The sequence below is a fragment of the Salvelinus alpinus genome, chromosome 16, assembly GCF_045679555.1.
Source record: "Salvelinus alpinus chromosome 16, SLU_Salpinus.1, whole genome shotgun sequence".
Classification (NCBI taxonomy): domain Eukaryota; kingdom Metazoa; phylum Chordata; class Actinopteri; order Salmoniformes; family Salmonidae; genus Salvelinus; species Salvelinus alpinus.
The window spans coordinates 875,547-1,163,904 of record NC_092101.1 but is presented as its reverse complement, the minus strand read 5'-3'; the positions used below and the strand labels follow the sequence as shown (position 1 = coordinate 1,163,904).

At 42.6% G+C, this 288,358-nt stretch overlaps 2 protein-coding genes across 10 annotated transcripts; both read left to right on the top strand.

Moving 5' to 3' along the window:
• Positions 1-21,179: 21,179 nt before the first annotated feature.
• Positions 21,180-24,662, top strand: LOC139540650 (uncharacterized). The gene is made up of 2 exons (XM_071344466.1): positions 21,180-22,133; positions 23,740-24,662. The coding sequence occupies exons 1-2, from the start codon at positions 22,110-22,112 to the stop codon at positions 24,532-24,534; spliced, it is 819 nt and encodes a 272-aa protein (XP_071200567.1). The 5' UTR covers positions 21,180-22,109; the 3' UTR covers positions 24,535-24,662.
• Positions 24,663-89,275: 64,613 nt separating this feature from the next.
• Positions 89,276-193,547, top strand: LOC139540648 (ephrin type-B receptor 3-like). Of its 9 annotated transcripts, none has more exons than XM_071344458.1 (16): positions 89,279-89,993; positions 142,241-142,305; positions 145,878-146,550; positions 151,233-151,388; positions 153,684-154,019; positions 160,310-160,434; positions 162,013-162,175; positions 163,257-163,365; positions 164,872-164,924; positions 166,389-166,595; positions 168,023-168,270; positions 169,187-169,402; positions 172,354-172,539; positions 172,970-173,169; positions 179,245-179,400; positions 189,560-193,547. In XM_071344458.1, the coding sequence occupies exons 1-16, from the start codon at positions 89,930-89,932 to the stop codon at positions 189,666-189,668; spliced, it is 3,066 nt and encodes a 1,021-aa protein (XP_071200559.1). In that variant the 5' UTR covers positions 89,279-89,929; the 3' UTR covers positions 189,669-193,547. The 9 variants fall into 9 exon arrangements, with proteins under 9 accessions (XP_071200563.1, XP_071200559.1, XP_071200558.1 ...); XM_071344457.1 differs by having other exon boundaries at positions 145,878-146,583; XM_071344460.1 differs by having other exon boundaries at positions 89,280-89,993; positions 145,878-146,583; positions 166,389-166,511.
• Positions 193,548-288,358: the final 94,811 nt, after the last annotated feature.

The following is a 288,358-nucleotide window of genomic DNA, read 5'->3' as shown; positions in this document are numbered from 1 at the left end:
ATGCTGCCACCGCCATGGTTGGGATGGTGTTCTTCGGCTTGCAAGCCTCCCCCCTTCTCCTCCAAACATAACAATGGTCATTATGGCTAAACAGTTCTAGTTTTGTTTCATCAGACCAGAGGACATTTCTCCAATCTTTGTCCCCATGTGCAGTTGCAAACCTAAGTCTGGCTTTTTTATGGCAGTTTTGGACCTGTGGCTTTTTCCTTGCTGAGCAGCCTTTCAGGTTATGTCGATATAGGACTCGTTTTACTGTGGAAAAATATAGTTTTGTGCCTGTTTCCTCCAGCACCTTCACAAGGTCCTTTGCTGTTGTTCTGAGATTGATTTGCACTTTTCGCACCAAAGTGCGTTCATCTCTAGGAGACAACGCGTCTCCTTCCTGAGCGGTATGACGGCTGCGTGGTCCCATGGTGTTTATACTTGCGTGCTATTGTTTGTACAAAATAACGTGGTACCTTCAGGCATTTGGAAATTGCTCCCAAGGATGAACCAGACTTGTGGAGGTCTACAATTTATTTCTGAGGTCTTGGCTGATTTCTTTTGATTTTCCCATGATGTCAAGCAAAGAGGCACTGAGTTTGAATGTAGGCCTTGAAATACACCCACAGGTACACCTCCAATTAACTCAAATGATGTCAATTAGCCTATCAGAAGCTTTTAAAGCCATGACATCATGGCTGGTACGCCGAAAGCATACCTTAGGATTATTTGAGAACATAGCCCACTAGACAAATCATTACAAACAGTAACCAGCCAAGTAGAACAGTTACACAAGTCAGAAATAGAGATAAAATGAATCCCTTACCTTTGATGATCTTCATTAGGTTGCACTCAGCAGACATTAATTTACTCAATAAAATGTTCCTTTTGTTCGATAAAGTCTCTTTATATCCAAAAACCTCAGTTTTTCTTCAGTAATCCACAGGCTCAAACGCAGTCAAAACAGGAAGACAAAAAAATCCAAATTGTATCCGTAAAGTTCATAGAAACATGTCAAACGATGTTTATATTCAATCCTCAGGTTGTTTTTAGCCTAAATAATTGATAATATTTCAACCGGACAACAACGTCGTCAATTTAAAAGGTAAACGAGAAAGGCACTCTCTCGGTCGTGCGCATGAAAAAGCTCTGTGACACTTTAGGGTCCACTCATTCAGACTGCTCTTACTTCCTCATTTTTCAGGATACAAGCCTGAAACAATTTCTAAAGACTGTTGACATCTAGTGGAAGGCATAAAAACTGCAATTTGAGTCCTAAGTCAATGGATACTGTAATGGCATTGAATAGAAAACTACATAACCAAAAAAGAAAAACTTCCTGAATGGATTTTTCTCAGGTTTTCGCCTGCCAAATCAGTTCTGTTATACTCACAGACAATATTTTAACAGTTTTGGAAACTTTAGAGTGTTTTCTATGCAATTCTACCAGTTATATGCATATCATATCTTCTGGGCCCGAGAAGCAGACAATTTAATTTGGGCCTGCATTTCATCCAAAATTCAGAATGCTGCCCCCTACCCTAGAGAAGTTAAAGGCACAGTCAACTTAGTGTATGTAAACTTCTGACCTACTGGAATTGTGATACAGTGAATCATAAGTTAAATAATCTGTCTGTAAAACAAATTTGGAAAAATTACTTGTGTCATGCACAAAGTAGATTTCCTAACCGACTTGTCAAAACTTTAGTTTGTTAACAAGAAATTTGTGGAGTTGTTGAAAAACGAGTTTTAATGACTCCAACCTAAGTGTATGTAAACTTCCGACTTCAGCTGTAGGTATTACATACTCGGTCAGGGAGAGTTTGAAAATGTCAGTGAAGACACTTGTCACGTGTTTTGAGTACACGTCCTGGGAATCCATCTGGCCCTGCGGCCTTGTGAATGTTTACCTGTTTAAAGGTCTTACTCACCTCGGCTGCGGAAAGCATGATCACACAGTCTTCCTGAACAGCTGGTGCTCTCATGCATGTTTCAGTGTTATTTGCTTCGAAGCGAGCATAGAAGAAGTTTAGCTTGTCTGGTAGGCTCGTGTCACTGGGCAGCTCTCGGCTGTGCTTCCTTTACTAGTCTGTAATGGTTTGCAAGCCCTGTCACATCCGACGAGCCTCAGAGACGGTATAGTAGGATTCGATCTTAGTCCTGTATTGAAACTTTGCCTGTTTGACGGATCGTAGGAAGCCATAGCGGGATTTCTTATAAGCTTCCGGGTTAGAGTCCCACTCCTTGAAAGCGGCAGCTCTAGCCTTTAGCTCAGCGCGGATGTTGCTTGTAATTCTTGGCTTCTGGTTGGGGTATGTACATACAGTCACTGTGGGGACGACGTCGTCTATGCACTTATTGATGAAGCCAATGACTGATTTGGTGTACTCCTCAATGCAATCGGAGGATTCCCGGAAAGTATTCCAGTCTGTGCTAGCGAAACAGTCCTGTAGCTTAGCATCTGCTTCATCTGACCGCTTTATTATTGATCGAGTCACTGGTGCTTCCTGCTTTAATTTTTGCTTGTAAGCAGGAATCAGGAGGATAGAATTTATGGTCAGATTTGTCAAATGGAGGGCGAGGGAGAGCTTTGTATGCGTCTCTGTGTGTGGAGTAAAGGTGGTCCAGAGTTTTTTCCCTCTGGTTGCACATTTAACATGCTGATAGAAATTTGGTAAGACCAATTTAAGTTTCTCTGCATTACAGTCCCCGGCCACAAGGAGCGCCGCTTTTGGGTGAGCGTTTTCCTGTATGCTTTTAGCGGAATACAGCTCATTGAGTGCAGTCTTAGTGCCAGCCTGTCTGTGGTGGTATGTAGACAGATATGAAAAATACAGAACTCTCTAGGTAGATAGTTGGTCTACAGCTTATCATGAGATACTCTACCTCAGGCGAGCAAAACCTCGAGACTTCCTTTGATATCGTGCACCAGCTGTTATTTGCAAAAAAGCATAGTCCGCCGCTCCTTGTTTTTCCAGACGTCGTTGTTCTATCTTGCCGATACAGCGTTTAAAGATCTGGTAATTATTAGTCAATTATTAATCGTCACCTCATTTAGTCTCATCTGAACGTTGTAAAATTCTTGGTTATCTTCACGAACCCTGGCTAATAAGTTGAATCCGCAATACAACATTTTGTTTAATTATTTTTTTATTAAGTACATAAAATAATAATCACACAGAATTACATATACACAAGATGGATCATACATTCATTACTAATTATGTCATAAAATAAAACGTCCCTGGCGGACGAAATCTATTGTCACGACCTGGCCATAGAGAGCCCTCGGTTCTCTATGGTGTTTAGGTCAGAGCGTGACTAGGGGTGTGTTCTAGTCATTTATTTTCTATGTGGCTGGTTTGTATGGTTCCCAATTAGAGGCAGCTGGTAATCATTGCCTCTAATTGGTGATCATATTTAGGAAGCCCTATCTCCCACCTGCTTTGTGGGATATTTTTTTTGTGTTGTGCATGTAGCACCACTGCCGTTTCATTGTTTATTGTTTTGTTTGGAAGTTTTGCTTTATTAAAAGATGTGGAACTTTAATTACGCTGCGCCTTGGTCCGTCTCTCATCACGAACGTGACATCTATATGACGGCTGGTTACACAAGAAAGGGGGTTGGGTTTGAATGAAAGAGCAGGAAGACTGAGGAACAAAATGATTGGGTCTCTATCGGACCTTGAGAAGCTATGCTATCGTAAATACAGAATCGTATGCATTCTAAATAACCGCCAATTCAGAAAAGGAAAATGCAAGAAATATATTTACTCTGAGCTGCACTTCAATAGATTGGTTGAAGACGGAAGGCTGGGTTGCCCAGCAGAGATCAACCTTGTCCTTTGAAGAATATTTCTGGTCGTAGGGCAGATACATTGTAGTCTGTCGTCGTGTGGTAGAATGGACACGTTGTAGTGCCCTGTCGTTCTGAAGAGATTGTCTGTCTTTTCCTAGGCCACGCACATTTACAGCTGGTGCTAATAACTCAATATCTAGGATGTATCACTTCTTTAGTGGATAAGAGTTCAAAGTTCATATCAAGTTGCCATACTCAGCTCGTGCTGTATTCTGGCTGGTGTAGTCGAAATGTATCCTTCCAGCATGGTGATCGTCACCTCCACGTTTAAATTAGCCATTTTGAACGTATGGACACCAGTCCTCACGTCATCGGGAACTAAAGTTAATTTCTTAGGTTGTAGTTGATATTAGCCCTTTTGAAAGTATGGACACCAGTCCTCACGTTATCGGGAACACAAGGTTGACTTTCGTCAACGGGATTTTGTAGTGGGGGAGAGAAGGGCATGTTTCCTAGTTCTCAACCCAATGTCTATTCACTTGGGTATGGCCACTGACCGAGCATAGTTTACTTATGAAAACAATTCTCTCATTTAGAAGCTAAAATTACATTTAATATTTTCACAAATAGTTTCATATTTAAACATTTAAAATGCAAAACATTTCTATGTGAATCTGATAGAATGTGTAGACTTTCCATGATACAATTTATGTCATCCTATCATCAGATATAATATCCTAGACACCAAGTGATCTGACATCATGTTCTTTAAGTACCAATGGCCACTTTCAACTGATTGGATTACAGAAAGATTGTTCTTTCACCCAACCTTTTGATGTTGCCCTACTCTCTCTATGTTAACAAAGGGCTTTCCAAGAGTCCATTCTGTAAAGAGAGAAAAGAGGTAAGGTATTTATGGGGGTCATAAACCTCACCAACAGGGCAACGTCATGACACTATGGATATGGAGAACACCTTAACATCAACACTCCAGAGGATATACCCATTAAACTTGGGCCTCTTCTGGGAGTTCAAATTCTGCTATGCCAATAAAATCATAATAAATACTCACAACTAAAATATTGTGTTATTGTTATGCGTATTATTATTATTATTAATAATAATAATATTGGAGGGGGGTAGTTCAACAATTAACCTCAAAGTTCTTCAAAAGGTTCTTTAAGGATCCATTAAAATGGGTTCTTCCACAGTTCCACTTTGAAGAAACCCTAAAAGATCCTCCAGGAACATATTTTTGGAGTGTATACTGTATGTGCCATACAGGGTGAACTTGCCCCACGAGGGAATGATGCAAAAAAATTATGTAAGCACCTCACAGCAGTCCACAGCCTGAACATATGGAAAATGACAGTGACTTTTCAAGTGCTCAGATGTCTGCCTTGACAATATGTTGAAGATCTTCCAGCCTGAAATACCTCTCAACCATACTCCAGTAGCTGTCAGTTTCTATTTCAGTTCTGGACCAGAAGACGTATTATTTTCCACTATAATGGCATGATCTCTGCACAGTGAATGCCAGCAGCTTGCACCATGATTTTCTCTCCAACAGGCTCCATTGAATGACCGGCCAAAAAAAACTATGCAGGGAAGCCATCAGCAAACAGCTGTGTTTGCTACTAAAGAAGACGTAGGGATGATGATTGGCCATTCTGCATTATGGCCTTCTTTCGGTGCAATAGTACTGACCTTTCACTCTCCCAGTTTCATTAAAGAAAGGCATGCTGGGAAAGCAGTTATGAGGTTATGCATTGCTCAATGCCTCTATCTCTTCCCCGGAGTGGCAATACACATTCTCCAGCAACCTTGTCGTTTGACCTCCGTCATAACTGGGCAAATTGGATATCTGTTTTCCCCTTCAAAAATAGAGAGATGAAATAGAAAAACAAACTCCTTCAGGCCTACATAATATTAATCTCCTGGATATGATTAGTCATAATCATGGGTGTTTGACAGGTAACTAAAGGAAATTATCACGACTCGCGAGAGTAAAGTTGTGGAATATGGAGTTCTAAGTGCAACGTAGTTATGTTAAAAGTAAAGAAATGTATGTTTGCGTACAAAATCTATCAAAGCATCCTCTTATGTAGAATGTTCTATTGCAAATTATTGTCCATGTTCATACTGTATGATTTTGTGAATGTTTCACAATAAAAAACTCACCCTCCCCTCCAGTTCTTAAGGCAAGAACAAGTAGGATTATGTCGATAGCTTTCACAATTATGCTTACAAGGTCCCTCCAAAAATGGCCATAATTTAAATCCACTAAATTGGCTAAATAACGAACAGGACACCTTCATGTCATGGCCATTGTAATTTCATGACACGTGAAAACAAGATGATTACAGATGTAGGATCTTAATTTGAGCCAGATTGCCAAAGCAGGAAATAATCCTGCAGCAAGAGGAAATGTGAGTTATTATGTGGATTATAATTAATGGACATTTTTGTAGAGGTTGATACATTTTAAATTTTTAACACTCAGTGCAGGAAAATTCTCATCAACAAAAGATGAGAATTAAGAGCATCACTTAAGGTAAACATTTCTGCCCAATTTCATGCACACTATCATTTTTGTACGGCTGTGTGGAAAGTGTTTTGCATACAGATGTGATGCGATAATAAGACAATTGTTCCCTACGTCAAATGAATGACAGCAGGAATTACCTGCACAAAAAAAATCCACAACTATCTGTTCTAACTCTCTCAAGCCTCATCAAGCAATGTTTGCAAGCCTTTATGGAGCCTCTGTGAGCTCTTGTCTGGAAGTATATTTTTTGCAAGGCATGTGTTTATTAGCTAGTGTCTGTGTGTTTGGCAGTGGAACTGAGATTTGGGTGCTTCGTGCTCCCTGTTGAGCAAGTACCCCTTTCATTGAAAGTAGACCGAGCAGAACACCAGAGGCAGAGAGGATTTCTGGTCTGGGGAGCCGCTCCAAGCCCGAGCTACCCTACCCACACACTGTTAATTAAGGACCCGGCGCCCTTACCCTGCCCCAGCATGAGTGCCTGTCCTCTGGGGACGGTTTCAACTGGGCCCCCAGGCTCCGCTGTCTGAGCAGGCCTTAGGAGGTCACCGGCTGGGGCAACAGAGCATATAGACAGACTGTGCTTCATAGTGGGACACTGTTTTTACCCAATTAAGACTTCCCCTTCTTATCGCCACCAACATCAAGGTCTACTGGTCACACAAATTAAGGGTCAATTATGCCTTGGAAGCACCAGAGAGATCAAAGTGGTGTCCACTGAAGTAGAAACCGCTCTGGAGAGCAAAACAGCTTGATATGGTTGGATTGGGTGATTTAAAAGGAAGCTGACCACCAGAATCACACCAAATAATAATTTATGAACAACTGCCTTAAAAATGGGTCAAAGATAAACGCATTGAGACAACTGTTGTTAGCCCAATTGTTGTTATTCTGCAAGATATGAGCTCTGATAATGCATTCATAATTATACAAGGCACAGTCCAATTCAACTGAATCTTTTCCTCTACCAGGCTCTCAAAACCTAAAAGGTTTTGCGGTGAAAAAGATGGAAGGAAACAAACCGACTGAGAATTACGGCTGCTCCAAGACACTGTCTGATTGGCTGTATCTGCAACAACAAAAAATATCAGCCTGCAGAAAAATGAAGAAATAGAGAAAAACAACAAGAACACAAAAGACAGAGGAAAACATAATTCATCTTCCCTCACTTTGTTTCCTTGATTTTCTCCCTGGCAGTAATTCAATGCAAATCTTCCAGCAGTCAAACACATTTCAGAAAATGAATGGAGCTTTATGGTTTCAAATGTAATTTGCTAACAGTTAATGAAAACCCTCTCAATATAAACAGAGGGGTGCTTATTGAACTGGCGACGGGGAACGTTGAAACACCAACGCTCGGTCCGTCTGATATTTACAGATGGGCCCTTCTATTCCCAGGGGAGATGAGATAGGGTGCCAATCTAATTTCAAAACGTGTGTAACGATATCTGCTCGGGCACATGTGGTCGTGTTTACTCACCGTGTGGAAATGCATTTTGGAAATGCCAACTTGTGTGTCTGCATGTTCCATGACCTGCTAGTGTTTCATGTGAGAGTGCTATTCCTAGTGGTAAGCCCACCTGTTCTGCCCCCCAACAGAAACAGAAAACGAATAGGTAAACAGAAAGTGGTCAATAAATGGTGTTCAGCTACTGTTAGGGGACTTGCATGTGTTGAGCCCATCCTTTGTGAAGAAAGTCATTTTCCTGAGTCTGTTGAAAGCAACAGCATATGAGACAGTCATAACTATTTAGTTAGTGTCCTTAACAGACACATTTTTCAGCATTTATTTGACATACTCCATGTCCCTTCGAAAAATTCCCAAACTGTCTGGAGGCCTCAGCAGTGACACCAAGAGAGCATATGTTGATATGTGTGTAACGCTTAGCAGATTCACCCTGGGAGAAAGTTTGTCTCCTGTGTGTGTGTTTATGTATGTGTGTCTATTTGTGTGTGTGGAGGGAGGGAGGTAGCCTGATGACTCATATTAAATTATTCCTCTGCTCTGTTGTTTGTAACATACTTTAGTCTGACTGATTGAACTGATTCCAGAGGCAGATCCAAAACATCGCCAGCAGAGAAGAGATACTCAGAGTGGACTTCTAGTCATACACCACCCACCGCTTCCAAGTATATTACTCGCTAAAATGTTCGGTCTCTGGGTAATAAAGTTGATGAGCTGAGGGCGAGGATTTCCTTCCAGAGAGACATCAGGGATTATAACATACTGTTTAATGGAAGCATGGCTCTCTCGGGATATACTGTCTGTCCGTACAGCCAGTTGGGTTCTCAGTTCATCACACAGACAGGAATAAATATCTCTCTGGGAAGAAGAAGGGCGGGGGGTATTTTTCATGATTAACTCTTTTTCTTTTCTTTTTTTCTCTTTTTTTCTACCATGTTATTGACTTGTTTATTGTTTACTCCATGTGTAACTCTGTGTTGTCTGTTCACACTGCTATGCTTTATCTTGGCCAGGTCGCAGTTGCAAATGAGAACTTGTTCTCAACTAGCCTACCTGGTTAAATAAAGGTGAAATAAAAAAATAAAATAAAAAAACTACTCATGGTTTGATTGTAAAAACATACAGTACAGGAACTCAAGTCCTTTTGTTCACCCGACCTAGAATACCTCATCAAATGCCATCCGCATTACCTCACCAGAGAATTATCTTCGGTTATCGTCACAGCCGTGTATTTTCCCCCTCAAGCTTATACCACGACGGCCCTCAAAGAACTTCACTGGGCTTTATGCAAACTGGAAGCCACATATCCTGAGGTCGCATTTATTGTCTCTTGGGATTTTAACAAAGCAAATTTGAGGAAAATGCTACAAAAGTTATATCAACACATTGACTGTAGTACTCGCGCTGCTAAAACACTCGACCACTGCTACTCCAACTTCCGGGATGCCTACAAGGCCCTCCCCCAACCTCCCTTCGTAAAATCTGAGCACGACTCCATTTTATTCCTCTATTCCTATAGGCAGAATCTCAAACAGGAAGTGGCCGTGCTAAGGACTAATCAACGCTGGTCTGACAAATCGGAATACTGGGATATTTTCCGGGTAGCCTCCGACAATAACATCGACGAATACACTGATACGGTGACTGAGTTTATCAGGAAGTGTATAGGAGATGTTGTACCCACTGTGACTCTTAAATCCTACCCTAACCAGAAACCATGAATAGATGGCATCATTCGCGCAAACCTCCGCATTTAACCATGGCAAGGTGACTGGGAATATGGCTGCATACAGACAGTGTAGTTATTCCCTCCGTAAGGCATTCAAAGAGGCAAAACGTCAGTATAGAGATAAAGTGGAGTCGTAAATTCAACAGCTCAGACACGAGACGTATGTAGCAGGGCCTACAGACAATCACGGACTACAAAAGGAAAACCAGCCACGTCACGGACACCGACGTCTTGCTTCCGGACAAGCTAAACATCTTATTTGACCCGCTTTGAGAACAACACAGTGCCCGCTACCAAGGAATGAGGGCTCTCCTTCTCCGTGGCCGACGTTAGTCAGACATTTAGGTGTGTTAACCCTCGCAAGGCTGCTGGCACAGACGGCATCCCTAGCCGCATCCTCAGAACATGCACAGACCAGCTGGCTGGAGTGTTAACTTCTTGACGCTAAGGGACAGAATCTTTTTTTTTTTCAATAACGTTCCCAAGGTAAACAGACTATTTCTCAGGCCCAGATCGTAGAATATGCATATAATTTACAGATTAGGATAGAAAACACTCAAACTCCAACACTCCATGGATACTGTAATGGCATTGAATAGAGAACTACAAAACCCCCAAAAAAACTACTTCCTGAATGGATTTCTTTCAGGTTTTTGCCTGCCAAATCAGTTTTGTTATACTCACACACACTATTTTAACAGTTTTGGAAACTTTAGAGTTTTCTATCCAAATCTACCAGTTATATGCATATCATATCTTCTGGGCCCGAGAAGCAGGCAGTTTAATTTGGTTTTAAAATTCCGAATGCTGCCCCCTACCCTAGAGAAGTTAATTGCAGTATAAATGGAGTGTGAATAGTAAGTGTTTGTCGACACCGAGTTGCCTGAGTGTAGCCATTTGAACTGAATTCAACCCTCTTTTTTTGGTCATCATACCGCAGCCATGTTTGAGGCTGGACGTGAGACGCTCATGGTGCTCCTGACCACATTCGGGATTTAAAAAAAATGTTAACAAAGACCTCAGAGGGTGAATGATGGCTTGGGTCGTGGTCTCAAGGGTGGGTGTCTGGAGTATGGGGATTAGGGGCTGGAGATGAGGAGTGAGTGAGTGAGTGGCATCCTGACAGGCCGGTGGCATCAAGTGTGACAAATTCCTGGGTGTGCGGGGCCACCAGCGCCGGAGCGTGCCATACAAACACACCCCCTGAGCCCGGAGCACGGCCCCTGCCACACATCTGGAGGGGAACCTGATCCTTTTCCACAGCCTGGGGGGCTGGGGTGGGGGCTGAGAGGTGGTGTGGGGAAGGGGACGTTCCTTTCACTTGTGAGCTGACCCCTCCATGCAACCCTGTTGGCACTTACAGGTGAGGTCAAGATTGTAAAACATCAGAATGTACAGTTGGCGAGTTGCAGGGGGTCCGTGGGCCTGTGTCAAGGGGGAGGGTAAGTCCAGACCTATTTGCATCACTCCATATGTGTTTGTGTGTTTGGGGGTGTTTGTGTGATTGTGTGTGTGAGGCCCAGCTGAATGACAGTGTCATTGAGGGTGGTGCAGGTTTTCTAAACATTGTATATCGTATTGTTGGGGGGAGGGGGGTGAAAATGGGAGGTGGGGGGGTGGGTTACAGGTTCGGGGGGCAGCTGAGACCAACATCTCCATCTCAGCAAACTCCAAATGACCATATTTTCCTCATTCATCCTTCAATTCTTCCATGTTGTGTGCTTATTTGTCATTTTTTTTGTAAGATCTTTTATTTTTATTTTTTACAGCACAAAGCATACATTACACATACAGGAGACAACATACAGATGCACACAAACATCAACGACATCACTCCTGCCCAGACCCACCTGTTCTCACCTCCAGGGCCTGCACTACTCTCCGCCACAATGTCCTCAAATTGCACCCTTTTGTTCCTCTCCATCGCCCATGCTCTTTCAATATTTAGATAATTGAGTGTATGATTTTTCCATTGTCTTAATGATTGAGGATTGATTGATTTCCAGTATTTTTGTATACATTTTTTCAAGATAATTGATGAGAAGAGTACCGTCCAACTCATCGGGTATCTCACTGCACCCGCATATGACGTCTTGATATATGCAGACACTGATTAAAAGTACATTGCTAACAACCAACTTTCTAACTCTGCCCATAACTTTTGTACTTTACAGCATTCCCAGAAAGCATGGAATATTGAGTCATTGTTAGTTTTACACTTAAGACAACTCTGTTGTACTGAAGAATTTGTGAATTTTGTCTCTTGTATAATACATTCTATACATTAGTTTATACTGTATTAAGTGTACGTTTACGTTAACTGTAATTTCGTTCGTTATATTCCAACATTCCCTCAATTTTTTTGCCAGTTATTTGGCTTTTCTCCGCAATGGAAATTCCACGTGCCACATCAAGACAGGCATTTTACTATTCTGGCTCCGCTCGTCCTGGTCCTAAGGGGTGAGCTGCAGACAGAGCAGCATGCACAAGCCTACAGAGAAGTAGTGACAAATGTTTCTCCCCTCACCTTTCTCTCGGGAGATTTAGTGACTCGCTTGACTATTTAATCCAGGACTTTTCATATTTTTGAGACAATGGCGACACTTCACAGGGCTCTTCTTTTTTCTTTCTTCACAATCCAGCACCTTATTACTTTAACTAGTCTGCTCATGTTCAAGATATGTCCCTTGGGTTTGACAAAATATCAGATTTTCATTGAACAAAGTCCCCATTTTCAACGGGGTCGTTTTCATGAGGCGTTATAATAAAGCATTCCATGCAATTCACCGTTATAATAAAGCATTCTATGCATCATTGCATTTCCAAACTTACAGCGCATTCTGAAAATATTCAGACCATTCACTTTTTCCACATTTTGTTACGTTAGAGCCTTATTCTAAAATGGATTAAATAAAACATGTTCCTCATCAATCTACACACAATACCCCATAATGAAGAAGCAAAAACAGGTTATAAGACATTTTTGCAAATGTTTTAAAAAACTGGAAAGTATTCAGACCCTTTGCTATGAGACTCGAAATTTGAAAGGCGCACACAGGTATATATAAGGTGTGTCAGTTGACAGTGCACGTCAGAGCACAAACCAAGCCATGAAGTCGAAGGAACTGTCCGTAGAGCTCCGAGACAGGATTGTGTCGAGGCACAGATCTGGGGAAGGGTACCAAAAAAAGTCAGCAGCTTTGAGGGTCCCTAAGCACACAGTGGCCTCAATCATTTTTAAATGGAAGAAGTTTTGAACCATCAACACTCTCCCTAGAGCTGGCCGCCCGGCCAAACTGAGCAATCGACCGATGGTCACTCTGACAGAGCTCCAGAGTTAATCTGTGGAGATGAGAGAACATTCCAGAAGGACAACCATCTCTGCAGCACTCCACCAATGCCAAGCGTCACGTCTGGAAAAAACCTGGCACCATCCATATGGAGCAAAGTACAGAGAGATCCTTGATGAAAACCTGCTCCAGAACGCGCAGGACCTCAGACTGGAGCGAAGGTTCATCTTCCAAAAGGACAACGACCTTAAAACCTCTACTGCTTCTCTCTCCCGGATCCGGGATCCTCCTCATCAAAAAAGCTGACTAGCATAGCCTAGCCTAACGCGACAGGGATATCATATAATATAATTTTCATGAAATCACAAGTCCAATACAGCAAATGAAAGATAAACATCTTGTGAATCCAGCCATCATTTCCGATTTTTAAAATGTTTTACAGCGAAAACACAATATGTATTTATATTAGCTAACCACAATAGCAAAAGACTCAACCGCATATTTTCACCATTGTTCTACCGCATAGGTAGCTATCACAAAACCGACCAAATAGAGATATAATTAGTCACTAACCAAGAAAGAACTTCATCAGATGACAGTCTTATAACATGTTATACAATAAATGTATGTTTTGTTCGAAAATTTGCATATTTGAGGTATAAATCATAGTTTTACATTGCAGCTACCATCAAAAATATCACCAAAGCAGCCAGAATAATTACAGAGAGCAACGTGAAATACCTAAATTCTCATCATAAAACATTTATGAAAAATACATGGTGTACAGCAAATGAAAGATAAACATCTTGTGAATTCAGCCAATATTTCCGATTTTTTTAAGTGTTTTACAGCGAAAACACAATATAGCTTTATATTAGCTTACCACAATAGCCAAACACACAACCGCATTTATTCACCGCATAGATAGCATTCGCAAAAACCAGCAAAAGATATAAAATTAATCACTAACCTTGACCAACTTCATCAGATGACAGTCTTATAACATCAGGTTATACAATACACTTATGTTTTGTTCGAAAATGTGCATATTTAGAGCTGCAAACCGTGGTTATACATTGTGAATATGTAGCATCGATTCACCAAATTGTCCGGAGATATTTTGGACACTCACCTAATCTGACCAAAGAACTCATCATAAACTTTACTAAAAAATACATGTTGGACAGCAAATGGAAGATACACTAGTTCTTAATGCAACCGCCGTGTTAGATTTAAAAAAATAACTTTACCATAACAAACAGCTTACGTTATAGCGAGACAGCGCCGAAAAAGGGCGAATAATAGGACTTAACATTTTCCACAGAAATACAAAATAACATCATCAATTGTTCTTACTTTTGCTGAGCTTCCATCAGAATCTTGTACAAGGAGTCCTAGGCCAGAATAAATCGTTGTTTGGTTTTAGAATGTCCTTCTCTCCTGTCGAATTCGCTCCACAAGGCTAGCCAATGTTGATGACGTTCCCAATTTCTCTCGACGCAGAGAACGGAAAACTCAAAGTCCCATTAAACGTTGAATAAACTGATGAATCTCGGTTGAAAAAACCTACTTTATGATGTTTTTCTAATATCTATCAAATAAAAACAGAGCCGGAGATATTAGCCGTGTATACCGAACGCTTATCATAAGACAACATGGAGGCACTTCCCGCGCCTAGGTAGAGAAAGGATATTCTGGTCACGTCATTCCAAGAGCTCTTGTTCGACCTCAGATCAAGCTAGACACCCCATTCCACCTTCCACTGCCTGTTGACATCTAGTGGAAGGCGTATGCAGTGCATGCATATCCATAAATATTAGGCAATTGAATAGGCAGGCCCTGGAACAGAGCATCGTTTTCAGATTTTTCACATCCTGTCTGGAAGTTTGCTGCAAAATGAGTTCTGTTTTACTCACAGATATAATTCAAACAGTTTTAGAAACTTGAGAGTGTTGTCTATCCAATAGTAATAATAATATGCATATTGTACGATCTAGAATAGAGTATGAGGCCATTTAAATTGGGCACGATTTTTTCCCAAAGTGAAAACAGCACCCCCTATTCACAAGAAGTTAAGCACACAGCCAACACAACGCAGGAGTAGCTTCAGGGCAATTCTCTGAATGTCCTTCAGTGGCCCAGCAATAGAACGGACTTCAACCCAATCAATCATCTCTGGGGAGACCTGAATATAGCTGTGCAGCAATGCTGCCCATCCAACCTGACAGAGCTTGAGACGATCTGCAGAGAAGAATGGGAGAAACTGCCCAAATACAGGTGTACCAAGCTTGTAGTGTCATACCCAAGAAGAATCCAGGCTGTATCGCTGCCAAAGGTGCTTCAACAAAGTACTGAGTAAAGGGTCTGAATACTTTTGTAAATGTGATATTTCAGTTTTTTAATTTTTAATACATTTACAAAAAATTCGTAAAACCTGTTTTTGTTTTGTCATTACTGCGTATTGTGTGTAGATTGATGAGGGGAAAAAATATTTTAAAATAAGGCTGTAACGTAACAGAATGTGGAAAAAGTCAAAGGGTCTGAATACTTTCTGAATGTAAGAACGTACTATTCATAATGTGATGACTAAATTGGATAGTCATAATTTAGGCAAAAAAAATCATTCATTCACTGTTTGCAAAAAATACCTCAACGTAGTGGAATAGGCCTAGGCTAGGCTATATCAGATACGTTTCTTTTCCTTTCTTTGCACGGGAAAATTGTGGCCCTTTATAAACACATTTAAATCATTTCTACTACACTTTATATGACTGGAGACATTAGCAGCGTCTTTTTAATACGACTTTCTAGCCTAGTGTTTGATATGCAATGCAATGGTGGAGAAAACGATTGGAACCATGTCCCTGTTTGACCGCAAGGTTTTATGGGTTTTGACACCTCCATTGTGGGGCTCTATTAACAGGCAGTGTTGACGAGTGTCCTAACGAGAACATAAACATTTCTAGCTATCTCACTTAAAATCAGGCATTATCAGCTCATTATTATGGATATATTCAAATTAATGTGAATAGAAAACAGCTACTTTGCTGTTATTCTGGCTGCAGAGTTCATGACTGTGCGGTCATGACTGTGTTAGCCGTAGCTAGCTATCAAGCAAGGGATAAGAACGTTGCCAGCGAGCATGACAACGGAACATAAAGAACGAATGACTGGGTCACGTCGATAAATATCGAAGTAATCAAACGAACGACTGGGTCATGTCTCTAGCAACCAAAAGATGAGAAAGTGTGAATAGGCTTATTAAAATAAAAATATGAACGTTTTTTTTTCTACTGTTAAATGTGTGCTTTTCTATTGTTTTCTTTGGCAACTGTGGTATAAGCGGGATGAATGCCTCCGTTCTGTACATTACCTTGGAAAAATGAACTCCTCAAAGGGACTCAACTCCACCTCGTCCTGCTGCGTCGTCCATTATTTCCAAGGTGATGTACAGAACATTGGCGTTTAACCCTTAGCAAGCTCAGCTTGCCCTAGCCTTATAGACATGCCGCCTATGGTCATTTTCCAACACAAAGGTGACGTAAAACTCTTGCAATTAGCTCTGTCGAAATGAGGGATGTCACTTTAAAAGAATGCCAGGAAGAATATGTTTGTCAATATTCCTCAGTTAATGGAGTCTTAATCAATGCCACTGTAAAGGAATCACTTTTCTCGCAGACACATTCCACCGAGGTCCTCATAGCCAAAGTGAATCGCTCATCACACAATGACAAGCGCGAATATCCACTGACACAATGTTATCTGCTATTCCACAAAGCAGTTTGGCTGGTTCTCTGGAAAATCTGCTCCACCCTCTCTATCTTAAACATTGAGGGCTTCAGGATGGTGGCGGGATGCCTGGAGAGCCCAATGATGGCACGGATCTTTAATAAATGTGTCTCCTTGAGTACAATGAGGGAGGATAGTTGTTAACATTATTATGTATCGACCAGTTCGACTCCCCTTTCCCAAGGCTGTGCACGACGGGCCATTACTCATCTCAGGCACCCCTCTCGGGTCTGTTGGGTGTCCCTGACAGCGCCTTTCTCCACTGTCCCCTCTCTGTCCATGTGATAGGACTGTATACTCTCCTTGACAACCCCAAGCAGAGGCCTCTGTTAGAATACTCTAGGAATGCATCCTCCCTTCTTTGTTTCCTTGAGATAAATACAGATCTATAAATGAATGGATAGGTGTAACCCCAATTGCTTGTAATAATCCACCCAACCTCAAATATTTGATTACAAGTAAGGTAGAAAGAAAGGATGCTTTTTTGAACTATTTGAACAGGGCTAGTGTCTCATAGTAAAGGAAACATAGAGGGATGATGGAAATATGCAGTTCTCTGATGTGAGGCCAGATGTCTTTCAGCTGTAAAGGATGGGTAGCATGGCTCTGACAACCCTGAAAGGCTGAAAGACAATTCAATTCAGCAAGACTGTCCGAATGACTTTCCAGGGCAATGGATCATCTTGGTTAAAGGTTAAAGGGTTGACCAGGTTAAAGGGTTGACCATGTTAAGAAGCGTGTGTGTGTGTGTGTGTGTGTGTGTGTGTGTGTGTGTGTGTCAGCGTGAGCGCTATTGTGCACAAACTTGTGGGTGTATGTATAACTTTGAGACATATTTTTATGAATGAAGGAGTGTGTTTGTGAGTGTTTGTGTGTGACAGTGCATGATGGCATTTCATCTGACTGAGGACAGCCTGCATGCAAGCGCACATACTCACCATACACATACACACACACCTTCAAACACAAAACACACATCGCAGCTCATGAGGAGGACCCCAAAATCACCAACTAGGGGATGTATCCATCAGGATGAGTGTATCCAATCACCATGGCCGCTCCTGTCTAGGTCTATTTGATGTCCTGCTGAAGATGGATTACGAGTCCATCGCTGGGTCACTGAAGATCAAATATCAATTTCCAGGATGAGCATGCAAACCTATGTACCAATATGGTTCTGTTTCCAATCATGTTATTTTTCTGACTTGTTTCACTTAAAGCTGCAATATATAACTTTTTGGGCGACTTGACCAAATTCACGTAGACATATGAGTTATAGATCTGTAATTCCTATTGAAAGCTAGTCTAAGAAGTGGTATATCTGTTCTATGTGTGCTATTTCTATGTTTCCTGTACTTAAGTTACATTTTTGCATCTTTTACTTTCAGTTCAGCTTCAAGCAGCTGAAAATACAATATGTTTGGTTATGGGAAATATATTTCAGAGAGGCTTAGATAGTAGAATGATTCTCTACACTATACTTGCTTGTTTTGTCACATAAACTGAAAGGAGGTGAACTATTCACATTTTTGCAACCAGGAAATGCCGGAGCGATTTCTGCATAGTGCACCTGTTAAGAGATTACACCGTTTTGACTTCAGTGAAGGTTAATTATTTTCTTCTCTATCCAGAGTTCATTTCTATATAATATGTTGTTACTGTAAAGCTTTTTGTCCTCTGTTATGCAATGTTAATATCAATGGGAGCATTGTCCGAGAGTTTTGTGAATCAGGAATTCAAGATGTCAACTGCTCAACTTAGACCTCAGCATTGGTCGACTGTCTTGAATCAAAGCCATCAGCAGAATCAGGGCATGTTCAATCAAACAGTGCATTGTCATTGCACCGGGTCAAACTAACCTGATCATCATTCATTAAGAGCTAACTTTCTATGCTCAATCATTGGAACTTCGTTGGAGCCAACCCAAGCCTGTGTCAGTTCAGGAAGGAGCCTTCCATGCTGTGTGTGTGTGTGCGCGTGCCCATACGGACTTTTTAAAATGTTAAATACATTCCAACATATAATACGGAATGTATTTAAATGTATATATAAATGAATGTAAAATGTATATCACAGTTAAATGCATAATTTCTTTATATATATTTATTGGTAAATATATTTTAAAACCTATTTGGAAATGTTTTGTAAAATATATTCCAACATGCATTTAAATGTACTTGTAAGAAATATATTTCGTAATTAAAATGTATGGCAAATGTAAAAAAATTGGCTAAATTGTAACGAAATGGTGGCTGTCTTAACAAGTTTAATTTTTTGTCCTCGCTAGAGACAGGTATATCGGCTGTCCAGTTTTTTCAGGAGGTGCTGCAGCACCCTCAGCACCCCTACTTCACGGAGGTCCTTTCAAGTGGATATTTCACAGATGTGGTAAATTCCCACTTGGTTACAAACGCACCATAATTCCACGAACCATCCACTGTAGAGCTGTTTAAAAAGAATATTTAAATAGATATAATGTCACGTTCTGACCATAGTTCTTGTGTATTGTCTTTGTTTTAGTGTGGTCAGGGCGTGAGTTGGGTGGGTATTCTATGTTTTGTGTTTCTATGTGGGGATTGTCGTTTGGCCTAATATGGTTCTCAATCAGAGGCAGGTGTTTGTCATTGTCTCTGATTGGGAACCATATTTAGGTAGCCTGTTTAGTGTTGGGGTTTTGTGGGTGGTTGTCTTCTGTCTTTGTGTTCTCTGCACCAGATAGGACTGTTACGGTTTTGCCACGTTTGTTATTTTGTATTTGTGTAGTGTTCACGTTATCGTCGTTTATTAAACACGTTGAACACGAACTACGCTGCGTCTTGGTCCGATCCCTGCTACACCTCCTCTTCAGACGAAGAGGAGGAAGCCTGCCGTTACATATAAACTAAAATAAAAGAATAATGAAGCAACATAGTGCCCGATCTCGAGACCACCCACCTACTTGCAGGCTGACCTATTGAGATGGAAAAACATGTTTTTTTATGAACATGTGGTCTTTAATTAAGACAGAATAAAAACATTTGGAGAAATCAAAAAGTCATTTTTTTACTCACCATCAAAATTTTTATTATATCACTGGCAGTTTTGGCTTGCTGGCCCAAAAAGTATCTCCATTGATCAATATGTAAAGAGTAATTTTAGAAAAGATGCAAATGTGCCTACATGTATTTGAAATACATTTTACGTGACGTTAAATATACAGATTTTTATTTTTCCGTATGCGGTGTGTGTGTCTATAGCTCTCTGAGACGTAACGGGCCCCAGTGTGAGGAGCACACACAAGCAATCCCTCACCCCATCCCAATTTGGAGATAATTAAAGGCGATTATAAAACAAAACACTTCCCCGCCACAAACTACCACTCTCCCAGGACAAGGTCCGGTGTGCTTCTTTTGTGGGGCTCCGTACTGCTCCACTTTGCTGCCATAGGGAGCCAGTGAACTGAGGAGGAGTGAATGAGAGTGTAGGCAGGGAGTTGAATGTGTTGGCCTACTGCAGTGTTGGACCACTGTGTGTGTGTAACATGGAGTTTGCCACCAGCTAGCTACCATGGGAGCCAGTTGTGGGTCCTCCCTGTTGAGAAAAGAGGAGTGTGTCAATTAAACTGAAAGTAAAAGTGGAGAAACTGCTCAAATAGACAGAAGATTCCAAGAAGTGTCATATTAATACTGTCCATTTTTACAACGACTGGAAAGAAAAGGCAATAAATCCCACACAACTATGACAATTGATGATTCATAATATCTATCACAATACCTATCACATCTATATTTGATATCTAGTCAGGACTATATCCATTAGACATGTAAAAACATGTATATAGTGTTGCCATTAGAGATGTTAGTTATCTTCCATTGATTGATTATCATTCATGACTGAATGTGGGTTTCATCTCTACCCAAATCTAACCTGTAGCTCAGAACCTGAAGCAAGGATATGCATATTCTTGATACCATTTGAAAGCAAACACTTTGAAGTTTGTGGAAATGAGAAATTAATGTAGGAGAATAAAACACATTAGATCTGGTAAAAGATAATATATCATCTTTGAAATGCAAAAGAAAGGCCATAATGTATAATTGCAGTTTAGGCACAATTTAGTGTGTGTGTAAAGTTTCAGACTGATCCACAAAATCCTACACAAAATTCCGGAGTTCCAAATTAAGCAGCAGCAGCTGAAAAGATGAGCTCCTACAAATATTGAAATTTAAATGTTTTTTTAGAGTAAAGTACATCGAAAAAAAATCAAAAGAAAACTGCAAACTGAATAGGAGACCAAGCAAGCAGCAAACAAAGAAGAAAGGCTTTTGAAAAAGTAACAATTTTTCATAAAATTATACCGTTTTCTTAGCTAGCTAAGTTGTTTACCTGTTGCTAGGCAGTTGCTAGGGACATTCCTGAAAGAAGCTAGCTAGCTAACAAGGAGTGTCTAGTTGGCAGAAGAGAAGAAGGGACAAAGAAGGGACAAAGTGGGACAAAATAAGGACAGAAGAAAAGGGAAAGGGGACATTAAGGTGAAGCAGTCCTCTAAAGACACAAAAGACTATAATACAAGAAACAACACTTCTATTGCCTCTCCCTCTACGATACGCACTTCCGGTTTGGTTTGGAGCGAGTAGTTGCATTCCGCTTTGCTCCACAGGTAGTATTACAGGTAGTATTACATTTCATTTCATTACAGTACAACAGTTTGATTTGTTTGATCTTAGCTGGCTACATAGCCGTCTTTGTATCCAAGATAATTGTGTAGTCTAGAGTAATTGTCGAGGTTACCTAGCCAGTTAGAGGTTACCTAGCCAGCTACACTTTCAAACAAAGTCAACAACGCAGCCACTGCTAGCTAGCCTATTTCACCAGCCAGCAGTACTATATCATTTTAGTCAATAAGATTTTTTGCAACGTAAGCTTAACTTTCTGAACATTCGAGACGTGTAGTCCACTTGTCATTCCAATCTCCTTTGCATTAGCGTAGCCTCTTCTGTAGCCTGTCAACTATGTGTCTGTCTATCCCTGTTCTCTCCTCTCTGCACAGGCCATACAAACGCTTCACACCGCGTGGCCGCTGCTACTCTAACCTGGTGGTCCCAGCGCGCACGACCCACGTGGAGTTCCAGGTCTCAGGCAGCCTCTGGAACTGCCGATCTGCGGCCAACAAGGCAGAGTTCATCTCAGCCTATGCTTCCCTCCAGTCCCTCGACTTCTTGGCACTGACGGAAACATGGATTACCACTGATAACACTGCTACTCCTACTGCTCTCTCCTCGTCTGCCCACGTGTTCTCGCACACCCCGAGAGCTTCTGGTCAGCGGGGTGGTGGCACTGGGATCCTCATCTCTCCCAAGTGGACATTCTCTCTTTCTCCCCTGACCCATCTGTCTATCGCCTCCTTTGAATTCCATGCTGTCACAGTTACCAGCCCTTTCAAGCTTAACATCCTTATCATTTATCGCCCTCCAGGTTCCCTTGGAGAGTTCATCAATGAGCTTGACGCCCTGATAAGTTCCTTTCCTGAGGATGGCTCACCTCTCACAGTTCTGGGTGACTTTAACCTCCCCACGTCTACCTTTGACTCATTCCTCTCTGCCTCCTTCTTTCCACTCCTCTCCTCTTTTGACCTCACCCTCTCACCTTCCCCCCCTACTCACAAGGCAGGCAATACGCTTGACCTCATCTTTACTAGATGCTGTTCTTCCACTAATCTCATTGCAACTCCCCTCCAAGTCTCCGACCACTACCTTGTATCCTTTTCCCTCTCGCTCTCATCCAACACTTCCCACACTGCCCCTACTCGGATGGTATCGCGCCGTCCCAACCTTCGCTCTCTCTCCCCCGCTACTCTCTCCTCTTCCATCCTATCATCTCTTCCCTCTGCTCAAACCTTCTCCAACCTATCTCCTGATTCTGCCTCCTCAACCCTCCTCTCCTCCCTTTCTGCATCCTTTGACTCTCTATGTCCCCTATCCTCCAGGCCGGCTCGGTCCTCCCCTCCTGCTCCGTGGCTCGACGACTCATTGCGAGCTCACAGAACAGGGCTCCGGGCAGCCGAGCGGAAATGGAGGAAAACTCGCCTCCCTGCGGACCTGGCATCCTTTCACTCCCTCCTCTCTACATTCTCCTCTTCTGTCTCTGCTGCTAAAGCCAATTTCTACCACTCTAAATTCCAAGCATCTGCCTCTAACCCTAGGAAGCTCTTTGCCACCTTCTCCTCCCTCCTGAATCCTCCTCCCCCTCCTCCCCCCTCCTCCCTCTCTGCTGATGACTTTGTCAACCATTTTGAAAAGAAGGTCGACGACATCCGATCCTCGTTTGCGGTGTCGTTTCAAACGACACCGCTGGTTCTGCTCACACTGCCCTACCCTGTGCTTTGACCTCTTTCTCCCCTCTCTCTCCAGATGAAATCTCGCGTCTTGTGACGGCCGGCCGCCCAACAACCTGCCCGCTTGACCCTATCCCCTCCTCTCTTCTCCAGACCATTTCCGGAGACCTTCTCCCTTACCTCACCTCGCTCATCAACTCATCCTTGACCGCTGGCTACGTCCCTTCCGTCTTCAAGAGAGCGAGAGTTGCACCCCTTCTGAAAAAACCTACACTCGATCCCTCCGATGTCAACAACTACAGACCAGTATCCCTTCTTTCTTTTCTCTCCAAAACTCTTGAACGTGCCGTCCTTGGCCAGCTCTCCTGCTATCTCTCTCAGAATGACCTTCTTGATCCAAATCAGTCAGGTTTCAAGACTAGTCATTCAACTGAGACTGCTCTTCTCTGTGTCACGGAGGCGCTCCGCACTGCTAAAGCTAACTCTCTCTCCTCTGCTCTCATCCTTCTAGACCTATCGGCTGCCTTTGATACTGTGAACCATCAGATCCTCCTCTCCACCCTCTCCGAGCTGGGCATCTCCGGCGCGGCCCACGCTTGGATTGCGTCCTACCTGACAGGTCGCTCCTACCAGGTGGCGTGGCGAGAATCTGTCTCCGCACCACGTGCTCTCACCACTGGTGTCCCCCAGGGCTCTGTTCTAGGCCCTCTCCTATTCTCGCTATACACCAAGTCACTTGGCTCTGTCATATCCTCACATGGTCTCTCCTATCATTGCTATGCAGACGACACACAATTAATCTTCTCCTTTCCCCCCTCTGATAACCAGGTGGTGAATCGCATCTCTGCATGTCTGGCAGACATATCAGTGTGGATGACGGATCACCACCTCAAGCTGAACCTCGGCAAGACGGAGCTGCTCTTCCTCCCGGGGAAGGACTGCCCGTTCCATGATCTCGCCATCACGGTTGACAACTCCATTGTGTCCTCCTCCCAGAGTGCTAAGAACCTTGGCGTGATCCTGGACAACACCCTGTCGTTCTCAACTAACATCAAGGCGGTGACCCGTTCCTGTAGGTTCATGCTCTACAACATTCGCAGAGTACGACCCTGCCTCACGCAGGAAGCGGCGCAGGTCCTAATCCAGGCACTTGTCATCTCCCGTCTGGATTACTGCAACTCGCTGTTGGCTGGGCTCCCTGCCTGTGCCATTAAACCCCTACAACTCATCCAGAACGCCGCAGCCCGTCTGGTGTTCAACTTTCCCAAGTTCTCTCACGTCACCCCGCTCCTCCGCTCTCTCCACTGGCTTCCAGTTGAAGCTCGCATCCGCTACAAGACCATGGTGCTTGCCTACGGGGCTGTGAGGGGAACGGCACCTCCGTACCTTCAGGCTCTGATCAGGCCCTACACCCAAACAAGGGCACTGCGTTCATCCACCTCTGGCCTGCTCGCCTCCCTACCTCTGAGGAAGTACAGTTCCCACTCAGCCCAGTCAAAACTGTTCGCTGCTCTGGCACCCCAATGGTGGAACAAACTCCCTCACGACGCCAGGTCAGCAGAGTCAATCACCACCTTCCGGAGACACCTGAAACCCCACCTCTTTAAGGAATACCTAGGATAGGATAAAGTAATCCTTCTAACCCCCCCCCCCCTTAAAAGAGTTAGATGCACTATTGTAAAGTGGTTGTTCCACTGGATATCATAAGGTGAATGCACCAATTTGTAAGTCGCTCTGGATAAGAGCGTCTGCTAAATGACTTAAATGTAATGTAAATGATCCAGTGAAGCATTTCAATACTGAACAATATTTTGAATCAAGTCTGCCCAAATGTGCTGAATTGGTCAATTACAACATTTTCAAGTACATAACTATAGAGAACATACATAAATTATATGGTAATACAACATTTAAGTTTACACACTCCCAGGAATGTCATACATGATTAATCATTAGCTTATACACTAACTTTCACAGATCTATATGGCCATCTAGATGGTTGGTGTTGAGCCAGACACAGCAGGGTTTCAAACTGTAGAACCCAGTTCCTACATTTGAATATAAAAATTGATTTTATCAAACAAAACTATGCTACATTTTATCTATGAGAGCCTCAGGATGACAAATCAGAGCAAGATTACTGAATGTAAGTACATTATTTACCTTCAGAGGTGAATGTATCAAACCAGTTGCCGTGATAAAAGTGTTTTTGTTGTTGTGCACTCTCCTCAAACAACAGCATGGTATTTTATCACTGTAATAGCTACTCCAAATTGGACAGGGCAGTTAGATTAAGAAGAATTTAAGCTTTCTGCCCATATAAGACATGTCTATGTCCTGGGAAATGTTATTTTTTACTTACAATGTAATGCAAATCACATTAGCGCACGTTAGCTCAACTGGAGGGACACCGATTCCGTAGAGGTTAATTATGACAACTATCGCAGCTCATCACAGCGTTTAGACCATCTGCTTTGATGATGAGAGCTAGAGCCACCGATTAACAAAGCAATTGCTGTGGTCCTCGAATTATGGTGTCCTAACACATTAATGTGGACCAAACACTCTCAGAAAGTCAGGAGAATTTTCTGTCTTTCAATCTGCCTGTCTATCTGGCTGCCTCTCCCTCTCGTTGAAATGTTGATTAACTTTTACTTGGTACTCATCCCGGATCCGGGAGCACCCTCATCAGTAAAAAAGCTGACTAGCATAGCCTAGCATAGCGCCAGAAGTAAATACTAGCATCTAAATATCATGAAATCACAAGTCCAAGACACCAGATGAAAGATACACATCTTGTGAATCCAGCCATCATTTCTGATTTTTAAAATGTTTTACAGGGAAGACAAAATATGTATTTCTATTAGCTAACCACGATAGCAAAAGACTCAACTTTTTTCTCTCCACCATTTTCTTACTGCATAGGTAGCGTTCACAAATTCGACCAAATAAAGATATAAATAGTCACTAACCAAGAAACAACTTCATCAGATGACAGTCTGATAACATATTTATTGTATAGCATATGTTTTGTTCGAAAAATGTGCATATTTCAGGTATAAATCACAGATCTACATTGCAGCTGCTATCTGAAATAGCGTCGATGCAGCCAGAATAATTACAGAGACCAACGTCAAATACATAAATACGCATCATAAAACATTTCTGAAAAATATACAGCGTACAGCAAATGAAAGACCAACATCTTGTGAATCCAGCCAATATTTCAGATTTCTTAAGTGTTTCTTAAGTGTTTTACAGTGTTTTATTAGCTTACCACAATAGCCAGAAACACAAGCAATTTACCAGCAGCAAAGGTTAGCGATCGTAACAATCCAGCAAAAGATATATAATTTTTGACTAACCTTGATAAACTTCATCAGATGACAGTCCTGTAACATCATATTACACAATGCATATAGGTTTTGTTCGAAAATGTGCATATTTAGCAGCACAAATCGTGGTTATACAATGTGATCAGTAGCAACATTTCAGGCATTCTGGCCGGCGCCATCTTGGAGAGGCACCTAATCTAATCGATAAATAATCGTAAACTTGACTAAAAAATACAGGTTGGACAGCAAATGAAAGATGCATTAGTTATTAATGCAACCGCTGTGTTAGATTTTTAAAATTAACGTTACTAGACATACAGTGTGCGTTACAGCCAGTCCAGTGCCGAAATTAATGGCGGACAAATCATTTTACATTTTTCCACAGAAATACGAATTAACATCATAAATAGCTCTTACTTTTGGATGAGCTTCCATCAGAATCTTGGGCAAGTTGTCCTTTGTCCAAAATAATCGTTGCTCGGTTGTAGAACGTCCTCTTCAACTTTGGAAATAGCAGCAAACATTAGCTATGTGGCGCAGACATGCCCAAATCTTCAAAACGCAATACAAAGGAAATTCCGAAAATCGCAATATACTCACATAAACTGATATAACTCGGTTTAAAATAACTTCGTTATGATGTTTCTAACACCTATATCGAATTAAATCAGAGCAGGATATATCTAAGGCCGATAACTTGAGCTTTTCAGAACGCCATGCTGAGGTCCTGCTTTGCGCCATGACGAAGGTTGAAAAGAGTGCACCCCCCATTCCATGGGCTTTTATATGGTCTCAGATCTGCCTAGAAACTCCATTCCAATTCTCATTGGTTACTGACATCCAGGGGAAGGCGCGTGCAGTTCATGTCGACCCATAGGATACATACAGAGTTTTAAACTGATCCTAGAACAGAGTCTACATTTTCAGATTTTGCAGTACCTGTCAGGAATTTCGCTGCCAAACGAGTTCTGTTTCACTCAGAGAAATAATTCAAACGGTTTTAGAAACTAGAGAGTGTTTTCTATCCAATAGTAATAATAATATGCATATTGTACGAGCAAGAATTGAGTACGAGGCAGTTTAATTTGGGAACGACAAATGACAAAGTTGAAACAGCACCCCCTATATTGAGAAAAGTAATGTGCACTGTCCCTGTAAAAATAAAATAACCTCAAACTCTCTCTCCTCCTCTCGCAGTGTCTCTCTCCATCTCTCTTTTACTCCCATGTTCTCCATCTCTCTCTCTATGAGTCTTGATGCTGTAAAAGCCTGACAATCGCAGCTGCTTGCCTGTCTTCCAGGGAAGTCACTGTCTGTCCTTGAACCGGTGGGGTTGAGAAACTAATTTGTCGGCTGATTTCGGTGCGGTCGTCCTGGTCAGCGGTCTCAACCATCCCTGGTGGCTGTGTTGAATTTTAATACCTGCCGGGGACTCTGTGAAAGACAGCCAGTGATGGCTAACACCGTCTCTCTGGAAGCCCCTGTCAGAGCAGGGCCACAAACTCCACAGACAAGACAATGAGCATGGGTGGGAGGTTGGAGAGGACTGAGGGGGAGGGGCGGAGGGGTTGTGTGTGTGTGAGAGAGAGAGAAAGAGAGAGGGAACAGAGGAGATGTGGGCTTGTCAGTTTGCGTGTAAGTGTATGATTGTGACTGTGTGCGTGAGCAGTTTGATGTGTTTGAGCGAGTTCTATTTTCCATTTTCGAATGTGCTAATCATCTTTTAACGGTCCTTGAAAATCTGTCACTGATTTGCTTTCATTCACAGCAATAACGATGCCGCCTTGACAGCTAAGTAGCACAGAACTTGAATCCTTGAAAATATTACATACTGAAAACATCACTGAACTGTAAAATGCACTATGTAACATCGCATTTCTGGTCAGGGTTGAACTCATAGCTCTCTCATCCTTTCTCTCCCTGTCTCTCTTCCTCTTTTATCATCTCTCCCATCCTTTTTTCCCCAGCCTCTCTCCCACTCTCTCTTTCTATCATTCTCACCTCCCTCTACCCATCCTCTCTTTCTCCCTATCCTATTTTATGTGTGTGTGTGGGGGGGGGTAGATCAGATTTAAAATTACAGATAGATTGTGGCATCCATCAATGTAATTGTTTGCATCATTTCCAATCGCCCATAAAACAAATGTAAATATATACAGTATATATGTATATAAAATATGTAAACTCAGCAAAGAAAAAAACGTCCTCTCACTGTCATCTGCGTTTATTTTCAGCAAACTTAACATGTGTAAATATTTGTATGAACATAACAAAATTCAACAACTGAGACATAAACTGAAAAAGTTCCCCAGACATGTTACTAACAGAAATTGAATAATGTGTCCCTGAACAAATGGGGGTTCAAAATCTAAAGTAACAGTCAGTATCTGGTGTGGTCACCAGCTGCATTAAGTACTGCAGTGCATCTCCTCCTCATGGACTGCACCAGATTTGCCAGTTCTTGCTGTGACATGTTACCCCACTCTTCCACCAAGGCAACTGCATGTTCCCGGACATTTCTGAGGGGAATGGCCCTAGCCCTCACCCTCCGATCCAACAGGTCCCAGACGTGCTCAATGGGATTGAGATCCGGGCTTTTCGCTGGCCATGGCAAAACACTGACATACCTGTCTTAACCTGTCTAGGACCGGGGTTCCGTTCTGCTGGCGGAACCCCTTGCCACCAGCCAATGAAATTGCAGGGCGCCAAATTCAATCAACAGGAATCTCATAATTCAAAATTCTCAACCATACAAGTATTGGACACCATTTTAAAGATACAATTCTCGTTAATCCACCACAGTGTCCGATTTCAAAAAAGCTTTTCGGCGATAGCAGAACATATCATTATGTTAGGTCAGCAACTAGTCACAGAAAACAGACAGCGATTTTCCAACCAAGGAGAGGAGTCACAAAAAGCTGAAATATAGATAAAATGAATCACTAACCTTTGATGATCTTCATCAGATGACACTCATAGGACTTCATGTTACACAATACATGTATGTTTTGTTCGGTAAAGTTCATATTTATATCCAAAAACCTCAGTTTACATTTGGCTTTGCCTCAAAAAAATCCTGTGAATTTGCACAGAGACACATCAAATCACAGAAATACTCATAATAAACATGAATAAAATAGACAAGTGTTATTCACAGATTTAAAGATATACTTCTCCTTAATGCAACCGCTGTGTCAGATTAAAAAAAAACTCTAAGGAAAAAGCAAACCATGCAATAATCTGAGTACAGCGCTCAGAGACCAACACAACCCAAGAAGATATCCGCCATGTTGGAATCAACACAAGTCAGAAATAGCATTATAAATATTCACGTACCTTTGATGATCTTCGTCAGAATGCACTCCCAGGAATCCCAGTTCCACAATAAATGTTTGATTTGTTCCATAAAGTCCATCATTTATGTCCAAATTCCTCCTTGTTGTTCGCTCGTTCAGTAAACGATCTAAACTCATGACGCGCGGGCAGGTCCAGGCAAAAGGTCAGACGAAAAGTCATGTTACAGTCCGTAGAAACATGTCAAACAAAGTATAAAATCAACCTTTAGGATGTTTTTAACATAAATCTTCAATAATGTTCCAACCGGAGAATTCCTTTGTCTGTAGAAAAGCTATGGAACAGACCTCGCTCTCACGTGAACGAGCGTCACGAGCTCAAAGCATTCTGCCAGACCTCTGACCTCAGACCTCCCCTCTCATTCGGCCCCACTTCACAGTAGAAGCATCAGACAAGGTTCTTAAGACTGTTGACATCTAGTGGAAGCCTTAGGAAGTGCAACATGACCCATATCCCACTGAATCTTAAATAGGGAATGAGTTGAAAAACGACCAACCTCAGATTTCCCACTTCCTGGTTGGATTTTTTCTCAGGTTTTTGCCTGCCATATGAGTTTTGTTATACTCACAGACATCATTCAAACAGTTTTAGAAACTTCAGAGTGTTTTCTATCCAAATCCACTAATACTATGCATATATTCGCAACTGGGACTGAGTAGCAGGCCGTTTACTCTGGGCATGCTTTTCATCCAAACGTGAAAATGCTGCCCCCTATCCATAATAAGGTAGGAGGCAGTATTTTCATGTCCGGATGAAAAGCGTTCCCAAAGTAAACTGCCTGTTACTCAGGCCCAGAAACTAGGATATGCATATAATTGTTAGATTTTGATAGAAAACACTCTAAAGTTTCGAAAACTGTTAAAATTATGTCTGCGAGTATAACAAAACTGATAGGGCATGCGAAACCCCGAGGACAAACCAACCCCCCCCCCAAAAAAATGTCTGTTACTTTTATTAAAAGGCGAAATCCTCCCAGATTGCAGTTCCTACGGCTTCCACTAGATGTCAACAGTCTTTAGAAAGAGTTTCATGCTGGTTTTTGGAAAAATGAGCCAGAAATTGTAGATTTTCTAGGTGGCTCCCATTTTGGCTGTAGTGTTTCCAAGCGCGTGGAAGAGAACGCGTTCTTTGGTATTTTTCTCCGGTAAAGACAATAACGATTCTCCGTCTTAAATTTGATCGTTTATTTACGTATTAGGGTACCTAAGGTTTGATTTTAAACGTTGTTTGGAAAAGTTTATTAGTAACGTTTGGGATTTATTTTGTATGCATTTTGATGGAGGGAAACTGGGTGGATTATTGACTGAATAGCACCAGGTAAACTGAGTTTTTATGGATATAAAGAAGGACATTATCGAACAAAAGGACCATTTGTGATGTATCTGGGACCTTTTGGAGTGCCAACAGAAGAAGATCATCAAAGGTAAGGCATTTATTATATCGCTATTTCTGACTTTCGTGGCGCACCTGCCTGGTTGAAATATGTTTTTCATGCTTTTGTATGCGGGGCGCCGTCCTCAGATAATCGCATGGTGTGCTTTCGCCGTAAAGCCTTTTTGAAATCTGACAGCGGCTGGATTAACAAGAAGTTAAGCTTTATTTTGATGTATTACACTTGTGATTTTATGTAAATTAATCTGCAATTTCACCGGATGTTGGCCAGGTGGGACGCTACTGTCCCACCTGCCCATTAGAAGTTAAACCCTTACGAATTATCTTTGAAAGACAGGGTCCTGAAAAAGAGACATTTCTTTTTTTGCTGAGTTTATATTTTCAAAGAAGCATGAATCATCAATATTTGGACCGTATAGTTGAATGAGCCAAATCTGTTTATGTCACACCCGATCTGTTTCACCTGTCTTTGTGATTATCTCCACCCCCCTTCAGGTGTTACCCATTTTCACATTATTCCCTGTGTATTTATACCTGTGTCTATACACTCTGTTGGTCTGTTGCCAGTTCATCTTGTTTGTCAAGTCATCCATTGATTTTGCATCTCAGCTCCTGCTTTTCCCAGTCTATCGTTTTCTCACCCTCCTGGTTTTGACCCTTGCCTGTCTTGACTCTGAGCCCGCCTGCCTGCCCCTGAGCCTGCCTGCCTGCCGACCTGTACCTTTGCCCCACCTCTGGATTATTGACCTCTGCCTACCCAGACCCTGAGCCTGCCTGCTGTCCAGTACCGTTTCCCCACCTCTGGATTACTGACCCCTGCCTGCCTTGACCTGTCTATTGCCTGAGTTTGAGTTTGAGTTGCTTTGCCCATGGGAGAAGTATATTTCGCCCCACCCCCCAGTCCTTTTTCCACACAACTGTCAGGACCCGGTGCGAGAAACAGTCACTAATAATCGTCAGAACCCAGAAGATGAGGCAGACACAGCAGTACTAGAGATGGTGGTTTAATTAAAGAACAAAATCTTCAGGCAAAGAAACTAAATCCACAATGTCCAAAAATAAAGCCAAGAGGCACAAAATGGAAATCCTCCAAAATACAAAAGAAACTCCACAAAGTGGTAAAAAACAGCAGGGAAAAACAAACCTCAAAAGACTACTCAAATAATACACAAGAACTAAACCAGAGAACCTCTGGAAAATCCAACAAGAGAAATATCTGTATAAAACAAGGCTTGGGCTGGGGCTGGGTGCTAACTTACAAACACTGAGCAAGGAACTGAGGAACACACAGGGTTTAAATACTAACAAGGGAACGACCCACAGGTGCAAACAATAATTAGAGCAAGAAAAAACAAAAGGTACAAAAAAGGTGCAATGGGGACATCTAGTGACCAAAACCCGAACAGTCTTGGCCAAAACCTGACAACAACTTCATCTAAAAGTTTCCTGTTAACAATAGATATTATTCCTTCTCTTTTAGCCAAGTAAATACTGATAATAAGAAAATATTATCTGCCAAGCCATGACAATTATATCTGGCTATACTTATTTCACCATTTACGCAATGAGAAACAAGTTTCAATTGTATTCATCATAATACAATGCCTTCGGAAAGTATTCAGACCCCTTGACCTTTTCCAATTTTTATTACGTTACAGCCTTTGTCTTAAATGGATTAAATAAAACCAATTCCTCAAATCTACACACGATACCCCATAATGACAAAGTGAAAGCAGGTTTTAAGAAATGTTTGCAAATTGATTAAAATTAAATTAACATACATAACTTATTTACATAACAATTTAGAGCCTTTGCTATGATACTTCAAATTGAGCTCAGGTGCATCCTGTTTCCATTGATCATCCTTGAGATGTTTCTACAACTTGATTGGATATGATATGGAAAGGCACACACTTGTCTAAATAAGGTCCCACAGTTGGCAGTGCATGTCAGAGCAAAAACCAAGCGATGAGGTTGAAGGAATTGTCCGTAGAGCTCCGAGTCAGGATTGTGTCAAGGCACAGATTTGCTGGAAGGCTACCAAAAAAGGCCTGCAACTTTGAAGGTCCCCAAGAACACAGTGGCCTCCATAATTCTTAAATGGAAGATGTTTGGAAGCACCAAGACTCTTCCTAGAGCTGGCCGCGAAGCCAAACTGAGCAATCGGGGGAGAAGGGCCTTGGTCAGGGAGGTGATCAAGAACCTGATGATCACTCTGATAGAGCTCCAGAGTTCCTCTGTGGAGATGAGAGAACATTTTACATTCTAGAATAAGGCTGTAACGTAACAAAATGTGGGAAAATTAAAGGTGTCTGAACACTAAAACCTCCCATCCCTAGTTGGATTGTCGTCCCAGTGACTGGCAGACCACCCCTGTCAACCTGTATCCCAGGGCCTTTGAAAGATTGGGACCCATCCTTTAAAAAGAGCACACTGTGACACCCACAGAACAGAAGCAGATTAACTGCCTCCCTATCCTTTCTCTTTCTCCCCCGTCTCTCTCACTCTTTCTCTCTCTCTCATATACATGCATAGACACAGAAGCGTAGACGTTCAAGTGTGCACATACAGGCCAAGATTGAATGCAAGGTGTGTTACAGTGCAGCCCACTATAACAGACTTAATGTACAATTGAGATGACATGCACATTGTTTACCATGAATGTGATCTCTTGTGAACGTTGGGGAAAATGTCTTTAAAAGTCCTATTGTCGGCGGAACAGTCCACTTTAACGTGACATATAATGAATCCCTATCACAGTCTTCATCTCCATCTCTCTCCCATCCTCTCACGACCTCTTCCCCCATTTAATGCACTTGACAACGTGGTCTCGGCTGCCCTAGACAGAAGTCACCCTGGTTGTGCTGCTGCCAGAGTAAATGACGGAGCCTGCTATGAGGGAAAGATGAGGTGTTCTTTCCACTTTACTGACACCCTTCTCCTGTCTCATTTGCTCTGAGCTCTGATCATCTCCTTCTCCACTTTCCTATGTTCAATGTCCTGCATGTTGAGGCCTATAGTGCTAGCGTCCACTTGTGTGTGTTTGTGTCTGTGCTGAGTGTGTGTATCTGTGTACTAGGCCCTATGCAACCTATGCTTTTGATGGATCTCATATGCATTCTCTGTGCGTAGACAGCTCTCATGTTCAGCTTTCACACGCAGGGAGACAGAGAGCAGAAGAAACAGACACGTTGTCGTATCTGAGAGTTGTCTGTCTGTTCGTGCCTTTCTGCTACACAGCTGCGAGGAAGATGTTGGATCTTTTTTTCTTACTGCTGTTCCTCTGAAATACGTTTTTTCCCCTTCCCTGTGAAAGCTCGCAGGGTCTCGGCAGGGTGTCCGCACAGCTCTGCTCTGTTGTGGAATCATCTGGGCTCCTCGGGGAGATGTTGTTTGAATTTCAGATCTCAGAATCTGTAACAGAGTGGAGCAGGCTGCTGCAGAGTTAGAGAGAAAGAGAAGGGCTGTGTGTCAGACCAGAAGAATTGAACAGGACCAGATCAACCTCGCCCAGGGAAAAGAACAAGGCTAGAGTGAATCATATTGTGTGAATTGTATTGACAGACATGGCTGCATGAAATCCTTTGGTTTAAAAAGTCTCCTTTCTGATGTATGACCTCAAACTAGCTATAATTAAGATAGAGATGGCATATACAACTACCGGTTGAGAGCATTGGGCCAGTAAGCGAAAGGTCGGTGGTTCAAATCCCCAAGCCGACTAGTTGAAACATCTGTCTGTGCTCTTGAGCAAGGTACTTAACCCTAACTGCTTCTGTAAGTCGCTCTGGATAAGAACATCTGCTAAATGACAAAAATGTGAATTTAATAAACAACCACGCCGTTTGTTGCTGCTTGTACACAGCAGGCACACCCACCCATGTGATGACAGAGTCGAAAGAACGGAGCCACCAAGACCTTTGGGGAATCCTCGGTGGCTCCGTTGGTGAGAACTTTGTAAAATTACAACGGATTGAATCCAAACTTGGTTTTTACATGAGTTTATGCCAAGATCTTTTTTTTTTCATACAGTAGTTGCCGTTGGCTTCACAGTCATGGTCCCGCGATACAGATGCCAGAGCTAATTGTAGGGCTTAGAACACTAGTGCTGAGAAATGTTGTGAAAATAGTGCTTGAAGCATGCTGGTGGCACTGACCCCTAATATCACAGTGTATTTATTCTGTTGAATGAAACCAGCGGCGCTCTATAGACTCTTTGTTTGAACGCGGGCTGCAGTTGAGCTCTGCCAACTTCAACTAATAAGAAAAAAACAAAAACATTCTCAGAAGACTGCTCCCTATTGAGGATATACAGTAGCGAGTACTATTGAGATTTGGGTCTATGGTAAATAAGTTGGGATTGTCTTGTGAAATCATTTGGTGCCATATCTTATAACAGCAGCAATATGTAACAATTTACACAAAGTGCAACTGTTTGGTATAGGATTAATTCGGCAGATTATGGGTGTTTGTGCATATGTGACAGTGGCATGTGTTTATGGACGTGAAGGCATCTCTCTGTGTTTCATAATTTTCCTGTATTTAGCAAGAGGCTGAATGTATTTCACCAGAGAAAGCATCCGAGCGAGCAAAACAGCACCCCTCTATCTAAGTATGTGTAGCCCATCTATCTGATGCTGTCTGATCAAAAAAAGTATGACATTGTTGCCGGCCATAACATTGAATGCAAGGCAAGCCAGTGAGCATTTGGCCTCCTTTGATAAAAAAGTATAAAATAACAGCCAATCAGCGTTGAGCTAAACTAAGTGAGCTCAACTGTGAAAGGTCCTGGCGCACCAAAAAAAATGTGTCATGGGAAGCCAGTTTGGATTTGGCTTCACACAAATCGCATCACATCAATAGCAAAACGTAAGCAAAACTTGAATTGTTGCATCTCGTTGTGTTGTTGTCCTCTGGTGGCTAGCTAAAATGGTCAATTTCCTACATTAGCCGTGGATGGAGTTAGGGATTTGGACATGTGGTTTTACTTAATTCTCTGTACTGGCCAAAGATTATAACAACGATTCTGATCCCACCATAAATTCATACATTGTGCCCCTGGCCTGAGAGGATGGAAGTTCAATATGTAGCTAGATGTAGTAGGCTAATGTTAGCATGAAAGAAAGTTAGGCTAGCGAGCAAGCATTTTAGCAAGGTAACCTAGGACAACCTAGGCTAGACCTTTTAGTCAACATGAAAGAGAAGAGGATGGCATTGGCTTTTCTCTACAAGTAGGGTGAGTCAACATGTTTTGTCTACTTGTACACATACAGAGAGAGAGAGACAAATCAGAACCATGGAAATCATCTTTAGCTTACATTGATTGGACTAAATCGTTTTTGGTATTTTTTAGAAATGGTGCTGGAATAGTGGAGGCAGATCCTGTTTTCTTTGTGACTTGCGGTAAGTCTCTGTGGTTCTAAATCAATAGTTGTTTAGTAGTCCGAAAATGTTGGAAACGTTTAACTTGCTTGACCATGCTGTATGTAGGTCATGTAACTGTTTGTCCCAGGCAATATGCTCTCTGGTTTTCTGATTAAACAAAAATGTGGTTGAATTTATACTTCCACTGTCTTCTTATTGTCTTGGCAATGCATATGAACTAACAGGTTATTGAGCAATCAAAGCAATTATCACAACACATAGGTTGTAATATGGCTTTTTTTCTGGCTTGGCTTCCCCAGTGATTTTACACACGCACCGCTACTGGTATGCGAGTGTGTGTGTGTGTCAGCGTGAGCGTCATTGTGCACAAACTTGTGTGTGTATGTATAACTTTGAAACATATTTTTATGAATGAAGGAGTGTGTTTGTGTGTGAGACAGTGCATGATGGCATTTCATCTGACTGAGGACAGCCTGCATGCACGCGCACATACTCACCATACACACGCACATACTCACCATACACACACCTTCAAACACAGACACACATCCCAGCTCAACGAGGAACAGACTAGCTAGTGTTTCACAATTTTCATAAACATTTTATTCATTACATTTTACATGAATTCCTTGAAGAGACTGAGACCCGCACTGTCGAAAATGAACAATAAATCCAAAACGGAGGTTTAAATGCAAAAATAAAGATGTTTATTTGAACATCATGGTGCCCAAATGTTCATAGTGCAGAAAAGTGCATAAATAAAAGGTGAAAACAAAACACAAATGTTTCAGCATCAAGCTATCAGTGTAAATGGTTGGCACACAAACATAGCTATATTTAAAGGAAAATTGCATATCACATGATCAAAAATGAAAATAGATCAGAAAAAAATATTAATGATGTCTGAATCATTCCCTTGGCAGGCTTTTACATTGGCAGCCTTTGCATGTTGTTCCAAGTGTGTGTGTGTGCGCGCACTTGTGTGTGCATGCTAATGTGTGTCTGTGTGTGTGTGTGTCTGTGTAGCCCATGCCTGCATACGTTTGTTGTCTAACTGCAATAACCATCCGGCATTCAACAATAATCATATATCTCCCAAACTAAAGTACATACATTTTATTAACAACTAATTACATTTACATTTAAGTCATTTAGCAGACGCTCTTATCCAGAGCGACTTACAAATTGGTGCATTCACCTTATGATATCCAGTGGAACAACCACTTTACAATAGTGCATCTAACTCTTAAGGGGGGGGGGGGGTTAGAAGGATTACTTTATCCTATCCTAGGTATTCCTTAAAGAGGTGGGGTTTCAGGTGTCTCCGGAAGGTGGTGATTGACTCTGCTGACCTGGCGTCGTGAGGGAGTTTGTTCCACCATTGGGGTGCCAGAGCAGCGAACAGTTTTGACTGGGCTGAGTGGGAACTGTACTTCCTCAGAGGTAGGGAGGCGAGCAGGCCAGAGGTGGATGAACGCAGTGCCCTTGTTTGGGTGTAGGGCCTGATCAGAGCCTGAAGGTACGGAGGTGCCGTTCCCCTCACAGCCCCGTAGGCAAGCACCATGGTCTTGTAGCGGATGCGAGCTTCAACTGGAAGCCAGTGGAGAGAGCGGAGGAGCGGGGTGACGTGAGAGAACTTGGGAAGGTTGAACACCAGACGGGCTGCGTCGTTCTGGATGAGTTGTAGGGGTTTAATGGCACAGGCAGGGAGCCCAGCCAACAGCGAGTTGCAGTAATCCAGACGGGAGATGACAAGTGCCTGGATTAGGACCTGCGCCGCTTCCTGTGTGAGGCAGGGTCGTACTCTGCGAATGTTGTAGAGCATGAACCTACAGGAACGGGTCACCGCCTTGATGTTAGTTGAGAATGACAGGGTGTTGTCCAGGATCACGCCAAGGTTCTTAGCACTCTGGGAGGAGGACACAATGGAGTTGTCAACCGTGATGGCGAGATCATGGAACGAGCAGTCCTTCCCCGGGAGGAAGAGCAGCTCCGTCTTGCCGAGGTTCAGCTTGAGGTGGTGATCCGTCATCCACACTGATATGTCTGCCAGACATGCAGAGATGCGATTCGCCACCTGGTTATCAGAAGGGGGAAAGGAGAAGATTAATTGTGTGTCGTCTGCATAGCAATGATAGGAGAGACCATGTGAGGATATGACAGAGCCAAGTGACTTGGTGTATAGCGAGAATAGGAGAGGGCCTAGAACAGAGCCCTGGGGGACACCAGTGGTGAGAGCACGTGGTACGTAGACAGATTCTCGCCACGCCACCTGGTAGGAGCGACCTGTCAGGTAGGACGCAATCCAAGCGTGGGCCGCGCCGGAGATGCCCAACTCGGAGAGGGTGGAGAGGAGGATCTGATGGTTCACAGTATCAAAGGCAGCCGATAGGTCTAGAAGGATGAGAGCAGAGGAGAGAGAGTTAGCTTTAACAGTGCGGAGCGCCTCCGTGACACAGAGAAGAGCAGTCTCAGTTGAATGACTAGTCTTGAAACCTGACTGATTTGGATCAAGAAGGTCATTCTGAGAGAGATAGCAGGAGAGCTGGCCAAGGACGGCACGTTCAAGAGTTTTGGAGAGAAAAGAAAGAAGGGATACTGGTCTGTAGTTGTTGACATCGGAGGGATCGAGTGTAGGTTTTTTCAGAAGGGGTGCAACTCTCGCTCTCTTGAAGACGGAAGGGACGTAGCCAGCGGTCAAGGATGAGTTGATGAGCGAGGTGAGGTAAGGGATAAGGTCTCCGGAAATGGTCTGGAGAAGAGAGGAGGGGATAGGGTCAAGCGGGCAGGTTGTTGGGCGGCCGGCCGTCACAAGACGCGAGATTTCATCTGGAGAGAGAGGGGAGAAAGAGGTCAAAGCACAGGGTAGGGCAGTGTGAGCAGAACCAGCGGTGTCGTTTGACTTAGCAAACGAGGATCGGATGTCGTCGACCTTCTTTTCAAAATGGTTGACGAAGTCATCCGCAGAGAGGGAGGGGGGGGGGGGGGGAGGAGGATTCAGGAGGGAGGAGAAGGTAGCAAAGAGCTTCCTAGGGTTAGAGGCAGATGCTGGGAATTTAGAGTGGTAGAAAGTGGCTTTAGCAGCAGAGACAGAAGAGGAGAATGTAGAGAGGAGGGAGTGAAAGGATGCCAGGTCCGCAGGGAGGCGAGTTTTCCTCCATTTCTGCTCGGCTGCCCGAGCGGAAATAACCCCCCCCCACCCCAAACTAATGTTCCATTGATGTGCACAGTCATTAGCCTTTGCATTTTGCTGCTGGAAAAGGTTTAATTCAAGCACCAATAGTCTAATAGTACACCAATAGACTTTTGACCAAAGTCCTACTGAATCCAAATCAGTACTGATTAGCCATGCTTTGCTACACCCAACGGGTTGAAGTGTCAAGGGTGTGTCAACTTGCCTGCTACTGACCTCTCTGACAGAACCTCTGCCCCATTGGGATATTGGGTCAATCAGGGTCACGGCTTAGCCCACCATGTGATACGGTCGATGAGAGGTCAAAGAGTTCAAGTCCATTTCATCTTGCAGGTGGATAGGACTAGTCTTGCCTGGTCCTGGGCGTTCTGCCACCCTAGGCGAGACAAAAAAAATGACACCCTCCTCCTATACCCCCGCAAAACGAGAATATTGTAGCCCTACAGAGTCACCGCACAATGGAATTCTATGAACGCACATCCATGTGGTGAGCCTACCGTTTGTAAAATAGGCAGTTGCATTGGATTTATTAGTCCTGATTCCTGTGACTAATCATGTTGCCTATTAAAGCTATATCAGCCTGAGCCTATTTGCAATGACAATACATGTGTTTACACAAAACAAATACAAACTTAAAACCATTGATTATCATGACAATATTTGCCCACCGGGTGAAACTTCTGGACAGCTGTTGTGAATAGCTTGATTTTCCATTCCATATTGTCCATTTTACTTTGACCTATCCTGTTTTTTGGATATGGTGTTTTTTAACATGTCACATTCACATCAAAGCATTTTTTTTGATTGGGCGAAATTTTAAGTTAGGCTATATGAGCTTAGAAACGGGCATGAAGTGTTTGTCTTTGTAGGCTACAGAAAAAGCCACATACTCTTTCTACCACAAGCTATAGGCTACACGATTTATGTCAGATGATTTTTGGACATACCACTGGTGGAACGCCGCAGCGGTGCGTTTCTCCAACATCCCCCTGGCGAGAAAATGGGTCTGAGTTTCATTGCTGTAGCATGGTAATCCAATGTATATACGTTATCTTGCACTATAGTCATATGTAGTGAATATTTGGTCCCGCTTTAAATGACCTGCAGCTTATAACGGTTTCATAAAGCCTTCATAAATCCTTCATAAACACTACATAAATGTGTTACAAATCTGTATCCATATGTCATGCTTTATAAAGGGTTCATAAAATGTGGCATAACTGTGGGACATAACCACTAATGTCAAATGGGAAATATTTCATAGACCTGTGCTTTATAAACGGTTGCATAATAAAGGCCTTATAAATCGTATTAAATTGAGGCTTCACAAAGCATAAATTGAGGCTTCACAACCCTGTTCCCAGAACCATCCATACTTAATTATGTATTCACGCATGACTGTAAGTCACTTTGAATAAAAATATTTGCTAAATTTGATATATTATATTACATTAAAACATTTCTCAGATGGCCTAACCTCTTTTCCTCTTAGTCAATATTGGACCTGACCTCAACTTCACCCAATATGGTGTGTTGCAGGAAGACACACACTCTAAAGCGCAGAAATGCAAAGCAAAAAACTGTGTTGGGGGGTTTTAAAATCCGTTAACATTTTTTGCTGACTTCTGTTTTTTCCCAAATTTTGGTATTCTTGGTTTTGTTTTTCAGTTTTTTCACACTGTTTTTAATATATAACATTTATTTTCTTCCTGTGTTCACAACAATGCTTTAACCACATCAGGGGATGACTTATGAGTTCCTGGAAAAATTAAGGAAACTTTTTTTTTTTGTGTAGTTGCCCTTTAATTCAGTGAGCAAGCCCTGCACTGTTGTTTGGTCAGTGGGTTTTCTGTTGTTCAGTAAGTGCACATGTGATGTGATTCGGCCACCGATGGAAGGGTGGACTAAAAGCAAGCAACACTCCGTATTGTTCAGAGCCCCATGAAATGACACAATATATATACTACAGACCCTACTGATACTGCTGCACCCAGAATAGTTATTGCTCTAAGCCAATATGTATTCCATGTACAGTGATTCGCATTGGGGGCAGTTATTTGACCTTGGAACATGTGTAACGATCTTCGTTGGGAGAAAGAGAGGAGGACCAAAGCGCAGCGTCGTAAGTGTTCATGATGAATCTTTAATAGAACAAACTGAACACTGAGATACAAAACAATAAAGTGAACTACTGAAAACTGAAACAGTTGCGTGTGGAACACACAGACACGGAAGACAACCGCCCACAAAACACAACAGAAAACAGGCTACCTAAATATGGTTCCCAATCAGAGACAGTGACTAAAACCCAACATAGAAACACAAAACATAGATAACCCACCCAACTCACGCCCTGACCATACTAAAACAAGGAAAATACAAAAGAACTAAGTTCAGAACGTGACAATACCCCCCCCCCCCCTCAAGGTGCGGACTCCGGCCGCAAAACCTGAACCTATAGGGGAGGGTCTGGGTGGGCATCTGTCCGCGGTGGCGGCTCTGGCGCTAGTCTTACTACGCTTTAGTAGCGTCCTTTGAGCGGCGACCCTCGCCGCCAACCTAGGACTGGTAACCCTACTAAAGGGCCCCACTGGACTGAGGAGCGCCTCTGGACTGAGGGGCAGCTCCGGACCGAGGGGCGGCTCCGGACCGAGGGGCGGCGCCGGACCGAAGGGCGGCTCCGGACCGAAGGGCGGCTCCGGACCGAAGGGCGGCTCCGGACCGAAGGGCGGCTCCGGACCGAAGGGCGGCTCCTGACTGGCGGGCGGCTCTGGCGGCTCCTGACTGGCGGGCGGCTCCTGACTGGCGGGCGGCTCTGGCGGCTCCTGACTGGCGGATGGTTCTGGCGGCTCAGGACAGACGGGCGGCTCAGGACAGACGGGCGGCTCTGACGGCTCAGGACAGACGGGCGGCTCTGGCGGCTCAGGACAGACGGGCGGCTCTGGCGGCGCTGGACAGGAGGGAGACTCAGGCGGCGCTGGACAGACGGGAGACTCAGGCCTGCTGAGGCGCACAGTAGGCCTGGTGCGTGGTGCCGGAACTGGTGGTACCAGGCTGGGAACACGCACCTCAGGGCGAGTGCGGGGAGCAGGAACAGGGCATACTGGACCCGGGAGGCGCACAGTAGGCCTGGTGCGTGGTGCCGGAACTGGTGGTACCGGGCTGGGAACATGCACCTCAGGGCAAGTGCGGGGTGCTGGAACTGGAGGCTTGGTACGTGGTGCCGGCACCGGAGGGCTGGTGCGAGGGGCTGCCACAGGAGAGCTGGTACGTGGGGCTGCCACAGGATGGCTGGTGCTTGGAGAAGGCACCGGATAGACCGGACCGTGGAGGCGCACTACAGGTCTCGAGCACCGAACCTGCCCAACCCTACCTGGCTGAATGCTCACCGTAGCCATGCCAGTGCGGCGAGGTGGAATAGGCCGCACTGGGCTATGCACACATACAGAAGACACCATGCGTAGGGCTGGTGCCATGTACCCCGGCCCGAGGAGACGCACTGGAGACCACATGCACCTGGCTCGATGCCCACTCTAGCCCGGCCGATACGAGGCGCTGCTATGTACCGCACCGGGCTATGCACACGTACTGGAGACACTGTGCGCTCTTCTGCATAACACGGTGTCTGCCCGTACGCTCGCTCTCCACGGTAAGCACAGGGAGTTGGCTCTGGTCTCCTACCTGGTTTAGCCACACTAGCCGTGTGCCCCCCCCAAAACATTTTTTGGGGCTGCCTCTCTGGCTTCCAGCCGCGCTTACGTGCAGCCTCCTCACACCGCCGCCTCTCCGCTTTCGCTGCCTCCAGTTCAGCTTTTGAGCGGCGATATTCACCAGCCTGTGCCCAGGGTCCCTTGCCGTCCAGAATCTCCTCCCAAGTCCATTTCCCCAGATATCGCTGCCGCTGCCCGTTACCACGCTGCTTGGTCCGGTTGTGGTGGGTGGTTCTGTAACGATCTTCGTTGGGAGAAAGAGAGGAGGACCAAAGCGCAGGGTAGTAAGTGTTCATGATGAATCTTTAATAGAACAAACTGAACACTGAGATACAAAACAATAAAAGTGAACTACTGAAAACCGATACAGTTCCGTGTGGAACACACAGACACGGAAGACAACCACCCACAAAATACAACAGAAAACAGGCTACCTAAATATGGTTCCCAATCAGAGACAATGACTAACACCTGCCTCTGATTGAGAACCATATCAGGCCAAACAAAAAACACAACATAGAAACACAAAACATAGATACCCCACCCAACTCACGCCCTGACCATACTAAAACAAAGAAAATACAAAAGAACTAAGGTCAGAACGTGACAACATGTTTTAAAACCTTATTTGAATTTAATGCAAATGTAACTTAAATATGAACAAATAGGAATCATTGTTAATGGTTAGACCTTTATTTTTCATATATCATGAATGGTTATTGACACTTTTTCTACTAATACGTGGGGGATTTTTTATTTATTTTTTATCACCAAATTCCGTGACCCGGAAGTACTTTATTAGTGTTGCTGATGAGACACTGATCATGTGATGAGTTCGCAAATCAAATGCCTCATTTGTGCTGCAACTGGAGAGCGAAAAACAAGTAAGTTAACCTTTATTTATTGTAATTTAAATTATTTTTTAGTAGTTAAGTGTTGAGTTAGATTACATACTGTAGCTACCGCAATCGTTATTTCAAATAATTTCAGTGAATTCACAGCAATTGCTAGCTAGCCGAAAGTTAGCTAGCCTACAGGCTCAGCTAAATACAAATCCCCCTAGATACAGCCATGCCTCAAAGTCACATCATGAGATTTGAAAATTATAGAGGAATATAATGATACGAATTGATTGGAGTTCCCCATCTTCCCATATAGAGTTTCTGGCGAAGCACAGAAATGCCCTTATTCAGATGATGTGACAAGGTTATCTTTGGAGGTACTGTTACTGCAGTACCTCCAGGAGGAAGAGAGGCAAGAACCATTCGTCCACCAGCTCAGCAACAAGCTACTCTATTCACAGCCTTTTGTAATGTTCAAAGTAATTGCATTGCTGGACTTTTTGAAAATGTATGTATTTCTGTTGTTTTTAAAACAAACAATTAAAAGGAAATGTATAGTTTAAATGTCTTAACTATGTTTTTGTTTTAGCTGATAGTAATATTACCCTAAGTGTTAATACATTTGCGTTTACATCATTAAGCCTTTATGTATGTGTTATGAATCACCAAAGGTGTCTGGCTTTATAGTAAGTACAGCGTCGTATGAATTAAGGCACTTTTTTTAACCTTTATTCAACTAGACAAGTCAGTTAAGAACAAATTCTTATTTACAATGACGGCCTAGAAACAGTGTGTTAACTGCCTTGTTCAGGGGCAGAACGACAGATATTTCCCTTGTCAGCTTGGGGATTCGATCTAGCAACCTTTCGGTTACAGGCCCAACGCTCTAACCACCGCTCTAACCACCATAGATAGCCCTATTTGGTAAAAGACCAAGTCCATATTATGGCAAGAACAGCTATATTAAGCAAAGAGAAAGGACAGTCCATCATTACTTTAAGACATGAAGGTCAGTCGCAAAAACCATCAAGTGCTATTATGAAACTGGCTCTCATGAGGACCGCCACAGGAAAGGAAGACCCAGATTTACCTCTGCTGCAGTGGTTCAGTTCATTAGAGTTACAGGCCTCAAAAATTGCAGCACAAATAAATGGTTCAGAGTTCAAGTCACAGACACATCTCAACATCAACTGTTCAGAGGAGACTGCGTGAATCAGGCCTTCAATTTCAAATTCCGCAAAGAACCAACTACTAAAGGACACCAATAATAAGAAGAGATTTGCTTGGGCCAAGAAACATGAGCAATGGACATTAAACCGTTGGAAAACTGTCCGTTGGTCTGATGAGTATAAATTTGTGATTTTTGGTTCCAACCGCCATGTCTTTGTGAGACGCAGAGTAGGTGAACGGATGATCTCCGCATGTGTGGTTCCAGATAGCCATTTGATTACCTGGTCAGGAGTCTTATTGCTTGGAGGTAAAAACTGTTCAGAAGCCTTTCTGTCCTAGACTTGGCACTCCGGTACCGCTTGCCATGCGGTAGTAGAGAGAACAGTCTATGACTGGGGTGGCTGGGGTCTTGGACAATTTTTAGGGCCTTCCTCTGACACCGCCTGGTGTAGAGGTCCTGGATGGCAGGCAGCTTAGCCCCAGTGATGTACTGGGCCGTACGCACTAGCCTCTGTAGTGCCTTGCGGTCAGAGGCTGAGCAATTGTCGTACCAGGCAGTGATGCAACCAGTCAGGATGCTCTCGATGTTGCAGCTGTTGAACCTTTTGAGGATCTGAGAACCCATGCCAAATCTTTTTAGTTTCCTGGGGGGATTAGGCTTTGTCGTGCCCTCTTCACGGCTGTCTTGGTGTGTTTGGACCATTGTAGTTTGTTTTTTATGTGGACACCAAGGAACTTGAAGCTCTCAACCTGCTCCACTACAGCCCCGTCGATGAGAATGGGGGCGTGCTCGGTCCTCCTTTTCCTGTAGTCCACAATCATCTCCTCTGTGAAGGGAGTAGCACACAGAGTTTTATGAAATCTTCAGTTTCTTGGCAATTTCTCGCCTTGAATTTCTCAGATCAAGAATAGACTGACTAGTTTCAGAAGAAAGTTCTTTGTTTCTGGCCATTTTGAGCCTGTAATTGAACCCACAAATGGTGATGCTCCAGATACTCAACTAGTCTAAAGAAGGACAGTTTTATTGATACTTTAATCAGCACAGTTTTCAGCTGTGCTAACATAATTGCAAAATGTTTTCTAATGATCTATTCGCTTTAAAATGATAAACTTGGATTAGCTAACACAACGTGCCATTGGAACACAGGAGGGATGGTTGCTGATAATGGGCCTCTGTACACCTCTGTAGATATTCCTTTAAAAAATCATCCGTTTCCAGCTACAATAGTCATTTACAACATTAGCAATGTCTACACTGTATTTCTGATCAATTTCATGTTATTTTAATGGACCAAAAAATTTGCTTTTCTTTCAAAAAACAAGGACATTTCTAAGTGACCCCAAACTGCAAAGACATTTGGCTGTTAGCTATCTAGCTAGCTAATGAGGTAACATGACTGAACAAGGTGTAAACCAATGCCCATGAGTGGTTTTGTAACGACCCCCGACATGGTTAATGAACAGGGCCAGCCACTGTGGCAGGTAGATGAAAAAATCTACCAGCCACTTAGAATTCTTACGAGCCAATACATGTATTAGTCATAATAACGCCAAAAACCAGGTTTCGGATTCCCCCCAAAACAAAATTACGTTAAAAAGTTTTCACTGTCAAAATCAAACTTTTTAAAACACAATTGGATGTTCTCAGTTCAAAACAATGCTTAAACTACACCAGGCAACAATGTGAGAGGTATGGGTGAAGAGGGTAGAGTTGCCCTTTAATTTCGATTGCAGACCTCAAGAGACTGATGTTTGGCTGGCTGTGTTTCTGTACTGCATGCACAAAGGCATAGTTTGCAAAACAAAAGACCACCCGATTGATACAAATCATCATATCATTCTGCCAGGTAAGCCTACTTTGCAGTTTTACATTTAATTGGGAAAGTTTTATGGGAAACCGTTTAGGAATGATTGTTACGTAATAGCTAACTAATAGCTAACTACACAAAGTGGTAGACACAGGCATTCCCATTCTGTTATCTGCAGAAAGTTGCAAGAAATACATATCACTGATGCATTCTTTAATATTCTTTACATGTAGGCTTTGGATTGAAAAAAATCAGTGCTCGTTTTTTTTCTCTAGGGTACTCGGAAACAACTGCACAGTGAAGCCTATCATTACAACAATTATTATCTTTGTGATTTTTTCCCCGGTCGCACTGGTGCTCCCAAAATAAAATGGCAGGTCGCACAGAAAAATACCTAGGAGCATATGCGACCAAAATAATCGCACTTTAGAGCCCTGGCATCAAACAATGACAGAAGGCTTAGTAAGCCAGCAGCATACCACCCTGCATACCACTGCTGGCTTGCTTCTGAAGCTAAGCAGGGTTGGTCCTGGTCAGGCCCTGGATGGGAGACCAGATGCTGCTGGAAGTGGTGTTGGAGGGCCAGTAGGAGGCACTCTTTCCTCTGCTCTAAACAAAGATCCCAATGCCCCAGGGCAGTGATTGGGGACACTGCTCTGTGTAGGGTGCTGTCTTTCGGATGGGACGTTAAACGGGTGTCCTGACTCTCTGAGGTCATTAAAGATCCCATGGCACTTATCGTAAGAGTAGGGGTGTTAACCCCGGTGTCCTGGCTAAATTCCCAATCTGGCCCTCAACCATCACGGTCACCTAATAATCCCCAGTTTACAATTGGCTCATTCATCCCCCTCCTCTCCCCTGTAACTATTCCCCAGGTCGTTGCTGCAAATGAGAACGTGTTCTCAGTCAACTTACCTGGTAAAATAACGGATAAATAAAAAAAAATAAAAAAAAGTATAAGCATCAGGTCTAACCATGCCTGTATAACATCATATTGGCTCTTATACATTAAATGGAGACAAACATTCAATGCACTGAACAATTATAAAATTACCATGATTGAGGATGTACAGAATCAAATTACCTCGGTGCATTCACATTCATCATCCTAACGAGATATACTCATCCAGAAAAATAGAATGAATTGAACACAAAAGGGTAGACGATACAATAATCCCTTTTGAATTGTAGAGACCAATTTGTCATTTTAATTAACATTACACATAAAAAAAACACTTCTGAAGATGTCAGGGAGACATGGGGGAGATATCTTTGATTCTATTGGTTGATTGGCTGGAATTTGGATGTCTGTTCCGAGGTTATTAACTGTGTTGACAAATAGCTACACATGGTTTCGCAGGTTACAATGTCAGTATCCATCGTCCAGCAGACCTAGGTGCCAGAGTGGCCCATAAAACAGGTTGGCACACAGACAGGAAGTACTGTCCACTTGGTCACCGCTACATCCTGTGTTACTAATTTCAAAGGGACGGGTACAGAACTCCCTTTTGGATGACTGGTCACTCCTCCTGACTGACTACAATTTGGGACCACTCATGCCTCTACGCACAAACACATGCGGTGTCCATTAGCTATCAAAAATGGCAATATTTCACAAGGGGTAATCTCACACCCATCAAACTCACTCCCACAAATCCAACCTGACTTTTATAGACATAATTAGGAGATCTATGAATATTGTATCAAATGAATATATGCATTTTTTACTGAAAAGCCATTTCTCTGTTGGAAAATCAACCGTAGACAGAATGGCTGCACTGCTGGCAATTCTGTTTGCATTTTAATGACAAATCCCTGCGACGAGCTCCACTCAGACATTTAAATCCAAAGTTGACGTTTTAGAGTCCCGAATTGGGAGTACGTTTTGCATTCTCTCTCCCTCCCTCTCGCTCCCTCTCGCTCTCTTTCTGATTTTCACTTACTCTTATTGTCTGTGGTCTATTTAGCGCGGCAGAGATACATTTTATTGGCAACCACTTAATGCCAGTGAGTGGCTGTTTATTTTCACCATGGTAAGCCACCAAAAAGACCCCTCCACCAGTGAAAAGACAGTCCCTGTGCCTGCTGGAAATCCAGCTGCTGGAAGTCCAACTCTTGTAAAATTCAGTTTGGCAAAATATTCTTCTCCTTCACTACTTTTAGCACTGCTTGGAAGATTGTAATGCAGTCTGACTTTTGCAAACAAGTTAGTTTTAACATTTTTATCATCACATTTACATTGAAAATTGTAATTGAATAATGACATGCATTATTGATTTGCCTTTTTCCAGGGCAACAAAGAGTATGAGTAGGGGGGATGGATTCATTTGAGCAAGGCTTGGAGGGAATGGAATGGAATCTGGGAAATAGCTGATGTCTGCCATAGGGTTTTGGCATGGTCTCTGCCCTCTTGTTTGTGGGGTAGCCATTGGCAGCCCTACATAGTGTTTTTTGCAAGAGATAAATTATATCATAATCCACTTAGATGGGACCACATTCTCATTTCAGCCCTTTTAGACCTGAGAAAAGTTTCCTCCAGAGTATGAATAGTGTTATTGCTCCAATCCCACACATTTTTTTACTCGCTGGCCGGTTTAGCTATAACATTAACATGACTCAAAAAACAAAGTCTTGAGACTGGAAAGTGGTCATTTAAAATAGGAGACTATTTTGCATGTAACTTGGGATATCAAGAAGAGCATGACTAAACTGAAAAGCGACCTATGTTATGTTAGGAGTTACTCACTTGGAAAGCCCATCTTCATTACAAAATACTGATGGGTCGAAAGACTTATATGGCGCCACAGTGGTTAACATACTGTACCCTTCACGTATAGTAAACTGTCAACATACAAGTTACTACTGTAAATCTTCTCTACCAGTGGTAACGCACTGCTATAATTCAAAGAACCCAATTTGACACAACTGTATGACTATTTTATAATACCTATAATTTTCTAAATCACTGTTGTGTAGTTCTAAAGTATGGTGAGTCAGTTGTCTGCAATTGTAATGATAATTTGATGATCTTTCTGGCAACGACTTTGCTCTATTCAGATTGGTCAGATGTTTTGTTAATTGTTGGTGCATGACAGGAAGTAGTTGAGTTGATGCAAGGCTGTAACTGTGGTCAGTTGTTCATTAAATAAAGAGTTAAATAAAGGTTAAATAATAATATATATATATATATATATATCCCACCCCCCTCTAGGTCTCCCATCTTCCCCATTATCCCCTGGGTACTTAAACCTGTGCTCTCTGTTTGTCTGTTGCCAGTTCGTCTTGTTTGTCAAGTCAACCAGAATTTTATCTCAGCTCCTGCTTTTCCCCAGTCTCTCTTTTTCTCGCTCTCCTGGTTTTGACTATTGCTTGTCCTGACTCTGAGCCCGCCTGCCTGACCACTCTGCCTGACCCTGAGCCTGCCTACCGTCCTGTGCCTTTGCTCCTACTCTGGATTACCAACCTCTGCCTGACCTGACCCTAAGTCTGCCTGCCGTCCTGTGCCTTTGCCACTATTCTGTATTGTTGACCCCTGCCTGCCTTGACCTGTCGTTTACCTGCCCCTGTTGCTGTAATAAACATTGTTACTTCAACACAGTCTGCATTTGGGTCTTACCTGTAACGTGATAAGTTAAGTGATAAGGCCCGAGAAGCCGGTGTTTGGATGATATATTGGCACAGGTATTGTTAGGCCCGAGACAGTCGAGTGCCGGCAAACCGTGCCAATATATCCTCCACACACCAGCTTCGAGGGCAATATCACAACAGTTTACCAACATATTCAAATAATGATTGACATTTTCATTTAAAACATTATTTTGATTAATTTATTCATACTATTTCATTCTACCACAAGATATAGTCCCAAAACAAATCTAGGGTTGCTACCCAAGCCGGTTGGTCGTTTGTTCTATTGGTTCCGTTGCCAGTCATTCAGTCTTTTTGTTCTATATCTATTCATTCATTTTAAATGTTCCATTGGCTGGCAACATTTCTATCCCTTGCTTGCTTGCTAGATAGCCAACTATGGCTAACTTACAGTCACGTCAAACAGTGCAGAAAGAATAAGAACAGTAGCTGAATTTGTTTAAGCTGTTTTCTAGTGACATTTATTTGGATACATCCATAACAATGAGCTAATGATGCACTATTTTGCCTGGCATAGAACATGTGCTCTCTCGTTAGGACACTGTTGTTCAGAGGAGCTAGCAAACAACACAGCTAACACAATATCTTAAAGCTATAGCTGGAAAGACTGCAATCTAGCTGCACTTTGTTTCGTTTAACCTTTTTCAATTGACATTTATTTGTATATTTTTATAAAAATGATGCCAGCTGATTTATGATTTAGACTGGCTGAGAAGCGCTGCCTGTCTCTATCTCTCATCCCAAATCCCGACCACTACACGTTTATTACTATGGGACAGATGGAGATCGAATTTGAATATTGAAACAATGTGTCACGACTATCTCCGAAGGTGGCTCCCCTTCCCGTTCGGGTGGCGCTCGGCGGTCGTCGTCACCGGTCTACTAGCTGCCACCGATCCCTTTTCCCCTTTTCGTTTAGTTTGGTCTAATTGGTTTCACCTGTTCCTTGTTTGGGGTTTTTGGTTGGGTATTTAAGTTCAGTTGGCCCGCCTGTGTTTGTGCGCGCTTGTTTGCTGTTTTTGGTACAGGTACAGTGTCCTTTCATTTATTTTCCGATGTTCAGCGTGTGTACCGGTACTATTTGGAGTGTTTTACGCCTGTGTTCGGCGTCACCCTCTTTCGCTGTGATTGTTTCCGGAAAAAAATTTTTTTCCGAATCCTCTGCTCTCTGCGCCTGACTCCACACCTATCACTCTTCGAAGTGTTACAGAAGCCCGCACCACAACTATGGAGTCAGCAGGAGCAGCGACCACCCCTCTCCCAACGATGGAGGAGCATGTCCTTCATCATAAGTCCATCCTCCATCGCATCGGATCGGCGAAGGATCAGATGGAGAGGATGGACCGATGGGAGAGGAGTGGTCTCCCTACTTCCCCTCCAACCCTCCCACCTACAACGCTACAACCTCCTCCAGCGGTATCTGGAACCAGCACACTGCGTATTGCGCCTCTGAGGGAGTACGATGGAGCGGCGGCGGGGTGCCAGGGATTTTTGCTACCTGGCCACCGTTCGGCCGACTCCCTCGGACGAGGAGAGCGTGAGTGTCCTCGTCTCTTGCTTGACGGGTAGAGCCCTGGAGTGGGCCAATGCCGTTTGGAACGGGCCCGACTCGGCGAGGGGCCACTACCCGGAGTTCAGAGAGATTGTTCCATCTCAGGCTTGAGACGAGGAGCGCGCAGGACTTTGCGCTGGAGTTCCGGACCTTGGCCGCTGGGGCGGGGTGGAACGACAGGGCCCTAATAGACCATTACAGGTGTAGCCTGAGAGAGGACGTCCGCAGGGAGCTGGCTTGTCGGGACACCACGCTCACCCTGGATGAGCTCATGGACTTGTCTATCAGACTGGACAATCTGCTGGCTGCTCGCAGACGTTCTGAAAGGGTCCTGTCTGTTCCACCTCCTGGCCCTTCCGCTCCCATACCGATGGAGTAAGGTGGGGGCCGCATCGAGGGAGACCGGAGGAGGAGGCTCCTCCTGCACCAGTTGTGGCCGAAGAGGGCACACTTCCGGTCGGTGCTGGAGGAGTCCCTCTGGGAGTCGAGATGGCAGGCAGAACACTTCTCGGTTACCCCAGGTGAGTCAGCACCACACTCACCCAGAGCTTCCTGTTGGTCACATGTTTTTATTAATTTATTTCCCTAAATGTTCTCCTTCTCTCAAGCATAAGGCGCTAGTCGATTCAGGCGCAGCTGGGAACTTTATAGATCGCGGACTCACCCAGAGGTTGAGGATTCCGTTAGTACAGATAGATCCCCACTTCCCCGTGCACTCCTTAGATAGCCGACCATTAGGGTCAGGGCTGGTCAGGGAGGCCACGGTTCCACTTGAAATGATTACGCAGGGGGATCATAAGGAGCTGATTAGTCTGTATTTATCGATTCACCTGCGTTTCCGGTGGTGCTGGGGGTTCCCTGGCTGGCTAGTCACAATCCTAGGATTTCGTGGAGACAGGGAGCTCTCCAGGGGTGGTCTGAGGAGTGTTCAGGCAGGTGTGTAGGAGTTTCCATCGGTGCTACGACGGTGGAGAGTCCAGACCAGGTTTCCACCGTGCGTATTCCCGCTGATTATGCCGATTTGGCTAACGCCTTCTGTAAGAAGAATGCGACCCAATTACCACCCCATCGACAGGGGGATTGCGCGATAAACCTCCATTAAACGCTGCACTGCCCAAGAGTCACGTGTACCCATTGTCCCAGGAGGAGACGTTGGCTATGGAGACATATGTTACGGAAGCTCTGGGACAGGGGTACATTCAGCCCTCCATGTCACCCGTCTCCTCGAGTTTATTTTTTCGTGAAGAAAAAGGAGGGAGGTCTGCATCCGTGCATTGATTATTGAGGTCTCAATTCCATTACGGTGGGTTTTAGTTATCCACTACCTCTCATTGCTATGGCGGTGGAATCATTTCACGGAGCGCGTTTTTTCACGAACCTGGACCTCAGGAGCGCGTATAATCTGTTGCGTATTCGGGAGGGAGATGAGTGGAAAACCGCGTTTAGTACCACATCTGGCCATTATGAGTACCTCGTCATGCCGTATGGGTTAAAGAATGCTCCAGCCGTCTTTCAATCCTTTGTAGACGAGATTCTCAGGGACCTGCACGGACAGGGTGTGGTGTTGTATATTGAAGATATCTTGATCTACTCCGCCACACGCGCCGAGCATGTGTCTTTGGTGCGCAAGGTACTTGGGCGGCTGCTGGAGCATGACCTGTACGTTAAGGCTGAGAAATGTGAGTTTTCCAAACGAGCCGTTTCCTTTCTGGGTTATTGCATTTCCACCTCGGGGGTGGTGATGGAGTGTGACCGCGTCAAGGCCGTGCGTAATTGGCCGACTCCGACCACGGTAAAGGAGGTGCAGCGGTTCTTAGGGTTTGCCAATTACTATCCGTTTTGGTCAGGTGGCGGCCCCCATTACCTCACTGTTGAACAGGGGGCCGGTGCGTTTACAGTGGTCGGCAGAGGCGGACAGAGCTTGAAGGGGCTGTGCACCGACACTCCGGTGTTGGCGCATCCGGACCCCTCTTTGGCGTTCATAGTGGAGGTGGACGCGTCCGAGGCTGGGGTTGGAGCCATGCTCTCACAGCGCTCGGGTACGCCACCGAAGCTCCGCCTTTTTTTTTGAAGAAGCTTGGGCCGGCGGAGAGAAACTATGATGTGGGGGACAGGGAGCTGTTAGCTGTGGTTAAAGCCCTGAAGGTGTGGAGACACTGGCTCGAGGGGGCTAAGCACCCTTTCCTCATCTGGACTGACCACCGCAACCTGGAGTATATCCGAGCAGCTAGGAGACTGAATCCTCGTCAGGCAAGGTGGGCCATGCTTTTCACCAGATTCAGATTTACGATCTCGTATAGACCAGGTTCTCTTAACGCTAGGGCCGACGCGCTGTCCCGTCTCTACGACACTGAGGATCGGTCCATCGATCCTACTCCCACCATTCCGGCTGCTAGGCTGGTGGCACCGGTAGTATGGGAGGTGGACGCAGACATCGAGCGGGCGCTCAGGGGAGAACCTGCGCCTCCACAGTGCCCGGAGGGTCGCAGGTACGTGCCGCTTGCTGTCCATGATCAATTGATTTGGTGGGCTCATAGTCTACCCTCATCGGGTCACCCGGGGATTTCAAGGACAGTGCGGGGTCTTAGGGGGAAGTACTGGTGGCCCACCTTAGCTAAGGACGTGCGATTCTATGTCTCCTCCTGTTCGGTGTGCGCCCAGAGCAAGGCTCCTAGGCACTTGCCTAGAGGGATGTTACTGCCCCTCCCAGTTCCACAACGGCCGTGGTCTCATCTATCGGTGGACTTCCTCACCGATCTTCCCCCGTCTCAGGGAAACACGACGATCCTGGTCGTTGTGGATCGGTTCTCTAAGTCCTGCCGTCTTATCCCGTTGACCGGTCTCCCTACGGCCCTACAGACTGCGGAAGCTCTGTTTACCCACGTCTTCCGGCACTACGGGGTCAAGTCAACCAGCGTGTTTTTCCCCAAACTCCTTTATCTCTTCTCTTTGCTAGTCCTCCCGGTTTTGACCCTTGTCTGTATTCTGGACTCCATTCCCACCTGCCTGACCATTATGCCTGCCCTGACCTCGAGACTGCCTGCCCTTTGGTACCTACTGGACTCTGAACTGGTTTTGACATTTTGCCTGTACACAACCATTCTCTTGCCTACCCCTTTTTGGATTAATAAACATCTACGACTCCAACCATCTGCCTCCTGTGTCTGCCTCTGGGTCTCGCCTTGTGCCCTTATAATCTTAATAAAATGCCAAATACCAAATGTATTGTTCACAGCTGGATGAAGGATCAGAAGGGCAAGTTGAATGAGCTGAGTCAGCTTGAGATGGTTGTTATTGAAGGAGACATACGGGCAGACAGTCCTAGTCATTCAGCTAAATTTGGCAGCTACTCCGTGATTCATCTCATCATCAACACCATTATGAACATCCAGCCAGTGCAGGTGAGAATTAGCATTATGTATGCACCTTGCTCTTAGTAAATAAACTCTTCACATTCCTACATTTCACAAGGCCATTTGTGTTTTTGATTTCCACCTGTATCTCTCTGTTATGCAGTTGTCTCACTTGAAAAAGTGCTTTTTCAGATAGCCTGCAATATGCATTTTGTTTCTTTCCCAACAGAGCAATGAGGTGGGTGGCAGTGTGCACATGGAGAAGGAGGGCCTGGAAAAAAAGTCTGCCACTACTGGAGGTGAATGCTATGGAGGTGGACTGTGTCATAACTGACCGTCATCTCCAGATACAGAAGTACCTCAGGGATATCAACATCAAGCAGTACAATAATGTCTGGCATCTGCCAAAAAGTATGACTATGTCCTATGGTTGATATTCATTACATCTTGTCTAAAACCAACAACCCTGAATCTGGAAACAGTTTCTGGCCGTAACACATGACCATCCTGTACATCTGTGATAATTGGATGAGCTGAAGTGGTAGAAATGTAGGCTGTGTTTAGGTTTAGACAATAAATACAGATGTCCAATCCTTTGTAATCTGCATAAAGAGAAGGGTGAAATGAGAATAAAATGATCCTGTACGTGATTTAATTTACCTGATTGATGTTCTATGCTAACAAGGGTCTCCAAGAAAGTAAAGCAGTGTGAGAGGGTAAAGAAATTGCACCAGAGATTTAACAACCAAATATGCTGGTCTGCAACAATTTCCACTACAGGACCAGAGAAGTCGGCAAAGTGGCGTTCTATCATCAACCACATCCAGAACATCCACACCCATGAAGAAACCCCTCTTCCCAAAGTGCCTGCATTCTTCGCACATCTCCAGAAACAAAAGCAAGTGGTTACAGCCCGGTATGTACTACATGATATTAGTTAAACTATACCTTCTATCAAGTTAAGTGAATCATCTCTGAAATAAATAACACATTCTACAATTGTATTTTAGGCTACAAGGCTGCCTACAAACTGGAAAAGACACTCCTAAATAAGCGACTGTCACACCCTGATCTGTTTCACCTGTCTTTGTGATTGTCTCCACCCCCCCCCCCCCCCCCCAGGTGTCGCCCATCTTCCCCATTATCCCCTGTGTATTTATACCTAAGGAAACCAGCGTTTGTGTCAGCTCCTGCTTTTCCCCAGCTCCTGTTTTTCTTTCTTTTCTCGTCCTCCTGGTTTTTGACCCTTGCCTGTCCTGACCCTGTACCCACCCGCCTGACCACTCTGCCTGCCCCTCAGCCTGCCTGCCGTCCTGTACCTTTGCCCCACCTCTGTATTACCGACCTCTGTCTGACCTGAGCCTGCCTGCCATCCTGTACCTTTGCCCCTGTTGATGGAATAAACATTGTTATTTCGACATGGTCTGCATCTGTGTCTTACCTTGATACCTGATAGCGAGTGTTTGAATGATGTAGGGAAGCTGATGATGTAGGGAAGCATCAGACCTCATCGCTGGAGGCCTTCCACAGCGTCATTCTGCGCTTTGTCCCTAAGAATGTTGTGTTCAAGTTTCTTGGAATGCTTTGCAGGTACATTTCGTAATACTTTTAGTATTTACAAAGAAGCATGCCAATGTTATGATCCGTTTTATAGATGCAAACATTTTGTGTTTTCAGGCTGTACCTGGCTGGGATAAATTACAATGAAAATGCCCAGAGAAGCCAGGCGACTGCCTCCTCGGGAGACCTGGCCTACAAAATGAAGTTCCCCAAGGCCAAGAAGGGGGGACACAGCATCCAGCCAGTGAAGACAGAGGCTAAATTCCATAAGTCAAAACTTTAGAAGTATTTATGAAAAAATTGCAAGTGTTTTTACATGGTAATGCTCTGTGTATCCTGATTGATACTATCACAAAATACCTCTGTTTATCTGGCCATGCATGTAAAAACTAAAAGTGCATATCAATGTAATAGGGGACATTATATAGATTGTAAAGGTTACATAACATATTAAGTGCTACAAATATAAAAAAGTCCATGTGTACTTTAAAATTGTTCAAAAATAAAATATATTCTTTGTAAAACATCTATCAAGTCAAACTAGGCTACGTTGATGGGCTGATAGATCTGTTCTTCAACAAGGTGATCCAGAGGCATACGTCGGGAAGGCAAAACAGATTCCCATCCCAGAAGACCTCTGTGCCCAGTTTGACAGGCCTGAGATGGAGGATGCCATGGCAGGGTATGTAAGATACATGTGGACTGTACACCAATGACAGAACCGTTTCATGTATTACATTCAGAGGATGTTGTTTATGGACATACATCTTACAGGTATGTATCCCGCTTCAGTCGATGTGAAGCCTGAAGCCAGTATTTACGCCCTGGGCATCAGCAAACTCCTGGTGGATGCAAAGTACTATGCAAGATGGCAGCACCACTCTGTTCCTACGGCCCAGATAGCCCCAGCTGACAAAGCTCAGACAGCTTATCGCAGATAGACGAGTAGCCCCGGTTCATTGACAATTCCTATTATTAAGTCTTTCATAGGGCATGGTTTAGACACTACACTGAACCATCCTCCTGGTGATCTACTCTCCTGTACACACTCCAACCATTACATATCACAACAAATTCCATCAAACAAGTTATCGGTGCGAAGCTAAGTATAATTGTGTGGGTACAAAAAGTGTGCAATACAGCTACTCTTTCTGTCAGTGGATGAGATTATAGTTGTTTATAGTAATAATGTCAGTGTTCGAGAGAGCTGGTGATGGCACTAAATAAAACCACTACTTTTTTTACTACTTTATACTATTTCTGACTACTCTATTGCTGGTCTTTAACGCTTTTTTCCGATTATGTTTAACATACACCCTTCTTACTTTCACCATGATCTGTTTTCATCTCATAGGAACACATTCCAGAGCTTGAAAAGATACAATAACTTGAAAAGATACTTGAATGCCATTATTGTGACTTTCATTATAACCATGTTTACGATCTGTTTATTCTATTATGTAAATGGCTGACAAGAATTTATGAAGAATGACAACTACCTTTTTGTTGAAGTCTGCATGGTTTCTTTTTGTACTTTCGACAACAGAAATGTGTAATTCCAGAGTGATTACTCATTAGCGAAATGGAACTAAGTTACAACGTTATTAATTCAGTATCATCACCAAGTCTATTTCATAATTTTGCTTTACACTTACTGTCAGACCTCTGAGATGCAGAGGCCCACAGTCTGCCCTGTAAATATTCATGGCGTTCTGAAATTAATACATGGTTAAGGTTAAGATGCATGACATATGCCAAAAAAGTAGCCTGTACACACCTGTGGATTTTCCCTGCAACACAGGTTCTCAACCTGAGTGGGAATCCATTGGCAATGCCCACAGATATACCTGCAGAGAAAAGTCACTGTCAAAGCCATTGCCTGTCATCGCAGAGAAGCGTAAGTAATGTAGTTGTCAAGTACACCTTCCAAAGACCCTTGTTGTAAATCACAATCCAATTACTGATGTAGCCTATTATCACTTCTACTTCAGTTCAAACAAAGAGCTAATGTTACTGTATCAGTTTAGGTAAGGTAGAGAACAGTTGAGGCCGCTGAGGGGAGGACGGCTCATAATAATGGCTGGAATGGTATCAAACATGTGGTTTCCATGTGGTTAATACCATTCCATTGACTCTATTCCAGGCATTACTCTGAGCCGTCCTCCCCTCATCAGCCTCCACTGGTCGAGAAATTCAGATATGGGCAGATAGCTTGCTGATCAGTAAGTAAAACTGGTCCTTCTTTCAACATCAAGTTGCTTTGATGGCGCCAGAGAGGATGGCTGCCTGTTTTACAGGCCCACGTCCCCGTCATTCGCAGGAGAAAGAAACAGATTTTGCAGAAAGAAATCGGGTGCCTTGTGAGGATCAGGGGATGAATGGCTAATCTGCCTTTGCCATCCGTACTGTTAGCCAACGTTCAATCCCTGAAAAATAAATCGGACGAACTGAAAGCACGTATATCCTACCAACGGGACATTAAAAACAGTAATACCTTATTTTTCACGAGTCGTGGCTGAACGACGACATTAATAACATACAGCTGGCGGGCTATACACTCTATCGGCAGGATAGAACAGCACCCTCTGGTAAGACACGGGGTGGCGGGCCTATGTATATTTGTAAACAACAGCTGGTGCACGATATCTAAGGAAGTCTCAAGGTTTTGCTCGCCTGAGGTAGAGTATCTCATGATAAGCTGTAGACCACACTATCTACCTAGAGAGTTTATCTGTATTTTCCGTAGCTGTCTACATACCATCACAGACCGACACTGGCACTAAGACCGCACTCAATGAGCTGTATACCGCCATAAGCAAACAGGAAAACGCTCATCCAGAGGTGGCGCTCCTAGTGGCCGGGGACTTTAATGCAAGGAAACTTAAATCAGTTTTACCTAATTTCTATCAGCATGTTAAATGTGCAGCCAGACAGAAAAAAATGCAACCAGCGAGGGAAAAACTCTAGACCACCTTTACTCAACACACAGAGACGCGTACAAAGCTCTCCCCTCGCCCTCCATTTGTGTCACGCCCTGACCTTAGAGAACCTTTTATTTCTCTCTTTTGGTTAGGTCAGGGTGTGACTAGGGTGGGTAGTCTAGTTTTCCGGTATGGTTCCCAATCAGAGGCAGCTGTCTATTGTTGTCTCTGATTGGGGATCATATTTCGGCAGCATTTCCCACCTGTTGTTTGTGGGATCTTGTTTTTTTGTAGTGCCTGTGAACACTGCTTTTACTTCACGTTTCGTTTGTTCTATATTGTTTTGGTGAGTCTTTTATTAAAACGTGGAACTCTACGCACGCTGCGCCTTGGTCCGTTAATTTTAACAACGAACGTGATAATTTGGCAAATCTGACCTTAATTCTATCCTCCTGATTCGTACTTACAAGCAAAATTAAAGCCAGAAGCACCAATGATTCGGTCCTTAAAAAAAGTGGCCAGATGAAGCAAATGCTACAGTATTGTTTTGCTAGCACAGACTGGAATATGTTCCGGACTCTTCTGATGGCATTGAGGAGTACACCACATCTGTCACTGACATCATCAATAAGTGCATCGATGACGTTGTCCCCACAGTGACTGTACATACTGTACATACTCCCACCAGAAGCCATGGATTACAGGAAACATTCACACTGAGCTTAAGGGTAGAGCTGCCGCTTTCAAGGAGCGGGACTCTAACCCAGAAGCTTATAAGAAAACCAGCTATGCCCTCCAACGAACCATCAAACAGGCAAAGCATCAATACAGGACTAAGATCGAATGGTACAACACCGGCTCATTCGCTCGTTGGACGTGACAGGGCTTGCAAACTATTACAGACTACAAATGGAAGCACAGCCGTGAGCTGCCCAGTGACACGAGCCTACCAGACGAGCTAAATAACTTCCATGCTCGCTTCGAGGCAAGTAACACTGAAACATGCATGAGAGCATCAGCTGTTCCGGACGACTGTGCGATCACGCTCTCCTCAGCCAATGTGAATAAGACCTTTGAAGAGGTCAACTTTCACAAGGCCGCAGGGCCAGGTGGATTACCAGGACGAGTACTCCGAGCCTACGCTGACCAACTGGCAAGTGTCTTCACTGACATTTTCAACCTCTCCCTGTCTGAGTCTGTAATACCAACATGTTCTAAGCACACCACCATAGTCCCTGTGCCCATAAACACTAATGTAACCTGCCTAAATGACAACTGACCTGTAGCACTCACTTCTGTAGCCATGAAGTGCTTTGAAAGGCTGGTCATGGCTCACATCAACACCATTACCTCCGAAACCCTAGATCCACTCCAATTTTCATACCTCCCCAACAGTTCCACAGATGATGCAATCTCTATTCAAATCAAATCAAATGTATTGATAAACCCCTTCTTACATCAGCTGTCAAAAAGTGCTGTACAGAAACCCAGCCTAAAACCCCAAACAGCAAGCAATGCGGGTGAAGAAGCACAGTGGCTAGGAAAAACTCCATAGAAAAGCCAGAACCTAGGAAGAAACATAGAGAGGAACCAGGCTATGAGGGGTGGCCAGTCCTCTTCTGGCTGTGCCGGGTGGAGATCATAACAGAACAGGGCCAAGATGTTCAAATGTTCATAGATGACCAGCAGGGTCAAATAATAATAATCACGGTGGTTGTCGAGGGTGCAACAGGTCAGCACCTCAGGAGTAAATGTAAGTTGGCTTTTCATAGCTGATCATTCAGAGTATCTCTACCGCTCCTGCTGTCTCTAGAGAGTTGAAAACAGCAGGTCTGGGACAGGTAGCACGTCCGGTGAACAGGTCAGTGTTCCATAGCCGCAGGCAGAACAGTTGAATCTGGAGCAGCAGCAGGGCCAGGTGGACTGGGGACAGCAAGGAGTCACCAGGCCAGGTAGTCCTGAGGCATGGTCCTAGGGCTCAGGTCCTCTGAGAGAGAGAGAGAAAGAAAGGAAGAAAGAGAGAAAGAGAGAAAGAGAGAGAATTAGAGAGAGCATACTTAAATTCACACAGGACACTGGAAAAGACAGGAGAAATACTCCAGATACAACAGACTGACCCTAGCCACACAACACAAACTACTGCAGCATAAATACTGGAGGCTGAGACAGGAGGGGTCAGGAGACACTGTGGCCCCGTCTGACGATACCCCCGGACAGGGCCAAACAGGCAGGATATAACCCCACCCACTATGCCAAAGCACAGCCCCCACACCACAAGAGGGATATCTTCAACCACCAACTTACCATCCTGAGACAAGGCCGAGTATAGCCCACAAAGATCTCCGCCACGGCACAACCCAAGGGGTAGGGCGCCAACCCCACGCCACACTGCCCTTTCACACCTGGCCAAAAGGAACACCTATGTGAAAATGCTATTCATTGACTACAACTCAGTGTTCAACACCATAGTGCCCTCAAAGATAATTACTACGCTAAGGACCCTGGGACTAAGCACCTCCCTCTGAAACTGGATCCTGGACTTACTGACGGGCCCGCCCCCAGGTGGTAAGGGTAGGTAACAACACTTTCCGCCATGCTGATCCTCAACACGGGGAGCCCACAGGGGTGTGTGCTCAGTCCCCTCCAGTACTCCCTGTTCACTCATGACTGCATGTCCAGGCACGACTCAAACACCATCATTACGTTTGCTGATGACACACCAGTGGTAGGCCTGATCACCGGCAACGATGAGACAGCCTATAGGGATGAGGTTAGAGATCTGACCATGTTGTGCATGGACAACAACTTCTCCCTCAATGTGATCAAGACAAAGGAGATGATTGTGGACTAATGGAAAAGGAGGACCGAGCACGCCCCCATTCTCATCGATGGGGTTGTAGTGGAGCAGGTTGAGAGCTTCAAGTTCCTTGGTGTCCACATTACCAACAAACTAACACGGTCCAAGCACACCAGTCGTGAAGAGGGCACGACAAAACCTATTCCCCCTCAGGAGACGGACAAAACTTGGCATAGGTCCTCAGATCCTCAAAAGGTTCTACAGCTGCACCATCGAGAGCATCCTGACTGGTTGCATCACTGCCTGGTATGGCAACTGCTCAGCCTCCTACCGCAAGGCACTACAGAGGGTAGTGTGTATGGCCCAGTACATCACTGGGGCCAAGCTTCCTGCCATCCAGGACCCCTACACCAGGCGGTGTCAGAGGAAGGCCCTAAAAATTGCCAAAGACTCCAGCCACCCTAATTATAGACTGTTCTCTCTGCTACTGCACGGCCAGTGGTACCGGAGCGCCAAGTCTAGGTCCAGGAATCTTCTAAACAGCTTCTACCCCCAAGCCATAAGACTCCTAATCAAATGGCTACCCAGACTATTTGCATTGCCCCCCATTGCCCCCCCTATGCTGCTGCTACTCTCTGTTATTATCTATGCATAGTCACTTTAATAACTCTACCTACAGTACATGTACATATTACCTTAATTACCTCGACTCCGGTGCCCCCGCACATGGACTCTGTACCGGTACCCCCGGAGAAAAGGGGGTAAAAAAACATTACAAAAATTATTACTTTTCTGGATGGGTTATTTAGTGGAGATACAGTGGCAAGAAAAAGTATGTGAACCCTTTGGAATTACCTGGATTTCTGCATAAATTGGTCCAAAAATGTGATCTGACCTTCATCTAAGTCACAACAATTGACACACACAGTGTGCTTAAACTAATAACACACAAATTAATGTATTTTTCTTGTCTATATCGAATACATCCTTTAAAAATTCACAGTGTAGGTTGGAAAAAGTATGTGAACCCCCATGCTAATGACTTCTCCAAAAGCGAATTGGAGTTAGGAGTCAGCTAACCTGGAGTAATCAATGAGATGAGATTGGAGATGATGGGTAGAGTTGCCCTGCCCTATACAAAACACTCACAAAATTTGAGTTTGCTATTCACAAGAAGCATTGCCTGATATGAACCATGCCTCGAACAAAAGAGATCTCAGAAGACCTAAGATTAAGAATTGTTGACTTACATAAAGCTGTGAAAGGTTACAAAAACATCTCTAAACGCCTTGATGTTCATCAGCCCATGGTAAAACAAATGGTCTATAAATGGAGAAAGTTCAGCACTGTTGCTTCTCTCCCTAGGTCTGGCCGTCCTGCAAAGATGACTGCAAGAGCACAGCGCAGAATGCTCAATGAGGATAAAAAAAAAAAAAGATTAAGTGAGTGAGTGCGTGCGTGCGTGCGTGCGTGCGTGCTTGAGTGAAAGGGAGGAGGGAAGTGAAGAAGATAGAATGATGAGGAATAGCCTTAATTGTTCATGTGTATTGGAAGAGCAGCTGACAGAAGCTGACATTCCTGCCTGCCTGGACCTATGTCTGGTTTAGTAGTGGAGACAGGTCACGCTGTCTGCCCACATTATGGGCCCCTTGGGTGTTCCCATCATACCATGGGAGCAGAGGTTTATCTGTGGGCATCGGTGCCCAAACGATCTGCCACTACCCGCATGCCACTACTGATGCTCTCGTAGGCCAATGGAGCCCTAAGCTAATGTGGATTGTCACAGCAGTGTGGCCCAGTGGTTAAGGAGATGGCTTAGTGACAATGAAACAGATGGTGAGATCGTCTGAGGGACACAGACAGCTGTTGATAAAGGCATGTCTCCAAAGTATGAAATATACTGCTGTATGAATTGAGGGTGTGTGCAATTGTGATAACTGTGTTGGTTAAGTAATTGTAATACGTAAGTTATCATTTGATGCAGTTGACAAATGCAACCACTTAAAAGTACTTTCATGAAGCAGATGAACGATTTGTGTCTACTTCAATACATAGCTAAACTTAAAAACCAAAAATCTCACTCAAGTAAAAAAAAACAGCACATATTCGTTTATAGCAGGAAATATGCTAAACTTACTCCCAGCCTTGAAAATAGCTGTGGACCGTAGCTCAAGTGAGCCTACTTTTTCAACTTATTTTGGGCTCGGGTCACCTCGCCCTATCTCGAACTCCGTGACACATTTTGCAATAACAGTTCATTAATCATTTTGCATATTACATCGTTCAGAGGTGGGACAGTATCTTGCCTGGAGCTGGCCATTTCGTCTCAGGCGAATAGACACCCGTGCACCAGCGAATGTGTTTGTTTCATCGAGTGTAGAATTCAATTTGCTGATTTATTTTAATCTAGAGCACCTTTGCCCCTAGCGCTGGGGAGGAGTCTGCCAAGGTTCCAATTTGGTTGAGGATTTTTTTTAGAGAGAGAGAGAGAGGAGGTGTGTGACCTTGGTAACTCACCGCAGTGCTCTGCCAGGTTTTGCAGACAGCACCCTTCGGAAACAAGAATACGTTCACACAAAACGCGGCACGCGGCATTTATGTTCAAAACAAATGGCAGAAACAAGAGAAAGTACAGACAAGCAAAAAATATATAACTGTACTGTTGTCATAAAAGAAAACTGACGTTATCAGCATTTCTGTACTTGGCAACTCATGGTTTTGTGGTCTTTTCTGTTCGGGTGCTTCTCACGCTTGTCTTTTGAGTTGTTTTTGTTCTCTATTGGGTTCAAGCTATCCAGCATCTAGGGATTTTTTTTATAGAGCTGTGGTTTCCACAAGGCATCTCACTCCCCTGTGAGAGTAACGTGAGGTGAGACAATCTAATACATTTTTATTTGTCACATGCACCGAATACAACAGGTGTACACTTTACCGTGAAATGCTTACTTACGAGCCCTTCGCAACAATGCAGAGTTAAAAATAAGAAATAATAATAACAGAATAACAGAAGGAATAAAATACACAAGAATTAAGCTATATAGAGGGAGTACCAGTACCATATCGATGCGCAGGTGTAAGAGGTATTTGAGATAGATATATACATACAGCCAGGGGTAAAAACGACTAGGCATCAGGATAGATAATAATAAGAGTAAAGAACAGAGTAGCAGCAGCATATGATGAGTGTGAAAGTTTGTGTTTGGGGGGGGATTGTATTACTATCCTTGTGGGTACTGGAAATCCCCAAAAGTCCCCACAAGGATAGTATAACAATTCTTCCTTGTGGGGTCAGGGTTAAGGTTAGGGCAACGGTTAGGGTTAGGGTTAGGTTTAGGGGTTAGGGAAAATAGTATTTTGAATGGAAATCAATATTATGTGTGTGTGTGGGTTTGTGTAGGGTTTGGGTTTGTGAAATTTAGTGCAAGATAGGGTCAATGCAGATAATCCGGGTAGCCATTTGATTAGCTATTTACCAGCTTTATGGCTTGGGGTAAAAAGGAAGGAAGTAGGCTCCAGCTATTCAGGTCTTATATCACACAATGTCCATTTACAAAACCATCTCTGAAACAGACACACACATACACTCACACAGTAATCTCATCCACCAGCCGGCTTTCTCTCTGTTGAACCATCTGGTTTCACAGCGCCTCAGAATGGGACTCGACTGGAAATCTATGGCAGGAGCAAAACAACCACGAGATTTAATTGCCTGATCTCTCAGTCCATCACCATCTAGCATAACCCTTAGAACCTCCACCCTACATTATTGACTTCAATGCGCGAGCGGCGCAAGTGACAAACAAGGAAGTGAGTCCGGAATATCAAATCAAAATTTATTGGTCACATTCTGTCATGACTTCGGCCGAAGTTGGTGCCTCTCCTTTTTCGGCGGTCGTCGCCACCGATCCATGTTTCTGTTTTCCAATTGTTATGTCTTGAGTGTACACACCTGGTTCCCATTAAGTTATTATTATTTCCCTATTTAACCCTCTGGTTCCTATTATGTTTTGTGCGTGATTATTCCTGGTTTGTGTTAGTCGTGTGTGTTAGGGTTTGTTGGATTATTTTGGCTGATTCATTTTTCCAGAGTCAAGTACGTTTTTTACTCAGTTCTGTGTCCTGCGTTTGACTCCGTCCTCACCTCTACACAACTGACATATGACAGAATCACGCACCATAATATGAAGTCAGCAGGTGCACCCAGTCCTCCGGTACCAGTTGAGGAACGCGTCCAGCAGCATGCGACGATGCTCCAACATCTTGGCACAGCCATGGATCGCGTGCTGCTAAACATGGAGCGATTGGGGAAAAAAATGTTTTTCCCACAACCCCATCAACTTCACTCCAACCAACACCACAACCCACACCGCTGTCCACCCCTCCGTCACCTGGACCCAGTGGGATTCGGCTCTCGCTCCCGAGAGCATATGATGGGACGGCTGCCGGGTGCCAGGGGTTCCTGCTCCAGTTGGAGCTCTACTTGGCGACCGTCTACCCGGCTCCCTCGGGATACGAGAGAGCGTGTCCGCCCTCATCTCCTGTCTGTCGGGGAAAGCGCTTGAGTGGGCCAACGCTGAATGGGGAAGTATAGACGCAGCGTCGGTCCGCTATGAGGATTTCACCCGCCGCTTCCGGGCGGTCTTCGATCATCCACCTGAGGGGAGAGTTGCGGGGGAACGCTTGACAGGGGATCTCAGACAGGGGATAAGGAGCGCACAGGAATTCGCACTGGACTTCAGGACCCTGGCTGCCAGCGCGGGATGGAGTGAGAGGGCCCTGATCGACCATTACCGATGTAGTCTACATGAGGACGTTCGTCGGGAGCTGGCCTGCAGGGACACCACCCTTACTCTCGACTAGCTGGTGGATTTATCTATCCGGCTGGATAACCTGTTGGCCACCCGCGGATATCCGGATCGGGGTCCGTCCATTCCATCCCCCAGCACCTCCGATCCTACACCTATGGAGCTCGGAGGTGCTGCTCTAAGGGTCACCGGAGGGGGGGCTGTGTCCTGCACTACCTGTGGCGACAGAGGACACACTGCTGGTTGGTGCTGGAGAGGTTTCCCAGGATGTCGAGAGGGCAGGCAGGGCACTGGTGGATCATCCCAGGTGAGTATGCACCCAACTCATTCAGAGCTGCCTGTTGCGCACATGTATATATCTATAGAATTTTCAGATTTTTCCCCGCATTCCCAGCATAAGACGCTAGTAGATTCAGGCGCAGCTGGGAACTTTATTGACCGTTCGTTTGCTCGTAGATTAGGGATCCCTATTGTTCCTGGTGATGTGCCCTTCCCTGTACATTCCTTAGATAGTCATCCGTTAGGGTCGGGTCTAATTAGGGAGGTCACATCTTCACTATGTATGATAGCGCAGAGGAGAGAATTAGTCTCTTCCTGATCGATTCTGCTGCGTTTCCTGTGGTGTTGAGGTTTCCCTGGTTGGCCCATCATGACCCCACTATTTCGTGGCAACAGAGGGCTCTCAAGGGATGGTCACATCAGTGTTCAGGGAGGTGTATAGGTGTTTCCATAGGTGCAACTACGGTGGAGTCCAAACCAGGTCTCCACCATGCACATCCACATGAATATGCCGATTTGGCTCTCGCTTTCTGTAAAAAGAAGGCGACTCAACTATCACCCCATCGACGGGGGGATTGTGCGATAAATCTCCTGGTAGACGCAGCACTTCCCAGGAGTCACGTGTATCCTCTGTCACAGGAGGAGACGGCGGCTATGGAAACATATGTCACCAAATCTCTGGGACAGGGATACATTCGGCCTTCCACGTCACCTGCCTCCGAGTTAATTTTTTGTGAAGAAGAAGGATGGAGGTTTACGCCGGTGCATTGACTAGAGAGGTTTAAATCAGATCACGATGAAATATAGTTACCCTCTGCCTCTCATAGCCAGTGTAACCCAGTCATTGCATGGAGCGCGCTTCTTCACCAAATTGGATCTCAGGAGTGCTTACAACCTGGTGCGTATCCGGGAGGGGGATGAGTGGAAGACGGCATTTAGGACCACCTCTGGGCACTCTGAGTACCTCATCATGCAGTACGGGTTGATGAATGCTCCATCGGTCTTCCAATCCTTTGTAGACAAGATTTTCAGGGACCTGCTCGGGCAGGGTATAGTGGTGTATATAGATGACATTCTAATATACTCCGCTACACGCGCCGAGCATGTGTCTCTGGTGCGCAAGGTGCTTGGTCGACTGTTGGAGCATGACCTGTACGTTAAGGCTGAGAAATGTCTGTTCTTCCAACAGTCCGTCTCCTTCCTAGGGTACCGCCTGTCCGAGTCAGGGGTGGAGATGGAGAATGACCGCATTTCAGCCGTGCGTAATTGGCCGACTCCAACCACGGTAAAGGAGGTGCAGCGGTTCTTAGGGTTTGCAAACTACTACCGGAGGTTTATCCGGGGCTTTGGTCAGGTAGCGGCTCCCATTACCTCTTTGTTGAAGGGGGGACCGGTGCGACTGCAGTGGTCAGCTGGGGCGGACATGGCTTTTGGTCATCTGAAGGCTCTGTTTACCTCGGCTCCTGTGTTGCCTCATCCTGATCCCTCCTTAGCGTTCATAGTAGAGGTTTACGCTTCCGAGGCTGGGATAGGAGCTGTGCTGTCTCAGCGCTCGGGTGCGTCACCAAAACTCCGCCCCTGAGCGTTCTTTTCGAAGAAGCTCAGCCTGGCGGAGCGTAACTATGATGTGGGGGACCGGGAGCTGTTGGCTGTTGTCGGGGCTCTGAAAGCGTGGAGGCCTGCTGCTGGAGCCGCGCGTCAGGGTGGGGGTACTGTCACGACTTCTGCCGAAGTTGGTGACTCTCCTTGTTCGGGCAGAGTTCGGCGGTCGTCGTCACCGGCTTTCTAGCTGCCACCGATCCATGTTTCTGTTTTCCATTTGTTATGTCTTGAGTGTACACACCTGGTTCCCATTAAGTTATTATTATTTCCCTATTTAACCCTCTGGTTTCCATTATGTTTTTGTGCGTGATTATTCCTGGTTTGTGTTAGTCGTGTGGATTAATTTGGCAGATTTTTTTTTCAGAGTAAAGTACGTTATTTTACTCAGTTCTGTGTCCTGCGCTTGACTCCGTCCTCACCTCTGCACAACTGACATATGACACATACACATGGTTAGCAGATGTTAATCCGAGTGTAGCTAAATGCTTAAGCTTCTAGTTTTTTTTTGTATTTGTATTTTTTAGTTTTTTCTGAGGGTACCCATCTTAGAAATAGCTTTTCACATACTGTATAAACTCTATATGGCTGAACTCAGAAAAAACTTCCCATAAATAATTGGTCATTGTCAAAGAAAATAGATTTTGATTGACTGATGATTTCCTCAATTTTTCAAAGTCCCATCTAATACAGCTGTAGCAGGCTCGCTCCCTACCTTGCTCCCAGGCTCGATTTTAACCACATCCCTTTCAAGTCCCACTTTGTTGCACAATGTTACCAGGCTCTATGCTCCAGCAATTCGAGCCTGGGGACGGGTTACTTACAAAGAGACATGACATGTACGGTCACACACACACACAAACACACGCTCACCTTTCCGAGCCAGTGATTAAGTGTAATGGAATTTGTTTGGATGTCTAAAAGCAGACACCTTGGTTTCTTTACAAGGCATGCTCTAGGTAAGATGGCTCATTGCTGCAGGTTGGCTCATCCAGGTCTGAGTGGGTGACCGAAGTGTCAGCAAACTGTTGAGAGGCAGACAATCTTAGCCTGGCAGTGTCAACGGTGAAGAATGCACTGTGCTGACTCCCTCTGTATCATATGATGCCATGACAGTTAGTCAGGCACAAAATAAATAAGGTACAAATCATCTGGGACGAAGACAAGACAACAACATATTTAAGAAGCGTCGTTGTGGAGGTTCGCTGAATAGACCGAAAGGATATATTGTCTCTTCTCTATTTTTGGATCTATATCTTGGATCTTTGATTCGATCATTGATTTATTCAACTTAATTAAGATAAATGAAGACATAAAATATAATGTAGAAGTGAATTGGAAGTCACGTAATCACATTGATTTATCATCTGAACATTTTGATATTCATAGTTAAACCTGCACTGCGTAGCTATGTGTCTACAGGTGTTTTTGGAGACCCCTCTGGCAAGAATGCAGTATTTGTTCTAGATTTGAACACGTTATCCGAGAAGCCCAACTCTCATTGTTAGTCACTGCTGGGATGACGTAGCATCAACATCCGCTCTGAAACTTTGTGGCTTTGTTATCGAGTGGAAACCCATTGTAGCCAGTGTCAACTTTGTGACTGTGGTAACTAGTGACAACCCATCAGTTGGGAAATTTGAGACTGTGAATACAAATGCAATAACAGTTACGGACAAGTTTGAAGATAACTCGACTCCATTTGAACAGTAATGTCTTCAGAACAAGTACTAAAATGTTATACATGTTATAATATTCACGTTGTCAGCCAGAAAGGTAGCTAACGTTAGCAATGTCAAGGTAGCTAGCTAGATAACTTAGCTAGCTAACGTAAACTCACTCACTTTTGTACATCGCCTTGGTCCGTACAATTTACCTTATTTTAGCGCCCCAAAAACGTAATACTTCCAGATCAACTGTAATGCTAATACCATTGTAAAGCACAATTTCTCCCATTTCCAACATAATCAATTACATGACCCCCACGCTGCCCGTTTCTGCATGATTCAAGAAGGCAATGAGCCCCGTCGGGTCTTGTTAAAAACGGCGGGTGGGGAAGCGAAACTAATGCGTGATAGTGAGAAGGAGAAAATTGCTTTTTTTTCACTCGATCTGTCCAATTTATCACCTTATCGCCCCTAAAATGTAAATAAAACACTATAAAGAGTTTATATAATGTGTCATTACATACCTATTTGAAGGTTTGTGTCGAATTTGAATCGGGTTTTTAGGGCAGTGCTAAAGTGATCTTCAGAAGTAAACAGCGGCTTTGAGAATGATGATCGCTTGCAGTGATGACGCAAAAAATGACTAGAAATCCCCTCCCTTACCCCCGTCACTGTCCATTTCTTGTTTTTAAACGATGAGAGAAGTGCTACACCTGGTGGAGAGAGATTGTAAGACAGAAATAGTTGCTTTATGCGTGCTGTATGTTACGGCATGACACGTCACGATATAATTTAGGGTCCGTTTTTTCAACTTTTCTCCAATACTATAGAGCCATTACCATGTCGATCAACGCTTGAATAGAAACGTAGTTCACACCACAGATTTTGAAGTCAACACAGTCGCTACAGTCCCATTAGTTTTCTTTGTAGCCTCGTTTGAATGTTGCGGTTGCGCACATTTGTACGGAATGAGTTTACGTTACATGGTTGATAATAGCTTCCGTGAATTTCCCTGCCTGGTAGAAGACAGCAATATCTTGTACATTAGTTATCATTAGTTTAGTACATTAATTATCACAGAAAAAGCAGTGTAAAATAACGCTAGCTCTTCATTCATGGAAAATAAACTTGGCTTAGGCAAGTGCTTTGCCCTTTTCTGACTCCTTTACTTGGACATGAAGACCTTGAAAGGCCGCTCGACTGCAAGAAGAGAGTCTGGGCAAGATTACGTTTAGTAAAAATCTTCCACAAAATCTTTCACAACATTATAAAAAAATATCACACAATATTTGGATGCATTCTGTAATTTCATGTTTGTTTTTGTATTATCATTGCAGGCTAAATTGCAAGACCTGTCCTTTTAAGAAAGTGGAGAGGTGCTTTAGCGGGCCACTTCCTGTCTATCTGGAGTGATTTTTGACATCATGGAGTACCGGAGCGCTATCCCAGGGTCACCGGACAACCTCGGTGGTGCACCTGCATGACTTGCAGGGAGACTCCTGCACCTTACAACACCACTGCTTTGATTTCACCACTGCAATATACCATTTATTTATTACCAAGTATGTCTACATAACAGTTTAACACTTTCCAAGACTACACTGTATATTATTCTTCATTTTAATTAGGAAAAATATTCCATTTGTTGCTAGCGTTGTCATTTTGTGTGTGAATTTTGTCTTGGTCTGGTTGATATCAGTTCAGTACTTTATTAAAATGTTTCCCTTACAATGTGCTTTTGTTATTTTGAGGAAGTTTACAGAGATTACCTTGTATTCTTGTTTATCTCCTTAATTGGCACGGCTCTCGTAAGAAGAGGACCAAGGTGCAGCGTGGTGAGCGTACATACTTTTAATAGTAGATGTCGCCAATAAAACAATAAACAATACCAAAACAAACCGTGAAGCTTAAGGTAATGTGCCATCAAACAAAGTTAACTTCCCACAAAGACAGGTGGAAAAAAGGGCTACCTAAGTATGGTTCTCAATCAGAGACAACGATAGACAGCTGCCTCTGATTGAGAACCACACCCGGCCAAACACAAACAAATAGAAAACATAGAAATAAAGAAACTAGAATGCCCACCCTAGTCACAGGGCCAGGGTGTGACATTAATAAAACAATTTGACCCAATCTTTGTAATCGGACCAACATGTTTTGTACTGTATTTACACCAGGGTAGTCTATCTGTCTTTCTGTATATATACCGACCTCTGTGGCTGCTAATTTAAAGTGTAAACCGTCAAGTGCATAGATATCCAGGAAAAGAGAACAGTTTGGTAAATAATTCTAAAACCATTCCAAAAGTACAATAATGATGACTATATGCTAGATATGAAATGCACAAGTATTGTTTCTCACACAGGTTTATTGTTTCCCACACAAACTTTCTTTATTTATATGATTTATACAGAATGTTTGGTTGTAGGCCCACCTCCTTCAACAACAATTATGAGTGCGCCAGTTCTCATGCAAAGTTGGAATTTATAAAAACTGAACTCTACGTGAGAATGTGCTTATCCTCCCGCAAACTTTAGACCATGCGTACGCACAGTTTATAGTGGTTGAGGTATTGCATTGCAAGAAGGCAAAAGTAGCCTAGTAGTAGCAGGAATATATGATGAGACTCTTATTCATAACAAAAAAAACAGGTAGTGTCACGACTTCCACCGAAGTAGGCTCCTCTCCTTGTTCGGGCCGCGTTCGGCGGTCGACGTCACCGGCTTTCTAGCCATCACCACTCCATTTTTCATGTATCCATTTGTTTTTTTTGTTTTTTGTCTTGTTCCCTGCACACCTGGATTTCATTCCCCAATCAATTCATATGTATTTATTCCTCTGTTCCCCATCATGTCTTTGTGTAGGATTGTTTGTGTTACGTGTATTTTGATATTGTGGATATTGTTACGCGCATTACTTTTTGTCTATGTTCCGTGTTTTGGGCACATTTTATGTTACTTTGTGCTGTAATTTTGACCGGAATGAAAAGTGCGCCTGTTCACTACACTCTGCTCTCCTGCACCTGACTTCACCTCCAATACACAATCCTAACAGAATCCTACACCTACCATGGAGTCAAGCAGGAGCAGGTACCCAGGTCAGAGGAGTCGAGGAACGCGTCCAGGAACACGCGGCTATGCTACATCATCTCGGTGCCATGATGGATCGCGTTGTCCAGACCATGGACCGTTGGGAGAGACAGGAGGTCTCTCCAGCGCCTCGATCAGCTCAACTGGGGTTATCTGTACCCGTCCCGTCCGGATCCACCTCCAGTGGAATACGTCTCTCCCTTCCCAGGGATTGTGATGGGACGGCCGCACAGTGCCAGGGGTTCCTTTTACAACTGGACCTATACCTGGCCACTGTTCACCCAGCTCCCTCAGGAATGGAGAGAGTATCCGCCCTCGTCTCATGCCTCTCGGGGAGAGCTCTGGAGTGGGCAAACACCATGTGGGGAGAGGAAGACGCAGCATTGGACCACTTCGAGGAGTTTACCCGTTTACCTGTCTTTGACCATCCGCGAGAAGGTAGAGCGGCGGGTGTAAGACTCTTCCATTTGAGGCAGGGGACGAGGAGCGCACAGGATTTCGCGCTGGAGTTCCGGACCTTGGCCGCCGGAGCAGGATGGAACGACAGGGCCCTCATCGACCACTATCAATGCAGCTTACGTGAGGACCTCCGACAGGAGTTTACCTGCAGGGATGCCACCACCACCTTTGACCAACTGGTGGATATGTCCATCTGGTTGGATAACATGCTGGTCATCCGTGGACGTCCTGAGGGGGCTCTGTCGGTTCCATCTCCCAGCACTCCCGCTCCGGTGCCCATGGAGTTGGGAGGGGCTGCGCGTAGGCAGGCTGGAGGAGGGGCTTTCACGTACCCCATCTGTGGCCGCAGAGGGCACACTGCCGGTCGGTGCCAGGTTGGTCCCTCTGGGAGTCGAGGCAACAGGCAGGGCACTCTGACGTCACCCCAGGTGAGTATGCACCACTCTCATCCAGAGTCCTCTCATGTCCACCTGTTTGTACCTGTTTGTTTCCCGGAGTTCTCCCCGCATTCCCAGCATAAGGCGCTCGTCGATTCAGGCGCAGCTGGGAATTTTATTAACAGAGCGTTAGCACTTAGTTTAGGGATCCCCATTATTCCTGTAGATAGACCTTTTCCGGTTCACGCTCTGGATAGTCAACCATTAGGGTCCGGGCTAATCAGGGAGGCCACCATCTCCCTGGCAATGGAGACGCATGGGGGTCACGGTGAGAGAATTAGTCTCTTTCTAATTGACTCTCCTGCGTTTCCCGTGGTACTAGGCCTTCCCTGCCTCGTCATAACCCCACCATTTCCTGGCAACAACAATAACACTTTTTTTCCAATCTTCCTCTTTCCAGTGTCTGTGTTCTTTTGCCCATCTTAATATTGCATTTTTATTGGCCAGTCTGAGATATGTCTTTTTCTTTGCAACTCTGCCTAGAAGGCCAGCATCCCGGAGTCGCCTCTTCACTGTTGACTTTGACACGGTTGTTTTGCGGATACTATTTATGAAGCTGCCAGTTGAGGACTTGTGAGGCATCTGTTTCTCAAGCTAGACACTCTAATGTACTTGCTCAGGGCCTCCCACTCCTGTTTCTATTCTGGTTAGAGACAGTTTGCTCTGTTCTGTTAAGGGAGAAGTATACAGCGTTGTAGAAGATCTTCAGATTCTTGGCAATTTCTCGCATTGAATAGCCTTAATTTCTCAGAACAAGAATAGACTAACGAGATTAAGAATAAACGTATTTGTTTCTGGCCATTTTGAGCCTGTAATCGAACCCACAAATGCTGATGCTCCAGATACTCAACTATTCTAAAGAAGTTTTATTGCTTCTTTAATCAGAACAACAGTTTTCAGCAGTGCTAACATACCTGCAAATGGTTTTCTTATGATCAATTAGCCTTTTAAAATTATAAACTTGGATTAGCTAACACAACGTGCCATTGGAAGACATGAGTGATGGTTGCTGATAATTGGTCTCTGTACGCTTATGTAGACATTCCATAAAAAATCATCAGTTTCCAGCTACAATAGTCATTTACAACATTTACAATGTCTACCCTGTATTTCTGATCAATTTGGTGTTATTTTAATTGACAAAAAATGTGCTTTTCTTTCAAAAACAAGGACATTTCTAAGTGATCCCAAACCTTTGAACTTAAGTGTACTTCTTGTGTCTGAACCGTTGAATTGCGAATCCACTTTATCTCTATACTCACGTTTAGCTTGTTTGATTGCCTTGCGGAGTGAAAAACCACACTGTTTATATTCTGCCACATTACCAATCACCTTGCCATGGTTAAATACGGTGGTTCACGCTTTCAGTTTCGCACGAATACCACCATCTATCCACGGGTTTCTGGTTAGGGTAGGTTTTAATAGACACAGTGGGTACTACATCTCCTATACACTTCCTTAACTCAGTCACCGTATCCGTGTATGCGTCTAGATTATTTTCGCATTCTACCCGGAACATATCCCAGTCCACATGATCAAAACAATCCTGAAGCGTGGATTCCGATTGGTTAGACCAGCGTTGAATAGTTCGAAGCACGGGTACGTCCTATTTGAGTTTTTGCCTATAGGACGGGAGGAGCAAGATGGAGTCGTGGTCAGATTTGCCGAAAGGAGGGCGGGGGAGGGCCTTGTAAGCATTCCGGAAGTTTGAATAGCAATGGTCGAGAGTCTTAGCAGTGCGAGTAGTACAGTCGATATGTTGATAGAACTTTGGAACTTGGCAGCCTAGTCCTCAGATTTGCTTTGTTAAAATCCCCAGCTACATTAAATGCCGCCTCAGGATATGTTGTTTCCAGTTTGCACAAAGTCCAGTGAAGTTCTGGGGAGAGTGAACAACGGATCTGCTCCAAGGAAGTCGTATTCCTGGTCGTAATGCTGGTAGTTATGGTGAGTTAATATCTAATATCTCTAATATTCAATAGTTCTTCCCGGCTGTATGTAATGACACAAAACATTTTCTGAGCTAATAATGTAAAAATTGTACATAAAACATTTTTAAATACTGCAAAGTTTCCTAAGAGCTAGTCACGATGCTGCCATCTCCGTCGACGCCATCTTCCACTGTCGGCAGCTCTGTCGTCGTTGTTGGTGGTACTTCAGGGAGTCTTGGATCATCTGATCTCAGGATCGTTCTCCTTGGTAGCCCCAATTGAGACCCCAGTCTTCTCCACACTGCTCTCTGACGTTTTGGGATGTTGGTGTAGTCCAATGATGTTTTTAATACATAGACACTCCACCATCGAGACTTGTTATTGTAGAATCTCCTTTAGCTGAAAGATAATAATGAGAAGAATATTTGGTGCGTATTTTGTCTATAGAATTAACTATCACACCTGATTAAACTAATTGCATTCTAAACTGAAGACCATGATTCATTAATTAATGGAGTCATGTGTTAGCTGGGGCTCTGTCAAAAGTATCACCAATCAAGCCGCCGAGGGCTGGAGTTGACCATCCCTGACCTACAGTAGATTAGAGATAAAAACAAGCTTGTTTTAGAAAGTTGTGTTGTACAATAGCTGACTAAAGACGAGGCATTCATAAACACATTTAGCATCTCCTGGCTTCCACACATAGCCTACAAGCCAGCTCAGAACAGATTGTTTTAGGTTTGGTCAGTTCGGCTCAGTAGTGTGAAAAGCCCTATGGGGTGTCCAGAGAGGGTCTAGGTTTCCCATTATGTGTAATACTGGGTCAGGGTATGGGTAGTTTGATAATATACAGAGGGTAACAGCAGGGAAGCCATGTTGAGAAAGTAGCTCAGCTCAAATTCAAACCATGCACTTTTGTGGTTTGGTGCATCGTTGTGACTACTGTATGGGGTTCTACAGTATTGAGGTAATTCTGAAAAACCTTTTGATGACTCCCATCACCCCCTGACCTAACTAATAACACCCAGACACAGAAAATCACACAACACACCTCAATTCAATGCACTCAATGCCCTTTTACGTCCAAAACACTTATCGACCACAATGACTTCACTTTTCGGTAATGCAGAAATAATGGAGTGATAACCATACCATCACAATTCCTTTGATGCATTTCGAAATGGCATTGAATTCCCTTCGGCCTCTTTAAAAAGCTATTTCCCCAGCGGGATGAGAACGTTGTTGACATTGACCTCCCGTGACCTACAGTAGAAAGAGCATTGCCACCGTGCCGCGGCTACCGTGGTCTCTCGGGGGTAAAAAACTGCTGTGAGATTGTGTCTGCAGCTGGACATATGGAGATCACAGGAGGTCACATGTGGAGGTCAAAGGTCAGCCGAGGAGTCTGGGTAAAGGGAAGTGGAGAGTTCTGCGAGGAAGAGGATGCTCTGTTGACGTTTTGTTTGGACACTTTGAACAATGTTATCTATCATGCTGTTGGTCTGCAGCCAGTAATTATTTATTCAACCTTTGATATCGGTCAAGTGCCGAGTGGAGCTGCTTCCAAACCTGCCCAGCAACCAGTTGGAATTTCACCTCAGAAATCTTCGACAGTGTTACAGTATTTTCCACGAAACAGTGGTTATGGTTATTAAGTTGAGATTAGATGTTTTTCTCAGGTGTTCGACATTGTGTGAAGTAATAGACTCGCGAATGATGGAAACATTGAGGGATATTTATGAATCAAGAAACGATTGTGTTGGCACCGAGCAAATGTAAGATATTTCAAACGCGGTCAAGGATGTTAACCCGGAATATAAATCTGAAAGTAAAGGCAGGCAGGCATTCCTCGGGAGCAGGGAATAGATCATACTTTGAGAGACCATGCATTTACAATGCCAAATTCACACAAACTCCCCATCAGTACAAAGGGGCAGTGCAGTCAAAAACATAATTTCCCTTTTTTTCCAATGATATTTCCACATTGAGGTCAAAATAATAGCTTTTTGGAAAATGCGCCTGGAATTTCAGCCTGTTCAGGTGGGATGGAGTTTTTTGGCCCACAGCATGACATCACAATCAGATCTGACTATTCTGACCAATGACCAGTCATCTTCATTTGTATATGCATCCTCCTACTTTGAAGGGGTAAGTGGAGTATGCTTTAGAGTTTAGACAATCGTATCTGCCAACCAGGGCTGTGTATGTAAATGTATTTTTGAAATGATCAACACGCCCACACGATCAGACTGCACATTTCAATGGAAAAAGGAGGCTCAGGGAAATAAAAAAATATATATATAATGTTTATGAAACACAGTGATTTATTGGACATACGGTAATGATTTAAAAATACATTGAAAAAGACTGCATGGGGCATTAATGGAGAAAGTCTCTGAAGCATACAGTACCATTTCTACTAGCCAAGCTACCTGCCTTACCCTCCCAGCAACTCGAGACAGGCCAGCCCTAATACCGTTAATAATACGCTCTGAAAGAGATGGAGGGAGAGAGAAAGATGGAGAGTGAGTGATTTAAGGAGTAAGAGTTTGAGAGTGTCTGAGAAAGTGAGAGAGGGTACTTGTCTGCCTGAAAAGGAGTGTCAGATTGGGAGACACTAAGAGATTGTGTACCAGAGAGATTGAATGGATCAGCGAAAGTGAATGATAGCATGTGTGGTGTATATGTGTCTTGGAAAGAGAGTTAGAGAGTAATAGAATCAATCATATCGCTATCCTCTCCTCGGGTAAGGCAGTGAGTATTTTGAGGGGTGATTCAGCAGAGGGAGTTGGTGGGGGCAGAAAGGAGGTGCTGATTTACGGTGGGGAATAGTGGGGGTGGGAGGTTGGTCCAGCGAGACAAGGAGTGGGGCCTCTGTGATTCAGCCCTAAGTGCCTGGCTGCTGGTGGAGACCCAGGGATTAGACGCCCCGTGTAACCCTCACTGTCCCTCTCTCCCTTTTTCTCTCCCCTTCCTCAGACTGAAATTCAGGCTCAAAGCCTCTCTGAGATTTTCCAGAACCCCCGCCGCCACCCGCACCCCCAACACACACTAACCCACACACCCACACACATGAGCCCAACCAAGCCACTCCTTATGTTCTGAGAGGAAAGCGATCCACTCACATCCACATCGTATTAGTGCTGCCATTAAACAGTCCAGGCTGACCGAGGGAGGGGAAAGCAGAGTTGGGAGGAATGGGGTTTCTGGAATTGGAAGGGGAAGGTTGAAGGCAAGAGACTGGAAGGAGTGGAGGTGGAGAGGTTGGAGGGGTTTTGAGGGGGAGCGTGTAAGCTTGAGAAATTTCCATATGGCAATAAAATGTCTGCCACTTTACTTATTGAGTTTCTAATGCACACCAGGTGCGGGGGTGGCATTCTTGGCGGAGTCACTCGGCAGACCCCTTTACAAAGAGGTTAATATCGCTGCTTTTCAAAAAACAGACCCTTTAAAAGAAACTATTATATAACCTTGGCTATATACCGTTTCACTGTTGCCATTCATAGCCCCCAAAAAACTGAGTCAAAGTGGACCCAAATAACAACACAAAGCTTTAAAAAAACAGCTAGAAAAATAAACCTGACGATAATAGTTTTCGTAAAACCGACCGAAGCTGTAAAGTTCAGGGCGACCGATTTATTAAGTCGGACTTTCCATTCATACAAACAGCCCTCTGGAGTATGGGTTTATACCCAACCCATATTTATGGTTTAATACACTTATTTATTTACGTCAGCAAGAATTCAAGTGCAGGCCTCCCCAGAAAGAGTTTTAATCCTTGTTGCCATGGGCAGAGTGCACAGAGTCTTTGCTCTGATCTAGAGGATTCCTTTAAGGGCACAACAGATTCACTCTTTGAGACTTTCCAACAACAGGCCATACTTTTAAAGAGCCCACTTACACCCAAAGTCTTTCTCTCTCTGCTCCCTATAGTAGTCTCTACTCCCCTTCCTGTAGTCTTATCCCCTTTCCCATAGGCACGGTTAGTGTTCGAGATGTAAACGTGAACAACACCGGTGGTAGCAGTGAACCAGCTATCCCCTCCTTTGCCCCCTAATGAAGACCAGGAGACTCAAGGCTAGCAATATGGTTTTGGCTACAACCGAGACAATCTCCTTTTAAAGCCTCTACAGATCCTCTTACGCAAGTCCCAAGCAGTTATAAACAGATTTTCTTTCAAAGAGACTTTGTAGTTTATTGGAAGTCATTGTGGAATTCAGACATATGAACAAATTGTTTGTGTGTTATAACATATAAAATATTCATAGCCTACAGATCAGACTGTATTAGCTACAGTTGTCAATACTGTTTATCTTTGATGTTACAGTGTAACATTGTTTTCTTTGTGTCCAAAACTCTCCAAAACAAAAGGCACAATCTGATGATTTTCTGCTCTTCAATTGTCATTTCAATGAATTATGAAATATGTAACTTTTTTGGTGACCTGGCCAAATTCACACAGAAATGTGAGTTATAGATCTGTAATTTTCATTGAAAGAACATCTAAGAACTGGTAGAGCTGTTCTATGTGCGCTATTACTATGCTTCTTGTTCTTAAGTTTCGTTTTTGCAGCTATTAGTTTCGGTTTTGTACACCAGCTTCAAACTGATTATTATTATTATTTTTTTACCACCTTTTTCTCCCCAATTTTGTCATATCCAAATGGTAGTTACTGTCTTGTCCAATCGCTGCAACTCCCGTATGGACTCGAGTTAGGCAAAGGTCGAGAGCTGTGCGTCCTCCAAAACACAAGCCCGCTAAGCCACACTGCTTCTTGACACAATGCACGCTTAACCCGGAAGCCAGCCCACCAATGTGTCGGAAGAAACACCGTACACCTGGCTGCCGTGTCAGCGTGCATGTGCCCGGCCCACCACAGGAGTTGCTAGAGTGTGATGGGACAAAGACATCCCAGCTGGTCAAACCCTCTCCAAACCCGGATGACACTGGGCCAATTGTGCATCACCTCATGGGTCTCCCGGTTGCGGTCGGCTGCAACACAGTCCGGTATCGAATCAGGATCTGTAGTAACGCAGCTAGCACTGCGTTGCCGTGCTTTACACCGCTGCACCACTCGGAAGCCATTGTATTTTACGATTATAACATGTCACATTGTCCGATGCTACCAAATTAAAATATTGATATGAACCTGGCCAGATTATTTGATTTGCTTCAGTTCTGTCATCACATTCTGCGATTGGCTTGCAAGGCTATGTCAACTGCAGCGGTGTATTTGATCTGCGCTTATGCCACCAGCACAAGCCTCAACCTATGCTCATGCATGAGTGAAGTGAGATTGGAAAAACTGAAAGTTTTCATCTTACAAATAGTTTTCACAAACAAACTTTATATGTCCGAACTCAGAATCAAATAGGCTTCCACAAAATAATATGGTTGCTGTGGTAGAATATTTATTTTGATTGGCGATTTTGTGCATTTATCATTATTAGGGAAATCGTTCTTATTGCACAGCATATTGGCTAAATGTTTAAATCAAACTATTATATTAATCTGACTTCTCAATAATCATATTATTATGTGCATACTCATTGCCAGCCGTGTTCCTATTGGTCAGTCACAGAGATCGGCTCGTAACACCAGCCACACACTACACGATAAAGGCAAAACAATTCTGACAATGCTAGAACTTTGTCTGAGCTAACGACCGCACGTAGCGGTTCTTCATCTGCAGACCTTATACCCTGTCACACTGAATGAGCCAAGATGTCCAACAATTGTTTACGACCTAAGAATTTGCACATGACGTAGAAATGTCGTCTGGGACTGCAAAATTGTGGCATAAGATGGCTAAAATCCTATAGTCTGCAAAGGCCTTCATGTAAAAGATATTTCACAGCGGTTTAGATGGTACAGTGATTCTCTACACTATACTTGCTTGTTTAGTCACATAAACCGAACTATCTGAGTTTTTGCAACCAGGAAATGGCGGAGCGATTTCTGCGTAGTGCACCTTTAATTATAGATATCCATTGGTTCTTGAAGAATATAACTTTTTTATTGATATCATTTATGCATGAGCTTAGGACAAGTGTTTTATTCTATCATAAGACAAAATGGTTGTTGCACTATTTCTTAAAAACTATGTCTACAACTATGTCTTAAAAACTATCAGGTTGACCGTATAGACTGTCAGTCTTTGTAACCATAGCTCTGTTTATGAGTTTGAGAATGGTCAAAATTCCAGTCCCGTCCCTCAGCTTTACCAAATCAAGTAGCGGGATACTGTTGGGCTGAAACACACACTTCTGACTGTGACTTTAAAATGATTTCTCTATTATTACTCAAGAAAGCACTAGGACAAGGTTGCCATAATTAGGAAACATAGCCAATAGCTACACAAAGAAATACATTTACTTTGGAGTAAAACATTATTTTACAATATAACAAACAATTTATATTTAACAATCTCTCTCTCAACGTGATCAAGACAAAGGAGATGATTATGGACTACAGGAAAGGAGGGCCGAGCACGCCCCCATTCTCATCGACGGGGCTGTAGTGGAGCAGGTTGAGAGCTTCAAGTTCCTTGGTGTCCACATCACCAACAAACTAACATGGTCCAAACACACGAAGACAGTCGTGAAGAGGGCACGATAATGCCTATTCCCCCTCAGGAGACTGAAAAAATTTGGCATGGGTCCTCAGATCCTCAAAAAATTATACAGCTGCACCATCGAGGGCATCCTGACTGGTTGTATCACTGCCTGGTATGGCAACTGATTGGCCTCTGACCGCAAGGTACTACAGAGGGTGGTGTGTACTGTATATTACATAGCTGGGGCCAAGCTCCCTGCCATCCAGGACCTCTATACCAGGCGGTGTCAGAGAAAGGCCTAAAAAATTGCCAAATACTAGTCATAGACTGTTCTCTCTGTTACCGCATGGCAAGCGGTACCGGAGTGCCAAGTCTAGGTCCAAAAGGCTTCTTAACAGCTTCTACCCCCAGGCCATAAGACTCCTGAACAGCTAATCAAATGGCTACCTGGACTATTTGCATTGCCCTCACCTCCCCACCCCCATTTTTACGCTGCTGCTACTCTCTGTTTATTATCCATGCATAGTCACTTTACCTCTACCTACAGTACATGTACATATTACCTCGACTAACCGGTGCCCCCTAACATTGATCTGTACGCTACCACCTGTATATAGCCTTGCTACTGTTATTTTATTGTTGCTCCTAAATTATTTGTTATTTTTCTATATTGTTATTTGTTATTTTATTTATTTACTTTTTACTTATTTTAGCAAATACTTTCTTAACACTTTTCAAACATTTTCTTAAAACTGCATTGTTGGTTAAGGGCTTGTAAGAAAGCATTTCACTGTAAGGTATTAGGCGCATGTGACAAACATTTCAGAGGACAATGTTCTGCTGTGAGGAGGCTTGAACTGGCTAGATGTTGAACGTAAAGAGTAAAAAGGTTAACCCCACAGAAACCCAGGGGAATACATCGATTATACAGCACCAGTCAATTATACACACCTACTCATTCAAGGATTTTTCTTTATGTTTAAGATTTTCTACATTGTAGAATAATAGTGAAGACATCAAAACTATGAAATACCACATATGGAATCATGTAGTAACCAAAAAAGTGTTAAACAAATCAAAATAGATTTTATATTTGAGATTCTGCAAAGTAGCCACCCTTTGCCTTGATCACAGTTTTGCACATTCTTGGCATTTTCTCAACCAGCTTCACCTGGAATGCTTTTCCAACGGTCTTGAAGGAGTTCCTACATATGCTGAGGATTTGTTGGCTGCTTTTCCTTCACTCTGCGGTCCAACATATCCCAAACCATTTAAATTGGGTTGAGGTCGGGTGAATGTGGAGGCCAGGTCACCTGATGCACCACTCCATCACTCCCCGTCTTGGTCAAATATCCCTTACACTGCCTGGAGGTGTGTTTTGGGTCATTGTCCTGTTGAAATACAAATTATAGTCCCACTAAGCGCAAACCAGATGGGATGGCGTATCACTGCAGAATGCTGTGGTAGCCATGCTGGTTAAGTGTGTCTTGAATTCTAAATAAATCACTGACAGTGTCACCAGCAAAGCACCCCCATACCATCACACCTCCTCCTCCATGCTTCACGGTGGGAATCACACATGCAGAAATAATCCATTCACCCACTCTGTGTATCACAAAGTCACGGGGGTTGGAACCAAAAATCTCAAATTTGGACTCATCAGACAAATGGACAGATTTCCACCAGCCTATTGTCCGTTGCTCGTGTTTCTTGGACCAAGCAAGTCTCTTCTTCTTATTGATGTCCTTTAGTAGTGGTTTCTTTGCAGCAATTTGACCATGAATGCCTGATTCACGCAGTCTCCTCTGAACAGTTGATGTTGAGATGTGTCTGTGACATGAACTCTGTGAAGCATTTAATATGGGCTGATTTCTCTGATGCTGGTAACTCTAATGAACTTATCCTTTGCAGCAGAGGTAACTCTGGGTCTTCCTGTCCTGTGGCGGTCCTCATGAGATCCAGTTTCATCACAGTGCTTGATAGTTTTTGCGACTGCACTTCAAAGTTCTTGAAATGTTCTGCATTGACTGATCTTCATGTCTTATATTAATGATGGGCTGTTCTTTCTCTTTGTTTATTTGAGCTGTTCTTGCCTTATGAGCTGTTCTTGCCACATTTGGTATTTTACCAAATAGGGCTATCTTCTGTATACCAACCCTACCTTGTCACAACACAACTGGTTGACTCAAATGAATTAATTCCACAAATTCACTTTTAACAAGTCACACCTGTTAATTGAAATGCATTCCAGGTGACTACCTCATATACCTGGTTGAGAGTGTGCAAGCTGTCTTCAAGGCAAAGGGTGGCTTCTTTGACAATCTCAAATATAAAATGTATTTTGATTTATTTAACACTTTTGTGGTTACTACGTGATTCCATATGTGTTATGTCATAGTTTTGATGTCTTCACTATTATTCTACATTGTAGAAAATAGTAAAATAAAGAAAAACCCATGAATGAGTAGGTGTGTCAACTTTTGACTGGTACTGTAGCTAAAAAGAAAATATACAAGAGCTAACTTTTTTTTCTTCATGATTTTGATCCCAGATAGTCCAGGATTTACAAAGGTGGTACCTCTAGAGCATACAGAGGAGCGAGAAGGCAAGAGAGAATGGGGAAGTAGGGAGAGAGAAGATATATGACAAGAATACTCATTTGTAGTGCCATGCCATGACTAAAAAAGAAAACACGTGGAAAAACTCACATGGCACTGTGAGGTGAATAACACATCCGACCTAAGAAATGTTATAATTTTATACTTACAGCCTTGGGCATTGTGTTGATATTAAACTACAGCATTATAACTTTATATTTACAGCCTTGGGTATTATGATCATTTTAAACTACAGTATAAATAAATTATTGTTTATCTCTGTGGGTGTGACCAATGGAATATAGCCTATATGACATACTGGAAAACAATATGTGTATCTGTACAACACAATATCAAAAATTGCATATAATCCCTGAACGGATGATACAAAGGAGGTACTCCACTACATAGCCTACAACTATTCAAAATTAAAAAGCAAACAAACTCCAGTTTCAAATTTAAAAAATTAAATAAAAATTAATTAAAATCCAATTAAAAAATTGGTCACATACACATGGTTAGCAGATGTTAATGCGAGTGTAGCGAAATGCTTGTGCTTCTAGTTCCGGACATGCAGTAATATCTAACATGTAATCTAACAATTCCACAACAACTACCTTATACACACAAGTGTAAAGGAATGAATAAGAATATGTACTTATAAATATATGGATGAGCGATGGCCGAACGGCATAGGCAAGATGCAGTAGATGGTATAGAATACAGTATATACTTATGAGATGAGTAATGTAGGGTATGTAAACATTATATAAAGTGGCATTGTTTAAAGTGACCAAAAAGTATGACTAGCCTACTACACTTCATGTTTCACCACAAAACTCAATACAAAAGTTGTATCAATCCACTCAATCTAATAAAGTTGAAAAAGCTCTAGGAGATGCTGTAAAATCAACTGGCGTACAGAACAGTCAGTTGAGCCAGACTTTAGTGTTCTCCAAGCTATTCTTAACTCCTGACTGATGTGTGACTGTGGAAACCGGAGGAACGGAGAGTGACCCCTGATATTTGGAGTGCTTAACCCCGGTGTCAATAAAAACACTGAGACAACAAACACTGCAGCGAGCCCAGCCAGCGACCATAAAGACAACAACACTCTGCCTGACTTTTATCCCCGACCCTTACACCTCTCAGGAACAACAAGCTCTCACAGTCTCACTGCAGAATTAGACGTTTTTACATGTTTCTCCAAACATCAAATTTCAAAGTGTTTTTGACACCCTGGGTTGACTCCTTCTGCTCAGTATCTTTCCATTTCTCCGAACGTCAAATTTTGAAGTTGAACCACGGGTTACGGTTTTGGATGGGGTTATAACATTCAGTTTAGGCACTCTTTTCGATTGGTTAAAAGGTAAGGGTTAAGGTTTGGGATAGGATAGGATTAAAAAACTTTTTTTTTTAAATGAGTGTACAGTAAATGTCAGTTGGCTTTTCATAGCCGATCATGTCTGGGACAGGTAGCACGTATATAAGGCTTTTACTTGAGTATCTACTTGAGTGGTGTAGACCTATCTCAATTCGGTTACAATCATTTCCGATATGGCCTACGTCTCAAAAACAAACTAGGCCTATGGATTAGTTTTTTAATGGATTTGGTCCCATGATAATATCTTACTGCTAAATAATAGTTAAGCATATAGAAATAGAAGGTCTAACATCCAATAAATCAATGTAAAATAGGCAAACTTTAGGCTACTCGAATAAAATATCAGTAGTAGTCGTTCCAGGAACTTTCATATTTTGAGGGGCAGGAGGAGTTACATCCGCAGTTGTGCACCATTTTGGACCGCCAAATTGTAATTTTAATCAAAGCATTTTACAGCACAATACAATGTTATTGCAGAGGCTAGATATAGGTATATGGTTAACTTTAACACCTTAACATCCAAAAAAAGTTATGCATGCATTTAATGTATCAGGCTACCACTCGAAGTATTGTATTTCATAATATGGAACAAACGTATTAATAAAAAAATACAATTTTGATTTTTTTTTCTCAAATTCGAAGACAGAAGGGCTCTTCATTGGCATGATGTTCAATTAATTTGTATAGGTTATTGTTACCTATTAATTTAAATGAATGACACAATGATGCAATAAAATCACCTTAAACGCTGTAAATTTGAGGCAAACGGCACTAAAAGATACTCATCCCAGACGCTATTTTCTTTGGTTTTCAAAAGAAAGAGAAACCTCTATTCCAGGCTAATTGAAGAAGAAGAAACATCACCATGTGCCCATTGTCATAGCCTACTGACTGTTCTTCAAATGCGCCTTCTCAATATGCCAATGAAGATTAGAGGCTAAAGCAACAATAGCGATTCCCTAAACTATACGGTACAGTTTGTAAGCTTTTTAGATGTCTTCATATTCATTTCAACAGAACTGGAGTTTGTATCCATGTCCTTCAAGTATGTAGCCTAATTATTGTTCTCAGTAAACTACAGCGAATCAATATGCAATTTTTGTTTTATATTCAGCATATTATCAGTTGTATTTCTTCAGAAACCGAGATTCTGAAAGTGGTCTGTACACTGGGTGAGATTTGCGCACAATTATACTTACAGAAAATCCCAGTGTTCAATGGGCTTTGCATTTTGATAACACAATGTCCATTGAAAAACCTGAATATTCAACTCTGTTTTAGACACATAATTGCTGCAATAGCTAAAAATTATTTTATAACAAAGAAAATAAGCAGAAACTCCGTAGTTTTGCATTAAATCGACCACTGAAATATGAGTATCCCACAGGGGGCGCTCTGTCCCCGCTGAAACGCCTGATCTGGGATTCCCGAGAAAGGCAGTGGCCCTGGAGCATCAGTTTAACAAGCTAGTTGCGGGGGTGTGACCATATCAGAGACTGACAGCTTCTTTAACCATAACCCCTCCTCCTATGCTCCCGGTCTCTCTCTCTCGTTCACTCTTCCCTTGTTTCTGCACAATCGTGCTCAATTCCAATGCACACACCAAGAGGAGCATAAGCTTTCTGCAGCCACGCCGATAATTCGCTCAGGGACATTACTACAATATATTAACCAAGGAGATTTTTTTCGGGAATAACACTTGATCATGTAAACGGGTTGGCTAAACTACAGACATAGCTGGACTGCATTATGGTATTGATACAAGAAGTGTGGAAATATCGAACGTCTTGACTACAAAAAAGTATTTGGATTATTCCCGACGGACCGCGTGAAACGGACTTACATTTCCCTGCGTAATCATAATAGCAAACATAATCGGGGATATGTATTGAATGGCTGTTGGGAACGAGGCAACTTCTCTTCCGTGATTGCCAAATGCGAAGTCTACGGGTTGGACAACTTTTGCCCGTTCCCGTTCCTTGCATAAACCCATTGAAAATTATTGAAAAGGAGAGGGCTCCTAGATTGCACAAAGCTTCTCATACCTCCTTCATATTGATATTTTTCTTGTTGGTTTTATGGAGGTAACTCTGGGTTTGGGTGCTAGACGCGGTTAGACTGGGTGCGTGGAGCGTTGGAACACCGGATTGTATTCCGCTCTCCCCTGGGTTTATTTCATGTCCGAATTTACCGCTTTATGACAATGGATTACTTTATGGTTTTATGCAGCCTCTTGCTTGCCATGGCGTCAGCTGTTGAAGGTAAGACACATTCATATTTTTTGTGGTTTATTATTGGCTTCTGGTTTTGGGATTTTCGTTAAGACCCTGTTCGCTCTGGGTTTTAACTACGCCGAAGCTCTCATGAGGACCGCCAATGGGCTACAGCAGTGCGCATTGGTAGTAGCCGAAGCCGAGTAACACAAGTGTATCCCTCGTCGAGCTATAGCTCTCTTATTTATATTTTAGCATTTTAAACGACATTATTTTATCAGGCTCTGAGAGAACATTTTGAACAGATATGAACTCGCTCCCACAGATAGCTTTGCGCAACGGCAGACAACCCCAAACAACTCCAAGTGCCTTACCATTGCCGATTTTCAATACACATTTGTAATGCTCACCAGTCGTATCATTTCAAGGACAGTTGTGTAGAATTTCGGTTAAGATCATTCATTCTCCTTGATGCTTGCCTTTTCATTCTTACCCTAAGGAAATTAGCGCAACACTAGCCCATATCTCAACAGGGAGTCGGAGCTCTATGTAGGTTGCAGCTCCGCGGGCATGCAGCGCAATTGGTGCCCCAGACACTAAAATGTATTCTAGTATTTTGGAAGGTTCAGCATTGCATAAAATAGTGGATCGGTTTGACAAGAAGCCTATCAAGTATTTACTTTTTAAGCAGATTTGGCTTTCAAACCATTACATCAAAGTGTAGCTATATTTGCTATTGAATTATGATTAATTGCAGGCAAAGCGTTTGAGTCATTGTAAATTGGGATAATACACTATTTGTCTTCACAATTACTGTGAAATATATTTTAATTTAATTCGTTAATATGTAGAGCAATATTAGCGAAATTAGTACATTTTCCTGTCATGCAGCAAACATATGGAAACAAAAAGCGTTTTATTGCCTAACAGTGGACCATTTATTCATTGGTGTAGAATGGGGAAACAGGTCTGGCACACAGTGGGTTTGAACGGGCCTACAGCTTGTAGTCTATTGCCGTAGCAAGGCGGCTTGTAGGATACCCGGCTGGCTTGTGTTACTGTTGCCACTAGAAAAGTAGGACAGTGTGCCACTGTTTTTGTAAATGGCGCTCTCCCATAGCTTTCTTGTCTACTTTCATGACTTGCCAATACATTTTCAACTCCTTTGAATTTACACTGATAAGATAAGCTGTCTACGGTGTTGAACTTCGATTAAGACTTGAGAGAGAAACCGAATAGCATGCACTGTTTTATGATTCTTGGGATTATTTGATTACGAGCGAGCCTTGACCCAATTTCAGATCGTAATATAAAATGACATTTTAATTGTGCGTGATTATAACATTATCATGTTTAGACAGTGTTTTAAACAATCGGTTGTTCTGTTTTATTCAAAGTCGCCCTTTGAAGTTGTGGTAAAGTGAAGTAGGCTATAGCGCGGGTCAAAATAATGTAGGCCTATACCGCTTTATCTGATAAGCTTTGTTGTTTCATTGGTGCCCGCAATCATTCTGTATACGGTAGACTATAGACCAACTCATGTCAAAAAGAAGCGGTAAATTATGAATTGGTTGGTATGTGCACTGAAATCCACATATTCACCTTTCACCTAGCCTATGTAGACTATATTAGGCCTGTTATTAGTAGCATTCAAGATATGCCTAGTGGGAGGCACTCATTTTGAGTGGTGTGTCAGGGTATATAACGGCACCGAAATTATGGGTGCAGCTTTTCAAATCAAATTTTCAAATCAAATTGTATTAGTCACATGCGCCGAATACATCAGGTTCACCTTACAGTGAAATGCTTACTTACGAGCCCCTAACCAACAATGCGGTTTAAAAAAATACGGATAAGAATGAGATATAAAAGTAACAAGTAATTAAAGAACAACAGTAAAATAACAATAGCGGGACTATATACAGGGGGATACCGGTACAGAGTCAATGTGCGGGGGCACCGGTTAGTTGAGGTAATATGTACATGTAGGTAAAGTTATTAAAGTGACTATGCATAGATGGTAACAACAGAGAGTAGCAGTAGTGTAAAAGAGGGGGGCAATGCAAATAGTCCGTTTTTGGCTGAAGTTGATGTATTTCGTTAGAACAACCTCTTTCCACCATAAGTGCTGCCATACATTTCTCTTCGCTGACCTGGTTCGGGGCTTAGCTAAGCGTTTAACATGGGCAGGTGATTTATGACATGCGCTGGAGACTTTTCTGAGAGGGAGCATAGTTTATGGGAAGCGACCGCCCGGGGAACAATACACGACCACACGGAGCGTCTGGTCTGACCAGGAACATAAACGAGAGAATGCCCCTATTTTACCCAACTTACAGCCGCTACTAACAAGGGACAGGTTAAAAGTAACATTGCACCGTTTTAGAGAATACTTTTTCTATAGCCTATTGAAAAGAAAACACCTTTAGTTTTTTTGTATTATAGGTCATGTTTTTTCGTATGCTCAGCATCCACTTTCACGATTCCGTTGAATATGTTAAATTATTCATTAAACATATTCCTGATTAATTTATATAATTTGATACCCCCATAGGTCTTTTGTGTGACCTAATTCTGGACACATAAACTACGCCTTAACATCACAGTGTGACCATGTGACTTCTGCTTAATCTTTTGCTTAGCAAAAATGAGCCATGGGTATTGTGGCAATAGTCTGTTTTTCAACTCAACCATTAAAGTAATTTATATGACGAAGATTCGCCTTTATTTATTCAGAAACAAAAGCAGACTATTCAGCAGTGTTATAGCTGTCAAAACAATTAATATTCTAAGCCTATTGAGCGTTTTTACGCACTATGGTTGGCTTTAAAATGCCCTTGACTTCAAGTTAATGTTGTTTGTAGTTGTTTGAAATGTTGTACTTGAAATAGTTTGATAACAAAGCCAAAGTATTATCTTGTAAAAGCCTCACGAGGCCTACTGTACTGTACATGGCTACATAGATAAAGTGGCCAACAACCGGGAGTTGTTTGGATGAAGCTCTGTGGCTATCGGTTTTCTCAGCGCTCCATCGGAGACATAAATTGTCCCGATGACATTTTAGTGCACTGGGGGATTCGTTAATCTCTTTCCTCATTGTAAATTATGTTTATGATAGAGGTTTAAGATAGAAGCAGATATGTTAGCGGTGCACACACAACAACATCTATCACGATTTGCAGGCAATCTGGAACCGCGTTTGCCCACTTTGACGCGTATTTCATTTCACTTACAGGTCCCATCCTTCACTTTGCAGCCTATTATTTTTCGAGGGAAAGGATAATCATTTTCAATTCAAGTACGTTGAACTTCGTTTTCCATTAGCCCACCCTCCCTCCTCAGTTCATGAATTCCCAGACAGTGCGTAAGCTAACCTCACAACGCCAGTGTTTTCAAGCCGTGCAATGTACTGGAACTGGTTTGATTTACCATTGTCACTGCTTGCATGTTTGTAGATTGGCCTACAGGTGCAAATCTTATCAAGTTTATTTTGTATGGATTTCCCCTAACTAAAGTGCGGATTATTTGCTTTGATGAGTTTTTCACCATATTTAGCCCATGCCCATGGCATAATCTTTCTGTCTCGTTGCGTTGCTATTTATGTTTGGTTGTGGTGTGCGTAAATAGGCTGCGAGCCTCGTACGCACCAGCTTGCGCTTTTATACTGTGCCCAAGATCACACCTCTGCAGGCCTATTTTCCTGTCCTTAATTTGCAGTTGGCGAATCTCTCACTCTCTCAAATCAATTCAAAGTATCTCTCTCTCTCTCTCTCTCAGCCAGGTTTAATCCTTCCCTCTTCAACGTGCCTGGAAGGCTCTTCGTCACCATTATTATTGCTTGACCCATTTTGTTCGGCACACTTGTTCTGTGTTAAATAAGGAAAGCCTTACCCAGCTTTTTTTCGAACATGCAACAGGCCTATTCTGTTTGAATGAACTAGGATTTTTGTTCACTTTTTACTGACCCTGTAGTGCGTCCAGAGAGATCAAGTACTGAGCGCCCACCTCGGAGAATCCATGTTACATAGGCTAATGCATTCAAAGGCAAAAGCTCAACAAACGTCGTTAGGGATAATAATGGTCATTATTGAATGGACAAAATAAATTATTAGTACTAAGGTTAACAACTGTAACAACCAAACCCTCTTAGGGGCCGAGGGGGAAATTGGACGGCAGAATGTGTAAAACAATACACAATAAGCCGCAACTAGCACTTTCAATATGGAGACCTTGCTGCTGAATATGACAGAATCGACAGAATGTAGATTCCTGTCCACTGGTTATTGTTGTTATGTTTGTTGTTGTTAAAGATATACTTTATTAGACCTAAACGAAAAACTGACCAAACCAAAATGAGAATTACAGGGCTAAAAAAGTACATTGGATTTAATTGAACTCTTTAGATTTTTTAAAGAATTTATGCAGTTTGTAATATATATATATTTTTTTATAATTATAACACTTACGAGTATTTTACGTATTAAAAAACCTTCATTATATGTATAGCCTATGCTAATAATATCATCATTTAATTTCTTATCAATACGTTTTTGACTTTGCGTTAATACTTTGAATTGCATCTCGGGTTGCATACTTTGTTGAAGTATTGAAAGTATGAATTATTTAAACGTCCCTACAGCCAGAGTGTCGCAATCGATGTGGCTTGATTGATTAAGGACAACCGCGCTGCTTAGGCCTTTAACCGGAGAATCGATAGAGTGATGCAAGAGATTGGCTTCCTTCCTATTGTCTGTGAACCAAATTGACCAGTTGAATATCCCTGGCCTTACAATCTATCGGAGGGCAGGTCTTTATTGCAGAGTAGTCCACAGGATGAAACGTTGAAGTGCACCAATTAAGGCGATTTCTTGATAGGCGGTTGGAATCAAATGGTCTGGCGGATAGAGGGGATGAGTGTGCCAATCTAATTGCCACGTAGGCCGCTCTGCTAGAGCGAGACAGACAGCACGATGGCGATGAGCGTATATAGACTTTTACATTTGGCATGATTTTTGACTTATTGAATTACATAGGTGAAAATATATGTTAATAATTTCAGTTTTTAGTATAAAATGATTCATTACGAAAAGCCTAGTCTATTTATGAAGTCTTGGTTTTTCATAAATTGATAGCATATAGGTTTATTACTATACGGTTATGGTCTCTGTTTTCCATTCCGTGAATTATAGTTGTAGCCTATTTTATCATCTAATTTTGTTTATTGAACATGTTCTTTTCATGTAGAGTTTGGCCATTATTAAAAATACAGTACTCCATTGTTAGAGTATTATTAATGCATAACAAATAATTGTGTAGGTCTATTTTCCCATGTGAATTTTTTTTCTACTGTTAAGAATAATATGAACTTTTGTTAAATTCAAAAGCAATATAATTAAGTAAACAATTGAATCCAAATTTGTTGGATTTTAGAGTAATTGAGCGCTTATAATCTAAGGCAATAATATTAGGAATGATAGTGTGATGATGATACTTATAATAGTAGTATAATTAATTAATGTAAAAATGATTCCATCATTATAATTCAATTTATTTTCACAATTGTCACATCATGATTCAGCCTGGAATTGTGAATCAATTGTGACTTTACAACTGTCAAATCCTCTATAAGAGAAGAATGACAACTAGAAAACAGTGGCATCTTCCCCACTCTGGCCCTGTATAGGTTAGATAGGGCCCCATTGAGGTGAAGGTCACATGCTAAGGAGAGGCCATGTTGAACAGATGTTCAGTGTCTTTGGTTCAGATTGGCGCTCAGACGGGGGTTGGTTGGTGGGGGGCTGTGGCTGTGCAGCGAGACAGAGAGCTGACAGGCTTATTGATGCTATGGGACTCAGGAGTGCTTATGTGAATGGTCACATCCCACTGGGAACAGACGTCAATTCAACATCTATTCCACGTTGGTTCAACATTGTTTCAACCAGTGTGTGCCCAGTGGGATGTGAATGCTGATGGTACGGTCACGTAGCACATGAACGTTTGCTCACATATCCATATACAACAGTTGCACACCAGGAACTTCTATGTCATAGAAGAAAACTAGGTGGCCTTTTTGGATGGACAATATGGACAGTGTGTCTATAAGGGTTACTGTAAAGCCTACATTTTGGATGCCATAAGGACAGAATATTCTGGATGGATTTATTGTGCTGTGAAGTGAATGGCTGGCTAATTAACGCATAAGTGCTTGGTTGCAGACCTTCCTGTGTGTGTGTGTGTGTGTGCTTACGGAGATCCCCCTTTCTTCCTCTAAAGGGCTGTCCTGCAGCTGATGAAGGGTCTTGTCGAATAGAAGGTCTTTGACACCCGCTCCTGAGAGCGTGAGGAGCAAATGTGTCTGGGCCTGCCCACTGCCAAATTCCCACTGGTGCTGTCTACAGCCAGCCGAGCGGAACGAGGGAGAGGAGGGAGACAAAAAAGAGAGGGATTGAAAGAAAGAGAAGGAGAGAGAGAGGACTTGCACTCCATCTGGAGAGAGCGAGATGGGTGGCTGTGGCACGGCTTTAGGGCCGTGTCTTATATCACAGTGCCAACTGCTGAGGCCAACAGAGACAGCTCAAGCCACCTAAACAAAGTCACATGATGGCAGCTGGCGTTAGGGTAGTAGCGCCACTCCTTTACCTCTTTAGTCACTGTCAAAGTCAGAAGGTGCTTTCTCTGAGGTTTTTCCCTTTCAAGTCGACTATAAAAGTTTTCCCAACCGAAAATGTGTGACTAAAAGTGAATGTGGGTATGTGCGTGCAGGGTGGGTGTGTTACCACTTGGCCCCTTAGTCTGCTGTCGTTTAAAATAAAACGTTTCCATCCAACTGGAACCATATTAATGAGTTTCAAAATTCTGGTGAAATGCTATACATAATGTTAACTTCCATCAAAGTAGGCATTTTATAGGCCCCTTCCACATTGGACGTCCATAAAGCGCAGCTGAATTGACCATGTGTGACAACTCGGTGTTGGGTTAGAATGGGGGTGCGTTCAGCAGGGGACAACGTTGTAGAACAGTCAGATAGAAAATGTTATGACGAACAAACCTTCCTCGCTGACATCTAGAATAAGGAACCCGTCTCTATATCGTGACATTTCTATCTGCATCGCTCCACAACGTTTGCCTGCTGAACGTGGCTCTGTTAGGCCCCAGTGTGTTTTCTCCTGCTGCAATTGAGAACCTATGCCTTTTGACCTTCTGTCGGTTCAAAACAAGGAAGTCACTGCATCTTAACCAAGCCAGTCTTTTTATTCAGTAACAATGGCTTCCCAAACAGAATCAAACCCTCGGGGCCATGCTTGGTTGAATAAAAATGGAATTAAGGACGAAAAAGGAAACAAGTGGTGATGTGTATTTATGGTACGGGGAAATGTGCATGCACAGCCACTCATGCCTGTCGACACACATAAACACTCATGCAAGGATACAAACAGACAAGCCAATTGCGCTGAAGTGTGCTTGAGCATCACTCGACGCCAGCTAGCAGTCCAGGGCCAATGTGCTATTCACATGTAGGTCGGGGGCGCTCGGGGGAGAAGACGAACACACTTTATGGGCATGCCATGGTCATTACTCTGCCGAGAGTCACTTGGCAAGAGCCGAGCGGACTTCTCCTTCTGCAATGCACAGTGGTTTGATCCGTTTCAGCCCCCCCCCCCCCTCCATTTTTTTACGAGCTACAGGCTCTTGTAACAAATTTTGCTGATAGAGCAGAAAGGGATCTTTGATATTTGTCTTTTAAAAAACCCAGTCACATCTGTCGGCCGTTCCAAAATTGAGTGCCTGGAGGAAAAAGCTATCACCTGGTTTCAGCGTCGCAAGTCTTGTTAAAATGTAAGGGAAAGAAGAAAAGGGGCCAACTCTAAGATATTTTTAACATATTGAAATAGTTGAATGCAAGCTTTAGCTCCAGACACTTGGTTGTATTTTGGATACGTTTTTGAAGACTGGCAACACATTTTGCTACTTTTTAAAATGACTGCCATAAAGAGAAGGTGTGATGATAGGGGATCTTGGAGGCACTGACTGAAGTCGTGGTTAGTGTGCTAGGTGTGAACGTCCACTTTGATTAATGGAACTAGATGTGTGAAGTGAGTGTGTATTGTGTGTGAATGGTGGTGTGTGTGTGTGTGTGCCTGTGTGTCTTCATGGCGTGGGAGTCGAGAGTTACAGTTGGCACTAAAACTCCATCCGTTCACTCCTTCTCCTAAGAGTTAAAACACCCAGCTCCACCTGCTCCCAATCTACACTTCAAACAACACACCCTGCCAAAAGGAAGCTTCTTCTCATGAATGGGTGCAGACTTTACCATACCCCCTATTACCACTTACCAACGTTGACAGTACTCACTCTTAATGACTTAAACAGGGTTTCTCAACGTGACGCAGCTTGCATAGAATGTACGATAGTCGAGAGTGACGATAGTCCTCACAGTTCCCACTATGACCTCTTGAAGGTTTTGTCTGTGGGAAGACTTCCGCTAAGCTTTGCATTGAATGTTAAAGACGGGGCAGTGAACGTTAAAGACGTTCAATGCCCTATGCTCTTTTATGTGCATGAATAAGCATACCACGTTAAGGGACAAAGACAAAAATGCAAATGCCAAACCGGTGAGGCATTTTTATGTCTTTACGTGCATCCTGTGCACTAAAAGACCAAATGTCTTGGTGTTGAGTTGAGGTAGACATTGTTTTACTGCCTAGCCGATCTGACACCTCTCCATTTGGGGAGACGGGACTGAGGGAGCTGTGAAGTGTGTGTGTTTCTCTGACTGTTTGGTCTTTGTCTCTGAGTGTGTGTGTATGTTACCACAGTGTATTTTCCAGTGGTGGAAAAAGTACCCAGTTGTCATACAAGAGTAAAAGTATAGATACCTTAATAGAAAGTTACTCAAGTAAAAGTCATCCAGTAAAATACTACTTGAGTAAAAGTCTAAAAGTATTTTGTTTTAAATATACTTCAGTATCAAAAGTAAATGTAATTCTAAAACATATACTTAAGTATCAAAAGTAAAAGTATAAATCATTTCAAATTCCTTATTTTAAGGAAAGCAGACGGCACCCTTTTCTTGTTTTTAACATTTAAGAATAGCCAGGGGCTCACTCCAACACTCAGATATTAGTTACAAAAGATTCATTTGTGTTTAGTGAGTCCGCCAGAACATACGCAGTAGGGATGACGAAGTGTTCTCTTGATAAGTGCGTAAATTTCACTATTTTTCTTTTCTGCTAAGCATTCAAAATGTAACTAGCACTTTGGGTTGTCAGGGAAAAATTTATGGAATAAAAAGTGCAATATTTTCTTTAGGAATGTAGTGAAGTAAAAGTAGTCAAAAATAGAAATAGTGAACTACCCCAAAAAAGTACTTAAGTAAAAATACTTTAAAGTACTACTTAAGTACTTTACACCGCTGGTATTTTCAGTGGCGGAAGCCCCTGTGGGGGGAACAGAGTGCTCTCCCCCACGGGGCTATTGAGAGAACTTTATCTATTATAGGGGAATGAGATGCTTTATGGAAAGGAAAGGGGGATACCTAGTCCGTTGTCCAACTGAATGTATTCAACTGAAATGTGTCTTCTGCATTCATCCCAACCACTCTGAATCAGAGAGGTGCTGGGGGCTGCCTAAATCGACATCCACGTCTTCGGCGCCCGGTGAACTGCCTTGCTCAGGGGTAGAACCACAGATTTTTACCTTTAGGCAATCCAAGGCAATAGGTTTAATATATACATCTAAGGACCCCCATCTGTAGTAGGGCTTCCGAGTGGCACAGCAGTCTAAGGCACTGCATCTCAGTGCTAGCGGCGTCACTTAAGACCCTGGTTCGATCCCGGGCTGTATCACAACCGGCTGTGATTGGGAGTCCTACAGGGCGGTGCACAATTGGCCCAGCGTCATCCAGGTTTGGCCGGGGTAGGCCGTCATTGTAAAATACAATTTTTTTCTTAACTGACTTGCCTAATTAAATAAAGGTTAAATAAAAAATAACCTCACAGGAGATGTCTTGTCATTGTGATTTGTTTACATATTCATGTTTCCTCTGTAGATTGTTTATCTACAGCAAGCTCTAATCATGCAGCGAATGAGTGTCCTTGTCAAGTGTTTGTGAAGATATCTTTTTGAAGGATTCAATCTTAGCGTACCATTTGAAGGAATTAAATTTCTGAGCGTGGTTTGATCAAAACTGATGTGACTTCTATTATTATCATTGGTAGATGTTCTAATACCTGCAAGGGGTTCGAAACATGCAGACAGTTCAAAGACCCCTCGCTTATTAAAGGATTCACTGGAATATGGTGCTTGATGAGCTCGAGAAAGAGATGGAGATAGACATAGACAGTAGAGAGAGCGAGAAATACACTATATACTTTTATCTAGTTAAGATGAAACCGTATGGCGACTAAACCACCACACCAGCTCACAGATATGGTGTATCAAAGCCTTTTGATCTATAGGCATGGGTCCACCAGATAGCTACATCTGCAAGGTGACATATCTCAGGCAGGCAGTGAGTGTTCACCCAGGGCAGCCCTTTTCTACAGGGATTATCCACAAACCCCCTGCCTTGCGAGAAGCCTCCCATACCGGGTGAGAGATGTATGATTGCAGGGTTGAGCTTTGCGCTCTGGTTCTCCGCTGAGCCGCAGTCGAAGGCTTATCAGTTATTGAACCTGAACCGAGAGAGAGAAAGAGAGCAACAGAGAAATAAAGAGAGTGAGAGAGAGGCAGAGAGAAAGCCACTTGGTTCAGTGTTGGCAAGACAGTTAATTTCAAAAGGTGTTGAAAGTGTTGACAATGCGGGACAGAGGGACCCATGTGAGATTGGGGGGAGCTGTGGTAAAATGAGTGGGGAAGAGGGTGAGGAAGGAGGAGTAAAGGGGGTTGGGGGTGGTGGTGGGCTCTGGGAAGGTGTGAGCATCAGAGAAGGGAGATTTTATTTCCTACCTTGGACCAGTGTTACATATCTACTGTATCCTCTCATCTTCAATTAGACTATCCTAATCCAGCTTTAGCCTGGGAAGAAAGATCCAGCTTTCTTTCTTTCTTTCCCTCCCTCCATTTCTCTTTCTCTCTCTCACTTACCACCCAGGTTACCAGATGAAAAGTCTGGGCTGTGATGCAGGCCGGAAGGAATCCACAGTTGTTTTTAATGAATCTGACAAAGCAACCGAGTGCCGATCACTGGCAACATTGTGCCACAATTTCCAAGACAGCATCTCTGACCATGTCAGAGAGACAGAGACACTGCAAGAGAGATAGACCGGAGAGAAATAGATAGAGAGACTGCAAGATAATCAGCTGTGTAGTGCTAAGGGCAAAAAATTCAAACGGCATTGTTTGCTTTTGCTCAACCGTTTATGAGATTATACTGTCCAATAACTTTTATTGTCGCTTAATTCAAGGAACTATAGGGCTGTATGTCTTCCGTGATGATTTAGCGCGTGAACACGTGCAGCCGTTTAGGCCCTGAGCTTGTAGCTGGGTAGACAGATTGGCGCTGTGGTATGCAAAAGGGGAAGAACGAAATGTTCACCGGTCCTCATTCAAACAGGTAGACTTTTAAACAAACCGTAGACAATGCCTCCCGTTCTCTCCTCTGTTTACTTTCTCTTTCTTCACCTCCGTCACTCTTTCACTCTGTCCTTTCCCACCCTTTACTGTACCCCTGATTCACATCCTTTAATAGTTTGGTTCTAATTGTAGCAATATTTTCCCTTCCCGTTATCTGCCAGCCTTGTGATATAGAAATCCCCAAAGCTAGGAGACAGGGATATTTACTGCCCCATGGTCTTTTGATGTGTCCACTTGTTGATAAGGGCTGACAGTCAAATGACTCACTTCCTCTATTGAAGTGGAAAGAGGAGTCTGCGGTTCTCTGCCTCGTTCTGTGACATTGTTTCCCATGAACACGAAATGATGGCGACCGTATGCAAAAGAAAATGCAGTTTGAGTTCAAGCACCGACACTTACATGACATGTTCGCAATGGCGTTCTCTTTCAACCTGTCCCCATCGCCCTTGGCTTCTCCAAGAACAGGTTCCTCAGTTGTCAGACATCACAAAAAGAGAGATTAGTACAAATGTAGGAAAACACACAAGGTCTTCAATGGGCTGTAATTCAATCTGTTGCTGTAGGGTGTCGGAGGGTGCCTAAGTGCAAGGCACGTGAGGTGTAGCAGGTTTTCGATACCCGGCAGAATGGCGAAGAGTGTGAAAACAATCGCCAGGGACATGAAAGCGTGCAGGAACACACAGCAGAGTCAAATAACCCCCCGACCAGATGGGAATGGTCAGTGAACAAGGGGGTCGATGTTTATACCATTGGTGTCAGAAGACGGATCTGAAAACATTAACCCCAAAGACACTTTTGCCCTCTCTGAATCCCTATGGGACCGGGGGCTAAAAGTGTGGTGATGATTAGAGATTCAATTTAGCTCTCCATCAATCAATGCTGGAGGGAGGAAGGCGAGTGATGTTGATAGCCCAGCCTCTTAAAACCAGACTGGGTTGGTCTCTTGGGAGTAGGCGTTTTTTCTGCTTTCCTAATTAAGCGGCAAAGCTGCCACTGCACTTACTTATTAATGAATCTTCGCTTCGATCGGTGCAGGGGACCACGAGGTAACTCGACTCTAAACCCTAATTAGTCCATCACTAATGGCTGAGCTTCTCGACGATCCATACGTTCTAAACATCTACCGTCAGCAGGAACATGCCATCGTACTTCTGACCTTTACTTCTGGTCTTGTGTTGCTTGTTTGAGAGCAAATTTGAGAATTTGACCCTCATGGAACTTTATTTCCATCTGGACACCCATATTGAATGGAGTCATATGCAGGTACTTTTTGAGGAGGTACTTTAATTTAGTTTAAGCTGCAGTATTTAATCCCCTCTCCCAGATCCTCCTCTTAGTGTGCTTGGTGTCATTTGACTACAAACCTCAAGAGAGATCAAATGGGATGAGGTGTCACACCCTTTGATTTCCTCCACAGCATAAATGCTAACAGAGAAAGTCAGGATGTGGCACAAACATTCTCCCAACTCATTTCCACACTTGATTGTGATGCTCATTCGTGCACCCCTGACAATGCGGGTCAATAAGATGTCACACGCACAACCACGTCAATCATGTAACCGAAACACTACCCCCACGCAGACTAGCTAAGTTTGTCTAGTTTTGGTGGTGGTGGTGGTGACATCACTACTCAGGGACAGTGAGTCCGTCCGTCTATCCATCGCAGCCTTGTATGGTGTGGCTTTTAGAGCTATAAACGCAGGTTCTGAGTCAGATTTACAGGCCCCTGGGCATTTGTACCTCATTAGTTTCTGCCCACTCTTAGTGGTTCTTTGTGGTTCAGGGTCAGGTCTAGGTCTGCGTCCCAAATGCCACCATGTTCCCTATATAGTGCACTACATTTGACCAGAGCCCTACGGAAAGTAGTGCCCTACATGGTGAATAGGGTGCCATTTGGGAAGCTACCCACGACTAATCAGGCAGGGGTTGATCCACGCCCTGTGGTCTGGACTGACTCGGCCAGTCCCAAACGAACCCCACCTAACCCAGACCATCTAGAGCAGGGGTGTCAAACATACGGCCCGCGGGCCGGAACCGGCCCCCAAGGAGGTTCGATCAGGCCCGCAGGATAATTTGAAAGTGGAAAAAATGCATAAAAGACATGGAATTAATGTTTTTAGTTCGCTGCAATTCATGGATTATCCGCTAAGGGGCGCACTATTTCCGTCAGAGTAGAAGACAAGCCGCGTCGCTGAGAACAAGTACTTGAAAACAGCAGACGGTATCAATGCAGCCGTCTGCTGCCTGCTTACGACGCATGTTAGAGGCCTGTAGTTTTTACCTCATCCGCTACACCCTCATTAGCCAAAATGTCGTTAGCCAGACGGAGAAAAGTCGATAAGGAGTGCAGAACATCCAAAGAAAAATGGACCACGTCCTATTGATTTACAGAGATGCACGGATAAACCTTCGTGCATTGGTGTGTTTGCAACGAGTTTCGGTATTGAAGGAATATAATATTCGAAGCCACTACGAGACTCAACACAGCGAAGAATATGCCGGCTCTGCACAGGACAACTGAGAAGAGATAAGATTAACGAATTGCTGGCGGGTCTGAGGAAGCAGCCGTCAACTGTTCATCCAGAGCCGAGAAGTCAGTGAAGCAGCGGTAATAAGCCAGCTACCTAATTGAACTAGCGAAATAGCATTAGCATCGAAGCCGTCTGTCCGACGGTGACTTAGTCAAACGATGCATGATGAAGGCGGCTGAACTTGTATGTCCACGAGAAGCGACAAGCTTTTACCAGTATGAGCCTGACGTAAGGAATACTATAGCAGAGAGGATTTCGGAACTATCGGCAGATCTAGACAGTCAAGGTTGGGACAGAGAGCTACAAGTCATTTATGGCATTTTCCGTGGCAATTGATGAGAGCACTGGCATCACAGACTGTTGGCCCAACTGGCCATATTTAATGGAAGGAGTTGATGAGACATTGACTGTTACTGAAGCAGTCCCTCGAGTCTGGGGCTCAATGCATGGACACTCACCACAGCCGAGGACATTTTCGGCTCTGTCGTTGCATGCATTGGACAGAGTTGGAGTGGATCTAGTCCCAGAACTATCAGCCTGGCTACAGACGGCTGCGTCATCCATGGCCGGAAAGAGAGCTGGTGACGCAACAAAGTCTCAAAGACAAAGTACAAGCCCTTAGTGGAGGAGATCGTTTCTGGACATTTCACTGTATTTTGCGCCAGGCGGCATTGTGATTGCAAGTCGCTGACAGCGGACCACGTCATGGAGGTGGTTGCCCGCACTGCTCAATTTCGTCCGGTCACAGAGGTCCGAACCATCGTCAGTTTGACAAACTTCTCAGCCACAGCAACCATTACCCACGGCCTGCCATACCACACTGGAGTGAGATGGTTGAGCCGAGGCGCTGTGCTGAGGCATTTCTTTGATCTACGAGAGGAAATCGGACAGTTCATGGAGAAAAAAGGAAAGCCGGTGTTGGAATCTACAATCTCAGGCATGGCTACGGGACCATGCATTCTTGGTAGATATTACTGAACACTTGAACGATCTGAACAAAATGTTGCAAGGCCGCCAAAAAGTTGTCACACAGTTTTCCGACAACCGTGACATGCATGGAAGTGGAAGCATGACTCTTGTGGGAGATGCAATTCTGGCAAAGGGCAACCCTGCTCATTTCCCCTGTCTGAGAGATGTGTGTGACCAGACCTGATGCGGACATGAAACGGTACAAAGACAAAATTGCAGGACTACTGCGGGAGTTTGAGAAACGTTTTCAGGTATTTGGTGAACTTGAGACAGAATTTTCAGTTTTTCGCTCACCTTTCACAGTTAAAGCTTCTGATCTGCCGGTCGAAATTCAGCTAGAGATAATTGATTTGCAGTGTGATGCAGATTTGAAGGGCAAATTTGCCTCTGTAGGTCTGGACAGATTTTATCAGTATCTACTACCAGGGTACCCCAAATTAACAGCCCTGGCTGCTAAAATTTTGTGCATGTTTGGGACAACCTACCTTTGTGAACAAATTTTCTCAGTGATGAATATCAATAAAACAAAAATGCGTTCAAGGCTCACAAACAAGCACTTAAATGACATTCTGAAAGTGACAGCTAGTCAGGACATGACACCTGGTGTTGATGCACTTGTACAGGCCAAAAGATGCCAAGTTTCAGGAGCGAACTGACAAGTCCAGTACTAGACCAACAGCTTTGACATGCTGCCTCAGATACTGTTTGCATTGAAAGGATACAGCTCTGTGAAGATGAATCCTGTACTGTGAGTGATTTAAAAAGTGTGCACTTTAATGTTAGTCAGCAGCTGCAAAGCAAAAGTTGTGTGCATGGAATTCTACTGGTCATACAACTCCATAAATTTTCAGTATGTATTGTATGCGTATGTATGTCTCATGTATGAAGTTTGCAGATTTACAGGACAGGCGAACACTTTCTGTCAGCACACATATTAAAGTCACTCTCCTTAGTTCTGTAAGGTGTACGCAGGGATTACATTTAGATGTCATATGCGTATGTGTAAGTGGTTCAAAAATTCCTTTCTTTAAAAGTCATACATTGTAATCTTAAAGTGCATTACTATATTTTTCAGGACCAATTAAAGTTTTGTGCCTTTGTACAATCAGTGGGATCAGTTGCAATGCATATTTGTGAATGATAAAAGTAAATTGCACATTTGTCTAAGGAAATATGAGGTGTTTCATGAAATGTTTTGTAAAAGGATAGTTCATTAAATTTCAATATTTTCCTAATGTTCTTGTGCTTCTTTACACCAAAACAAAGGAAAGACATGATATTTTGGTTATTTATAGCAGAGTATGGTATAATTTTAATGGTCCGGCCCACTTGACATCTCCCTAGGCCGTATGTGGCCCACGATGCGAAATGAGTTTGACACCCCTGATCTAGAGCTCTCATATGTATGTGTGTGTGTGTGTGTGTCTAAGGTAGATGGCAAATACAGTATGTGTGTGTTCATTGAATTAGGTTGCATATTTTGTCTGACAGATAGGTAGGTATAGGACATTTAGAATACTTTATTTGATTTAACCAGGCAAGTCACATTCAGATGAACATCGCTTTTTCAAGAAAGCAGTCTTGTATTTGAATAGCCAATTCATTTGTAGCCAATACATTTGTCATAGTTCTTATAGCCCTCAGCTGTGGTCACAGAAATAGCTGAAAGCCACAACTGAAATGGTGAGGCAAGTCATCAGAATATGATCTTTATTCATTTGCCTGTTGGCTTTGCCACTAGCAGTGTTGCAGGGGTCACAGTGTGGCAGAAGGGTCAAATATTGGAAGTGAACATTATAGCATGAAACTCACTGCCGATAGACTGCCGATAGGTACTTATCACAGTGGGAGGCCGTTCCTTCTCTTGAAAGACTCAGTAGCGACAAACCTACCGATTCTACTTGTAGAATCGCAATGTTCGTCAGTGGCCAACCACTTGACTTTGAGCCAATTAGAGAGCATGAACCCCCACGTGGGGGAGCTATCAAAAAAAGGATAATCGGGCATTTTCTCCATATAGCCATGGATGATCCAGTCTCACTTCATGTGCAATAAAGGCTATGGGATGGTAGCCAAGTGCAAAGATACAATGATGCAATGCACACAATACTAAATACTTCCCCCAACCTTATTGAACACTGTAGCTATTATTGACACTATAATTAAGTCACAATGGATTAGCTATTTCCATGAAACAGCTGCCTGTGTTAGCTGCCGGGTTAGTGCAGTGTCCTTAGCTAGCTAGCTAGCTAGGTTGTTCTAGCTAGCAAATATGCTAACGTTAGCTAGCTAGCTAAACATTTGGCTATGGGCTGGCACTGGCAGTAAATCAAATCGAATTCAATTTGATTGGTCACATACACATGCTTAGCAGATGTTATTGCGAGTGTAGCAAAATGCTTATGCTTCTAGATCTGACAGTGCAGCAGTATCTAACAGGTAATATCTAACAATTCAACAACAAAACCTAATATCTAACAAATTACACAACAAAACCTAATACACACAATCTAGTAAAGGAATGGGATAAGAAGATATAAGTATAAAATATATGGATGAGCAGTGACAGAGCAGCTAAGATGCAATAGATAGTAAAGAATAGATAGTGAAGGATACAGTATACAGTATATACTGTACATATGAGATGAGAAATGTGAGATATGTAAACATTCTTCAAGTGGCTAGTGTTCCGTTTATTAAAGTGGCCAATGATATCAAGTTTGTAGATAGGCAGCCGCCTCTCTGTGCTAGTGGTGGCTGTTTAACAATCTGATGGCCTTGAGATAGAAGCTGTTTTTTAATCTCTCTGTCCCAGCTTTGATGCACCTGTACTGACCTCGCCTTCTGGATGATAGCGAGGTGAACAGGCATTGGCTCGGGTGGTTATTGTCCTTGATGATCTTTTTTGCCTTCCTGGGCAACACCGGGTGTTGTAGGTGTCCTGGAGGGCAGGTAGTTTGCCTCCGGTGATGTGTTGCGCAGACCGCACCACCCTCTGGAGAGCCCTGCAGGTGTGGGCGGTGCAGTTGCCGTACCAGGCGGTGATACAGCCCGATTGTGCACCTGTAAAAGTTAGTGAGGGTTTTTGGTGACAAGCCACATTTTTTCAGCCTCCTGAGGTTGAAGAGGCCATGTTGCGCATTCTTCACCACACTGTCTGTGTGCGTGGATCATTTCAGTTTGTCGATGATATGTACACCGAGGACCTTAACTTTCCACCTTCTCCACTACTGTCCCGTCGATGTGGATAGGGGGGTGCTCCCTTTGTTGTTTCCTGAAGTCCACGATCATCTCTTTTGTTTTGCTGACATTGAGTGAGAGGTTATTTTCCTGAAACCACACTCCGAGGGCCCTCACCTACTCCATGTAGACTGTCTCGTCGTTGTTGGTAACTAAGCATGCCACTGTAGTGTCGTCTGCAAACTTGACGATTGAGTTGGCCACGCAGTCATGGGTGAACAGGGAGTACGGGAGAGGGCTGAGAACGCACCCTTGTGGGGTCCCAGTTTTGAGGATCAGCGAAGTGGAGATGTTGTTTCCTGCCTTTACCACCTGGGGGCGACCCGTGAGGAAGTTCAGGACCCAGTTGTACAGGGCGGGGTCGAGATCCATGGTCTCAAGCTTAATGATGAGTTTGGAGGGTACAATGGTGTTGAATGCTGAGCTGTCAATGAAAAGCGTTCTTCCGTAGGTATTCCTCTTGTCCAGATGGGATAGGACAGTGTGATGGCGATTGCATCGTCTGTGGACCTGTTGGGGTGGTATTGGAGTGGGTCTAGGGTGACAGGTAGGGTGGATGTGATATGATCCTCGATTATTCTCTCAAAGCACTTCATGATGAAGTGAGTTCTACGGGGAGATAGTCATTTAGTTCAGTTATCTTACTATGGGGATTACTACAGTTTTGAATATGGAGAGTGAATTAAATTGTTTCTTCATCATTTTGCTAGGTAGTTATGTAGCTGTGGCCATCAGGCTACTATCAACAAGGGCTTTCTACAAAATAGCATCATTAGCACAGTAGCTTCAAATCTAGACAATTAGCAATATGCACGGATATGCATCGCCAAACAACGCTACTGCCACCTTCTGGTTTGGAGTATTTTGACAAGGCTGAGTGGCTGACGATTTCCAAGGTCTTTGCTGTGTGAACACAAATGAGATTGACTGCCGACACTTCAGAGCTGCTAAGTACTGTCGGCAGGCAAACGTTTGGCAATCTTACCGGTGTGTCTGCGTTTTAATGAGGGGTAAAATATTAGAAATTAATATTAACTTGTAGCGACGAATGCTGGTGCGCGATGTAGAATATTAAAGAGGTATTGCTCGCCTGAGGTAGAGTACCATATGAAAAGCTGTAGACCACACTATCCACCAAGAGAATTCTCATCTATATTATTCGTAGCCGTCTATTTACCACCACAGATCGATGCTGGCACTAAGACTGCACTCAACCAACTCTAAGGCCATAAATTAAATTTCAAATCAAATGTATTTATATAGCCCTTCGTACATCAGCTGATATCGTAAGCAAACAAGGAAATGCTCACCCAGATGCGGCGCTTCTGGTGGCCGGAGACTTTAATGCAGGCAAACTTAAATCAGTTTTACCAAATTTTTACCAGCATGTCACATGTGCAAGCAGAGGGAAAACAACTCAAGACCACCTTTAGTCCACACACAGAGATGCATACAAAGCTCTCCCCCACCCTCCATTTGGCAAATCTGACCGTAAGTATATCCTCCTGATTCCTGCTTACAAGCAAAATCTAAAGCAGGAAGTACCAGTGACTCGCTCAATACGGAAGTGGTTAGATGATACGGATGCTACGCCACAGGGACTGTTTTGCTAGCACACACTGGAATATGTTCCGGGATTCATCTAATGGCATTGAGGAGTATACCCCCTCAGTCATCTGCTTCATCAATAAGTGCATCGACTACGTCGTCCCCACAGTGACCGTACACCTATAAGAAATCCTGCTATGCCCTCAGACGAACCATCAAACAAGCAAAGCGTCAATACAGGATTTAGATTGAATTCTACTACACCGGCTCTGACGCTCATTGGATGTGGCAGGGCTTGAAAACTATTATGGACTACAAAGGCAAACCAAGATGCGAGCTGGCCAGTGACGTGAGCCTACCAGACGAGCTAAATGCCTTTTATGCTCGCTTCGAGGCAAGCAACACTGAAGCACGAGAGCACAAGCTGTTCTGGATGACTGTGTCATAATGCTCTCGGTAGCCGATGTGAGCAAGACCTTTAAACAGGTCAACATTTACAAAGCCGCAGGGCCAGATGGATTACCAGGACGTGTACTCAAAGTATGCACGGACCAACTGACATTTTCAAACTCTCCCTGACTGAGTCTGTAATACTTGCATGTTTCAAGCAGACCACCATAGTCCCTGTGCCCAAGGAAGCGAAGGTAACCTGCCTAAATGATTACCACCCTGTATCACTCATGAAGTGCTTTGAAAGGCTGGTCATGGCTCACATCAACAGCATCCTCCCGGACACCCGAGACCCACTCCAATTTGCATACTGCCCCAACAGATCCACAGTTGATGCAATCTCAATCACACTCCATACTGCCCTTTCCCACCTGGACAAAAGGAAAACCTATGTGAGAATGCTGTTCATTGACTACAGCTCAGCATTCAACACCATAGTGGCCACGAAGCTCATCACTAAGCTAAGGATCCTGGGACTAAACACCCCCCTCTGCAACTGGATCCTGGACTTCCTGACGGGCCGCGCCCAAGTGGTAAGGGTATGCAACAACACGTCTGCCACGCTGATCCTCAACACTGGGGCACCTCAGAGGTGTGTACTTAGTCCCCTCCTGTACTCCCTGTTGACCCATGACTGTGTGGCCAAACACGACTCCAACACCATCATTAAGTTTGCTGACGACACAACAGTGGTAGGCCTGATCACCGACAACGATGAGACAGCCTATAGGGGGGAGGTCAGAAAACTGGCAGTGTGGTGACAGAACAACAACCTCTCCCTCAATGTGAGCAAGACAAAGGAGCTGATCGTGGACTACAGGAAAAGGCGGGCCAAACTTTGGCCCCCATTAACACAGAACCCATCAACGAGGCTGTAGTGGAGCGGGTCGAGAGTTTCAAGTTCCTTGGTGTCCACATTACCAACAATCTATCATGGTCCAAGCATACCAAAACAGTCGTGACGAGCGCACGACAAAACCTTTTCCCCCTCAGGAGACTGAAAAGATTTGGCATGGGTCCCCAGATCCTCAAAAAGTTCTACAGCTGCACCATCGAGAGCATCCTGATCGGTTGCATAACCTCCTGGTATGGCAACTGCTACAGAGGGTAGTGCGTACGGCCTAGTACATCACTGGGGACAAGCTTCCTGCAATCCAGAAGCTATATAGTATGCGGTGTCAGAGGAAAGCCCATAAAATTGTCAGAGACTCCAGTCACCCAAGTCATAGACTGTTTTCTCTGCTACCGCACGGCAAGCGGTACCGGAGCGCCAAGTCTCGTACCAAAAGGCTCCTTAACAGCTTCTACCCAGGCTATAAGACTGCTGAACAACTAATCAAATGGCCACCGGACTATTACATTGACCCCCCCACCCCCATTTGTTTTGTACACTGCTGCTACTCGCTGTTTATTATCTATGCATAGTCACTTCACCCCTACCTACATGTACAAATGACCTCTAACCTGTATCCCCGCGCACTGACTCGTTACCAGTACCCTCTGTATATAGCCTTGTTATTGTTATGTTATTGTGTTACTTTTTAGTATTTTTTACTTTAGTTTATTTGGTAAATATTTTCTTAACTCTTCTTGAACTTCACTGTTGGTTAAGGGCTTGTAAGTAAACATTTCACGGTCTACACTTGTTGTATTCGGCGCATGTGACAAATAAAGTTGGATTTGATGACAGGAACATGGGTGTGGTCAAGAGGTCTGTAATTATGACTGTCACCACCAAACGAGAATCAAAGGTATGCATGTTTTTCTGCCTGTGTGTATGTGTACATGTGTTTAAGAGAGAGAGATTTTTTTTGAAAGATACCTCTGATCAAACCTAAACCGGTTAAATCCTTCTCGCTCACCAAGAGCATTTATTAACCCTCTTTTTTTGTCAGGGTTACGTAACCCTTTGTCCTCCTCCATCCCTGAGTGTATATTATTGAGTGTGTGTGGGTGAGTCAGTCTATCCACTATCACATCCCGTACCATCACCCAGTGTGATTGGCAGCTTACCAGGCAGTATTGACTCAACATCTTGAAGTGAGCTGTCAAAATAGTTAATGTATAGATCAGCGATTGACTCTGGGTGGATATAAAATGACCTTTCCAGTCCTTTGACATCTGTTATTTATCCCTCGAGCCATATAGCCACAGTTGCTCCCTCTGTCCTTTTTATCTCCCTCCCTCACTCCCCCTCACTCCCCCTCTGCCTCCCTGCTGCGCTTTGGCCTCTATTGCCCTCAATCACACTAGCTGCTAGATAGACTGGTACAGGTTTCATAGGATGTTTGCCTCAGGGGCTACACATACCACAGGAGGTTGGTGGCACCTTAATTGGGGAGGACGGATTCATGGTAATGGCTGGAGAGGAATGAGTGGAATGGTATCAAATACATTGTTTCCAGGTGGTTGCCATTCGCTTTGTTCCAGTCATTATTATGAGTCATCCTCCCCTCAGCAGCCTTCACTGACACACAAACACACACACACGCACATGCACACGCACACACAGAAACAGCGGCATCATGCACCCCAAAAAATCTGACCGGGGCAGAAAGTACTTGAGGATGGCTGGGAGGTGTGCCTGGCTCCACGAGGGGGCTCGTAGCTCACACAATTCAAACTTTAATTTATTAATTTTAGGTCCTTATATAAAAGAAGTTATCAAATAAGTTAAAATGATTGAGTCACAGGTTGGCTCCCCCCCAAAATCTGTATCTCTGCTTCACTGTGTTCCTGTGTGTAGGCAGCCTGGTCTCATAGACTAGACGTGACATAGTAAATGTAAATCTGGGACTCTCAAATTAGTATGATATGTTACGTTTGGTATGGTTACATAAGACATAAGGTTACTTAAAGGTGCAATATGCAGAAATCGCCCTGCCATTTCCTGGTTGCTAAAATTGTAATAGTTTGCCTAATTTCAGTTTATGTGACAAAACGATCAGTCGTTGTGTGGAGAATAATTGTACCATCTAAACCATTGTGAAATATATTTTCTATATCCAAAAATATTATATTTTCATCTGTTTGAAGCTGGTGTACAAAACCGAAAGTGAAAGATGCAGAAACTAAATTTAAGAACGGGAAGCATAGAACTCGTGCCTATAGAACAGATCTACCACTTCTTAGACTTGCTTTCAATGAGAATGACAGGTCTATAGCTCAATATTTCTATGTGAATTTGGACAAGTCACCCCCCAAAATTATACATTGCAGTGATAAGTCTAAAACATATTGTGCCTTTTGCGAATTCATAACATATTGTGTATTTAGCAAATTCGGAACATATCAAACAAATTGGAATTCATAACATATCATGCGAAAATTGATGAGGGACATTCTCAGATTAATACATACTATATGATAGCTAGCAGCATACCACCCTGCATCCCACTGCTGGCTTGCTTCTGAAGCAAAATAGGGTTGGTCCTGGTCGGTCCCTAGATGGGAGACCAGATGCTGCTGGAAGTGGTGTTGGAGGGCCAGTAGGAGGCACTCTTTCCTCATGTCTAAAAAAAGAGAAAACATTCCAGTGTAGGGTGCTATCTTTTGGCTGGGACGCTAAACGGGTGTCCTGACTCTCTGTGGTCACTAAAGATCCCATGGTACTTATCGTAAGAGTAGGGGTGTTAACCCTGGTGTCCTGGCTAAATTCCCAAGCTGTCCCTCATACCATCACGGTCACCGAATCATCCCCAGTTTACAATTGGCTCATTCATCCCCCTCCTCTCCCCTGTAACTATTCCCCAGGTCCTTGCTGTAAATGAGAATATCATACTAAATGGAGGGTTTCGGATTTAAATACAAAATGCTCTGAGACCAGGTTGCACCCGGGGGGCTATAGAAAGCCATTGGGTGGTTAGGTATGACTCCTTTGGGTTTCCATAAAAAGCTGTGAAAAACACTTCTTATCTCTGTGGTAGGTTAGGTGAATAATGTGACAATCCTCTGCCTGTAATAGTTGATTTTGATTTAAAAGGGCAGGGTCATGTTTACAGTTGAAACTGCTTCCCTCTTAGCTGTTAAAAGCTTTAGCCTATTTAGCAAGCTCGAACCAGCCAATCGAACGTTTTGTATTGTGTCTAATGCTAACGTACACAAGGCCTTCACCCCAACTGGGTTTTCTAACTGGAAGAATGTTATTGATAGTACTTAACTATTTTCTAGGCATGCATCAAGCAAAGAGCATTTGAAATGCACTGCACTGTGGAAATAAAAACTAGTTTGAAGTGCTATGGGAAGATTGGTGTCAACACTTGTTAAAACTTCTCACGAGTCACCAACCCTGATCCGGTAGCACCCCCCCCCCCCCCCCCACTGAGTAGCATAGCTAGCATAGCGTCACAAGTAACTTGTAGCATCTAAATATCATTAAATCACAAGTCCAAGACACCAGATGAAAGATACAGGTCTTGTGAATAAAGCCACCATTTCAGATTTTTAAAATGTTTTACAGGGAAGACACAATATGTAAATCTATTAGCTAACCACGTTAGCAAAGGACACGATTTTTTTACTCCCAATAGTTTTTTCCTGCGTCAGTAGCTATCACTAATTCGACTAAATAAAAATATATATAGCCACTAACCAAGAAACAACTTCATAAGATGACAGTCTGATAACATATTTATGGTATAGCATAGTTTTTTTTTGGAAAAATGTGCATTTTTCAGGTATAAATCGCAGTTCTACATTGCAGCTGCAATCTGAAATAGTGCTGACCCAGCCAGAACAATTACAGAGACCAACGTCATATAACGAATTACTCATCTTAAAACATTTCAGAAAAATACACAGCGTACAGATATTGAAAGCCCAACATCTGGTGAATCCAAACAATATTTCAGATTTATTAAATGTTTTATAACGAAAACAAAATGTAGCGCTAAATTAGCATAGCTATACCAGGCAGATTCGGCTAGGCGCCCACGGCCAGTTCACATGCACAACAGATATGATATAACATCGTAAATTGGGTCTTACTATGGCTGATCTTTCATCAGAATGTTGATCAAAGTGTCCTTTGTCAAGATGAGTCGTTGGTTGCGTTCAGAATGGTTCCTTTCCCACTCCATTTAGCACAGGTACTGGTCGAGTGGCACGGATTTCTCAAACGATAATAAAATCAGACAACGGAACACCGCAAAACTCCCCAAAAAATTCAAATAATCTGATTAAACTATATTGAAAAAACATACATTACGATGATCTGGTCACATGTATCAAACAAACTTCGAGACGGAGATAATAATGGCCGTACAACAGAAGACAATCGCAGCTCCAAGTCGCACGATATAGAGAACCGGAAGTTGTCGGTCACGCCAAAGAATTAGCTCTCATTTCACGTCAGTCCCAGATAAACAAGATATTTTTCCTCTGACGTCCTCTTGTCACCCAGAGGAAGGCCAATGAGGTGTGTTTCGGGTCATAGGGGGCACGACCATATATAGGCAGAGCGTTGAAGCTGGCATAACACATCTTGCTTTTTTCTTCTTGGTCAGGGAAAGTGCTCAGAGACAAAATTGAAACGGTTTTAGAAACTAGAGATTGTTTTCTTTCCAATGGTATTATTTATATGCATATAGTAAGAGCAATAATTGAATAAGAGGCAGTTTAATCTGTAGAGCAAATTATGCTAATGGGAAAATAGCACCCCCTGTATTCTCAAGAAGTTTAATGATGGGCAGCCGGCAAGAAATCGCATGTATTTGTCGCCGATTGTGGGCATCATTGAGTCCCTTTTGGGACGTCCACAGCCACATGCGATAATTCATTTTCCACTTTGACAAACGTGTTCAGTCAGCACAGAAGAAGCATGCTACACCCGAGGAATGCTCAGCTAAACCAACTTGTATTTGAGGGGGATCTTGCAAGACGATTTTTTAGAGACAATGGAATTGTTGGTTACTCTGGAAATGTCACAAAGCCAAGGAAGCTGCAAATCTTTTGAAAAGGTAAGATTGAAACAATTTAGCTGTTTAAAAAACAATCAAACCTTGCTTTAGTGTGTAGGGCGTTGCCCATGGTGCTGATAGAGCGCAGCGATATTTTGTGCCATTGAACCTGTCTCTTCTTGATCAAAAGCATTTTTTGAACTTTTTTGTTTATCAGGATATAGCGTGATATAAGCAGAATTCAACATAGTTCCAATGCAAGAACCCAAATGATACCTGTTGGTATAGCTACATATCCATATGTTTCATCATAGAAATAGAAAGGCTACATTCGATTATGCTTTTCTTGGTAGCTTATAGGTTTGCATTTGCTGTAAATGGAACTTTACGTATTGGAAATGTGTTTGTGGTAGGCTGGCATTTTTTTTTATTGATTATGCGGGTAGAATTTGTTTCACATAAGTGTGTTTTACCACATCACAACGCGAGCAAGCGGCATGATTTTCCATGTTTGAAGCAGGCCTGCATAGGCCTTTTAATTTGGAAAGACAGCTGTGCATGGCTGCATCTCACTGGAGTAGTGTGTAGGCTATGTTTTGGTTATTTGATCTCCATTCGCCATTTGTTTACTTTTAAATGTAACTAGCCTAAATATAAATTGTTTCATGCCTTTTATCGATCATATGTTTTGTTTACTAGGACTTCTACTCTGTACCTCTGTTTTGTTCTGTTTGCATTCGTTCACATTCACATTTGCCGGTATTCTAATCCAAACTTTAGAATCAAGACCGAGAGTCTGAAAAACAGCTTCTATCTCAAGGCCATCAGACTGTTAAACAGCCATCACTAACATTGAGTGGCTGCTGCCAACATACTGACTCTAATCTCTAGCAACTATAATAATAAAAAGTTGCATGTAATAATTGTATCACAAGTCACTTTAAACAATTCAACTTTATATAATGTTTACATACCCTACATTACTCATTTCATATGTATATATGATATACCATGTACTGCATCTTGCCTATGCCGTTCGGCCAACGCTCATCCATATATTTATATGTACATATTCAAATACATTCCTTTACACTTGTGTGTATTCGGTAGTTGTTGGGGAACTGTTAGATGACTTGTTAGATATTACTGCATGTTTGGAACTAGAAGCACAAGCATTTCGCTACACTCACATTAACATCTGCTAACCATGTGTATGTGACCAATACATTTTGATTTGATTTGCAAAATTATAATTATATTATTTTTAAAATATTTTTTATATATACACTACTGTTCAAAAGTTTGGGTGCACAACTGAGCAAGAGGACAAGTACATTAGAGTGTCTAGTTTGAGAAACAGAAGCCTCACAAGTCCTCAACTGGCAGCTTCATTAAATAGTACCCGCAAAACACCAGTCTCAACGTCAACAGTGAAGAGGCGACTCCGGGATGCTGGCATTCCAGGCAGAGTTCCTCTGTCCAGTGTCTGTGTTATTTTGCCCATCTTAATCTTTTATTTTTATTGGCCAGTCTGAGATATGGCTTTTTCTTTGCAACTCTGCCTGGAATGCCAGCATTCCAGCTACAATAGTCATTTACAACATTAACAATGTCTACACTGTATTTCTGATCAATTTGATGTTATTTTAATGGACTTTTTTTTGTTGCTTTTCTTTCAAAAACAAGGACATTTCTAAGTGACCCCAAACTTTTGAATGGTAGTGTATATTTTTAAAACAGGACACATCTGAGGGAGAACGTGTCCCCATGCCCCCTATGGGCATGCCACCTCTGCACATGATCACCTCTGCTGTTTGACTGCTATAATGCTTCAGCTCGGTTATTCTGGCATGTTGATGGTGTGTTCTCCAGATGACACACGCTTGCAGGCACACCACAGGAGGCTGCTGAGGGGAGGACATCTCTTTATAATGGCTGGAACAGAGTAAATGGAATGGCATCAAACACATGAGGGTTTGTGGTGTGCATTCCATGTGTGTGTCATCTGGAGGCTTCACCATCAACATGCCAGAGGATGAGCGTGCCCAATTCGACGAGCATGAAGCGAGATTCGGAACGGGTGGAGCGTCGGCCCTCCCGCCCGATCCAATTTTGCTCCAGTAGCGCTCCAGTTACGCTCACTTCACCCGTTCAGGGCATGCCCGGCTTATCATTCATTTGTAGTCTACTTGTGTGCTGTTATTGCCCCTTGCTTAAGCTACTGTCATGGAGTTGGCTAAATATTGTCTTAAAGAAACTGATAAAACACAAAGGTGCTAAATCAAGGTGACTTACAAAGATGAGGACCAAGAGCAAGGGAGGGAGTGTGGTGATGTAGTGTCAACAACTTGAGAATCACTGTGGAATCTGAAAAGACTCGTATCCCGAAGGCATGATGGTGTACTTACTATGTGCACACGCTAAACGAAAGGAACAAGGTGGGTAGATAACTAAGTGTGTATTTATAAACTAAAAATGATAAACTTTTAGTTTATTTTTGTTCTATTATTTATACAATAGGCCATCATTGATTTTGTCCCAATAAGCCTGGCATATTCCCATGTTCAAGGAGCTTTCCGTTTTGATTGGGTTATTTAGCTTAAAAGCTTAAGGCCTACCTAATAGAAAAATAAAAAATAATAAATTCTGCATTTCTGCCCAGCCTGGCAAAAAGGGTGTTTAGCATCCCCAGTGACTCTGCACGTTTGGAGAGGATATTCTCCGCTGTGTGGAGAGGATATTCTCTCCAGGCACCATCGCATTTGTATTTAATTCTTAGTAAATTACAGCCTATATGCACAATTTATAGACTATCATTTATAATTTAATTTAATTTATAGACTACTATACTAGTTGTACCCTTCTTCCTAACCAGCAGCTTTAGTTACACATCAGTGAGGGGTGAATAATACATTAACCAGCATGGCCTATACGTTCCTTCTACTCCTGAAACGAAGAGAAGGGAAGAAAAAGTGAGAGAGATAAGGAAAAAGAGTGGGAGAGCGGGGGGAGCGAGAGGGAGGGAGAAGTAGAGGGAGACATCTCCAGCATCTGCCCCCTCTTCTTTTACATCCAACCCAGGAGATCCCTCCCTGCTTTGCAACCTGTTTGCCTACAGTATGTCCCCGCTTAATTCAGATATATGGTATGGGACCATACTGTATGGAAGATTCATGTCCCAGCTAAACAACAACACCAGTCCTTGGATATATGAGAAGGGGAGTGATGCATACATCAACTCTGATTCAGTTGACTCACTTGATCTGAGGGAAGTTGCTGGCAGTGGTCTCTTCTTGTGGGTCAACAGTTACAAGTGACACCCATCCACCTCCGTTTTAATGGCTGAGTGCAAATTGTACAGACAGTGTTCCAGTCAGCTAGATTGTGACTGACCGCCTTGACACAACGGCAAAATAGATTGTGAGAGCTTTGGACTATAATGTTATATCTGCATTTCTGTAAACATTTTGTTCGCCTTGTTCTGTTCAATGTCCTCTACCTATATTGTACTCTAAATACCCCAATTCATGTTGTGATGTTCAAAAGAATACAAGATAAGAATTGCTGACACCATTCAAACCAATGAGGTTCGGAACTTGAAAGCCAATTATCTCAGAATCATCTTTTTGCAGATAGATCCTTATAGTCCCAAGCTCTCGATTAGTTAGTAGCCGAGACATAGACAAACACAGACAGACCGTCCTGTACTCCCTGTTCACCCACGACTGAATGGCCAGGCACGACTCCAAAACCATCATTAAGTTTGCAAACGACACAACAGTGGTAGGCTTGATCACTGACAACGAATAGACAGCCTATAGGGAGGAGGTCAGAGACCTGGCCGAGTGGTGGCAGAATAACAACCTATCCCTCAACGTAACCAAGACTAAGGAGATGATTGTGGATGACAGGAAAAGGAGGACCGAGCACGCCCCCATTCTCATTAGTGGAGCAGGTTGAGAGCTTCAAGTTTTTTGGTGTCCACATCAACAACAAACTAGAATGGTCCAAACACACCAAGACAGTCGTGAAGAGGGCACGACAAAGCCAATTCCCCCTCAGGAAACTAAAAAGATTTGGCATGGGTCCTGAGATCCTCAAAAGGTTCTACAGCTGCAACATCGAGAGCATCCTGACTGGTTGTATCACTGCCTGGTACGGCAATTGCTCGGCCTCTGACCGCAAGGCACTACAGAGGGTAGTGCGTACGGCCCAGTACATCACTGGGGCTAAGCTGCCTGCCGTCCAGGACCTCTACACCAGGCGGTGTCAGAGGAAGGCCCTAAAAATTGTCAAAGAACGCAGCCACCACAGTCATAGACTGTTCTCTCTACTACCGCATGACAAGCGGTACCGGAGTGCCAAGTCTAGGACAAAAAGGCTTCTCAACAGTTTTTAGCCCCAAGCCATAAGACTCCTGAACAGGTAATCAAATGGCTACCCGGACTATTTGCATTGTGTGCCCCCCCCCCCAACCCCTCTTTTACGCTGCTGCTACTCTTAGTTTATCATATACATAGTCACTTTCACTATACATTCATGTACATACTACCTCAATTGAGCCAACCAACCAGTTGTCCCGCACATTGGCTAACCGGGCTATCTGCATTGTGCCCCACCCACCACCCGCCAACCCCTCTTTTACGCTACTGCTACTCTCAGTTCATCATATATGCATAGTCACTTTAACCATATCTACATGTACGTACTACCTCAATCAGCCTGACTAACCGGTGTCTGTATGTAGCCTCGCTACTTTTATAGCGTGTATTTTTACTGTTTTATTTCTTTACCTACCTATTGTTCACCTAATACCTTTTTTGCACTATTGGTTAGAGCCTGTAAGTAAGCATTTCACTAACGTCTTCACCTGTTGTATTCGGCGCACGTGACAAATAAACTTTGATTTGAGACAGACAGACAGACAGACAGACAGACAGACAGACAGACAACATTCCACGCATACACAGCCAAGTTCTCTCAACGGATACAGAGAAAGATTTGAGTCAGTGTGTCTGGTCTGGCTCCCTAAGTGCTGTGTGATTTATTCGTCCTCATTTGCTGTCACGGGCCCCTAGCTATCTCTGTGTCGTGGCGATGCACCAGAGCGATGTAACTCAAACATTACAGTGACCGTTCCAGATGCATCGTTATTTACGAGCAAACTTTTTAAAGTGTTTCTCAAACAAGCGCGTAGAGAGAACGTTCACTAAGTGTGTCTTTAGACAACGTGTCGATACTGATGAGATCAAAAGGCTATTGCACACTGCTCTCGGATCAGCTCTCTCCATTCAAATGTACATGAGAACTACTCCACAATACTAACGACGGATCAGCTCCTAGAGAGATATTACCACCTATGGCTGCAAGTAGGCTATTGAGGTGGCTTATTATGCTTACCCAATAATAATGCCCTAAATCACAGATTGGGCACATTATTGCGCACATGTTGTCACACATCATGAAATACATTGAGGCAGAAAATGACAGACAGTGGCCTAGTCGCAAAATAGAACTCTATTGATTGCAATATGATTGAAATAGCCTATATATGCCCATGTAGCCTATGTATCTTTTAATGCAGTCATCAACATTTTCATTTGAAGCATAATTGTGTCCTTCAATTGTTTGAAACAATTGGAAATACTTTGGCAAATTTGTATTTGTAGTTATCGGAGGTCACAGTCAGACAGACACCTAGCCTAAATATCTTGATTCTATTTTTAATGGCAATTTTTCTCTGAATTAAGTGACGTGGAAGGGCAAAAAAACATCTAACAATGCACGCTGGCTGCTCTACGGGTGGTCTGTATCACTCGTAGATGTGCAAAGGTTTCTTCGGAGCCACGTTACTAATGAAAATACATCGTAAGATGGTTCTAATGATGATCTTAACGCAATGAAGGCTCTGTAAAGGAGGCCCAGACCAGATAGAGAGTAGAGACTGAAAACACAGGTCTGGGATCAGGGATAGGGGACTCCGGTATGGCAAAACTGCACTGCATAGTCATCTGGGAAGGTTGGGCACAACTGTACATGGTATGGTTCGTTGGTAAATTATTCTGTCCGCTCCCTCACTCTCTCTCTCCCTGCCCCCCCCCCCCCTCTCTCTCCCTGTTCCTCTCATTATCTCTCTCTATCTCTCTCCCTCTCTTTGTCTTTCTCTTTCCCTCTTTCTCCCTGTCCCTCTCTCCCTCTCTGGGTTTCTGGCACTTTAGCGATGGGCCTCAGAGCTAAAGAGGCCAAGCCCATTCGGAAGGGTCTAACGAGTCAAGTTATTACAGCAGCCAAGTGTGAGATTAATTAACTGAGTGGCGATTAGGAACAGAGCAGACACGGTCTCCTAAAAGTAACGGTGGGGAGCACTGGAAACAAATCAACGTGATTTATCTCGCAGAGCCATTTGGGAGAAGAAAAACAAAATAACCATAAATAATAATGATGATCTTCCCTCCTCTGAAAGTTAATGACGCCAAATAGCAAATACATTTTTTTTTGCCAACGAAAAGTCCTCAAAAAGCTGGAAATATATATATAAATCCCTCATAATTAACCCGCAGCTGTTTGTCATCATAGGCCATTAAGTATATAAAACAATTACGAACGTAGAGCGAGAGAGGGAAGGGGAGAGAGAGGGATAACATGGGCATAGGCCCAACTGAAAGGGAGGGAAGGGGGTGTTGAATCTTAGGGTGGTTAGCTGGCTATATACCCCAAGGGAGGATCTGGAGAGGGAGGAGAGGGAGGAGTGCCATGCGTGAATGAGAGAGAAGGAGGGAGAGGCAGGGGAGGGAGAGGCAGAAAGGGAGAAGAGGGAAGGAGATGCCAGGAACCCTGCTGTTTAATCAAACCAAGTTGTGTGCGTGTCATGTGTCTGTAACACAAATTCTGTCGAGCATGTGGTGTATGCCTCTAAATGTGTTTGTGTGTGTATGGTTACCTGTGTGTATGTGTCTGCCTGCCTGTGCGTGTCAGCCTCCTTAGCCGACTGTGTGTATGCGTGCACGTAGGTGTGAATGTATGTGTGTGCGTGTGTTTCAGAGCATGTGTCAGCAGCCAGCGACACAGCCCTAAAGCCTTGACCCGGCTGGCTGCGTTCCTGCCTCTAACTGCCCTAACCTTGCTTTTGTTGTTGTGCTCCTGACCTGAATGGGTAATGAGTGAGCAGGTAAACTCTCACATTTAATTCTATGAATGTTGCACCTGAGAAGAGATTTCTGTTCTGTGACTTTGAGTGACTCTCTTGCAATGTGTGAGCCTAAAATCTCTCTCTCTCTCTCTCTCTTCCCCCCCCCCCCCCCCCCAAGGGGCTTTATTGGCATGTGAAATGAACAGTAAACATTACACACAGAAATTCCAAAAGAATAAAGACATTACAAATGTCATATTATGTATATATACAAAAGGGAAGGAAAAAAATCCTTACGTTTGGGTCAGGTATTTTGCTACTGTGTACTCTCTGTTTAGGGCCAAATATCATTCTAGTTTTTTTGTTAATTCTTTACAATGTGTCAAGTAATTATCATTTTGTTTTCTCATGATTTGGTTGGTTCTAATTGGGTGTCTTCTGGTTGGGTCTCACTCGCTCTCTCTCTGTCTTTTCTCTCTCTTTAATGATCTTAACGTGAGAACCGCCAGTCGAGCTCTGGCTAGCTAGCTCACCCCGAGGCTATCGCCTCCCCTGGAACTCCTTAGCAGCCTGTTTGAAAAAGAAAGGGATAGAAATACAGCGAAAAAACATGTATAATTACTCATCTATTACACTGTGGTAAAGCTGGACCTATTAGGATTGCTTTTTTATTCTTCCCTATCCCAGGTACATGAGGACATACCTCGGGAAATTAACATCGCTCACGGGTGATAATTGACTCCAAAATTTGCTGGCACGTTTTAATAAATCAACGTCAGTTGCTCGGGTAGTCTCACAGTTCCTCCTTAAAAGCTTGAGAGCCCATGCATTTCACATTCTGCCTTTTTCTCGTTTTGTTTTATGTTACTCAAGAGGGATGCCAAACCAGAGGAAAAATAAAATAAGAACATGTTAAAACTTCAAGGGATTTGAGCTGTCCATGGTATATTTTTGAGCATTATAAAGTAATTGAAAGCCGCTGGTATGTGGAAAATGTGAAACCACCACATCACGTCTGTACACTGCAGACAACCAGCTGTTCATAGAAATGTTGAAGCAACGATCGCTAATTAGATTGAACACAATCATTACACAGCACTTTACAAGTGGACTGTAAAGACTGTAAGACAATCCGATATGTTGGCATGATGGCTATATCAAGAGCGGATACTCATAACGGCAGTTATAAAGAAAGACTCAATAGCTATTCATACAGAACAGTTAAGCTGGAAGTTAAGCCCTCTTTTTAATTTAGAGCCAGTCCCCATTCAGACTCACTGCTTTTCTTTTATACCCGGACTGGCTCCGGAATTTTCTGTGTTGAGCTACACAGAGGACAAGCAGGATTTTGTCATTGTGTGGACAAGCCTGTATCGGTGTGTGGTTTGTATGTGTGTTTGTGTGTGTGAGTGTGTGCGAGCGTGTATAAATTGGGGCATGTACTGTGTCAGGGATGGCCGTCATCTATGTGTGGGTATGAGTGTGTACGTGCACGGTGGCTCACATTCTCATGTGATAGCAGCACACTGTTTGTTGTGCAAGTTTCTCACTTACAAACCAGTTGGAACCTCGCATTAGCATGGGACGTAACCTTCACGGACAGAGCATGTCAGACTATGTCCCAACTTCTCCCTGCGCAAGCAGAAGGATGGTGTGTGTGTGTGTGTTTATGTGTGTCTGTGTGTGTGTGTGTGTGTAACAGCATAACTTTAGTCCGTCCCCTCGCCCCGACCCGGGCGCGAACCAGGGACCCTCTGCACACATCAACAACAGTCACCCACAAAGCATCGTTACCCATCGCACCACAAAAGCCGCGGCCCTTGCAGAGCAAGGGGAACCACTACTTCAAGGTCTCAAAGCGAGTGACGTAACCGTTTTGAAACGCTATTAGCGCGCACCACCGCTAACTAGCTAGCCATTTCACATCCGTTACATGGGCATGCATGTCCAGTGTCTGCATGAGTGTGTTCTTGAGAGACTGCCATACATATGAGAGAGAAAGCTTCAAGTTTCTCGGCGTAGACATCACTGACGATCTGAAATGATCCACCCATACAGACAGCATGGTGAAGATGGCGCAACAGCGCCTCTTCAACCTCAGGAGGCTGAAGAAAATTGCCTTGGCCCATAAGACCCTCACAAACATTTACAGATGCATAATTGAGAGCATCCTGTCAGGCTGCATCACAGTCTGGTATGGCAACTGCACCGCCCGCAACCGCAGGGCTCTCCAGAGGGTGGTGCGGTCTGCCCAACGCATCACCGGGGGCACACTGCCTGCCTTCCGGGACACCTACAGCGCCCGATGTCACAGGAAGGCCATAAAGATCATCAAATACACCAACCACCCGAGCCATGGCCTGTTCACCCCGCTATCATCCAGAAGGCGAGGTCAGTACAGGTGCATCAAAGCTCTGAAAAACAGCTTCTATCTCAAGGCCATCAGATTGTTAAACAGCCATCAATAGTCAGCTACCACCCGGTAACTCAAGCCTGCACCTTAGAGGCTGTTGTCCTATATACATAGACATGGAATCACTGGTCACTTTAATAATGGAACACTAGTCACTTTAATAATGTTTACATACTGCTTTACTCATGTATATACTGTATTCTATTCTACTGTATTTTACTCTATGCCACTCTGACATTGCTCGTCCTAATATTTATGTATTTCTTTATTCCATTATTTTACTTTTGCATTTGTTGTGAACTGTTAAATATTACTGCACTTTTGGAGCTAGGAACACAAGCATTTTGCTACACCCGCAGTAACATCTGCTAAATATGTATATGTGACCAATAACATTTGATTTGAATTGATTTGAGAGGGAGACAAGCCACGGGCAATACAACCACACAGACAGTCTGTGTTCCCCATTCCCCTAGGATAGCCGTGGTGCAATCTGCAATCATATTTTCATATATTTTGTCTGGGACCCTTCCGGGCTAACTGTTAATACTGCTGCTGTAGTCAATATAATGAATGTTTTGTCGGGTAAGCAGAGCATTTTTATTTTTTATTTAACCTTTAACCTTTATTTATTTATTCAGTCAAGAACAAATGCTAATTTACAATGACGGTCTACCAAAAGGCAAAAGGCCTCCTGTGGGGACAGGGGCTGGAATTAAAAATAAAAATGTAGGACATAACACACATCACGACGAGTGAAACACCACAACACTACATAAAGAGAGACCTAAGACACCAACACAGCATGGCAGCAACACGTGACAACACAGCATGGTAGCAACACAACCTGATAACAACATGGTAGCAACACAACATGGCAGCAGCACAACATGGTAGAAAAACATGCTACAAACATGATTGGGCACAGACAAAAGCACAAAGGGCAAGAAGATAGAGACAAGTATACATCACGCGAAGCAACCACAAGTGTCAGTAAGAGTGTCCATGATTTATAATTTTTTTTACATTTATTTAACCTTAATAAGAACATATTCTTATTTACAATGACGGCCTACCCCGGCCAAACCCTAACCCGGACGACGCTGGCTTCAATTGTGCGCCGCCCTATGGGACTCACAATCACAGCCGGTTATGATACAGCCTGGAATCGAACCAGGGTCTGTAGTGACGCCTCTGGCTCTGAGATGCAGAGCCTTAGATCACTGTGCCACTCGGGAGCCCCACTTTGAATGAAGAGATGGGGATAAAACTGTCCAGTTTGAGTGTTTTTTGCAGCTCGTTCCAGTCGGTAGCTGCAGCGCACCGCATAAGCAGAGAGCAATCTAAAAGAAGATTGAAGAGGAGAGGGAGATGGTTCTCTGGGCGGCTGCAGACTGCAGTAGGAGACCACACTGATCGGAGAGAACGTTAAACACTAACACTCAAGGCCACCTCGCCACCAACCTCCGCTGTCGTAATGAAAGGAACACAGAGATAGGGGAATAGGGGAGTCTCTCTCTGTCTCTCTCTCTCTGAGTATTCTGGTGGCTTGTTTTTTGTATTTTTTCCTCAATCTCCACCTCCCCCTCTTTCTCTTGGCTCCCTTCTTCTTTCCCTTGTTTTCTCTCTCACACTCTCCCATCTAGAGAGACTTGTAAACAGCATTAGTAAACTAAATGCCTTTAATGTGGTTTTTCACAGCCACACCCAACACTGGGAAAGTATATGGCAATACATTGAATGCAGCTTTATATGCAATGTGTGGCTCTATGGGCTCATGTAGTGGTTTAAAATGTGCAATGGCCACATTTCAAGCTCTGTCACATAGGCATATTCAGCTTAGTGATAAATATATATATATATATATATATACACACACACAGTTTAAGTCGGAAGTTTACATACACTTAGGTTGGGGTCATTAAAACTTGTTTTTCAACCACTCCACAAATTTCTTGTCAACAAACTATAGTTTTGTCAAGTCGGTTAAGACATATACTTTGTGCATGACAAGTACATTTTCCAACAATTGATTACAGACACATTATTTCACTGATAATTCACTGTATCACAATTCCAGCGAGTTAGAAGTTTACATACACTAAGTTAACTGTTTCTTTAAACAGCTTGGAAAATTCCAGAAAATGATGTCATGGCTTTAGAAGCTTCTGATTGACATAATTTGCTTGCTAATTGACATAATTTGAGTCAATTGGAGTTTTCTTCTGTGGATGTATTTCTAGGCCTACCTTCAAACTCAGTGCCTGTTTGCTTGACATTATGGGAAAATCAAAATAAATCAGCCAAGACCTCAGAAAAAAAATTGTAGACCTCCACAAGTCTGGTTCATCCTTGGGAGCAATTTCCAAATGCCTGAAGGTACCACGTTCATCTGTACAAACAATAGTACGCAAGTATAAACAACATGGGACTACGCAGCTGTCATAACGCTCAGGAAGGAGACTCGTTCTGTCTCCTAGAGATGAATGTACTTTGCAAATCAATCTCAGAACAACAGCAAAGGACCTTGTGAAGATGCTGGAGGAAACAGGTACAAAAGTATCAAAATCCATAGTAAAACGAGCCCTATATCGACATAACCTGAAAGGCCGCACAGCAAGGAAGAAGCCACTGCTCCAAAAAAACGCAAGAAAAAGCCAGACTACGGTTCGCAACTGCACATGGGGACAAAGATCGTACTTTTTGGAGAAATATCCTCTGGTCTGATGAAACAAAAATATAACTGTTTTTCCATAATGACCATCGTTATGTTTGGAGGAAAAAGGGTGAGGCTTGCAAGCCGAAGAACACCACCCCAACTGTGAAGCATGGGGGTGGCAGCATCATGTTGTGGTGGTGCTTTGCTGCAGGAGGGACTGGTACACTTCACAAAATAGATGGCATCAAGGGGCAGGAAAATTATGTGGATATATTAAAGCAACATATCAAGACATGAGTCAGGAAGTTAAAGCTTGGTCGCAAATGGGTCTTCCAAATGGACAATGACACCAAGCATACCTCCAATTTTGTTGCAAAATGACGTGCTCAATGGGATTGAGATCCGGGCTCTTCGCTGGCCATGGCAGAACACTGACATTCCTATCCTGCAGGAAATCACACACAGAATGAGCACTATGGCTGGTGGCATTGTCATGTTGGAGGTTCATGTCAGGATGAGCCTGCAAGAACGGTACCACATGAGGGAGGAGGATGTCTTCCCTGTAACGCGCAGCGTTGAGATTGCCTGCAATGACAACAAGCTCAGTCCGATGATGCTGTGACACACCGCCCCAGACCATCATGGACCCTCCACCTCCAAATCGATCCCGCTCCAGAGTACAGGCCTCGGTGTACTCTGGAGCGGGATCGATTTGGAGGTGGAGGGTCCATGATGGTCTGGGGCGGTGTGTCACAGCATCATCGGACTGAGCTTGTTGTCATTGCAGGCAATCTCAACGCTGCGCGTTACCAGATTCGCGTTTATCATTCCTTCGACGATAAACGCGAATCTGACCATCACCCCTGGTGAGACAAAACCGCGACTCATCAGTGAAGAGCACTTTTTGCCAGTCTTGTCTGGTCCAGCGACAGTGGGTTTGTGCCCAAAACTATTTGCACAATCGTTACAACACTGTATATAGACATAATATGACATTTGAAATGTCTTTATTCTTTTGGAACTTCTGTGAGTGTAATGTTTACTGTTAATTTTATTGTTTTATCCACTTTTGTTTGTTATCTACTTTACTTGCTTCGGCAATGTTAACATATGTTTTCTGTGCCAATAAAGCCCTTGAATTGAATTGAGAGAGAGAGAGAGAGATGGTTTGAGTATTGGTGAACTAAGGGGATATTCTTGGCTCTTGGATTATATTGGCTGATAAAGCATTTTGCGTGTTTGTTTGTGTTCTAAATATGTCGGGACGGTGTCACTGAGGTTTGGCACAACCGTAACCCACACACTTAAAAGCAAAAATCCCTGTAAGAGAGAGGCGCCAGTTGAATTTATACACACACATGCACACACACATTTAATGCATCCATACACACACACACACACACACACACACACACACACACACACACACACACACACACACACACACACACACACACACACACACACACACACACACACACACACACACACCGTGAGACAGACAGACAGAACTAGCCCCGGTGCTTGAGGCCTCATATATATTCCTGTCCACACTTCCTCATATGGCTCTTATGAGGGCTTGTTAATGGCGAGCAGCTTTGCTCATTAGCTAGATCTACTGAGGATTCATCGGAAGCCGTTTGGGCCAGACAAAGAAACAAATCAAAGCGTATCACTACGCCCTTATCTTATCCAATAAATTACTCCACCACCCTATTCCCCTTTCTGGAAACACATTTAACCCTTTAGACCGCAAACGAATTCTCAAATATTTTTTGTAGATGACTGAGAATTTTCAAGATAAAGCAATTTTTCTCAAACATTTTCATACAAACAGACATAGGTCAAAAACAAAGAACAAATGACAATTCCAAATTCACTTTCTTTTAACCTCTTCTTTAATATGACACCACATTCATGTCAATAGGAATAACAGCCATTGTGTAAAGACACTCACTATTTCTCACTCAAAATGAACAATGCATAATATATTATACTTACAAATATTGAACAAATAATCAAAAATGTGACCAGAGGACAATATTCAGAAATATTCAAAGTAGACTATTTGATTGACAACGACACTTTCTTCTGTAATAATGTAAAACTGCAAACAGCTATTCAGAGACTTGCAAATCTAGATAACCTCTCTCAATAACATGTAGTACAGACCAGGCCTCAAACAAAATGTAGAAATAGTAGCCTACTTTGACAACAATTCAGTTAATTCAGTGAATGTATTAGATAGACAGATAACTACTGTTCAGAGACAATCCGAAAAGAAATACACAGTTTCCCTATAAGATTTGTAGGACAAATTAGTATTTCACACTGTCACTTTAGTGTTTGCATTTAGCCTACAACATGTCATGGGACTTCTGGAAGCATAGCCCCATCCAGCAAAGTGGAAAAGAACATGTAAAGCACACAAAGGGGGTTTCTACACAACTCCCACTCTCTGCCCTGCGTCCACTCCAGATGCACACCACACACCCTCTCTTGCGCCCTTCAAACTACACCAGGTAGTGGTTTGAGTGACAACTCGGTCCAAACCTCCACGTGCCACACTCTTGGCTAACCGCTTCCTGCCACTGTAGCCATCCCAAAGTGAATGCACAAGCTGCATTTTGAATGCCTTCGGGGACCAATGCATGCGGTTTCTGGGAAGGGCCTTTGCAGGGTCCCCCACACTAGTCCACTGACGCCGCCCTCAGGGTACCATACATAGGTAGCAATATGCCGCGCAACCGCTTTGAGAAGCTATGTAGGTACATGCAGTTTTCAGATCCAAATTCAACAAATGAGACAGACAAATTGCACAATGTAAGCTGTGTGGTACAAGGTGAGACTTAAGAATTTGTTATTTTATTAGAATTTTTTTATTTACAATGACGGCCTACACTGGCCAAACCCAGACGATGCTGGAACGATTGTGCACCGCCCTAAGGGACTCACAAACACGGCCGGTTATGATACAACCTGGAATCGAACCAGGGTGTCTTTAGATGCAGTGCCTTAGACCGCTGCGCGACTCGGGAGCCCGAGACTTGGGGCAGACACATTCCATGGAAACGTAGGCTCCCATCACTGGTGTGCTCTCCCTCTTCCTCTTTCGGTTCCTCCTCCTCTACCTCTCAATGTTCCGTTCACTCTCCTCTCGCTCCACTCCTCCCTCCTCACTCCACATCTCTATCCCTCCAATCATCTCTAACTCGTCTTCCTCCCTGCCTTCTGCTGCTGGGCCTTGACTCTCCACATCACTTCCCTCACTTTCACTGACCTAGAGGAACAGAGTAACAGAGGGAGAGAGAGAGAGAGACAGACACACAAACACACACACAGTACAGTTGAAGTCGGAAGTTTACAATAACTTAGGTTGGAGTCATTAAAACTCATTTTTCAACGACTCCACAATTTTCTTGTTAACAAACTATAGTTTTGGCAAGTCGGTTAGGACATCTACTTTGTGCATGACACAAGTATTTTTTCCAACAATTGTTTACAGACAGATTATTTCACTTACAGTTCACTGTATCACAATTCCAGTGGGTCAGAAGTTTACATACTCTAAGTTGACTGTGCCTTTAAACAGCTTGGAAAATTCCAGAAAATGACGCCATCGCTTTAGAAGATCCTGATAGGCTAATTGACATAATTTGCGTCAATTAGAGGTGTACCTGTGGATGTATTTCAAGGCTTACCTTTACACTCAGTGCCTCTTTGCTTGACATCATGTGAAAATCAAAAGAAATAGCCAAGACTTCCGAAAAAAAATTGTAGACCTCCACAAGTCTGGTTGGGAGCAATTTCCAAATGCCTGAAGGTACAACATCATCTGTACAAACAATAGTACGCAAGTATAAACACTAAGGACAACAAAGTGAAGGTATTGGAGTGGCCATCACAAGGCCCTGACCTCAATCACATAGAACATTTGTGGGCAGAACTGAAAAAGTGTGTGTGAGCATGGAGGCCTACAAATCTGACTCAGTTGCACCAGCTCTGTCTGGAGGAATGGGCCAAAATTCACCCAATTTATTGTGGAAGCTTGTGGAAGGCTACCCTAAACGTTTATCCCAAGTTAAACAATTTAAAGGCAATACTACCAAATACTAATTGAGTGTTTTTAAACTTCTGACCCACTGGTAATGTGATGAAAGAAATAAAAGCTGAAATAAATCATTCTCTCAACTATTATTCTGACATTTCACATTCTTAAAATAAAGTGGTGATCCTAACTGACCTAAGACAGGGAATTTTTACTAGGATTAAATGTCAGGAATTGTGAAAAACTGAGTTGAAATGTATTTGGCTAAGGTGTATGTAAACTTCCGACTTCAACTGTATGTGTTATTTCATAGTGTTGATGTTTTCACTATTTTTCAGAAATGAGAAAATAGTAAAAATATAGAAAAACCCTTGAATGAGTAGGTGTTTCCAAACTTTTGACTGGTATTATATGTTTTTTAGACTGATGGGTATTCAGACATCATGGAGCACACAGAAAGACGTTCACAAATATGCTCATAGATGACCAGCAGAGTTAGATTATAACCGTAAAGGCAATATATGGTATACACACCTCAAGACCCATGGTTAGATGACTTAGTTAGCTGGTTGTCTTTGTAGGGAGGGAGTGAGACGATCAAGTGACAGCGTTGCGAGCAAAGCACAATGTTGTCGCCTACACTCAACTCTCCTTTTCTTGCCTAACAGACAACTACAGAGTTAGAAAATTAGTTACAAAGATGGGACAGGTTCCAAATGAATAGCACCGGTAAAAACAGGACAAAACAAGCAACTGGCTATTTAAACAAATTTCACAGCAACTGAATATTATTTGAGCTCCACTGTGGGGGCTTCTACCATAACACGACAGCTAAGCAAGCTGTCAAATAATAGGAAAACGAGGCAAACTAGCAAATATGACAAACCATAACCTAAATCCAACAGATAAATATGAATTACTCTCATCTCTATTTCGTGGCTAGTTAGCTGGTTGTCTGTATGGCTAAAGTAGTGAAAGTGACAGCTTGACATTTCGTAAGCACAGCACACATGTATAGCCACACAACTTTTGTAGCTAGCTATCCTGACTGCCAAACCTGACAGCCAAGCGTTGACGGCAGCTATGTGTATTAAACGGTAAAATAAAGAGAGAAATGTTGTTTGGCGTAGGGGACTGGCTGTGGGGAATGGGTACCAAAGAGTCGAGGTATAAATAGGCAGGATTGAAACCTGGGTAATGGCCAGTTTGATATTATGGAGCGTGCAGGACGTGGCTATTTTCAGTATCATGGAGGGCTTTTTATAGGATTTTGGAACGTGTACCTGAGAATGAGTGTGTGAGCTTGTCTGTCGCAATTATGGAGTAGTATGAATCAATCAAAACACAGGAGTTGTGGTTACTGTATGTTTAAATATGAATCATACTCCTGGTCTCGTAGCCTGAAGGTAGTGTGAGTTTATACTTAGCTCAACTAACAGCTGTACAGACACACACACATACACACTTGCAGATGCACGCACATTAACACACACACTTGTGGCCACACACACAGCGCTCAGATCTCCATTTCCATATGCAGATGCTATGGGCAAGGGTAAACTCCTACCTTGGTTTTTTCAACCCAGGCAGTTGAGTCATCGCTGAGAATATCAGATTATAGAAACAAACAGACATACTGGCAGACGGAGACTACTTGAAAACAACTCCCACACCGATTTGAAGATTGATTGACGACTAGACTAAATACAGCGCTGTGTTCATGTTTGCTGAAATGGCAAATGTGTGCAATTACTAGATTGAAGTAGTAAGACAAACATTATCTCTGAAGAAGTTTTAAAAAGTGGAGAAAAATGAATGGAGGAAAAGTTTAATTGGGTAAAGTGGAATGAAATCCATTTAAAGGATTGGTTCACACCAAATCACCAAATCTCTATTTTTGATGTAAATGGTATGTTAATGAAGGGTCCAGACAATATTTTAGCAATTTTACTTGGTTTTGAGAAACTTCCTCCACCCGCAATTGCTCGTTCTGCAGTATGGTGGCTACGGAAAAACGTGAACAAAGGCTCCAAAACACCCAAAATACGTCCTTAGACACGGCAAAGCACTCAGTATAGTGATGCAGGGTTTTAGATGTTGTACACATGAAATTGTGTAATATTGAGCAGCGTCATATTCCATTATGTGCGACTCGAGCGGTTTTCTCATACCAGCTGTGCTGTGCGGGCTACACGGAGAAGCAGCACGAGCTACATGGAGAAGCAGCACAGCTGGTAGGGGAAACTGCAGATCAAGCAATGAGGAAGTCTACTGCAGGTAGGAATAGTTTCTCAAAATGAAGTGAAATCACAACTGGACCCTTGTATAACATGCCATTTACATCAAAATAGAAATTTGGTGAACAAAAATGGCGAACTCATCTTTTAAGATCTGGTCCAGTGGAAAGAACTCTTGTTTTTTTAAGAAAGAAAGTTTTATCCCAAGTCCCTCAGAAATCCAAGCCAATGTGTGATTTCCTGTAAGTAGAGCACAATACATGGCGGATCTAGATGATTTGAAATCACATGGTCTGAATGTCATAAATCAGTTTGGGGTTGAGGATGACTACATCGCAGAGCAGGGGGGGGGGGGGGGGGTTTCGGTGTGTGTGCTTGCGCAGCCCTACAGCGTAACGTCATACGGTGAAACATGGCCATAAAAGCAGTTAGTCTTCTCTTAGACATGTTAGCCTCTCCTTAGACAAGACCTGAACACTATCATTAAAGTCCCGTCACCATACTGTCAGCATCAGCAGTACTGCCCACACACACACACACACACACACACACACACACACACACACACACACACACACACACACACACACACACACACACACCTGGTTTGCAGACAGCTGCCCTAGGGGCTACCTGTTCGTCAGATCCGCTCTGCTCTGTAATTACAGGCCGTAGTGAAAGAAAAGGGGGAGTGTGGAGAGGCGGGCTGAGAGAGAGAGAAAGAAAGAATGTCAGAAAATACAAAAGAGACCATTCCACTGGCAATACAGGAACTAGTACAGACAGAGCTCTTGATAGCACGCATGCACGCACGCACACATACTCCAAAAATCCACACACCAACAGAGGAATATTGTGCTTGAGTCAGCCTTTCCCTTCTCAGCTGTTTCAGTTTGAGAACAAGCCCATGTCTGAGACTACTGCACCAACGTGATCAAATCACCAGTCTTCATTTTAACTCCCAGTGGCCACTGCTCCTCTCCCTAAATGATGCATACGTGAACTCAGACCCCCAATCCATTCCCTACACTCCCTTTGATGTGACAAACAAAACATGAAGGACTTTGCTTCTATCCCCTGTTATCTACTTTACCGTCGCCATCGCTGTCTATGGCTGCCATAGAAATTAAATGTACTAATCACATTTTATAGTAGTCACCACACTGCCACTATTTATTTAACGCTGCATAAAAATGGATAGCCAACCAAGCAATGAGGCAGACAGTCAGAGGAACCTTTAACACTATTAAGTCTGCAATCCATTTGATAAGCCAAGTAAATGAGGGGGCCAACAAACTGTGTGGCCCCTGAAGACTGTGTTCATTAGTGTAGCCCTGCAGTGAGAGAGCTCATTTGCCCAGCATTGACAGTGGAACCCGGTTAGTACACAGAGGCAAGCGCTCTGTGACAGCCATTGTGGCATGAGTGACAGCAAGTGGCGAGAGTGAGAGTAGGGGAGCTAGGGGAGAGGTGTCATGGGAGGTGGGGTGATTTGGGGGGAAATGTGGGGTGGGTAGAAGGGGGTCTTTTGAAGGAATTCCACAGAGGGCAACAGGGGAACACCACAGCCACCTACATCGAGCACGTCGACCAATTACCGAAGCAGGGGGGCTCAGCACAAAACGGGGTCCCCTCCTAATCATGGCACACTATCGCGGTACAAAGGGAGAGAGGCTGCCTGCCCCATTCAAATTGAAATTGGATTTTTCCTCTCTCTCTCTCTCTATTTTCCTCTCTCTCTGCCGCGCCCCTCTCCTCTTGGCTTGATAAAAGCAGCGGCAACAAAAGCAGCCTACAAAGCAATTAGGCTAATATAGCACTAATACGTTTAACGTTGGGGATCCTCTGGTTATTGTTGACACATTTCACTGTTTTGTGGCTAAACAGAGCTGAAGTGTTTGGCGACGGTGCAGGCTTGGCCTTTGTTGAAGTCGAGTTGCCATGCGCCTGTGTGTTTCTCTGGAATGACACAACAAAGGCGCTCAGAAGAGAGAAAAACGATAATTAACTGGGGAAAGAGAAGGACTCAAGACAGAAACGCTGATGTGTGTGTGCAACGGTGTTTGTTGAAAACAACAACAACAAAAAATCCTCCCGAATTTTGCAGGCAGGCTAAACTGTGGTGTAGTTGCTGAAAATGTGCTAATTAGAGAATTAGCATCAGTGTAACTGAGCTAACACAACATTTATCATTCAGGAAGTCACTGAAACGCCAACAAATATCCATTGACATTCCCTGCCAAATGAGAAAATATCTCCTCCCGTAACTGAACTGTTGAGGGGTCAACTGTAAAAAGAGGCTACTTGCAGAAAATAACAACAAAAGGTTGTAGGTACTAGCAACACACTACTAGATAATCCCTCACCTGTCTGCTCTTCCTGGCCTGGGAGTTAGGTTTGGCCTATGAAACGAGCACACATTCTTCTAGGTCAATAATGGCGCTTTTGCCTCTCCCCCCATTCCCTCTTCCCCTTTCTTCTTTTTTTTGAGATGACTGGTTGTTTGAACAAAGAAATATTTGAAGAGGCTTGTAACCCTGTGTGTGTGTGTGTGTGTGTGTGTGTGTGTGTGTGTGTGTGTGTGTGTGTGTGTGTGTGTGTGTGTGTGTGTGTGTGTGTGTGTGTGTGTGTGTGTGTGTGTGTGTGTGTGTGTGTGTGTGTGTGTGTGTGTGTGTGTGTGTGTGTGTGTGTGTGTGTGTGTTTTCAGACTCAATAGGAATGAGTGTTTCAATGGCTCCCCATGTTATTAGGCCTGCTCTGTCATTAGGGGATTAGAGTATATGGGCCGGCCTTGTCGGGTAGTCTGTATGTGTGTGTGCCTGCCTGCCTGCCAGCCTGTATTTTAATATGTATGTGTGTGTGTGCACGCGCCCATGTGCATGTGTGTGTGTGTGTTTTTGCGTGCCTACCTGCCAGCCGGCCTGTATGTTAATATGTGTGTGTGTGTGTGTTTTTGCGTGCCTACCTGCCAGCCGTCCTGTATGTTAATATGTGTGCCTGCATATGTTTGTGTGTGTGTGATGTCTATGTCATCCATGTTTCACGGTGTTTATATTCTCTATGTATGAACCAGGGTCAGTGAGTCCTGTTTATATCATAGCTTTTGTGTCACTCCTCCTCCCCACCTCTCCCTCACTGTACACAGTGCTAGGTAGGGTAGAGCTAACCTACATTGTAAATAACACTTTTATTCAGCAATCCCCTATGACTCAGGGATCTTCCGCCCATCCCAGTACAGTATAGGTGGTTGGAAAACATCTACCTCTGGCCAGACTTACTGTACCATCCATCATTACACAGTCAACAGAGCTAAAGCTTCACATACTGTATGAAGAGAATAAATAGAGAGAGAAAGAGATGTAGAGAGAGAGAGACAATGACAGAGAGAAAGAGAAATAAAGGGGTAAAGAGAGGTAGAGAAAGAGAGATGGATGGATTAAAAGATTACATTTGCATGTCAGTGTGGCGGCTATCCCATTGCCAACGGCCCCAGTCTATGTAGTACACTGCTTTATGACACCGCCTTTTATAGCTTTACTCTGTCAATGTTTTACCCTCTGTCTGACATCCTCAAGATTTACTCTCTCTGATTGTGGCGTCCCATAGTAAAACTTCAAAAGGACATTTGGAAGGTTAAAATGGGCTAAAAAGGTGATCTGATGGACAATACCTTTTGAGCTGTGTATGTTTGTTTCTTTAAAGAGTTGTCTGTCAGGTTTTTTTTTTGGTCAGGGCTTTAAGAGCTCTCTTGCCTAGCATGTTAGTCGTGTTAGCTCTCTGTGTATCCTTTTCTTTGCCATGGCCCAATAAGAAGGAAAAAAACTAGGTTTTGTCTTAGAAATGTTTTCCATACAAAATATGTCGAGTTCCTAGTGATTGCGTTTGCAGTTCCATATTGAGGATGGACTCGCTGTGTGCTCTCTTGCTGGCCTTGTGGCCCTTACTGATTTTGGGGAGTGATGACGATCCGGGTTATGACGGGGTCATTGTGGCATTGCTCTGCCCAATTGATTCAGGGTTGCCTCTTCATTGCTGGGCACAATGAGGGGGCTTTGCCGTAGATATATACTGTTTACACACCGGCCGAGAGCTCAAACAAAACAGAAAGTTGCAGAACCTACTGGCTAGGCCACTGCATGCGCATGCACTCCTTTCCTGAATGTTCCATAGTTAACACTGAGTCTGGCCTTCCGTGCACTGTCTCTCTGTGTGTGTGTGTGTCACACACTGTCATTATCAGTGAAGTTAGCACTAATGTAGGGTGTACATGGTCTGTTTTAATAGACTAGGTACTATAGTAGTTTAACACTGTATACCTTTGTACCTCATCATCTCCCTGTGTGGTTGCTTGCTTGTAAGTGGTCTGACAAGAACAGTGTGATGTGTGAGTCAGATGGGGAAGTCCTAAGCAAAGAAGATACACACATACTATCATGTACACACTGACACATTCTCTCAGATGCTGTCACTCAAACCTAACAGGGTGACATAAATGGGACGTTTCTGCAAAAGAAAGAGATGCTACAAAGCTAGTCTGACTGACAGAGAGAGGTCTTTGAGTTCGATGCGGTCGAGAATATCTGCGTTTGTCAGCATAAGTATTTCAACGCAGGAATTTGCAGTCGGAAAAGGAGATTACATGTAGCTCCCTTTTTCATGTCATTTCACCTGGAACACTTGAAACAGACTGAAAGAGAGAGAGAAAGAGAGAACGAATTGGCGAGGGCACTAGAACAGTCTACAGCACGCGGCCTCACCCTACTAGAATCTGTAGTCAAATGTCTACTGTTTGCTGATGATCTGGTGCTTCTGTCCCCAACCAAGGAGGGCCTACAGCAGCACCTAGATCTTTAATTTGTGTCCTTCTGGGCCCAGACCTGGGCCCTGACAGTAAATCTCAGTAAGACAAAAATAATGGTGTTCCAAAAAAGGTCCAGTTGCCCGGACCTCAAATACAAATTCCATCTACACACTGTTGCCCAAGAGCACACAGAAAACTATACATACCTCAGCCTAAACATCAGTGCCACACGTAACTTCCACAAAGCTGTGAACGATCTGAAAGAATAGGCAAGAAGGGCCTTCTACACCATCAAATGGAACATAAAATTCAACATAACAATTACAATTTGGCAAAAAATACTTGAATCAGTTATAGAACCCATTGCCCTTTATGGTTGTGATGTTTGGGATCCGCTCACGTACCAAGAATTCACAAAATGGGACAAACACCAAATTGCGACTGCATGCAGAATTCTGCAAAAATATCCTCAACGTAAAACACAAAATAATGCATGCAGAGCAGAATTAGGCCGATACCCGCTAATTATCAAAATACAGAAAAGAGCCGTTAATAAATTCTACAACCACCTAAAAGGAAGCGATTCCCAAACCTTCCATAACAAAACCATCACCTACAGAGAGATGAACCTGGAGAAGCGTCAAGTTGGTCCTGGGGCTCTGTTCACAAACACAAACAGACCCCACAGAGCCCCAGGACAGCAATACTATTAGAACCAACAAAATTAATGAGAAAACAAAAGGATAATTACTTGACACATTGGAAAGAATTAACAAAAAAACTAAGCGAACCAAAATGTTATTTGGCCCTAAACAGAGCGCACACAGTGGCAGAATACCTGACCACTGTGACAGACCCAAAATTAAGGAAAACTTTGACTATGTACAGACTCAGTGAGCATAGCCTTGCTATTGAGAAAGGCCGCCGTAGGCAGAACTAGTTCACAAGAGAAGACAGGCTATGTGCACACTGCCCACAAAATGAGGTGTAAACTGAGCTGCACTTCCTAACCTCCTGCCAAATGTATGACCATATTAGAGACACATATTTACCTCAGATTACACAGACCCACATAGAATTAAAAAACTCTCATATCCATTGGGTGAAATACCACAGTGTGCCATCACAGCAGCAAGATGTGTGACCTGTTGCCACAAGAAAAGGGCAAACAGTGAAGAACACACTTCATTTTAAATACAACCCATATTTATGTTTATCTATTTTCCCTTTTGTACTGTACAGTCATAATATGACATTTGAAATGTCTCTATTCCTTTGGAACTTTTGTGAGTGTAATGTTCATTTTATATTGTTTATTTCACTTTAGATTAAAAAACTATTTCACTTGCTTTGGCAATGTACACATACGTTTCCCATGCCAATAAAGCAATTTGAATTGAAATGGAATTTAATTGAGAGAGAGAGAAAAGCTCTCAAGGAAAAGGAAGGCCTTTGTGGAAAAAAGGTACTGCTAAACTTTCCATTTTATGCCAATGCAAACATTGGCTCACTTTTGGTATCGCACCATTCCATGATCTTTACTGTCTTGTAGAACAGCAGAGTGGTAGGATAATAACACATGCAGTTGCTTAGTACTGCTTCCCAAGTGCCAGGTAGTAAAATAGTTAATTTATAGTCTCTCTCTCTCTCTCTCTCTCTCTCTCTCTCTCTCTCTCTCTCTCTCTCTCTCTCTCTCTCTCTCTCTCTCTCTCTCTCTCTCTCTCTCTCTCTCTCTCTCTCTCTCTCTCTCTCTCTCTCTCTCTCTCTCTCTCTCTCTCTCTCTCTCTCTCTCTCTCTCTCTTTCTCTCTCTCTCTCTCTCTCTCTCTCTCTCTCTCTCTCTCTCTCTCTCTCTCTCTCTGAGACTGTTTGCCTAGGCAATAGAAAGAGGGAACAGTAGGAGGACAGAGAGAGAGGGAGAAATAGAAAAGACTGAAAGGGGATTGGCTGATTTTAAAAAGCGAGGGAAATTTAAGTGTATTGACCTTTCTTCTGGGTGAAGAGATTTTCTTTTGTGCTACTGGGGGTTTATGACACCCTTATCCATGCCTTCTATTCAAGTTATATACAGTATCTGGGGCTCCCGAGTGACACAATTGTCTAAGGCACAGCATCTCAGTGCGAGAGGCGTAGCACAACCGGCCGTGATTGGGAGTCCCATAGGGCGGCGCACAATTGGCCCAGCGTCGTCCGGGTTAAGCTTTGGCCGCGGTAGGCCATCGTAAATAAGAATTTGTTCTTAACTGACTTGCCTAGTTAAATAAAAGTTAAATAAATACATATTTTTGAGTTTTATAACTTGTTACCACTATGTGTGGTGTGTGTGAGTGAGTGTCCTCATTTGCACATGCTTAAGAAGTGGAATAGTCTCTCAATGACACTCATGGTTGTTTCCTGGCCCTGTAAAAACATGTCTAATTAAATTAGTAAAACGAGCAACAAAATAAAACGTCTACAACACCTCCCAGATCACCCACTTAGATGTCTTGTTCCTCCACAGTCTTTTTACGCTAAATATATTTTTTTACGCTAAATGGAGAATATTTTATTCAAGTTTAGCAGCTTACTGAGCGGAAGTAACCATCTTATCTATCAATAAGTAATTTCCTCTCCTTGGACAAGGTAGTTACCTGGATTCCGCATACTTTGGTCAATGTCTCTATTCATTATGGCAGATTACTTAAGAAGTAACTGGTATTTTTATGATGCCGTTATCTTGGTAACTGTTGCAGGTTTACTTGATTTCGTCTGTGTTAGTTCCTCTTTCGCTAAAGTATTTGTCTCCTTTTGTCTGTTTACAGAAACATTAATGGACACCAAGTGGGCCACAACAGAACTAGCCTGGACCGCACATCCTGAAACTGGGGTAAATTGTTGGAGTGTGTGTGCGTGTTTGATCGCACATGTGTGTCTCTCTGTGTTTCAGTGTATGTGTGTGTGTATGTATGCACAATGCATGTGTGTCTATGTAAAGTTGTTATTTTTTTATTTAACTGCCTAACAAAACATTCATTATAGTGACTCCAGCAGCAGTATTAACAGAGAAGAGAGAAGGTATGTGAGAAGGTACACGTCCAGGTCTGAGTCACTGTCTCTCTTTCACATTCTCTGTGTTGGGAGAATTGGGCCTGTTACAGAGCTGTGTGTGTGGACATAGGAAGACAAACACAGATGTAGACTGAGCGGCATCTCCTCTCCACATGACAATAACAGGCCTGGAGGGTCTAGAGGCAAACACACAAGTGTGATGCAGCGTGGTGCTGCTAGGGTCTGATACAAATTGACCTCTGTTTGTGTATGTGTGATAGACAGTATCTCCACATACCATTCTGCCCAAGATATGGAAGCGTGTGTATGTGTGTGCAAAGTGTACGTAAAGTGAGCTGTATGTGTGTGTGTTCTTGTATTGTATGTCTGTTTATGTCTGCGTCTGGATTTTTCTTGTCTGTGTCTGTATGTGTCTGTGCACGCACGCACATTGGGCATGCCATTTCTCCCAAAACAGATGGCCATTGAAGGGGGAATTCCATGCTCTAGCGGAGTAAATGGCTCTCCCTGGGATCAGTATGTAGCCTCCAGGGGGTTTCACAGAAACAGATAACAAGGTGTTACTAGCGACCAGCCAGCCTGTAGCCTGTAGCCTATAGCATGTATCCCTTATTATGCAGCATGTAGTTTGTAGCATGTAGCATGCAGGAGCCCACAGCTCTAATGACTGTTATTAGCATGGTTCTATTAGCAGACCACACATGAGCTTACAGGCTGGTACATATGCTAGGCACATGTTAACTTTGCTACACACTATGGTTTGAGGAAACTAGTGTGACAACTAGCATTTATGGCTAATCCTTGACTATGTGTTATCTAGCTGCCTCGGTTGGTATGCAGGTCTGGAAGAAGGCTTGAGTCCTCACATCCCCCTCACATCCACTGCACCAAGGTCCCAGTGACTCTGAAAGTAAAATGTAGAGCCTTTGACTGTAAAGGACAAAAGGAAAAAGGAGTTGACTTGTAAAGCTTGCATAACTATTCATCTTGTTCCAAATTGATGCCAAAGAATTTGACCCTCTTTCACACAACCTACTTAATTCATTCAGGTTTGGTATGCAGGGCTGGCGTGAAGTGTCCGCATCTGTGCTGTACGTGTGGCATGGGGTTAACCTCCACACACACACACACACACACACACACACACACACACACACACACACACACACACACACACACACACACACACACACACACACACACACACACACACACACACACACACAATCTCCCTCTTGCACACTGGGCAATGTATTACACTGAACTAAATACCCATTCACACTTCATGCATTCTCTCGTCTCATTGACCTGGCTGGTGATTATTGATTCCCCCGACGGCCTCGACTCCAGCAGATAGCTCACAAATGAATGCCTTCTCTGGGCCTGATCCTCAGCTAAGCCCCCCTCTCTCCACAGGTCTAGAGGGTCCTGCTGGATGAATAGCCTGCCTCCGCTACATCCATATTAGGCCCCTAATTAAGAGTCTTCAGCCTCGGAGAGAAAACGTTCATTATTTTCTGTCTTTCTCTGTCTGTATTTCAGCAGCGTCCAAAGTTCTGTGGTAAACTAATTTCCCCCAGAGGTGGCAAATTGAAAGCCTAGTTTAAACGTGGCTCTTGTACATGTTCCAAAGACTGCCGTTACTGCTGTTGTCCACTATTGAGATATTGCCTGAGAATTGTCCCGGAATTGTTTTTTAGCTAATTATATTCTTAGCTAAATATTTTACTATTTAATAGTAGTAGCCATAATACATAAACAACACCTTTGATAGGATTCTTTGATCAGAACACTAACGGCTCTTCTTCACTGAACCAAAATGGTTCCATATAAAAATATTTTTATATTTATTTCACCTTTACTTAATAACCAGGTAGCCTAGTTGAGAACAAGTTCTCATTTACAATATATAGAACCCTGCATGGTGCCATGTATGTATTATGGCTACTACTATTAAATAGTAATGTATTTAGCTAAGAATATAATTTAATAAACAATTAAATAATGCACAAAAGAATACCAGCATAGGTTCAGAATTTCCTGTCATTATATGCAAGCATAGTTTTGAAATATGAACTGGTGGCCAGGGAGGCATCTCTTCGTGTGAATGATGGCCCACGTCAACTCTGGCTGACTTCTTTACAGTGCAGTACAAACAGCAAACCTCACACATACAGTATGTGGCAGCAGGTAGCCTGGTGGTTAGAGCATTGGGCCAGTAACAGCCTAGGAACCCACTGTTCCTAGGCTGTCATTGTAAATAAGAATTTGTTCTAAACTGACTTGCCTAGCTAAATAAAGGTAAAAAATAAATAAAAAATACCGTTGAGATGAGCACAAATTCAAGCTACAGTGTAGGAGGAAGCCCAGGGTATGGGATGACATTCTCTGGTACTAAGCATGTTTCCATTTGGCCCAACTTGAACGGACTGTTTTGTTTCGATTGACGTTTATCGTTCTAAACAGCCTCAGCCAAGTGGAGCCATGTATTGAGAAACACATTAAGTTAAACCTGGATGCCATTAAAAGATTCACCCAACCAGGCCTTTTATGTATTTTCTGTATATAACACTTTATACATTTGCCAATTTGCATACATATTTTCATTTACTGAAACCCGTAATCAGAGCTTTTCCTCAGCAATTTATGTATTTGTCTCCCAACGGTGAGAGATAAAGACGTAGGAAGGAAAGAGAGAAAAGGTTACACGTTTCTTTTCGCAGGCTGTAGAGGACGATGCGATCGTTGCTCCGTAATTGAAGGGTAATTGCTTGTGAAGCGATGCAGCGACTACAACGAACCTGGAGAATGAGGTAAACAACCAGTGCTGTTCAGTTGGGACGCACCCGGGTTGACACTCCTCTGTAATTGTGATGAATTCGCCGTCCCTTGTTTCCTGACTCATCACCGTGGCAACCAGAGATGAAAGGCCGCGGTGGGGGTGGAAAAGGGCCTCGACTTAACAGCGCCGATCGGGGCGTAATTGAAAAGGCACAAATCCAAAAATTTGACTCCTTTTTTCTTTCATCTGTCCGTTCCTAACGCCTCACCTAATTTCTCTCTCCGAATTGTGTTATTGGACTTAGTATCTGAGGCCAGAACAGAGCACTGTACATCATGTTAAGTACCTCACAAACCCTGGATGTGCTGTGTACTGCTGCTTTCATCCACACCTAAGGCTTATACCAACAGACTAGAGATGGAAACATTTAACACTCCTTACATCATTCCTTAGCTATCATGTGTGTGTGAGAGTGTGTATGTGTGCCAATGTGTTTAAGAATGCATACATTATAGGACATTTGACCTTTGTTTGACCCTAACACTCATCTCTCTCTCTCTCTCATTCCCTCTCTCTCCCTCTCTTCTTCCCTCTTTCTCCATCCACAGTGGGAGGAGGTGAGCGGCTACGACGATGCCATGAACCCCATCCGGACGTACCAGGTGTGCAACGTGCGGGAGAGCAATCAGAACAACTGGCTGCGCAGTGACTTCATCCCACGCAAAGACGTCCTCCGAGTCTACGTGGAGATGAAGTTCACCGTGCGCGACTGCAACAGCATCCCCAACATCCCCGGCTCCTGCAAGGAGACCTTCAACCTCTTCTACTATGAGTCCGACTCAGACTCGGCCACGGAGACAAGTCCATTCTGGATGGAGAACCCCTACGTGAAGGTGGACACCATCGCACCCGATGAGAGTTTCTCCATGTTGGAGTCGGGAAGGGTGAACACGAAAGTGCGGAGCTTCGGACCTCTATCCAAGGTTGGGTTTTACCTGGCATTCCAGGACCTGGGGGCTTGTATGTCATTGATATCCGTCCGGGTCTTCTATAAGAAGTGCTCAACCACCATTGCGAACTTCGCCGTGTTCCCCGAGACGGCCACAGGGGCCGAGGCCACGTCGCTGGTCATCGCGCCAGGGACATGCGTCTCTAACGCTCTCGAGGTGTCCGTGCCTCTCAAGCTGTACTGCAATGGGGACGGCGAGTGGATGGTTCCTGTTGGCTCATGCACCTGTGCAAATGGGTTTGAACCCGCCATGAAGGACACCCAGTGTCAGGGTGAGTGTGACATCAAGGACACACAATGTCAGGGTGAGTTTTTTACCGGCCATTTTTGGGTCATCACCCAATGTTCTTGTTCCTTTTGACGGCAGCCATTTTGTGCCAAATGCATCCAGATACTGTACATTTGCACCCAACTATCATGAAACAGCGAGAAACACAACACATCGTATAGTTAGTGGCACTCTCTCAACTGAGCCTCTACTCTCCTGACCTCAATTTTCCCAGACAGTGAGTTGATGAATAAATAAAATGCTTAGGCGCTGCTGTCAGTAACCTATATGACACTGGAGCAAACTGGAGAGATCTAGGAGGGCCAGATCTGATAGAGAACATAACAGGTGCACAGAAGTCCAGACCAAGGTGAATTAAAACAGCAGGCCAGGGCTCAACTGTACGGATGACAGAGTGGGGAGGCGGGGGGGGTAGTGGAACGTTGGAGAGCAGGGGAGATGAGAGGTAGGCCGCTGTCAGTTATCGTTTCGCACTGCTGATTGTGATGCATGGTGTGCAAATGTGTAAAAAACCACAAGGGCCTGTACTTCATACCACCCCGCTAACAGAAAGAGGAGAGGGCTGAGAGATTCAGGAAAGAGATCAACAAAGGTAGAACGTGTGAAATAGGGAAGGGAGCTTAGGGATCGTGAAGTCTAAGAAGAACAGAAAGGGAGATAGCTCCCTATATGGCGTTGAATGGAGGTCAGTGAATGTTTGCCCACCTTTAATGGAGAGTGGCCACAGCAAATCTAGTGGCAGGTGTGTGGTTAAAAACTCCTCTGGCAGCTCAAGGGCAAAGCCCTGGCGACTGGACCTAAAAAAACGCTCTCTAAACAAGTCGACCCGGAAACCACAGGGGATAAATCTCCCTGCAATGTCTTTTCTTACCCTCTTTCTCTCTCTCTTTTTCCCTGTATAGTATCTATCTATCTATCTATTAGTCTCTCTTCCGAGCCAACCTCTGTCTTTTTTTCTTTCTGTGAATTTCTCTGTATTTCTACCTGATAATCTCTCTCTCTCTCCTTATCCTGCCCCTCTTTCCTTCTTTATGTATTCCCCTCCCTCCCTTCCTTTATCTAAAGCTTTCATTAATACCCCACCAGAGCACGGTGAGGACATCCACATGAATATTAATCAATCGATACCTTTTTTTTCCTCTTTTCCTTCCCTACCGCTCCACATTTTTAAACCCACTCATTTTTTGCTTCCTCACTTCCAATTTCAGCACACATCCTAATCAGTTCCTTAAGCCCTTTGCTCTGCATAAGATGGTAAGAGACAGAGAGAGGGAGAGAGAGAGGGAAGGAAAGAGAGAGGAAGAAAACAGAGAGAGATGGGAAGTGAGAGAGAGGAGGGAGAGATCTGCAAAAAAAAAGAGCCTGCAGGATTAGTATTTTCTCTGCCTTTTCCTCCTCATCCTCCCTTCTCCCCCTCCCCCTCTTCGCCCTGTCAGGAGTGGTGCTCGAAGGGGAGGGAAGATGAAAGCAAAGGGGGATGACTTCTTACCTCACTGGAAGCGATTGATCAGCACTTTCAATCATTCACACTTGCCTCGTTTAAAGCTGCAATATGCAGAAATTCCAATAGTTCACCTAATTTCAGTTCATGTGAATCATTTACCATCTAAACTGTTGTGGTTATTGAAATATATTCAATAACCCAAAATATTGTATTTTCAACTTGTTTGAAGCTGGTGTACAAAACTGAAAGTAAAAGACGCAAAAACAAAACTTCAACACGGAAAGCATAGAAATAGCGCTCATAGAACATATCTATCGCTTCTCACATGCTGACCAAAACTGCGCGCAAGTTGATTTTGTCCAACCACACCAGCCGCGATCAGGACACGCAGGTTGAAATATCAAAACAAACCCTGAACCAACAATATACATTTGGGGACAGGTCAAAAAGCATTAAACACGTATGGCAATTTAGCTAGCTTGCTGTTGCTAGCTAATTATTCCTGGGATATAAACATTGGGTTGTTATTTTACCTGAAATGCACAAGGTCCTCTACTCTGGCAATTAATCCACAGATAAAACGGTAAACGTTTGTTTCTAGTAATCTCTCCTCCTTCAGGCTTCTTCTTCTTCTTTGGAATTTGTATGGTGGTTGGCAACCAACTCTAAGGTGCATTACCACTACCGACGGGTTCTGGAGTGTGGACATCAGTTCATCTTTCAATCACTCACGTGGGTATATGCTCCTAAAAACCAATGAAGAGATGGCCCGTGGGTATATGCTCCTAAAAACCAATGAGGAGATGGGAGAGGCGGGACTTGCAGTGCATCAAGGATCACAAATAGAACCAAGTTCTATTTTAGCGCCTGACCACGTAGACACTCGTTGACGAGCACGAGCAGTGTGGGTGCAATGATTGAATAACATGTATAAATGTATTTTGCAACGCTCGTGCACACAACACAAGCAGTGTGGTCAGCATGTTAGACTTGCTTTCAATGAGAATGACAGCTCTATAATTCACATTTCTATATATTTTTTATTTTTATTTCACCTTTATTTATACAGGTAGGCCAGTTGAGAACAAGTTCTCACTTACAACTGCGACCTGGCCAAGATAAAGCAAAGCAGTCCGACACAAACAACAACACAGAGTTACACATGGAATAAACAAACATACAGTCAATAATACAATAGAAAATGTTATATACAGTGTGTGCAAATGAGGTAAGATAAGGGAGGTAAGGCAATAAACAGGCCATAGTTGCGAAATATTTACAATTGAGCAATTAAACACTGGAGTGATAGATGTGCAGAAGACGAATGTGCAAGTAGAGATAGTGGGATGCAAAGGAACAAAAAATGTATAACAGTATGGGGATGAGGTAGTTGGATGGGCTATTTACAGATGGGCTATGTACAGGTGCAGTGATTTGTGAGCTGCTCTGACAGCTGGTGCTTAAAGTTAGAGAGGGAGTTATGAGTCTCCAGGTTCAGTGATTTTTGCAATTCATTCCAGTCATTGGCAGCCGAGAACTGTAAGGAAAGGCGGCCAAAGGAGGAATTTGATCAGGTTGCAGCTTTAACGAGGAAGCCTTAGTTGGGATAGTGCCCCATCAAACCTGAAAATTCACCTTTTCAAGTTTTCATTGACCGAAATATATATTTTTTAACAGGACAATATGACAGAATATGATATGCATTGTAACTTCATAGTGACGTTGAAAAAACTATTTCCGTAGTTGCAAAGTTCACAAGCACAACTAGGATGTTCACGAACATGACTAAGAAGACAAATGTTATTTGAGGTAAAAATGTCATCATGCCAGGATGTTAGCGCTTTTTGTTGGTGTGGGTGTCTGTGATTAATGGTGGAAGAACAAACACACTCAGTGCTAATGCACACCACTCAGCAGCTAATGCGGCTTTGTACCAATATTTTACCTTCACACACAGCAAAACGGTGACAAATGTGACAAGAACCAGTCCCACAGTGCTACCACTGACGTAATTTCTAAATTATACTTTCCACAGGAAGCAAACAAACCCAGTAGCAACACAGCAATTAACATTTTGAACCAAAACCAAGCAACCTTGACATTGACGAGTGAGTTAGCGGCATAGCGGGTCATGCTAAGCAACTTTGCTGTCTCACCTTCCCTTCCCTTTTTTTATTAACATACCACCTCCATTCATCTTTTAACAAGACAGTTTAGTGAGAGATAAATAGATAGAGACGGCTGGAATGTTCCGGATCAGAGTGCCATCTACTGCCTATGCTATGCTTCCCTGTCCGGCATGCTAGCTCATAACTTATCAGTTATAAACTTCTAAACAGGCCCTGTAAAAATTGATAGGGAGTCTACAAAGGGCACCGGTCGACAATGTTATAACTCTACACATCAGAGAAACTATGCGCTCTCTGCTTGAGGCGTTATTTATTGATTTATTTTATGGATTAATGTATTACTTTTACCATTTAGCATTGAGAACAAATGCTCTCTATGACAGATATTTTATCCATTAGTGTTGCAGGAAATTGGATTGATTTGAAAAAAGGAAGACGATAGGCACACTTTTGAGAAGTATAATTGTAGTATTGTAGTAGTATTACAGCATGTTACTGGGAAGTGAAGGCTGTTCCCAAGTGTCATGGAAGTGTGTGTGCATGTGTGTGTGCTTGTGCAAGTGTGCATATGTGTGTATGCAAACATGCATATGTGTGTGTGTGCATACATTTGTGTGTGTATCAGGGATAAGAGAAGGAGTTCAGAGGAAGGCTTCACGCTAGTGTGTGTGTTTGTTCTGAGGGGTGTGTTAGTAAGTTGGGATGACAGTGTGTGCATCTGTGCACGGGTTTATGCAAAGGACTGCGTGTTTCTTAAAATGCCCTCTTCCTGTAATGTTGCTGGGGGATGTGCTCTCCAGAGAGGCGGAAAAAAGGAAAACAAAAACAAACAAACACATGGCAGTGAGAGCTGTCAATCATATCGGAAGCTATAGTTTATCACAGATGCTCAGAGGGAGTGCCACGACAATGTACACACACACACACACGCAAATGCAAATACAAACAACTACAACCTAGCTTTACACAGGTACAATATTGCTATTCTTGAGATTCAAATGAGTGCTTTCTTTCACCTGTGTTAACCTTGTCCACCTTATCTGTGTAGTTCCTGGCTTTTGGACTCACTCCTTTGATCTCTCCCTTTCTCAGCTTGCAGCCCGGGCACGTTCAAATCCAAGCAGGGTGAGGGCTTCTGTACTCCCTGCCCACCAAACAGCCGGACCAGCTCTGGAGCAGCTAGCTTGTGCTCTTGCAGAAACGGCTACTACCGCTCAGACACAGACTCACCCGACAATGCCTGCACCAGTACGTTTTTTTCTCATTTAGCTGCTGTCGTAATACACACATTAGAATATGCTACTACACTCAAAGGCCTGAATATACACTGAGGTTGTGGGTATTGTTGTGTGTTCACTTCTGCAGCCATTAAGCCATTCCCGACCTCTTCTAAGACACTCAAAAAACGATTAATTTCTCGCTGGACTATGACCTTCACTCACTACCTTTATCAGCACTCTCTGAAGGGCCTGAGAACATTCCCACATTGCCACATGTACAACAAACACAGCCACTCTCTCCCAATGTTTTCCAAGCGCTATCCCAACGTTATCAGTGCTTTTTGCACACCGTAGCCTATCCGCCTGTGCAGCCGCCACCTCTCACTGGCAGAGTGTAGGAATTTATCTAGTGGATGTGTCTTAGTTAAGAGCAAAGAGAGCATGCATACACACACACAGGGAGTAATCCTTTCACTTGTGGTGAACAGAGGGCCTATTTTCTCTTGTTGTTAGGAGGTTTGTTTGATTCTCCCACAGTGCAGGCAGAGATAAGGCCACAATAATTGGATAACAATTGCTTCGCCTCCTGCCAAGAGTCTCTCTTGTCCCCCTTAGCTGTTTCCACAAGCACACATATTCATGCATGCGCACAGGAGTGCACAATCAGGCATGCACGTTAGTGGTGCACGGGTTAGCTGTTTGTTCACCCGCACCCGGCCGCAATTGCTAATAACCCATTCGCAACCGCCCGACTGTAAGTGATAAAGTGAAACTCTGAGGCCCGCAACCGACACTGACCCGATAATATATGAAAATGTGCTCTAGGCTACAATCAGATACGGTGGATCGTTTTTTTGACAGGGGTTGCAGGATTTTTTTTGCCTGATTTATATATGTTTTTGCATATAATTTCAAACATTTTGGTAGGCTATTTGTTAGTCTATAATTAGATATATGCAGCTTCTCTTCTGTCATTATATGTTGCCCTAGAAGAGTAATTAAACCCTTGCTCACCAGAATAACATCATAAATAGAGAGAATGAATGCTTTAATGTAGTTGATTGTAAAGTTCTCTGTTACCTCTGCTTCTTTCGCAGAGCAAAGACATTTAGGGACTGGGGAGAAATTGCAATCGCCCCCAAAAAATTTAGTGATTTTCTGTGCAAGATGTCCAAATGACATCTGTTTGACCGGTTGTAAAGTAAAAGAAATCTATGAAAATGACACAACATGTTTCTGAAAAGATTTCAGTTTGTATTGGATGCATATGTTATGTGGTTGAAATACTATCAGCTTCTATGATGCTGTTGAAGATAGCACCTCGACAGATGATATCTAACAGCGTATTTGCGTTCTCTCAAGATGCTGAAAGAAAGAAATCATATTTCTCCACTCCTGTTACCGAGTAAAATGTTTGCCTACGTTTGATTTATAATTTTACTGCAAGAAATCCTTAATTCTGCAGGAGTTAATATTATGTATATGTGAGACTTCAGTTTCCATTTAACTCATCCGAACAGTAGGTTACAGTTCCCTTGACGTGCCATAGGCCTATTTGAAGTCCCCGTCTTGACTGGGACTGTTGAATTTGTATAGCGCCTAAAAATCTTCACATATAACATAGCTAGCACTGCTATCTTCCTCTTTTACCACTTCACCAAATCTTTCCCAAACATTACTTTTCTGGCCCTCCCTTCTTTATATTTTCAACTCTCTTATTGAATTAAACTCCGGCATTGTCCTTTTTGTGGATCCGCTTTTTTCTGCCCGTTCCCAACAGCATTTGGCCTGTATGCTAAAATAATGAAAGAAAAACCTCAATGTAGCCAATAAATTGCACAAGAATTATACATTTCTGGATTTTTTAAGATATTGTCTTCTCTTTATTCAACCCACCCACCCTTTATCCACACAATATTTCATGAGCCAAAACCCGCCCGCCCTGATATAACCGTGGGGACTGCGGGCTATGAGTCAACCCGTGCATCACTAATGCACGTGCCCGCACACAAACACACACGCTCTTATACGCTCTCCTCCTTACAGAAAGAGTTGCACGGTCTGTTTATTCCATATTGAGTTTTCTCTAAGCACTCAAAACACAGAGAGAATTAACCCTCATCCATTACCACTACCACCAAGTCCTATTGAAATAGAATCTATTAGATTCTACTCCCTGTTCTAAATATATTTCATGTACTGTTGAATTGTTCAATATTGTTACTTTGTCAATACTTCTGGCATGCCATTAAAGCGTATTTGAATTGAAATGAATTGATACTGTTTTCTTCCTTTTTTTTCTTCTTCTTTCCTACCCCCACAGCCATCCCCTCTGCACCGCGCAGCGTCATCTCCAACGTCAATGAGACCTCCCTGGTCCTGGAGTGGAGCGAGCCGCGCGACTCTGGTGGTCGAGGCGACATCTTCTACAACATCATCTGCAAGAAGTGCCTGCCTGAGCGTGGCATGTGCTCGCGCTGCGACGACAACGTGGACATCTCGCCGCGCCACCTGGGCCTGACGCAGCGTCGTGTGGCGGTCCGCAACCTGCAGGCACACACCCAGTACAGCTTTGAGATCCAGGCCGTCAACGGCGTCTCGATTAAGAGCCCGTACACGCCGCAGTTCTCCGCCGTCAACATCACCACCAACCAGGCTGGTAGGTAAAACCGTGGCTAGTCTATAGGATCAAATATAACTGCATTGTTCCATTGTGAAACGGACAGTTGTCTTTTGAATGTCTTGTGTTGTTCCTAACCTAGAAGATAAAGACACATGTACAGATTGAGAATGAATGGAAGCAAAACATGGTCAGCTGCAGAACAGGGTTTTGAAGTAGGTTAGCGATGTGAAGTGCCTTGCTCAAGGGCACAATGGCAGTGTGCTACAATCGGTGATGTTTACGATAGGGTGAAGCATTTTTCGAGAATAGATGATGGTTGCTTCAAGGAAAAATAGATAGTGATTTACAGCAGCAAGGCAGGTAAAAGCAGATATTTGTTCAGATACATTTCCTCTGCATGTAGGTGTGGGTTACATACAATATATGTATTTTAAGTGAGGATTGAGAAGAAAAACATCTAAATGAGATTTACAGAAGGACAATTTCACACGCCCACAGCACTCGGCACACACCACCACAAATAGCAATAGCGAGGCAGTGCTGCTTGTATGGCTAGGCATTGAACCGACACTGTTCTGCCCACAACGATCAACCCACTGTCAACCCACAGCATCTTCAGTAACTAGGCCACCAGAGTAATCTGCACCACCAAGCCCGATTCAATCTGCCTTTGGTTTGCTGTATGGAGCTTGTGTGTGGATATCTGTATTGTGTATTATTTCCTGTTGTGTAGTTTTCCCTGCTGTATGCCTATATAGCCTGGGTTTGTGTCTGGGTCTCTGTGTTGAGTTTACCCTTATGTAGGCCTATAGCTGGGGTTTCTTTGTTGGTCTTTGATTTGAGTTTCCCTTGCAGCAGGCCTTTTAGCTGGGGTTTTTGCGTTTCCTATGTAGAGTTTGCTCAATCTGCCTGTAGTTGGGGTTGTGTGTTGGTTCCTGTGTGGAGTTTTCCCTGGTGTAGGCCAATAGCCAGGGGTTGTGTATAAGTCTCTGATATATAGCTGGGGTTTGTGTATGGGTCTCTATGTAGAGTCTGCTCTTTAGACAGGCTCAGACAGACCCTGGGATTATCCCCGTCCGCAGCCATGTGTCCCTCATCTCCCTTCTGTTCTTCCTCAAAGCCTCACGAAAGGAACGGCCCACTGTTTGTGCCTGGGGCTCCGGTGGGGATTCCGTAGTCCCCCATTGTTGCGCAAGGGTCGGGCACCGGGTGCCACACGGGTGACAGGCATAGACGCCAGAGCACTGGAGCAAACGGAGCAGCTGCAGACCGACTCTCAAAACAGGGGTGCAAACGTGTGATTTCTCATTTTCAATGATTAGTAATGTTTTGAGCTAGTCTGTATTGAAATAGATATGTCCATATTATATATGATATAATAATTGACAGATTGCATTTTGCACCCCTCCCCCCGTCACCTCAAGATGAGTGGTTTTGACTTCTCAAAAGATTTGCTTCGCTCCCGCACGACACGGTTTTGGTACAGCGGACAAAACAGTTTATGCTGTAAATGTCATATTGATGTTCTCATAAAGACAGCATGACTACACTTTCCTAGAAAATGCAAATAAGTTGTGTGTAGAGTACAACATTTGCTGTATAACCAGAACTAGAATGGCATTTTATGTGTGTATCTGGCCAAATTTAAGGATTTGGTTGTCTAACCACACACTGACATGCACAGCTCTCTGGGTGAGGTTCTGTCTTCAAGTCTCCAGTGGGTCATGAAGTCCCTTCCATCGATGTAATGTATTACAGGTTATGGACATGTAAAGGCAAGTGGCAGGAAGGATGGCGTGCATGACACTCCATCCTGGATATGACTGAGTTTGCCTCAACCCACGGGCCAGCAGGCAGAGTTCAATAACTACAGGCAGATGTGATATGGAGGAGGCTGGCACTCTTCTCATACCACTCTGAAGGCTACTGACCAGGAAGAAGCTTTGCATCAGTCAGTAGCCTACAGAGTAATATGAGGAGAGTGCAATTGCTGAAGTTATGTAGCTATTCTAAATAAAAGTGTTTTAATGACTTTCAAGTGTAACAGTTCCATGTAGAATAAACCATACTTCACATAATACTGTAGAAGCGGTGTCCTGCTAATATAACAAGGTGCAAATATTATACCTTGCTGTGTGGTGTCCCGTATAAGACAGGAGTTCCCTGACGTTTGAAGAATACACAGGGTCCCCCACTATTGATAGTAACATTCGATTAAATAATAACAAAAACATATCATAAAAAGTTATAGATGTGTCTTGTATCGTTTTAATCCTGAGTGCAAGGTCTCTCCCAATTCAGACACCAGTATCGACCAGTCTTTCAGTCAGAGAACTCTATTTCAAAAGCATCTCTTCGGTCCTTGATGAGTGACACATGTATTGAAAGGGTGATATTACTAAACACTTGTCATGTACTGTCTTATAAGTAATCACCTTTTGTCCCTTCTGTGGTGTTTGTCAAAGCCTGATGGGCATGGCAGCGCAGATTAGCTCCAGGCCCCTCTCATCACAGATACTGGTCATGAAGGAGCCTGACTTTGGCTCCTATATCCGACTCTGCTCCTATATCACAGAGGGAGGGAGAGAAAGACTGTCACCATACAGTCATGGAAGCCAACATTAGATACACGGTTGAACATAGCCAATCAGAGATCCTGATTCACAAGGGACACGTGCTAGCATGGTTGTCATTTCTCACTCTGGCCCAGGTGTAATCCATTGGCACAGTGGAAAGGGTCACCTTCTTACAACATACAAGACACACATATACACACAGCATTGATTACATTATCAATGGTGGTTAGGTGAATTCCAGGTGTCCTCCATTACTCTGAACCGGGACTGGTGTCTGTCCACTGCCTCAGACTTCTGTAACAGCTCCTGATATGGCAGGAGGTTTCCCACGATGCTGCTGAACAACAAATCCACCAGGTTGTAGCCTGTGAATGAAATAAAATATTGTCACTCAATAAACATATAGTGAGAAAAATTACTTTCTCTAGTTTGGAAGTAATTTATATGCTAATAGAGGGACTGTAAGTACAGAATAGATTCAGGCCAGTGCTGATGCCGTTTCTATGCAACCAGCTGTGTGCTATTTTCTACCAGAGCCAAAGCCACAAGTACCATCCTTCACTTATTTTTGCCCTAAAAAATACACAATAACCTTTTATGAGAACAGGCATGTTGTGGCAGACACCCCCGAATGCAAGCTAACTTGCAAATCCGGGTTAGTTATCAATATCTGTCCGAGTTTAAATGAGTTGGCTAGCTAGTGTCTGCCAACCCTTATTGAAAGAAAGTTTGAAAACGTGTCTGCTACATCGTATGATTAGCTAGTATCCAATGCCTGCCCTGCATTGACACTAAATGCAAATGTGCTACAATTAACTGTTGATAACAAGGTAGCTAGCTAATATGAGATTTGCTCATCTTCCTCTGACATGCTGCATCACATGACACATTAGCGTCATGTGTTTACTTAACTACAGTATCATTCCCCGTTCATCTGTGGTATCATAGCTAACCTGGCTTGCTAGCATTATCAAATAATGTTGTATAATGAAAAGTAGATAGCTAGCTAGTACCAATATAATAATGAACATATCTCCATTCCTGGCCATCTGGCAATATTGTTGAAATGCATTGGAAGTTGGCACCAACTTTATGGAAGCCCATTTTCACTCCTATTTGCTGAGCGGAAATGTAATGTGTTGCACCCAGATGCAAACTTGACAACATTGTCCAAAAACTCCACATGGCAGCTGGGGGCGGACCACAATGTGTTGTCTCTGGGAAATTGGTATATTTGGCAAAAGTGGGCATGTAAGTAATCCATACCAAAACCCTCAAGTACGTCGTAACTAACTCACTTACAAAACTCAGTTTTGGACGAGACTGACTTTATGACCAACATTTGACCTATTTACACTTTGTAGTCAATTTTGACGCTAGACTAAATGTTTCTGGCTCATATTGATGCCACGTAGGCCATTTCTTATGAGAGAAGTTGTGTATTGCCTTCAGTTGCTCTTAAACATTTTCATGGTGACGGCGCATCAAACGACGGCGCCAAAAAAAGTTCAGGTCTGAGGAAAATTGGAACATTATTGTGCTTGCTGAGACAACACTTTTGTTATTTCTCATCATTTTTATGATGATTATGTTTCTTCACAATTTGTTGTCAAATACGTAGCCTACTCACTGTGGTATGTTGTTGAAATGGCCACTATTAAACAGAATGACAATTAGAAAATGATTGATAGTAGCCTCGTCTTGTAATTGCAGGCTACAGATTTGTTGAAATGTAAAAACCCGCTTATTTTCTCTCATCTTAAAAATGCAAGATTCTCCAGGTAGGGTACAGTAGGATTTGTGTAGGATATGTGGTTTTAAGAACCAAAACGTGATTCGATTATGTATGTAGTGCTTTTCTTTGTTTCTATTAGTCAAATTAGGACTACACAATAACAACATATGCAGGCTGCATATGAGTAACTACATTTTTTTTGTATGTATTCCAGTTTGCATTTTCAAGTTGATAGTTCTCGTTCAATACCCTACCAGATAATTGCCATATTGAGAAAATATTTTTTTTACATTTAAAAGATAAATCAAAGTTCACATTTTTTATTGTACTACATTATTGTGATCACGTTATTTCTGACAAAAAGGTAATGAAAACTTAACAATTTAACAATGCTTTTTCTTAACCTACCAATTACAACATTCAAACTCAAATCCTTATTGGGTAAAACAATATTATTCCTCCCATTTTCGATTTCATTTCCTCATTGTCATGCGTTATCCTGGCCACACAGTTTGGCTTGTCAATCAATCACTGTGGGTGGGGAAGGAGCAGGATGTTTGTGAGTCACATGGTTGGGAGGGTTTCAGACCAGTCAATGAATTATTGGAGGTGGGATTTTCAGGGAAGCGGGTAGATTAGTAAACGAGTCATTAAAACACTTTTTCAATATAATTGATGTGTTTAAATTGTTGTGTTCTGTCAAATATGTATTCCACATATTAAGAAACAGTATAGAATTGCAGGAAAGTGTATTCAAAAAATATTCTGATCCCCTCCTTCCACCTTCTCCCCTCCAAGCTTTTGCACCCCCACTTTCACACAAAGTCAAGCGCCCATGGTAACAGGGACCCCCGTCCCACACTATTCACCCCCCAGGAGGAGTGTAGGTCAGGGGGGAGCAGCAGGGGGAAGGAGAGGCACCACCCCGATCAGATTATCCTTAGATTCCCTACCATTCTCGCCGCTCTCCGCATTCACCTTTTAAGACCAAAAATAAATAGAGGCGATAAGCCGTGTGAGGCCCGCCATGGTTACTGGTTACTCCCCAGTGTCTCGGCCAGGAGGAGGCTCCCAGTGACCTGGGGAGTTTGCCCAGGGAGTATTGTCTATGGGGAGAGGTTTGAGATTTTCAGGGAGGAATGGGTGGCTGGTGGTAGGCTACTACATAGGGATGGAGTTTTGGGTTAGGGAAGAAAGAGAGAAAGAGGGGAGACAGTGAGAGAGAGGGAGGTCTAGGGTGGTGGTGGTGACAATGACAAGGCGGAGAAACAAAGGTTCAAAGTACCGGACTTGGGGATTAGAAACTGTTTAACAGAGAGTATTGGCGGAGAGAGGGAGAAGGGGGGAGGGGGGGGGAGAGGAGAATACTAGGAGTAAAAGAGACAGATGAAACTGGGGAAGAGAATCATTAAGAAAGAGGGGGGACATTTTTGAGGGAACTAAAGAAGGACTGAAGTCACAATGGATGTTAAATAAAAGTGAATGATAGGGTAGGAACTAGGGAGGTGAGGATGGATCAGGGGAGAGTACATGGGAGTGACTCAGAAACAAAACATGCCTGGAGAGAAAGGAAGAGGGAGAGAGACAGACTGCTGTGTGTGTAGTCATACACAGGTCACAAATAAAAGAGTGGGTTGAGAAATGAACCTGATGTGGGTGAGGTCATGTATGTGTGAGTGTGTGCGTTTGTGCGTGTGTGCACGTGCGTGTGTGTGTGCCGCACAGGGTGTGTATTGGATCTTACAAATACTAAGCGCCACCATTTTGTTGATTGACTTCCTCGTTGCTGAGAAAGAATCACAGATCCCTTGTCTGGAAAAGGAACAGCAGAGCTATAGGGAGAGAGGGTACGCTATGCAGCCAGCCACTAAGTATCACAAGCACAGCACATCACAAAGCCCTGCAAAGCATCAATATGCTTAGGCTTGTGTAGATATACAAAGGGTGTGAAACTCAGAAAACACACAATACCGAATTACAGTGCATATTTCCTTCCCTCTACCCCTCTTTTACAGCTCCATCTGCAGTACCTACAGTTCACCTGATGGGGGCCACAGCGAGCACCATGAGTCTTTCCTGGCTGCCCCCTGAAAAACCCAATGGAATCATTCTGGATTATGAGATTAAGTACCATGAGAAGGTAAGCAACAATGTAAATGAACGCTTCTTAATTCCACATCCTATTTCACAAGTCTTATTTCTGCCTCTGTTGCATGCTGTAATAATATTGCCCCGTAGGAAATAATTCAACACCACAACAATGACAACAACACTTATGACAAAGTCTTAATCCCGTTCCTCTGTCCGCAGGGCGTTCAGTTGATCCTTCCTTCCTGCCTTTATTCCTTCTTCCCCTCCCAATTCCTCCTCCTTTTCTTTTCTGTTTACCCCCCCAAGCAAATATTCGAAAATCTTTCTAAAAACAATATTTTGCTACTAGAGTTCTGATTCTATCAAATTGACTTGTTGATGATAAAAGGTTGTGCGTGATGACGTAGTGGACATAAAACATGCTTTTGCGGTTACATTCCCATGTAATTAATACAAAATAGTTATTTTCATTTTTATGTGTTATTTTCATTTTCTATCTAATTTTTAACTCTACTGGTGATTTTGTCAAAATAAATGTTGCATTGTATAGTGAATGTGCCCAGTCCGGTCTTGGCACGTGCGCTCTAACCAACAGCTCGCAGATACAGTGCGGGTAGGCTACCTACTGTACTTCATGAGATTATTATTGATAAAAGCAATATAATTTTTAGTTGTCAAACTGCAGCCAAGCATCGATCATCTTGTCACCAAAATATGACCCTCTATATTTATTGGAAAAGTAGCATCAAGCTCATTAACGTGCACTTTCACCACCCTGTGGAAGTCCATCATAACTTATTTGTATATACAGTAACTGCATGCTTTCCCGAGTCATAGTGGGAAGACCACACACCATATCCCGTTATTAAAGTTTACAAATGGCAAGTTAACCGACAGATTTGCTGTTTCCATCAGGCCTGACGTGATACGTTTTATTTGACATGGACTTTTACTTGCATAATTTATAAAAACATTTATATCACCTTTATTTAACCAGGTAGGCCAGTTGAGAACAAGTTCTCATTTACTACTGATCTGGCCAAGATAAAGCATAGCAGTGCGACAAAAACAGCAACACAGAGTTACACATAAACAAACGTACAGTCAATAACACAAAATAAAATAAAAATAGAATCTAAAAATAGAATCTATGCAAATGTAGAAGAGTAGGGAGGTAGGCAATAAGTAGGCCATAGAGGCAAAAATAATTACAATTTAGCATTAATACTGGAGTGATAGATGGGCAGATGATGATGTGCAAGTAGAGATACTGGGGAGTGAAAGAGCAAGAGGGTAAGTAATAATATGGGGATGAGGTAGTCGGGTGTGCTATTTACAGTTTGGCTGTGTACAAGTACAGTGATCGGTAAAACAAGGTTGGATGGAAACCTGGTTAGTGTCTCTCTCTATGTTTGTTGTGGTGTTGTACCCACCGATTAAAGCTCTCCAGCTATTCTTGCCTCGCGCTGCCTCTCGCCATCTGTACGGTGAGATTTGGTGGACACGGCATGTGCCACAAAGCGGGTGGAGGGAAGGCGATGAATATGGATGATATCATTGAGGGGATGTTTGTTTAGTACATTTTTGAAGCATTTCTTAACCATTCTCTGTGCGTTTGGTTTGGCAGGACCAGGGTGAGGCCATCGCCCACACCATGACAGCCCAAAGGAGCTCTGCCCGCATCGAGGGGCTCAAGACGGGCACGCCCTACGTGGTCCAGGTCCGGGCCCGCACAGTGGCTGGGTACGGCCGCTATAGCAGCCCCGCCGACTTCAGCACCAACCTAAAAAGTATGAATTAATTCACTTTTTTTCTCCCCATGAGCGGAATATGGGGTTTGTCAACAGTCTAAGACACAAACAGGGACACCATTGACACAAGCATGCATCAGAATATAACTGAATTTCTCACACGCTGTAAAACAGGTACACATCTCTTGTGGTTGCAATGATGACTCACAACTTGGTAGCAGCTCGGTGCTTGCAACACTAGGTTGTGGGTTTGCTTCGTGCGAAGGCCACATATAGCCTGTTGTATAAGTGTTCATTGTAAATCGCTTTGGATTAACGTGTCGGCTAACTGACCATATTACATCACTTGCTGCCTACCTCCACTTCCTTACCCTGTGCCCCTGCTTATAAATATGTCGAGGCTCAAAAGCCTTACAAAAGGTTATTACTTCTTTAGGCTTATCAATTAAATAATAAACCTTTGGTGCCTGTCTGCCGAATCATTTATGACGATGTTTCCCATTATTTGACTTTCATTCCAATTTATATGAGAGCCAGTTAGGCTAGAGTACTGTATCGTGAATCGAAAGGTTGAAACTGACAAACTGCCAATATCCTTCCCATTTTCTCTGATGCAGAGTGGTGAACACAAGGGCATGCCTGTCTTTACATAAGCATATGGTTTCTAGAAGTAAGTGTAGGAGTGGTTTCTTGGAGTAGCCGAAGTGTAGGAGTTGAAAGCCCGTACAGATGTAGGATCTTCATTTCATCACCCTGTTGCAGGAGAGCGTTCCTGCAATGCAGGACATTTTTTAATTGTAGTTTATTTGAGGTTTAAAAAGGCTTCTCTAGTTTGTAATTTCCACTTTGAAATTTCAGACTTGATTTTCCCTTAGGAAAAATGTATCAACCCCTACAAAAATGTAATAATAATAAAAATGTCCTGTTGGAGCAGGATTATTGTCTCAAATCATTCTATACAGGTGGGAGATGCACGCATACATCACAAGGACAAAGTGATGTCGGGAGTTCGCCTAGTCTGAGGGTGTGAGGGCCGTGTGGGTGTAGTGTGTATGTATTTATGTGCTAGTGGTGACAGGTACCTTTGGGTAACCCTGACCTCTAACCTCTTGACCTCTAGGTGACCCCGAGAAGTCTCTTCAGGAGCAGCTGCCCCTTATTGTGGGTTCTGCCACCGCAAGTCTAGTCTTCATTATCGCTGTCGTCGTCATTGCCATCGTCTGCCTCAGGTGAGAATAATCATAGTCAATACTACCCAGTGAACACATTGTCGTTTATACAACGTTGAAAAAGTGTCTACGTCCGACGTTGAAGCCACGTTCATTATCAAAAGCAGTTGACCAAGCTCATACAATACTGGCTTACTAGCCGTACTTCAGTTTGTGGATGAAACAATGTTAGCATAGCAATGTTAGCAAGTGAGAAAACCGCACATTCCTGGCATATTTGATTTACAAATTGAAACACCCACACACAAAAACGAAATGGAAATGTCAACGTTTGAATGTGTTTACGTCCTTAAAACACACAAAAGAAAGACAGGGACACTCTGCACTGGCTGCCACCTAAGAGTTTTTGCGAGTAGGAGATTAGCTCTATCCAGTGGACAGTCCATAGAGATTTCCCTCCCAATCCCTCGCTAGGCTAGCCCACCGGACAGAGCATGAGCTTCAGCTGCTAGAAGCTAATAGGCCTGCACTCATGGCCTTGTCATCGAGTTCCCAGGTTTATGCATTCGGAAGCTGCCCGTCCCAAAAACCTGGACATGGCCAATCCCTATTGATTCCTATTCACTTGTAGGATATTAGTCCATTTAACTTTAATATCCATTCAGTTCTTGTAAAAGCCTGGCCGTGGTCTTTCAACTCTACTGTACATAGTACTACTCATCTGTCACTGGGAGTCTGCAGGTTGGCGAAGCATACAAGTTTGACACCCTCCCTTTTGGCGACTGGTTGGCACGCACGGTTGGCGCGGCGGCAGTGGCATGGTTCACTGTGAGCCGCCCGTTCTGACAGGCCCAGGCCCTGTCAGGCTGAATAGTCTCTTTCTTTGTCTTAGCTTAGCTCGCTAGCATCTGCCACAAGAGAAGAAAAAAAAGAAGGAAAACTCAGAGGCTCCTTGGCATATTCCGTAGCTGCATTTGAATTGGAAATGAGATGCAAATCACCGGCGGGTATTATTGCCCCGGTTACTGGTTAGACAACAAAGGAACCACATTAACATGTAATTTCAACAACCCCACCCCCTTCGCCCTGTCATAGCCATCTCCCCTGCATTAATGGACTGATACTGAAGAAATAAGAGAAAGAGGAGAATGAACAGAATAAATAAGGGGGGATTGGGAGTGAACAGTGTATTAGTCTGAACCAGCGTGCAGGAGGGAGTGTTAAGCTGGGTGTTGAGGGAGACAGCTGAGGCTGCCATTGGATGAGGCTTTGTCCTTCACTTCTCGAGTTGGGCCATTATGTTTTCTCTCAGCTGCCTATTCAGACATACAAACAGAGTCCTACTTTTCCTGTCCAATATATTATCTTATTTTGTAGTTTTACCTGAAATTCTCTATTTCTTAGTTTCAAATATAAAGATATCGTAGTGAGCAGCAATACAGTGGTATTCTCTATTTCTAATGACACGGTTGTGCCGAAATCATCTCCACTCATTCCTGCTCCTTTGAGTATTGCACCATACGGTAGTTGTCTGACTTTGTGTTTTTACTCTGGTTTGCCCCACAGGAAGCAGAGGAATGGCTCCGAGTCAGAGTACACAGAGAAACTGCAGCAGTACAGTAAGTCTCTACTGCCTGTCCTCCATTATAAGCAATCCACATGATCCATATTCTATCCACATGATCCATAGTCTATTCTAACCCTCTGAGCTAGATTTAGTTCTTAGTTACATCCAACAGTATACCCAAACACTACATGTCAAAAGCCGTTATATCACAAGAATCCTCATATCCACATATTGTGTCAAAAGATGGTTTATGTCATTTAACAGGCATAGATTATATAGGCAGCATTGGTACACTCTTAGGAAAAAAAGGTGCTAACCTAACCGGCTGTACCCATACTCTGAGTCGGTATTCATGTTTTGAATTTTTTTTCATTTCACCTTTATTTAACCAGGTAGGCCAGTTGAGAACAAGTTCTCATTTACAACTGCAATCTGGCCAAGATAAAGCTTGGTGTCATAAGAAGAAATTCCCCTCGACTACGCCCACAAATTGGGGAAAACAAACATTCTTTCCTATTGACCCCCATTGTAAAAAAGCCAATTTCATCACAGATTTTTTGTTATACAGAAATAATTCTGTGTTGTTCAAAGTAACCAGGTCAAAAGTCCCGACCAACGGTTCACAATGCTCACAAAAAGGGAAATAAAGCCTGCGAGAAGAGCCCTGTGGCTTCAATCTATTCGGTGTGGGAAATTGTGGGGACATAATGTCCAAGTAGGCTACATGTAGCTGTCTGTGGAAAACATTTCACAGGAAAGAGATTTAACTAATTTAGTATATTCTGTTTGTTTGTGTTGTTGGTCTTGGCTAGCTTAATGTTCTGATTGGTAGCTAGCTAGCACTCACTCACGTAGCTAACTTTAGCGCCGTCATGAAAGGGGCATGAGGGAAGCCCTACAATATTAGTGAGAACGCTTGGATGCAGGAAATGTTCAAAAGTAATCTTTTAGACATGTTGTACTTTCTTAAATGTAATTTTGTAAATGAGGAAAACAAGCAGACTGTGTTTTATAAAGGTGACGTTTTTGCTGTGAGTCAATTGGGTAAGCAAGACAACCAAGGGTTGTTTTCCCCACGGGCGGGCGGGCCGCAGCGTTCTATTTAATACCTACTGAGGCGATGGAAGAACCCTTTGAAGAAACCTTCTGGGTTCCATGTAGAAGCCTTTCCACAGAGGACTCTACATGGATCGCAAAAGGGTTCTACCTGAAACCAAAAAAGGGTTCTACCTGGAACCAAAAAGGGTTCTCCTCTGGGGACAGCAGAAGAACCCTTTTGGAACCCATTTTTCTGAGAGTGTAGTGGTTGTGGATCTCATTGGTGTTATTCCTCGACTGTAAAATCGTATGTTAATGCACCCGTTATTATTAGAAGCTAAGCTATCATTACAACACGTAGGCCACCTTCATGCATTTAATTGATTAACAATCAATGCTGTACATATCATTTTGAATGTCAATTTCTGCTTGACTGCCTTGATTCATGTGATTATTTCCGCTATTGAATCCCCTATAGTCACACCTGGAATGAAGGTCTATATTGACCCCTTCACCTACGAGGACGCCAATGAGGCCATCCGCGAGTTTGCCAAGGAGATCGACATCTCCTGCGTGAAGATCGAGGAAGTCATTGGCGCAGGTAACCAACAAAAGCTCCTGAGCTACAGGGGGAAGAATGCTAGTCACCTCCAGGCCATACCGTTAGAGGACTTCACGCCAAGCGGTACTTTCACTCAATTCATCGTCACAACCATCGCCCCGCCTCCCCTCGTGCTCCCCCCCCCATCCCCCCAGCACTAGCAGCCCCCCTAATCACAAATATGCACTTACATCTTTGCAAAAAATGTTGCGTCCCCTAATTCGCTTCTCTCACAACTGTAGCTCCCCCTTAGGTTGGGACCTAAGTGCCTTTAATGATTGCTACCTCCTTTCCCCACTTTTTGTCTCTTTGTTTTATTAAACCTTTAACCTCTAAGAAGTGCCCATTCCTGGTCCCGGAGAGGTGCTCTGCAGTAGGACGTTATTTTGTTTGTTCAACTGTCATTAATCAATCACTTCAATTGATTAGCTCCCCTACTTGAATCTAACTGACTGAAACATCATCTAGGAGAGTTGATTGGCTATTCAAGAAGCTAGAACAGCAGCCTTCCAGGGCCAGGATCGTTCATCTCAAAACTCCATCCCCCTCTTTAAGGGTCTTGAGGGCCACTCTAAAAGGGGGCCACTCCAAAGTCCTTTTGACCCTTGACCTCATCACTTATTGTGGGCATCCTTCCTGTTTACTTCTTCCTGTTTACACCCTTGCTCCACCCCTCCGCCCCTTTTTGATGTACTAGTTAGAGTTAAAATCTTGATATTTTGAAATATTAGTAATACTTTTGCTAAAAAGCTGCAGGACTGTTGTCGACTCAGAGTTAGCCTTGTATCTGAGCCGAATGAAGACTTGTGGTGATGGGAATTTGGATTTTGAGGTGTATGTCGCCTGCAGCTGAGCCCCCTCTGCTCTAGTACTGCTACTGCTACCAATACCACGGTAACATCTACTGCTGCTACTTGAACCCGTCGCTTCCCAGCCTTCGCCTTTAGGGAAAATCCTCAAACCCTGTTGCCCCTCCCCTTTACCCTCCCCCTTTCCCTCACTTCCCTTGTTTCTGTCTCTCTCGCACCCGCTTGGCGTGTTAGGACCTAAATGCAAAGCCTCCACGACCCCCAAGCTTCTCTCGCCTCCAGCCTCTTCTTCCGCCCCTGCCCCTGACTCCTCTGAATCCTAATCTCCCCAACCACCCCTCTACCCCCACCTATATCTCTAGCCTCCCACCTCCCCACTCTCTTATCAAGCTTTACCCCCACCCCCAAACTACCCACGCTAACCCACTCTTCCCTACGTTTTTAGTTCTCCCTCGGCCGTCCCTCACTCTCACCTTTCATCCCTCCTTTTCTCTGTCACTCCCAGCCACCGTACACTGCCCTCTCCCCTCTCTCTCGCAGTCTCCCGCTTCCCTTCCCTGGGTCCTTGGTTCTAACCAGTAAACTGTCCCTCTCCCCTCTCTCCCCCACTCTCCTCCACTTTTTCGATACCTCCTCTCTTCCCCCCTCCGTCTCTCTCTCTATTCTCTCTCTCTTGCTGTCTCCCATTCCTCGCTCTCACAGGAGAGTTTGGGGAGGTGTGTCGCGGGCGTTGCAAGCTACCCGGCCGACGTGAGATCATTGTGGCTATCAAGACACTTAAGGTGGGCTACACTGACCGGCAGAGGCGGGACTTCCTGAGTGAAGCAAGCATCATGGGACAGTTTGACCACCCCAACATCATTCGACTGGAGGGCGTGGTCACCAAAAGCCGGCCAGTCATGATCGTCACAGAGTTTATGGAGAACGGGGCGCTGGACTCTTTCTTGAGGGTAAGAGAACCTGTGGAACATACACACAAGGGTGCACACACACACAATACTAAATAATAATAATAATTTGGTGGGTGCACACACACACACACACAAGGATATGTTTAGAATTAGCAAATTATTTGAAACATTGAGCTCAGGGTTTGGCAAAGGTAATAAAAAAAAACATAATTTCACATTTTGGTAACATTACCCATCACCTACTGTAACCCCAAAAATGTTTTCATAATAACAAAGGCCTACCTTGCTGTCAATCTCTGTACTAAATCCTTTGAACATGCACTATATAAAAACACCCAGAGAATTGATACTCTTGAAAACACATAAATGTGTATCTGTAATCATCTCATCATCTGCCAAAGTACCCAAACATGTCTTCCTAATCTCCCCTAATAATGTCCTCTTATTCCACACCCTCTCGCTATCTCTGTGGAAAAGGCCCTATCCCCCGTCTGTTGTCAGTATCTTACAAATGTGCCGCTCCTCTCGCAATCTCCGACATTTACAGAGGTTTCACTAGCCTATGAATCACTGCCTCGCCCTCATATTAAACATTGTCTGACACTGAGAAGGAGAGCGAGAGAGCGGAAGATAGAGGGAGAGAGAGATGGAGGGAAGGAAGGATTGAAGGAGAAAGAGGGTGGAGAGAAAAGGGTGAAACAGAAGACAAGGGAGAAACAGAAGGAGAGCTAGATGGGAGACAGGTAGAGATATGGGGGAAATAAGAAAAAGAGTGAGAGAGAGAAAAACCGTGAGAGAGCAAGAGACACAAAACAAAAGAGAGTTGGTAGGAAAAGAGAGCGAGCGGCAAAGAGGTAGGAACGGGAGTATGTTAAACAGTTAAACTAATTATTGAATGTAGATTATAGTATAATGGTTGCTTATCTTTCTCTTTCTATCTCTCTGTCTTTGCCAGCTCAACGACGGGCAGTTCACAGTGATCCAGCTTGTGGGGATGCTGCGTGGCATCGCGGCGGGCATGAAGTATCTGTCTGATATGAACTACGTCCACCGGGACCTGGCTGCACGCAACATCCTGGTCAACAGCAACCTGGTGTGTAAGGTGTCTGACTTCGGCCTGTCTCGCTTCCTCGAAGATGACGCCACGGATCCCACCTACACCAGCTCACTGGTTAGTGTGTAGGACACTTTGGTAGTGTGTGTATGCATGTGTGTGTGGGCATTTACACTGCATGACCAAAAGTATGTGGACAGCTGCTCGTCGAACATCTCATTCCAAAGCATGGGCGTTAATATTGAGTTGGTCCCCCCTTTGCTGCTATAACAGCTGTCGTGTCTTTGGCTATGCCGGATTAAGTGATATGACATGCTATTCTATGAAATACTTTCTCTGTAATTAATATTACCTGATTGAGCTAATCATGTAAATGTAATTAACTAGAAAGTCGGGGCACCACGAAATAATATTTATAGAGCAGTTATCTTCCGAATAAACTCTTAAAGACCTAGTAATATTTTACAGCAATAGCAGTCAATATTAATCGTCACCTTATTTCAGTCTCATCTGAAAGTTGTAAATTCTTGGTTATCTTCACGAACCCTGACTAACAAGTTGAATCAGCAATACAAAATTGGGTTTAATTATTTATTTACTAAATACCTAAATAATCACACAGAATTACATGTACACAGAATGAATCATACCTTGATTACAAATTATGTCATAAAGGAAAACTTCCCTAGTGGACGGAACAGATATGACAGCTGGTTACACAAAGAAAAGGGGGTTGGGTTTGAGTGAAAGAGCGGGAAGACTGAATAACAAATGGAGAAGCGATGTCTCTATCGGGCCGTAGGCAACTACTCTATCGTAAATACAGAATCTTATGCATTCTAAATTACCTCCCATTTGGAAAAGGAAAATGCAATACATATTTACTCTGACCCGCGCTTCAATAGGTTGGTGGTAGATGGAAGGCCGTGTTTTGCCAACAGAATCCTTTGTCCTTTGAAGAGTGTCTCTGGTGGTGAACGGGAAACGTTGTAGTGTCGTTGTTGTGTGGTAGACGGGATACTCTGTCTGTCCTCTCCTAGCCCACGTTTACAGCGGCCGCTGCTAACTCAACGGCTATGAGGTAGCACTTCTGTAGCGAATAAGAGTTCAAAGTTCATACCATTCGCAACCAAAGCTCACGCTAAGGTTGGCATTATTATCTGAATCCTTCTGACATCGTACCGTAGTCCTAATGTACCCGGAACAGGAGGTTACATTTTCATCAAGGGCTTATATAGTGGAGGGAGAAGGGTGTGTTTCATAGTTTATAACCCATGTCTCTTCACAGGGGCTGGCCACTGATTGAGCAGAGCCCTAACCTTATGAAAACCCAAATCTCTCAATTGGAAGCTAAAATTACATTTAATCTTTTCACAAATAATTTTATATTTAAACATTTGAATTGCACAACAATTCCATGTGAATCTGATAACTATAATGTGTAGACTTTCCCAGATACAGTTTAGGTCGTCCTGTCATCAGTCATAATGTCTCAGATGACAACCGAACTGACATCATATTCATTAAGTACCAATGCATATGTTCAACTGGTTCTATTATCGAAATATGGTTCCTTTCCCTCCACTTGTTTGATGTTCCCAGACTCTTTATGTTCAACAAAGGCTATTCAAGAGTCCCTCTGTAGAGTCAAGAGAGAGGGAAGGTAGAAAGGTATCTATGGGGGGTCATAAACCTTACCCACAGGCCAACGTCATGACATAGCCTCACTCTTCTGGGAAGGCTTTCCACTAGATGTTGGAACATTGCTGCGGGGAGAGTCCATTTAGCCACTAGAGCATTAGTGAGGTCGGGCACAAATGTAGGCCTGTTCGCAGTCGGCATTCCAATTCATCCCAAAGGTGTTCGATGGGGTTGAGGTCAGTGCAGGCCAGTCAAGTTCTTCCACACCGATCTCGACAAACCCTTTCTGTATGGACCTAGCTTTGTCCACGGGGACATTGTCATGCTGAAACAAGGAAGGGCCTTCCCCAAACTGTTGCCACAAAGTTGGAAGCACAGATTCATCAAGAATGTCATTGTATGCTGTAGCATTAAGATTTCCCTTCACTGGGCCTAGCACAAATGACAAAAAACAGCCCCAGACCATTATTACTCCTCCACCAAACTTTACAGTTGGCACTATACATTCGGGCAGGGAGCGTTCTCCTGGCGTCCGCCGGACTGCCAGATGGTGAAGCGCGATTCATCACTCCAGTAAATGTGTTTCCAACTGCTCCAGAGTCCAATGGCGGCAAGCTTTATTTTATACCACTCCAGCCAACGCTTGGCTTTGCGCATGGTAATCTTAGGCTTGTGTGTGGCTGCTCGGCCATGTAAACCCATTTCATGAAGCTCATGACGAACAGTTATTGCGCTGACAGAGGCAGTCTGGAAATGGTTAGTGAGTGTTGCAACCAAGGACAGACAATTTTTATGCACAACGCGCTTCAGCACTCAGCGGTCCCGTTCTGTGAGCTTGTGAGGCCTACCACTTCACGGCTGAACCGTTGTTGCTCCTAGACGTTTCCACTTCACAATAACAGGGCTTACAGTTACAGGCAGCTCTAGCAGGGCAGAAATTTGACGAACTGACTTTTTGGAAAATTGGCAACCTATGACTGTGCCATGTAGAAAAACACTGAGCTCTTCAGGAAGGCCATTCTACTTCTAATGTTTGTCTATGGAGATTGCATGGCTGTGTGCTCGATTTTTATACACCTGTCAGCAACTGGTGTGGCTGAAATACCCGAATCCACTAATTTCAAGGGGTGTCCACATACTTTTGTATATACAGTATAGTGTATGTCAAGTCTTGAATGAATGGTAATAAATTGGTTTTAGTGAGTGTTCTTTTTTGCTATTTATTTTTTATTCAATCACAAATTGTACTGTACATTCAATAAGAATCACAATTAAATTGTTGTTCAGGGTTTTGTGTGTATGGTATTTGTGTACCTCAGTTTTACCTGGCATCTTATCATAATCAAACGTGTCTCAACCAGTGTAAGTTTGTCTCACCCTCTCTTCCCTCTGTATGTGTGTAACTCTGTGTGTGACTCCATCCCCAGTATTTCACGCTCACCTACTCATTCGCATATCCACAGGGAGGCAAGATTCCTATTCGCTGGACGGCCCCCGAAGCCATCGCCTACAGGAAGTTCACCTCGGCCAGTGATGTGTGGAGCTACGGCATCGTCATGTGGGAAGTGATGTCGTACGGAGAGCGGCCATATTGGGACATGAGCAACCAGGACGTGAGTGGAACTTTCTTTTATTTACTTTACTGGACTTGACTTTGTTTAAGTTGACTTAGTTTGACATTCAACATTCCCGAAAAACACTGTCACATCTTCAAGCTGTCACTCTCCTTCTCTGACTCCCTCTTTTTCTTAACTGGTTCTCCTTCCCTTTCCTCTCTCCCCCCTGCCCCCTGCCCCCTTCTCCCTTCTCATGCTCTCTCTTATCTTCCCCCTCCCACCCTCCCTCTCCCTGTCTCCTGACTCTTCTTATCTTGACTCTAAACCCACCTTCTCTCCCATCCCTTCTCTCCCCAGTCATCACCCTGTTTCTTATCCTTTTCTTGTCTCATAATTCAAAACCATATTCCCTCGATTTGACCTCTATATTTTGATGTAGGTCTGATTCTATCCCACTTGTTAATCTAACTCTTATCCAACCCTCCAGGTGATAAACGCTGTGGAGCAGGACTACCGGCTGCCCCCGCCCATGGACTGCCCCACAGCGCTGCACCAGCTCATGCTCGACTGCTGGGTCAAGGAAAGGAACCTTCGGCCTAAATTCTCCCAGATCGTTGCAACGCTGGACAAGCTCATCCGCAATGCCGCCAGCCTCAAGGTGGTCACCAGCAGCACGCAATCTTCTGGGTAAGCCTTTAATTAAGCTGTCAAACAGTCTGGCCCATCTCAGCCTAGTTAGCATCAACTTCAATCTGGTGCTGGTTGCAAAATCCCGAAATTCACAGATTTCCCAGAATAACCATAACCCGGTTATCTTCACACCTGGATTTCTAGAAAACCTGGGAATTTTGCTAAAGTTTGGACACAACTACTCATTCAAGGGTATTTCTTTATTTTTACTATTTGCTACATTGTAGAATAATTGTGAGAACATCAAAACTATGAAATAACACAAAACTATGAAGTAACCAAAAAAGTGTTAAACAAATCAAAATATATTTTAGATTCTTCAAAGTAGCCACCCTTTGCCTTTTTCCACACTCTTGGCATTCTCTCAACCATCTTCACCTGGAATGATTTTCCAACAGTCTTGAAGGAGTTCCCACAAATGCTGAGCACTTGTTGGCTGCTTTTCCTTCACTCTGCGGTCCAACTCATCCCAAACCATCTCGAATGGGTTGAGGTCATAGTAACTGGTAACTCTAATGTTTTGGGTCATTGTCTTGTTGAAAAACAAAATATGAGATGGCGTATCGTTGCAGAACGCTGTGGTAACCATGTTGGTTAAGTGTGCCTCAAATTCTAAATAAATCACTGACAGTGTCACCAACAAAGCACCCTGATACCATCACATCTCCTCCTCCATGGTTTCACGGTGGGAATTACACATGCAGAGATCATCCGTTCACCTACTCTGCATCTCACAAAGACAAGGTAGTTCTTGTCAAATAAGGACTCATCAGACCAGTGGACAGATTTCCGCCGGTCTAATGTCCACTGCTCGTGTTTCTTGGCCCAAGGAAGTCGCTTGTTCTTATTGGTGTCCTTTAGTAGTTTCTTTGCAGCAATTTGCACATGAAGGCCTGATTCACGTATTCTCCTCTGAACAGTTGATGTTTAGATGTCTGTTACTTGAACTCTGTGAAGCATTTATTTGGGCTGCAATTTCTGAGGCTGGTAACTCTAATGAACTTATCCTCTGCAGCAGAGGTAACTCAAGGTCTTCCTTTCCTTTGGCGGTCTTCATGAGAGCCAGTTTCGTCATAGCGCTTGATGGATTTTGCGACTGCACTTGAAGAAACTTCAAATGTTCCGGATTGACTGACCTGCATGTCTTAAAGTAATGAGCTGTTCTTACCATAATATGAACTTGGTCTTTTACCAAATAGCGCTATCTTCTGTATACTACCCCTACCTTGTCACAACACTACTGAATGGCACAAACACATTAACCTCTCTAGGGTACGTGAGACGGTAGCGTCCCACCACTTTAACAGCCAGTGAAACTGCAGGGCGCCAAATTCAAAACAACAGAAATCCCATTATTAAAATTCCTCAAACATACATGTATTTTACACCATTTTAAAGATACACTTGTTGTAAATCCAGCCACAGTGTCCGATTTCAAAAAGGCTTACCAATATTACCAATATCCCACTGTATCTTCAATAGGAGCTGAGTTGAAAATCGACCAACCTCAGATTTCCCACTTCCTGGTTGGATTGTTTCTCAGGTTTTTGCCTTCCATATGAGTTCTGTTATACTCACAGACATCATTCAAACAGTTTTAGAAACTTCATAGTGTTTTCTATCCATCTACTAATAATATGCATATTCTAGCTTTTATGACTTTGTAGCAGGTCGTTTACTCTGGGCATGCTTTTCATCCGGACGTGAAAATACTGCCCCCTACACCAAAGACGTTTTAAGAAGGAAAGAAATTCCACAAATGACCTTTTTACAAGGCACACCTGTTAATTGAAATGAGAGAATGCCAAGAGTGTGCAAAGCTGTCATCAAGGCATAGGGTGGCTACTTTGAAGAATCTCAAATATAAAATATATTTTGATTTGTTCATCACTTTTGTGATTACTACATGATTCCATATGTGTTATTTCATAGTTTACATCTACAATCTAGAAAATAGTAAAAATAAAGAAAAACCCATGTTATGAGTAGTTGTGTCCAAACTTTTGACTGGTACTGTATGTATGTATGTATGTATGTATGTATGTATGTATGTATGTATGTATGTATGTATGTATGTGATGGATTACATTATAGAGAATAGGAAGAAATATATATCTCTGAAATGGGTTTCTTTGGTTTTCTGTCTACTGCAATACAGTGTGTCCCCTGGACTAGCGTTTAGTAGTGACGGTGCCATTTTTTATCGGTGACTGTGGTACTAGAGTCACCCGAGTCATGCCAACAACGATAACACTTTTCACTGGACAAATATCAGTGTCTCAGCAATGCCTACAGTACACAGTACTTCCCATAGCTAAAACATTAACCTTTCACGAGTCACAAACCCGGATCCGGGATCCCCCCCATCACAAAAGCTGACTAGCATAGCCTAGCCTAAAGTTACAGGGATATCATAAAATAAAATGTTCATGAAATATCAAGTCCAAGACACCAAATGAAAGATACAGATCTTGTGATTCAAGCCATCATCTCTGATTTTTTAAATGTTTTACAGGAAAGACACAATATGTAAATCTATTAGCTAACCACGTTAGCAAAAGACACCACTTTTTTTAATCCACCATTTTTTTACTGCATCAGTAGCTATCACAAATTCGACCAAATAAAGATATAAATAGCCACTAACCAAGAAACAATTCTCATCAGATGACAGTCTGATAACATATTTATTGTATAGCATAGGTTTTGTTAGAAAAATGTGCATATTTCAGGTATAAATCATAGTTTACAATTGCAGCCCCCATTACAACTATCACTAAAATGACTAGAATAACTACAGAGACCATCGTGTATTAGCTAATTACTCATCATAAAACATTTCTTAAAAATACACAGTGTACAGCAGATGAAAGACACAGATCATGTGAATATAGCCAATATGTCAGATTTTCTAAGTGTTTTACAGCGAAAACACAATATAGCGTTATCTTAGCTTACTACAAGTCAGTCACACAGTAGCATTGATTCAAGCCAAAAATAGCAATAACGTTATAAACCACCAAACGCTATTAATTTTTTCACTAACCTTCTCAGAATTCTTCAGATGACAGTCCTGTAACATCATATTACACAATGCATATAGTTTGTTCGAAAATGTGCATATTTAGCCGCACAATTCGTGGTTACACAACGTGTTTAGTGGGCAAAAAATCAAGCAATCTGTCCGGCGCCATTTTGGAAAGGCACCTAATCTTATCGAAAACTATTCATAAACTTGACAAAAAAAATACAGGTTGGACAGCATTTGAAAGAGAAATTAGTTCTTAATGCAATCGCTGAATTACATTTTTAAAATTAACCTTACTGCGCAATACTGGGGACAATAAAGGGTGCGATAGCGCAACGCTACATGGAAAATAATGGCGTCTAATACATTTTTCTTTTTCAACAGAACAACGTTTTATCAGCATAAATAGTACCTACTATTAGCTGAACTCCCATCAGAATCTTGTGGAAGGTGTCCGTTGGCCAAAAGAATCGTTGCCGGGTTGGAGAATGTTTCCCTCGACGTTGCAATTAGCAGTACAGAATGGCATTCGAGAGAGAGACACCCACGTTTCTACAGCGCCATGGAAATAAATACCTGAAAATCGCAATATACTGACCTAAACTGGTATAATTTGGTTCAAAATAACAAGATTATGATGTCTTTAAAGCCTATAGCGAATAAAAACAGAGCCGGATACTTCTAGGAGCTAAAACCAGACGTTCTAAAAAGACATGCCAAGACCCTCTTTGCGTCAGCGCGAAGTCCCAAAAGGTCGGACACCTCGGTTCCAATCAATTTAAAAACTTTGGGAAATACGTAGCCACGTCATTTCAACTCTCCCTATTCGCTAACAGCCAGGGGAAGGCGTATGCAGTGCATCTCAACCAATAGAAGACAGGCAAAGTTAAAGACAGGTCTCAAAGCAGATGATAAAATTTCCCATTCTCACACAGACATAGGAAAAGTGCTCTAAGTCGAGTTCTGTTTCACTTACAGACATAATTCCAACGGTTTTAGAAACTAGAGAGAGTTTTCTATCCAATAGTAAGAATAATATGCATATTGTACGAGCAAGAATTGAGTAGGAGACCGTTTACATTGGATACACATTTGTGCTATGTCGAAATAGCACCCCCCTAGTGGCAAGAAGTTTTAAGCCACCAAAAAACTGGCCAGTGTTGTCAATGCAAATGTGGATTTACCATTGCTCAATAAAGCACTCAAGGCAACCATAGCTCCTGCAAGGAAGTTCTTAGATCGATGGTTTCACATATTTAGTGATATCCTCATGCTACATTCCTCTGTAGTTTTCATGGAAAGAGCCCGAAGGGGGAAGAGGGTGAGGAGGAATAGGGGGTGATTCCATCGGGGATCTGGAGCTGTAGCTATGGCGATGGCTGGGAAGATTAAGTTAGATTAATTAGCCAGTATTTAGCTAGATTAAGAGTGACGCGAAAAGACTTGAACGATTTGAATTTTTTGCAAAATATATTTTAAACGGGCCAGTGGAGACGTTGGCCCCCCGCCGATCCTAATGAGGAAAGAGTGAGTGAGAGATGAGCTACCATGACGTCCGGCGTGACATTAGTGCTTTGTAGTGGTTAGCGGTAGCTAGGATAACTTTTGTCACTGGTTTGGGAGTCGTGTTATAGTTCATACAATACAAGTGGAGGTGTCCTGTCATGTGCGAGTGAGTGTGTGTGGTACGTGTGTGTGGTGTGTGTGTGTATGTGCGTGTGTGTAAAGGGGGTGGCGGCGATGTGCGGTCAGGTGTGTCTGCCTCATAATGCATACCCATGTAGCCTGACACGGAAAAATCCAATGATCTGTGTCTTTCACCACTCACACTGAAGACAAACAAAAAACCGCTCACCAAAAACCATGAGTAAACAGTCACAACACCTTTGCCCTTTGGGCTCCAGTTTGGGAGTACCCACTCAGGTAACTGCCCCTCATAACATGAGACATACGGCCTTAGTGGCCTCTCCCAGTGCCGTTGGTTTCCTTTGACTATGGTAAACAGCTTCTAGCCTGATTCCACATCCTCTGTTATGGCTGTCTTTCCACTGACCATAAAGCGTTGGCAAGATAGCACAAACAGATCTGGGATCAGGCTAGACACCTTCCGCTTCAGTACGAGACTTCAGAAAGTGGCTAACAGTGCTCTATTAATAGGGAACTGTGTCTGATGGTTGATGGTGGCTAGCCCGAACCCTCGGGGCCCTGAAGCGCAGGCCTTGTTAAAGAGCACTCCTCCTATCCCTCTGCAGCAGTCAACCCTTCAATGGAGCCTCTGTATTGACTCTTATTAACTCGCTCCCTCTCTTTTTTCCATCCACCTTTGATTGTGAATCTAATGCCATCAAAAGACGACAAGGATCAACAGAGCAGAGAGCGGTCAGAGAGAGAGAGCTAGACAGAGACAGAGGTTCTCTTTCTCCTCTTTCTTCCCCCTTTTTTCTATCTGTCCTTTTCTCCCCCCTTCCTTCGTTCACCCTCGCTCTCCCTCTCTTTTCAAACTTCCACTGCTGTTTATTAAAACTGCAAGGTGGCCCCCCTATCTATGACATCAATCAGGGGTGGTTGGGTTTTTTGGAGAGTCCGAGGGCCCTGTTGGGTGACGACAAGTGTACACACACACACACACACACACACACACACACACACACACACACACACACACACACACACACACACACACACACACACACACACACACACGTTGACAGTCCACAAATATCTCCACGCTGTCCAAGAGATTCTTGAGGAAATGTCTTTCCATCTTCGCCGTATTGTGTTGTTTGCACGCCTTTTGTCTCGTTAACATTGGTCAGCATACCAAAGAGAACACACACACACGCCCGGCCAAGCCAGTCTCCAACGGTAACCAAAGGCGGTTACGTCAGGCGACGGAGGCGATTGACCCTTGACCCTACAAGGGCAGCGAGGGGGAGAGCGAGGTGGCGTTTTGGGGGATTGGGAGTGAGATTTCATTGGTGCTGGAGGCGAGGCGTGACCTTAACCCTCTCTCTTTTGTCTCACTCTCCTCCTCCCTCCTGTAGGGCATCGCAGCCTCTGCTCGACCGATGCGTCCCTGACTACACCACCTTCACCACCGTGGGAGACTGGTTGGATGCCATCAAGATGAGTCGCTATCGCGACAACTTCCTCAATGCCGGCTTCGCATCCTTCGATCTAGTGGCCCAGATGACAGCAGAGTGAGTGAAGAATGAGTCGATTCCGATTAATTATATTTGGTTTGGTTTAGTTGAGTTCAAATGGCTTCATTGAGACATGAGTTGGTTCACTTGCAAATTGGTTTGTTTCAGCTCAAATGGCCCCATTGATGTGGCAAGATAGCAGGGTGATTGAGTGAATCGAGGAATAGTCGATTCAAATGAATCAAACTCAATTCAGTTTAGTTCAGTTCAAAAGGCCTCGTTGATATGGCAAGAGTAGAGTGTGGGTGAGTGACTTAGGCGGTGGGTCCACTATCCACTGACTCAGAGTGGTCTTACTCCCTCATTTTTCAGAATACAAGCCTGAAACAATTTCCAAAGACTGTTGACATCTAGTGGAAGCCATAGGAAGTGCAATCTGAGTCCTAAGTCATTGGAAACTGTATAGGCAGTCTATGGAAAACTACAAACATGAAAAAAATCCCACTTCCTGGATAGATTTTTCTCAGGTTTTCGCCTGCCATCAGTTCTGTTATACTCACATACATTATTTCTAACAGTTTTGGAAACTTTTGAGTGTTTTCTATCCATATCTACGAATTATATGCATATCCTAGCTTCTGGGCCTGAGTAAGAGGCGGTTTACTTTGGGCATACTTTTCATCCGGAGGTGAAATGCATCAGACAAGGTCAGTGCATATGTAATTGGTTTTATTCAAACACCGAGGGTTTCGGTCTATAAAAAATAAGTTTAAACATTTAGACCAATCGATTTGTCAAAAGAATAGGACGACTCTCGGTCGACCAAGATTTGTTTTTGTCGGTGACAGCCCTAGTAGGCTACACCAGTGGCTAATATGCCTGTGCAGCTGTCCTTTTTTAACCTCCATTCTACCATAAATGACACACACACATTTATCTACATGCTTTTATTTGGGTTTCTATTAAATCATATGATTGAATGTTAATTTAAGCCTGCGGCTAACTTGAAATGAGACAATCTTGCCAAAACATAATTCAACATTTTATTCACTGACAGAGTGATAGCTAATGAAACACATCACATTGATGTTTATAGTTTTAGCTGGCTAGGCTAGTCAACTGTAACATTGGCTAGCTTTGATAAATTGTCTAAATGGTCAACGTGCACTCAAAAACAGATAATTATCTTTAGTCTTTGGTAGATAATGTTAGTTCCTCTTAACACACTGACACTGTTTTTCGATCTTAGATAGAAGCAGGCCATTTAATGCCTTCATCACGAGGCATATGTACAGGAGTTCTGATTGGTTCTAGGTTGAGCAAATTTGCTTGAGCAGACAGTATTGAAATATATACGCAACATTTCAAGTGTTGGTCCCATGTTTCATGAGCTGAAATCAAGATCCCAGAAATTTTCCAGATTCACAAAAAGCTTATTTCTCTCAAATTTTGTGAACACATTTGTTTACATCCCTATTAGTGAGAATTTGCCTTTGCCAAGATAATCCATCCACCTGACAGGTGTGGCATATCAAGAAGCTGATTAAACAGCATGATCATTACACAAGGGCACCTTGTGCCGGGGACAATAAAAGGCCACTCTAAAATGTGCAGTTTTATCACACAACACAATGCCACAGATGTCTCAAGTTTTGAGGGAGCGTGCAATTGGCATGCTGACTGCAGGAATGTCCACCAGAGCTGTTGCCAAATAATTGAATGTCCATTTCTCTACTATAAGCTGCCTCCAATGTCATTTTAGAGAATTTGGCAGTACGTCCAACTGGCCACACAACCACAGACCACTTGTAACCATGCCAGCCCAGGAGCTCCACATCCGGCTTCTTCACCTGTGGGATCGTCTGAGACCAGCCACACCAGATAGCTGATGACACTGAGGAGATTTTCTGTCTGTAATAAAGCCCTTTCGTGGGGAAAAATGTATTCTGATTGGCTGCGCCTGGCTCCCCAGTGGGTGAGCCTAGCTCCCAAGTGGGTGGGTCTATGCCCTCTCAGGCCCACCCATGGCTGCGCCCCTGCCCAGTCATGTGAAATCCATAGATTAGGATCTAATTCATTCATTTCAATTGACTGATTTCCTTTTATGAACTGTATCTCAGTAAAATCGTTGAAATTGTTGCATTTTGCATTTCTGTTTTTGTTCAGAATACATTTTCTGAAAACATTTGCAAGAATTGAAGGTGGCAACAAGTTTGACAATCATAAGAATATTGTCATGTGCAAAAAAATCATCCCCTCCCGCGACATACAGTAGATCGATCCACTTCACTGTTTTCGGCGCCGGCCTACCACGTAGTTGGGAAATAGTCAATTTTAATCAACCAAATAGAATGGTGAATTCAAACGGCCTCATTGTAGACATCCTTAGGGTGCAATGAGAGCATGGCCCTTGAAATCTACATGACTGGAGACATTCAAATTGCATTTAAATATTAACTCACAGAGGCCCAGTTCTCACACAGATTGTACAGTATGAACCAGGACAGCGTTGGTAACACTACAAATTGAGTTGCTTTGGGAATAATGGTGGCTGCAGTTGTTACTGTTCTCATTGTATGTGATTGGAAAGAAAAGGAAAAGGGGGATATCTAGTCAGTTGTAAAACTAGTGAGAGACCATTTGGGATAAGGGTCCACAAACACTAATTGACCCTGAAGTGAAAACACAATAAGGAAAAAAGCACTTCTCTTGAAGGTTCTTCCTCATCTTGGAGAGACTTGAAGGACACTACATACACTCTTCCTCCATAGTGCACGTTACCTCACGACACCTTCCCTTCCAGCAATAATAACCTAGAGTTGACACAGAACTGGGTCATGTTCATTAGGAAACAAAACGTTATAAAAGGTTTTGCAACGCAAAATGAAAAAGAACGTTTGTCATTGGACAAGTCCTGGTAGTCCCTCCCTGTTTCATTCCATTTTCTTTCACTTGGGGCCTAATGAACATGACCAACGTTTTCAGAGCCAGCTTGGCACGTTATTTATATAACAGGAAATGTGTGTCATAGAAGTCATGGAAACGGGGCTAGTTGTGATCAAATAAAGGAATTATAATAATAATGATCGATATATCATCCTCGTTAGGTGGATAATAGGGGATTTGTTTCAATTTGGCAGGCCGACAAGTGTGCTGTACAGTGGCTCTCTCCTGCTCTTGATGGTAGGTAATTCCTCTAATGGCTTGCATTTATGATCATTTTATCCTCCGTTGCTGGAGTGATTGCAATGGAAACAAAAACACCATTGATTTCATTTAGGCAAAATTGTTTGTGTTAAATCAAAATAAAATAAAGAAATTTGCGTCGTGTACACACTTTACAGCAGGTACAAAGGTGCAGCAAAATGCTTATGTGCTAGTTCCCTCAACAATGCAGTACATGAATCAATATCAATAATAACAATAAAAGTCTCATGTCCAAAATACGTAGTAAAAGTAGAGATAAGGTAGTATGCAGTGTGTGTGTGTGTGTGTATTTGTCTGTGTGTGTGCAAATGCAGAGGACAACAGAAACATGCAGACTTGCAAAGGGCATGGTGTCTGTGTAGAAGGTTGAATATATGTGTGTCTTTGTCTGTGTGAACGGAGAGGATCCAGACAGGCGCTGGGCCCTCGTGGTTTGCTAATCGTTCCCCCAGATGCCGACCGTGGTTTGCTCTCTCCTTCGTTATCGGCAAGGGAAAAACAAACAAAAGAGCGGAAAAGAGAGTCCTTGTGAAATTATTCCTAACAACCCGGTACATGAGGCCTTAGTGTTAAACTAACACCGCTGAGACGATTAGATTACACCGTCTGACTGACTGCGGCCAAACAGGTGCTGCAGCTTTTTTCATAGCAGCCATTCTTTAATAAGGCCTCTGTGTGGGTGTCATTTTCATATTTCCCCATTGCTTCTCGCATTTCGGAGTGAACTCTCTCTGTCCTCTTTTGAACTATGAAGACAGTTTGAGAAACTGTTAAAAGACAAGTCAACCTGGGTGACTGCTATACGATTGATTGAAAGGATGGATTACTGTTCTCTTCCAGTCTTGTCTTTCAAGACAGCTTTGTCATCTAACTGACTGTGTAAGATTAGACGAATCACCATCAAATGACCTACCAGTTGACGCACTGGCTGGCAGTCTAGTCTGTTATATGAATAAGTCATTGGCTACTGACTGATTGTTCTTTGACTGACATAATTACTAACTTATTTTATTTTCTCGATCACTGACTAGTTGACACACTGACTTACAGTCTGTTGCAGAAATAACTGATGGGCTACTGACAGAATGTTCCATGACTGACTTCCTCACTCGCTTGGTTTTCTCAATAACTAACTTGTTTTCTCGACTGACAGGTTGTTTGGCTGGCTGGCTGGCTGGCAGATTGGTTTTAGTGACGTGAAAAGCACCAGCTGGCCCACAGTGGCGTAAAGCACTGATAAAATATTAACCTCCCTTCCCCCTTACTATTTTCCTCCTCTCGTCCACCTGCCAGGATATTGAAGTATGTTACATCTGGCCCAGGTATCAGTGCACTATGTTGTTGTCTATGTGTGCAGAGGGTCCCTGGTTCGTGCACAGGTAGGGGCGAGGAGAGGGACAGAAGCTATACTGTTACACAAGGAAGACATTTTATTGGTGTACACAGATAACTGCTGTCTGCAACTGTTTCCACAAGGGCAAACTGTATTTGTTCTCATTTAAACCTACTGGCATATGTCAATCAAATGTAATCAATCAAATGTATTTATAAAGCCCTTTTTACATCAGCAGATGTCACAAAGTGCTTATGCAGAAACCCAGCCTAAAACCTCACACAGCAAGCAATGCAGATGTAGAACCATGGTGGCTAGGAAAAACTCCTTAGAAAGGCAGGAACCTAGGGAGAAACTTGGAGAGGAATCAGGCTGTGAGTGGTGACCATTCCTCTTCTAGCTGTGCCGGGTAATAATAATAATCACAGTGGTTGTAGAGGGTGCAACAGGACAGCACCTCAGGAGTAAATGTCAGTTAGCTTTTCATAGTCGAGCATTCAGAGGTCGAGACAGCAGGTGCGGTAGAGAGAGAGAGAGAAGGAGTGAGAGACGAAAACAGCAAGTCCGGGACAAGGTAGCACATCCGGTGAACAGGTCAGGGTACCATAGCCGCAGGCAGAACAGTGGAGTTGGAGCAGCAGCACAACCAGGTGGACTGGGGACCGCCAGGAGTCATCAGGCCATGTAGTCCTGAGGCATGGTCCTAGGGCTCAGAGCCTCAGGGAGAGGAGGAAGAGAGAGAGAGAATTAGAGGGAGCATACTTAAGTTCACACTGGATACCTGGTAAGACAGGAGAATTTCACCAGATAGGACAGACTGACCCTAGCCCCCCGGGGCATAGATACTGGAGGGAGGTCGATGGAAACTGCGGCCCCGTCCGACGATACCCCCGAACAGGGCCAACCAGGCAGGATATAACCCCATCCACTTTGCCAAAGCACAGCCCCCACACCACTAGAGGGATATCAACAGACCACCAACTTACTACCTTGAGACAGGGCTGAGTATAGCCCACCAAGATCTCCTCCACCGCACAGGTCTCGCAAGACTGGACAGGAAGATCACGTCAGTGATTCAACCCACTCAAGTCGAGTATAGAGCAAAAAAGCCTGGCACGACGTGATGCACCCCTCCTAGGGACGGCATGGAAGAGCACCAGTAAGCCAGTGACTCAGCCCCTGTAATAGGGTTAGAGGCAGAGAATTTCAGTGGAGAGAGGGAAACCGGCCAGGCAGAGACATCAGGGGCGGTTCGTCGCTCCAGTGCCTTTCCATTCACCTTCACACCCCTGGGCCAGACTACACTCAATCATAGGACCTACTGAAGAGATAAGTCTTCAATGAAGACTTAAAGGTTGAGACCGAGTCTGCGTCTCTCACATGGGTAGGTAGACCATTCCATAAAAATGGAGCTCTATAGGAGAAAGCCCTGCCTCCAGCAGTTTGCTTAGAAATTCTAGGGAGAATAAGGAGGCCTGCATCTTGTGACCGTAGTGTACATGTAGGTATGTACGGCAGGACCAAATCGTAGAGTCCATGTAATGCCCTATGGGGGGGGTCGAAAAAATGAAGGTGTGGCGGAGGTGTGTATACAGATATGCCGTATTCTGACATTGACTTTATTCCCTAATAATTCCACCACCTTTACGCGTGAGTAAACCATTAATAAGGTCTAGCGAACCCAACTGTTCCAAGTGGGAAAGAAATCGACTTTTTTCCCGATATAAATAAAAGCATTCTCCAAGCTCTGCAATTTATAACTTGATAATAGTTTTTGATAAGAGCTTGGTAAATGAGTAATCCGTTTGGATAAGGGAATTGTAAATATAAATGACACTTGCTCTATATCTCTTTTACCTTATAATCTCTGGAGACAAATGTGAAACCAGTCATATGGCAGCAAACTGAAGCATATCAACTTTCCCACAGTACTGTTTATGAAATGCTATGCCATTACGCTGAATTTAAATGGTACGCCCTTTTAACTTGCAGGGATGGGCATTCTTGAATGTTTTAATTAACGGCTACCCCGATGTTCTCTGTCTCCTATTTCTATCATGTTAAACATTAGCCACTGTCAGTATCGGCCGTCATTAGGCCTAATAACCACATATATTAAACTGACAATTGACTGTTAGTTACTGTTGGTATTGCCTATGTTATCATTCCATTTAATTACATTGTTTTGTTTACCTTAATTTTCTGTCAACGCGTCACTAATTAAATCATTATGGAGTGGAGCGCAGACCAGGCAGCAAAAGTTTGAACCTGATGCATGGCGCAATACTTGGGCGTGTCATCACACAGATCCATGGTTAGTCCAGGCAATAGACAAGGGTATAGCCTACTATTGTACAATATTCTCCCTATTATATTTCTACAGTGGCTTACCCCTTGACTTATTCCACATTTTATGTTACAACCCGAAATCAAAATGTATTTAAAAAAAAAATAATATCTACACACAAATGGTTTTAGAAATGTTGTCACATTTCTGTATTTCATTTTCAATAAATATCTCATTTACATAAGTACTGAGTCAATACATTTTAGGCAGCAATTACAGCTGTGAGTCTTTCTTGGTAAGTCATCTGGACTGTACAATTATTAAAACATGTATTCAAGCTCTGTCAAGTTGGTTGTTCCTAGACAATGATCACCCCCCCCACTCACGAACATTCATTGTCATCTTGGTAAGCAGCTCCATTGTATATTTTGCCTCATGATATAGGTTATTATCCTGCTGAAAGGTGAATTTGCCTCCCAGTGTCTGTTGGAAAGCTGACAACCAGGTTTTCCTCTTGGATTGTGCCTGTGTCTTTAGCTCTATTTCATTTATTTTTATCCTAAAGAACTCCCTAGATGTTGCCGATGACAAGCATTCCCATAACATGATGCAGCCACCACCATGCTTGAAAATATGAAGAGTGGTACTTTGTGATGTGTTGGATTTGCCTCAAACATAACACTTTGTATTCAGGACAAAAAGTTAATTTCTTTGTCACATTTTTTTCCAGTTTTACTTTAATCCCTTATTGCAAACAGGATGCATGTTTTGGAGTATTTTTATTCTGTACAGGCTTCCTTCTTTTCACTCTGTCATTTATGTTAGTATAGTGGAGTAACTACAATGTTGATGATCCATCCTCCGTTTTCTCATATCACTCTGTAACTGTTTTAAAGTCACCATGGTGAAATCCCTCAGTAGTTTCCTTCTTCTCTGGCAAATCAAATATTATTTGTCACGTGCCGAATAACTCCCTACACGTTGCAGACGAAATGCTTGTTTACGAGCCCTTCCCAACAATGTAGAGTAAAACATTTAATAAGAAATAGTAACACAAGAGGAATAAAATTAAATGCACAAGAATGGAGCTATTTACAGGGAGTACCAGTACCAGATCAATGTACAACTGAGTTAGGAAGGGTGCCTGTCTCTTTGTAGTGACTGGGTGTATTGATAGACAATCCAAAGTTGAATTAATAACTTCACCATGCTCAAAGGGATATTCAATGTCTGCTTTTTTTTTTTTTTTTTTTTTACTTTTCCCCATGTGCCCTTTTTGTGAGGCATTGGAAAAACTCCCTGGTCTTTTGTGGTTGAATCTGTGGTTAAAATTCACTGTCTCGACTGAGGGACCTTATAGATAATTGTATCTGTGGGGTACAGAGATGAGGTAGTCACTAAAAAATCATGTTAAACATTATTATTGCACATGGAGTGAGTCCTTGCAAGTTATTATGTGAAATGTTAAGAATATTTTTACTTCGGAATTTATTTAGGCTTGCCATAAAAAAGGGGTTGACTACTTATTGATTCAATACTTTTCTGCTTTTCATTTTTACTTAATTTGTAAAAATGTCTAAAAACATAATTCCACCTTGATATTATGGGGTATTGTGTGTAGGCCAGTGATACAAAAACTCAATTTAATAAATGTTATATTCAGGCTGTAACACAACAAATTGTGGAAAAAGTAAAGGGTGTGAATACTTTCTGAAGGCAATGTATGTACACAAAACTTCCAACATTACCATGCGTTGAAGAACTGAATGTGGCAATTTCAGAATTAATCAAACCACGTAAAGGCTCTCCAAACCTGTTATTTTATGATTCATAAATGCTTTCCTTAACCTATTTTTTTATCTACCAATTGGTGCTGAAACGGAGACGAATATGCATATATTTTCACATCAAATCAAATTTGATTAGTCACATGCGCCGAATACAACAGGGTAGACCTTACAGTGAAATGCTTACTTATGAGCCCCTAACCAACAATGCAGTTTAAAAAAATACAGATAAGAATAAGAGATAAAAGTAACAAGTAATCAAAGAGCAGCAGTGAAATAAAAATAGCGAGACTATATACAGGGTACCGATACAGAGTCAATGTGCGGGGGCACCGGTTATTTGAGGTAGGATGTACATGTAGGTAGAGTTATTAAAGTGACTATGCATAGATGACAACAGAGAGTAGCAGTGGTGTAAAGAAGGGGTGAGAGGGGGGGGGCGCTCTGCAAATAGTCTGGGTAGCCATTGACTAGATGTTCAGGAGTCTTATGACTTGAGGGTAGAAGCTGTTTAGAAGCCTCTTGGAGCTAGACTTGGTGCTCCGGCACTGCTTGCCGTGCGGTAGCAGAGAGAACAGTCTATAGGGTGGCTGGAGTCTTTGACAATTTTTAGGGCCTTCCTCTGACACCGCCTGGTATAGAGGTCCTGGATGGCAGGAAGCTTGGCCCTGGTGATGTACTAGGCCATTCTTACTACCCTCTGTAGTGCCTTGCGGTCGGAGGCCGAGCAGTTGCCATACCAGGCAGTGATGCAACCAGTCAGGATGCTCTCAATGGTGCAGCTGTAGAATCTTGTGAGGATCTGAGGACCCATGCCAAATCTTTTCAGTCTCCTGAGGGGGAATAGGTTGTCGTGCCCTCTTCACAACTGTATTGGTGTGCTTGGACCATGTTAGTTTGTTGTTGATGTGGACACCAAGGAACTTCAACCTCTCAACCTGCTCCACTGCAGCCCCGTCGATGAGAATGGGGTCGTGCTCGGTCCTCTTTTTCCTGTAGTCCACAATCATCTCCTTTTGTCTTGATCATGTTGAGGGAGAGGTTGTTGTCCTGGCCAGGTCTCTGACCACCTCTCTATAGGCTGTCTCGTCGTTGTTGGTGATCAGGCCTACCACTGTTGTGTCATCGGTAAATTTCATGATGGTGTTGGAGTCGTGCCTGGCCATGCAGTCATGAGTGAACAGGGAGTACAGCAGGGGACTGAGCACGCACCCCTGAGAGAGAGCCAATATTTAACCAATTCTCTTAATATATTCTACTCTGTCGGAAAAAAAAATCGAACTAAAAGCTACACCATATTTAAAGGGATGCCATTTGAATGAAAACTCCACAAGAAAAATCCGTTGGCCAGCAAGTGTGAGGGTTTTCAGCAGGTTGAATGACATTTATTCAGAGCGTGCAAGGTAGCCACACCTGTAGAGCGCGTTACGTGTCTGAATACCAAATACTGAGAAGTGAGTAGGAAAGGCGTGCTTAGGACTCCCTATCTACATCTTATAATTAGAACCCAATGTTTTCCTGACCAGAATTTTTTTTGGGTTCAAGTTTTAGACCTATTTTTGTTTATGCCTGATCTCTCTCTCTCTCTCTCTCTCTTCTCAGAGACCTTCTTCGGATAGGGGTGACATTGGCCGGCCACCAGAAGAAGATTCTAGGCAGCATTCGGGACATGAGACTACAGATGAACCAAACACTGCCTGTCCAGGTCTGAGATGGACAGACAGATGGACAGACAGGATGGGGAGGAACTGTGCCAGAGAGAGAGCCAATAGGAAACCCTAGCTGCCTGACCATCTCTGCCAATCAGATGAGAACAAAACTGGCTTGCAGTGCCTCGAACTTGTGTTTTTCTTATTTTTCTTCCACACCAACGTTTTATGTTTCTATGTTCCACATTATTAGTCCAATGTTTTTCCATTTTGTAAAAAAGAAATGTCTAAAGACAAGAAAGAGAACCCATATCCCATGCGTGCCTCACTGGTTTCAGTGTGGGGTGATCGTTTGCATGCGTGCGTGTGTGTTTGTGAGGTTGGCCAGGACTTAAACCCTCCCCTCCCACCTCTTGTATCCTGAACTTAGTCTTCCTCCTGTGAAAATCCATCTCCTTGAACCTTGACCCTACCCCAACATCTGTCGGAAAGCCCCCTGACGGACATTACAGTTGGAAAAGGATGAACACTGAGTATAAAGTGTTTCAAAAAAGCAGAAAACGTGAACTAGCGTTCGTACACAAAAAAAGTGTTTGGACACCAAGATGATAAATGAAAACGATAGAAATTGTTTTATTGTTGGTGTGTGTGTGTTATTCCCCATCTTCATATTGAAGGTGTATTATTATGTACAAGGGCACATGCCTAAGAAGGACGTGGAGGAAGAGGGTAAATCAGAGGGTCACAGAGGTCAAGAGGTTAAATGAGAGCTGCTTAGCTTAGTTTGGCCTAACCAGGGCCAAAAGTATGGAACCAACTTTTTTCTAAAACCTGGGGGAACGCACACTCAGGATGTTCTCAAAGTTTGGGACCATTGGCTCATTTTGGCTCATCAACTGTGTTTTTCTTATTATTAGAATTGCTGTTAATTTGTTTACATCAGCCTTCCATTTATGTTTTTCTGTTCCATCACTTTGGGGAGATTTGTGTTTCAAGATGGCTGGTCAGAGCTAAATACTCCTGTTGGACGCTTTGTGTGACGGGGAGGGAGGAGCTAGGCGAGGACTGTGGCAACTCAATACAAAGACCGACCAGCCTTTTGTGTGTGCTTGCGTTTGTGCGTGAGTATGTATGTGTGTTTGTGTGTATGCGAACGTATGAGTGTAACAAAATACTGTACAATACAGCTTCAGCTACATCGCCACCATGGACAATTAACGCATGAACTGAACAGTGACAAGAAGCAACAATTATATCGGAAACAATTACGCTATATTCTGTGGACAACTGTTAACATTTTTTTTATTGAAATCCAAACATTTGGAAATATATATGCATCGTACAACAACTGAGGGCAAGCACGAAAGACACCGTAACTTTCTTTTTACTAATACCTGGATAAATAATGTATCTAAAACTTTAGCTAAATTTCTATACTTCCACCCAGTGTATTTATTTTTCTCTCCACTTGGACAAGAGGCCATTCGAACTGTGGATTTATTCTAAAGAACAATCAAGAGGAAATGAAAAGACCCAAGAGGATTCGGCAAATCATTGATTATTACAAAAACATGCATATAAAATTGGATAATGTATTTTTGTTGTTGTTCTAAACAGCCTGTAATGTTTTGTAACAAAAAATAAGATAAATAACATGAAAACAAAATGCTATTTGAGAAACTGGGAAAGTGTTGTTGTGAGACGTCGTTTGATTCTGAGTGAAATGAGCAGAGAGCGAGGGATTGAAGACGAATAGAATGAGAGAGAGAGAGAAAAAGTGAGGAAGGGAAAGGTAGAGAGAAGTTAGGGACAGCTGCAATGATTTTAGCATTTCAAGGGGTAAACCGTGGTTCGACCACGAGGGGTATACACTCTGCACCAACAACCTCCCTCTCCTTTCAAGTGTATGTTTCCGTGTGTGAGTGGGTATGTTGAGAGTGTGTGTTTCAGGCCAAATTGTATTGGTGATCGCCAAGACTGGATCTTTAGCTGTACCATCCCTTCTCTCAATCGTCTGTAAAGAAGAATATATTGTGTAGCCATGTGAACTTGTCAGTAGTTGTCTTCCATGCTCCTTTATCCAAATGAAACTTCCCGACACAGTTGACACACCCAATGGTCTATGGAGATTTTATTGAATTTATTTTGTGTTTGTACATCTCGATATTGTCCGTTACCAAGATTGTCCGTTACAACCACTGTATAGCTCTGTTACAGAGACCATTCTTAAACCGATAGGTCTGTAGACGGAGCTCCGTCAAGGGGCTCAGTGTGTGTGCACCTCTGTGATTGGGCCCTAGTCCACTTTTTTCAGAGAAGTGGCCCCTTGGACCCGGCTTGTCAGACTGATTAATGCAGTGGCCAATCTGCTGCTCCGAGGGATACATTCACAGCCCAGCGCAGACATACGGATGGACGGCCTATGATTATCTGTATTTATTTCCTGTTCAGGTTGCAATCATTCTGTCTGGGCTCTGCGGCTCTGCCTGATTAGTACAGTGCGGGGACCAACAACCTTGGCCTGGAGACAGGCAGCAATCTGGAGCGCTCATTGTAAATGATAGCAGCTGCATCCCCTAGGACTGTACCATCAGTGTTATAGTAGGAGGGGAGTGGGATTGGGGGCTGAGGGATGGGATGAATCACCTGTATTGGGCAGGGTGGTACTTGCAGTGCTGGCCCCCACAGATTCTCTTCCAGACAGTTTCTGTTGTCTACCGTGCATCAAGTCTTGCCATATTACTCTTTTAGACTTTCTTTTGAACCCTCTGAAGCCATCACAGATATTATGCAAAAAATATGTGTTCCTTATTTTGATTTCATTTAATCTTCTTTTAAAATAGAGGCAATTCCAGTTCAATGAGTCCCATGTAAGGGCTTACTAACCCGAAAAAGTTGCACTGTACGACAATGATAGTGATAACAATGATAATGCTCTCAAAGTTGAGGTGAGGTACAAATGCTACATCAGCTAGGACATTGACTTAATAGAACTCGATTGATGAATGTGAACAATGGAGAAGGCTGAATACAATCAGATGTTTGACATGCCCATTCATGAAAAATGGCAGCTCAGAGCTCGGTTGAACTATTGATTTGTTGCACATGCTGTGCTAGGTCTTGGTTTATGCTTTGGGGGAAAAAAGAAGCTGATTGAGTGATGAGCTCTGATGCTGCAGCTACATATCTTAAAATGATTAGCACATCAACTCTGAACATATTGTTGGAACAAATAGATTTTTCACACTGTAGGGAGATGTTCCTAACAGATGTTTCATACCTAGGACCTTGAATTGTCGAGAGTTGACGATTGTTCATCATTCTGTGTTTTTGTTTAATCATATCTTACAGACCAGTATCTCTCCTTAGCGCTGACATGTGAATGGAGAGTGTGGATATAGGTGCTAGTATTTTAATTTTCTACTGAACCAATCCAGTCCGCAGTCTATACATTTATGGTAGATACAGTATCTCTCTCTGTGCCAATCACCCCATCTCTCTGAAAGTATACGGAGTTAACACTCGCCTCACATTCCTCTACCTACCCCCTAATCCTTCCACACGCCACCCCATCTAACCCCACGACTTTTAACCCCTAACCTTTTCCGATAGAATATTTTTCAGAAATGTTTTTCTTCATCTGTCACTGTTTTATATAAATATATATATAAAAAATTAAACAAACTCACTTAATATGCCTGTCTTCTCGTCACTTTCCAAATGCATATCGAAAAAAGTGAGATGTTTACAAGTGTTGTACATGTATAGTGAGAGGAAAAGGAAGAAACCTTTGAGATTTGCAATTATTTTGTTCCTCTTTGAAAGCATTGAGATGTATTTAATGATGGTGCGGAAGAAAAAAAACAAATTCATTTAAAAAAAATGCATTCTTGTAGAAATATTTTTTAAATACCCTTTTGCAATTAAATTATTTACCAGTCTTTTGAGTGGTGTGATGAATTTGTATACACATTTCATATATTCATAGGCCTATATTATATTTTACTAGTAACAAACTATCAATATTGACATGCATTATTCATTTTAACAGTCTTCTTTTTCTCTTATCAGAATAAATACCAAGACAAATACAAAGTTATATCTTTACAGTCATAACAAAGTTTAAGAAACGTGTAAACCGTAACGTAGACTGAAAGACAGTTATATTAAAATCTGATAGGAAATTAAAGGCATTTGCAGTTGTTTATCCGACAGTTGTTTACTTAACCAAATTGACATATTTCAGACGATTGATGCGCTGTCAGTGTTCTGCTGAAAGCACCTCTTCAGGACATTATATAAACACAGTCCTCGCACTTAGGTTTTCAAAATAGTCTTACTTGATACTTGCAACAGCACCTTAATTTAAGATAGTGATCTGGACAAAAACAAACACAAGCCCCATTCCCAGCCTTTACTTTTGTAATTGTTTTTAATGTACCGTATTCCATTTTTTTTTTTATTTTTTATTCCCTTCCCACTCACCTTCCACCAGTTCTTTTTCTTGCTATCCACCTTTTAGGCCACACTATTATCTTTCTCCTTAAAAACAGCTTGAGGACTTTTAGGTCCAACAACAGTCTGTTAAATTGCCTGTAATAGCATCTTTCATCTGTATCGCTATGGGCAAGGTTATAGCCTTCTTCTAAAATTGATTAAATCGTTTTTTCCCCCTCATCAATCTACACACAATACATCATAATGACAAAGCAGAAACAGTTTTATTGAAATGTTTGTGCTAATTTATAAAAAAAATACTATAAAACAAAAGTACTTTGTTGAAGCACCTTTGGCAGCGATTATAGCCTCGAGTCTTCTTGGGTGTGATGCTACAAGCTTGGCACACCTGTACTTGGTGAGTTTCTTCCATTCTTCTCTGCAGGTCCTCTCAAGCTCAGTCAGGTTGGATGGGGAGCGCTGCTGCACAGCTATTTTCAGGTCTCTTCAGAAATGTTCGATCGGGTTCAAGTCTGGGCTCTGGCTGGGCCACTCAAGGACATTCAGAGACTTGTCCCGAAGCCACTCCTGCGTTATCTTGGCTGTGTGCATAGGGTTGTTGTCCTGTTGGAAGGTTGAACCTCCGCCACAGTCTGAGGTCCTGGGCCCTCTGGAGCAGGTTTTTGCATTAAAGGTCTCTCTGTACTTTGCTCTGTTCAGCTTCCATCCTGACTAGTTTTCCGGTCCCTGCCGCTGAAAAACATCCCCAAAGCATGATGCTGTTACCACCATGCTTCACCGTAGGGATGGTTCCAGGTTTCCTCCAGACGTGACGTTTGGCATTAAGGCCAAAGAGTAAAATTGTTCTTTCAGACCAGAGAGTATTGTTTCTCATGATCTTGGCTGTCATGTGCCTTTTACTGAGAAGTGGCTGCCATCTGGCCCCTCTACCATAAATGCCTGATTGGTGGAGTGCTGCAGAGATGGTTGTCCTTCTGGAAGGTTCTCCCATCTCCACAGAGGAACACTAGAGCTCTGTCAAAGTGACGATCGGGTTCTTGGTCACCTCCCTGACCAAGGCCCTTCTCCCCCAATTGCTCAGTTTGGCCGGGCGGCCAGCTCTAGGAAGAGTCTTGGTGGTTCAATCTTCTTCCATTTAAGAATGATGGAGGCCACTGTGTTCTTGGGGACCTTCAATGCTGCAGACATTTGTTTGTACCCTTCCCCAGATTTGTGCCTTTACACAATCCTGTTTCGGAGCTCTACGGACAATTCCTTTTACCTCATGGCTTGGTTTTTGCTCTGTCGACTATGGTACCTTATATAGACAGGTGTGTGCCTTTCCAAATCATGTCCAATCAATTCAATTTCCCACAGGTAGACTCCAATCAAGTTGTTGAAACATCTCAAGGATGATCGATGGAAACAGGATGCACCTGAGCTCAATTTTGAGTCTCATTGCAAAGGTTATGAATACTTATGTACATAAGGTATTTAAGTTTTCCATTTTTAATAAATGTGCAAAAATGTCTAGATACCTGTTTTCACTGTGTCATTATGGGGTAATATGTGTAGGTTGCTGAGTATATATTTTTTATTTAATCCATTTTACATTTAAGGCTGTAACCATAAACAAAATGTGGAAAAAGTCAAGGGGTCTAAATAATTTCCGAAGGCTCTGTATATGTGTGTGTGTACGGTGTACACATTAGGACAGCCTCAGTCGCAGTACAACTTCTTTCAATTTCTGCAGAACTTGTACTATGGTAATAGTATTATATAGTCCAATAGTTCAGCTGGTATGGACCAGGATCTAGAATCCTCATAAAGTAGAATGTGAAATCTTATTTCATATCTAATTAAGATACTCAATTGCATTATGGAAGTAATAGAACAAAAATGGCAGAATCAGTGACATTTTACTGACCCCTGACACTACATTTCTAATGCACTCTGAAAGACCTATAATTCTGAAGTGCCTTCAGAAAGTATTCATACCCCTTCACCTATTCCACATTTTGTTGTGTTACAGCCTGAATTAAAAATGGAATCAATATAAAATAAATTCACAGTCATCTACGCACAATATCCCATAATGATAAAGTGAAAATAAATATCTAAGTTACATAAATATTCACACCCCTTAGTCAATACATGCTAGAATCACCTTAGGAAGCGATCACAGCTCTGCGTCTTTGTGTGAAAGTCTCCAACAGCTTTGCACACCTTGATTGTACAATATTTGCCCAATAATTCTTGTTAAAATTCTTCAAGCTCTGTCAAATTGGTTGTTGATCATTGCTTGAAAACCATCAAGTCTTGCCACAGATTTTCAAGCAAAAGTCAAAACTGTAACTCGGCCACTCAGGAACATTCAAGGTCTTCTTGGTAAGCAACTCCGTCCTGCCGAAAGGCGAATTTGCCTCTCAGTGTCTGAAAGCAGATTGAACCAGATTTTCCTCTAGGATTTTGCCTGTGCTTAGCTCCATTCCGTTTCTTTTTTTATCCTGAAAAACTCCTCAGTCCTGAAGTATTACAAGCATATCCACAACATGATGCAGCCACCACTATGCTTGAAAAAATGAGGAGTGGTACTCAGTAATGTGTTTTATTGGATTTGCCCCAAACATAATACTTTGTATTCAGGACAAAAGGTTAATTGCTTTGCCACATGTTTGCAATATTACTTTAGTACCTTTTTGCAAACATGATGCATGTTTTGGAATTGTTGTATTCCGTACAGGCTTCCTTCTTTTCACTCTGTCAATTAGGTTAGCATGGTGGAGTAACTAGGGTTGTTGATCCATTTTAAGTTGCTATTAAACTCAGTAACTATTCCAAAGCCATCATTGGCCTCATGGTGAAATCCATGAACAATTTCCTTCCTCTATGGCAACTGAGTTAGGAAGGATGGCTGTATCTTTGTAGTGACTGTGTGTATTGATACAACATCCAAAGTGCATTTAATAACTTCACCATGCTGAAAGGGATAATCAGTATCTGCTTTTTAAAAAATCCAGAATGATGCAACTTTTTCTGTGACTTATTCAGTATAAGGAATGACGCTGGAGAAGACAAGTAGGTACGGGGAGTCAACATTTAGTCGGAACAGACATGAAAACAGAACAGGAACAGTGTCAGAACCGGGTAAAACACAGATGTAAGACATTCAACGCAGCAGCGTAGAGCAGAGCTGGGGAACTGACAAATATAGGGGAGGTAATAAACAGGAGATTGAGTCCAGGTGAGTCCAATAATTTGCTGATGCACATGACGAGGGAAGGCAGGTCTGCGTAATGATGGTGGCAGGAGTGTGTATTGCAGGGCAGGCTGGCGCCCTAGAGCAAGAGGGGAAAAGAGCAGGAGCAGGCATGACAGTACCCCCCCCCCTCTAGGGGCGCCGCTCAGCGTCCCACCCGGGCGAGCCTGATGGGCTGACTGAGGCACGGGCGATGGACAAGCCGGCTGAGGCATAGGAGCCTGACGATCCGGCTGAGGCGTAGCAGCCTGACGAGCCAACTGGGCGTAAAAACCTGACGATCCGGCTGAGACCTGACGTGGGATGGGCGCCCTCCGAGCCAACCAGGGCAAGGAAACTTCTCGAGCCAGCCAAGCCCGACCATCCAGCTAAGGCACACCCAGTTTCCATCGGCGGCAACCCCCGGACCCGACTTCACCACCAACCGAAACGCCAGCACTGTAAGGAATGACACTGGAGAAGAGAAGCAGGTACGGGGAGTCAACATTTAATCGGAACAGACATGAAAACAAGACAGGAACAGCGTCAGAAAACACAGACGTAAAACAATCAATGCAGCAGCGGGGAAAAGAGCTGGGGAACTGACAAATATAGGGGAGGTAAAAAACAGGTGATTGAGTCCAGGTGAGTCCAATAATTTGCTGATGCATGTGACGAGGGATGGCAGGTGTGTGTAATGCAGGGCAGCCTGGTGCCCTCGAGCGCCAGGGGGGAAGACCGGGAGCAGGCATGACAATTAAGCACATTTTTACTCCTGAAGTAATTTAGTATTGCCACAACAAAGACTTTAAATACTTATTGACTCAAGACATTTTAAATTCAGTCTTTGTTGAGAAAGTCAAGGGGTGTGAATACTTTCTGAAGGTACTGTATATCCAGTATATACCATATATTATATTCACATAGTAATCGTTAGTACATTTACCATAATAGTATGTTTATCTTCAGCACTGTGTTTTAACCATTCACTTCTGCCCAGAAATGGTCTACCGAGCTGTAAAGATGGTGAACGAAGCAGTCCTGGCTTACTTCGGACAGTGAGATGCTGACGACAACACATTCACCTGGAAGGGAAACTCGAGTTAGGTCACACTTTATTTGGATAGTCCATCTGTAAATGCTCTACAGATGGCCATACTATCAACAAACTACCTGTTGATAAGCAACTGCTTGCTAAGGTTATGGTTAGAATAAGGGTTAGGACTAGGTTTAAGTTTAGGGCTAGAATAAGGGTTAAGGGTAAGGGTTAGTGGTAGGGGTTAGTAGATAGTTAGTTAAAATGTTACTGGTAGTCTGTAAATAGCCCATCTGTAGATGCTCTGCAGACTATACAAATAAAGTGTTACCGACTAGGCAAGGTGTTAGCTTGAAGCACGACCCTTCCATCAATATGTAATAAAGAAGTTGAACCTGGAAGAACTGTCCGAGATTCCATGAGTTGTCTACTCACTCCTCTTCAAAGCTGAATTCAATATTTAATCTTCACTCTCAACAATACCAATGTGGAAACTTCTAAAACAATGGATAGGTATTTCAACCACTTCCGTCACACAAACTATGTGTCAACTCCTTATATCCTGCTATAAACCTATGAGAAGCTAATTTGTGTTTTTCAAGATAAAAAAACATGCACTCATTATGTACTACACCTCCCCCTCTCCTCCAGGTCCCCTGACTCTTTCTCTCTCTTCCTCTCATTCTTTCTCATTTTCTCCCCATCCAATTAAAAGGGAACTCGGCGTCTTGGTAGAGCAGATATTTTTGACACACACCGCTAGATGCGCTCTGAGAAGTCTCAACAGAGGATTATGGGGTTTGTGTTGCAGTAGCAGAATATATTTTGTTCTCAGATAAGAGAGCTGGAGGGGAGCAGCACACCAACCTCAACTCAATACTTTTATGTTGCCCTTTTTTCTACCGTTCTCTTTAGATGATATTTTCACTTGGGCCACCCGCCATACAGTACCAGTTAAAAGCTTGGACACACCTACTCATTCAAGGGTATTTCTTTATTTTTACTATTTTCAACATTGTAGAATAATAGTGAAGACATCAAAACTATGAAATAACACATATGGAATCATGTAGTAATCAAAAAAGGGTTAAACAAATCAAAATATATTTTGGATTTGAGATTCTTCAAACTAGCCACCCTTTGACTTGATGACAGCTTTGCGCACACTTGGCATTCTCTCAACCAGCTTCATGAGGTAGACACCAGGAATTCATTTTAATTAACAGGTGTGCCGTGTTAAAAGTAAAATTATGGAATTCTTTGCTTCTTCATGCGTTTGAGCCAATCAGTTGTGTGGTGACGAGGTAGGGGTGGTATACAGAAGATAGCCCTATTTGGTAAAAGACCAAGTCCATATTATGGCAAGAATAGTTCAAATAAGCAAAGATAAATTACAGTCCATCATTACTTCTTCTACTTGGTCACCATCCCGGATCCGGGAGCATCCTCATTAGTAAAAAAGCTGACTAGCATAGCCTAGCATAGCGCCACAAGTAAATACTAGCATATAAATATCATGAAATCACAAGTCCAAGACACCAAATGAAAGATACACATCTTGTGAATCCAGCCATCATTTCCGATTTTTTAAATGTTTTACAGCGAAAACACAATATGTATTTCTATTAGCTAACCACAATAGCAAAAGACTCAACCGCATATTTTCACAATTTTTTTACCGCATAGGTAGCTATCACAAAACCGACCAAATAGAGATATAATTAGTCACTAACCAAGAAACAACTTCATCAGATGACAGTCTTAACATGTTATACAATAAATCTATGTTTTGTTCGAAAATGTGCATATTTGAGGTATAAATCATAGTTTTACATTGCAGCTACCATAAAAAAATATCACCAAATAATTACAGAGAGCAACGTGAAATACCTAAATACTCATCATAAAACATTTATGAAAAATACATGGTGTACAGCAAATGAAAGATAAACATCTTGTGAATCCAGCCAATATTTCCGTTTTTTTTAAGTGTTTTACAGCGAAAACACAATATAGCATTATATTAGCTTACCACAATAGCCAACCACACAACCGCATTCATTCACCGCATAGGTAGCGATCGCAAAAAAACAGCAAAAGATATAAAATTATTCACTAACCTTGACAAACTTCATCAGATGACAGTCCTATAACATCATGTTACACAATACATATATATGTTTTGTTCGAAAATGTGCATATTTAGCGGTACAAATCGTGGTTTTACAATGTGAATACGTAGTCAAAATGCACAAAATTATCCGGAGATATTTTGGACAGTCACCTAATCTAATCAAATAACTCATCATAAACTTTACTAAAAAATACATGTTGGACAGCAAATGAAAAATACACTAGTTCTTAATGCAACCGCTGTGTTAGATTTTTTAAAATAACTTTAGTACGACATACAGCTTACGTTATAGCGAGACAGCGCCCGCCAAAACGCTGGATAATAGAACTAAACATTTTCCACAGAAATAACATCATAAATGGTTCCTACTTTTGCTGAGCTTCCATCAGAATCTTGTACAAGGAGTCCTTTGTCCAGAATAAATCGTTGTTTGGTTTTAGAATGTCCTCTTCGCCTGTCGAATTAGCAACCATAGCAAGCCATGTGGCGCAAAGATGTCCATCTTCACCAAACGCAGAGAACGGAAAATGCCAAAACTCCCGATAAACGTTCAATAATATGATAAAACTATATTGAAAAAACATACTTTACGATGATATTATCACATGTATCAAATAAAATCAAAGCCGGAGTTATTAGACGTCTATACCGAACGCTATTCAGAAGCCAATGGCGATGTCCTTCCCGCGCCTTGCTTGACAAAGGAAATTGGGGTCACGTCATTCCAAGAGCTCTTGTTCGACCTCAGATCAAGCTAGACACCCCATTCCACCTCCCACTGCCTGTTGACATCTAGTGGAAGGCGTATGAAGTGCATGTATATCCATAGATTTCAAGCAAATGAATAGGAAGGCCCTGGAACAGAGCCTCGATTTCAGATTTTTCACTTCCTCACAGGAAGTTTGCTGCAAAATGAGTTCTGTTTTACTCACAGATATATTTCAAACGGTTTTAGAAACTTGAGAGTGTTTTCTATCCAATAGTAATAATAATATGCATATTGTACGAGCAAGAATAGAGTACGAGGCAGTTTAATTTGGGCACGATTTTTTACAAAGTGAAAATAGCGCCTCCCTATTGACATGAAGGTCAGTCAATCCGGAAAATTTCAAGAACTTTGAAAGTTTATTCTAGTGCAGTTGCAAAAACCAACAATCACTATGATGAAACTGGCTCTCATGAGGACGGCCACAGGAAAGGAAAACCCAGAGGTTTCTCTACTGCAGAGGATAAGTTCATTAAAGTTACCAGCCTCAGAAATTGCAGCCCAAATAAATACTTCAGAGTTCAAGTAACAGACACATCTCAACATCAACTGTTCAGAGGAGACTGCGTGAATCAGGCCTTCATGCTCGAATTGCTGCAAAGAAACCACTACTAAAGGACCCAAAAATTAAGAAGAGACTTTCTTGGACCAAGAAACATGAGCAGTGGACATTAGAGTGGTGAAAATCTGTCCTTTGGTTTGATGAGTCCAAATTTTAGATTTTTGGTTCCAACCGCCATGTCTTTGTGACACGCATAGTAGGTGAATGGATGACCTCTGCATGTGTAGTTCCCACCGTGAAGCATGGAGGAGGAGGTGTGATAGTGTGGGGGTGTTTTGCTGGTGACACTGTCTGTGATTTATTTAGAATTCAAGGCACACTTAACCAGCAAGCCTACCACAGCATTCTGCAGCGATACGCCGTCCCATCTGGTTTGTGCTTTGTGGTACTATACTTTGTTTTTAAACAGGACAATGAAACAAAACACACCTCCAGGCTGTGTAATGGCTATTTGACCAAGAAGGAGAGTAATGGAGTGCTGCATCATTTAACCTGGACTCCACAATCACCTAACCTTAAACCAATTGAGATGGTTTGGGATGATTTGGACCTCAGAGTGAAAGAAAAGCAGCCAACAAGTGCTCAGCATATGTGGGAACTCCTTCAAGAATGTTGGAAAAACATTCCTCATGAAGCTGGTTGAGAGAATGCCAAGAGTGTGCAAAGCTGTGTCAAGGCAAAAGGTGGCTATAATATATGTTTTGGTTATTACATGATTCCATATGTGTTTTTTTATAGTTTTGATGTATTCACTATTATTCTACAATATAGAAAATAGTAAAAAATGAAATAACTGTTACTGTATATTAGGGCAGCGGTATTCAGGGGACACAGGCCCGGTATTGCTTACTATCTCTTAATTTGCTATTGTAACCAGCTGCTGTCAGTCTACTTTGTGAGCACCATGACATTACAACGCGTTAACCGTTGTTCAAAAAAAGACAAGTTGAACCAGAACCAAATACCTACACTGAAGCAGAACGGGGATGTATGGTAGACAGCCAGCACTACTTTAGGAAAGCACTCCCAACGTACATTATGACATTTCAGTATGATGTATATGGGCCAGTGCCAACATGAGGTACTGTAGACATTCCTATGGCTAATGATATGGTGCTACCCCTCTCGGCACAAACTGGTTGAATCAACGTTGTTTCAACGTAATTTGTCAATGTATTGTGACGTGAAATCTACGTCAACGTACAGTATTGTGACGTGGATTTGTAAAAAGTCAATTTCAAACACAGATATTATGTTTTTCAACATAGACAAACCTTGCATAGCCGCAGGCAATAGTGGTACTGAGGGTGCAGCAGTACCCCTTGATAAATCACAATAAAAAATGGTATAATATAATAAGCTTTGGGACAGGTCGTCTGGATACTGAACAGCCAATAAATTGACAGATGCAAACAGATGATCATATTTAGTGGACAACAGTTCTTGAAGGCTCAAACAAATAAAGCGGTTTGCGATTTTGGTCATACTGGTGAACCAGCGTTTGAGTTGTGTGATTGCAATATCAACAGTCCCTTATCTCTGGAATTTCTTCACGTGCTTCATGCAAGACTAATTTTAAATAGTGTGCAGCGCAATGTGTGCAGCTCAGTTCATAATGTCTCATGAAAGACTATCTGGGTTGTCAATATTCAGTATAAAAAACAGTCGTGCCCGCAACCTGGACCTATAGGCCATGGTGAAAATATTTGCACACAAAAATGCAAGGTGACGCAGTCGCATACTGTAGCTACTACAGGCCTCTACATAGAAAAAATCCTCTAGGTGTCTGTGCTTGTCTCTCTCTTTCTAAGAGAAGCAGCAAGGAGGACTTCAGAAGACCAGACGAGTTTCAAGTTGGATTTCATTTAACTTACCTTGATTGCAGCCAATATGTGTAGGCTATTAGCCAGACAAAACCTGCCGAGCTCAACAATAAATAGTGGCTCCATTTATCCTCAAGCCGACTACTTAATTATATTTGATGTGTAATGTATATAAACATTTATAAACTTCAGTTACCCCTGTGCTTGGGAAATATTCCCCTTTTCTAAAAACAACATTTCATTAAATTAAATAAAAAAGTGTCAACTGTAGCCAATTATTGCCTTTCATAGTTTGTTTGCCGAAGCATGATTATCACCCACATACCTAATTTTTTACCTAACTTAGCTTTTTTATGTCAGCAATTGGACATTGTTCTTAGAGGGGGCTTGTTACCCCCCCTTACCATATTACCGAAATTTCCACATTAAAATCACGTGGTGTGCCCAGTGGGACGTTACTTATATTGATTGTTTCTGGCATATTTCATCAACATACTTCTTACTGTATGTCATAATGAGATGGAGAATTAGTGAGACATCAATAAAGATGAATTGCTTATCCCCTGGTTGCTTCGATGGCATTTGCATAAATCTTGTGCGAGCTAGCGGATTTCTCTCTGTCTTTGGTGTGTGTATGATCATGCTTCGTGTTGATCCTCTTTTCGACCGAACACACAGCGTGTTTGTGCATTACATCCTCCTTCCCCTCGCCGCAAAGCCCTCTCTCCTGTATTCTCTTTCTCCCTTAAGACTCTCTTCCTCCCACTCCCTCTCTCTCGCTCCCTCTAGTTGTTCATCCTTTCCAATCTCGTCTGGTATAATCCCTTTCTTTCTCTTTTGCTTGGTGTGACTAATTGGCCAAATCTGTACTGTGACATAGGGACCTGACATAATTGCTGGACAAATAGCGTAGCGTTTACCATTGAACCTGTCGGAGCTAAGCTGTGCACTGACACCAACCGACTGGACAGCCTTAATTACAGCTTCGCAGCTGCAACTTGCTAATTGGCAATGACTTCGAACAAAGAATGGGCTAAGAGTGTGAGTGTGTATGTGTTAGAGACCAAAAAAGTGTTTGTGAGTGAATGTGTGTGTGTGTGTGTGTGTGTGTGTGTGTGTGTGTGTGTGTGTGTGTGTGTGTGTGTGTGTGTGTGTGTGTGTGTGTGTGTGTGTGTGTGTGTGTGTGTGTGTGTGTGTGTGTGTGTGGACTTGCACAGGGGATGCTGGTAGACAGAGGCCTATGACATCTCCAAGCATGCTACAGCAGAAACCTAAGCCAAGACCAGAGAGGAAATATCCACACTACTGATCCAACAGGGACATTTGCCTACAAGTGTGAGAAAATGTGGGTCTAATTGCTTTTCCAATGGTCAGCTGTTAAATGTCAGCGTATGAATTGCATGTAAACAAATCATAGGTCTTATAATTTTATTATTTAGTATGTCATTATGCTATCTGTCCTGTACCTGACAACAGTAATGGGTATAGGAAGGGGAGGTGCCGAGCATTTATTACATGCCTGCCTGATTAGCGATGATCCTTTCTTTATTCATGACCTGCCATAAAGCCAGTATGCTTTTAATACACGCATCCCCCTATGATTTTGAAGGAAATTAAAGAATGCTCCTCTCTACAGCCCTGTAAGGTGTCAGTGACATTAAAGCTGTATGTGTTCGCTCGTTAAACCCATACAAAATGATATACAGAGTGTAGAAAACATTAGGAACACCATCCCAAAAATATTGAGTTGCACCCCGTTTTGCCCTCAGCACAGCCTCACTTTTTCGGAGCAAGGTCTCGAAAGCGTTCCAGAGATGCTGGCCTATATTGACTCCCAATGCTTACCACAGTTTTGAAGTTGGCTGGATATCCTTTTGGTGGTGGACCATTCTTGATACACTCAGGTAACTGCTGAAAAACCCAGCAGCGTTGCAGTTGTTGTTTTTTTATTAGGGGGGGGTGGATCAGCTTTAACATTGCTAATAGATTGGGGCTTCTATCATGTCATTTTCTGCATCATTTCCAATCCCCCATGTGTATATATATATATATTTCTTCTTCCCTTTATTATTTTCCCCTAAACCTACCACCCCTCTCCTAATTGTAGTAAACTAATAGACAACAACACCTAGGCTTCAACTTCTAGCTTATATATATTATATTCATTTTACAGACACAGTATGTTTTGCATGAATTTATACCGATCAATTGATCAACTGAAATAACCATGATTGTTTTTACAAAAATCAGAAAAAAACAGGTTTTTATCTTGCATTAAAATAAAATGTTTTAGATACACATATTGTATATGTGAACAATAACCATTTGAGACATTAGAGAGGAGAGTAAACACACCCTGGCCACATATTTCTCATTAACTGAGATGTATATCACATTCAATTTGACTAGTCTATCAAAGAGTAAATCTTGGCCATTGAAGAACAATGAACAGGATCTGTTATACTGTATATCAGTCATAGATATCTGTGGAAATTATGATCCATTATATTCTGGACCGTTAGTGACAGTCATATGCTCACATTGAAAATCTGTAAAATGTAGATTTGTTTTGAACTTTTATTTAACTAGGCAAGTCAGTTAAGAACAAATTCTTATTTACAATGACAGCCTACCATGGAACAGTGGGTTAACTGCCTTGTTCAGTGGCAGAGCGACAGTTATTTACCTTGTCAGCTCCAGTTTTCGATCCAGCAACCTGTTGGTTCCTGGCCCAATGCTCTAACCACTAGGCTACCTGCCCCAAACATCAAAATAGACCAACTATCAAACATGGCATGTGTGTTATTTTGTTACTTTGTGAAACAGGAATATATACATATTATATACATTTTACGGACACAGTATATTTTACATTAGTTATCTTTTTTTGGTTTTAGTCCCACCCATCAGCTCCCCTCAACCACTCCCATCTATCTCTGAAAACCATCCAGATTTGATGTCTATTTGCCATATATTTTTCAACTGTGCTGTGATATTTCACAAAAGTTCTTGACACACTCAAACTGGTGCACCTGGCACCTACTACCAAAGGCACTTATATATTTTGTCTTGCCCATTCACCCTCTGAATGGCAAACATACACAATCCATGACTAAATTCTCTCAAGGCTTAAAAATCCTTCTTTAACTTGTCTCCTTCCCTTCTTATACAGGGATTGAAGTAGATTTAACAAGTGACATCAATAAGGGATCATAGCTTTCACCTGGATTCACCTTGTCAGTCTATCCCATGGAAAGAGCAGGTGTTCATAATTTTTTGTACACTCAGTGTATAAGATATGCATCTTCATTGGTTTCATCTTGTCAAATAAACATTTATCCGATAGAAACCAAGTCTGGGGCGGTCTCCCCCATTCAAAGTAACATCACAAGGGATTATTCCATCCCAAAACCCCTCCAAATATTTTAACCCCCTGCTTGTCTTCTCTCCAAAGGGGGCACCATATATTCTCTGTCCCCAGAACAAGTGACCCATTGTTGGGTGTTTTGGTGCAGCTGCGGGGTCCCTCTCTCTCTCTGATGGATCACCATCGATGGTGGGTATCCCTGCCAAGGACAAATATTCCACAAGATTATGGGCGTGCACAGAGATGCTTGAACTTCACTGCCAAAGCTTTCAATCAACAGTCAAATGACAGGGATACTGTATGTAATAATCTGGCATAGGATGTATATTTGGCAGATGAACTCCACAAACGTAATATGGGACGTGTTTCAATAGGACTACACAAAAAAAGAGAGAAATCACATGCTGCAGCATGAAAACACATTGACGTTGGGCCTGCCAAGCTGGTGAATAGAACACACACAGAAACCCACGCCACACAAGATGGTCCTCAAGATAGTGAAGCACACTCTCTGATACACCCTGCTGAGCTAACGTCCTCATCAGAGAGGAACAGACGTCTCTTGGGCGTCTCTTGTGTTCTGTCTGTCTGTCTACTCGTCTGAGTGAAAATGTAGCTGTTTACATTGTGGAATCTGGGTGGCATAGTCATTATCAGACTAACCAAAATGCATATGAGCTCCTTAAGGAGATCCACATTCCTAATATATTTACTGCATTCCACAACTTTTTGACTTTAAGGCTCATGTCGGACATTGGGTCGAACGAACAGTCATTCAATCGATTCGAGGTAAACATGGAAGATTATCTTTTAATTAACAAATTGACCTGCGTACCTTGAGCCTCTTCCCACCGTACACCACAGGGAGAGTTGAACATGAAGGTGAAGATTTTTTTTTGATTGAACACACATGAATGCTAATTCCTCCTTTAACATACACAATTATGAAAGATAACAACCCACAAAGCATCTTTTAGTGACTATTTCCTAGACTGCAGATTCCACACATTCCCTTCTCTCCCATTTTGTCCGTTGAGGATAACTAATAGCCTGTGCTTTATGCCAATGAAAGACGGTCATGACATTGCTGAGATGTAAATCATTTTTTTTCTTTATTAGTGGCAGCAGTGGGCTTCGTGGGAGGGGCTATCTTCTGTTTGACATCTCATTAGCTGTCCGTCGATATTTATCAGAAGTGTGGCAGGTCCGATGTGATTACTTCCTGGGTGAGAAAGCAATCATGCTGCGTCCTCCTCGGCGTCCTTGATATAGCAGGAAAAAAAGGTCTGCCATAGGAGAGAAGTGGGAGAAGGTAGTGATACACATAAAATAGAATATAAACAGCAAATCCCTCGGTTTGTCTTTATCTGTCCTGACTACAAACACAGTGGACAGTATGAAGTGCATCAGGGTCTGAACCGTTGAAATAATGGCCCATTATTTGTGTTTTCTGGTGCACTAGGGGGATATTAAGCGTGTTGATAAAGTGACAGGATGCCAATCTTTAGTATTTGGACTTAAAATGTAGTTATATTACCAAAATAATGTATTCTCGATGTCATCTAGATTTTTACCTGGTAAAATAAGAGCTGAATTAAGAACTACTGGACCTACACCGACAATGGTTTTCCGTAATCTAATCTATAATTTGCATAACTTTGTTAGTTATTGACATAATTGCCAACATCATTTATGGAAATAATTGTAGAATATCGAATGCGTACATTAGCTCGATCATCATTCTATATGGGGGGGATGATATGGTTAATATCATTCTCTATCCAAAGCGGATGAACCATAATGTATTTCAATTGGAGACATTAATTCAACTACTGTATGTTGAGCTATCTGTCATAGCCTCTAACATTCTATCCACTGATGAACTTGTCATGTAGCATACTGCCATGTATCCCCTGCTCTCACTTCCCTCTCCACCCTCGAAGCGCTTCCTAGTGAAGCCACCTAATGCCAGGTGACAGGTGGACAAAGGTAAGGGCAATGGGGGGTCGTTGATAATGTGTTAACATTCTTCAGGGCTTCGCAGCTGTATAAGTTGGACGGAGAGGGAGGTGTTTTCATGATCCCCAAAGTGTCAACTCATTACAAACTCGGCTTCACCTTTCTGCACTGCCGTTGACCTGTTAACACCACGAGAAGCCAAAGTTGTCACAAAACAAAGAGGCCAATGTGAAAAAATGCCCCTTGAGTATGAGTCGATCACAGCTGGAAAGATAATAATTTCTCGTCAACAAAGGATATTAAAGGAAAACGATCTAGAAAAGTGGGACATCTTCCATTAGACGAGCGAGTGAGAGGCTGGCCATGTAAGATCTGGTGTTTCACCGTTATTTTCGTTGCTCTCATTTCTTTACAGACGCTACTCCAATGGTGCTGGCGAACTCGTGATTAGCACCAGTGTCAGCTAGGCAAAGTTGGCACAGATGAATTTGATTGGACAAAAGTGACCGAGCTGTGACCCTGCCCGCGACTAGACTGTGACATCATTGCGGATGGGGTCACTCAAAGGACAGAATGAGTTGCATGATGGGAAATATTTCCGAAAGGGGGGGTCTCTGGTTAAGAGGGAGGGCAAGAATGTAGGACATAGTGTAAACATAGAAAACAATCCGTATTCCTGTGAAACTCGGTTCTGACATTTTTGCAATAGTTTGTGTTTATAAACTCTGATTAACCCTTGTGTAGTCTTAACATTCTGTATACTCCCCTTGTCCTAAGGGTAAATAATGACCCGCCTCCACTAAACCCATAAAATAAGCAGCTTAATTGAATTTTAAACCCCAAATCTATTTTGCATGAATTAACAACCTGTCATTCATCACAAACTTTGTGAATATCTGGGTTTTCCCTCTTCACAATGCAGAAAGACTGCATTTAACCAGTGGACACCAATCATTTTTATTACAACACACCTGCCATAATTGTTTTCTTTACTAAAGTGAGGTTTATTATTGCTAAAAGTACTGCATTGGTGTAAAGATACATTTTTTAGCAAGAGATGGCACTTGTATAGCATAAAAAACTAGCAGAAATGTGCAGAAAGGAGTTTTGAATGCATTGTATTGAAGGGAAACAATAACAGTCTTGAACCTTTTTGGCAACATATTGATATATTCTTATATACTGTACAATGAGGAATTCAACTACAAAATACTAGTCTTCTCCCATTTTTTAAAAACATTGTACCCACCCACAAGGTGTATAAACAACAACAATACGATTAAAATAAGATAATAGATAAAAAACTAAAACTTGAAGAACATAAATCAATCAGATCTAATTAGCTAACCTAGGACAGTATGCAAGTGTGTGTGCATGGACTTTGCAGATGTATTTCTCACATGTGCAGCACATAGTATTTGTTTTACAGTCCTTCTTTGTGGGGCAGAATTGCAATCTCCTCCTCTTGCCTGGCGCTGCTGCAGCATCAGGTGGATCAGGACAAGAGTCAGCCCCCTGAACAGCTTTCACAAGCGCTGCAGAGGCTGCTGTGCGGAGGAGGCACTCCCTTCTTTGAATGTGTGGGGTTTGGAAAGTGCCTTTCCCAGCTGCTCCAGGAACACCCTCCTCTTGTTCTGCTTATCAGGCATCCAGGTAGTGTTGATCTTGTTCCATATCACAAAGGCATTGTATGACAACATATAAATGATGTTATGGAAGATGACCAGGGGCCAGCGGGCAGTCATCCTCCTGCAGCTGTAAGTTCCAATCACCTTGTCCAGGTTGTCCACGCCTCCTTTGTTGTGGTTATAGTCCAGGATGATGGCTGGCTTCCTGTCCTCACGATCACTGATCACAGCTGTTTTGTGCAGTGTGCACAAAACAGGAGGTAGGAAACTAGAGTGGTGGTGGGGTTTGATGAGAAGGCCTCCTCCCCCTTGTTGCAAGGCTTGTTCTTTCTAACTGTGCCAACCATGGTGATCTTCCTCTTCAGGAGATGCTGGATGAGTTCAATCAGCAGCACACATAATCTCAATTTCTCATTGTGTGTGTGTGTGTGTGTGTGTGTGTGTCTGTGTGTGTGTGTGTGTGTGTGTGTGTGTGTGTGTGTGTGTGTGTGTGTGTGTGTGTGTGGTTTCGTGGTGTGTAAATGATTTTATAACTGCCGGATGACCCTAAGACAATCTTTGTACCATGGTGGTGTACAGCTTTCATGGAAATATGAACAAAGGCGATGTTTCACTTTTTCTAATGTTGGGGTCACTCTAGGAAAAAATATCAAATTTCAAGTTGAAGAAAGATATATCTTTTTTTTTTCTCTGCTGTTAAACATAGTGGTGGGTCATTTTTTTTTACCCTTAAGACAACACAAGGGTTAAATGTTAAATATGAATTAGATAAAGATATTTTCATGGAATATATCAAATTACTTTGGACAGCCAACGTACTTGTTATTTAGTACAAAGTCATCAAAATAAAGTGAAGAATAAATCTCAGAAATATATCATAAGAAAACTTGCACTTATATCGATCATTTGATCAACTGAATTAATTGTTATAAACAAATCTGCAAAAAAATAAGACATTTTATCTTGCCCTAAAATAAAAATGTTATAGATACACAGATTGTATATGTGAACAATAATCATTTGAGACATTAGAGAGGAGAATAAACACACCCGGACTGAGATGTAAATCACATTCAATTTGTCTGAATAGTCTATCAAAGACTAAATCTTGGCAAATGAAGAACACTAAAAAGGATCTGATGTACTGTATATCAGTCATAGATAGCTGTGGAAATGATGGTCCATTATATTCTGGACCATTAGTGACAGTCACATGCTCACATCGAAAATCTGTAAAAATGTTGAACATCAATAGAGACCAACTATCAAACCTGGCATATGTGTTATTTTGTTACTTTATGACAGAGGCTTAGTTTATAAAGTATATTATTGTAATAAAGGCAGATATTAAATGGACATAAAAGGAAACACAATAGGTCTGTTTGAAAACCGTCATTTTGCTAATTCCATTGGTTTATGTCAGCCAAATCTACTGTATTTGTAAATATATCTCTCGGTTCTCATCTGTGTCTTGCCTACTCTTTTTATCCCCCTCTCAATTCCCCTCGTTATCGTTCTCTTCCACTGTGACACAGATGGCTGCATTTCACCTTGAGTCCTAAGGGTGTACCTGTACACAGCTGGCTCAAATCTGTACAGTGTGTTTGTGTGTGAGTGTGTTTGTGTGCATATGCATGTGCACACGCATGCATACACTCTTAGAAAACAGGGTTCTGCGACTGTCCCCATAGGATAACCCTTTTTGGTTCCAGGTAGAACCCTTTTGGGTTCCATGTAGAACCATCTGTGGAAAGTTGTTCTTCAAAAAGGCATTTTTCAAAAGGGTTCTCCTATGGGGACAGGCAAACAACCGTTTTTGGTTCTAGATAGCACCTTTTTTTCTAAGCGTGTACAGTACATCATGTTATTGTGTATCTGTCTGTGTGTGTTCGTTTGTGTGTGCGTGTGTGTGTATGCGTCCATGTTACTATGTGTTACTGTATGTGTTTGTGTGTTTCGAGAGGAGGGATGCTGCCACGTTAACATCTAAACAAACATCCCAACTGATGGAGCAGAGAAGAAGAGGATTCAAAAGCAGGTAGAGAAATCTAGCCCTCCAAGACAGTATGCTCCACTGGCCCGGTGTGATATGATCAAGTCCGTCACGTCCCTTGGAAGGGGTGCTCGTACGGTTACAGACATGCACTGACACAGCACAATCACCCAGTCAACACCTATCACAATTACTTACATATCATCTCCTATTTCCTGCGGTCAATCTCCTCTGTCAGGCCTCGAATATTTTTTTTTAAGCACACCCAAGAATACATTTCTGTGACTTTGAGAGAGTCTCTCTCTCTCTCTCTCTAAACATATGATTCGCCTTGAAACGGGCAGGTAATGAGGTCTCTCCCGGCAGAGAGTTCAGGGGATTCGGATTGATTTGACGGTGGAGACTGATGGCAATTATGTTAATGCCTCCTTGTGTCGTTCGAAACTGGGGCTAGCTCTAATAAGGCCGGATCATTTCTACTCTCGCTCTCTTCCCCTTTTTGCTCCGCCATGCCTATAGCCTCTTAATCCACGTGTCCATCTGCCCCTTCCAAGAGGTCAGGGGACGATCATGTTGTCCAAATATATTTTCACTGGTGGTGAGCAATCATGATGTAGGACTACTTTACATAATTCCATGATGTAGGTCTACTGTACTCCTATCCGGCTCTCCCTTTCTTGTTTTCATCCATCTTCTGTTGTCTCCACCCACCTTCCCTACGGATACAAACACATGACTAAGGGAATTAAGTGTGCATGGTATTAGCATATATAGGATCCACATTGCACATGTTCACTGTACTGTACTCTGCTCCCTCCCCATCACGCTCTGGCTCTAACTCTCATTTGATGTGACTATGCTCTCATGAATATATTCCTATAACTACACTTCTCTTTCTCTCACTTTCACATTTATTGTGATTATATGCACATATTATCATCGCTCTTTCACTCTATCATACGTCCACACACACACGTTCTCCATACCCTTCTAAAACAATACCAGTATGTGAGGCATGATCTACAGTATGTACTCTTGTTTGCAAATGTTTCTGTTTCCTTGCATATATGGAGTATTTCAATATGTATTTAATTTTTTTTATTTAGCCTTTATTTAACTAGGCAAGTCAGTTAATAAGAACAAATTCTTATTTACAATGACGGCCTACCCCGGCCAAACCCGGACAACGCTGGGCCAATTGTGCGCCACCTTATGAAACTCCCAATCACGGCCAGATGTGACACAGCCTGGGTTTTAAATAGGGACTGTAGTGACGCCTTTTGCACTGATATGCAGTGCCTTAGACCGCTGCGCCGCTCGGGAGCCCTATTCAGATGTGAATGATAATAACACAATGTAGGGAAATCCAGAAGTAATAAATATAAACAGGTCTTTAATTACAGTATGTTAGTGGATTGGTGGTTATTATTATCTTATACAATCAGCACATTATCAAAGTCAAATCTACATGTAGTATACATACTGTAGGCCTAGGGAGATTAGTTAGTACTACTAACAGTACATTAAATATCCCAGCTGTACAGTATTATATATTTTATACTTTAGAACCGTAACCCCCTTCAAGCTAGCCAGCTACTAGCTAGTAGTCAGTTAGCCACTGCTAGTTAGCCATCACCGTCAACTGGGACATCTGCCAGCTTCAGCCCGGTCAACTCCTGCCAGCCTGCACAGCGCAATATCAACTAAGAGCATATCGGACTGCTTTTCACCACCATATCTCCGGATTCCTACCGCAAGCTCTGAACCTTCACTCCGGATCATCGCAATTAGCAATCTGCTATCCAAGTGGCTGCTCCTGACTAACGTCTCTGTTCCGAAGTAAGCACCTGTTAGGCTGGAGCTAGCCTCAAATCTAGGCCCATCTCTCGGCTAGCCAAATAGATCTATCAAGAAATTCTGGGCTTCAATTACCTCTTTTGCCAATTGGCCTGGACCCTTTTCTGCTGACACGGAGCCCCCCGAACAATCACGACTGGTCTACTGACGTAACCGTCCGAGGGGGTTTCTGTCCCGAAGCAAGCACCAGTTAGCCTGGAGTTAGCCTCGAGCTAGGCCCATCTCCCGGCTAGCCTGAAGAAATCCATCTGATTCATCAGATCGGGGGTTTCAACAGGCTCCCCCATTGCGAAGTCCCCCTGAGGCTCATCTGCTAGCATGCCGCTAGCTGACTGAATCTCCGTGCCTCCAGCTCGCCTAGCAACTCACTGGACCCTATGATTACTCAGCTACACATGCCTCTCCCTAATGTCAATATGCCTTGTCTATTGCTGTTTTGGTTAGTAATATTTGTCTTATTTCACTGTAGAGCCTCCAGCCCTGCTCAATATGCCTTAGCTAGCCCTGTTGTTCCACCTCCCACACATGTGGTGACTGCACCTGGCTTAAATGGTGCTTCTAGAGTCAAAACCTGTCTCATCGTCACTCAATGCAAATTATCAAGGAACCTACCAGGTACAACCCACAATCCGTAACCATGGGCACCCTCTTAGATATCATCCTGACCAACTTGCCCTCTAAATACAACTCTGCTGTCTTCAACCAGGATCTCAGCGATCACTGCCTCATTGGCTGCGTGTGTAATGGGTCCGCGGTCAAACGACCACCCCTCAACACTGTCAAACGCTCCCTAAAACACTTCAGCGAGCAGGCCTTTCTAACCGACCTGGCCTGGATATCCTGGAAGGATATTGACCTCATCCTGTTAGTAGAGGATGCCTGGTTGCTCTACAAAAGTGCTTTCCTCTCGATTTTAAATAAGCATGACCCATTCAAAAAGTTTAGAACTAAGAACAGATATAGCCCTTGGTCACCCCAGACTTGACTGCCCTTGACCAGCACAAAAACATCCTGTGCCGTTCTGCATTAGCATCGAATAGCCCCCGTGATATGCAACTTTTCAGGGAAATCAGGAACCAATATACTCAGTCAGATAGGAAAGCTAAGGCTAGCTTTTTCAAACAGAAATTTGCTTCCTGTAGCACTAATTCTAAACAGTTATGGGACACTGTAATGTCCATGGAGAATAAGAGCACCTCCTCCCAGCTGCCCACTGCACTGAGGATAGGAAACACTGTCACCACCGATAAATATACAATAATCGATCATTTCAATAAGCATTTTTCCACGGCTGGTCATGCTTTCCACCTGGCTACCCCTACCCCGACCAACACCTCAGCATCCCCTGCAGCAACTTGCCCAGTCCCCCCCCAGCTTCTCCTTCACCAAAATCCAAACAGCTGATATTCTGAAACAGCGGCAAAATCTGGATCCCTACAAATCAGCTGGGCAAGACAATTCTTCAAAAATTTATTTGGACCGTTTCATCCAGAAAAACACAGCTTCCAATTTTCGCCATGTCACTACAAAATATATCAAAAGTTACATGTAAACTTTACCAAAACATTTCAAACTACTTTTGTGATAGAACGTTAGGTATTTTTAAACGTTAATAATCGATCAATTTGAAGACGGGATGATCTGTGTTCAATACAAAAAGAAAACAAACTGACGCAACTTTTTTCATAACGTGCCTCTCTCAAAAAATGTACTTCATGTGACCCTCATTTACGATAGCCCTACTTCTTCATTACACAAAGGAATAACCTCAACCGATTTCCAAGGACTGGTGACATACAGTGGAAGCGGTAGGAACTGCAAGCAAGTCCATTAGAAATCTGGTGTCTCTAAGAAACCTCATTGAAAAGACAGTGACATCAAAAAAATAAAAATTCTGAATGATTTGTCCTCAGGGTTTTGCCTGCTACATAAGTTCTGTTATTCTCACAGACATGATTCAAACAGTTTTAAAAACTTCAGAGTGTTTCCTATCCAAATCTACTAATAATATGCATATCTTATATTCTGGGGATGAGTAGCAGGCAGTTGAATTTTGGCATGCTATTTATCCGAAAGTGAAAATGCTGCCCCCTGCCCACAAGAAGTTAAATGCTAGTAAAACTAAGTGCATGCTCTTCAACCGATTGCTGCCTTCACCCTCCCGCCCAACTAGCATCACTGCTCTGGATGGTTCTGACCTAGAATATGTGGACAACTACAAATACCTAGGTGTCTGGGTAGACTGTAAACTCTCCTTCCAGACTCACATTAAGCATCTCCAATCCAAAATGAAATCTAGAATTGGCTTCCTATTTTGCTTCTCCTGGCTAACATCTCTGTCCCGAAGCAAGCACCAGTTAGCCTGGAGCTAGCCTCAAATCTAGGCCCATCTCCCGGCTAGCCGAATACATCTATCTCCTTCACTCATGCCGCCAAACATACCCTCGTAAAACTGACTATCCTACTCATCCTTGACTTCGCTGATATCATTTACAAATTAGCCCCCAACACTCTATTCTGCAAACTGGATGTAGTCTATCACAGTGCCATCCGTTTTATCACCAAAGCCCCATATACTACCCACCACTGCAACCTCTATGCTCTCGTTGGCTGGCCCTCACTACATATCCGTCGCCAAACCCATTGGCTCCAAGTCATCTATAAGTCTTTGCTAGGTAAAGCCCCACCTTATCTCAGCTCACTGGTAACCATAGTAAATACACCTGTAGCACGCGCTCCAGCAGGATATATTGCACTGGTCATCCCCAAAGCCAACACTTACTTTGGCCACCTTTCCTTTTTGTTGGACAAAATGCAAAAATCTCTGAAGCTGGAGTCTTATATCTGTCACGACTTCCACCGAAGTTGGCTCCCCTACCTGTTCGGGCGGTGCTCGGCGGTCGTCGTCACCGTCCTACTAGCCGCCACCGATCCCTTTTTCGTTTGTCTGTTTGTTTTGTCTTATTAGTTTCACCTGTGTTCTGTTGTTTTCGGTTAATGAGCTTCCCTATATTTAGTAGGTAGACCCGCCCTTGTTTTGTGCGGGATTGTCTTTAGTTTGTTACGTGTGTGCATTGTAGTCCCGCTTGACAATCTCCTTCTCTAACTTTAAGCATAAGCTGTCAGAGCAGCCGATCACTATACCTGTACACAGCCAATCTTTAAATAGCACACCCGACTACCTCATCCTCATATTATTACTTACCCTCTTGCTCTTTTGCACCCCAGTATCTCTAATTGCACATCATCATCTGCACATATATCACTCCAGTATTAATGCTAAGTTGTAATTGTTTTTTAAATTATTCTTCTACATTTGCACACACTGTACATAGATTCTTTCTATTTTTTATTTTATTTTGTGTTATTGAGTGTACGTTTGTTTATGTGTAACTCTGTGTTGTTGTTTTTGACGCACTGCTATGCTTTATCTTGGCCAGGTCGCAGTTGTAATTGAGAACTTGTTCTCAACTGGCCTACCTGGTTAAATATGCAAAGCTGTATGCCATTATTCACGTGGCCTGTGGCATGTTTATAGGTGCTGTGTTTATAGGTGCAGACTTGCATTGCACAACAAATAAAGATACAGACCATTATGTTTCGCCTCAGATCTCTAAGTGCCCTACATTGTGCAGACAGGCTCAATTGCACCGTACACCATGTGCAGTGACAGAATTGCTAGCTGTGATGAATAGCTTTCAATCTGAGCACCGAATGGGTTCAGGAACTTTTCAGAAAGGGTTTGGTCACCTAATTGCTATAGGGAGGGAAGGCTATTTGCGTTGCTTTGTAGAAAATTCATTAGAATCTGATGGAGTGCTTAGTTTGTATGCATAAAAAAATTACATTTAACCTTGTGAAAGTTGGAATATGTTTTTTGAACCCCGTCGGTTTGGCCTTAATTTGAATTCACTTAGTGGCTGCAAATTGAAGTTTGTGTGCAGGGGGAAGTTGAAATAGTTTTTATAGTTTATTTCATGACTGGTGTGGTGGACATACTCTACTGCCTCATAGTGTGGTGGCTATTAGCCTGTTAGTGAGTTAGCCTGTTAGCTTGCGATGAAGCAGAACTGAACTTATATATTCATAACCAAGGAGGCCAAATCTCCCAGCCACCTAACCCAAGTTGTCAAGTGGCAATACTGGGCCTAGAAATGGCTATAAGAAAACGGTGACATTTTGTCAAAAAAAATTGATTTTTAAGGGGCATGCAGGGATTGCCAGATATGTTGGGATTATTGTTCCATTTTTTTATTTGTATAACTCACATGGATGCTTCACCATTTGTACAAATGTGTCCTATGGTCCAGGATGGCGGCTGCCTGGCTGGCTGGTTTAGGCTCAGGTCAGTGGCCTTCCTGTAGCAGCGGGAGAGTAGCAGAGCCCAAACGGAGCAAAATTGCAGTTGCGTCACTGTGCAGAGGCTACTGATTTGACCCCCAGCGGAGGTAGCGATCGTTTGAGCCGTGCTGCTGCCCCCCACCCCCCAGGATGCTACTCCATGCTAACAGGGTGAGCACTGATTGGGCAGACAGGGATCTTTGAAGAGTCCAAGTCTGGGTGCCATTAACAAAAAAAGATAATGGTAACAGCATCTGGAGAAGTGTCATTAAGTCACAGCCCCCCCAAATCAATCCAGTGTTAAAAAATGTGATTTTTCTTTTTTATATATATACAGTGGGGAGAACAAGTATTTGATACACTGCCGATTTTGCAGGTTTTCCTACTTACAAAGCATGTAGAGGTCTGTAATTCTTATCATAGGTACTCTTCAACTGTGAGAGACGGAATCTAAAACAAAAATCCAGAAAATCACATTGTATGATTTTTAAGTAATTAATTTGCATTTTATTGCATGACATAAGTATTTGATCACCTACCAACCAGTAAGAATTCCGGCTCTCACAGACCTGTTAGTTTTTCTTTAAGAAGCCCTCCTGTTCTCCACTCATTACCTGTATTAACTGCACCTGTTTGAACTCGTTACCTGTATAAAAGACACCTGTCCACACACTCAATCAAACAGACTCCAACCTCTCCACAATGGCCAAGACCAGAGAGCTGTGTAAGGACATCAGGGATAAAATTGTAGACCTGCACAAGGCTGGGATGGGCTACAGGACAATAGGCAAGCAGCTTGGTGAGAAGGCAACAACTGTTGGCGCAATTATTAGAAAATGGAAGAAGTTCAAGATGCCGGTCAATCACCCTCGGTCTGGGGCTCCATGCAAGATCTCACCTCGTGGGGCATCAATGATCATGAGGAAGGTTAGGGATCAGCCCAGAACTACACGGCAGGACCTGGTCAATGACCTGAAGAGAGCTGGGACCACGGTCTCAAAGAAAACCATTAGTAACACACTACGCCATCATGGATTAAAATCCTGCAGCGCACGCAAGGTCCCCCTGCTCAAGCCAGCGCATGTCCAGGCCCGTCTGAAGTTTGCCAATGACCATCTGGATGATCCAGAGGAGGAATGGGAGAAGGTCATGTGGTCTGATCAGACAAAAATAGAGCTTTTTGGTCTAAACTCCACTCGCCGTGTTTGGAGGAAGAAGAAGGATGAGTACAACCCCAAGAATACCATCCCAACCGTGAAGCATGGAGGTGGAAACATCATTCTTTGGGGATGCTTTTCTGCAAAGGGGACAGGACGACTGCACCGTATTGAGGGGAGGATGGATGGGGCCATGTATCGCGAGATCTTGGCCAACAACCTCCTTCCCTCAGTAAGAGCATTGAAGATGGGTCGTGGCTGAATCTTCCAGCATGACAACGACCCGAAACACACAGCCAGGGCAACTAAGGAGTGGCTCCGTAACAAGCATCTCAAGGTCCTGGAGTGGCCTAGCCAGTCTCCAGACCTGAACCCAATAGAAAATCTTTGGAGGGAGCTGAAAGTCCGTATTGCCCAGCGACAGCCCCGAAACCTGAAGGATCTGGAGAAGGTCTGGAGGGAGGAGTGGGCCAAAATCCCTGCTGCAGTGTGTGCAAACCTGGTCAAGAACTACAGGAAACGTATGATCTCTGTAATTGCAAACAAAGGTTTCTGTACCAAATATTAAGTTCTGCTTTTCTGATGTATCAAATACTTATGTCATGCAATAAAATGCAAATGAATTACTTAAAAATCATACAATGTGATTTTCTGGATTTTTGTTTTAGATTCCGTCTCTCACAGTTGAAGTGTACCTATGATAAAAATGACAGACCTCTACATGCGTTGTAAGTAGTAAAACCTGCAAAATCGGCAGTGTATCAAATACTTGTTCTCCCCACTGTATATATATTCGTACACTATGATGTTGGAATAACATTGTGAAATTGTGAAAATTATGACAATGCCTTTTTAGTGTAAACTGTTTGAAAAGACTGACATTTCAGCTTATTTTGATGGGATGGAGTTTTGGACTGCCTGCTGACATCACCAGACAGTAAATTACTTATTAGACAAATAAAAACCAAATCAAGGTGTAGACTAAGAGTGAAAGGCTTACTTACAGGCCCTTCCCAACAATGCAGAGAGAAAAATATAGGAAGATTATATCATGAGCAACATATACACAATGAGTAACTCTTAACTTGGCTATATACACGGGGTACTAGTACATAGTCAATGTGCAGGGGTACAAGGTAATTGAGGTATATACTGTATGTACATATAGGTAAAGTGACTACGCAACAGGATAGATAATAAACAGTAGCAGCCAGTGGCCGTCAGTGTTGTTTAAGATGAGGGAGGACAAAAATAAATTCCATGAGCATGGCCTTATTTCTATTACAGCATATTGGATGACTCTCATTCATATGTGACCCGATTCAGGAAACTAGGCCTATGTCGCAAGTCACGACTTCACAGGAGAGTCATTTGAACGTAAAAAAAGTATTTTTTGCTAAATGCGTTTTTTGGCAGAAATGCCTTCTCGAACATGTGAACTTTCATGTGCCTTAATATGGAGAACTGCAAAAACATTGTTTTTGCTCTCAATAACATTGCTGCCCCCAATTCATCAGGCGCTATCAACAAAGGTCAGTCGGAAAAAGTTGTGATGGACTAATTTCTGGAGGATGATCGTGCCATGCTGACTCTCTCTGACTGAAAATGAAACAGATGATGAGTAAATCCCTGATTTATTTAAAAACATGTTCTGTGATGTTTTCTCAGAATGTGTCACGCCCTGACCTTAGAGATCCTTTTATGTCTCTATTTTGGTTTGGTCAGGGCGTGAGTTGGGGTGGGCATTCTATGTTGTGTGTTCTATGTTTTCTATTTCTGTGTGTGTCTCAATCAGAGGCAACTGTCCATCGTTGTCTGTGATTGAGAACCATACGTAGGTAGCCTTTACCCACCTGTGTTTTGTGGGTAGTTGTTTTTCTGTTTCTGCACCTGACAGGACTGTTTCGTTTCGTTCATTCTCTTTGTTATTTTGTTTAGCGTTCTGCTTTAATAAATGGTAGGAGGGAGCAGCATTTGTTGGAGAGTTGGACGTGGGAGGAAATCCTGGACGGCAAGGGACCCTGGGCACAGACGGGAGAGTATCGCCGTTCTAAAGAGGAGCTGGAGGCAGCTAAGGCGGAGAGGCGACGCTACGGAGTTGGCTCGAGGAGGGGTGGTCCACACGGGGAGATTGGCGGAGTCAGGTCATAGACCTGAGCCAACTCCTTGTGTTTGCCGTGGGGAGAGAGTGACCGGGCAGGCACCGTGTTATGCAGTGAGGCGTACAGTGTCCCCAGTGCGCACTCATAGCCCGGTGCCCTACATCGCAGCTCCTCACATCGGCCGGGCTAGAGTGGGCATCGAGCCAGGACGGAGTGTGCCAGCCCTGCTCTCCAGACCTCTAGGACGTCTCCTCGGTCCGGGTTATCTTGCGCCAGCCCTACGCACGGTGTCCCCGGTTCGCCAGCACAGCCCAGTGCGGCCTGTTCCAACTCCCCGCGCTTGCCGGGCTACAGGGGGTATCCAGCCAGGACGAGTTGTGCTAGCTCTGCGCTCGAGACCGCCAGTGTGCCTCCACGGCCCAGTGTATCCGGTGCCTCGGCTAAGGAAGAGGCCTCCTGCATGTCTCCCCAGCCTGGTGAGTCCTGTGCCTGTGCTAAGCCCTAACCCTCCTGCATATCTCCCCAGCCTGGTAAGTCCTGTGCCTGCTCCCAGAACCAGGCCTCCTGTGTGTCTCTCCACTCCAGTGATGATCCATGGCAGGAAGCCTCCAGTGGTGATCCATGGCACGAAGCCTCCAGTGATGATCCATGGCACGAAAGCCTCCAGTGGTGATCCATGGCACGAAGCCTCCAGTGATGATCCATGGCAAGAAGCCTCCAGTGATGATCCATGGCAAGAAGCCTCCAGTGATGATCCATGGCAAGAAGCCTCCAGGGGTGAGACATTGCACGAAGCCTCCAGAGTCGCCCTCCTGTCCGGAGCTGCCAGAGTCGCCCTCCTGTCCGGAGCTGCCAGAGTCGCCCTCCTGTCCGGAGCTGCCAGAGTCGCCCTCCTGTCCGGGGCCCGCTGCAATGTTCCCTGCTCCAGAGGCGCCACCTAAGTGGGCCAAGCCTAAGGTGGAGTCGCCCTCCTGTCCGGGGCCCGCTGCAATGTTCCCTGCTCCAGAGGCGCCACCTAAGTGGGCCAAGCCTAAGGTGGAGCGGGGTCCATGTCCCACACCAGAGCCGCCACTGTGGATAGATGCCCACCCAGACCCTCCCCTATAGGTTCAGGTTTTGCGGGCGGAGTCCGCACCTTTGGGGGGGGAGGGAGTACTGTCACTCCCTGACCTTAGTTCCTTTGTTATGCCTCTATTTTTGGTTTGTTCAGGGCGTGAGTTGGGGTGGGCATTCTATGTTTTTGTTCTATGTTTTATGTTTCTATGTGTTTGGCCGAGTGTGGTTCTCAATCAGAGGCTCCTGTGCTCCCTGTTGCTCCTGTGCTCCCTGTCTATCGTTGTCTCTGATTGAGAAACATACTTAGGTAGCCTCATCCCACCTGTGTTTTGTGGGTAGTTGTTTCCTTTTGTGTGTCTGCACCAGCCAGTACTGTTTCGGTTGTTATTCTTTGTTATTTTTTGTTATTTCAGTGTTCATTTAATAAATATGGACACGTACCACGCTGCACCTTGGTCCTCTCCTTCCAACAGCCATTACAGATAAAGATCATATTTATATCTAAAAATCTCAGTTTACATTGGCGTGTTACATTCAGTAGTTCCAAAACATCTGGTGATTTTGCAGAGAGCCACATCAATTTACAGAAATACTCATAATAAACATTGATAAAAGATACAACTGTTATTTATGGAATTTTAGTTCCACTTCTCCTTAATGCAACCGGTGTGTCAGATTTCAAAAAAACTTTACGGAAAAAGCACACCATGCAATAATCTGAGTACCGCGCTCAGACAACAAACCAAGCCATACAGATATCTGCCATGTTGTGAAGTCAACAAAGTTGAAAAATAGCATTATAAATATTCACTTACCTTTGATGGTCTTCATCAGAATGCACTCCCAGGAATCCCAGTTCCACAATAAACGTTTGATTTGTTCGATAAAGTCCATCATTTATATCCAAATACCTCCTTTTTGTTCGCGCATTCAGTACACAATCCAAACTCATGACGCGCGGGCAAGTCAGGCGAAAAGTCAAATTACAGTTCGTAGAAACATGTAAAATGAAGTATAGAATCAATCTTTAGGATTTTTTTATCATAAATCTTTAACAATGTTTCAACCGGAGAATTCCTTTGTCTGTAAAATTCAATGGAACAGAGCGAACTCTCACGTGAACACGCATCACCAGCTCATGCCACTCTGGCAGACCTCTGACTCATTCAGCTCTCATTCCCCCCTCCTTCACAGTAGAAGCATCAAACAAGGTTCTAAAGACTGTTGACATGCGTGGTGGAGCAGATAAAAATGTTCAAAACTAAAAATGCTAAATTCCAAAAACAGTAATCGACTGAGAATGCTAGTAATTTTTACAGTTCACAAAATAGAACATATGGCGTTGGGTTTAGTGCTCACCGACTGTTGTAGTCATGCCGGTAAAGCATATGAAATTGAAAATTTGAGAGAGGAAGAGACATAAGAGTGAGATGAGTGAGTTATGGCGAGAGAAACATTTGCAACTGAAGATGGTGAAAATGTCTTTGTAAACTGAGTGTTGGTTTGGGAAAATACACAATGGTGTGCTATAACCACTGGCAAATGGTACAGCTGGTGGGCCTCGCTGAAACTGTGCTAATGGTAATGTGTGTTCCAAACAGTTATATGGATCCAGTCATCCTATTGTGGTATGCTTTTAGGACAAGGTCCCTGGAGGACATCCTGAAAATTAATGGCATAGAATGAAAAGATGTGCAAATCCAATGATGCCCACCATTTCTCTGTAGGTCTACTGTGTAGTGTCTTATACCTACATGGCTGCCTAGAGAAATTCAATATGTCAGACAATTGCCATCACCAGGATACTAGGACTGCATTGGACAAATGTACTGCAAATGTAATCTTATTTTGGTGTTATTTTATAAGCTGATGACATTAACCAAATATTTTTGGCAAGGCACAAGACCTTTAGAATATTAGAATAGCAGCTATGCACATTATTTGTGGTAATTCATATCTATAGAACTACACTTGTCATTATCCGTTTACACTAAGTCTCCAGTAAGGTGTTATTTCCCATTTGTAAGTTATCATTGAATGTGAGGATTTCTGTGCCACAGACCGATTGTCAGGTCCACACAACCTAGAGCTCTGTCATTCACCAGCTGTGTTAAGTGTGGGTACGCTCGACAATTATTACAACAGGAAAAAACAGGTGTCTCTCGTCTAGACCCTACTTCAAAGAGCTTGGTTGTTCTTTGAAGTTTAAAGTGCCAATACCTGGACGGCAACAGATAGAAAAGCAATCCCATTTGCCAGTAATTCCTCCCCTTTCAAAATGGCAAGAAAATAAAAAATAGATTAAATTCAAAACAAAATGTGTTAAGTGGATTCTTTCATCACCTGTAATCTTCCCTGCCGCTTGAAACGCAGAACACAAACTCAACCATGGCAGTCAGACATAACAATGTCCTTTTCAGGGAATGTTGAAAGAGTTTTGTGTCGATCCCTATTCTTTGAGATCCTTTGTGCTTTTTCCAGTTATTCAAATCCGTATAAATGGCAATGCCATTTTAGGAGGGAGAAAAAATTGAAATGCCATTATTTGGGGAGACAAAAGAGAGAACAGACTTAAAGCAACATGAAAAACAGACAATCCACTGATCCTTTCTAGTCTGGTTTAGCATTCCTCTGTGGTAGAGGTTGGAGAGACAGAGAAGCTCAATTCGGACTCTGCTTCACGCCTTGTTGTTGTAACTCGAGGGGAAACCACAAACAGAGGCCCCCCAGCTTGAAGGTAGAAGTGAAGGATTCTGGGAGTGCCAGTTAGTGGGGCTGGGGTGACACATGCACACAGGGCTTATGCCGAATGATAAGGCCTTGAGGACAACACAGGAATCTGAAAATGTCAGCACCATATCCATCATCCTTAAGTATTATTGAGTGCGAAAACCAAAGTAGCATAATCGCTAATTAGCTGGGCATGAACTCGCCATTAAAAAAAGTACACATTCTACAGCCTGCTCCCTCTGGCACTATCTGTTCACATTTGGGGATTGAGGGATAAAGATGCCCCTTCTTCTGAATACCCACCCTCCATCATTCTGGAGAAACAAAAGAGAGAGAGGAGAAAAGATAGGGATGGGGGAAAAAAGGCCATTCAGGGATTTCTGAGAGTGTCGCTAAACAGGATTAGGGATCGGATAGAATGAGGTAAACACCGGCATCCTGAATGGGGGAGCCAATGGGACGGGTGTTAGCTGAGGGGTGGCTAAAAAGACAAAGACTAGATTAGCCATCTGTGGGTCTCGGGGTGCCATCGTCATTTACAGGCTTAGGCCCCCACAGCCTCCCGTTTACATAAAGAGTCAAGCCTAGCCAGGGTTAACGGGTGAGGGGGATCCCAGTGAAGGATATTACCCACCCAACACCCCCTTCCTCCAACCCCACCACGCTCCCTTCTTCCTATCACCATCTCTACTAACAAAGGCCATAAAATAATGAGTTGAATTGGACACTCATGACTCACTGGGAGCACTGGGACCTGCTACATTTTTTTACAGTAAGGCAAAACGAGTGGAGGGGGCAGTGTAAAATGTAGTCTGTTCACGTTGGACGGTCTGTGCTCCTTGGTCTGTCATGTCTGTTCATTCCAAACTGAGAATATGATGTGGTCTGCGATCTGCATAAGGCCTTGGGACAAAGCGTCTGTGTCAAGTTCAATGGCCATGATCTTTATCATAGTGCAGGGTTCCCCAACTATTTTTTCCTTGAGTGAATGGTCAAGGACCAACCTAAAGTGAGACTGCTGATGTTCACTAGGATTTGTAAGAAGCCTGTGAATGAAATAAAATATCATCACTTAATAAACATATAGCGAGAAAAATAACTTCTCTAGTTTGGAAGTAATTATACTAATAGAGTGACTAAGCCCTAAGGCAGTTACTATTGGCATGTTCAAAATCAAATCAAATCAAATAGATTTATATAGCCCTTCTTACATCAGCTGATATCTCAAAGTGCTGTACAGAAACCCAGCCTAAAACCCCAAACAGCAAGCAATGCAGGTGTAGAAGCACGGTGGCCAGGAAAAACTCCCTAGAAAGGCCAAAACCTAGGAAGAAACCTATTAGCTGTTGCTAGCTAATTTGTCCTGGGATATAAACATTGTTGTTATTTTACCTGAAATGCACAAGGTCCGACAATTCATCCACAGATAAAAGGGTAACGTTGAAACCTAGTTTGCTAGAATCAATCTCTCCTCCTTCAGGCTTCTTATCCTTGGAGGTTGGCAACCAACTTTAAGGTGCATTACCACAACCGACTGGAGTGTGAACCTCAGTTCATCTTTCAATCACCCACGTGGGTATATGCTCTTAAAAACCAATGAGGAGATGGGAGAGGCAGGACTTGCAGTGCTTCAAGCGTCACAAACAGAACCAAGTTATATTTTAGCGCCTGGCTACGCAGACGCTCGTTGACGCGCGTGAGCAGTGTGGATGCAACGATTTAATAACATGTATGTGCACATTTATTTTGCAACACTCGCGGTGTGGTCAGCATGTAACACTTCAGTGCAGACTTTGACATCATTGACCATGATTTGCCATATCGTGGATTGAAAGCTATACATATAACATGGAGGCTTTTCTTTAATACAAGCCTCTCCAAAGTAAAACATGTAAATTCTGATATTCCGCAATGGAGCGGTCTTGGCCCTTCACTGTTTTCTATTTTTACTAATGATCAACCATTAGCCTTAAGCAAAGCCTGTGAGTCTGCTGATGATTCAACCTTATACACGTCAATGGCCACAGCTAGTGAAATCACTGAGTTGCTGTCAGTTTCAGCATGGATGGCCAGTAATAAACTGGTCCTGAACATATCTAAGACTAAGAGCAAAGTATTTGGTACAAATCACTCAATAAGCTCTAAACCTCAGGTGAATTTGATAATGAATGACGTAGCTGTTGACAAGTTTAGGAGACAAAACTTCTTGGTGTCACCTTAGACTATAAATTGTCACGGTCAAGGCATATTGATTCAATTGTTGAAAAGATGGGGAGAGGTCTATCTGTGATAAAGAGATGCTCAGTATTCTTACCACCACACTCGAACAAACAAGTCCTGCAAGCTCGAGTTTTATCATATCTTGACTACTGCCCAGTGATCTGGTCAGGTGCTGCAAGGAAGGACGTCGGAAAGCTGCAGCTGGCTCAGAACAGAACAGCACGTCTTGCCCTGCAATGTTCACAGAGAGCTAATGTCAACTAAATCCATGTTGATCTCTCCTGGCTTAACGTATAGGAGAGGTTGACTGCATCACTTCTCGTTTTTGTAAGAAATATGTGTTAATTCAAAATTGTCTATGCAATTAAATAACATACAGCTCTGACAGACAATACTATCCCATAAGACACATTAAAAACAATTAACAGTAATATACTGTGTAAAGAGCCATGATCACATTGGAACTCACCTGCCATCTCTAATAAATATAAAAGAAAAGAAAACAGCACATCACAACACAATGCCTCTCCCCTTTTTAACCTTATTAGCTTGTTATATCCATTCCTCTCCCTCCCAAGCACATCTGTTGTTTGGGTTAAATATAAGATTTGCCCTTGGCATTAGGATATCAGGGCCTGCTTAGAGAAATAAATTGTAAGCAAAGCCTCAGTAGAGTAAGGACTTCAGTTGTGCTCTAAATGATGATAAATTCAAAAGATTCAAGATTGCTGAGGTGACAACTATAGTTGATGCATTACCTGAAGAAACTCTGATGTAGCGGACCCTGTTCATTTTAAGAATGGCTCCACCCCGGTGACTGTACATTTTTATGAACTGTTCCACTTCACCGAAAAGAGAACCTACTGTGGGTGGTGACTAACATATAATAAAATATTTTGGCTCATCCTATATGAGCTGGGAGTGAACGACTTTGGTGAAGCCAAAGTTCATAAAAGGAACAGAACAATTCAAATGATGGAGCTTCACTTACCGTCCTTCGCTCCGTTCAGTTCATAAATGAGTAGAACAATTCACTTCAGAAAGTATTCAAACACCTTTTTCCACATTTTGTTGTGTTACAGCCTGAATTTAAAATTGATCCCATTGATATGTTTTGTCACTGGACTACACACACTACCCCATAATGTCAAAGTGGAGTTGTTTACAAATTAATAAAAAATGTAAGTTGAAATGTTTTGAGTCAATAAGTATTCAACCACGTTGTTATCACAAGCTTTTTTTTAACAAGTCACATAAGTTGCATGGACTGACTCTGTGTGCATTAAAACTTCTTATGGCTGCAGGGGCAGTATTGAGTAGCTTGGATGAAAGGTGCACAGAGGTGCCCATAGTAAACTGCCTGCTCCTCAGTCCCAGTTGCTAATATATGCATATTATTATTCATATTGGATAGAAAACACTCTGAAGTTTCTAAAACTGTTTGAATTATGTCTGTGAGTATAACAGAACTCATATGGCAGGCAAAAACCTGAGAAGTTCCACTTCCTGTTTGAATTTTTTCTGTGGCAGATTTTCAACCAAGCTCTCATTGAAATTACAGCGAGATATTGATGAGTTTTCACTTCCTACGGCTTCCACTAGATGTCAACAGTCAATAGAACTTTGTCTGATGACTCTAATGTGAAGGGGGGCCGAAGGAGACAGGAATGAGTAATCACTGCCACGAGCTGACCATGCTTTCACATGCACGTTCACATGAGGAGGACCTCCATTCCACCGCTCATCTGAAGTCAATCCAAATTCCAAATAATTCTCAGTTTGGAAAGTTATTCAAGATGTATGTTAACAACATTCTAAAGATTGATTCAGTACATCGTTTGACATGTTTCTACTGACTGTTACGGAACTTTTGGACATTTCGTCACGTTATAGTGGACGCGCTTTGTGACTTTGGAATTGTTTACCAAACGCGCTAACCAAAGTAGCTAATTGGACATAAATAACGGACATTATCAAACAAATCAAGCATTTATTGTGGACCTGGGATTCCTAGGACTGCATTCTGATGAAGTTCATCAAAGGTAAGGAAACATTTATCATGTATTTTCTGGTTTCTGTTGACGGCTAATTTGGCTATTGTTCTGAGCTCCGTCTCAGATTATTGCATGATTTGCTTTTTCCGTAAAGTTTTTTTGAAATCTGACACAGCGGTTGCATTAAGGAGAGGTATATTTATAATTCCATGTGTATAACTTGTATTATCATCTACATTTATGAGGAGTATTTCTGTTGAAACGATGTGGCTATGCAAAATCACTTGATGTTTTTGGAACTAGTGAATGTAACGCGCCAATGTAAACTCAGATTTTTTGTTATAAATATGAACTTTATCAAACAAAACATGCATGTATCCTATGAGTGTCCTCTGATGAAGATAATCAAAGGTTAGTGATTAATTTGATCTCTATTTCTGCTTTTTGTGAAAGCTATCTTTCGCTGGAAAAAATGGCTGTGCTTATTGTGGTTTGGTGGTGACCTAATATAATTGTTTGTAGTGCTTTCGCTGAAAAGCATATTTGAAATCGGACACTTTGGTGGGATTAACAACAAGATTACCTTTAAAATGATTTAAAACACATGTATGTTTGAGGAATTTTAATTATGAGATTTCTGTTGTTTGACATTGGCGCCCTGCACTTTCACTGGCTGTTGTCATATCGATCCCGGTAGCGGGATGCAACCATAAGAAGTTAACCAATTTTGGTCTTTGAAATGTAGGGCCGACAGACAAGTTCCTTACCTTCTCTCCCTTCCACTTGACTCTTCCATTTTTGCGGTTCAGTTGGTTGTACTTTTGGATAGAGCAGACATTTCCATTAATTTTTGTTAGCTGCATGTGTAATAACTCCACCAGTCCTATTTATGATATCATTAACAAAGATTATAAAAATAAAAAAAAATCCTAAAATAATGTTTTTTTAAAATCAATTAGTATCTTTAAGTTGAATTGTAATATTTGTTGTAATATTTGTTTTGTCCTTTCTGGTGCAACCAGTTTTACTATATGGCTTTCCCCATATGGCGTGTTTTAAAAATAGCAATATTCTGGAGATAATTTCATTTTCAAATCTCCAAAAGTGGGAGGTTGTAATCTGAATAAAGGGGAAAAGGCCATTTTTGAACACTGGTGAGCCATTCTTACTAATCTGCTGCAAAACCAGTTTGGATTTAAGTACAACTTTTGTTGCCTTTTAGTGAGAACGTCAACATTTAATTTCAGCCCTAGAAATGTATATTAATTATAAATAGGCCCATTTAATTTTGTCTAGCTTGCCGTTACAAATAAAGTGTAATCTTTTTTGCTCATGTCATTTAAAAAACAAGTTGTTCAGTGTAGGCAGGGCAATCAGTAAATAGGTAAACTGGGATATGACTAAAGAATTAATCAGGGTGATTTTTTTCACTAATAGATGACAGGTATTTCCATTTCCATGGTAGCAAGAACTTATCTATTTTTGCTAACTTTCTATTAAAATGTATTGTTGTGACATTTCTTTCTTTCAGGATATACAGTACCAGACAAAGGTTTAGACACACCTACTCATTCAAGTTAATTTTTTTATTTGTACTTTTTTCTACATTGTAGAATAATAGTAAAGATATCAAAAATATGAAATAACACATATGGAATCATGTAGTAGTCAAAAAAGAAACATGAACAATGGACAGCTGGAAAATCTGTCCTTTGGTCTAATGAGTTCAAATTTCAGATTTCTGGTTCCAACCACCATGTATTTGTGAGATGCAAAGTAGGTGAATGGATAATCTCTGCATGTGTGGTTCCCACCGTTAAGAATGGAGGAGGTGTGATGGCGTGTGGGTGCTTTGCTGGTGACACTGTCTGTGATTTATTTAGAATTCAAGACACACTTAACAAGTATGGCTACCACAGCATTCTGCAACGATACACCATCCCATCTGGTTTGCACTTAGTGCTCAAGAAGGAGAGTGATGGAGTGCTGCATCAGATAACCTGGCATCCACAATCACCTGACCTCAACCCAATTGAGATGGTTTGGGATGAGTTGGACCGCAGAGTGAAGGAAAAGCAGCCAACAAGTGCTCAGCATCTGTGTGAATTCCTTCAGGGCTGTTGGAAAAGCATTCCAGGTGAAGCTGGTTGAGAGAGTGTGCAAAGCTGTCATCAAGGCAAAGGGTGGCTACTTTGAAGAATCTGAAATATAACATGAATTTTTATATGTTTAACACTTTTTTGGTTACTACATGCTTCCATGTGTGTTATTTCATAATGTTCATGCCTTCACCATTATTATACAATGCAGAAAATAGTAAAAATAAAGAAAAATCCTGGAATTTAAATTATTAAAAAAATTCTTACAACCAATCAAATTGTATGTATATTGGGGATAAAACCATCCCAGCTCTGCAGATTTTGTTTGCGAAGAGACAGTCATTAGATCATTTGTTTTGGTACAGTACTACCCATATGTACATATCTACCTGTCCCAGACCTGCTGTTTTCAACTCTCTAGAGACCGCAGGAGCGGTAGAGATACTCTTAATGATCGGCTATGAAAAGCCAACTGACATTTACTCCTGATTATTATTTGACCATGCTGGTCATTTATGAACATTTGAACATCTTGGCCATGTTCTGTTATAATCTCCACCCGGCACAGCCAGAAGAGGACTGGCCACCCATCATAGCCTGGTTCCTCTCTAGGTTTCTTCCTAGGTTTTGGCCTTTCTAGGGAGTTTTTCCTAGCCGCCGTGCTTCTACACTTGCATTGCTTGCTGTTTGGGGTTTTAGGCTGGGTTTCTGTACAGCACTTCGAGATATTAGCTTATGTACGAAGGGCTATATAAAATAAATTTGATTTGATGTAGTTTGTTTTTGGTCAAAGGTTCAGGAATTGCTGAAGAATTGCAACATTTACCTGGATCTAACTCTGCAAATACTGTAGCACTGCCGGGTGAATAAGTTAATAGCACTCCTAGTAAAAATGTGCATATTTATTGTAAAATCTGTAGAAACTATGAGAATAGAAAGGTTCAGAACTTTTTTGAAACTTTGCAGCACATTTGAAAAATATATGGCAATTATAAATCAAAACTGGATGGTTTTCAGAGATAGATGGGAGTGGTTGAGAGTAGCTGAAGGGTGGGACTAAAAACGAATGAAAACAAATAAAGATAACTAAAGTAAAATACAGTGTCCGTAAAATGTATATAAGTTGAAGCCTAATAAGTATTGTTGTCCATTAGTTCACTCCTATTAGGGAAGGGGTGGTAGGGTTAGGGGAAAATAATAAAGAAGAAAAAAAATAACCTTTTTGATGCGGAGAATGGCTTGTCTCATTTTTGAACGTCAATTTGTCTGACGCTTTTGATATCCGCTCATCAGGATCAATTGCACCTGAAATCTCATCGAACTGCTTAATATTATTTTAGACATACAGTATACTTTTCTTTCTTCAAACATGCATGCAACATTGTGTAAAAGTATCATCGTCTCAATGTTGAATTACCCACACTCCTCTAAAAACACATCCATGTGACACTATTAAGTACTATTAAGTACTCACAATCGTAATAATGCTATAGCAGCGCAAGACAGATAAATCAAATGTTTTACTCATATCAATGTGTCTGACTACTACTTTATTATTTTCAGTAAAGACCTAAAACATAACAGAATCAAATAAAAACAACTTATTTTTCTGAACGTTAGATTGACCTTAAAATAGTATATGTCTTGTAAAAACTCTAACTTAAGCAAAAAGCAAATAAAGTTGTATTTACCCAATAACATAATAGTTGTTCACAGTACTTAAAAACATTAAGTGATGAGAAATCTTATTGACATGATTTAGTAACACTTTTATTATTTGAGATGTTTGAGTAGCCATTATTACATTTCTTTAATGATTTAGGCAGTTAATTTTTACATTGTAGCAGCCACACTGTTACCCATCAATCACCAGCTGCCGTTCAACATATGGCTCCCTAGCAGCATGTGGTTATCTAACAGTGTAGCCATTACGCCAGCTTCTATCCCTCTACTAACTTTGTGTGTGTGTGTGTGTGTGTGTGTGTGTGTGTGTGTGTGTGTGAATAGAACACCTACCGTATGTGTGTCTTCTACTTTGTAGGTATTGTCACCTGTCCCAGTGTCCTTGTAATCCGCCCTGTCATCATCAATCCACAATGACCCAAAAAAGGTGGCCCACCACACTCAGATAATAGGACATTGTTCTGTCTAATTGTCAACGTTCCGCCCCAAGAGAAGCGGGGAGAGGAGTGCCAGCTATGAGGAGAGTAGATTATGTAATACAGAAGGTAATACAGAAGGAGTGCTACAGTGTAGTATTGGCTTACATAGTGGATGGAAGTTAGATGTCTCTTGCTTGTTGGGAGTTAGACGATGTCCGCTGTAAAATGTTTTTGGGGTACAATTTCAGCCCCCAAAACAGTCAGCAAAAAATAAGGCAGTTATTAAGCTAGAGTGTGTGAGGTCATTTTTAAAATGACACCCCTCCATAACAAACACACACCACTTTTGCTCTCCCTCGGGGGACGGTGTTGTCATCCCCAGAGGAAGATATCATTCCCTGACGAGTAATGGCGATTATGTGACCAAATTAAATAATTATGGGACTGAAAGCAGGCTTATTGCAATGCTTTCAACCCACCCTCCTCTTTCCTGCTCCCACCCCCCTTTTCATAAATCACCTCCTGTGTGTGTGATCTGGCGGCTTGTCAATCGAACATGTCAAGTGCTTAATTATTTCTGTTGACCTGATCCGGGTGGGTGCCGTAAATCCTTTGCACCTGTCAGTTTGCAATGTGACAAATTTTTCTAACATTGATTCAAATGAGCCATTTAACCAAACCACTCAATGCACTGCCATTACCTGCCTGGGGGCCTGAATGAAAATATACAGTGTTAGGAAAATATTATCTTTAGACTGATTAGTGAGTTACCGTGTCTGCATTTAGGCTTTGATGGCACTTTGCATATGAAGTGGCCCTCATCTGACTGCCACCATTTTGCAAATTAGCTTCCGCTTTAATGGATGATCCAATTGTTCATTAGGCCACAACATGCGCCGCCGAAACAATATACTGCTTTGGTAATGTAGATTGGTTGTGGTTTATGTAATCATTCCAGTGGAGCTTTCAAACATGACAGTGTTGTGTGAGCTGTGAATCAGCGCTTTGGGATTGTGAGCTCTAATAGTTAACAAAATGCCTTTGAATAATTGATAATTTTGTGTTAGCCAATTTGTGTTACCCAATAGCTACATCTTCAAACCATACAACGCCTGAAAATGAGTTAACATGGGCAAAAAAAGCCCCCCAATTTTTCTTTCAATATCATTATCTGGTCTACTCGAAAAAATGCTTTCTCTAGCATTGTAACACCCCTTTGTGTGTTCAGTTCTGGGTGGTGATTTTGTGGAGTAGAGAAACCCATACAAACTGAGCTCAGCTCTACGTCTTACGGTAATGTCCTATTCAATTATTAATCTACAACGCCACAGAGTGTCCGATTGTGGGGGTTGTACAAAAGGTTACAAGGTTGTACAAAGATCCAGCGGAATTTGTTATCCCTCCCTCTTCCCATGACACAGAATGAATATCAATGTACTTATGAGGGGGAGCATGAGAAAACATTTATGAGCAACTGGCCACGTAGAATTCAAGCCTTGCTTTCGCAGTGGGAACACAACTTAATCCCTCCATTGAAAGCCTACTTTATTCTGTCATAAGCATTGATGTAAAACAAAGTCATAACTTATCCATTGGGGAAAAAACTAATATCATTTGCAATCCACGCTTTGTAGTTGGGCTTAGTTACGTGTTCCCTCAAACTCATTTCAGTTGGTACTTATACAAAATGAGCTGGTTTCCCGAACCCAGATTAAAGGGATAGTTTAGTGATTTTACATACACTTTCCTAATATTGAGTTTCAACCCCTTTTGCCCTCAGAAAGGCCTCAATTCGTCGGGGCACAAACTCTACAAGGTGTCAAAAACGTTCAACAGGGATGCTGGCCCAAGTTGACACCAGCACTTCCCACAGTTGTGACAAGTTGGCTGGATGTCCTTTGGGTGGTGGACCATTCTTGTTAGACACAGGAAATTGTTGAGCGTGAAAAATCCAGCAGCGATGCAGTTCCCGACACACTCAAACTGGTGCGCCTGCTACCTTTTAAGATGGTTAAACCATGGATAATTTAGCTATTTTATTTTGAATTTTAGGACCCCTTTAGGCAGGGGTGGGCAAACTTTTTGGCTTGAGGGCCACATCGGGATTTTGAAATTCAATGGAGGGTCGCCTTTTTTGGAGGACCAATTGTTTGTTAAAATCAATTTGCGGGGGCCTCCCTAGTGGCCAGTGGTCTAAGGCACTGCATCGCAGTGCTTGAGGTACAGTTGAAGTCAGAAGTTTACATACACTTAGGTTGGCGTCATTAAAACTCGTTTTTCAACCACTCCACAAATTTCTTGTTAAACTATAGTTTTGGCAAGTCTGTTAGGACATCTACTTTGTGCATGACACAAGTCATTTTTCCAACAATTGTTTACAGACAGATTATTTCACTGTATCACAATTCCAGTGGGTCAGATGTTTACATACACTAAGTTGACTGTGCCTTTAAACAGCTTGGAAAATTCCAGAAAATGATGTCATGGCTTTAGAAGCTTCTGATAGGCTAATTGACGTAATTTGAGTCAATTGAAGGTCTACCTGTGGATGTATTTCAAGGCCTACCTTCAAACTCTGTGCCTCTTTGCTTGACGACATTGGAAAATCAAAAGAAGTCAGCCAAGACCTCAGAAAAAAATGTGTAGACCTCCACAAGTCTGGTTCATCCTTGGGAGCATTTTCCAAACTCCTGAAGGTACCATGATCCTCTGTACAAACAATAGTGCAGAAGTATAAACACCCTGGGACCACGCAGCCGCCATACCGCTCAGGAAGGAGACGCGTTCTGTCCACTAGAAATTAATGTACTTTGGGGCGAAAAGTGCAAATCATTCCCAGAACAAAAAGCAAAGGACCTTGTAATGATGCTGGAGGAAACAGGTACAAAGTATCTATATCCACAGTAAAACGAGTCCTTTATCGACATAACCTGAAAGGCCGCTCAGCAAGGAAGAAGCCACTGCTCCAAAACCACCATAACAATCTAGACTACGGTTTGCCACTGCACATGGGGACAAAGATCATACTTTTGTTATGTTTGGAGGAAAAAGGGGGAGGCCTGCAACCTGCTATTAGCCCATGCGAATACGTTGAATAATAGATTCACTACATGGAATAACAGATAATCAAACGCAAAATCGAAAGGAAGTTTTGTGAGGTCTGTGGGAGTCCTAGATTAAAACAACAGGTTCGTGAGAGCCTCACCTTCCACCGAGGGGGTCATATTAGTGTGTAGGCCAAACTGTTCGGATGCTACAGACAGAAGTTGGCAGATCAGCTGTTCCGACTTCAGATGTGTTCCAAGACGCTTGTGGAGGTCGTAGAGCAAAACAACTTTGTGTTCATGAGAGTCTCATCTTCCATAGAAGGGTCATAATAGTTTGAAGGCCAAACCATTCGGACTCTATAGACGATTTTGTGAGAAGACCGATTTTCAGGATGTCTCATGGTCTGACAAACACCGCTCTAGCTTTGTCACCTTTTACCACAGATGCGGAAGTGCGACATAGGTTGATGCGATGGATTGCTACATTTTTTTATTTTTTTTCTTCATATATTGATCTTAAGGGTTTAACTAAAAAGCATGTATTACTACTATGAAATGTAAGTACAGTGTTATGTATATGCAAATATAAAAAGCCTCAATCGTATCTGGGTGTCAATTCCACACTGATACAGCATTATCATCCATTTTTTGTCGCTCAACATCAAGCTCCTCAAACATCCCTCCAACATGCTCTATAGGAGCTCAGAAGCCACGGCTCAGTTGGAATCCACAAATATTCCCTCGTGGTCCAGTGCATTAGGGAAAAAATCACTTATCCACTTCTCCTTCAGGTGAAGTCCTCTCCATATGGGAGCAATAAAACATGCTCCGTAGGGATTCCCAGGGTCTGCTCATGGTCATTTGCGTTCCAGATTAGGTGTCTCTACAGATTATCTTTGACAGGATGCCACAGCTCATACCTCTCTCTGTCCTGGTGTTCATGCGCTGTTCAGCTGCTCCCTCTCTCAGCCCCTTGGACACTGGACACACTCACACATACCCAAAAGAAAACACACACACACACACACACACACTCACTCACTTTAAACCTCCTTTCTCACACAGCAAAGCAGACACATATTGACACTGATACACACTCATACCAGACAGAGGGCTTTATTTTCGACTGGGGTTAAGGGGGCACTAGTGTCATGCACGTTAGTTTGCAATTTTGTCATGTAAAAACTGGCGCACTGGCATTTTCCATCCCTAACGCCAGGTTTGGTAATTTCACTGTCTAGCATCAGCACGCTTGTGCTCAGAAGGGAGGGGTGGAAATATTTGAGAAGTGTCCTTTAAAACATGATCCAAAGTGCCAATTCAGGCAGCGCTGGTTGGGATATTTAAGACGAACCAAAAGATGGTTTTAGCAGTAACTCAGGTGGTTATGGCATTCATTTTGAAAGCAGAAATGCAACCTATCCAGCGGTGACGCAAACTGCCTTTCCACCAAGGGGTCATATTAGTGTGTAGCCCAAACTGTTCGGGTGCTACAGAAAGAAGTTGTCAGATCAGCTGTACCGACTTCAGAAAGTCCCAAGACGCTTGTGGGGGTCGTAGAGCAAAACAACTCCGTGTTCATGAGAGTCTCATCTTCCCATAGAGGGGTCATAATAGTTTGTAAACCATAGCATGAATTTTGACAGCAGAAACGCAACCTATCCATCGGTAACGCACAATCCGCTATGCCCATTGAACAAGATGTGATTTGGTGCCTTTATACTTCATATTTAGAAACATAAAACCAAGCATAGACTCTCCTCCTCTCAGTGAAGTCTATTTTAGTTTTGTCCTGGCCAGTGTAATCAAGTAGGTTGGTCAAGTCTGTCTATAAAGTATTCAGCTTGTGAGACCGCTTGGCAATAAATCTTAATCATTAAAGCTTTATGAGCTTTTTATTTGTGTTTTGTAGCCAGGCCTATGTTAGTTTAGGCATGCTTTGGACATGCGTCAAACCCCCACCATGATGTAGGCTACATGTTTCCATGCCTGTCATGAAACGAAGGATGAGAACCTAGGTGAATACCAGTGAACCTCATATTTAAAAGTACTTTTCCTGTAACAATTGTTTGTGTTCCGTTTCATACTTTTAAAACCCAAGCGAAGGCTGGTTCAACAGCAATGCCTTGTCTTTTTTTATGCTGGCAATTTTATGATATCTTTACATTTTCCATTTGTTGTTGAAAAAGACATATTAGAATGATTCACTGTCCTAGTTTAATGGCGAGAAAGTCCGTAGCACACACAATGCAACTTCTGGAGAAGTTTTAATCCAATCTGTAAGATGGTTCCAATATGTATATAAAACATATTTGGGAGCAGTATAACGTTGTGGACATTCTTCCTCTTTCTTTATATTGGATCTTTGTCCTGCTACTGTGAAGAGTTTGGATGTGCGTAAAACCCTCCGTAGTCTGCGTTGTTTTAATATTATATGTCCACGGGAAGCAATTATGGTGCCTGTAAGTGTATTTAGACATAGCCTACTTAAAACAAGTTGTTTCTGTCACGTATTCTCCCTCTCTGGCCTCTAGGTCATCAGGCTGCTGATTATCCCGCACACCTGTCACCATCGTCTCACGCACCTGCACTTCATGACACTCACCTGGACTCCATCACCTCCTTGATTATCTTCCCTACATCTGTCATGGCCCTTGGTTCTTTCCGCAGGTGTTATTGACTCTGTTTTAATGTGGTTTTCCCTTAGTCCCCAAGGTTTTTAATCATAAGCAATAATTTTATAATCTGTGTTTATTTCAAGTGCCGAGCAATGTAATCCATCATCTTGAGTAAATGCAGCTTCTGTTTTACTCTGTTTAATTACAAGTGTAGGTTTACACTGTGTGGGTGATAAAAGGCATGCAAAACTGGGAAACACTAGGGACTCTTATGTACACAGTGGCATAATGGGAAAGATACAGAGGGGGATTTCCTTGACTGTTTTAAGTTAATATACAGTACTGGCTTTTTATAGTGTGCGAAGTTGGGAAAATGAGGTCTTTAGAGTGAGGGCCAATGGAATTAGTACTCTTGATTTGATTAATAGTTCCTGTATATCCATTTCATATATTTTCCTACTGATAGTATGTCATAATGTAGAAGTTTATTGTAGTGTACCTTCATGTGTACGTTTTTTACTAATCCACCAGAAAATGTCCCTATGTATAATTCACTAAATATTTTCCTTATCTAATAAATGTATACGTTCTTAATTAACATATAATGGGATTAATATCAATGTCAGATTAACCAAACAAATCATAATTCCTCAATTAAGTAAAGCAGACGGATGTGTTGTGAAAAAACATGTTGTTAGTCGCCTCTGCTTCATCAGTGTTGGTGTTACGCCCTGACCTTAGAGAGCCGTTTTATTTCTCTATTTGGTTAGGTCAGGGTGTGATGTGGGGTGGGCATTCTATGTTTTGTTTTCTATGTTTCTTTATTTCTATGTTTTGGCCGGGTATGGTTTTCAATCAGGGACAGCTGTCTATCGTTGTCTCTGATTGGGAATCATACTTAGGTAGTCCTTTTTTCTTCCTTTCAGTGAGGGTAGTTAACTTTGTTTGTGGCACTATAGCCCTGTAAGCTTCACGGTTGTTCTTTCGTTTCTTGTTTTGTTGCCGACATTCTAATAAAAGGAAAATGTACGCTCACCACGCTGCACTTTGGTCCACTTCTTTTGACGGCCGTGACAGTTGGTCTCAAAACAATTGCATTTTGCTGTAAGGGATTTTGCTGCTTGAAATACTTAACTCATACTATGTGTAAACACTTTACATAACTCCTATCACTGCATATCCTCTTTGCCGTGTTAGATTTGAGAATGATAAACTCACTGACAGCAATACAGACTGAGGTCACTCCCCAACATGTGCAAGTACACAGCAAAATCAATGGTGTACATTTAGCTCTGAAAGTGTAAAATGTACACTTTTCAGTGAACATATGAGTCCCACTGTACTGGTGTTAAAATAAGTATCTTGAAAGTGTTAAATCTTTATCTTTTTTGCAGTGTAACTCATTGTTCAAAGGAACTTGATTGTGGCGTTTGCATAGCGCTAATATAGAGTAATATGCAACACCTACACTGTAAAACATAACACTTGATTTAGCATTAACTGGACTCAATTTGCTTAGTGCTGATGCTGTTACACTTTCTCAGTGTAAGAAATTAACACCTGTATTCTTACGTTTAAATAATTTTGGGCAGTTTTGACACTGTATGGTGTAAAGCCTAAGTTGCATATTTCCCAGGGTAAATATTTCCCAGGGTAACTTTGTAACGTGTACGCTTGTGAGTCGGGAAGCAAGTTCAGGGAGTGTATTTAATAAATAAATGAACATAGAAGAAAACAAGAAACACAGGTAGCATACAGACATGAACACTGTAACAGAAAGAGTCAACAACGCCTAGGGAATGAACCTACGGGAGTGACATTTGTAGGGAAGGTAATCAGGCAGGTGATTGTGTCCAGGGGATTCTAATGAGCCGCTGATGAGCGTAACAATGGTGACAGGTGTACGTAATAATGAGCAGCCGGACAGCCTCAAGCGCCGGAGAGGGAGTATACCTGAAAGCCTTTTCTTTTTGAGTAAATTGTAGTCTTAACAACATGACTGTATTTTTGTTTTTCACCTTTATATAACCAGGTAGGCCAGTTGAGAACAAGTTCTCCTTTTACAACTGCGACCTGGCCAAGATAAAGCAAAGCAGTGCGACACAAACAACAGAGTTACACATGGAATAAACAAACGTACAGTCAGTAACACAATAGAAGAATCTATGTACAGTGTGTGCAAATGTAGTAAGATTAGGGAGATAAGGCAATAAATAGGCCATAGAGGCAAAATAATTACATTTAGCATTAACACTGGAGTCATATATGTGCAAAAGATGATGTGCAAGTAGAGACACTGGGGTGTAAAAGAGCAAAACAATTTAATATAAAAAATAACAATATGGGGATGAGGTAGTTGGGTGTGCTAGTTAGATGGGCTGTGTACAGGTACAGAGATCAGTAAGCTGCTCTGACAGCTGATGCTTAAAGTTAGAGAGGGAGATATAAGTCTCCAGCTTCAGTTACTTTTTTTTTAATGCAATTCGTTCCAGTCATTGGCAGCAGAGAACTGGAAGGAAAGGCAGCCAAAGCAGGTGTTGGCTTTGGGGATGACCAGTGAAATATACCTGCTGGAGCACGTGCTACGGGTGGGTGCTGCTCTGGTGACCAGTGAGCTGAGATAAGGCGGGGCTTAACCTAGCAGAGACTTGTAGATGACCTGGAGCCAGTGGGTTTGGCGACGAATATGTAGCGAGGGGCAGCCAACGAGAGCATACAGGTCGCAGTGGTGCGTAGTATATGGGGCTTTGGTGACAAAACGGATGGCACTGTGATAGACTACATCCAATTTGCTGAGTAGAGTGTTGGGGGCTATTTTGTAAATGACATCGCCGAAGTTAAGGATTGGTAGGATGGTCAGTTTTACGAGGGTATGTTTGGCAGCATGAGTGAAGGAGGCTTTGTTTCAAAATAGGAAGCCGATTCTAGATTTAATTTTGGATTGGAGATGCTTAATGTGAGTCTGAAAAGGGAGTTTACAGTCTAACCAGACACCTAGGTATTTGTAGTTGTCCACATATTCTAAGTCAGAACCGTCCAGCGTAGTGATCCTAGTCGGGCAGGCAGGTGCGGGCAGCAATCATTTGAAGAGCATGCATGTATAACACAATTACACAATTGATATGGCAGGAGAAAATCCAAAGAAAAACCAACAGGATTTTTGTTTTTGCGATCCCATGCTCTTACAATGGACAGTTATGGGTCCTATGCAATTCCATTTCCCAGATTGCAATTCCTATGGCTTCCACTAGATGTCAACAGTCTTTGTTCAAGGTTTCAGGCTTGTTTCTTCCAAAACAAGGAATAATTTTGAGTTTTGGTATTGGGAGTCATAATTGGAAACCAGTCTGTGGGCGCTCGACGAAGAGGACGCACACTTGATAATTTTACTTTCAATTGAACATACTTCTTTCCGTATGAAACATTATAGTTTTGTTACATTTTAGGGTACTTGGGGATTGAATATAAATGTAGTTTGACTTGTTTTAACAAAGTTTAGCGATAGCTTTTTGGATTCCTTTGTCTGCATGTTGAACTCAAATCGATGGCGCCAACTAAACTGACTTTTTGGGATATAAAGAAGGATTTTATCTAACAAAACGACCATGCATGTTGTAGCTGGGACCCATTGGATTGAAAATCAGAGGAAGATTTTCAAAAAGTAAGTGATTATTTAATCACTATTTGTGATTTTATGAAGCCTGTGCTGGTTTAAAAATATGTTGATGTGGGGCGCTGTCCTCAAACAATCGCATGGCATGCTTTCGCTGTAAAGCCTATTGTAAATCGCACAATGCAGTTAGATTAACAAGAATTTAAGCTTTTAACCAATATAAGACACTTGTATGATGTTTAATAATATCCATAATTTTTACGATTATTTATTTGAATTGCGCACCGGTCCAAATTCAACCGGTGTTAAGCGTTCGTAAATGCATCAGTTATTCTGCGATCTCTGGCACACTCAGACGAGAGTGCTTAGAAATCGGAGTAGATGGCCAGACTGAATTTACGAACGCACCCAAAATGGTTAATTGCATAGTGGATAATTTTGTTAAGACATATAGCTAGCTAGCGCTGCAGGTAGCTAACCAACCAGGTTCAATGTTAGCTAGCTAACATTAGGCTATAGCTAGCAAAGCAAATGGCTCTGAGATACAAATAACGCTAGCTAGCGAGTCAGCCAGCTCATGTTAGCGAGCTAGGTAAACAATTAACCATAATCACAACTCATGACTTTACTCTCCTGCATGAATATGCAGGTAGCTAACCAACCAGGTTCAATGTTAGCTAGGCAAGCAAATGTCTCTTTCTGTCAAAATTAGAAACGTGCCATATCTGAAAATGTCACAAGCTAATCATCCCCGTATACAGTGATTCCTCCTTTAAAAGTTGTGACCTTGCACCACGGGACTTAGAGGTACCCCGCGTCATGGCTTCATTGCTCTAGACCCCCACAATGGGGGGTTAGAGCACTCATTATGCATTTGGGTCCCAAGGTTTTTATATGTCCAATCATATCGAGTAATTCCAATGACGAATTGTGATGTGAGCCACCCTTGCCTTGTGGCATTCTTCAACAAAGATGGCTGACAAAACATTACGGTGGAACCACTTGTGAGTTGTTATAACGTCATAATGAGTCAAGCAAAACATGTACAATTGAGAGGAATATGTCAGTTAATGTAGAGACAACGTTTGTGCATATTTTTTTGTCATAAAGTTCATTTACGAAAATCGCTATTTAGCAAGTTATCTGACTAGCTAACATTAGCCAGCTAGCTAGCGTTAGGAGAATGAATTTGTAATTCGTGTTGTTTAATGTTTCAGGGAATCCTGATAAAACCAGCAAACTAGGCTGTCGTCTTGTGAAATAGTGGATGTAAAAAATCTAGCTAGCTAAAGCATTTACTGAAAAATTGAATGTACAATTGTGTAAGCTCACCTTGCAATGCAGCTGAAGTAACATAACTAGCTACCTATTTACTTGCTTATTGTGTAGTAGAGGATAAAAATAACTGGATGCCTATGGATGTGTAGCTAGCTCCAGTATGTTGCCAGGTCAGTTTGGATCACCACTTTACTTTAAGAACGTGAAATGTCAGAAGAATAGTAGAGAGAATGATTTATTTCAGCTTTTATTTCTTTCATCACATTCCCAGTGGGTCAGAAGTTTACATAAACTCAATTAGTATTTGGTAGCATTGCCTTTAAATAGTTTAACTTCGGTCAAACGTTTCTGGTAGCCTTCCACAAACTTCCCACAATAAGTTGGGTGAATTCTGGCCCATTCTTCCTGACAGAGCTGGTGTAACTGAGTCTGGTTTGTAGGCCTCCTTGCTCACACACGCTTTTTCAGTTCTTCCCATACATTTTCTATGGGATTGAGGTCAGGGCTTTGTGATGGTCACTCCAATACCTACACTTTGTTGTCCTTAAGCCATTTTACCACAACTTTGGAAGTATGCTTGGGGTCATTGTCCATTTAGAAGACCCATTTACGACCAAGCTTTAACTTCCTGACTGATGTCTTGAGATGTTGCTTCAATATATCCACATAATTTTCTCTCCTCATGATGCCATTTATTTTGTGAAGTGCACCAGTCCTTCCAGCAAAGCACCCCCACAACATGATGCTGCCATCCCCGTGCTTCACAGTTGGGATGGTGTTCTTCGGATTGCAAGCCTCCCCCTTTTTCTTCCTGACATAACGATGGTCATTATGGCCAAACAGTACTATTTTTGTTTCATCAGACCAGAGGACATTTCTCTAAAACGTATGATCTTTGTCCCCATGTGCAGTTGCAAACCGTAGTCTGGATTTTTTAAGGAGGTTTTTGAGCAGTGGCTTCTTCCTTGCTGATCGGCCTTTCAGGTTATGTCGATATAAGACTCGTTTTACTGTGGCTATAGATACTGTTGTACCTGTTTCCTCCAGCATTTTCACAAGGTCCTTTGCTGTTGTTCTGGGATTAATTTGCACTTTTCGCACCAAAGTACGTTCATCTCAAGGAGACAGAACGCGTGCCCTTCCTGAGGGAGATGACGGCTGCGTGATCCCATGGTGTTTATACTTGCGTACTATTGTTTGTACAGATGAACGTGATACCTTCAGGTGTTTGTAAATTTCTCCCAAGGATGAACCAGACTTGTGGAGAACTACAATTTTTTTTCTGAGGTCTTGGCTGATTTCTTTTGATTTTCCCATGATGTCAAGCAAAGAGGCACTGAGTTTGAAGGTAGGCCTTGAAATACATCCACCAGATACACCTCCAATTGACTCAAATTATTTGACTCAAATTATTTTCCAAGCTGTTTAAAGGCACAGTCAACTTAATGTATGTAAACTTCTGATGCACTGGAATTGGGACACAATGAAATAATCTGTCTGTAAACAATTGTTGGAATTATTAATTGTGTCATGCACAAAGTAGAGGTCCTAACCGACTTGCCAAAACTATAGTTTGTTAACAAGAAATTTGTGGAGTGGTTGAAAAACGAGTTTTGATGACTCCAACCTAAGTGTATTGGAAATTTGGTTAAAAATAAAAAGGTTTTGCTCTTGACACAAATGTACCTCCATAGCATATAACAATTTGCCTGTGAATAACCACACCTTCATACAAACGTGCTACTGTATGCAGAATTCTTGATGCACAACCGAAGATGCTGCCATATCATGCCAGTACGCCTACAAGTGAGCCACTCAGAAGCAGAATGATGACACGTGGAAGAGGGAAAGGAATGAGATTTGTTGCAAGTTGGGGAGGAGGGCTAATAGCTGAACAATAGACTATTCAACCTTTACTAAAGAATAGTCTTATAGCCGAGCTTGGTGTGAAAAATCCCCCTCCTATCACAGACCAGATTTGCCCTAACGACCAAGGGGTAGCTTGCTACTCAATGTAATAAAGTAATGCCTTTTCAAGTAAGTTAACTTGGCTGACAATTTCTTAGCTATGCTGTCCTTATGAACAACATAGCATATCATTACAGCAGTATGTACCGTTATGTTATCTAGCTACCTAACGTTAGTAATTATACATCAAACTTGCCAGTATATTAACTATAGGCTAACTACCCAACGTTTATTGACTTGATTATTCTCGTCATTCTTAGCTTAGCGAAATGGTATAGTCATTGTGCTTTCTCAATGGATATTCGGGTGCTTTCATAAATTCGCTCTTGTTTATCTATAGGCTGGACAATAGAACGAGTCAAAATTCACCCAAGGCTGAAAATGATTTAAGAACGTTGGCTAAACTGGAAAACTAGCGCGAGCCTATAACAAATGGAATCGAACGTTCGCAGAGCCTGTTTTAACTGAAGTGATGCTTAGAATTGCATAAAAAATGTATATATTTTTATTTTACCACTACAATTTGTTCGTCAGACGAAACTTGTGTGGAAAGTAAACATCCGCACCTCGATGGTGTCAACTGTGCTTATGTCTGCGTAATGAAAAAGTAGGGGAAAAATAAAAACTTCAGACTATTTCTGGTCTAGCGGTCGATAACAAACGAGCTCCCTGCCCAGACTTACACAATTGCAAAGAGGAGATTCTCCTGATTTAAAATAGTGCCCCTGGGCTCGAACCAGGGACCCTCTGCACACAGACAACAGCCACCCTCGAAGCATCATTTCCCATCGCTCCACAAAAGCCGTGGCCCTTGCAGAGGAAGGGAACTACTTCAAGGTCTCAGAGTGAGTGACGTCACCGATTGAAACACTAACTAGCTAGCCATTTCACACCGGTTACGCCCGACTTGAAAAAAATCTAAATATACACATTACGAGATATTTGGCGAAATAGACAGACATGCCTATATTTCCCCCATAGGAAACAATAGGAAGACCGCAAAGTTACAATATTATTTTTGTTGTTTACATTTTAACTATAAAACAACGCGAGCTGGTCTCATTGCCAACAATAGCGAAGCAGGCATTGTGACGTTGAACAATAAGCTGGGAATAGAATGTTCGGAAGGGGAGTTGGTGCCACGGTGTTCAATAGAACTAATAGGAGCTGGCAGGGTGAAAAATGCAATAAAATAAGGCCGTTTCTTTTGCGATGTCGGTCCCGTTGAATTTCTACTCTACTTTGTCTCTATATTCACTTTGCTTGTTTGATTGCCTTGCGGAGGGAATAGCTACAGTGTTTGTATTCGGTCATGTTTCCAGTCACTTTGCCATGATTAAAAGTGGTGGTTCGCGCTTTCAGTTTTGTGCGAATGCTGCCATCAATCCACGGATTCTGGTTAGGGAAGGTTTTAATAGTCACAGTGGGTACAACATCACCGATGCACTTGTTAATAAACTCGCTCACCGAGCCAGCGTATACATCAATGCTATTGTCTGAGGCTACCCAGAACATATCTAGGTCTGTTTGATCGAAGCAGTCTTGAAGCGTGGAATCCGATTGGTCAGACCAGCGTTGGATAGACCTGAGCACGGGCATTTCTTGTTTTAGTTTCTGTCTTCTTCTTTAGTTTCTGGCTGGGAGCAACAAAATGGAGTCATGGTCAGATTTCCCGAAGGGAGGGCGGTTGAGGGCTTTGTATGCGTTGCGGAATGCGGCACATTCGATATGCTAATAGAATTTAGGAAGCCTTGTTCTCAGATTAGCTTTGTTAAAATCCCCAGCTACAATAAATGCTGCCTCAGGATGTATGGTTTCCAGTTTCCAGTGAGGTTCTTTCAGGGCCGTTTAGGTATCTGCTCGGGGGGGAAATACACGGCCATGTTTCCGTGAAACAGAGAATGTTACAATCTCTGATGTCTCTCTGAAAGGCAACTCGTGCCCTAATTTTGTCCACCTTGTTGTCTAGAGTTTGGAATTTGGTGAGTAATATGCTCGGAAGCGGTGTATGGTGTGCTCGTCCTTCTAAGTCTGACCAGTAGGCCGCTCCGTCTGCCTCCTGCGGCAACCTCGTTGTTTTGGATCTGCCTCTGGGATAAGATCCCACGTCGAGGGTGGTGGTCCGAACAAAGGACCGCTTCGGGAAAGTAGTCTTCCTGGTCATAATGTTGGGAAGTTGACGTCGCTTTTAAATCCAATAATTATTCCCTGCTGTATGTAATAACACTTGAGATTTCCTGGGCTAACAATGTAAGAAATAATACACAAACATATTATTACTGCATAGTTTCTCAAGGTCCTGAAGCGAGGCAACCATCTCTGTCGGAGGAGGTGTGTTGGTGCTTTGCTAGAGACACTGTTGGTGATTTATTTACAATTCAATGCACACTTAACCAGCATGGCTACTACAGCATTCTGCAGTGATATGCCATCCCATCAACAGGACGATGACTCAACACACCTCCAGGCTGTGGAAGGAATATTTGACCAAGAAGGAGAGTGATAGAGTGCTGTATCAGATGACCTGGCCTCCACAATCACCCGACTTCAACTCAATTGAGATGGTTTATGATGAGTTGGACCGCAGAGTGAAGGAAAAGCAGCCAACAAGTGCTCAGCATATGTGGGAACTCCTTCAAGACTGTTGGAAAAGCATTCCTCATGAAGCTGGTTGAAAGAATGCCAAGAGTGTGCAAAGTTGGCATCAAGGCAAAGGGTGGCTACTTTGAAGAATATAAAATATATCTTGATTTGTTTAACAAGTCTTTTTTTACTACATGATTCCATATGTGTTTCTTTCATAGTTTTGATGTCTTCACTATTATTCTGCAATGTAGAAAATAGTAAAAATAAATAAAACCCCTGGAATGAGTAGGTGTCCAAACTTTTGAGTATGTGGGAACTGTACATATCCATCTTCTGAAACACATTCTGCCAAGCACTCCGAGACAGTAGAATGCATTACGATATCCTAGCTCAATCTCTCGCAAGGCGTTGTCTGTAGCAAATCTTTTTATATAGCTGTTTGTTTGCTTTGCTAACAAACAAGACACCCTGGCAGGACCCAGCAGTCCTTGCTCTCTGCGTTGTTGCTGTGTATCCTCAGCTTGCCATTTGTGATCGTCGCCATGTGCAGCAACATACAAACAGACGGGAACGTTCCAGCTTTGCTTACATTGGGTAAATAGCTTCACATTGTAGCCAATACATCGCAAAGGCAAATTTATCTGCATCGACGCCACTGCTGAAAATTCTGAGACACACACGCAGCCATGGCACCTTGCAAGCAGATGTGCAATGGGTGGAAATGAGATGAAGTGAGAGGGGTCTCTTTTTTTTCAGTGTCTCTCCTGAGCTCATGGCTGGGAGACATTAAGCTAACGATGGGCCCAGATAATCATAGGAAGAGTGATGATGATGATGATAACAACCATTACTGGATCCATTTCGGGACCCATGGTGATACTTGTTTACCGTTATTACTCGGTGTGATGCTGCTATAGATGTAGATGTATTAATGTGCATGTGTGTGGAACAGGCAATCTGTCTGTGTGTGTGTGTGTGTGTGTGTGTGTGTGCGCATGTACCATTACCCCACACAGTGCTCTGCTTCTGCTCAATGTCCAGCTGGAGTCGGAACATCCATCAATCTGTCTTCTCTAAAGCCATCCATATCGCCTCCTCTCTTTCTCTACACATTCCTCTCACCCCTTGCTTCTTTTATCTTGTTTTGCTCTCCGCCGAGGCCCTCATCCGTCACCCCCTCGCAGTCTGACCAACCTCACTTCACGGCTGCCCATATCCCATCATTCTGGCTCCCATCCACCCCGGATGCATCCTAAATGGCACCCTATTCTCTAAATAGTGCACTACCAGTGTAGTATGTAGAGAATAGTGTGTCATTTGGGATGCAATCCTTGACTAACCACCCTGGCAATTTCCTCCACTCTAGGGTGCAGCCGGTAAGGATTTAGCTGAGATCAGTGTAATTTTAGACCCCTTGATCAATGCTCATTTGCTGCTAGGCCGCTTCTCCCCCACAACCAAACTCCAGCCGGGCATGCATCATTCATAAGGTTTGAAAGAAAGAGCACCTCAGCACTTTGTTATTTTGGCTGGAACATCCTGCTAAGACTACTGACTAGGACTCATGCCCTTTGTGCTTTCTGCATCACTAGCCCTGTTTATACCTGGTTCTAACATGCGTCCAATATCCTGATCTTGTCCACATTCTGATTGTGCTCAGATTTGATTATCTACACTTGTCAACAAGACGCATTGTGATCTGATTATGATTATATCTGCCCGACCACCTCCGGAAGTAGTTGGAGATGCATCTCGTACGGATATCATTGAAGTGTAAACGAATCCTGACAACAAAACAACATACATTTAGCCAATGTCACGTTTGTCCAGCCCTCTTAAAAGAATCACAATGGCCAGTTGAGGTAGTAATTATCGATGATAACTCGATGATTCCTCTAGAATGAAGATCGTTGTCCTCATCAGAAACCAGGTGCTTACTGGCACTGTGGTCGTATGCCACAGTCCAATCGAAATTAGATCAAGCATAGGCTACAGGAATACAGATATTTATTTAGAGAAAGAAGGTTCTCCATTTCCAACATCCAATGCCAGTTCAAAACCAAATATTTGAAAACATTGTACAGAACGTCTGACTGTAATAGCAGTAGTGGGAATAGGAGAACCCAATTCCCATTTTATTCAGAGCTGGACGCGGTGTTGGGTGAACATCCCATGCATCCCCAATACATTTGTAGTGCAGTTTAAATTATGTAATAACCAGTCTGTTAACCGTTGATGAGTGAAAGTGACTCTGTTAGTGAATTATCAATGACTTAGAGGAAACCAAACCACAGTCGTTCTTCCAGAATGTCACATGTTCCCTTTGGTACTGTTTAGGCCTATACCAAATAAGAATCTGACCTCTGGACTATAATGCAGTCCTGCATATTATATTCTGTGAATCTTTCAGCATTTTCCAGACAAATCGCTATAGCAATAAAGTGCAAAAGATGTCCAAAATGATGTGTAAAGGCGCATAGCTTTCTGTAAGCATGTAATGTACAACACAAAGGACTCTTTAGGCTACTTTTAGATTAATTTATACAGTCATAGTATTTAGAGATGTGCTTTGTAGCCTACTCTGTAACTTAACCTGTTTCTGTTTCTACTATGTGCATTACGGTCTAAGTGTAATTTTGTATTTATATTATGTGTTAATTGTATTTTGTATACACATCCAGATACTTAGCTTGTTCGTGCCTTTTTAAAGGATGGGAGAGATTCCTGGAATATTTATGTTTATGGCTGTGGACAGTAGCCAATCACGCCCAGCCTTAAATCATTGAATAACATAAGTAGGCTGTAATGATGAGTATAAAACTATTGACTATAAAAGTGTGCTGTTTTCTGTAGATTTTAACAGCTTGTGTCAGAAGGGGTGGTCCAAAGCAGGCTGGATTAATTTGCATACAGGGAGGGACCAGGGAATCTGGGCATAATACAGAGCAGTAGGCAGATAAGAGACACATTTTATTACCATATGTACACGCAACAAATCTCAATCAGATAGTGATTGGATCATCTTGATCGGATGGCAACAACAACATGCTAATGCAAGGTGTAACCACAGCTTCTGAGATGGACAAGATGGTCAGAACAGGTCAGCCGCTGGTCAAGAATGTCGACTGAAACCATTGAGTAGGGAGAAGAGTTGTTTCTTGACAGCGTGAAGTGAGAAAAAAACTGTTGGTCCTATTTAGAGTTCATGCTTTACTTAGAGCCTAGATTTTTTTCCTGTTCAGGTCAAGGAAAACTCCTGGCCCTTTCTATACGAATTGAATACAGATATGACCACGAACACAAAAAAAGGCTGTGTTAAAAATAACCCAGCGCTGGGTAAATAGTGGAGAGAAAAAACATGTTGGGTTATTTTTGCCAGTTGGGTCACATAGTTGAGTTACTAAGCTATGCTACACCGGGTCAGATCAGAAGACTGGAGGTTTGGCTTAGTAGAGGCATGGCTTTCAGATAGTTATTTTTTGCCACCAGTGAGAGTACATGTACAGTATCAGTCAAAAGTTTCAGACCGACCTACTCATTCAAGGGTTTTTCTTTATTTTTTACTATTTTCTATATTGTAGAATAATAGTGAAGACTTTAAAAACTATGAAATAACACATATGGAATCATGTAGTAACTAAAAAAGGGTTAAACAAATCAAAATATATTCATAGTTGAGATTCTTCAAAGTAGCCAACCGTTGCCTTGATAACAGCTTTGCACACTCTATACCAGCTTCATGATGTAGTCACCTGCATTTCAATTAACAGGTGTGCCTTGTTAAGTTAATTTGTGGAACTTCTTTCCTTATTAATACATTTGGGAGGGGTGGTATACAAAATACCAATTCCATCTTATGGTAATAACAGCTCAAATAGGCAAAGAGAAACGACAGTCCATCATTACTTTAAGACATGAAGGTCAGTCAATCCGGGAACATTTCAAGAACTTTCTTCAAGTGCAGTTGCAAAAACCGTCTCTCATGAGGACCACCACAGGAAGACCCAGAGTTACCTCTGCTGCAGAGGATAAGTTAGAGTTAACTGCCTCAGATTGCAACCCAAATAAAAGTTTCACAGAGTTCAACTAACAGACACATCTCAACATCAACTGTTCAGAGGAGACTGCATAAATCAGGACTTCTGGGTCGAATTGCTGCAAAGAAACCTCTTACTAAAGGACACCAATAATAAGAAGAGACTTGTTAGGCCAAGAAACACAAGCAATGGATATTAGACTGGTGGAAATCTGACATTTTTGGTTCTAACCGTGGTGTCTTAGTGAGACGCCGAGTAGGTGAGCGGAGGATCTCCGCTTGGGGGATTTCCCACCGTGAAGCATGGAGGAGTAGGTGTGATGGTGTAGGGGTATATTGCTGGTGACACTGTCAGTGATTTATTTAGAATTCAAGGCAAAAGTATTCATCCCCTTTGGCATTTTTCCTATTTTGTTGCATTACAACCTGTAATTAAAATGTATTTTAATAATAGTCCAAATTGGTGAAGTGTAATGAAAGAAGTTACTTGTATCTTGAAATTCAAAAGAAATTTATACAGAAAATAGGTGCATGCATACAGTGGGGCAAAAAATTATTTAGTCAGCCACCAATTGTGCAAGTTCTCCCACTTAAAAAGATGAGAGAGGCCTGTAATTTTCATCATAGGTACACTTCAACTATGACAGACAAAATGAGAAAAAGAAATCCAGAAAATCACATTGTAGAATTCTTTATGAATTTATTTCATAAAAGTCAGGTGGAAAATAAGTATTTGGTCAGCAAGGGGCAAGGGGCACCACCAAGCAAGCGACACCATGAAGACCAAGGAGCTCTCCAAACAGGTCAGAGACACAGTTGTGGAGAATTACAGATCAGGGTTGGGTTATAACAAAATATGTGAAACTTTAAACATTCGACGGCGCACCATTAAATCTGTTATACATTTTTTTTAAGAATATGGCACCTCAAGAAGTGTGCCAAGAGAGGGCCTCCCACCAAAATTCACAGACCAGGCAAGGAGGGCATTAATCAGAGAGGCAACAAAGAGACCAAAGATAACCCTGAAGGAGCTGCAAAGCTCCACAGCAGAGATTGGAGTATCTGTCCATAGGACCACTTTTTAAGCCGTAAACACCACAAAGCTGGTGTCACGCCCTAGCCTTAGTTATCTTTGTTTTCTTTATTATTTTAGTTAGGTCAGGGTGTGACATGGGGGATGTTTGTGTGTTTTCGTCTAGTCTAGGGTGTTTGTATTGTCTAGGGGGTTTTGTAGAGTTCATGGGGTTGTGTTCAGTGTAGGTGTTTATGTAAGTCTATGGTTGCCTGGATTGGTTCTCAATCAGAGACAGCTGTCTATCGTTGTCTCTGATTGGGAGCCATATTTAAGGCAGCCATAGGCATTAGGTATGTTGTGGGTAATTGTCTATGTCTTGACGTTAGTTGCTTGTGTCTGCACTTTCGTTTGTTAGCTTCACGGTCGTTTGTTGTTTTGTCTAGTTTGTATTAGTGTTCGTTTCATCTTCAAATAAATAGAAGATGTATTTATATCACGCTGCGCCTTGGTCCTCTCTTTCACATAAAGACGATCGTGACAGCTGGGCTTTACGGCGGAAGAGTGGCCGGAAAAAAGCAATTGCTTAAAGAAAAAATTAACAAACGTGTTTGCCAAAAGGCATGTGGGAGACTCCCCAAACATATGGAAGAAGGTACTCTGGTCAGATGAGACTAAAACTGAGCTTTTTGGACCTCAAGGAAAACATTGTCTGGCACAAACCCAACACCTCACATCACCCCGAGAATACCATCCCCACAATGAAGCATGGTGGTGGCAGTATCATGCTGTGGGGATGTTTAACATCTGCAGGGACTGGGAAACTGGTCAAAATTGAAGGAATGATGGTTGGCGCTAAATAATGGGAAGTTCTTGAGGGAAACATTGTTTGTCTTCCAGAGATTTGAGACTGGGATGGAATTTCACCTTCCAACAGGACAATGACCCTAAGCATACTGCTAAAGCAACACTCAAGTGGTTTAAGGGGAAACATTTACATGTCTTGGAATGGCCAGGTCAAAGCCCAGACCTCAATCCAATTGAGAATATGTGGTATGACTTAAATATTGCTGTACATCAGCGGAACCCATCCAACTTGAAGGAGCTGGAGCAGTTTTGCCTTGAAGAAAGGGCAAAAATCCCAGTGGTTAGATGTGCCAAGCTTATAAAGACATACCCTAAGATACATGCAGTTGTAATTGTGGCTCTACAAAGTGTTGATTTTGGGGGGGTGGATAGTAATGCATGCTCAGCTTTTCTTGTTTGTTTCACAATAAAAAATATTTTGCATCTTCCAAGAGGTAAAAACAAATCGGAAAATCAATTTTAATTCCAGGTAGTTTTTTTATTTTATTTTTTATTTCACCTTTATTTAACCAGGTAGGCTAGTTGAGAACAAGTTCTCATTTGCAACTGCGACCTGGCCAAGATAAAGCATAGCAGTGTGAACAGACAACACAGAGTTACACATGGAGTAAACAATAAACAAGTCAATAACATGGTAGAAAAAAAAGAGAATCTATATACAATGTGTGCAAAAGGCATGAGGTAGGCAATAAATCGAATAATTACAATTTAGCAGATTAACACTGGAGTGATAAATCATCAGATGATCATGTGCAAGAAGAGATACTGGTGTGCAAAAGAGCAGAAAAGTAAATAAATAAAAGCAGTATGGGGGGTGAGGTAGGTAAATTGGGTGGGTAGTTTACAGATGGACTATGTACAGCTGCAGCGATCGGTTAGCTGCTCGGATAGCAGATTTTTAAAGTTGTTGAGGGAGATAAAAGTCTCCAACTTCAGAGATTTTTGCAATTCGTTCCAGTCGCAGGCAGCAGAGAACTGGAAGGAAAGGCGTCCAAATGAGGTTTTAGCTTTAGGGATGATCAGTGAGATACACCTGCTGGAGCGCGTGCTGCGGGTGGGTGTAGCCATCGTGACCAGTGAACTGAGATAAGGCGGCACTTTACCTAGCATAGCCTTGTAGATGACCTGGAGCCAGTGGGTCTGACGACGAACATGTAGCGAGGGCCAGCCGACTAGGGCATACAGGTCGCAGTGGTGGGTCGTATAAGGTGCTTTAGTAACAAAACGAATGGCACTGTGATAAACTGCATCCAGTTTGCTGAGTAGAGTGTTGGAAGCTATTTTGTAGATGACATCGCCGAAGTCGAGGATCGGTAGGATAGTCAGTTTTACTAGGGTAAGTTTGGCGGCGTGAGTGAAGGAGGCTTTGTTGCGGAATAGAAAGCCGATTCTTGATTTGATTTTGGATTGGAGATGTTTGATATGAGTCTGGAAGGAGAGTTTGCAGTCTAGCCAGACACCTAGGTATTTGTAGTTGTCCACATATTCTAAGTCAGAACCGTCCAGAGTAGTGATTCTGGACGGGCAGGCAGGTGTAGGCAGCGAACGGTTGAAGAGCATGCATTTAGTTTTACTTGCATTTAAGAGGAGTTAGAGGCCAAATAAGGAGAGTTGAATGGCATTGAAGCTCATCTGGAGTTAGTTAACACAGTGTCCAAAGAAGGGCCAGAGGTATACAGAATGGTGTCGTCTGCATAGAGGTGGATCAAAGAATCACCAGCAGCGAGAGCAACATCATTAATGTATACAGAGAAGAGAGTCGTCCTGAGAATTGAACCCTGTGGCACCCCCTTAGACTGCCAGAGGTCCGGACAACAGGTCCTCCGATTTTGACATACTGAACTCTATCGGAGAAGTAGTTGGTGAACCAAGTGATGCAATCATTTGAGAAACCAAGGCTATTGAGTCTGCCAATAAGAATGTTGTGATTGACAGAGTCGAAAGCCTTAGCCAGGTCGATGAATACGGCTGCACAGTAATGTCTCTTATCGATGGCGGTTATGATATCGTTTAGGACCTTGAGCGTGGCTGAGGTGCACCCATGACCAGCTCTGAAACCAGATTGCATAGCGGAGAAGGTACGATGAGTTTTGAAATGGTCGGTAATCTGTTAACTTGGCTTTCAAAGTCCTTAGAAAGGTAGGGTAGAATAGATATAGGTCTGTAGCAGTTTGGGTCTAGAGTGTCTCCCCCTTTGAAGAGGGGGATGACCGCGGCAGGTTTCAAATCTATGATAATCTCAGATGATACGAAAGAGAGGTTGAACAGGCTAGTAATAGGGGTTGCAACAATTTCGGTAGATCATTTTAGAAAGAGGGTCCAGATTGTATAGCCCGGCTGATTTGTAGGGGTCCAGATTTTGCAGCTCTTTCAAAACATCAGCTATCTGGATTTGGGTGAAGGAGAAGTGGGGGAGGTTTGGGCGAGTTGCTGTGGGGAGCGCAGGGCTGTTGACCGGGGTAGGGGTAGCCAGGTGGAAAGCACGGCCAGCCGTAGAAAAATGCTTATTGAAATTCTCAAATATTGTGGATTTATCGGAGGTGACAATGTTTCCTAGCCTCAGTGCAGTGGGCAGCTGGGAGGAGGTGCTCTTATTCTCCATGGACTGTACAGTGTCCCAGAACTTTTTTGAGTTTGTACTACAGGATGCAAATTTCTGTTTAAAAAAGCTAGCCTTAGCTTTCCTAACTGCCTGTGTATATTGGGTCCTAACTTCCCTGAAAAGTTGCATATCACGTGGGCTATTCGATGCTAATGCTGAATGCCACAGGATGTTTTTGTGCTGGTCAAGGGCAGTCAAGTCTGGGGTGACCAAGGGCTATATCTGTTCTTAGTTCTAAACTTTTTGAATGGGTCATGCTTATTTTAGATGGTGAGGAAGGCACTTTTAAAGAATAACCAGGCATCCTCTACTGATGGGATGAGGTCAATGTCATTCCAGGATACCCTGGCCAGGTCGATTAGAAATGCCTGCTCGCTGAAGTGTTTTAGGGAGTGTTTGACAGTGATGAGGGGTGGTCGTTTGACCACAGACCCATTACGGATGCAGGCAATGAGGCGGTGATCGCTGAGATCTTGGTTGAAAACAGCAGAGGTGTATTTGGAGGGCGAGTTAGTTAAGATGATATCTACGAGTGTGCCCGTGTTTACGGATTTGGCGTTGTACCTGGTAGGTTCATTGATAATCTGTGTGAGATTGAGGGTATCAAGCTTAGATTGTAGGATGGCCGGGGTGTTAATCATGTCCCAGTTTAGGTCACCTAGCAGCACGAGCTCAGAAAATAGATGGGGGGCAATCAATTCACATATGGTATCCAGAGCACAGCTGGGGGCAGAGGGTGGTCTATAGCAAGCGGCAACGTTGAGAGACTTATTTCTGGAAAGGTGAATTTTTATAAGTAGAAGCTCGAATTGTTTTGGTACAGACCTGGATAGTAAGACAAAACTCTGCAGGCTATCATGCTTCTACACCTGCATTGCTTGCTGTTTGGGGTTTTAGGCTGGGTTTCTTTACAGGACTTTGAGATATCAGCTGATGTAAGAAGGGCTATATAAATAAATTTGATTTGATATCGCTGCAGTAGATAGAACTGCCAAAGGGGGCGGCGTTGCAATCTTGGCAGAAAATGTTATAGTTAGGGATGGAAATTTCAGGGTTTTTGGTGGTTTTCCTAAGCCAGGATTCAGATACGGCTAAGACATCCGGGTTGGCAGAATGTGCTAAAGCAGTGAATAACGCAAACTTAGGGAGTAGGCTTCTAATGTTAACATGCATGAAACCAAGGCTTTTACGGTTACATAAGTCAACAAATGAGAGCACCTGGGGAGTAGGAGTGGAGCTAGGCACTGCAGGTCCTGGATTAACCTCTACATCACCAGAGGAACAGAAGAGAAGTAGGATAAGGGTACGGCTAAAGGCTATAAGAACTGGCACGTTCGGAACAGAGAGTAAAAGGAGCAGGTTTCTGTGCACGATAGCATAGATTCAAGGCATAATGTACAGACAAAGGTATGGTAGGAAGAGAGTACATTGGAGGTAAACCTAGGCATTGAGTAATGATGAGAGAGATATAGTCTCTAGAGATGTTTATACCAGGTGATCGCGTATGTGGGTGGTGGAACAACATGGTTGGTTAAGGCATATTGAGCAGGGCTAGAGGCTCTATAGTGAAATAAGACAGTAATCACTAACCAGGACAGTAATGGACAAGGCATATTGATTTTAGGGGGAGGCATGCGCAGCCAAGTGAATCATATGGGTCCATTGAGTAGTTGGCCTGGCTGGGTACACGGCGATTCAGACAGTTAGCAGGCCGGGGATAGCAAGTTAGCTGAAGGGCCTTAGAAAACGTTGCGATGGGGGAAAGTCTGGTTTTGCCTCCTCATGCGGTGACGTCGACAGACCAGTCGTGGAATTAGTAGGGCTCCAAGTAGCAGAGGGGTCCAAGTCCAATTGGTAAAATGGGTATAGTGGTCCAAGAAACTGGCCGATGGATCAGCTAATTGTCCAATATGCTCTAGATAGCTAGCAGGCCGTGGTGTGTCCCAACTGCTGACTGGTACTCTAATTTCGGATAATCCGTTCTGTTGTACTGTAAACACATGTTAAGATCGAGCACAGTCACTTTTGTAGCTTATTAATAAAGCTGACAAGTTCCTTTGTGTATCCCAATGTTGGGATTTATGATATACAGTGGGGAGAACAAGTATTTGATACACTGCCGATTTTGCAGGTTTTCCTACTTACAAAGCACGTAGAGGTCTGTCATTTTTATCATAGGTACACTTCAACTGTGAGAGACGGAATCTAAAACAAAAATCCAGAAAATCACATTGTATGATTTTTAAGTAATTAATTTGCATTTTATTGCATGACATAAGTATTTGATCACCTACCAACCAGTAAGAATTCCGGCTCTCACAGACCTGTTAGTTTTTCTTTAAGAAGCCCTCCTGTTCTCCACTCATTACCTGTATTAACTGCACCTGTTTGAACTCGTTACCTGTATAAAAGACACCTGTCCACACACTCAATCAAACAGACTCCAACCTCTCCACAATGGCCAAGACCAGAGAGCTGTGTAAGGACATCAGGGATAAATTGTAGACCTGTACAAGGCTGGGATGGGCTACAGGACAATAGCCAAGCAGCTTGGTGAGAAGGCAACAACTGTTGGCACAATTATTAGAAAATGGAAGAAGTTCAAGATGACGGTCAATCACCCTCGGTCTGGGGCTCCATGCAAGATCTCACCTCATGGGGCATCAATGATCATGAGGAATGTGAGGGATCAGCCCAGAACTACACGGCAGGACCTGGTCAATGACCTGAAGAGAGCTGGGACCACAGTCTCAAAGAAAACCATTAGTAACACACTACGCCGTCATGGATTAAAATCCTGCAGCGCACGCAAGGTCCCCCTGCTCAAGCCAGCGCATGTCCAGGCCCGTCTGAAGTTTGCCAATGACCATCTGGATGATCCAGAGGAGGAATGGGAGAAGGTCATGTGGTCTGATGAGACAAAAATAGAGCTTTTTGCTCTAAACTCCACTCGCCGTGTTTGGAGGAATAGAAGGATGAGTACAACCCCAAGAACACCATCCCAACCGTGAAGCATGGAGGTGGAAACATCATTCTTTGGGGATGCTTTTCTGCAAAGGGGACAGGACGACTGCACCGTATTGAAGGGAGGATGGATGGGGCCATGTATCGCGAGATCTTGACCAACAACCTCCTTCCCTCAGTAAGAGCATTGAAGATGGGTCGTGGCTGGGTCTTCCAGCATGACAACGACCCGAAACACACAGCCAGGGCAACTAAGGAGTGGCTCCGTAAGAAGCATCTCAAGGTCCTGGAGTGGCCTAGCCAGTCTCCAGACCTGAACCCAATAGAAAATCTTTGGAGGGAGCCGAAAGTCCGTATTGCCCAGCGACAGCCCCGAAACCTGAAGGATCTGGAGAAGGTCTGTATGGAGGAGTGGGCCAAAATCCCTGCTGCAGTGTGTGCAAACCTGGTCAAGAACTACAGGAAACGTATGATCTCTGTAATTGCAAACTAAGGTTTCTGTACCAAATATTCAGTTCTGCTTTTCTGATGTATCAAATACTTATGTCATGCAATAAAATGCAAATTAATTAATTAAAAATCATACAATGTGATTTTCTGGATTTTTGTTTTAGATTCCTTCTCTCACAGTTGAAGTGTACCTATGATAAAAATTACAGACCTCTACATGCTTTGTAAGTAGGAAAACCTGCAAAATTGTCAGTGTATCAAATACTTGTTCTCCCCACTGTATATATTTTTTTATTAAAGGGATACATTTTCAATGTACTAACATAGCATGATGAACATTAATGACAATTACTCTCACAGCTGGCCAACAATATTTATATCTAAGACACTCCCCAATAGGCCATGTCTCCTGACCATTACCTATGGAATACTTTCGCAAGCCACTGTGCTACAGCATTCTGCAGTGATACGCCATCCCATCTGGTTTGCTCTTAGTGGGACTATCATTTGTTTTTCAACAGGACAATGACCAAAAGCACACCGCCAGGCTGTGGAAGGAATATTTGACCAGAAGGAGAGTGATGGAGTGCTGTATCAGATGACCTGGCCTCCACAATCACCCGACCTCAACCCAATTGAGATGGTTTGGGATGAGTTGGACCGCAGAGTGAAGGAAAAGCAGCCAACAAGTGCTCAGCGTATGTGGGAACTCCTTCAAGATTTTTGGAATAGCATTCCTCATGATTCTGGTTGAGAGAATGCCAAGAGTGTGCAAAGCTGTCATCAAGGCAAAGGGTGATGACTTTGAAGAATCTCAAATATAAAATACTGTATATGTTGATTTGTTTAACACATGATTCCATATATTTATTGTCATAGATTTGATGTCTTCACTATTATTCTACATTGTAGAAAAAAGTTCAAAATAAAGAAAAAACCCTTGAATGAGTAGGTGTGTCCCAATTTCTGACTGGTACTCTAATTCCGGTTAGTCTGTTCTGTTGTACTGTAAACACATGTTAAGATCGAGCACCGACACTTGTGTAGCTTAATAAAGCTGACACAAGTGCCTTTGTGTATCCCAATGTTGGGATTTATGCTATTTTTTATTTTTTATTAAAGGGATACATTTTCAATGTACAAACATAACATGATGAACATTAATGACAATTACTCTCACAGCTGGCCAACAACATTTATATCTAAGCCACTCACCAATAGGCCACGTCTCCTGACCATTACCTATGGATTACATTAAAGACCAATCTGCTGCTTCAACCCAGCATGAAAGTGACTGACTAAAAACCCAACTGATGTTTGGTTATTACACATTATTAAAATTGTATAACAAAGCAGTAACTATTCCAAGATTGTGATATACATAGGCACTTAAGGAACTCGTACTCTTATTTAAGCCTTAGTAAGGCTACAAAAGTGTCAGTGCTCAACCTTAACATGTGTTGACTGGACAACAGAACAGCTGAACTCTAAATGGAGTCTAAAACCAACTACCTGAAAGCCACTCGTCCTGTCTTCTGATCTGGCATCAACAAAACAACTGGCTGGGTCAAAATAACCCAATGTGTGTTGTCCAATATTTACTCAAATTGGGTTGTTTTTAACCCAGCATTTTTTTTATAGTGCATGTCAGGTGAAGTGTTATTGTAGATATGAGTTGATTTGTAAAATAAATACACACACATGATACAAAGCATGTTTGCTCAAATCCAGTCCTCTTCCTCATGATGGTATATGAGAGAACCGAATCCAGCTACTTCTATAGTGAACAGTATATACCATTACGGCAAGGGTTATACTGTAGATTAATACCTCATTAGTATATTCTACTTTACAGTAAATCAGAACATTTTTTCCTATTTTCCCCTTTTTACTCTCCTCTTGCTACAGCATGCCAAGACCAACACATAAACAACGTAAGAAAGCAGGCATGCATTATGCAAATGTATTCCCCCGCCGCCACGGAGGGAGCGATATGTATTTAAACTTTCCTGCTGCTCTCTCGTTTGGCCTCGGCTGGCATCTGCTCATTAGCCAGGCAACCCATTCGGATGAGGAAATAGCAAAACGCATTACGGCGGTGGAAGATCAGTTGACAATTCCTCGAAACCACCAGCTTGATCGGGGTAACAAGGCGAAGCGTGGAGGCGCACAGTGTGCCATTTGCGCCCACGTCTTTTATTCCATGCTTCCCGTCTAGCGGATGAATGAAAAGTTTTGGAATAGGAGGGGGAATCATGAAAGTAAATGTAGGCACACACAACACCGGCATGGGTATACAGTGCATAAGTTTCCAGTAATCGGTAGGAATCTGAAAGGTGCAATCTCTGCAACTGCCGTTGGTTCTCTCTCTCTTTATCTGCTCCCTCCCTTGCTCTAACCTCTCTCCTTTGATCACTGCCCCTTCTCTTGCAGACGTCTCACCCTCTGTCCCCCTCTCACTCTCTTTCTCCCTCTCTTCCTCTATTCTCCTCCCTCGCTTGGTCTCATTTCGGCTTTGATCAGTATTGCAGGCTCAGACATTGAACCCCCTCCTCCGCCTCCCTCTTTCTCTCTTTCATGCATCTTGAAAGTATGCAGTTTGGTTCCTCTCTGGGGATTTTTCTACCTTCCTTCGCTCCATCCCCTGGACACCCTCTCGCTCTCATTCATCTATCCTAGGTCCGACAGATTCTGTCAGTTTGATCCCCTGCACTTCGGCCAACTCTATGTTCAAAGCTTTGACTTGGTCATCAACTCTACAAAGGATAAAAACTGCATCGTAAAAAACAAATGGCCTTGGCACCGAACCTGAGTCAGTAATGACTTGAACTGATTATATCTAAGCACTATAACAATGAGTATTTCAATAGCTCGCTGACCCCAGCCCAGTGAGTATGACACTTACGCATCAAAGGGTATGCCATACAGAAATGCCACCTGTCTGCTATCTATCCTTTCCTTTAATTGAAAACTAGAATGAGACATAAGAGAGAAAATGAAAGGCAAGGGTATTATGAGCACTGGCATCCTCCGAACCTCTACACCCCATCCCTAGTCTTCCTATATCTCTGCCATAGAATACAGTAGCCATGGTAACAGAAGAGAGAGAGAGATAAACTGGGGAGAGGTGGAGGGAGAAAGGGGTGCGACAGAAGGGTCATCTCTTCAGAGGAGTGACCCCCGGTAAAAAATAGGTCCTTCCTGTTGAGTTAAGACACCGCCCCCATGGTGTGAGTGACATTACCAGGCGTTAAGTCCCACAGGGGAGCAATTTCGTTGACACCGTGTCCCAGCTATTACAGCTTCGATTTACCAAATTCCACCCTGGCGACGATGTGAGTGACTTCAGTCTCTGTGCTCGCCGTTTTCTCCAGTTCTGCTCTATTTTTCTTCTCTGCAGTGTCTCCTGTGGTTTTGATACCTGCTATCATCTCTGGCACACACGTGGGCACTCACGCATTCTTATATACTGAACAAAAATATAAATTCAACATTATTTATTTTTTTACTGAGTTACAGTTAGGAGAAGGAAAGAAAACAGTCAATTTAAATAAATTCACCAGGCCCTAATCTATGGATTTCACGACTGGGAATACAGATATGCATCTATTGGTCACAGATAACTTTTTTTTTTGAAGTAGGGGCGTGGATGAGAAAACCAGTCAGCTTCTGGTGTGACCAGCATTTGCCTCATGCAGTGAGACACTTCTCCTTTGCATAGAGTTGATCAGGCTGTTTGGGACCAGTGGATTGTTGTTCCACTGCTCTTCAATGGCTGTGCGAAGTTGCTGGATATTGGTGGGAACTTGAACACGCTCTCGTACGTGCCAATCCAAAGCATCCCAAACATGCTCAATGGGTGACATGTCTGGTGAGTATGCAGGCCATGGAGGAACTGGGACATTTTCAACTTCCATGAATTGTGTACAGATCCGTGTGTCTTGGGGCTGTGGTGGTGGATGAATTGACACGAAAATGGGCCTCAGGATCTCATTACGGTATCTCTGTGCATTAAAATTGCAATCGCCCATACCATTACCCCACCGTCACCATGGGGCACTCTGTTCACAATGTTGACATCAGCAAACCGCTAGCCCACACGACAACATTCACATGGTCTGCCGTTGTGAGGCAGGTTGAACTTGCTCGCAAATTCTCGAAAACGATGTTGGAGGCAGCTTATGGTAAATAAAAAGAACATTGAATTCTCTGCCAAATGGTCTGGTGGACATTGCTGCAGTAAGCATGCCAATTGTACGCTCCTTCAAAACTTGAGAAATCTGTGGCATTGTGTTGTGTGACAAAACTGCATATTTTAATAGTTTTTGTCTTCAGCACAAGGTGCACCTGTGTAGTGATCATGCTGTTTAATCAGTTTCTAGATATGCCACACCTGTCAGGTGGATGGATTATCTTGGCAAAGGAGAAATGCTCACTAACAGGGATGTAAACAGACTGGGTTGGCTTAGATTGTTGACAATAGTGAATTTTAGCAATATTAGCATTGACGTGATCAGTCAAAACAAGACGTGCTATCGAGAACAATATGAAAGGAGCTTAAATGAGCCACTTACGATTCCCCACATTATTGCTAGCAATCTGGTCATCCAGAATCACAACAACACCTTGACTTATGCCTCATGGAAATTTGCACGTCGTTTTTGTGACATTGTCAGCTAAGCCATCATTATTCACATCCCTTGACTTTTTCCACATTTTGTTGTTACAGCCTGAATTTAAAATGGATTACATTTAGATTTTGTGTCACTGGCCGGCCTACACACAATAGTGGAATTATGGTAATTAATATAAAAATGTAAAGCTGAAATGTCTTGAGTCAATAAGTATTTCACCTTTTTATGGCAAGCCTAAAGTTCAGGGGTAAAAATGTGCTTTACAAGTCACAATAAGTTACATCGACTCACTCTGTGTGCAATGATATTGTTTAACCTCTAACGAGCCTCTACCCCGGGTCCGGGATCACCCCCCACCCCCCCACACACTGATTAGCATAGCTAGCATAGCTTCACAAGTAGATAGTAGCATCTAAATATCATTAAATCACAAGTCCAAGACACCAGATGAAAGATACAGATCTTGTGAATAACCCACCATTTCAGATTTTTAAAATGTTTTACAGGGAAGACAAAATATGTAAATCTATTAGCTAAACACGTTAGCAAAATACACCACTTTTCTAACTCCATCAGTTTCTTACTACTTCAGGTGCTATCACCAATTCGGCTAAACTAAGATATTGATAGCCACTAACCAAGAAAAAACCTCTTCAGATGACAGTCTGATAACATATTTATGGTATAGGATAGGTTTTGTTAGAAAAAAGTGCATATTTCAGGTAGAAATCACAGTTTACAATTGCACCTACCATCACAAGACGACTAGAATTACTATAGAGAGCAACGTGTATGACCAATTTACTCTTAATAAAACATTTCATAAGAATAGACAAAGCATAGCAATGGAAAGACCCAGATCTTGTGATTCCAGACAATATTTCAGATTTTCTAAGCGTTTTACAGCGAAAACACAATAAATCGATAAGTTAGCATACCACATGTGAAAACGTTACCAGAGCATCGATTCCAGCCAAAGAGCGCTATAACGTAATCACCGCCAAAATATATTAATTTTTTCACTAACCTTCTCAGAATTCTTCCGATGACACTCCTATAACATCATTTTACAACATACATATACAGTTTGTTCGAAAATGTGCATATTTAGCCATACAAAACCGTGGTTACACAATGAAAATACTAGGAAATCAAGCCTCAAAATGTCTGACGTCATCTTTCAGAGTGATCTAGTTTAATTGAAAGCTAATCATATACTTGACTAAAAAATACAGGGTTGACAGGAATCGAAAGACAAATTAGTTCTTAATGCAATCGCTGATTTACATTTTTTAAATTATCCTTACTTTTCAATACAGGTTGCGCCAAGCGAAGCTATAGCAAACAAGATGGCGACATAAACGTTTAACATTTATCGACAGAAACACGATTTATCATCATAAATTGTTCTTACTGTGAGCTGTTCTTCCATCAGAATCTTGGGCAAAGAATCCTTTCTTGGGTCGAATCTTCTTTTGGTCGATAGATGTCCTCTGTCCTTCGAAATATCCACTAACGATCGAACGGGACCCCGAAACGTGTCCAAAGTTTCAGAGTGCATGACAAAGAAATTCCTCAAAATCGCACTAAACGGATATAAATTGCTATAAAACGGTTCAAATTAACTACATTATGATGTTTTTAACAACTATAACGACTGAAAACATGACCGGAGAAATATCACTCTCTAAACAACGATTTGGAAGGAGGCAGGTCTGATGTCCATTTTGCGCATGACGCATGCAGGAAGAGAGCGGTACTTCTACGTTTTCGTGTTTTATAGTGGCTCTGATTGCGCAATCGAATCCATTCAAAACGTGATGACGTACTGACACCCAGAGGAAGACGTAGGCAGTGTCGGTTTCTCTATAGCATCTACTGGCACCTTAAAACCGATCCCAGATCAGGGGTAAACATTTCTGAAATCTGACTCCCTGTCAGGAAAAGTGATGTAGAAGTAGTTCTGTACCACTCAGAGACAAAATTCCAACGGCTATAGAAACTAGAAAGTGTTTTCTATCCAATAATAACAATAATATGCATATTGTACGATCAAGAATTGAGCACGAGGCAGTTTAATTTGGAGACCAAAAAATGCTAATGCGGAACAGCACCCCCTATAGTTGCAAGAAGTTTTAACATGATTTTTGAATGACTACCTTGTCTCTGTACCCCACACATACAATTATCTGTAAGGTCCCTCAGTCGAGCAGTGAATTTAAAACACAGATTCAACCACAAAGACCAGAAAGGTTTTCCAATGCCTCACAAAGGACACCTATTGGTAGATGGGTAAAAAAGATATACATATATTTTATCCCTTTCAGGATGGTGAAGTTATTAATTAGGGTTAGGGTTAGGGTTAGGGTTAGGGTTAGGATGGTGGTTAGGGTTAGGGTTAGGGTTAGGGTTAGGATGGTGTCTCAATACACCCAGTCGCTGCAAAGATACAGGTGTACTTCCTAACTCAGTTGACGTAGAGCAGGTATTCCCAAAACGCGCAATGCCGTTTTTTTCCTTCACATTTTCAAACAGCATTTATATTTTCCAACGGGGCAATAAATTTGAGTGATGTTTTTTTCTCGCCTGAGTAGACTCGTTTCACTGCCAAGAACAAAATGAAACCATCTAGTGTTCAGCGAAATAACAACACAAAGTCAAATACAAGTAGCCTAGTCAAATAATTAACATCTAATCACATTAACCGCTACTCTCTTGCAGGAATTCCACTAACGATCCATATGGAACCAAACGTAGCTGCTGCTCATGTTGGTATCTGTACTGATGGCGCAAAAGCCCTGACAGGGAGACATAGTGGAGTGGTATCGCGCGTGCCAGGAGTTGCTCCCGACACCACTTGGGTAGTACACTGCAGCATCCACCGAGAGGCTCTGGCTGCCAAATTAATGCCTGACGGCTTGAAAGACGTTTTGGACACCACAGTGAAAATGGTTAACTTTGTTAAAGCAAGGTCCCTGAACTCTTGTGTGTTTTCTGCACTATGCAATGATATGGGCAGTGACCATGTAATGCTTTTACAACATAACCAACATGCGCTGGTTATCAAGGGGCAAAGTATTGACACACTTTTAAAAGTATTGACACACAAGTTTAAAGTTATCTTTGCTGACCATAATTTTCACTTGTCTGACCGCTTGCATGATGACGAGTTTCTCACATGACTGGCCTATCTGGGTGATGTATTATCTCGCCTGAATGATCTGATTCTAGGATTACAGGGACTCTCCACAACTATATTCAATGTGCGGGACAAAATTGAGGCTATGATTAAGAAGTTGGAGCTCTAATCTGTCTGCATTAACAATAACAAACAGGTCTTTCCATCATTGTATGATTTTTTGTGTTCAAATGAACTCAAGCTTACGGACAATGTCAAATGTGATATAGTGAAGCACCTGAGTGAGTTGGGTGCGCAATTACGCAGGTACTTTCCCGAAACAGATTACACAAACAACTGGATTCATTATCCCTTTCATGCCTCCAGTCCACTTACCGATATCTGAACAAGAAAGCCTCATCGAAATTGCAACAAGCGGTTGTGCTTGTTTCTCGATTGGGCTGCGCTCAGAGTATCCGGTCTTGGCAAATTGCGCTGTTTAACCTCTTAAGCGCAATTTTAACATTTGGCTAAAAAACGTACCCATTTGAAACTGCCTATTTCTCAGCCCCCGAAACTAGAATATGCATATAATTGTCAGATTACGATAGAAAACTCTAAAGTTTCCAAAACTGTCAAAATTTTGTCTGAGTTTAACAGAACTGATATTGCAGGCTAAAAACTGAGGAAAATCCAATCAGGAAGTGCCTCTGTTTTTGAAACCTCTCTGTTCTTATGCATCCCTATCACCCATTTAAAGGGATATCAACCAGATTCCTTTTTCTATGGCTTCCCTAAGGTGTCAACAGGCTTTAGACATAGATTCAGGCTTTTATTTTGAAAAATGAGCGAGAACGATCAGATTGCGTAAGTGGATAGGTGGGGGCTCTCAGAGTGAGTTGTGAGCAACAGAGAAAGGCGGCCATTGTTACTCCCGGTCCTATTGAAAAACCAACACTCCCGGTTGATATATTATCGAATAGATATTAGAAAAACAACCTGAGGATTGATTATAAAAAACGTTTGACATGTTTCTGTGGACTTTATGGATATTATCTGGAATTTTTGTCTGCGTTGTCGTGACCGCTTTTTCCTGTGGATTTCTGAGCATAACGCGCCAAACGAACGGAGGTATTTGGATATAAAAATATCTTTATGGAACAAAAGAAACATTTGTTGTCTAACTGGGAGTCTCGTGAGTGAAAACATGCAAAGATCATCAAGGGTAAACGATTAATTTGATTGCTTTTCTGTTTTTCGTGACCAAGTTACCTGATGCTACGTGTACTTAATGTTTGTCGAGTGATCGATAAACTTACACAAACGCTTGTATTGCTTTCGCTGTAAAGCATAATTTCAAAATCTGAGACGACAGGTGGATTAACAAAAGGCTAAGCTGTGTTTTGCAATATTGCACTTGTGATTTCATGAATATGAATATTTTCTAGTAATATTATTTGACTGTGGCGCTATGCTATTCAGCGTTGCTGATGACAATTATCCCGGAACCGGGATGGGTGGTTCAGAAAGGTTAAGACACTGATGCCCTTTGCAACCACGTAGCAAAGTGAGAGTGGATTCTTGGCCCTCACTAGCATGAAAACTAAATACAGGCATAAACTGTGTGTGGAAAGTGATTTAAGACTGAGCCTCTCTCCAATACAACCCAACATTGCAGAGTTATGTGAAACCTTTCAAGCACACCCTTCTCATTAACCTGTGGTGAGTTATTCACAATTTTCGATTAACAAATATGGTATTATATGTAAGATGGTTAAATATAGAGCAAAATTATTGATTCATTATTTCTGCCCTGGTCCTATAAGAGCTGTTTGTCACTTCCCATGAGCTGGGTTGTGGCAAAAAACACTAATTCTTATGTTTAATAAATGTATCGTATAGTGTATGTGTGTGGCAGGCTTACAAAACAACATTTGAGAGTGCACTGACCCTGGTGCTAGAGGGGGTACGCAGCTGGAGGTTGAATGTTTGAAGGGGTACGGGACTATAAAATGTTTGGGAACCACTGACTTAGAGGAAGGAAAACACTCAGGGATTTCACCATGAGGCCAACCGGGACTATAAAACAGTCACAGAGTTTAATAGCTGTGATAAGAGAAAACTGAGGACGAATCAACAACATTGTAGTTACTCCACAATACTAACCTAAATGACAGAGTGAAAATGAAGCCTGCACAGAATAAAACATTCCAAAACATGCATCCTGTTTGCAATAAGGCACAAAAGTAAAACTGCTAAAAATGTGGGAAATAAATTAATTTTACGTCCTGAATACAAAGCATATCACCTTGCACAGGGAGACAAAGACAGAGTCTATGATTTATTCTGTCTGTCTCCACAGGGCCTCCTTCTTCTCATCCTACTGTTTCCCCTGATGCACGGTGACACAAGGCCCAATCTGCTACCCAACCTGCACCACAGGATGACAAACACTGCACCACACCAACAACAAGGCTCTCTGCTAGCTACAGCACTCCAGATCCTACCTAGAGACTGCATGTGGCAGACAGAGGATGGTTTGTTAGACTGGTTCTTCTTTGTTATTGTCTTATCTTTTAGTAAGAGTAGACTTCATTGGAAGGTTGAATTAAAGAAAGGCATGTTGAAGTCCGTTTGGATGTCATCTGATTGTGTCATTACATGTAGACCAAAATGATTTTGGCAGCAACGTTAAAAACAAATCATTGTGTTATAAACCTACACCTGAGTGCCTATGGCATCTAAGATTATGATCGTTAGTGTTGGCTTACAGTAGGGTAGCTAGGGTAGAGTGTCACTCCTTATGGTTTAAGCTTTGGCAAATATGGATGATGGTTTTCAAAATCCTCAAAAAAATATAAAGAGATCTCTCCCAAAATATTTTTTGGGGAACTGGTAATTACTTGTAAATTACTTTTATAAAAGCTAATTAATGATATCAAGTAAATTGTTCATATGAAACATCCATGAATTAACTTTAATGTGTGACATTGAAATCTTAAAGCGAGGATTGCTTCCGTCTAGTTATGACAGGACTCTTAATTGCGACTACAGGGGGTGCTGTTTTCTCATTAGCATAATTGCATTACAGATTAAACGGCTTCCTACTAAATTCTTGCTCGTACAATATGCATATTATTACTATTATTGGATAGAAAACACTCTCCAGTTTCTATAGGCGTTGGAATTTTGTCTCTGAGTGGAACAGAACTAATTCTAGAGCAATTTCCCTGACATGGAGTCAGATTTCACACATTTTGGCCCCTGATCTGGAGTCAGTTTAAAGGCCACTGTTATTGCTATGAGGATACGGACACTGCTTACGTCTTCCCCTGGATGTCAGTACGTGATGACGCTTTGAATGGTATCGATTGCGCAATCAGGGGCTGCATAAAAGAGCAAATACCGGAAGTAGCATCCCTTTGCTGCCTGCGTCTTGCGCACGGAGGACGTCGGACTCGCCTCCTTCCAAGCGTTTGTTTAGCCAGTAATATTTCTCTGGTCATGTTTTTACTCGTTAGAGGTGTTAAAAACATCATAAGGTAGTTAATTTAAACCGTTTTATAGCAATTTATATCCGTTTAGTGCGATTTTGACCCATTTATTTCTGAGGCACTTTGAACAGCTGGGCACGTTTCCAGTTCATGCCGAACGCAGTGGGCATTTCCACATGGCAAGAGGACAGCTTTCGACCAAAAGACGATTAGACCCAAGAAAGGATTCTTTGCCCAAGATTCTGATGGAAGAACAGCTCACAGTAAGAACAATTTATGATGATAAATCGTGTTTCTGTCGATAAATATTAAACGTTTATGTCGCCATCTTGTTTGCTATAGCTTCGCTTGGCGCAACCTGTATTGAAAAGTAAGGATAATTTAAAAAATGTAAATCAGCGATTGCATTAAGAACTAATTTGTCTTTCGATTCCTGTCAACCCTGTATTTTTTAGTCAAGTATATGATTAGCTTTCGAATAAACTAGATCACTCTGAAAGATGACGTCAAACATTTTGAGGCTTGATTTCCTATTATTTTCATTGTGTAACCACGGTTTTGTATGGCTAAATATGCACATTTTCGAACAAACTGTATATGTATGTTGTAAAATGATGTTACAGGAGTGTCATCGGAAGAATTCTGAGAAGGTTAGTGAAAAAATTAATATATTTTGGCGATGGTTACGTTATAGCTCTCTTTGGCTTGAATCGATGCTCTGGTAACGTTTTCACATGTGGTATGCTAACTTATCGATTTATTGTGTTTTCGCTGTAAAACGCTTAGAAAATCTGAAATATTGTCTGGAATCACAAGATCTGGGTCTTTCCATTGATATGCTTTGTCTATTCTTATGAAATGTTTTATTAAGAGTAAATTGGTCATACACGTTGCTCTCTATAGTAATTCTAGTCGTGTTGTGATGGTCGGTGCAATTGTAAACTGTGATTTCTACCTGAAATATGCACTTTTTTCTAACAAAACCTATCCTATACCATAAATATGTTATCAGACTGTCATCTGAAGAGGTTTTTTCTTGGTTAGTGGCTATCAATATCTTAGTTTAGCCGAATTGGTGATAGCACCTGATGGAGTAAGAAACTGATGGAGTTAGAAAAGTGGTGTATTTTGCTAACGTGTTTAGCTAATAGATTTACATATTTTGTCTTCCCTGTAAAACATTTTAAAAATCTGAAATGGTGGCTTTATTCACAAGATCTGTATCTTTCATCTGGTGTCTTGGACTTGTGATTTAATGATATTTAGATGCTACTATCTACTTGTGAAGCTATGCTAGCTATGCTAATCAGTGTGTGGGGGGGTGGGGGGTGATCCCGGACCCGGGGTAGAGGCTCGTTAGAGGTTAAAGGGGATTGGAACAGGTTCTATAAATGCCCATTACGTAATTTGAAAAACATAAAAACGGCAGCCCTGAAACTTGGTTCAGTATAAAGCTGAGGGATTGAAGAAGTGTAACCAAATAAAAAAAATGGAGCTATAGGGGAATGACAGTCCATGAGGTCAACATTTGATCATATGATCAAAAATGGCTGTAAAAATCAGAGTGGGCCCTTTAAAACCAGCTGGCACAAGAATCACCTATCTGGCACCTTTAAAAAAAAAATCTGTTTGCTTTGAGATGTTAAACCCAGCCCAACGCCCAACCCCGATTCAACAGTCAATGAACAGATATAACTGCAGCTGGATTTAAAAAATATATACTGTATATATTAGAGGAGAGAACTTTCAGAACACGAAAACACACACAGGGGAGACCGCAAGACAAAGAGGTGTTGTGAACAGTACAGGTTCAACTTATAACAAGCTGTCAGAGTTATGTACAGGAAGTCCAATTTGATCTACGTCCTAAATGGCACTCTTTGCCCTTTATAGGAAACTACTTTCAGTAGTTCACTATAAACACAAATATGGTGCCATTTGGGAAACAGGACCCACTTTTAAGGTGAGTCTTCATTAGAGGAAGTGCAGCATGCAGTGCTGACATTACCTGCTGTGTACTCCAAAGACCTGCGATCCAGATATACACAGTGGAATCCACATTGCTCGTCTGACACTAATTCAATCTCAAGTCTTGAGGAATGGACTGCAAAGATTTCCTGCGGCTCAGTGTTAGCTCTTATGATCATGTAATGCTGTTTGGAACATGTTTACTGACACAGGTAGTAAGAGGGAAATAAATTGCTTGTTTCTTATTGCTGAACAACAGATGGGCGGCTGACATTGGCATTACAGTTTTTTCCAATTGCTAACACACTAAAATGACATGCACAGCACAATTATTAAAACTGACTCACAGAGAGCAAAATCTCTTCTCAAGTCTCCAAAAGTCTAAACACATTTTCTGCTTTACACACATTTTGCAATTCAAAATGGCACTTTTTAAATGCACTGCACACGGTTCTCTGCATAAGACACAACAATCGGACATAAAGTCACATGTTTGCCATTTCAAAACACTGCCATTCAAAATGACACTACATGAGCTAATTGGCCAATACATGTGCCACCTGACCAAACACCTCAAAAGTTAATTGTTACCACTTCAATCAGGAAGTAAGCACTATGAAAAGACCACAGGTGAGCACCTTTTGTTTTACAACAACAATGGAAGCCGTTGCAGAGAGAGGAAAAGGGGGGGTGAGAATGAGAAGGGGAGGAAGACTGAGAGGTAAGGGTAGAGCTGGTAGAGGAGTTCATGGCCAAAGAAGACAACAACTTTCAAATGAAATCAGAGCAACCTTAGTTGATCATGTCATCAACCATGGGCTAACAATGCGAGAGGCTGGACAGAGAGTGCAGCCCAACTTGAGCCGTTTTACTGTCGCCTGTGTCATCCAGACATTTAGACTGGAGTACAGGTATGTAACCAACATTTCTTTCACACTATGTAGTACACCCCATGTCATAGTGTATCAGTTGGGTGACACCTGTTTACTTTATGAATGGCTGTTGTCATACACTAACTGCACAAATTCCTGTAGAATTTACTCTACTGTGGGGGAAATATCTTTAGGCTGCATTGTCCAAGCCCTATATTTTAGTTTTTTTTGTTTTTCTAAAGGACTGAGAGACGCAACCATGGTGGAGGAAGGGGCCAAATGTTCACCGGGGAACAGGAAGCTGCCATTGTAAACTTGGTTTTGGAAAATAATGAAATCAGATTACGAGAAATTCAAAGCCACATCATCCAAGACAACACCATATTGAACAACATTCAACGAGTCAGTCTGTCCACATTGGCTCGCATTCTCAAGCGAAACCAAATCAGAATGAAACAACCTTAAAAGGTGCCGTTTGAGAGAAACTCTCAAAGAAACAAAGAGGTCAGACGAGCATATGTGGATGTAAGTACAATATTGAGTGCAGTACACTACACGCAACATTGTTTCCCAGTGTACTGGATAACACCATATTGACTGCTTTTGTTCTTGGTTTTCAGGGAGTACTGGAAATGGATGCTCATGCAATCCCATATGAGTTCATCTTTATAGATGAGGCTGGGTTCAACCTAGCAAAGACCTAAAGAAGGGGGAGAAACGTCATTGGCCAGAGAGCCATTATAGATGTTCCTGGCCAACGTGGTGGGAACATCACAATGTGCGCTGCCATCTCCAATACGCATGGTGTCCTCCACCGTCATGCCAACCTTGGACCATACAACACAGCCCATATTCTCACATTTCTGGACAGACTCCACAACATTCTCATACTACCAGAGCGTATGAATGATGCAGACCATCAAAGAACCCGGTACGTTGTAGTATGGGACAACGTGAGCTTTCATCGTGCAGCCCCAATCCAAAACTGGTTTGCTGACCACCCACCATTTATTGTGCAATACCTCCCACCATACTCACCATTTCTGAACCCCATAGAAGAGTTATTTTCGGCATGGCAGTGGAAGGTATAAGACCAGCAGCCCTTTGTGCGCATGCCTCTTGTGCAGGCTATGGAAGAGGCATGTGATGAGATTGATGTGGGTGCGATTCAGGGATGGATAAAGGCGCTTCTTCCCTCGATGTCTGGGAAGGGAAGATATCGCCTGTGATGTGGACGAGGCGTTGTGGCCAGACCCAGCTGTGCGGCAAGATGCTGCCTAATTATTTTTCTTGACTCTTTTTTTCTGTATATTTTTTCTGCAATTTTCTTTTTCAGTTTACTGTGTCTTTTTATGAGCAAATTTTTGTTCAGTCAATTGTAAATATATCTGCTGTGCATATGTTGCACTGACTTGTTTGGTGAAAAAAAAAAAAAAAGGTTTCAACAGCATGTGTGTGTATCTGCAAATATTTCTGTGCATCTGAAGAATTTTTCTACAATTTGAACTATTTTAATATTATGGCAAAGCTTACTAAAGATGAGAGTGCTTTTCATTATGCCCAACAGTGTGTAGTTGGTTAGACAAAAATCTGGTCATATGAATGAAGTGTGTGCCATTTTGTGTAAACGTTTGAGTTTGATAACGCTATATGTAGTTTTGGTTGCAGTGCTTCATTTTGCAGGATATATGAGGTATTTTGCAGTTTGGGTGTGTGGTTTTGTGAATTGTGTTAAGTATTTTGATAAAACCAGCCTAGTTTGCAAAATTGTGTTTTAGCAATTGGGAAAAACTGTCTTTTCCGGTAGATGTTCTTCGATTGTATTGTATTTTCTCTTTATATTATAAGATGCACGTAGCAGGGGTTCCACCGACTGGCCAAAGCTAGTTTTGGTGCTAACTGAACTGTTTCCTCCTCACCCCCCCCCCCCTTCCTCCTTTGCCCCATAAAACTGTTTGATTGAACTGATGGCTCAGTAGTTCACAAACATGTCTGTGAAACTAGCCATCTTGTCCAGGTGCTGGCTGGCTGTGTGTGTGTGTGTGTGTGTGTGTGTGTGTGTGTGTGTGTGTGTGTGTGTGTGTGTGTGTGTGTGTGTGTGTGTGTGTGTGTGTGTGTGTGTGTGTGTGTGTGTGTGTGTGTGTGTGTGTGTGTGTGTGTGTGTGTGTGTGTGTGTGTGTGTGTGTGTGTGTGCGCGTGCGTGCGTGCGTGCGTGCGTCGCGCATCTATAAAAGTAGAGAAATGCCAATGCTCCTCTCTATCAAGTTGCCGAAAAGGTCTAGTACTCATACAGTACATTCTTTTAGTTATGTTGTCCTAGGCTACCTTGCTAAAATGCTTGCTCGCTAGCCTAACTTCCTTTCATGTTAGCATTATCCCTTTACATCTCGCTACATATTGAACTTCCATCCTCTCAGGCCAGGCCTACTAAAAGTTTAAGACGGCGGGAAGGATAATTGGTAAAGATCAAGAATCAGCCACCAACCTGTACACAAAACTCATCCTCCTAAAACTTAAAAGCATTTTACGAAAAAAGCATCATCCCCTTCACTTAAAATTCAGTCACAGCAGCAGCTGGACAACTGGAAAAGAGACTTCTTCAAAAGAAAATTAAAACACACAGATATAGAGACTCAAAAGCCATTAAGCTGTATAAATAGCTAGTCTGTTGGTGCCTCGAGTATACCGCATATTGCACCTTCACTTTAAATGTGTAGCTATAGCTCTTTGAATTAATTATATTGTGTAGTTTCTGTGTTTTCTGAAAAGTCTTCTTAAGCACATGACCAAAGGAATTTCCCCGTGATGATATAAGAAAGTTTATCTGAATCTAAAAGAGTAGCTGTTAAATTCAACTGTATACCGGTATTATAAACCGCGCTGCCTATGCTATTGCGAAACTTGAAACAGATAGTTTCTATTTACTAGGCTAGTAGGTCCAAATAAATGAGAGACGTGCATGGTCATTTTTTGTATAGCTCCTTAGGAAATATGAACCCATCATTGCCAGAAAAGGTGAGGAATATTAACGAGTTAGTTAAGAAGCTGGGAATAAAAATGGGCTTCTTCAATAGAAATAGGTCCTGCCTCTCGCTACATAGTTAAAAGTAGATTATTCAGTTGACGTTCCTATCGGACCTAGACTATGGCGACATCATCTACATGAATGCAGCTGCCACTTCAATAAAGCCATTAGATTGTAAATAAGAATTTGTTCTTAACTGACTTGCCTAGTTAAAAAAAGGTTAAAAAAAGAAAGATGCAGTTTATCATAGCGCACTGTGCATTATTACCAGCAACAATTTTTGTACTCATCACTGCATTCTCTACCAGAAAATTGGTTGGCCCTCTTTAAAGTCAGAAAGGTTGATGTTTTCATTTATAAAGCCCTTTTAGAAAAAGTCACACTTTACATAATATCTTTACCAAACTTTAGATATAAGAGTAACCACATCTCAGGGATGTTAACTCGCAAAATTCCTTTGGTCTCTACTGAGTTAAATCAGCTTTTAGTTTTCTTGCACCTTTGAACGATTTTCAAAATGTTCTTAAATTTTATGTTTTGGTGCCTCTAGGGTAATTCAGAAAGCTGATTGAGGATCTTATTACAGATGAATGTTTGTTTTTTGTTGACCGTGTTTTTATTTAGGCTTTTCTGTAATTTATGTAATTCAGGGCTCGTCTGTAAAAGAGACATTGGTCTCAGTAGGACTCCCTGATAAAATATAGGATAAAGAAATATATCCTGTAATAGTTATTAAAATATAGACAAAATATTCCTATGTCTAATTATTTCAGATAATACAAATAAACATTTTTCTCACTAATGGCAAAAGATAGCCTGGTCTCAGACTAGACGTTACATAGTACATGTAAATCCGAGGACTCAAATTAGTATAATACAGTGCTGTGAAAAAGTATTTGCCCCCTTCCTGATGTCTTATTTTTTTGCACATTTGTGACACTTAAATGTTTCAGATCATCAAACGAATTTTAATATTACACAAAGATAACCCAAGTAAACACAAAATGCAGATTTTAAGTGATAATTGTATTTATTAGGGAAAAAAGCTATCCGAACCTTCATGGCCCTATGTAAAAAAGTAATTGCCCCCCTTGTTAAATCATGAATTTACTGTGGTTAATCAATCTTTTTGGAAAGCTGAGTTCAATTTCACTAGCCACACCCAGGCATGATTACTGCCAGACCTGTTGAATCAATACATCACTTAAATAGAACCTGTCTGAAGTAGGCCAAAAGATCTCAAAAAGCAAGACATCATGCCGCGATCCAAAGAAATTCAGGAACAGATGATAAACAAAGTAATTGACATCTATCAGTCTGGAAAGGGTTACAAAGCCATTTCTAAAACTACCAAAATTACCCCAAGAGCCCAGCGACGACTCATCCAAGAGGTAACAAAAGAACCCACAACAACATCTAAAGAACTGCAGGCCTCACTTGCCTCAGTTAAGGTCAGTGTTCATGACTCAACCATAAGAAAGAGACTGGGCAAAAATGGCATCCATGGCAGAGTTCTGAGGCGAAAACCACTGCTGACCAAAAAGAACATAAAGGCTCATCTCACATTTGGGAAAAAAACATCTTAATGATCCCCAAGACTTTTAGGAAAATATTCTGTGGACTGACGAGACAAAAGTTGAACTTTTTGGAAGGTGTGTGTCCCATTACATCTGGCGTAAAAGTAACACAGCATTTCAGAAAAATAACATCATACCAACAGTCAAATATGGTGGTGGTAGTGTGATGGTCTGGGGCTGCCTTGCTGCTTCAAGACCTGGACGACTTGCTGTGATTGATGGAACCATGAATTCTGCTCTCTAGTAAAAAATCCTGAAGGAGAATGTTCGGCCATCAGTTCGTGACCTCAAGCACTTGGGTTCTGCAGCAGGACAATGATCCAAAACACACCAGCAAGTCCACCTCTGAATGGCTTAAAAAAAACTGAATTAAGGTTTTGGAGTGGCCTAGTCAAAATCCGGACTTGAATCTGATTGAGATGCTGTGACCTTAAAAAGGTGGTTCATGCTCGAAAACCCTCCAATGTGGCTGACTTAAAAAATTCTGCAAAGAAGAGTGGGCCAAAATTCCTCCACAACAATGTGAAGGACTCATTGCCAGTTATCACAAACGCTTGATTGCAGTTGTTGCTGCTGAGGGTGGAACAACCAGTTATTAGGTTTAGGGGGCATTTACTTTTTCACATAGGGCCTTGAAGGTTCGGATAGCTTTCTTTCCTTAATAAATAAAATCATCACTTAAAAACTGCATTTTGTGTTTACCTGGGTTATCTTTGTGTAATATTTAAAACATTTTGATGATCTGAAACATTTAAGTGTAACAAATGTGCAAAAACATAAGAAATCAGTAAGGGGGCAAATACTTTTTCACAGCACAGTATGTTACGTTTGGTATGGTTACATAAGACAGAAGGTGATCACTATTTTTTGCGTGAAAACTGATGCAGTACATTTGGAGTATATTTTGTATGTACACACGGTTTATTTATGAGGCCCCTGCTCTTTCCATGACTGACCAGGTGAAATCTATGATCCATTACGGATGTCACATGTTAAGTCCACTTCAATCTAGGAAAATCAAAGTTCCAAAGGCTGGGCCTAATATAGTGTATAAGGTCATACAAGATGTTTTGTAGTGATTCATATGTTGATGATGTAAAGAATATTTGATGGTCTGTGGTGTGTAATGAGGAGCAACCAGACGTTGCACTTGATGCATTTATGAAACGACTTATTCTAATTACTAATAAGCACACGCCCATTAAGAAAATGACTGTAAAAACTTTTTTTTTTGGATTGATGAGGAATTGAAAATTGTATGGTTGAGAGGGATGAGGCAAAAGGTATGGCAATTAAGTCTGGCAGCCCAACTGATTGGCAAACGTACTGCAAATTAAGAAATCATGTGACTAAATAAAAATAAACTACATAATGAAACAAAGATAAATTATATAGAGAATGACAGTAAAAAGCTCTGGGGCACCTTAAATGAATTTTTGGGAAAAAAAGCCAACTCGGCTCTTTGATTCATTGAATCAGATGGGTCATTCATCACAAATTCAAAAATTCATCACAAATCCCACTGGCTCAAATAGCCGACCAATCAGCCTGTTACCAACCCTTATTAACTTTTGGAAAAAATGGTGTTTGACCAGAAACAATGCTATTTTACAGTAAACAAATTGACAACAGACTTTCAGCACGCTTAGAGTGAAGGACATTCAACAATCACAGCACTTACACAAATTGCTGATGATTGGCTGAGAGAAATTGATGATAAAAGATTGTGGGAGCTGTCTTGTTAGACTTCAGTGTGGATTTTGACATTACCGATCATAGTCTGTTGCTGGAAAAATGTACTGCATGTGTTATGGCTTTATTCACAATAGAGAAGGGGGTGTAAAGAGTTACCTGTCTAACAGAACACAGAGGGTGTTCTTTAATGGAAGACTCTCCAACAAAATCCAAATAGAATCAGGAATTCCCCAGGGTAGCTGTCTAGGCCCCTTACATTTTTCAATCTTTACTTACGATATGCCTCCATTGCGTCTATTTATGTGGATTACTCAACACTACACACGTCAGCTACCACAGCGACAGAAATGACTGCAACACTTAACAAAGAGTTAGTTTTAGAATGGGTGGCAAGGAATAAGTTAATCCTAAATATTAAAAAAAATAAAAACATTGTATTTGGGACAAATCATTCACTAAACCCTAAACCTCAACTAAATATTGTAATGAATCATGTGGAAATTGAGCAAGTTGAGGAAACTAAACTGCATGGAGTAACCCGGAATTGGAAATTGGAAACCCGGAAATAACTCATGCCAGCAGTAAAATTAGATTTCAAAAACAGATAAAAATACCCCTTATGGTACCGTGGGGACTGTGAAGAAACACAATCATGGACACATGCATACTATAACATACGCACATTACACATGTGTACGCGTGGATTTGGTGTTATAGATATGTGGTAGTAGAGGCCTGAGGACAAACACTTAACATGTTGTGAAATCTGTTATGAATGTATTGTAATGTTTTTAAAATGTATGGCAGCAGTTCCTAGTGTTTGAGAACTCAGTGTATGTATTGTTTGTCAATTAAACATTGTCTATAGGAGTAATTTGAAATAGTATTCAGACAGCCTACGGAAAAGGTGAACTGTCTACTCTACCATTAAACTGCACCTCGGATTGGATTGCATAAAACAAAATACTTGAAATAGCTTATCTATTTACTACTGTGACGTGGATCCAATTAAGTTTGTAGATGGGACGAATGGTAGCCTATACTAACTTGTTGTAGGCCTACAGGCTGTAATGTGACACGACTAGCCTATGAAACCATCACAGTCAGAAAAGGTGAGGAATTTATTCTGTAGTGATCATGGAACATAAATAATAAGAAATATATGCCTATTTCCAGTTATTTTTGAATGCAAAGATATAAAAAATGTCACTCTTCTCACTAGAGGCAAATGTATGCATCTTATTATTTTATTTAGCTAGGCTACCTGTTTATGTTATGAATAAGAGTGTCATATATTCCCCATTTGCACAAGGCTACTACTTTTTGCGTTCTTGCAATGCAATACTTCAACCACTAGAATCTGTGCGTAGGCTACGCATGGTCTAAAGTCTGCGGGAGGAGGAGCAAATTCTCAGGTCAAGTTCAGTTTTTGTAAATGCCATCTTTTGCGTGAAAACTGGAACATTCATGTTTTGGGGCATTTTTGTACGTACGCAACGTTTATGAGGCCCCAGGTCTCTTCTAAAACTGTGTTGGCATGCTATGATTGATTCAATTGGAGTGAAACAGCAGGACACAAGGAAAAAGGCTGATTAGGGTACAAAATGCACAAATGTCTGGAATATTCATATTCAATTTAGTCAAATAAAACAGATCATCAAAACAATTTGAAGGCAAAGCATAAATATAATAATTTGGCTACGAAATAGCTAAAATACATTACATGACCAAAAATGTGTGGACATGTGCTCGTTGAACATCTCATTCCAAAATAGGCATTAATATGGAGTTGGTCACCCCTTTGTTGCTATAACAGATTCCACTCTTCTGGGAAGGCTTTCCACTAGATGCTGGAACATTGCTCTGGAGACTTTCTTCCATTCAGCCACGAGCATTAGTGAGGTCGGCACTGATGTTGGGCGATTAGGCCTGGCTCGCAATCGCGTTCCAATTCATCCCAAACTCGTTCGATGGGGTTGAGGTCAGGGCTCTGTGCAGGCCAGTCAAGTTCTTCCACACCGATCTTGACACATAATTTCTGTATGGACCTCGATTAGTGCGCAGGAGCATTGTTAATGCTGAAACAGGAAAGGGACTTCCCCAAACTATTGCCACAAAGTTGGAAGCACAGAATCATCTAGAATGTCATTGTATGCTGTAGCGTTGAGATTTCCCTTCACTGGAACTAAGGGCCCTAGCCCGAAACATGAAAAGCAGCCCCATACCATTTGTCCAATGGCGGCGAGCTTTAGACCACTCCAGCCGATGCTTAACATTGCGCATGGTGATCTTAGGCTTGTACCCGGCTGCTCGGCCGGGTACGAACAGTTCTTTTGCTGACGTTGCTTTCAGAGGCAGTGTTGCAACCGAGGACAGACAATCTTTACACGCTTCAGCACTCGGTTGTCCCATTCTGTGAGCTTGTGTGGCCTACCACTTCGCGGCTGAGCCGCTGTTGCTCCTAGATGTTTCCATTTCACAATAACAGCACTTACAGTTGATCGAGGCAGCTGTAGCAGGGCTGAAATTTGATGAACTGACTTGTTGGAAAGGTGTCATCCTATGATGATGCCATGTTGAATGTCACTGAGCTCTTCAGTAAGACCATTCTACTGCCAATGTTTGTCTATGGAGATTGCATGGCGGTGTCCTCAATTTTATACACCTGTCCGCAACGGGTGTGGCTGAAATGACCAAATCCAATCATTTGAAGGGGTGTCCACATACTTCTGTATATATAGTTTTCCAAGGTTTGTCATGATTATGCATTGTCAAAGTTCCATTTCATTTTACAATGACTGTATCAATGACAGTTTCCATTTTAGGCTCCCTCTTACCAGTGTCTTGATGGGTCAGCTTAACGCAAACCCAAGAAGCTCTCACTGCAGAATCAGACGTCCAAACTCTTGTCCATAGACTAAACATTTGAAAGGTTAAGTTTAGGCATAATTACTGAATGGTTAAGTTAAGGGTCAAAGTTAGGGATAGGGGTAAAGGAATTGCCCGTAAAGGAATTGCCCGTAAAGCTCCGAGACAGGATTGTGTTGAGGCACAGATCTGGGGAAGGGTACCAAAAAATGTCTGCAGCTTTGAAGGTCATCAAGAACACAGTGGGACAAGTCTCTGAATGTCCATGAGTGGCCCAGCCAGAGTCCAGACTTGAACCCGATCAAACATCTCTGAAGAGACCTGAAAATAGCTTTGCAGCGACGCTCCCTATCCAACCTGACAAATCTTGAGAGGATCTGCAGAGACGAATGGGAGAAACTCCCAAATACAGGTGTTACAAGCTTGTAGCGTCATACCCAAGACTCGAGGCTGTAATCGCTGCCAAATGTGCTTCAATAACGTACTGAGTAAAGGGTTTGCAGACTGATGTAAATGTGATACCAAACTTGTTTTATGTCATTATGGGGTATTGTGTGTAGATTGATGAGGGGAAAAAAACTATTTAAGCAATTTAAGAAGGCTGTAACGTGCTAACATTTGGAAAACGTCAAGGGGTCTGAAGACTTTCCGTAATTTGTCAGTGCACCAGTACATGGCATGACGGCCTGTCAAACACTTTCCTGTGGGTCTGAGCTCACTTGATCCCCAGTTCTAAACATTCTCCTCCGATCCTGATGCAGCTTGGCTTTGTTTTGTAATTGGACTGCACTGGCTGTCCGCAAGATAGATACCGTTTGTGTGGTTACCTGAATGTTTTGGCGGGGAAACAAAGTAAAACACTCCTGCTCTGGTCATCTATTGGGACCTGTCAAGCGTGAAGGTGTGCGTGCGCTGGTAATATTTAATCATCAACCCGGGGTGAACGACAACAGGGGTGTCTGCCAATAACCCAAGCTATTTTTGACTGTCTGCACAACTATTATACGTGACAGAACTGAATTCACGTTATTGCTCCGACATGTCTCTACACATGTAAATAAGAACAAAGACACCAATGCAGTTACACATTTCCAAACATCCAAAGACACAAATAACAAGACATGTCACAACACAAATCATCCAAGACATGCCTCAAATGTAAAAGTCTATCACAAATGTGGATTCAAACATTCAACTCAGTTTATCCTCTGTGTCATATTTATTTTTGTTGTGTGTCATTTAGCAGACTTACAGGAGCAATTACGGTGAAGTGCCTTGCTCAAGGGCACTGACAGATTTTTCACCTAGTCGGCTCAGGGATTTGAGAACTAATATAATAGATCCTGAAACAAAGGTCTCTATTTTGAAGGTAGAGTCAGCGATGTGACGTAGATGCAGAAGGTAAACAGCATAGTGGGTACATTTCCACAAAATTAATAGCGTTGAATTGCCAGGCTCAACTTCTCTGCTGTTTTGGTGCCCTGACTAACATGCTGTGAACAGCCTGAAGCGAACCGATGCACATTATCAGATACTGTGTGTGACTTTGTGAGAGCAAAGTCTTGTATCTCGCTCATCTCAATATCTGCGATATCGCTAGTGGCAACATCATTTCGCTACCTTTAACAAACCTAACGCAATGGTAAATCTAAACACTGGCGGTAGTGCTATAGCTCTAGGGGTGTGTCAGAAATATTTTATCTATTTTCACAGCCGGAATTATGAGTGCAATAGCTAGCAGTGGCGCGAAAAGCATGGGTTTTGTTGAATAAAGAAGTTGTAGGTGTGATGAGGGCTTGGCCATTCACTAGCCAATTAACACGTTCCATGGCTTACTGCATTTGTCTCAAGGTTGTTCACAGTCTATGCATTGTCATCAACTCCACTTGGGCTCAGGGCACGGAATATTCTAGTCCTAGCCCTCAATGGATAGATTTGCTTTTAGCCAAATCCTTTTAGAGCAAGCCAAATAATTTCATGTTTTAAAAGTTATCCTAGATCAGGATTCATTGTTTGAATGTAAGATGCCAATCATTTGCCAATCATAACAAATACACCATGAAAGCGCAATACACAAGGGGTGGAACAGTGGCAAAGGTACCCACAGGACAAACATAATAATATTAGGCTGAGGAGAGATTAAATAGCATTAATACAACAAAAATAATTCTAAACACACCTTTAGTTTACAAAGTTAAACAGATGTATTTTTTCTTCATAATAGGCAGGAGTAATATTCTTAGATCAGAATGACAGCAGACTGTACTTCTATCCATGTCACTAAAGACTAACAGAAACAAAAGACACATTTTGTAAGTGAAACTGAAAGTGAAAAAAATAATCACTCTTTCTTTGGTCCTGGTTCATTGTGTATTAATACCACAGTTTATGAAATAGCAAAGGCTACAATAATGAGTTAATAATAATAATGATAATAGCATAATGATAATGGTTTTGCTCAATGGTCACTTGTGGCTCAGTTGATAAAGCATGGCGCTTGCAACGCAAGGGTTTGATTCCCACGGTGGACTAGGATGAAAATATATACACTCACTACTGTAAGTTGTTCTGGACAAGTATCTGCTAAATTACTAAAATGTAAAAACGTTGGCAGTCAACATTATTGTAATTGGCTTCATCAAGCCTATAGCCTAGCCTACATGTCTTTATGCATTGTACTTCTCCTAAAATAAAAACATATTTCTATTGTATGTGTGAGGCATGTTCTCAATATGCTACATTGGTTACATATATGTTTGGAGGAGCGTGTCTTCGATAACCAGATGAGAGGTGCTCTTTGGAGATGGGGATGCATACTTGAACAAGCAAAATTAAGTTTGCAGGTAGGCATATGTGTGTATGCTTAAGCATGTGCAGTATATTTCCAATTCAAGGCACTTTGATGAATAGACCATTTAAAAACCTTTTATGGATAAGCTACTTTGAAAGCCAGGATAAAAAAGACAATGCAATGCTGTTGAACCAGCCTTAGTAGCCTATGGTAAGGGTAGCCTATGGATGGCTTAATATGAACCAGAAAACAAGCAATCCTTTTTTTAAAACAACAATATTTCTAGATAGCATGGGGTCAGAAGCATGTTATCATAAATCACTTCTCTCGTTCTATAATCGGACGAGGGGCGCTCTTTGAAAATGGGGATGGATAGCCTACTTGACAAGGCAAAATGAAGTATGCAGGTATATGAATTGTGGGTCTTAACTTCCCATTAGCGTTGCATGAAATTGTCACTTTTGCTTTTTTTTTAAGGACACACACTCAAATATTACCACCCCTCCCACCTCAATGCAAGCAAGCTGATGTTCGACAGGTAAATTGTCCAACTTGGCATTAGAGATGAAAATGCCAATTCGGCAGTTTTTACATGACGAAATTGCAAACTAACGTGTGTTTGACACTTGTGCCTCCTTAGCGCCAGCCAAAAATAGAGCCCAGAGATTTAAATGGATACATCTTTAATGTGACAAACTTTCTACCAAGCTGACACATCTGCCCTGTCGGCGACACACACACACACGCACACACACACAAACATACACACACAGCCGTGCTTGGATGCTTCCGCGGGCACAGCCAGTCACTGTCAATCTGCCAACATTGCCACCAAGGTGCCTGGAAGAACAAAGATACAGTTTGGATTGTTCCTAGGCTGTCATTCTCAAACACCTGTCAAACACCTATGATGTTTTATACAACTGATCATTGCTATGACATCTGATCAAGCTTACCGCTACAGTAAACATTTCCTCCACAGGGAGAATGTCATATTCAATGATTTTGATGAAAACGCTTGCAGTTATCTTGCCATGGACTAGCTAGCTAGAGCATGGATGTAAAGGC

What these genes read in the sequence shown, in the direction of transcription:
- LOC139540650 (XM_071344466.1), top strand. Translation starts at nt 22,110, where the DNA reads ATGGCTCACCTCTCACAGTTCTGG. An exon ending in CTCACCTCTCACAGTTCTGG is followed by an intron (nt 22,134 to 23,739) that starts GTGACTTTAACC and finishes TCTGATAACCAG; the next exon opens with GTGGTGAATCGCATCTCTGC.
- LOC139540648 (XM_071344457.1), top strand. Translation starts at nt 89,930, where the DNA reads ATGACAATGGATTACTTTATGGTTTTATGCAGCCTCTTGCTTGCCATG. An exon ending in CATCACCACCAACCAGGCTG is followed by an intron (nt 154,020 to 160,309) that starts GTAGGTAAAACC and finishes CCTCTTTTACAG; the next exon opens with CTCCATCTGCAGTACCTACA. An exon ending in CCACCTACACCAGCTCACTG is followed by an intron (nt 169,403 to 172,353) that starts GTTAGTGTGTAG and finishes CTCCATCCCCAG; the next exon opens with TATTTCACGCTCACCTACTC.